Consider the following 287,413-nt stretch of genomic DNA (forward strand, 5'->3'; position numbering starts at 1 on the left):
TTCGCTGATGATATAAGACGCAAGATGCCAGGCCCTGAGCTGCGCATGTACAGAATCCTAACAGAAAGATTAGCAGGATGCATGCTGGCCCCAGCTGCCTCTGACAAGGCTATTTTGTCTGCAACAGATGTCCACAAAATTGGTCACTTAAAGCAACACAAATGTATTGTCTCATTGTTTTGGTGGACAGAGATCTCAGTGGAATCAAGATGTTGGCTAGACATGTTCCTTCTGGAGGCTTCACAGAAGAAGACTCATGTTTTGGTTTCTAGTTGTTGATAGCTGCCAGCATTCCCTAATCTGTCATTCCAATGACAGTCTGAGCTTTGGCTATATGGTATATGGTATACCATCTCCTTTCATGTTATTTAAACTCCCTTTCTTCCTTTGGTAGACATACTTGTGATTATATTTAGCCCCTCTCTACCATAACCTAGAAATGATCTCTTTGTCTCAAGAACCTTAGCTTAGTTACAATTGCAAAGTGCTTTTTGCCATAGTGGGCCACACATTGCACAGGTTGGAGGTATTGGGGTCAGGGTGTCTCTGGAGGACCGTTCTTCATTCCTTCCTAAAACTGAAAGATAAAGGGTAAAGTGGGGAGTAGAGAGATGAGGTCGAGTGAGCCTGTACCTGATCACACAAGACTTTGCAAGTTGTAGTGAAGGGCTCAGATGCCTTTACACGGGATAAAGAGGAGGCTTGGAAAGAGGTCAGTTTGTGTCTTAAGAAGATCATCCTGCCTGCAGTGTGATAGATCAGAGTACATGGAATGAAAAGTAGGCTGAGAGACCTGCTGGAGGCTGAGGTGACATCATCATAGTGCCAAGTGTGCAACCAACTGTGCAAATCATAGGACTCGAAGCATCAGGACTCCATCTGTAAATGAACAGTGCGGTTTAGCTGGGTGAGATAACACCTCTAATCTCAGCACTGAGGAGGCTGAAGCAGAAGGATCTTGAGTATGAGGCTAGCTGAGCCATGTGGTAAGACAGTCTCCAGACAAGCGGGAGGTGGGGGGTATTGACAGCTGAAGTCAGTGGTAAAAAATTACGGACTGGATGTCAGAGTTACCTATCAGAAGGGAGTAGCCATAAATGCCCTTACCTGGTGGCTCGTGGGCTTCAGAGGAATAACTGACATTTTCTCTGAAATGGTTGACTATTGGGAGTTAGGGATCAGGATTTGGAATACTGGGCCATCTCTTCTTTGGTTGTGTCTCTACAACACACAAAGGTTGAGGCCATCCGGTGGCATAAATACCTAGCCTTCCACTCTGTGACTCTGAATAAGACTGAAAACAGAAGACGGTGGGTGCATTCCAAATTGCCCAGACTCACCCTTCTTTAGTCCTAAACTAAACTGTCTTTTTTGTTTGTTTGTTTGGGACCCATGGGGGTGGAGGGAAGGGGGAGAGCGGTGTTAGGTGTTTGCTTGTCTCTCCTGTGCTGAGCCTGGATGTAGATGTGAACACACAACATTCAAAATATCGTATGGACTTTGTACAAAAGCAAGTTGTTTTGAGAAGATGGTGGTTGTTCTGCTCAGAGGATAGTGTTGTGCAACCCAAGTGCTTAGCACACTCGTTTGTAGAAACACTTGGAGATTGTGGTGTTTGTAGAGACACAATGCTGGGTAAAGCCTCTCCCTGCTAGTATTAGACCTTGGAGGTTGTTGTATTCATAAAAGATGAGTGTCTGGGACACAGATTGTTCAAGAGATGACTCTTGGCAAGGAACCATTTTGAGAGCCACTATCAAGGTCTCACCATGTCCTGGGCCAAAAAGAGTAACTAAAACAGATATCCCGATGAGAAAATACCTTGATTCCTATAACTGGAAGGGCAGGTGCAGCCTGGTCTCAGGGTCCTCCACTGTTTCCAGGGTGCCGAGGAGACTGGTCTCCCCTGAGGGCTTTGTCAGGTGATGCCACCAAAGAGAAACGAAGAAGCATAGCACTTTAGAAGAGATACCCTAGAACTGATGCTCCATGAGCTTGAGATTGGAGTGGACTTGGGTCCCTTTTTCAAATTTAGTTCTTAGGTCCTATCAACCCAAAACACATCACTCATCTCAAAAGGAATAAGACATAATTTTTTCTTAAGCAAAATGTGAGTGACTATGGCCTAGGAACATGTATCCCAGTTGCCTCAAGAGACATATTCTAGCATGGGAGTGGTTACAAGAGATTTTATTAGTTAAAGGATAGAGAAAGTCAAAATTAAAGCATTAACCACATACATTAATAGGGCTACTACTGTTATGTAAGTTATATCAAAGAAGGGGAAATTCAGCTATGTATTTAGATACTCTCTGGTGACATTCTTAGCTTTTGGGTGGGTGAAAGCTAGAGGGCCACAAAAAATACCTTGTCAAGGTTTTATCTGCTGGTCAAAAGGCTGTTAGGTTAGACAGCAGTGGGCAATGAGTGCCTGTCAAGGGAGGGCTAAAAATAGCCCTGAATCTGCGGCTCCCAATCTTGGCAATCACCAAGCCTAGTTGAGATTTCAACCTTGCACACACATCTTCAGCACAGGCATGGCTTTTTCTTGCTGTGTCTCCTTGCCCCCAGAACTTTAGAGTTCTACATCTCAGTAGTTAAACTTTGCATGCAACTGAATGAATACTCAATCATTCTCCACCTGTTGGTGGCAACCCATATCAGATATCCTGCATATCAGACACTTACATCATGATTCTTAACAGTAGCAAAATTACAATTATGAAGTAGCAATGGAAATAATTTTATGGTTGAGGTCACCACAGCATGAGGAACTGTATTAAAGGGTCGCAGTATTAGGAAGGTTGAGAACCACTGCACTAAGGTTTCAATATCATGCAGTAAGCACAGACAGGCTGTTGGGAAAGGATACCATTCATTCATTCTCTTGCTCGGTACACATTGAGCTTCCATTCTGATTATGAATATCCTTTGCTGTGTCAAGTCCTAGATACACAGAACTGAAGCAGGCTTAGTCCCTGCTCTCTAGGAGCTCTGTAGGGAGACAGATACATCAACCAGCGACTCTGGGAGGTGAAGAAAACCCCAGTGTAGAAGAGGCCATACAAATACTTCTCAGTTTACACTGCCTCTGTTTCCTTTCTGTTAGAGTTCTCTCCTTCACCAGAAATTCTGACTGATGCTGTCAGTGCTGTTTGGCCTTTAGAACCATTTTGAAAGGCTCAGCAACTTTGCTTTCCACTGAGACTTGGGAACAGAGTATGGTACTGTGACAGAGCCTCTTCCACTTGCTGAACTGGGGCCCCCGACACAATTCAGACAACACTCACAGGCCTTGCCTCCATTGGTGAAGTTTGTTCCACGACTTACTTTTCATGGGAACTTAATTTTTGTAATTGGAGAGCGTTGCAGGTTTGAGGAGTCATTTGGATGTGTTTTGAACCCCTTTTGTTAGAAGATGGGAAGCTGGACCCAAGGGAGCTGCTCACGGAGGAGGCTTCACCACTGGGTGCAAGTGACTGGTTCAGGGCTTGAGTGAAAAAAGACACAGATTATCTAAGCTGTGCAGAATGACTTCTTCCTATACTCTGAATGGGATCCAGGTCTGCTTTGGCTCTGCAGGGGTTAGAAATTTGGGGGAATGGAGTGACTGAGGCACTGGTTATTTTAAGATTAATGGGCACTAGATTCTGTGAGTTTTGAGCAGCAGGGTGGCATGGATGGTTGACTTGGGCTCTGAACAAATGGGAAGCACCCCCCCCCCCACACTCCCATTTTTTTTTGATGCTGTTATGTAAAGAGCAGCTTAAGTCAGTGAATATGCATGCTGACAGTAAATAGGACTAAAATGGGCAGAGGTGATCTCAGATGGTCTGAATCAAGCAGCTAAGTAGCTCCGTAAAATGTAAGCACAAGTGAAGCAAACATTTCCTGAGTCAAACTCCAAGACCCAGACACTGAGAACCAGTGGCCCAAACCTCATAAGCAAGATGGAAAGGAGAAAGGAATTGCTTTTTCTTTTTCTTCACTTACTGAATCCTTTTATCTCCAGGACCTAGTTAGCAACGTTTCTTCATGTGAAAACTACCTTATCTACATTAGAACAGAAAGAGAAACAGAAATTTCATTCTGAAATTAATATGAAAATTTGCTGAAAACAGGAAAGAGATAATAATGCATGGCGGAATCCTCCCATATTGAGCATTCAACTAGGGCGTGAAGACCAGCTTTCCCTCTTTCTTGGCTCTCCTTCCATCCCTCTCTCCCTTTATGTCTCCTCCTCCCATCTCTTTCTCAAACAAAAAGGCTGTTTCGAGTATTTTATGGGAAGCAGGCTTGGATTCCAAAATGTTTTCCTCAGGGCAGAAGCACCCTGGACTACCCAGGGCTTGCTCTCTGCCCCACTCCCCCCCCCCCCCCCCCAACAACTCTGTAGTAAGAACTATGATTTCCATTATCCCTCGCCAGAGGGAACATTTCGGTGGGGAGCAAACAGTGGCAGTTAAACACTGATACACGTACTCTGAGGTGTTTAGATTGCTCCCTTACCGAGGCTCCTACTCTGGATTAGGAACAAATGGCTAATAGTGGCTGCACATTATGGTTCTCCAAGGAGCTTTACATAGAAGCCAAAGGATCCCTTGTTCAGATCAGTTAGCATAGGACATAAGCGCTACGGAATACGGGTCCAGAGTGTGAACCCCGCCTCACCCACTTGGCGGCTGTATGAAGCTGTACTGAATTTTTCTGCTCCCCCGTTTTCCTGTTTGCAAAACAAAACGAGTAACATCTCTGGAGGGATGTTCTAAGGATACAATGAGTTGATAGGAGCCAACCTCCTAGAGACTGTCACATGGCAATAGCTACTTAAAATCCTGTCATACACACGAGAGAGCACTTTAAAGTGTTTAAAAGCCTGTATTACTCTTCCAGAGGACCAGAGTTCTACTCCCAGCACCCAAGTCAAGTTGCTCACAACCACCTGTAACTCTAGCTGTGGGGATCCGACATTTCTGGCTTCTTTGACCACCCACACACGTTGCATACACACGATTGAAAGTAAGTATTTACAGGCTGGAGAGATGGCTCAGAGGCTAAGAGTGCTGGTTGCTTTTCCAGAGGTCCTGAGTTCAATTCCCAGCAACCACATGGTAACTCACAACCATCTATAATGGGATCTGGTGCCCTCTTCTGTCTTGCATGCAGGCAGAACACTATGTACATAATAAATAAATAAATCTTAAAAAAAAATAAGTATTTAGTAAGTAAATCAGTGAAACTAAGTCTGTGCATCAGTGTTTTTAGAAATACTTCCCAAGCATAAAGCACAGCTTGTGTTTTCTATCTCTGGGAGCGTCTCTTTTGGAATCCTGCCTCCGGAAAAATTGACATGAATCAAAGAAGGGGAGTTTGTACTGTGTGTCTCCTACTTCGTTTCCTTGGACCCCTTCAAAACTTGTTACCTGGTCCATAAGGACCATTGGGCCCGAGGGCTTTTGTGCTCAGCCTCTTGGGAGTTGTAGTTTCCCTGGGTTCTAGCGCATGCTCTCCCCGCAGTCTGGGTACTACAGAACCCACAAGCCCTCGCGGCACCGCCCGCCTCCGCCCGCGCTCCTCCGCCAGCTCGCAGGCCCGCCCCTCGGTCCAGGCAGAGGCGCGATGGCCGACCGCGGCGGCCCTTCCGAAGCGCCCAGCCCGCGGGGCTCTCCCCGGCCGGAGCCTCGGGCCCCGCGCGCAGCCGGGCCGGGCGAGACCCCGCGAACCGCGGCGCTGGCGCTGCGCTTCGATAAGCCCATCAAACAGGCTTTCTACAACACGGGCGCGGTGCTGTTCGTGTGCCTGTGCTGCGGGGCGGCGGTGCTTGTGTACTTCATCCTCGAGGCCTTCCTGCGGCCGCTGCTCTGGGCCGTGCTGTGCGGCACCTTCCTGCACCCGTTCAAGAGCTCGCTCACGCGCCTGGGCCGCCTGTGGCTGCGGCGCCTGCACCGCGCGCACACGCCCATCGTCCTGGCCGCGCTGCTGCTGCCGCTCTGCTTCGCCGACTACGGCGTCGAGGCCCTGGGCGAGCAGGCGCTGCGCCGCCGCCGCCTGCTGCTGCTGCTGGGCGCCGGTGGCCCTCTGCTCTACGGTCTCTACTGCCTGGGCAGCTACCTGGGCGTACAGGTGCTGCTGGCGCACGCGGGCGCGCTCATCTGCCGGGGCCTCGACTACTTCAGCAGCCTGTGGGTGAGTGCGTGCGGGGGTTGGCGGGACCCGGGACGCCCGCGACAAGGAGGCCAAAGGTCCTCACCCGTGCTCCAGTGAGCGTGGGTGACCGCCCTCCTTCCCACGCCCGGGGAACTTGGCGCGCTTCCTTCTAGAGAAGCGGGTGTGATTTGAAACCGGCCCTCTTGTAGGGAAAAGGGCCCTTGGCTGAGACGTGCTGACCCACTTTGCACATCTGGCAGGCACGTCAGGGTGTCAGATTTCGAGTCCAACTCGCCTTTGTACTGACTTCTTACCAGGCTAGGGGTTAATTAGAACTGGTTAACTCGAATTACTCAAGCTCTCAAACTAAAGGTTTCGTTTCATGCCGGTGATGTCCCAGAGTTCAGTTCTTTCACTATATATAGTTCGTGTGTGACTCTGGGTGCTTTTCTATGACTACTGCATTTATTATGTGTGGACCTTTGCACGTCCCTTTCTGGTCTAGGTTAGCAGTGGACCGGTAAAGAGAGGTAGGTTATGGTTGAATCGCCCAAGTGTCATGCTTAGGGAATTGAGGAACTTCCGAATTGAAAGGAATTTCAAGGATACTCTTAGAGACACATTTCCTGACTCAGACTACATCACAGGCCAGTTTGTCCACATATTTATTGGGCAAGGTTAAAATGAAGTAGTTATTTAATGGTTAAGAATGTTAAGAATATGGATCGATAAACTACCACAGGGGTTAAGAATGTATTGCAGGGATAGAGAACATCCTAGAGTGCATGAGGCCCAGTGTGTACACACCTTATACAATTTCACTTTTATTCACTTCATTTGTTAATGAAATAAAGTTAATATGACCTGACAGTATTAAGTTACAAATATGTAGTTGTCTTTATTTGTTAAGCAGATTTCAACTTGCCAAAGGGTGTTGGTAGAATGCTAATTGATCCTAGGACCATCAGTTCACCTCTTGGTTCAAGTGTAAAGTTGATTGAACACAGGGTTAGGTACTCTGTCTTCAGGGTGCATATAATTGTATATGAGCACATTATTTTTTTGGTGCTAGGGGTTGAACCCAGGGCTTCATGTGTGCTACAGAGTTATACCTTCAGACTCATAAATTAGCAATTCCTATTGGAACAGACATACGCAGAAGTAAGTGTACATTCTCACAGTTATGGGCCACAAGGATCAGACAGCGTGACTGCCTTAAAGATAGGTATCCAGTGGACAAATTTGTGGTACACTTTTTACAAGTTGTACTGGGGGCCAAACCCAAGTGTTAGCAAACTCTAGGCAAGACTCAAATACTGATCTATACCTCTAGCCGCATGGTTCACTCTTAAGTTAAATTCAGGGCTTGGAGAGATGACTCAGAGGTTGACCACTTGCTGCTCTTTCACATGATCTGAATTCCTTCCCAGCAGCCATGTTGGTCATTGACAACCTCCTGTAACTCTTTAACTCCAAGGATCCCAATATCTTCTTCTGATTTCTGTAAGCACCTGCATACACATGGCTGTTTCTTATGTACACAAACATAAAAATAGCAAAAATCAATCTTTAAGGATAGCTTGAAAAAGCCTGGTGTGGTGGTGCATGCCTTTAATCCCAGCACTCAGGAGGCAGAGGCAGGTAGATCTCTGTGAGTTTGAGGGCAGCCTGGTCTACAGAGTGAGTTCCAGGACAGCCAGGGCTACACACAGAAACCCTGTCTCGGGGGTGGTGGAGGGGAAAGCTTTAAAAAAAAAAAGAAGCTAAAATTAGTGCCCCTTTGTTAAACAAGTCAGCTACATGGTTTAGATTCCTCATATAAAAGACCATTATGTACCTATAAGAAAAGTCCTCAAGAAATTCAGACATGATTACAGATTCTGTAATATAATATTTCAATTGTTGACAGGTGTCATCCATTGAACTCTAGGAAATGAGAAAGGAAAGGCCTACCTTATATGAATAGTGTATGTTTTCACCTGGAGTAAGAGGTGATGCTCGGGTGTAAATTGGCAGGGAGGAGAGGAGGCGGGGCATTTCTGCATGTCCCTCAGAGACTGGATTTTGGGCTCTTAGGAAGGTGTGTGTGAAACTCAGTGTATGTACCGTTGAGGATCCTTTTACTGAGGATACCCTTCATGTTTGTGTTTACATGTGTTGAGTCTGGGTGTTGGAGGGCAGAAAATCAGACCCATGCTTTTTGCTTTATAGGGGTTCTGGGAGTTAGATTCAGGCTCTTATATGTGCCAATAACATGGTTTACTCCTGGTCTGTACGCACAGCCCTTTAATAAATGCTACTGAAAGGCTCCTAACTCAGCTGGTCACAGTGATGAGAGAAAGGTAGATGAGAAGGTAGATAAAAAACCCAACAAGCACTCCAGGTGGTGGTGGCGCACGCCTTTAGTCCCAGCACTCGGGAGGCAGAGGCAGAGGCAGAGGCAGGAGGATCTCTGTGAGTTCGAGGCCAGCCTGGGCTACAGAGCGAGCTCCAGGACAGGCACCAAAACTACACAGAGAAACCTTGTCTTGAAAAACAAAAAAAAAAAAACAAAAAACAAAAAAAAAGAAAAAGAAAAAAAACCCAACAAGCCCATTATAAAAGAAATTTATGATTGAATTAGAAGAGTGTGGTACGTGGTAAGAGTACTAAAGCTGAGTGCTTCCCAGTTGATCGCAACTGGAGAAAAACAAGAGTCAGCTGAGTTTTGCCAAAGCTGTATCAGATAGGGGCAGGAAGTGGCGTGAAGTGAGCCGTGTTAGCCTTCACCTGACAGCACTGGTTGAGGCTTACCATGTGCCCTGGGCAGGGGCCTACTGTACGTTTTCTGTCATAGACCACAGTGTTTGGGTTTGTGAGCCCAGGCAGGGCTGCCTGATACAAAACAGCAGCCGTCATGCTTTTAGACAACTTGTAGATGTGAGCCTGCATGAGGGAGGCAGAGAGAAGTACCCTGTGAGCTGACACACATTCAGTGACCTGATGATTCATACATTCAAGATCCACCTCTGTATTAGGCCCTGGACTAGCTTCTAACACTGCTACAGTTGCCTTGTTAGAGCAGCCCCGTCCAGTAGGAGGAAGAGATTTCATATCTGGAAAAACGAGAGAGTGATCCGTTCATACTCTCAACCTGTTGCTGACAGGCAAAGATCGGCTGTCATCAGAACTCCCTGGTGCCCTTCAGTAAGGGCGAAGAAACTTTCCCCAAGCACGTGTTTGAATCTTTAATTTAGAAAGCTAAACTGACTTCAGTTAAAAGGAAAAAAATCTAGAGAATATCAAAATTGGTCTAGTCCCAGCTATTCCCCTGGACTCTGCTTCTTTAGAAACCCATGTTGTCTGTTTATCCTGCTGTCTGTGCAGTGTTTCAGGAAAAACCTGTGGGGTTTTCCTTTCTGTTTCTACCTCTGTTCATTTTCCTTTGTTACCATTTACCCTCAATGGTTTCTTCCTCTCTGTCCCACTCCGGATTACTTAAGCTCTTCTCTTTACCCTGGTTCCCTCCAACTCTGTGCCCTGGTTACAAGTGAATGATACTCCTTCATGCTGCCAGCAGACCTTTTTCAACAGTTTCAGGTGTGTTAGAATACCGACTTAGTCATTTCAGAAGGCTTAAGAAGAAGATTGATCTGATGCTCTGTGCTCACTGTAACTCTTCTGGTGATGCGGGGCTGTGCAGGATAAGTCTAATAGTGTCCCTGCTTCACCTCTTCTCTCTGAGGATGCTTTGATCCCCTCTTCCCCTTTGTTCAGACTTGTTGGGGGAGGGGGGAAGGCCATCTCGAGTTTGCGCAGCAACGGTCGGTTTGATTTTTCCCTGGCCTGCCTCAGTTTTATAAAGAAGTAGCGTTGGAAACAGTGAGGGCTGAAGGATTAGAAGACCTTGAGTTATAAACTTGGCTGTAGCAGTAACGTGCTTTGTGACCTGTGACCAGCGCCTTACTCTGGGCCACTCAACCCTTCTTAGCTGTGCAAAATGAAGGGTTGGCTTGGGTGATGCCTCAGTCTCCTTGAGGTCTTGGTTCAGGGCCACAAGAGACCCTAGGAAATGCACCCTGGCCGGCCTTGCATTCCACCATTCCACTTGGAAGCCCTTGTGAGGCCTGTTGCTGCTTACCTGGCAGCAGCTTAGAGGAAGTTCTTTCACAATTAAAGATTTGCCTATAAGAACTCCTGACTCCACAGACCATATGACAAAGAGAACAGTTTTCAAAGTAGGAGAAAGCTTGAAGGAGAAGGAAGTACTTGAAGCAGTTGCTGCTCCAGCAGCGATTAGGGGAAGTCTGCTGCCTTCTGTCTGAGAGACTTAGGAAAGGGGGCCAGGAAGGTGGCTCGGTGGGGAAAGTGCTTGAGAACCTGAGTGTGACCCTCAGACTGCAAATAGAAGCCAGCTGTGGTGGTGCATGGGCAGGAGATGGAGACTGATGGAGCCTGGTAGCTTGCTCCAGGTTCTGTGAAAGACCCGTCTCAGAAAAACAAAAGAGGAAGAAGAAGAAAGAAAAACTGGAGAAATGCTTGAGGCAGACATTTCAGCCTTTGTTCTCATGTGGGCAGGGGGGCCTGCGTGCACACATGCACTTTAACCCACTGAACACTTACTGTGTTATTTAACAGAAAAGTATGCCATGTGTGGTTAATTGTGTCTCGTGAAAGGAAAATGTGATTGCCTTCCTTGGAGAGCTAAGTAAATGCTGCTAAATTTGATGCAGTCTTATATAATGTCTAGCACACGGGTGCTAGAATATGATTGGATTATGTATTTTGGAAAGGTCATAGAATATTTAAGAGGATAAATGTGGTAAGTATGCCCTCGGGTCAACTGTGGTTCTGTGATTTATGCCTGGGAGAAAAATCCCACACAAACAGGTTCACTCGTAAGGCTAAATGGATTTGAAGTTGACTTCTGGGCTAGTGAATAAAACACTGTTGCCAGGGATGGTGGCTCTGTAATCCTAGTGCTTGGGGAGCCCAGACAGGAGGATTGTGAATTTGAGGTGTGCATGAGCTACACAGTGAGATCCTGTATCAAACAGAACAACACTCTAAAGGGATCCGGCACTAGAACCCGAAGGCTGGAAATGCAGCTCAGTGATAGTCTCTGCTTGCCCGTGTGTGAGCCCTGGGGTTAATCCCCAGGCCATAAAACAACCCTTTCCCTCCAAAAAAAAAAACCAGACTTGCATGAAATGTGATCATTAAATTATTTTAAAGAGTGCTTTGGGATGTGAAAAGTTTATCAAGGAGAACAGGCTTGTTATATAAAGAACAGTTAAGCAGCATAGCGATTTATATGGTCAGAGTCAATTGTCGCCCTTCTCCGTCACTCCCACACACAGATGCTGTTGTTAACTGACTTAGCTTTCTAAATTTGTTTCTGAACAGGGGTGAACATACCAAATACGTTTTTGTCTTGTTTCATGTATACATACATACATACACTATACTGTAGAAACCTTTTTCTATCATCCAGATCTTATGTCATGATAATGTATATTAAAACATGGAATGCTGTGCATCACTGCTCTCACTGGGCTGTTACCTGGCCTCCTCTTGTGGACCCTTTGCTGGTACTGCTTGCAGCTACAGTTCTTTCTTTTTAATCCTGCTGTGGCATAAATACTTTTGTCCCGGATGCCTGTGTTTATGATAGATTTGTGTGTATTCCAACAAATTCAGAGGTAATAAATGGTTTTAACCATTGGGAATTATATTATCCCAAAACTCAAGTGTGTGCTCTGTCTTTTGAACTAACAGTATTTTTGTGAGTCTCTCTGAAGAAATACTTGAAAATGTTTGTAAAACTGTATAAGACCCAAGGAAGCACATATTAAAGGAAAAACCATTTCTTTTTCTACTTATGAAGATATTAAATATCCGTAGAAAATTCAGCAAAGACAGCAAGCATAAAGAAGCACTGTCCTGGGATCCAGCTACCCAAAGATGGTTATTTTCATTTTTTTAATTGTTGCTGAGTATATTTTCACCATTATACTTCACATGCATAAATTTACACCATGCTCCTGAATATAGTCATCACACTTTTTCAATTCTGAATGCGTTTCCATTTTTGGAGCAGTATTGCAAATGACACCTGAATATTTTGTATTTATCTGCACACTAGTATTTCTGTAGAACAGTCCTGGAAGTGGAATTGGGGAGCTGTTTTAGCCAGAAGCAAGGTAATCTGTGAGCTTCATGTTTACTGGATAAAAATAACATGCTTTTCTTTAGATCAAAATTTCGCTTAAGAAATCTGGTGTTCAGTTACTTTTTCTTTTCTTTTTTTCTTAGTGACACAGATTCCGTGTAAGTACAGATAACTTCTCAGACTTAATCTGGAAATGCATACCCTTTGTAGTTCTGCTTGCTGAGGGCAGCCTTTTCCAACTTCTCATGTTCAAACATCATTAGAGATAGGTGCTTACTCTGTTTTTAGACAGCTATTGGTTGCTGGAATACTTTATTCTCATATTGGACTGAAATATGTGGCTTCGTAATTCCACAATTATTTCTGCGTCAGCACCGGCGACAGTGAAGCTGTGTGCCTATTCCCAGATAATCGTTTCCCCCAACAAGCTAGAGTTATCTGGGAAGATGAACCTGAACTAAGGAAATGCTTCCATCAGATTGCCTATAGACAAAGTGTGTAGACATTTATTGGTGATATGGGAGGGCCCAGCCTACTGTGGGTATTGCCACCTCTGAGCAGGTGGTCCTGGGGTATATAAGAAAGCAAACTGAGCAGGCCAGGAAGCAGCATTCCTTCATGGCTCCTGCTTCAGTTCCTGCCTCCAGGTTCCTGCCTTGAGATCCTGCCCCAACTTCTTTCAATGAGCTGTGATGTGGAAGTGTAACTAAATAAACCCTTTCATCCCCAAGCTGCTTTTAGTCATGGTGTTTGATTGCAGCAATAGAAACCTTAACTAAGACATCCACTATGTGAGAATAGCTATCAAATGTTGATATTCTCTACTTTGTAAGCCAGAGAGTTCACCCATCTAGCAATGTCTTTTGTAGCTAGAGTTGTCCTGCCTGGCCCACAGTCAGGACAAATCTTTGTCACCCGCCAATCCCACAGCTGCTCAGACCCAACCAAGTAAACACAGAGACTTATATTGCTTACAAACTGTATGGCCATGGCAGGCTTCTTGCTAACTGTTCTTATAGCTTAAATTAATCCATTTCCATAAATCTATACCTTGCCACGTGGCTCGTAGCTTACCGGCATCTTCACATGCTGCTTGTCATGGCGGCGGCTGGCAGTGACTCCTTCCGCCTTCCTGTTCTTTCTTTTCTCCTCTCTGTTAGTCCCGCCTATACTTCCTGCCTAGCCACTGGCCAATCAGTGTTTTATTTATTGACCAATCAGAGTAATTTGACATACAGACCATCCCACAGCAGTCTATATCATATTATAATTTTCTTTCACTTTCTTAGCCTGAATTTCATTGCTCATGTAGTTTGTTGGTGCCAATTTTCATTTTTATAAGCAGACATTTATACATTGACTATTGAATTTAGGTGCTCTCTCCTCAGTCCCTGTTTGGTACATTGGGATTTGGATGTGAAAGAACAGCTTTGCATTTCTTTTCATTAATGTGATCTGCCTTGAGTTAGCACATTGTTCTAGCTGTGGGTACCTTAGTTTGTAGGTCAGCAGATCTCTGTTCCTGCTCTTCCCAGGTTTGTGTAAACTGTGGGTTTGATTAGAACTTTCCCAGAGCTTTGCCAACTTTTCACTCATGACCCCTTTTTGCCTGAGAAAATTTTATGTGATCTTAGCTCTGTAGCTATATAAAATAGGTTTATAATCAAACATTTAGAAAATCTTAAGTATATATACATTTTTAAAATTTATTTTCATTTTATATGTATGAATGTTTTGCCTGCATGTATGTCTGTGCACCACCTGTGGGGGCAGAAGAGGGAATCAGATCCCCTAGAATTGGAGTCACAGATGGTTGTGAGTCACCATGTGGGTGCTGGGGATTGAACTCAGGTCTTCTGGAAGAGCAGCCAGTGCTCTTAACCACTGAGCCATCTCTCTAGCCTCATAAACATATTTTAAGATGATTCTTTGGTGTATAGATGACCTTAATCATTTATTAAAGATAAAAGCAAATTTTTATACTAATGAATGAATGTGTTTATTTTATTTTTTACATAGAGATTTAAATCTTGGCCACATATTTAACCTGCAGGCACAGCATTTTCAGTATTTTTTTAATTTAATTTATTTTATTTATTTATTTATTTTTGAGACAGGGTTTCTCTGTGTAGTTTTGGTGCCTGTCCTGGATCTCATTCTGTAGACCAGGCTGGCCTCAAACTCACAGAGATCCGTCTGGCTCTGCCTCCCAAGTGCTGGGATTAAAGGTGTGCACCACTGCCGCCTGGCACATTTTCAGTGTTTTTAAGAGTTGATTGATATTTTGATTTTATAACCAGTGCTGACAGTGTCACTTTGCATTAGCACACAGTGCAAATGTCAAGGCTGTTTTTAGGGCCATTTCAAAAACTGCTGGAAAGTCTGTCATGGACTCAAGCCAAAAATCACCTGAATTTATTTATTTATGTAAGCAGTTTTAAAAATCAACAATTCTAACAGTGCACTCCACGGATAGAATAGTCTGGTACCTATGTGCTGTGGCGTGATGCCGAGAAAATACTTAAAAAGTCGTTTTTTTTCCATAATTAAAAAACACTTTGTGTAGGAGCAGTGAGTGCAAGTGTGCACTTGGGCTAGAACCAGGGTTTAGTGAAATCACATGACTTCACTGCAGGAAACACCTCAGACTTGTATGCATCAGATTTTGGATTAAGTTTTCATGGTTGCATGTTCAGAACTTGTGCTGTTGACAGATTTTTCATAATCCTGACGTAGAAGCTGGGTTCTAGCCTTTCTGTTGAGTGACTAACTTGTCTGGGGACTGATCACCGTTGAGTGCAGTAGTGCTGAAGTCCTTCCCTTTCCTAAGGTCACTCTCTCCTTATGAAAATTGAGCAGACTCTGCTTTCATTTTCTAGCACCACTTTACCCTATGGCTACGAAAGCAGACTGCTAGGGCTGGACTCAGCAGTTAAGAGATTGGCTGCACCTCCAGAGGACTTGAGTTTGACTACCCACATGACAGCTCACAGCTGTCTGTAACTCCAGTCCCAGGGAATCCAACATCCTCTTCTGGCCACTGAGAGCACCAGGCATGCACATGGCACACAGACACACATGGAGGCCAAAAATCCATACACACAAAATAAAACTTGGAAAAAAAAAGGAAACCATGCAAGCCGACTTTTTACTTTTAACCTGTCCCCCAGGTTCAAGCCTACTTGAATTTTAAATTCACAAATTCTTCTCAGATTGTTCTTTGTAAGTGTTCTCTTGAAAAGAGTTATGTGTATATAGGGACTTGGCAGCTTTGTGATGCTAATTTAGTGATGATCATTTAGCTGTAGGGGAGGGGGATGGAGGAGGGGGACCCTGCCTAGTTTTGTTTTCAACTTGTGCTATTTCTTCTCGTAATATTCTTTTCAGACACCTTTTTAACTGGAATATATAACTCTAGGTTAGGGTCTCAACATCTGTCACTTACATTGTCAGCAGGCTCATACTTCAGCTAGTTCTTTTAGTTTTACAAACAATGACCCTCATACTAACATTTTATAAGCTAAAATATGGGATCTTTTTACCGGTTGCTTTTTAGCCTTACCCCCAATCCAGACATTAATCAACATAAACTTGTAGGAATTCCACAAGAACAGCTTTAATTTAAATCTGCTACTTATATATTAACTATTTTATCTTTTTTTAAAAAAGTTAAGTGAATTTTGAACTTTGGTACGTCTTAAAACAATGTACTTTATTAGTTATTTAAGTATTACTACCTGAGTTTCAAATGCCTATTTAAACATGTCTAGATAGAGGGTAAGACCCAGGCCCGCCACCATAGTGCCCATCTGTACTGTGTCTGGAGTGCTTACATTACACAGATGCTGCAGATGTTGTGGAATACATGCACTTTGCTGTTTGTCTTTTACAACTGTGTCTATTTTGTTTATTTAAGATCTGGACATTGGTAGTTGGCTATGTGCTGATGGTTTCATTCAAGTGGAATGCAAACACTGAACGCTACTTGAGAGCAGTTTCGATTCCTGTCTGGATGATACTGCTTTTTCATATAGGTGGGTCCTTCTTTTCTTCTTCTTCTTCGTAGAACAACCTCCCAATAACTGAAATTTAAGGTCAGTAGAGGTTGACCAATGAAAGTGAGTTCTTAGTGTTCTGTGTTACATTTAAAATTCTTTGACATAATCTATAGAAAATGTTGAGCTTTGAGCTTTCACTAATCTTCAGTGAAGATACTCTGCTTCCAAATGTTGATCTCTAAGTTCCTTACACATTCTTTTAGTAAGTCCTTGAAGATAAGTGCACCTCAGACTGCAGCTGTGGTGACCCTCTCGCTCATTTTGCTTGTGGCTAACTTGGGGAGGAGATAGATAAGCACCCAAGGATGATAAGAGGCGCTTGGGTCCTGTTGAAGGACTGGAGATTTTTATTCTGGCTAAGAGGAAGGGCCTGTGTCAGGAATTGGGGAGGAGGTTGGGCAAGAAGAGTGCATGAAATAGGAAAACTGCTTCCTAAGAGTTGAAGGGCTGTCCATCCTGTGAAAGAGTAGCTTAAGCAGACCTGTGGTCATGAGGAGAGATGCCAGAACTTCAGGAAGCATCAGAAAGACAGCTCACTGCTCCACAGAGATGTTCCATGGCAGGACTACTCAGTCATGAGTTTCCTGTTCCGTGGAGCAGCTCACTGTTAGCTGAGGTGCTGGTGCTGGTAGTGCTGCTGCTGAATGCTCTTGAATGGCTTTTCAGCATGACTCACATGATTGGGCAAAACCTGTTTCTGAGTCTGAGTTGATGGGAATAATAAGTTGTAATTTAAAAACAAAATAATGGAGCATCCTGGAGCAGCAGATAGCCTCAAGTAGCTTTTAGAATTAACCGTTTTTTGTAAGTTTGCCCCCTCCGCCCCCAAGAAAGCAACAGCTAAGCCCAGCTGACTGAAAACTGTCTGCTCAGGGTCTGATTTTAAGAGAGCAGTACTCTGTAGACTTGTGGAGTTGGAACCATGAGGTTTATCTGCAGGGTCCCCTTATGTGACTCACTTGAGTTTGCAGAAGGCAGAGGAGGGAGTCTCATGTGAACTCAGGGAAGGCAGGTGCTTGGGGGCTTAACTGTCTGCTGTGGGAGCTTTGGCTGCAGCCTTTGGTTTTTTTGGGCCCTTTTTTGAGACTGAGTTCAAACCTAGTGCCATTTTCAGAAAATTAGGCTGACTTCCTGACTTCAGGATCAGTGCCTGACTGTTTGTCTTAGTGTTAGGTACTATGTAGGTTGAACTTGAGTTTGGGGTGACCTGAAACCTATGAGGGGTATGTGTGTGGGTACCTGTAATGGATGGGGGATTGACCTCTTTTTTTTTGTTTTGTTTTGTTTTTCGAGACAGGGTTTCTCTGTGAAGCTTTGCACCTTTCCTGGAACTCGCTCTGTAGACCAGGCTGGCCTCGAACTCACAGAGATCCGCCTGGCTCTGCCTCCCGAGTGCTGGGATTAAAGGCGTGTGCCACCACCGCCCCGCTAGGGGATTGACCTCTTAAGAGTAGGTTGGCACATGCCTTGATCCTTTGAGAGCAAGAATGAAACTGTCCTTGAGTTGGAGTTTGCCTGCAAGGATCTTTTAAAAACATTTTCCCCTGTGAAATGATTTCTTAATTAGCATGTATATCTAATTGCTCTGTTAACTAAAAATGTTAATTTTTAATAATTTTCAGCATCACTGGCTGGCTCATGGAGAATTCCAGTATTCCTGGTTATTGTTTTCCTGATGTCTGTGGGCACCCTTTATGAAAAACAGAATGGGAAGGAGTCTGCTGGTAAGAAATAGTCTATTATGAATATATTCTTAGTATTTTGAGAGGATAACTGTCTCTATTGCTATGATAAACACCATGGCCAAAAGCATCTTGAGGAGGAAAGGGTTTATTTCATCTTACGACTCTCAGGTCAAAGGTCACACGCCATCACAGAGAAGTCAGGATAGGAACTCAAGGCAGGAACTGATACAGAGACCATAGTGGACTGACTTGCTCTCCATGGCTTCTCAGCCTGCTTTCTCATATAGCACCTAGGACCACCTGCACAGGAATGACACCACCCACAGAGAGCTGGGCACTTCCACACCAATCGTCAATCAGGAAAATGCACCACAGGCCAGTCTGATGGGGGAATTTTTTCAAGGTTCTGTCTTCCCAAATGATTCTCCTTTATGTCAAGTTGACATAAAACCAACCAGCATGGTAACTTACAAAAAAAAAAAAAAAAAAAGAGCCAAGGCAAAATCTCTTTGAATATATTTAAAAACCTGAAGTGGTTTCTAAACAGAAAATCAAATTAATCTAAACTGTTTTAGGTTTTTTGTTTTTAACAAATCATGTTACTATTTTTTTTTTTTTTTTTTTTTTTTTTTTTTTTTTTTTGGTTTTTTGAGACAGGGTTTCTCTGTGTAGCTTTGCGCCTTTCCTGGTACTCGCTTTGGAGACCAGGCTGGCCTCGAACTCACAGAGATCCGCCTGGCTCTGCCTCCCGAGTGCTGGGATTAAAGGCGTGCGCCACCACCGCCCGGCCCATGTTACTATTTTTTATCTTTTTATTATTATAGTTAATATAAAGAAATAGTCATCAACTATTATAAAATGGCATTTAGTACTTCCCCAGTACTGTGTACCCATCATTTCTATCTAGTTTTACAATATTTTTTATCACTCTGAAATTAAAGGAAAACCTGTACATGGATTCCAGCATACAGATAGAACACATTCTTTCACAAATATTTGGGTTATTTTCATCTTTTGGGTATTGTGAATAGTGCTTCTGTGAAGCATTTATGTACAAGAAGCTGTTTGTTCATTTAAAAATTTTGAGACTCTTAACTATGTTTAAATTGATACATAAAAAGGACATATTATGAAGTATCATATAATGCTCCAATGTATGCATGCCATATGAATTTAGGGTATTCACCTTAGAGTAGGATTCCTGGGTGATGGTAATTTATGTTTGTTTCAGGAACTATGAGACTACTTCCAGGGCAGCTCAGCAGTTTACATTCTTACACCCTTGATAATGTTTCCTGATTGCTCTGGATAGCAGCAGTCCAGAGTGTGTGAAGTGGCTTCTTACTGTGGCTTTGGTTTAGGTGTTCTAATGACTGGTAGTGTGAGCATCTTTTCATGCATCTGCTGGCCGTTTGTTTATCTCTTTGGGGAGATGTCTGTTTATACTCTTTGTCCTTTTAAAAATTAAGTTGTCTTTTGTTGCTGAATTACTGAATTCTTTAAATATCTTGGATACTGAGCAGATACACACTCTGTAAATATTTTCTTCTATGGGTTGTCTGATTCTTTTGGTAGCTTCCTTTTAATTTAATTTTTTAAAATTTAATTTAAAAATTTTCTATTTTTATATATGTGTACTTGTATGTGGGTTTGTACATGTGAGTACAGCACTCAGAGAGGCCAGAAGAGGGCATCAGATCCCCCAGAGCTGGAGTTACAAGTGGTTATGAGTACCCTGAAGTAGGTGCAGGGAACTGAACTTGGATCCTAGAAAGCGGTACATGTTCTTAATAGCAGAGCCATCTCTCCAGACACTTTATTTTTAAAGCCCAATCTTTTTTTTTTCTTGTGCTGTTGTCATTTCTAGCAAATTCTGGCTGTATCCAAGGCCATAAGTATTTACATCTTGTTTTCCTTTCAGAATTATATATTTTTGTCTCTCACATTTAAGTCATTGATCAGTTTTCAGTTGCTTTTTGGATGTAGCATGAAGAGTCCATCCTCTCTCTTGCATGTTTGATACCTAGTTTCTCCCAGCACAAGATGCTGACGTTTTTTCTTCCTTGAGTGGTCTTGGTACCCGTGTGAAGAAGCAGTTGAGCATGGATGTGTGGGTTTATGCCTATGCTTTGGTTCTCTCTTGGCATTGGTGTTTGTCCTTATGTCATTGTTTGGATGAAGCAGGAGTGTGAATCCTCTAGCTTTCTCTTTTTCCAGACTGTTTCAGTGGTTTCTGTTCCCTTCATTGCCATGTGAGTTTTAGGATCATTTTTTTTTTCTATATTCACATAATAGTCTGTTGGGATTTTGATAAGATGTTGAATTCATCAGTAATTTGGGGAACATTGTATTTCTCTCTTTCTCTCTTTTACACACACACACACACACACACACACACACACACACACACACCCCAGTAATCAACCTCTAGTTCGTGAGTGTGGGATGCATCTCCATGTATTTATTCTTTAATTTCTTTTAGCCATAATGTTGTGTAGTTTTTAGTATTTAAGTGTTACATCTTCTTGGTATGCAGTGTTTTCTGAGTTTCCATTTTGTATGATTCATTCTTAGTATACACTTAGAAGTATAACTGATACTGTACCTTCATCTCTGCTGAATTTGTTTCTTGGCATCAGTTTAGCTAAGGCTTCTTTAGCACTTGCTAACTAATGCTGTCTTTTTTAAAGGTGTGTGTGTGTGTGTGTGTGTGTGTGTGTGTGTGTGTGTGTGTGTGTGTGTGAGAGAGAGAGAGAGAGAGAGAGAGAGAGAGAGAGAGAGAGAAAGAGACAGAGAGACAGAGACACACACACACACACACACACAGAGAATACATATGCCACAGGTGTGCAGGTGCCGTGGAGGCTGGGAGGGCATGTCAGATGCCCTGGAGCTGAAGTTTCAGGCAGTTATGAGCTGTCTGACATGGGTGCTGGGAACCCAACTCTAGCCTTAGTGCTTTTGACCCCTGAGCCATCTCCAGCCTCTTAACTGATGGTTTCTGTGCTGCTTTAGATTTTTTTTCTTTTTGGAACACAGGGTCTTGATGTATAGCTCAGGCTGGTCCTCCAGTATGTCACCACACTTGGCATCAGCTTTTAAAAACACACAGAAATTCCGGGGTCACCGTGACCATTCCCTTTTGTCACACATGTCACACATGTGTTAGGCATATTCATACCAAGGATGTCTTTGTGTGTCCGTGAACACATTATTATTTTTAGCATTTACTGTAGGCAGAGCAGTGTGTGGCACTCCTGTACAGTGATCATATGTTTTAAGAAAATTTTTTTAGATTGTTTCTATTATATTTGGTGAGTATATCTGATGACTGTAGATTTCTTTTTCTTTTTTGAGATGAGATTTCACTGTGTAGTCCTGGCTGTCTGCAACTTACTACATAGACCAAGCTGGCTTTAAAATCACTACAAAGAACCATAGTTACAAATCTCTCTGACAGTAGAAAATCAGGAAGATTTTATTTTCTATTTTACTGTCTTTCAGTCTCCTCTTGTGGCCTGGGTACCCTTCCCCCCCCCTTCTGGGTTGGCTTCCCTTTGGGCTACTCTGATACAGGGTTAAGTCCAGTCAGCCTTATGTTTCTACAGGTTTCTTGTCTGTGGATTCAACCATCTAAAAATCAAAAATATTTTGGGAAAAATGACATCTCTATTGAATATGTAAAGACTTTTTTCTTGACATTTTCACATTATAGGGCAATATTACCACAATTATGTGGCATTTATACGTTGGGTATTCTGCATAATCTAGGGAAGATGTAAAGTGTATGTGAGGATGTGCATAGGTTATGTGCAAATAGTGTCATTTTATAAGGGACTTGAACACCCACGGATTGGTATATATAGGAGGTCAACAATTGTTCCCCTGTGGTGCAGAGGGCTTCCTGTATGAGCAGTACAGGTCTCTACTAAAGGATTTCAGGCCTCCCTCCCCTGACCAGGTATAAATTTTAGTCACCCAGTTAACAGCACTTAGAGTACTCTGAGAACAAGAACTTGTACCAGGTTTTGAGTGTGTGTGGGAAAACTTTAAAGTAAGAAAAGCTAGGACTGGAAAATAGTTCACTGGTTAAGAGTATGTACTGCTTTTTCAGAGTTTGGGAGTTCAGTTCCCAGCATCCCCATTAGGTGGTTCACAACTGCCTATAACTCTGGCTCCATGGGATCCAATGTCTTCTGGCCTCTGTGGGAATCTGCATTCACATGCATATACCCACATACAGATACACACACACACACACACACACACACACACACACACACACACACACACACACACACTTGAAAGAATAAAAATAAGGGGCTGGAGAGATGTCTGTGCAGTTAGAGCACTGGTTCTTCTTCCAGAGGACCTGAGTTCTATTCTCAGCACCCACATGGCAGCTCAGAACCATCTGTAATTCTAGTTCCAGGGGATCTGACACCTCTTCTGGCCTCTGTGGGCACTGTATGCATGTGGTGCAAAGACATACATTCAGGCATGATACCCATGAACGTAAAATAAAAATAAAATGAACGAAAAATAGTAAAAATAATTCTTTTAAAAAGTAGAGAAAACAGGCTTCAACTGTGTCTCTAATGTCAAGATGCTTGGCCTAGAGCAGTAGTGCGGAACCCCTGGCCACTGGTCTGCTCGTTAACTGTTAGAAATACTTCACAGGGAAGCCCTGGTAGTTGCTTCAGGTGCCTGAGAGGGCACGTGCTGTGAGTGAGCACACTTGATCAGTGAAGAAGCCCAGACAGGAGAGAGAGGAGGAACAAAGTCAGCTTCTCACTGCTCATCTCCTACTCTCCAGTTTAGTTCTGTCAGCTTGTAGGCTTAGAGGAACCTGTTTGTTGCTCATATCCAGGGTCCTGTGCCCTCGCTGCTGAGAGGGAGGTGTATTCCATGTTAGTGGGGGAAACAAGCCTTCTTACAGGTCACTACAGGCTAGCAGGCGTCCATGTATGCAGTACCTTGTGCCAGCAGCAGTCATGTTTGGTGTCTCACTGCTGCTGCTCTGGGAGAACAGAGCACACCAAGAAGTAGCTCCTTATTTAGACTTGTATCACCTTGTGTTTTCTTATCAACATCGAGAAATTAATCTGCTCTTTGTGGACTTCATTGTATCAACAGATTTTAATCCGGTGTTGTGTTTGGTTCCTTTGTTTCAGACTCTGAATTTCTATCTTGTCACTGGCCTTCTTTAGACTTGTGTAGCTCTTCCCATACCGACCCTGACCCTGGGTAGACTGATACTTGAAACCTTGAGTACGCTTCCCCACCCCCACCCCAGTCCTTGAGCACAAGGTTATGTACCCTTGTTGATGTGCCTATTTTTAGCTGGTTTTTAAATCTAGTACCATGACCTTACCTAGAATCTCATTCCTGGCGTTCATCTGTCCAGACCTTGGGGTTTTGAAGTGCAGAAACAGCACATAGATAGAGCTCACTAAAATGTTTATCTCTTTGGTAAGAGAAGTTAGCAGGTCTTGGGTCCATAATTTTCAAGTGCCTTTTGTTGGTTTTCTCTGCGTGGTACTCCTTTGAAGTGTGATGCCCTCTAATCACTCATGCATGACCCAGAATGTTACCACACAGTTTTCATTGACTATTTTCTGTGTATTTTACTGACACTAGCAAATTGAATAGTCTTTACCTGTAGTTTTGCTGGTTTTAGTTCTCAGATCTGTAAGTGTCTATGGTGTGCAGCATGTTCCTTAACTCTGAAAGACGATATGAATGTGTCTGTAGGGAGAATATGACTTAGGGCATAGCTGTACTAGTGTGTAAAGGGATGGAAGCTGCAGAGATGTTCTGGATAACTGGAGACTCTAGTGGCTTATGCTTACAGTTTGTGCTGTCAACAACAGTACTTCATTGTTGATAATAGCTAAGGTGTGCTCAATACCTCTTGTATACCAGGGAGCATCCAGAGCCTTTTATATCTTTTCACTCAGTCACATACAAAATAGGAATTCATATGGAGCTCATTTTGCCTGTGAGGAGACTGGGCTTATTGGCTGGGATTCTCCCACCACTGCTACATAGTAAGATCTGGGGTTCAAGCCCAGGTGCTCCTGCTTTCTCACCTGCCTCCCCAGCCCTCAAATTATCCTTCCTCCACATACAGAAACTCTGTGGCCTTCCACTGATCTCCAGCTTCCTGTTACCTGTCTGCTCCTCTCATAGACCTGTGTACTGGCCTCCTTGACTGCTTGAAGCCCTTCAAAGAGGACACTGCTTTTCTTTGTGGCTTTCTTTGCCTTTTGTCTTGGAACGTGTAGTTACTATTACTATTTAATCTCCAATCTCTCCTTCCCCAAGATAGACTTGTTCTGTTCCTTTATGTAGCTGCTGTTGTTTAAGTGAGTTAGAGAGTAGCATGATCTAGTATTCTTGAGAGAGCATTCCTTTGGAAACTCTCCTGAGCTCCCAGCATGGATTAGATTTCCATTCTTTTCTCTCTCTCTCTCTGTTTGTCTTTGTGTGTGTGTGTGTGTGTGTCTGTCTGTCTGTCTGTCTCTCTCTCTCTCTCTCTCTCTCTCTCTCTCTCTCTCTCTCTCTGTCTTTCTTTTCTTTTTTTCTTTCTTGACAGGGTTTCTCTGTGTAACCATGGCTGTTCTGGAACTCACTATGTAGACCAGGCTGGCTTCCGCCTGCCTCTGTTTCCCAAGTGCTGGAGTACTGGGATTAAAGGCATGCACTCCACTGCCTAGCTTAGGTTTTCATCCTTTGTGCTCCTGAAATGTTCTATACTATTTGACATTAGTTCTTAACTGATTGTAACTGCTAATTTTAGCATCACGTTGGCTGTGAGTTCAGGGTCTTGTTGCCTGTGTTAGCATATGGCCCAGGCTCCTCTTAGGTGAGTGTATTTAAAAGTCATCATGGAAGCTGTTTTTTAGGGTGTCTCAAGTGAACATCTTCTCATTAAATTGATTATGCAGAAATCTATTTTTCAGGACCACTGACAGTTGCTTACTTCAGAGGAGAGAGTCCTGGCTTATTTTGCTTTTTACCTAGAAATTATCCCACCCACCTTTTTATTTTCCTGCTTTACTGTCCAAGGTTATTAGGCATCCCCACACCGATTTCACTTGGGGGTCTCCTGAGATATCTCTGCTGTAGTCAGTTTGTGAAACTTCTTTATTTTATTTTTTTTTTTAAATTTATTTATTTATTTATTTTTTTGTTTTTTTCGAGACAGGGTTTCTCTGTGTAGCTTTGCGCCTTTTCCTGGAACTCACTTGGTAGCCCAGGCTGGCCTCGAACTCACAGAGATCCGCTTGGTTCTGCCTCCCGAGTGCTGGGATTAAAGGCGTGCGCCACCACCGCCCGGCAGTTTGTGAAACTTCTATTTGCAAAACACCACTCTCCAAAATCCTCACCCTGGCCTCTTCACAGTTCCCTGTTGGATAATCTGGAGAGGTGGGCACCTTTGGTTGTGATCTGTCTGTTTGTCACTGGGTGAGTTCCTCTGAATTCAGCCACTTCTACCCACTGCAGACCACATCTAGGTTTCCTTTCATCCATCCCCCAGAAAAGCCAGAGTGATCTTAGTACATCTCAGAACTGGTCACTTACATAAGGGCAGGAGGCAGCTGCATGGATTCTGAAAGGGCAGGGGAAGGATGCTTGTACTGAGGACACTGTTGTATGGCTCATGTCCCTGCTGCTGTCTGGATTGGAATATTACACTATAGTTTTGAAGATGTTGCTGTCTTGAGAAACTGAGTAAAAAGCCCACAGGGGTCACTTCTTAGAGCTACATATATATTGTACTGTATTCACCAGGGGAGGTGGAGATTACTGCCCTGTTTACAGTGCTTTTCTGGTCTTTGGATAAAGAGTAAAGCTCTCAATGTAATCTCTGTGCCTCATGTCATTTGGTGGGCTGGTTGTAACTGTTTATTCGGTCATGGTGTCCCACTAGCCGTCTGTGTTCTCAGTCCTCTGCCGTTCTTTTGTATTTGTATTTTGTATTCAGCTTCTTTTTATAACCTCACTCACTACTAGGTTCCTTCTACTCTGGCTTATTCTTGGCATTTGTTTGGTTAATTCCCTTTCCTCTCTTACAATATCAATTAATTATACTTTCATATTTAAAGAGAACCCTTCCCTTGAAGGGTTGGAGAGGTGGCTTAGAGGCTAAGAGCGTTTGCTCTGCGCTAACAGAGGACTTAAGTTCAATTCCCAGCACCCACATGGTGGCTCACAAGCATCTGCAACTCTAGTTCCGGGTGATCTGGCACCCTCTTTTGGCCTCTGTGGGCATTGCACACATGTGGTATACAAACATGCATTGTAGGGAAAGCCCCCATACACAATAAAAAAAAAATTTTTTTAAGAGAGAACCCTTCCTTGATTTGCCAGATTATTTCAGGTTTCTTGTCTTAAGAGCTAATAAAATACCTGCACCATGTATAGCAATCATAATTTGTCACTTAGAGTTTTTACGTGGTTCTTTAATGCAGGTAGGAATGTCTCTTCACTAGACTCTGGGAATTGGGTGTTGTCTTTATCCCTAACACATGTACTAGTAAACAGAGTACATGTCAGACAGAAAGGTACCGCCTTCCTCCCTCAGTTGATGTTTGTCTTTGTATACAGACACGTGTGTTGTATAGACTACTGTTGAAGGCCAGGAGACCAAAGTCCCAGCACAGACATGCAACTTACCTCTTCTTCCCAGACTGTGAGCAAGAATTTCTCTCTGAGTGCCTTAAAATTAACTTCTTTCAGGTCACAGGGGCATTTGTTGGGGGATGGGATAGGACATGATTAAGCTGGGGGGCTCTGCACTTCAATGGCTTATTGACCAAAGAGCACTTGAGGCTCTGGCTTCTTGTCTCAGGCAGGTGGCCAGTCTTCAATTTGTTGGGTGTATAGGGTTAATTGGAGCTAAAAATTCTTTGACTTACTGAAGAATTGTGTTTTATTTTCCTTGATTGACAGACTCCTCCATTGTCAGGCTTTCCAAAAGTAAGGTCCTATCTGTGTGAGTGTTGTGATTTGGTGATCTGAATGGCCAGTGTCCTTAAGTTGTAGAATCCACTGCAGCTGGTGTGAGTAGGGGGTACTCATTAGCATCAGGAAATTGTGCTTATGTATTTTTATGAAGCCAAACACCTGCCCATGGCTCTGGCATAGATGGAAGCAATGCAGTCAGGGGAGGTGTTCAACAATGTTTTGGACAGAAGGCCATGGCTGCTGCTGCTTGCCATTAACTTAGAAATCAGACTTAAGAAACTCTGGAACTTTCACTAAGTTGCTGCAGAAAAATCACAGGCCTGCTTGTTGTGGGAGCTGTGTGGCTTCCAAATTACAGTGTATCATTATGTTACCCAGATCGTGCATAGGTGTATTTACTTGATGGAACTGCTTTGCATATGACACTTTGGCTGCTGAGGGAGTCTTAAGAAATAGCCTCAAGTTTTAAGAAAGTATACTAGAACCTGGTGCTATATGAGCTAGTCTGCCCTGTCTGCATAGCCTGTCAAGAGACCGACCAATCATCAAAGACATACCTACCTTGCCAGTAGATGATTGATTTGAATCCAGTGTAAATGATACACTTTGGTATTATCCAGAAGGAATTTTGCATGGGACCAAACACTGATGTTCTTTTAGATCTTCCAAGGTGGATTTTACCTTTGTTGAAGTTTATACTTTGTAGATCTGTGTTTTTGCACAATATCCATCCATATATTTACATATTCATTTATGTTACATCATTACTGTGAACAGTAAGTGTGGACTGTCTCATACTGTATTAGAACCTAATAATACAAAATAGTATAAGACAGTTTAACCAGGATGCTCTCAGACTCGGTGTGCAATGTTTTTCTGCAGAAGTGTGCATTAAAATCATCTGGTAAAGTTAAAAAAAATAAAAGCCCAGCATTTTGAATTTATTTGTTTAGGCAAAGTATCTGGCATACTTACCATCATTGGGTTCTCAAATGAAGAAGACAGAATGTCTAGGGACTTGCAACTGGCAATTTTAAAGTATTCCTTTTTGGTAAAGACCCACAGTGACTGAGAAATCACTATTTTGGTTTGTTGCTATTGAAAATAGTTTTGGTTTAAATTGGCAGGAGTTAGTTCCTGCTTTTTTTATTTGTTCGAAGGATTTAAAAAATGTGTGTTTCTTCCTCTCCACTCCCACCCCTTACAGGGGCAGAATTACCTGGACAAGTGATCTCCATGGCAGCTTCTACTCTCGCAAACTTGGCCATCTCCATCACAGGGTATGAATCAAGCGGTGAAGACCAGCCCTCCACTCACCCTGCAGGTGACTGATATCATGAAGGTGCTCAGAACATTCTAGAAAATGAGACAGAAGTAGGAAATAGAGTGAAGAAGGAGGTTGGCAGTGTAAAATGGACCTCAGGCTTGCTAGTCCTCCACTATTTTATTCTGATTCCTGTTTTTATACCATAATCCTCATGTGTTTGTTTTCTCATGCTTCTGCTTGTTTACCTTTTTGGGTTTCCTATCCTGGCTCCTTCCTTTGCCCTTAAAACATGCTTTTCTTATGTCTTGCAATTGTACTGTGTTTCTTCTTTTAGTGTCCCATTTACCATCCATAGTTCCACCCCGACTCTATGCTCTCCTTATCTTGTTTTTTTATTTTGTGTTCCTTTTTTAGCAGTTAGTTCTACACTGCTTTATTTTTTACTATTTTTATGCATTTTCTTGCCTTCCCAACTCCCTGTCTACAGTGGGATGTTTTTCTTTTCCACAGTTTATGCATTCATTTTTATTATTCCCCGGCCTTCTTTCTCTTGTCTCAAAGTAAAAGTACAATTTAAATGCCTTATGCTGTATATATTTACTGTGTTTCCAAAGCAGACCCTCTGGCTGCTCTGTAGGGCCTGGCTTCTGTGAGATCCAGTTGGTAGATTCATACCAGGTTTGGAGCCATCACATACCATACTTTCACAGAGTTCAGAAGTGTGTAGTCTGTCCCAGTTTGTACTAAGATCCTATTAGTGCCTAGTAGAGGTGGAGAATATTACAGTAAACGCCCCCTTTTTTTAGTGTGTATGCATAGTTAGTGTGTGTGTATTATTTGCATATAGTGTATGTATGTGTATGTAGAGGCCAGAGTTTGGTGCCAGTATTTTCTTTAGTCCCTCTCTGTTTAATTTTTGAAATAGAGTCTTTCATGGCACCTGGAGCTTACCAATTTGACTTGGTTTGCTTGCCAGCAAGCTCCAGAGATGTCCCTATCCCTACTTTTCCAGCACTGGGATTTCAGACATACACTGTAGCCCCTTTGACACGGGTGTTGGGGATCCAAACCCAGGTACTTGTGCTTAGGTGCCAAGCACTTTGCCAGTTCAACCATTCTTCAATCCTCCCATATAGGAAGCTCTTTTTGAAGTACTGACTTAGTACATTGTAAATGGAGTTTCTCTGTCCCGTCCCATTGCGTAGCCGCTTTTAAATAATCACTCTGAGGCTTATATTAATTATAAATGTTTGGCTGGTGACTCAGGCTTATTACTAGCTAGCTCTTACATTTAAATTAACCCATATTTTTATCTATGCTTTGCCACGTGGTTCATGGCTTGTTACCTCATTTTCTACAGATCTTGCTTTCTGGGCAGCTGGCTGGCGATTCCTTGACTCCACCCTTCTTCATCTCTGTCTTTACCTTATTCTGCCTCACCATTGGCCAGATGGCCAGACAGCTTTATTATCAACCAATGGGAACAACACATATTCACAGTGTACAGGATTCCACAGCATTTCCCCCTTTCTGTCTAATCAAAAAAGAAGGCTTTAACTTTAACCTATTAAAAGTACACAACAAAAACAGTTATCAAGTAAGAATCAGTTACAATATCCAGTTATTTGTATTTGGCAAAATTAAAGAAAATACTCTATCATCTATCCTATCTTTGTGAGTCTAAAGTTTCATATCTAACTTACCTTTTATTATAACTAAGGAAAGCTATAATTATAACTATCTAGTCTTCAACTCCATGAAAGACCCCAGAAGGAGATAATATTACCTGAGTAAACAAGAAGTGCATTGCAAGCGACTTCTAAAACTCTAGAAATGGCAGAGACATCTGGCTGCCTGGATAGACACCCAAAGTTCTTCCGTAATTTTGAAGCATCCATCTTCAGCCTGTAGGCCTAGAGTATCTGGCAGACTTTTTAGTGAAACAGGAATTTTGAAGGACTCTCCCTCCTATATTGGCAAAGTTAATCAGTTGCTTTCCTCTGTGTCCTGCAGAATGTCTGGCAGTTTGTTCTGTGAAGCAGGAACCTGAAGGACCATCCTACCTTGTTTTGGCAAAGTTTAGCAGTCACTTTGATGACTAAACATAGATAAGAATTATGAGTTAATTTAAGTGTAAGATTTAGCTAGTAATAAGCCTGAGCTACCAGTGGATCATTTATAATTAATATATATATATAAGCCTTGGAGTGATTATTTAAAAGTGACTGGGTTAGGGGCAGGACAAAGAAACTCCGTTTACAGTACTTGTGTTAAGGAAGGCATAATTTAGGAGAAAGCATTCAGAGTAGTAGAAACACATACTGTTCTTGAACATGAAACCATGTTTCTGAAGCAGAGAAGGATGATACTTAGGTTGTAGAGTTACTGTTCTTCCAGCATTTATCATTCCCACTGACCTGAGTTTCTAGATCAAACAGGCAGAGCAAAGTCAAATGAAAGCATGTTATCATCAGCTTCACTTTTAGCCTTGACCCATGAGCACAGACACAAGCAGGCAAAACATCCATACAAATACAATAAAAATGAATCTCAAAAAATACTTAACTAATATAGAGTAAAAGGTAAACCTGATCTCCCTAGATCAAAACTCTGCTGATGGTAGTTTCCACAAGTTTGTTTCAGTACAAATCTGCTGTCTCTTGAATTCATGCGATCCTGCTACACAGGCCAGTGCAGTGCATTTTATATTGTTTTTTTCTCACGTGGACTAAGACAGTGTGTGACTTTATGTCTTCGTGTTTTTAGAGCCCACGGACAGGGGAGAGCCCCCCCCAGCAGTGTCTGCTTCCTCTTCATCCTCCTCCCGTTCCTCGCCCTCTTCTCCGTCACCTACTTTGGGCAGACAGAGGCCTGAGATGGGGACATTTCTCAGGAAGAAGAAAACCAGCGACATTTACTTCGTGTCTCTTGTGTGGGCCATCATTGCTGTCCAGCTCTGGCTGAATCTGTGGATCGTGCAGCTGCTGCCAGTGCCTGTTGCAGGTTGTTGTTTGGTTAAGTACGGTTTTATCTTGTTGCCACAGACTTCCTTCTCCTTTTCTTGCAGTGGGATTTTAATATTTGATATAATCTTATTGCCATCTTACTTAAAATAGTTGTATGTTTGTATTTAGGTCATGAGAAAAATATTTATTTTTATTTTATGTGTTTGAGTGTTTGCCTGCATATATGTGCCTTTAGAGGCCTGCTCCACATAAAAAGGATATTGGATCCTCTGGAACTTTGGAACTTGAATTTCAGACATTTGTGAGCCACATGTACCCATGTCCTCTGCAAGAGCCATAGAGAATCTGGGGCAGCCAGGGATACATAGAGAGACCCTGTTTCAAAACCAAAACAACCTAATGAAGGAATTTTTGAACTGTTATGTCATACTGACTGTTTTACTTTTCTGTTGCTGTGACAAAACACCTTGACCAAGGCAACTTACAAAGAAAACATTAATTAGAGGCTCATCATTGTTCCAGAGGGCTAGAGTCCATGACCTTCATGGTGGGGAGCAGGGCAACAGGCAGGCAGACATGGAGGTGGAGCAGTAGCTAGAGCTTACATGTTGAGAGAACAGCCACGAGGCAGAGAGAGATAGAGGCAGAGACATGCAGGCAAGCAGGCATGTACACATGAACACACAGTACTCCCTCTGGGAATGGCTTGGGCTTCTGAAACCTTAAAGTCTACTGCTAGTGTCTACTTCCTTTAACGAGGCTGCACCTCTTAATCCTTCCAAACAGTTCCATTGACTGGGAACCAAGCATTCAAATATATGTGCCTGTGGGATCCATTCTCATTCAAACCACCACACTGACCCTGCAAATTACAAGGTTGGGTTTAAGAATATTGGTCCCAGGAGTTAGAGACATTGTAGTGGAAAGAAGCAGCTACCTAGGTCCACCCTTACTGGCCTCTTCCTAGTTGGCTTCAACAGTTGGTTTCTCTGCGGAACAGAGAGGCCTCTCTTCAGATGCACAGAGCAGCATCATGTGAGGAAACAGGAGCACAGTTGAAAATATTGCCTGCAGTGGTACAAAGCCCCTGGGGAAGAGCAGCTGTAAATAGCCAAGGAAATCAGTAAATGTTGGGGTTCAGTTTTCCTTAGTCAAATAGAGGGAAGCTATGAAGGCCTTTGTAGTTCATGATGTTTGTAGGGTAGACAGTGAGTCCTGACTCATCCTGGGATTTAGCTCCAAAAAGAGGATGATATTTAGCTAGTGGGGCTTACTTGAAAGTATGCCTGGTGTGGTGGTTTGAATAGGAATGGCCCCCATAGATTCCTGTGTTTGAATGCTTGGCCCATAGGGAGTGGCACTTTTTGGAGGTGTGGCATTGTTGGAGGAAGTGTATCACTGGGGGTGGGCTTTGAGGTCTCAGAAGCTCATGCCAGGTCTCATGAGTCTCAGCCTCTTCCTGTGGCCTGTGGATCCAGATGTGGAACTCTAAGCTTCATCTCCAGCACCATACCTGCCTGCATGCCACCATGTTCCCACCATGGCTGTAATGCACTAAACCTCTGAAACTGTAAGCCAGCCCCAATTAATGTTTCCTTTATATAGAGTTGCCATGGTCGTCGTCGTCGTGTCTCTTCACAGCAATAGAAACCCTAACTAAGACACTTGGCCAGTTCCTTCTGTTTAAAATACCTGTGGTCCTCCTCATTACTTTCCTACACCATCTTGTTTTGTACTGGCTTTACTGCTTAGAATGGAAACTAAGGAAACTTCATGTTCCGCCTAGAAATCTGTGTCCTTTGTGTTTGTATCTTCTCTATAGTCTGGATAATCAAAAAGCTCGTGATTCACTTTGGAGTGGTGGGCTTCCTGGAGAAACGCTGCCGCGTGTGGTGGCAGGTTATCGAGTGCTTCCTGAAGGAGCGGCAGGAGGCTTTAGCACCATGGCCAATTATCGGGCTTGGAAAGTTCTTACTCAAAGTTGATAGCAAGGTATTGTATGATTGTCTGCTTCCGGGGATTTTATGTGTTCCATAGCTTGAAACGACCCATTTCATAACATGTGTTAGTTAATGATGTACTTCATATCTAATTCTCCATGAAAATTTAAGGCTTAGAGTTATGTTCATATGAGGATAGGGTGGACTTAATGAAATACAGTTGTAAGGAGAGACTTCTTCACTTGTTAAGAACCAGAATGAAATCCAGAGAGCTGAAGTGACTTGTTTAAGATTAGGTGATATGGTGGCTCTGAATGGGGGTATTTCTGGAGTGATTCTTGTTTGTCAGATACTGTGTTGAGTTACAGGGGAACTTAACCAGTCCTGGACCCCTGAGACAGATGCTCAACTTACTGTCGAGAGGTGGTCATTTCTGAGACCTTGTTAAACTGGTTAAAGGACATGGAATCTAAATCCACATTCTGCCTTTGTCTCCCAATTTGGTTATTTACTAGCCCTGTGACCTTGGACAGATGGCTTAACTTCTGCACCTTGGTTTCATTATCAATGAAATGGGTATAATAGCACTTACCTCATAATGTGCTTGTGTGTGCTGAGTTAATATAGGCAAGCTCCTATGGGTCTGATGTGTTCAGTGCTAGCCAGGACTGCAGTTTGTACAGCGAAGTATCTCTGTGACACAAGGGGAACACTCAGTGAGAATGCCCTCTGGCCCAGGTGGTAGAGAGGGAAGCTTTGGGGAAGTCAGCAGAGCAAACTGAGCACAGCAGGCATTTATTAGGTAGAGGGACTGGCTGTGCAGAGGCTCTGTCCCTGAGAGGATATGCCTGTCAGGTGTTACAGTAAGGCTTGTGGTTGTCATTCCAGCCATCCTGGTTGTAAAGCAGCACCGTGTTAAAGCTCTGTAATGCACTCTTTCTTCCTCTCCTTTCCTGACACCTTCCTCCCTGCTCTCAGAGACTTTCTCTCCACACTGTTGTTGCATTCTCTAATGATATCCCACTGTTCTTATCTTCTCTCTCACCTCCCTGTCCTCCAGCTCTGGCACTGGCTAAATAAGAAGGTAATAAACATGTGGGTGTGATTTTCACTACTGAATTGTATACCCTGCCCAGCCCCTCAACATCTCCTTTTTCATTCTGTGTTTCTGTCCATGTGTCAAACTAAGATTTGTTTGTAAAATTCTAACTATAAGCTATGGAAGGTCGTGAAATATGAATTCTGCCATAGAGTCATTTACTAAAGCCTCCACAAAGCTCTTAGGATATGAATGGCCCCTTTGTTCAAGTATTGAGAAGTTAGGTCTCATAGCCTTTCTGTCCATAGAATTGATTTCCTTGTCTTTTCTCTTTAATGTGGTGACTCTGGTCTTTCTCTCTTTTCTTCTTTGAGTCAAGGTCTTGCTCTAAAGTCTAGGCTGGCTTCTAAACTCCCAGCTCAGTCTCCCAAGTGCTAGCATTGCGGGCATCTACCAGCAAGCCCAGCTAGCTGTAGGTTCTTTTGGTTTGTGAAACACATTAAGCTAGAGTTACAGTAGAGGAAGAAACTCTTCATTGCTACTTTTTCTGTAAATGACACAGTAATTTTTAAAAACTGACAGATCTGTAAAACACCTCTTAAATTTGTCTTTTTTTTTTTTAATAAAAACTAAATTGTCTTAGTGTGGGCTTCTGTTGCAGTAAAACACAACTTGGGGAGGAAAGAGTTTATTTCAGCTTACATGTCTCAGTGGCAGTCCATCATGAAGCAATACTGCTTATTGGCTTGCTCCTCCTAGCTTGCTCAACCTGCTTTTTTATGCAACTCAGGACCACCTGCCCAGGGGTGGCACCACCCACAGTGGGCTGGGCCCTCCTACATCAATCACTAATCAAGAAAATGCTCCATAGGCCTGCCCACAAACCAGTCTGGTGGGGACATTTTCTCAATTGAGGTTCCTTCTCCTCAAATGACTCTAGCTTGTGTCAAGGTGCCAAAAATTAACTGTGACTCCAGTATCCCAGAAACAGACTATCTTTTCCTTTTTTTTTTCTTTCTTTTATTTAATCAACCTGTAGTCATGACCTATAACATCTAATTCTGTGTTTCATGAGTCATAAGGTCTGTCTCTGGGAACTGCTTTCCATAATTGATATGGCATTGTGATAGACACATTTCATATCAGTTCCTAAGGCCAAGCTACATATATGAGGAATGTTGTGCCTTCGAAGTTTAGTCAAGATATGGCAGTGTTTGCAAGAGGTGGCGTCATGTATGTGCGTCCTGTTTAAACACAAGCAAGACTAGGTTCAGTAAAAATATTGTAAGAAACCTTAAAGATATAGAAGTAGATCAAAGTCACATTTTGATTTTCAGTTTTTATTTACTTATTCATATTTGTTAATTATTCAGTGTTTGTTTTTGTGGTGCTGAGGGGTCAAATTCAGGCCTGGAGCATGTCAAACTTATCATGCACTACTAGACCCAGATATCTGGACTGTTAAATGTGGAGATTAGAATTTGCTCCCCCCGCCCCATTGAAAGGAAGAAATGACAACATCTAAGGTTTTAAAGCTGGATTGCAAGTAAGCAGTGTGTGAAATATATTGTCTGCTTCATCCTACATCTGCATAGTTGTTTTTCCCTCATTCCTATAAACCTAGTGTCAGGATGTGAGTGTGATCCCTGTCTGTCTGTCTGCCTGTCTGTCTGTCTATATTTATCTAGATAGCTAGACAGAATATATACAAAGAGATTATAACACACATGTTGTTAACTTTGTGATTATGTATGTTTCCCCAGTTGGTGTCTATTGAAATGAATTGTCCTCAAGATAAGATAGAAAGAAGAATTAAATTTCATTAAGTTTAATTTGATTTACCCTCAGTGGACTAAATGAGATTGGAAACCCTCAGTGGACTAAATGAGTTTGGAAACCCAATATATGAGCCTAATGTATAGCTGAAAAGCAGAGTTAGTTTTAAAAGATTCCTGAGGGAGCAAGTAACTGCTGTCTTTCATTTTGTGTAGAGTGTTCAAAGCATTGGTGTGTAGTTGGGATGCAGTCACCTGCATTTCTGTGTGTGCTCTAGAGAAATGCATTAGGATATATGATACTTTTTTGTTGATTTTGAGACAGGATTTCCCTGGGCAATAGTCCTGGCAGTCTTGGAACTTGACCTGTAGACCAGGCTGACCTCGAACTCACAGAGATCCACTTGCCTCTGCCTCCTGAGTGCTGGGATTAAAGGCGTGCGCCACCATCGCCTCAGCTTATGATATGTTCTTCATAGCTTGATAAACAAAGCCAGCTGTCTTAGAAGTTTTAGAGTAGAGCTTTGTGTAATTAAGTCTTAAAAATGCATCCCCTTCTCATATTTGAAATACTTAGCATGCCATTTTAAAACAGTTCCTCTTCTTTTAAGAACAAAACCTTAAAGGTTATTAATTGGTCATTGCCTAGGAAGATTGGAGCAATTCTTAGATACTGTGTCTGTTGCACAGCCCAGCAGTGATGGTGACAGTTTCGTTGGCTTTGCTCACTGTGAGCATGCGGAAGATCAGCCTCCTTGGAAAGAAAGCACCTGGCATTCCTGTAGAGACCCCAGCATCCTCTGTCCGTGTTTCTCTTTGCTCTGGTTCACTCATGCACTCAGCAGTTGCTGCTTTTCCTCCATCCAGATTTACTGTCCTGATTGTTTGTTTGAAATGTGTATGAGTGTTTTGTCTGCATTATGTATGTGTATATGTCTATATGTGCACTGTGTACATGTATGCCTGGTGCCCCTAGAAGCCAAAAGAGATTATCAGATCCACTGGAACTGGAGTTAAAGACAGTTGAGCCACCATGTGGGTGCTGGGGACTGAACAGGGTCTTCTGCAAAGCACCCTTCAATATGTGGCAGGTTGGAAAGAACAAGAGTCTCTCAAGTCTTAAGCAAGTACTTTGTACTGAATTTCTGACAGAATTGGAGTTGGGAAGATTGTACTCTAGCCTAAAACTATGAAGTCTGTTTCTGTGATTCTGGTGGGCGTATTTGTTGGAACCCGTGTTTGTATGTTAATAGTACCTGATAGGAGGTTAGGGCTCGGTGCTTATTTCTATTTAAAAATATGCTTTTAAGGATGCTTTCAGAAACCCTTATTCATGGAAACAAATCTGGTTATGTGTGTGTTATACTGGTTTCCTGGGGTTTGGAGCTGTAGAGGGAGGAATGAGGCAACCCTTCCTTCATTTGGGGAGCTGCCTCGGGAACTAGAGTCCTGATGGCAAAGCTTCTTAGTTCCTTGATTTTAGAACTTACCTTCAGAGTAAGACACCTGACCTTCCATATCTTAGAAACCTGTCCCCCACCCCTCTTTTTTTTTTTTTTTTAATTTCTGCATTGTCTCTGATGCTTTGGTAGCATGCATTGAAGCTTAACTCTTTTGTTTGAAGCTCTGAGTGTCAACATTAGATTAACTTTTTGTGTCTGAGTTCATTATGGCACTAAATGAAGGGCAGTGTCCTTCATGGAAAACGTGAGTTCAACTTTTGAAGAAATAAGTGTTGTAAAAGTTGAGGTGTTTTTTAAAAAGAAAAATGTTGCTTTTAGTTATTTAACTCACTGTGTAGAGATTGTAGTTTCCATTTAAATTAGGAAAAACTTAACAGTATTACAGCCCACACTTAGGTTGAAGGGTGTAGTATGGCACATTAGTAATATTGATCTAATTACATCTAATTTTGAATGTTAAATGGTGGCTTTGCATGGCAGGAAGTGTAGAAGTCTATCATTGTTGCATATTCTGAAAACAAAAAGTGTTTAAGATGTAGTATTATGGGGTTGTAAACGGTGAGAAAAGTTCTAGCAAAGATAGAATATCAAATAACATCTTAAGGAGAGCATAATTTTAGTTATTGGTTAAAGAGCAGCTGCTATATTGAAGATTAATGTACTTCATTGAGTTAGAATTGTGTCATAAAGCTTATATTTTCAATAGAATAGAAACTTCTAGTGGATAGCAGGACTTTAAAAAGTATTTTATTGTGAAATATCTAAAATCTAAAAGTCCTGGTGCTGGCAATATGGCTCAATGGGTAAAGACATCTTATGCCAAGTGTAGCAGCCGAGTTCAGTCTGTGAAAGCCACATGATGGAAGGAGAGAACCTATTCTTGCAGATTGTCCTCTGATCTCCATACTCACCTGACACTTGTAAAGTAAATAAACACATATATTTAACTTTTTAAAACAATTTAAATAAAAGCCTTCATAACACATTCATTTAAAAAAACAAAACAAATTAAAAACCCCAAAAACTATTCATCTGCCATCCATCTCAGAACTGCATCCACCTCCCAAAACATAGTACCTGGGAGCCGTTACTCTGAATTTGCTATTTACTATTGCCCTAACATTGCATGCATCAATTACTGTCTTAATCACCCTAATGGGATGAAAGTCAAATGCATTTGGAATTAATTGCTATCTGTCTTTGCTCCTATTTTTTTGTATAATTTAGAGATGACCATTACAAGGAGCACACACATTCTCTAAAGCTATCTGTGTTTTCTAAGTGATAATACAGCTTCATAAGACTTAAGTTCAACTGATGGATTGTCACCATTTAGTTTAGAATGTATTTACTATGTCTTGTGAATTAGAGATGGAAATGTGGATGTAGCATAGTGAGAATTCAGGGGTACATGTGGATAATGTTCTGGTTGACCGCCTTCTCATAGCTATGACAATAATGAACTCTCCACATAACAGCAGCAATTAATACTGTTAGTTAATTTTCTAAAGTTAATTTGCTTATAGCTGTTACTGCTTTAATCAAGATGCTATAGTTTGCTTTGCAGTGCTGAATACCCTGTATTTGTGATCTCTGAGTACATACAAGTGTTGATTAACTGATACTTTGAAGATGAGTGATCATCCTTTCTCATTTCTGTGCAGATGATCATCTGGTTGGAGAAGATGTTAGATAAAATTATTAGCATATTCATCATATTCCTGCTAGTAATAGGAACCCTTCTTTTAGCCCTTCTCCTGACTGCAAAGGTAAAGTACAACCACTGGTTATCTTGTTATAACAAAGGCCTTGTTGCTAGAGTTGCATATGCTGAAGCTAGCAGAAGCAAATGGAAAATGTTATTTGGCTTATCTGAAGTACCTCTACCCATTTTGTACATTAATAATTTTGCTGTGAGTCTGCCTAGTATGTTTTCTCTTTAAATCGCTTTTGCACACATTTTATTTTGTCATCAAGTCTTCAGGAGAAAATGCAGTTAAAAAAAAAAATCCTGAAAATAATCCTCCCCCGTCCCCCAAGCTGGCCTCATGACTCCTAGGCTAGTAGTGCAGTGCTCCCCGCTTCCTCATCTCCTGGGGTTCGGAGGCCTTCGCTGGCACTGCACTCCCCCTTCCTCATCTCCTGGGGTTCGGAGGCCTTCGCTGGCACTGCACTCCCCCCTTCTCCATCTCCTGGGGTTCAGAGGCCTTCCGCTGGCACTGCACTCCCCCTTCTGCATCTCCTGGGGTTCGGAGGCCTTCCGCTGGCACTGCACTCCCCCTTCTGCATCTCCTGGGGTTTGGAGGCCTTCGCTGGCACTGCGGGTGCTGGCCTCCAACTCCTCCAACTCCTCCGTGTGCAGGTGTGCAGGTGTGCCTGCCTTCAGAATCTCTGCATTAGCTCCTCCCCTCCTGCCCCTGGTCTTCCCGTGGAGTACTTAAGTCTGGTGCAGTTCCGTGTGCCTGTTGTCGTCCTTGTTGCCTGGACTTTGCTGTCTGTTGTGAAATGCTGTCCTCTGGCCATGGCATATGTGGCTATTGTTGTCCTTAAGTCAGACCCATAAGAGACCCTCAGAAGACAATGACCACTAAACTTCCCTTCAGAAGGGGAGAGAGGTCTCACTAGAACACATGGCAGCTCACATAGGCTCTTTATTTTTTTGCTTTTCAGATTCTTCCACCTTAAGTCTTGTTTCTAGTTCAATGTCATGGAGAAGGGCACTCCCCAAAGCACGGCCGCATTCTCTCTTCACAGTGGTGTGCTTGCTGAGGGTAGTTTTGTACACTCTTTCAGTGCATTTTTATCTTTATTTCTCTGAACTCTACTTGACTCCACTTCCAGGTTTTGGTGGTTTGTTTTCAAAAGATTGTGACGCATACCTGAAATCACGGGTATCTAACAGTCCCACAGAGATTCATTAGTAACTGTCACCAGTAGATTGTGGTGGTATTGTGTTACCCAAAATATTGTGTATCCTAATAAACTTATCTGGGGTCAGAGACAGAACAGCCACAATATTAAACATAAAGTTTAGGCAGTGGTAGCACAAGCCTTTAATCCTAACATTTCAGAGGCAGAAATCCATGTGTTCAAGGATACAGCCAAGCATGGTAACACACGCCTTTAATCCCAAGAAGTGAGCCTTTAATCCCAGGGAGTGATGACTGAAAGCAGAAAGGTATATAAGGCGTGAGGACCAGAAACTAGAAGCATTTGGCTGGCTAAGCTTTCAGGCTTTCGAGAAGCACAGTTCAACTAACTGAGAGCCATTCGGATATGAGGACAGAGAGGCTTCCAGTCTGAGGAAACAAGATCAGCTGAGAAGTTTGCCAGGTGAGGTTAGCTGTGGCTTGTTCTACCTCTCTGACTTTCCAGTATTCACCCCAATAACTGGCCTCAGGTTTGATCTTATTAATAAGAACTTTTTAAGATTCCTGCTACAGTAGATGATTCAGGGCAGCAATTTGCTGAAGTACTGCATTGTGCTTACCAATAGTAGCCCCAGCCACCTCCCGGGAGCAAGTACTTTAAGGTCATAGGGAACCAAACAGTTGGTAAAAGTTTTCTAACTGAGAAGTCCTACCAAGACAAAGCGATGGAGTTCAAACCATAGAACAAGAAGCCTGACAACCAAGACATTTTGTTTAATGAAACTGTTCTTTCAAAATAAAGGTTAAGGAGCTATAAGTATGGCTGTTTTGCCTAGCACTTGACCAGTATGCCCAAGACACCAGCTTCAGTTCCCACCTGATTCTCTTCCCCTTCAAAAAAGTAAAGGCAGAAGAAAACCGTTTCCAGATAAATTAAAACTGAGAGGATTCATTGGTGGCAGATGTGTACTGTAAGGAAAGTTAAGATAATGTGATAGGGCACACCTATCATCCAGTCAGAGCTACATAGTGAGACCTTATCTTTAAAACAGACACAGACCAAAAAATGACTTTCAGCTGAAGAGAAAGGACTGTGGAGATTCCACCTTGGTTCCATAGGAGGGAATGGGAAAACACATAGGCACATGGAAAAGTTACATATTTTTCTCTGTGTTCTAACCTAATATAAACTATATACAATAGGAACGCTTATCAAGTATTGTCCAGGAGAGGGAAAAGGTAAAATAACCTAAATAAAAATGGAGTTACAACCAGCAAGAACAACATCAAACAAGAGACACATACTGAAATCCAGAGATGTCCAGAACATAGGTAAATGGCATGTTACAGAGATTACTCCCAACGTTCTTAGCTAAGATATGACAGGATCATAACTGTAACTATCTAGTCTTCAACCCCATCAAAGACCTGAGAAGGAACATAATAATACCTGAGAAAACAGAAAATGCAGGAACGAACTTATTTAGACAAAAGGGGGAGATGTAGTGGATAGCTGTTCGGTCTATGACCTTGAAGCACTGCCCCTAGAGATGTAGCAGGTAACTGCTCTACCTACCTATGACCTTGAAATACTTGCCCCTGGGGCGTGGCTCAGGGCTACCCTTAAGACCAGAGACACAGTAGACTCTCACTTCTCTCCCTTGTGGGCTTGAATGCGAGATTGACTTTGGCAGCCATTCCAGAACCTGTGACAATTCTGTTCTGTACAGTGAGTTGTTCTCTAATAAATTCCTTTGCCCTTTAAGTGGACTCCGTGAATTTCTCGCTTTATTGCAGCTATCCACTAGATGTCTTAGTCATTGTTCTATTGCTGAGAAGATACAACATGGTAAAGGCAACTCTTACAAAGGAAAGCATTTAATTGGGAGCTTGATTACAGTTTTAGACTTAGTCCACTATCATTATGGTAGGGAGCATGGCAGCATGCAGGCAGACGTAGTGCTGGAGCAGTAGCTTAGAGCTACAGCCTGATCCACAGGTAGCAGGAAGAGAGCCTAAGTCTGGCTTGGGTTTTTGAAACTTTAAAGCCCATTCCCAGTGACACACTTCCTCTAACAAGGCCACACCCCTCAACCCTTCTAATCCTTTCCAACTAGTGCCACTCCCTGATGACTGAGCATTCAAACATATGAGCCTATGGGGCCATTCTTATTCAAACCACCACAAAAAGGCAAATTCAGTTTCAGTTCCCAATGACTTTTCTACATGCAGAACTACACAGAAGCATACTGGTGGTTTATTTGCCTGTGTATCTCATCCTGTACAGTCACTGTATTAGCTCATAGTTTTGTTATTGCATATGAAGGTGCATAAGCATACTACATGTAATCTGTACTTATGTATATACATGTGAACTAGATGTTTATGTCTTTGAGTTAAGTATTTGGATTTTTTTAAGTAGATTGTTGAGCTTCTTGAAGTCATGGAAGGTATTTCTTTTAGTGTATATCATAGACATTACTATAACAACTTGTAAGTGCCCACTTCTAAATTAATAAAACCCAAGATATATAATTATTTAATCTCATAAGAGTAGAAAAAGACATTTTATATTAGGTTTATTACTTACTGTTTTTTTTTTCTCTTTTTACCTATATTACAGGTACATCAAGAAAGTGTACACATGATTGAAGTCACAAGTAATCTGATTAATGAAACTCTAGCAAATCACCCAGAGTGGGCAAAGTAAGAATACTATTTTGAAAAAGGATACACTTGGGTTACCTAGTTTCAGCATCTGTGTGCCTGGAACAGTGTTCCCTGATGCAACTGCATTGGAAGAGAAGAGACACGGTTTGCCAAAGCTTTGATAAACTAGAATAATGTAAGGAGTAAGTGCTTGAGATTAGGGGCCGTTTCTGATATTACTCTGAAGGTCAGACTGACCAAACACTCAGACACTCTTGCCTCAGACTCCCAAATAACGAGAATGCAGGCACATGTCCCTATGCCTGGGTCTACCTTTTAATTTATTGACATTTTCCGTTATTTTTTTTTCTCCTTATAAAAGAACATTTTTCTAGACATCTTGACTTCTGTGGCTATTGACAGCAATCAGCTTCTTGGTATGATCACCTTATATGTACACATCCATGAAGCTGCTAAGAATTGAGGCTGTTGGTTGTTATAGTGTTCTGACTCTTTTCCATGTGCCAGCTTGGACCTCAGGAAAATAAACACATAGGTATTATTGCTTTGGCCTTTCAGTGTGAATCATGGATAATTGAAGCCAGAACTATTAAATTTGTGAATGTCACTCTCTAGTATATAACATGGATGGACAATCTGGAGAATATACAAAATACCCACAGTAGTATTTTGTATATTTTATGGAAGTACTTTTGGAAGGCATTAGGTGTATGAAAAGGCTTCTTGTCTAAGGTGTATTGTGCAGCCTGCTTAGCTGTGAGGGCGTGGAGAGGCCTCCTACTGCAAAACAAGTGAAACCTAAAGATGTAGTTCTTAGCATGGCTGGAGACTCCATATCAAAAGATCAGTGGCTAAAGATGGAAAATAATTTGTTCACCCTCTTATTTCTGGATTCTTCCTAGTTCTGCACTTCCTTAGACCTTTGGTTTTCAGATAGACTCCTGCAGGGCTTCTTAGGGTACACATTTCTCTTTCAGTAGGTCTGGGATTGGGCTCAAGCATTTCCATCCTTAACAGGCTCCCAAGAAGGTTGAGTGCTGCTTGTCCATGATCCACACTTTCAGAATCTTGTCAGATGTTGAATCTCTCAGTGCTCCAGAACCATGGCCTCTGTGCTGACGAGGCAGGAGTCTTAGTGAGGATTTTCTATTGCTGTGAAGAGACACCATGACCACGGCAACTCTTATAAAGAAAACATTTAATTGGGGTGCCTTCCTTAACAGTTTCAGAGGTTTAGTCCATTATTATCATGACAGGGAGCATGGTGGCATGCAGGCAGATGTGGTGCTGGAGCTGAGAGTGCTACATCCTACAGGCAATGGGAAGTTGACTGACTGTTACACTGAGGGTAGCTTGAACAAAAGAGATGCCCCAAAGTTCACCCCCACAGTGACACCCTTCCTCCAACAATGCCACATCTAGTAGTGGCACTTCCTTTGTTAGACATTTTCTTTTCTTATCTCTCTTTTTTTTTTTTTTTTGTAAGATTTATTTATTATGTATACAGTGTTCTGTAGCCCAGAAGAGGGCACCAGATCTCATCACGGATGATTGTGAGCCACCATATGGTTGCTGGGAATTGAACTCAGGACCTCTGGAAGAGCAGCCAGTGTTCTTAACTGCTGAGCCATCTCTCCATCCCAGACATTTTCTTTCTATCTACCACATTCCACTCCTTGGCCCCCAAAGGCTTATAGCTACATCATAATGCAAAAAAGCCATTCAGTCCAACTTCAAAAGTCCCCATAGTCTGTAACAGCCTCAAACTTGTTTCAAAGTCCAGAGTCTCTTCTGAGACACATGTCAATGTCTTAACTGTAATCTTTTTGTAAAAATCAAAATTAAAAAGCAGATTATATGCTTCCAACATATAATGACACCGGATATACATTACCATTCCAAAATGCAGGGAAGGGAGCATAGTGAGGAAATACTGGACAAAAGCAAGACCAAAAACCAGCTGGGTAAACTCCAAACATTGCAATTCCATGCCTGATGTCAAAATTCTCTTCAGATTTCCAACTCCATTCAGCTTTTTTGACTGCAACATCTTTCTCTTGGGCTGGTTCTACTCCCTGTTAGCAGCTGTCCTCAGCAGGTATCCCACAACTCTGGCATCTCTAACATCTTGGGTTCTTATCCAAGGCTTCAACTTCACAGCTTCACTTAATGGCCTCTCTGCTAGATCTCCATTCAGGGACACTCCTGACACATGCCTGGCCTCAGTGGCTTTATTCCCATAACTCCTTTCTTTTATTCTTAACTCTAAATCCAGAACCACATGGCCAAAGCTGCCAAGTTCTGCTGCTTACTGGGGCTGGAACATGGCCCCCTTGTTTAATTACATCTTCACCACCTTTCTGTTTGCCTTCACTGCCTAAGCTTGGCTGTCCTTGAACTTGCTCTGTAGACCAGGCTGGCCACAAACTCAGAGATTAAAGGTGTTCCCCACCACACCCAGCTCTAAACTTTCCTTTAGTTCCTTTTATATGTTGGAAATTTAGATAGGGTGGGATCTTGCCCTGAGGTCACCACTCCCTTTATTCTATTTCTTAATCCATTTATCTCCTTGAACTAGAATTTAGTTCTATTCCAATTCCTGGTGTTCTTATAATTTTCATTTTGTAATTTACCCTGCTCATCTTCCTCCTTTTTATTATAAACCTTCATTAGCGTTACCACTAATATCTGCACGACAGAGTCTATACTAGGCTGTTTTGAGATTTCTTCTGCCAATAAATCCAATTAATCCGAAATACTTCACTTTAGCCTCAGCAGACTCTTTGAGAGGCAGCCAACTTCACAAAATTATCAAAATGATCTCTAGGAAACATCCTAAAATTCTTTTCCTCTGAAACTTCTTGAGTGAGCCTCTGACAGTTCAAATAACTCTTAGTACCTCTGTCTTCTATGTTCCTACTAGTATGGCCCATTAAGCAGTGCTTAAAGCATTCCACTGCTTTCATAACTCAAAGTACCAAAGTCCAAATTCCTCCAAATACACACACGGTCAGGCCTTATCACAGCATTACCCCAGACCCTTGGACCAACTTCTGTCTTAGTTAGGGTTTTCTGTTACTGTGAAAAGACACTATGACCACGGCAACTCTTATAAAGAAAACATTTAATTAGGGTGCTTTCAGTCCGTTATCATCACAACAGGGAGCATGACAGCGTGTAGGCAGATGTGGTACTGGAGCTGAGACTGCTGCATCTTGTCTTGCAGGCAACAGGAAGTCAACTAACTGTCACACTGAGGGAAGCTTGAGCAAGAGAGACCCCAAAGCCCTCTCCCACAGTGACACACTTCCTCCAACAAGGCTGTGCCTCCTAATAGTGCCACTCCTTTTGTTGGCCATTTTCTTTCAAACCACCACAGTAGGTGACCTAGGACATATGTAGACAGAACAGAATGAAAAGGAGGCTGGTGGGGGTTGAGGGGTGGGTGGGAAAGTAGATCTAGATCCTATGGAGAGATGGAAGGGAGATCCTGAGAGTTAGGATCAGGATCATCAGGCCTGGGCATCAGATGTTCTCTGTGTTAATGATTGATCAATAATTTGTTATTGATAGCTTTAGTTCAAAGCACTGTTAGAAGAATATACTCTTTCTGTCTTTTCTATCAGTTGGCTTCCTGAGGCTCAGGTGGTCCAAAGAGCCCTCAATTCTGCAGCTAACAATGTGTATCAGTATGGACGGGAATGGATAACCCACAAGGTAAGGAGTGAACCTTTCTCGTGCTTTTCTGTGTGCAGGATTTTTACAGGAACAACTTCTTCCTTTGATAGAGGATGTGTAAAGATGCTGTTTGGAGCAATTTCCATTTGGAAATTTACATTTACATTTACATCTACAGGTGGACAAGTACCATAAAGTGGAATCAGATTCTCAGGATATCACACTGAAGAGTGCTCGTGGCCTGAGCAGTCTTGAGAAGTTGACTGTTTACTTTCTTTCAAGATTATAGATCTGCTTTATTTGTGCTTTAGGATAGGGTGGCCAAAGGTGGCTTTGTGAAGGAAAAAGAAGTCGTGCAAACATGTTGAATCCTGTGTCTGCTGCTCACTGTGCTTGGCAGTTTGCAGTTTCATTTAGCATTCTAAGCTTCCTGTAGTACTTTGAACTAGTTTACTTGCCTTGCAGATGAGAAAACAGGCTGGGCAGGCCCAACAGATCCCGATGGCCACCTGGTGTATTTGCTTCACAATGGTGACTGACTCTAAATCCCTGTTTCTTTCTGATGTAGCTTTCTGTCAGTGTGTGTCTGGCCGGAACTAGAGTAAATGCTTTCAGGTGGTACTTGAGATAAACCCAGAAGGAATGGCCTGTCAAGGAAGAGTGTATTTAAGAAAGCTATTTGTGGAGTGGAGATACAGAGGCATGAGTGTGCTTGTGCTTGAGATGAACTTGAGTAAAGGGGACAGAGCCTGGTGAAGGGAAAGAGTGGTAGAGGAAAAGACACAGTTGTTGGACTTAAGGAATAGCTTTCTCAGTATGGATTTAGGGTGTGCCCCTCTCCTACTATTGCCCAGAGAATACAATTAATTTTCAGCCTATTATACCAAAGTAGTTAGGATCATACAAGGATCGACAAGATTGAAGGCACTGGAATTTATGCCCCTCAGATTGCTTGAGCAATTAGTTTCTTGTTTAAAATTCAAAACTAGAGTGTTGGAGAGATGGCTTGAAAGTGGTTCCGAGCGCCTACTGCTCATGCAGAGGACCTGAGTTAGGTTCCCAGCGTTTGGATGCTGGCTTCCAACCTTCTGTAAGTCCAGTTTTGGAAGATTTGCCATCCTCTTCTGACCTCTGCAAGCACCAGGCATGTACTTGGTGCACATATATACATGTAAGCAAACACACTCATAAAATAAAAATAAATCTTAAAAAATAATAAAATTCAAAACAGTACACCCCAATTATGAAAAATATGCTCTATATACATGCATTCCTATCTGCTAATCAAAGATGGAATTATTGAAAGTTGAAAGTTTGTCAGTTGGTTCTGTTATATCTGCCCAAGACAGTATGATTAGTTAGCACATGATAATATTGAAAAAAATTGATGAATAAGCAAAAGATAAATATGTATATATAGATCTCAGAACTGTCATAGGAGAAAGAGTCAGCTCTTGGAAAGAGCTCGCAGCTTTTTATACATGTGTTACTTTGCTAAAAATACAGCATTTTATTCTGATTTATATATTTGGGAGAAGTTTTTATTCTGACATTCTTGCCTTTTAGGTAAGAAGATAAGGAAATTTTGGGTAAATAATACATCTTAGATTAAAAACTAAATTTCAGACTACTTACAGAAAAGAAATAGCTATGTAACCTCTTGTTCAAGAGTCTAAAAGTGAAGGCACTTGAGGACATTGATATCAGAAGTTATGAAATATTTGTGGTCCTGACTTAGAAGACAGAGGAATAGTATATAATAGCCATCAGATGTCCAGCAACTGGTAGATAATCAACTTAAAATGATAAATTATTCCATGTATGTGTGAGTGATATGTGATTGTATGAGTATCTGTGCATGCTTGTGTGAGGGGTGTGTGTGTGAGAGAGAGGAGAGAGAGAGAGAGACAGACAGACAGACAGATAGACACAGACAGACCCAGAGTCAGAGAGTGACAGAGACGGAGCAGCTTTTGAGTTTCAGCCCTTGCCTTTAAGGTGATAAGTTTGATGAAGAAATGAAATACTGATAAATGTTACAACATGTATTAACATGAAAATATAATGCTAAGGAAAAGATAGCAGTCACTGACTGGTGAGGTGCTCAGTGGGTAATACACTTGCTGTGCAAGCCTGATGACCGGAGTTTGAGTCCCAGAACCCACATGGTGGAGGAAGAAAACCAGTTCCATAAGGTTGTCCTCCAGTGTCCACATGTGTGCATGGCATCCCTCTCAATATACATAATAGTGATAATAATAAATAAAGGATCAGCCATAAAATACATGCATATGATTCCACTAACATGAAATGTCTTCAGTGGCAAATCTGTAAACAGAAAATAGAGTAGTGGGTCCCAGAAACAGGTGAATCTGAAGGGAAATGGGAGTGATTACTTAATGGGTGATAAAAATTAACTGTACAGGCTAAGTAACTTTAATGTACATAAACCATTGACTTGTCTACTAAGATGGGTGAGTTGTAAGGTGTGAATCATGCCTCAATACAGTTGTTAAAAATACCATTGAACTACAGGTGTAACTTTAATAAGCCTTACCCTTGAACAGCTAAGAATCATAAGAAGTGGGGTGCAAGAGCTAGTCTAGAAAGGTTGAAGCTAGGAAAGCTGCCATGCCCAGAAAGAGAGAAGGGTTAATTTTTTATTTAGGTAAAAGCAGAGGCAACTGAAGGTTCCAGCTTCCCCAGCCTGTCTTGTCAGGCTTGTCTCCTGTGTCCTAGTCTGTGTTCCCTGTGGCCCTTCTGTTGGCTGCTGTCACCATCCTTGCATGAGGTATCCTTCCTGTTTGGTGTGTCCCTTTCCAAATTTCCAGCTGGAGATGCTCTACCTGGACAGCAGAAGAGTCAGCACTATTTCCTCTGTCCTTCTGCCTTGATGCTAAGAGAAGGAAGCACCGGTCTGTACCCAGTTCAGGCCAGTGGGTGGGGGGCAGGAACCAGAGTTAACAGCCTCCTAGAGTCCTACACTGGTGAGAGGAGATGAGTAGTGAGCATATAAACAAGTACACATTGTAGGTGCTTAGCCTGGCGCGGTGGTGCACATCTTTAATCCCAGCAGAGGCAGGCACATCTCTTAGTTTGAAGCCAGCCTGGTTGGAGAGGAAGTTCAAGACAGCCAGGGCTACACAGAGAAACCCTGTCTCAAAAAACAAAACAAAAAAAATTTTTTTAAAGTACTCAAACGAGTGTGTGGTAAAGGGTGATGCTTTAGTTAAATGTCCAGAGAGTTCTGTGAGGCAGCAGCATTTCTATTAAGACACTAAAGAGCAAGCAGTTGGTGAAGGTCTGGAGAAAGATGCATCGACTGTGAGTAGATCCATTCACAGGCTCTTGAGTGGTAGCACGTGGTTGAAGGGTGAGGAGGGCCAGTGTGAAGACAGGATGGCTGCAGCAGAGAGTGACCCAGTGAGCCAAAGAGGACCCTAAATGATACTCGGGCTTTAGTGAGTCTGTTGACAGTGCTAAGGACATTAGACTCTAGTCTTCCTGTGTCTCCCAGAGTGTATTGTAACATAGTAGGGCAGTGTTCTAGGTCCCTTGGTGATGTTCTGCTGGGTTGACAGCACCATGGGTTTCTAGAGGGTTGTACAACATGGTGTACAATTATGCAATATTATTTTTTATTCACGGTGTTTTAGAATCATTCATTGTTAGAATCATTCATTGTTAGGGTTCCAAGCAAGGTGGCAGTATAAAGTAGTGCTTCATTGCACTGAGGCCACTCTGTGGACAGTGTCTCCCAGAGGCCGACTAACCACTTTAGGCCTTTTCTGGTCAGGGGGGTCTCAGAAGTTGTCATGGAGAATTAGGAGGAGGCCTGTGAGTATCTGACAGTCATGTCCTAAGAGACAGAAGTAACTAAAGGGAACATGTATGTTTGTGCTCAGCATCCGCTGTGAGGTGTTCTTTGTGTGTATTGGTCACACAGGCTACACTTGAAAGAGCTTTTCATTTTGTGAGACAGTCTCATTGTATAGAGCAGTCTGGCTTGAAACTTGCAGTCCTCCTGCCTCAGCCTTCCTAAGACTGGGCTTGTTGGATTACATTTCCATGTCCTGTATTAGGCAATTTTAGTAGTGGCTCTGCACACCTAGCTATGACCTTGAACTTCTTAGATACTTTATAAAACTCTTCTCTTCCTAGACTGACAGAAGTACCTTTCTTTTGAGTTGCTGGTCTGAGCCTAGGAAATCATGAAAGTACTCTGTCATTGAGCTATACCCCAGACCTACAAAGTAATTTTCTCTTTACTCTTGGGTGCTTGCAGAGATCACACAATGTAGGTAAAAACCATGTAAAATTATAAAATGCTTTTCAGAGATAGGTGGTTTTTATATTTATTATGAGTAATTTGTGTCTGATTTTACTCATTAAAATGAGTAAGTCATTTTAATAAAAGGTTAGACATCTGCACCAGATATGGATGATAACTGGTTAAAGTATTTATAAGGCTAACATTAGGTGGGCAAAGGAGTGCCTAAGTGCATATAATAAGCCAGTTTGGAGAATCAGCTCTCTCATTAAAGGAGCAAAGAACAGATAATTGGTTCCCATTTAATGCTTGCTAAATTATCTTTAAGGTTTTCTGTTAATTCATAATGCCTTGGGAAAATTGATTTCCATATAGTGCTCAAAAGTATTACTTATACAACCCTTTAGAAAGTTGTTGGGCAGTGCACAGTCAGCACCATTATTTTCCTTGACTCCTGTTCATTTATTTTGCAATTGGTGATGTGAAGAATAAACTATATGAAAAGACGGTGACTGCCTTAAAAATTGGGACTATTTGTATATCCACCTGTGAGTAGTGATTAAGTAGCAGTGCATTTAATAAATGAATGAGAGCCATTGAATTTAGGAAGTTTACAAACACTAAAGATTAGACGCTTATGATTCAAAACACACACAGATTTTAAATTTCATCTCTGTAAATGGAGAGGAAGTAGCTGAGGAAATGGAGAAATGAAGTTGTTTTAAGAAAATAAAACTACAAACTAATGCTTGTCTTTTAAAATTGTGTTTTGGCCTGGGGAGATGATTCAGTTTGTCAGGTGTTTGCAGTGCAGACATGAGGATCTGAGTTTGCTCTCCAGCACCCACGTAAAGAAATCCTGATCCTCCGCATCTTTAATCCCAGTACTCTGGAGGCACAAGCAGGTGGATCTCCAGACTACAAATAAGAGAGACCTTGTCTCAAAAAACAAAACAAAACAAAACAAAAAACAAAAAAACAAAAAAAAAGAAAAGAAAAAGCCAGTGTGCACATGTGTGGCAGTGAGCTCTTGTAATCCCAGTGCTGGGAGGCAGAGGCAGGAGGCTCTCTGGGCCTTACTGACAAGCCAGTCTAATTTAATCTGCTGAGCTCCAGGTTTAGTGAAACTCTCTAAAAAAGAAAAGTGGAGAGTGACTGACGGGGACGCCTGGTGTTCACCTTTGGTTTCTACACTCATGTGCGTATATGTCCTTGTGCCTGCCCACACACATAATGCAAAAATAAAATTGTCTTAAAATTTGTTTTTGCCTGTGCTAGAGATTGAACCAAGTGTCCTGCCCGTGCTAGGCAAGTGACCTCCCACTGATCTGTTTCCTGAGATCTTTAAAACTGGCTCTCATAAGGAAGTAGGATGAGATACTCCAACATGTGAAAGTTGTTCTGCCCGGGTCAGGTTCCCCGAAGCCTGCCTGCCTGTCCTGGCCTGTCTCAGAAAGAGTCATGCTCGTGCGTCAGGTCCTGAGTTCTACTTAAGAGTCTTACGGTAACCCTTGTAATAGAGAGGAGTAATGCAAGACTTGAATAGTAGATGAGCACTAGGCTTGCCAGGAAAAGGCTTTCCTCTGGGTGGGAGAGGTCATATAAGGTCATTAACTATGTTTTCATTTACATTGTTCTCGTGTGCCCTGAGACCTAAGAAGAGAAGTGAGAGGATGAGGAAGAAGATGGGGAATTTACTGGAACATGAAAGCATCTTTTAAGAAAATAACATACTGTGACTAGAGATTTTAAGTACTTGAAGATTTTAATTTGATTTGGGACAAATAAAGACTCAGCATGTATTAATCATACCAAATTTTCATGTAAAATATTAATCAGATTATACTTGTATTTTCTTCTTAGCTTCACAAAATTCTAGGAGATAAAGTGAACAATACAGCCGTGATTGAGAAGCAAGTTCTGGAGCTATGGGACAGACTCTATCACTCTTGGTTTGTAAAGGTGAGTTCTTTTAGCTAAGAGTTTCCGTAGTAACTGAGAACACTGTTTTGCTTCATAGACTACGTGACTACTTAACTTTCCAGGAGCAAGAACTCAAGCCTTTGTCAGCTTCCATTGGTGGTTAGTTAGTCTCTGTGGCATAACCTGTTAGTCTCTCTGGGGATCAGTGTTCCATCCTTTGTGCATATCAAAGCACCTCTTCCTCTGCAGCAGCTTGGTACAGTACAGATGTAATGCAAGCCACATCTATTTATTTATTTATGGTGATGGGGATTGAACCCAGGTCTCACGTAAGCACAAGCTCTGCCAGTGGGCTATACTCCACGATTCTGCAAGCCACATATGTGATACTCATTTTTCTAGTAGCTGCATTAAATAACTGAACAAGACAAGAATATTAAATGACTAAAGATAGATTAATTTTAATACATTTTATTTAATTCAGTGTTCCCACTCCCATTTCAGTATATACCTAATAAAAACAAATTTGATATTTTATATGCCTAAAACAACTAAGTCTTTGAACTCTATACTGTGCATTTTGCACCAGCAGCACAGCTCATTTAGTGCAAGCCACATTTTGAGTGTTTGGTAGCCACATGTGGCTAGTGGCTCCTGTTAGGGGCAGGTAAATTCTAGACATTGAAAACCTTTCTCTTTGAGGAGACAGAAATGTTCAGAGACTTTTTTGTTTCCAGTCAGCTTTGTGTATTGCTTATACTTACGTAGTTTATTGGTAGAACAAGTGCAGCTACCACTGAGCATAACAATGATTTGGAAAGCAGTGGGTCTGCTGAGCTAGTGCTGTGTATACTAGGTTTAGTGGGCTGTGAGGGCCGTGTTCTAGGAACAGTGGGGCAGAACTGCTGTTTTTTCCCAGGAAGAGCATGCAAGAGGAGGGTGGCTGAGTTCAGTTTCTTGCTTAGTGACATGTTTCCCAATGTGTAGTCTTGCCCTGAGATGAGTTGAGGGAATGATACTGCCTTTGGTGGTAAAGATTTGAGAGCTAATGGTGGTGTATGAAATAAAGTATTTTCTCTGATTCTCTCTGAGGAGCTAAGCAATTAGGACGATTTTGCTAGTTTCCTGTGTTTACTCTGGAGCTTCCTACCAGGTAGCTTTTCTTGCCCTTCACCCTGTTTGAGCCCCATTCTTGTTGGAGTGCTGGATTCTTGAGCGCAGATCTGTACATGGGAAAGTTCTCTTCCCTACTTTCACAGTGTTGCAGACTGAGAAAGCATGCTGCACTTCAAGGTGGAAAAATGGAAGGACACACAAATATTAAGAGCTTGCTTCTGAATTTAACCTCATTTTGTTTCTTCATTTCCCTTTCAAATTCAGTGTTTCGTGCCCATGTAGATTTCTTTCAGACAGACAGACAAATTTGACACCCCGCGCCATGTGTTTGGTTCTTTGAAATGGTCTCTTCTTTTTCTGCTCTTACCTTGTGTAGATGATTGAGAAAAGAGGAAGAGGCAAAGGTAGGAAACCAAGGAAAGGTGGAGGTGCTGAGGGAAATGAAGATGTATGTGAACGCTTTGGGTGCGGTGCACATGGACGAGTATTGTGAGTTCAAAACTAGGAGGGAAGCATGTGTATCATGCTAGACACAGTACCTAGAATGTAAATACAGAAATACTGGACTCCGAGTCTTTATGTGGAGCCTTTACTTGTTACCTAAATTTGCAAGGATTTTCATAAGTGAGTACTTACTGAAGCATGTATAGGCAGGTGTAAAACAAAAAGACATTTATCTTTTGGATGCATTAAGATGGCTATTTCACATGTCACTGACTTTCTTCCATAGAACGTGACACACTCTGGAAGGCACAAAGGGCACAAGATGCATGTGAGTCGTCAGAACAGCTGGCTGGGAGATATTCTGGACTGGCAAGATATTGCCTCCTTCGTTCATGAGAACATTGAAACGTTTCTTTCGGTAAGACGTAGTAATTGTTGAACTGAACGTGGAAATAAAAACAGAAGTTGTAATTCTAGCTTTTCTTATATCAATCTCTTCAGCTACTCTGTTTTGGATACTGTGAAATGTGCAGGCTCTGAGAACTTTAGACTAGAAAGCTATCTGGAAGCTGCAGTCCTCAGGCGTGGTGAGAACACCTGAGAGAAGCTGAATCCTGATGCACATGAGCAAGACTGTGGGCTGGGGGTCTTAGATGGGTGTCCTCATCCCGTAAGGTCACCAGAATGTCCTCAGCTGGACCATTTAGAGATAGACCTTGTTTGTTTGTTTGTTTGTTTGTTTGTTTTTTCTGGTTGATAAAACCATTGACAACTGGAAATAGGGTCCAGTTCCATTAGAGGGACTTACTATGCCTTAGGGTTTCTATTGCTGTGAAGAGGCATCATGACCACAGTAATTCTTATAAATGAGAACATTTAATTGGGGCTACCTTACAGTTCAGAATTTTAGTCCATTATCATCATGGCGGGAAGCATGGCAGTGTGCTGGCAGACATGGTGCTGGAGAAGGAGCTGAGTTCTACATCTTGATTTTCAAGCAGAGAATGAAGACCGTGTCACACTGGGCATAGCTTGAGTGTATAAGACCCCAGAGCCCACTTCCACAGTGACACACTGCTTTCAACAAGGCCACACCTCCTCCTTCAAAGCCACACCTCCTAACAGTGGCACTCCCTATGAGCCAAGCGTTCAAGCACACGAGCCTCTGGTTCCTTTTCAGACCACCGCAGACCCGTAAAGGCTTAGACAGTTGACTTCCCCAGCTCTTGCCGTGGTCCATCCACCTCGTGCCCTCACGCCACTGCTGGGCGTTAATGACCTCCCTTCATTTCCCAGAGCCGATTTTGTCAAGTGTCTTAGCGCGGGACTTCTCACAGAGAAGACTTTTTTTGTGAATATATGTATGACTTTCATTGAATTAAAGTGCAGTACTAGGTTTTAAGGAGTTTAAGCTGAGTGAAGCAATCCATGAGCACAGCTGAAGGCAGGGCCACCGGTGTCCCCACACATTGGGCTCAGGAAGAGCTGTCTGCTGCGGGGCAGTCTTCTCTGGTATTTTCCTCTGGATTGCTAAAGTGATGTTTATGTTGCTCTTTCTTGTTTTGCCATTTTAGATATTATCTTTTGGCTTCCAAATATGGAAGATGAAGGTAAAGATGTGACTTTCTCCCAAGCCCTGCAGTGCTTTCCGACACTTCTCTCTCGGGTTTCTCACAGCTCCCTCAGGCACCTCCCTGCACTCACATGCTTCCTTTCCTCTCACTCAACTGAGGTGCTTCACAATCTGGACTGAAATCTCAAAAATGATGTCTTTCTTGTTTGTAGTTTAATTAATAACTTACTTAATTAAGGAGTGGGGACTTATGTTTTCAGGCCGACCCTGAACTCATGGCTTCAAGCAAACCTCCTGCCTTAGTCTCCAAGTTCTTCAAATTACAGGCACTTGACAGTGTACCCAACTGTTCTGTTTTTGATAAGCCCTTCCCTCTGCTTTTACTAGCCCAGTGGTTCTCAAAGGTTTAGTACTGGACTTCAAAGTGCATATTTTTGTATCCATTAAATAATTTTTCATTATAACATGAAAAACATACTTTAGTGTGTTAAAATGCTATTTTCTGAGGCTGAGGAAACAGCTTAGTTGGAAATGTGCTGCACCAGCATAAGGACCTGAAATCCAATCTTCAATACCCATGTAAAGTCGGAGGTGGATGCACACTCCTTTAACCTCAGTCAGTGCTGGGGTGGGGGTGGAGTGGGCTGCTGAGAGGTGGAGGCACACTCCTTTAACCTCAGTGCTGGGGGCGTGGTGTGGAATGCCAAGACAGGCAGATCCTGGGGCTTACAGCCTGTCTGTGGAATCAGTGAACTGCTGGTGCAATAAGAGACCCCGTCTCCAAACGGTGTTGTAGAGAGTAAGGAGGACACCTGATGTCAGCCTCTGGCCTCCGTTCTCTTGCATACACAAGCACATGCATTACACACATGTATGTGCACAAACACACAATACTATTTTCTAAGATGGAAAAATACTGGGGAGTTCTCTCTGTAGAAAACTGTCTGGAGGAGAGTTAATTAAGCCCCCTTAGTTTGCACAGACCAATTTGATGTCTGGATTTCATCTTTGCTCTATATTCAGTCTATTGGGATTTGTTAATTTTGACCAGTGCATGGGAAGAACATCCTTTCTCATACAGTAGGGCAGAAGGTAGCTCACCAGTGAGACTGGGAGCTGAGCACCCCACTCAAGAGCTTATCCAGATAGGTGAGAAAAGGAAGCTTTTCCAGCTTGTAGTTGTGGGTGGTCTTTGTTACTATCCAGAACTCAGCAGGTGTTGTTTTCACAAGACCTGTGGAGTGTGAGGTGTGAAGCTGTTAGTAAGCTTTTTATATTCTGGTTTCTAAGAAGCCATTGGCCAATGTTGATTAAAGATGTTTCTTTTACCCTTGTATGCTTTGGTAATACACATTGTTTATTCAGGATATTTATTTGTTCATATCTGTATACCTTCAAAATCCTGAGAGTTTATTGAACAGTATTATAAATCACATTCTTGAGAGATCACCACCTCTCTCTTCAGAACAAAAGAACTTTTTAACACCACCTATTCAAATTTCTAAAACCATGATTTTTTTTTAAAGGGGGAGTTCAGATTGTATTCAGTGAAAGCTCTCAGTGTCGTTCCTTAAAGTGTCACTGCACTTCTGAGGAAGTGTGTGCCGGAGCGAGGCTGTTGTGTGTCTTTCCTAGACTTGATGTCCCCACTCACTCACAGCCTTGCCTTGCCTCTGAGCTGAGTGTTTCCGCAGAGTCCATCTCTTCTGTCACCTTTTAGACTGGGATATGCACTTGATTCACCGAGCCATCTCCTCATCCCTGGTTTATGACAAGTACCATGCTAGATGTTTTATCAATATTTTCTAATTTACTCTCCTCAAGTTCCTGGGGAACTGATGAAATGGCTCTTGTTTTAGTAACAGACTCAGCGATAGTAAAGCAGTTCACATTTATATTCAGTTTTTCTTTTCTTGTATAGCATGGTGTGATCTTCCAGAACGTGTTTTGTCCTCAGGAAAGCTCTGGATCTCATTTCACACTTTTCTGTCTTTGTTTTATCCTTTGCTTTACTTGTTTTTGGAGGCATGGTCTCCTTCGTAGCCCTGGCTGGCTTCATGCTCAAAGAGATCAGCCCACCTCTGGTTCCCGAGTGCTAGGATCAAAAATTTGCTCTACACACCCAGTTTTTGTTTTCTTTTTGGATCTTTTGGCAAGTTCCTCAGCTCAGAACACATGGAGGTTCCCTACATTCAGATTCCTCCTCGGTCATTGTTTTCACCCTTATTTGGTATTTGGGTATATTTTACCCTTTTCAGTTTTGATGCTCAGTCTTTCTGAATGAATGAAGTTTTAAAGGTTTATTGATTTTTATTGTATGTGTATGAGTGTTTTCCCTGTATGTATGTTTGCAGTACCTGTGGAAATCAGGAGAGGGCATCAGATCCTTTGGAACTGGAGTTACAGATGGCTGTGAGCTACCATGTTGGTGCTGGGAACCAAACTTGGATCCTTTTTAAGAGCAAACAGTGCTCTGTTTTGTTGTTGTTTTTCTAGACAGGATTTCTCTGTGTAACAGCTTTGGCTGTCCTGGAACTTGCTTGTAGACCAGGCTGACCTAGAACTCAGAGAGATCTGCCTGCTTCTGCCTCCTGAGTGCTGGGATTGAAGGTGTGTGCCACCACTGCCCTGCTTGCAGCCAGTGTGGTCTTAATCGCTGAGCCATTTCTCCATGTCCCCAGACTAACTTTGAAGTTCTTTTGTTTGTTTGTTTCTTTCTTTTTTTCCCCCCCCGGAGCTGAGGACCGAACCCAGGGCCTTGCGCTTGCTAGGCAAGTGCTCTACCACTGAGCTCAACCCCTTTCTTAATTTGTTTTTTTTTTTTTGATTTGAAGTTCTTTATCACTACTTTAGAATATAGCCTGGTGTTAGCTTGTCAACTAAACTAGTGAAAAGAGCTATATTACAGCTTGCCTTTATTATTTTTGTGCCTAAAAGAACAGTGGCAGAGCTGAAATGGTATATTGAGATCTCCAGGTGCAATTCCCTTCCTATAAGGCTGGAGCAGGAAGATGAACCAGAGAAGGTCAGTGAAGCTCATGTAGCCTGTGTGTCTCTGGGCTCCTAGACTGACAGGGAGATAATGCCATCTTTGCAAGAGAGAGATGGTATTAGTTAGGGTTTCTATTGCTGTGAAGAGACACTTTGGCCACAACAACTCTCATAAAGGAAACATTTAATTGGGTCTGGCGTACAGTGTCAGAAGTTGGCGTCATCATGGCAGGACATGTTTTCATGTAGGCAGATATGGTGCTGGAGAGATAGCCGGGAGTTCTACCTCTTGATCCATAGGCAACAGGAAGTGAACTGTGTATCATACTGAGCATAGCTTGAGCAAAGGAGAACCCACACTGACACACTTCTTCCAACAAGGTCACACCTACTTTAAAAGCCACGCCTCCTAATAGTGCTACTCCCTATGGGGACCATTTCTTTCACACCACCACAGATACTCTCTTATTTTGACCGCTGCATCACTGCAGTATTCTATTTTCCTGCTTCTTGAAGCTGCCTCTTTATGCTTCTTGGGTTCCATAGCAGGTGAGCTAGAAGTACCCGAGAAGCCAAATGAGAGGCCAAGGGTGATTGAATGGCAGTAGACTTGAGGAGGGAGGCAGCAAAGCAGGAGGATGCTGAGGCTCCTTGTTAATTCTAACTGCCTTCTCTGACCAGGTTGCTTAACTGCTTGTCAGTCTCTTCTGGACTTATACTCCATGGCCAGGGACTTGGTTCTAGGCATCTTTTTGGTTATGTTGCCACTGTTGAGTATATCAATGCCAGCCCTGGCTCATGTTTGCCATTTTTGAGTTGGGATGCATTTTTGCCTCTATGAGTCTGTTTCTCTCTTCTGAGTTTTGTGGGCTTTCTTACTGATCCTGCCTTTAATGATACCCTCCTTTGCAAGCCTTGTGATTAAACTAAAATTCTACTTTGATGATTGAGTTAACATTCCAGAACTGTCCTCTCTGTTGTCTCTAGTTGATCTCCTTTCAAGTCAAAAAGGTTACTGGATTGTTGGAGACTTCCAGTCTACAATTGCTGTATTCAATTAATTTCTTAAGAATTGCAGGAGGGTGTTTTCTATTTCTGTGACTCAGAAACTATGTAAATTTTTTCTGATTAAAAATTCCAGAGTGACTGAGGCCCCTGAAAGGATGCTTGCCAAATTACAAATACAGGCATTGTCTCTTAGAATCAGTGGCTTTGTTCATTCATTCTTTATCCCACAAGGTCAAACAGTTAATCATGCATATTTTTGTAGGCATAATGAAGTATTTTCAAGATTTTTTTGTAAGGAGTTTTTGTAAATGAAGCCTGCCTGTTGAATTCTCTTGTGAAGACTGAACTGAGGCTTGCAAGACATTCTGAGAGCAACAGAATGTCCTTTATAAATGATATATTTGAGGTGGGAAAGGAATGGACAGGCCTTGCATAGACTGCATGTCATAACTCGAGCATGTGACAGGACCAGAGCTGACGTCTTAGAAAGGCACCAGAGTGAAATGCAGATGTCAGGGTTACTGCCCCAGCTGCAGCAGACCTCTGTGATTGAGTTCATATGTCTGTAAAGCTGAGATAAAGCCTTCCACATTGTTTCCCTCACAGCACTGTTCACAGGAGCATCTAACAATTGGAACAGTATATGTCCTCTTTATCATTTTGCTTCCATGTTTTTATCAGGAGGAAGAATAGAACAGACATTATATAAGGGGTTTTAGTTGATGAAGGGACAAGAAATGAAAACATGGAGGCATGATGAGACATTGACATCTTCCTTTAGTCATATTTTACATCTAATGTATGCAAAACCATTTTGATAACTGGCTCTCATGAGTTGGTAGGTAATAGATGAATTGATTAGTCTCAGTCTGTCCCAGGAAAGGCTCTGTCATTCATTGATCCTGTCTGTTCAACTTTTCCATTGTGACTTCAAGTCACTGGAATAATACATTATATTTATAGTCAAATCTGAGTTGGAGATGGTAAAGCTCGAGGATAGACAGCTGATCTGATGAGCGACCTGCACTTACAATCCTGCACTAAAATAAATGGGGTCATAGAATGTGTGCTCGCATATTCTTCTGTAGACACACACATGTGTTCTGTCTTGTACAGTTAAACATTGTAGAATATGTAAAAATTCTGTGTTTTAAAAACAGCATAAGAGAAGTTGGGCATGGTGGCACACACCTTTAATCCCAGCACTCAGGAGGCAGAGGCAGGTGGATTTCTGTGAGTTTGAGGCCAGCCTGGGCTACAAAGCAAATTCCAGGACAGCCTGGACTGTTACACAGAGAAACCCTATCTTGGAAAACCAAAACAAAACAAACAAAAGCCAGCATAATAGAATATAAAACATAATAAAATGTCTCTGATAGTTGCCTTATTATTTTAAGTGTTATTTGGAGTGAATTCACTGTAACTACTTAGCCATTTTCTTTACTATTGAGCAGAGATGTTTCTGGTGGTTTTTCTACCTTTAAGGTAAGCATCAGTGTTTTACCTTTTCCATTGTGGCTAATAAGACAGTGCACTAAAAGCACACTAGATGGCTGTAGCTCCTTCCTTCATGAGGATTAGTTCTGAACCGAGCTGTCCCTCTCCGTCAGATCTTGGAGTCCCTGTGGATTGTTATGAGCCGAAACGTGAGCCTGCTGTTTACCACGGTTACCACGCTGCTGACCATCCTCTTCTACAGTGGCACTGCTCTTCTCAACTTCGTGCTTTCCCTGGTATGTACACCTAGATAGCACACACTGCATTTCCTTATGCATTGCAGCCGTTTTACAGCCTGGGCTCTATTTGTGCATGTGTTTCTTCTGTAGGTTCCCAAATGTGATCTTTTAGGAGATACTGTCCTTTGTTTTGCAGATAATTTTCCTGACCACACTGTTTTATCTGTTAAGTTCCAGTGATGAGTACTACAAGCCAGTGAAGTGGGTGATAAGCCTGACACCACTGTCTCAGCCAGGTCCTTCTTCTAATATTATTGGCCAGTCTGTGGAAGAAGCTATCAGGTAGGGACAAGGCTTATGCTGTTCTCATTCCTTTCATAAGCTTTCCTTGACATCCCAGTTACCTTCCTTGTATTTCATGCACATATTCGGTGTTAAACCAGTGAAGGATGTTGGTGTTTTTAAGACCCTTATCCCACTTGAAGAGGGTCCTAGAAGCAGTGCGCATGTTTTGAGGAAAAGTTCAGGAGATTGCCACTCTACTCTGCTGCCTGGGATTTACAAAGATGTGATGTCTGTCTGCAGATGGGCTTTTCATCATCATGTCCCTTGCTCAGGACCCCCGTCTTTCATCACATAGTCTTCACCCCCTTCGGACCCTTTTCTATTCTCAGGAGTTCTAGCTTGGATCTAGGCTGGGGATGGATGACCCTCCTGTGTCTTCTCTCTTTTTGTTCCAAGCAGTGCCCTCTGCAGGGATAAGATGATTATTAGAAATGCAGTGTTTAGTTATCTCCAAGTCTGTGCATTGCATCTGGCCAAAAACTTCTGTGAAGCATGCCTCTAGAGTCCTTGTATTACAGGCTAACTGAGATTCTTTCTCTTTTACATCCCTTAGGCTCCTTGGTCCTTCTCTTTTCCTGTATTTCTAGTAGGGTTTTGCCATTTGCAGCCTAGGCCTCTTTAGCTCCGTCCTTGCCCTGTGTCTCATTGCCTAGCAAGAGGACACTATTACTTATTTTTGTGGCTACCTAACTAATTAAATAGTTGTGCCACCCATCAGACCCTTCTTTCTACTAAGGAGTATGCAAACAATTATGAAAAATGCGGTTTATTTCATAAATGCTCAGTGACACCATGTCGTTAGCTAAGTGCTCTTAAACTCCATTACATAGTGGAATCTTTGGTATTTCTGTTTCTACATACTTCCAAAAGGTGCCATTGTTTGGAACTAGTCATTCACAGATACTTTGAACTGACCTGCCAATCCTTTCTGAGTTCTCCTTGGCTACCTTTCCACTGTATTCATGTTACAGCTAGGGAGACACCCGCTTTGGTCTTTGGAGACCCTCAGTTATTGTCCAGAAAAGTATGTGTACTTCTAAAGTGTGTCATGTCTGGAAATGCTGCCCGCTTTTCTCCTTATTCCCACTTGCGAAGCTTGGGGAAGGTCTTTATCAGTAATTTCCCTCTTTGATCTAATTGGATGTCATTTGGCATGTTTTTTTTTTTTTTTTCATCACTAGAAGTCCAGTGCACTGTCTATTGTGCCACACAGCCACATGTCATTTGGCATTTTGAAAAATTGTTCTTATCACCTGTCTGGTGCCTTTGACTGTCCGTGCAGAGCCATCGTATGAGGATTCCACGTTGGGAGTGCATCATCTAATACTGCAGCTTCCAAAAGTGACTGTCCTTAGACAGACAGCTTTAGCATCTTCCAGGTCTGTGTGACCTGGCATCCTTACTGGATGAGTAAAATGGTGAAAATTGCAACAGTAGGCTAGTTTTGTTTACCCACTTTAGAAAGGCCTTTTGCAAATACTCTTCTCTCCAAAGGAAAAAACAAAAGAAAACGAAACAGACCCTGCTCTCTTCCCCGTAGCATAAAGCCACTGGAACAGCCTTTTCAGACTTGGACTGGCACCAGTCCTTCTGTCCGTATGACTGAGGCTGAGGTGTGTGGGAAGACAGGTGCATTGCCCAGGAAAACCTTTTAAAGACCAGCAGCGCTCCAGTTTCCCACAGGAGCCTCCATTGGCACTCGTGTTCTCACAGAAACTTTGCCTTCCTCAGATTACAGTTCGGGAATGTTCTTAGGCTGCTTTCTCAAACGAGCAACTTTCTGACTGATACTGAGTTGCTTAATTTTATGCAGGATACTTCTTCACTCTCCTTACCCCAATCTCTCTTTTTTTTTTTTGACTGGATCTTGCTTTGTCACCCAGGCTGGCTTTGAACTTGATATCCTCCTCTCTCTCTCTGTTTCCTGAGTACCATGCCAGTTTTCATCATTTAATACGGGGGGAGTAAGGGCAGTTTAGTATCAGCACTGTAGTCCTGTTGGGTCTGAAAGCTAGTAAGTAGGCGGGCTTAAATCTCAGACAGCATTTTTCAGCTGTGATTAAGATGGGCCTTCGCAGGCTCCAGCCCTGTGTGCTGTTTCTTCACAAGCTTATAACTGGCTCAACATGTTCAGGCTCTGCATGGGATCCTCTCAGCCGTCTTCAGGAGAGAAGATGGCAGGCAGTGAGCCATGTCTAAGAGCCTGAGTAAGAATTTTCATTCTGAAGGATTGTTCAAGTAGGAATATGATTCTTTGTAGATGAAGATTGCAGTTTATTCTGTAAATGTTTAGTGACACCGATTTTATAAATAGTGATTGCTCATCAGTGTACGGTCAAGTGAAAAATCATTAAGTTAATTATATGATCCTTTAATGAGTTACAAGTGGAGTGAGATTGAGGCTTCATTGCATGATGAGGCGGAAGTGTGTCCCTGGAGCCTTGCCCTCAGCTGTGTGGTTCATTTGTGCTCATTGTGGCCTTGACATTTGGAACCTTATCATTTTAATTCTATATCCACGTTCTTTTGAGTACATTCGTCATTGAGTTTCCATTGCCTCTCAGGATCTGTGAGTTAGTGGCATGCATCCTGGATCCCCAGCCATTCTCCTCCCTTTGGCAGCATGCTGTCCCCCGAATGTCCACATCACACCCTTCTCCCCGATGCTCCCATTCTGCTTGCTCTGGTGGAGATATTGCACATTACTAAGTTGCATGTTGTCACGGCCTCAATGCAATTTAGTGTGTGTGATATTTTCACGTGAGTGCATGCACACGGGTATAGCTCTTGCTTGCTGGGATTACAGCTTTTTCATGCTGGAGGGTGGAACTCCTGGTGATGAATTAAATGTGAGAATATACATTGTGTAAGATTTGATTCAGATAATGGACATCTTCTACCTCTTCCCCCCAGTTCTGAAAATTTGAAAGTGTTATTTTTAAGAAGTCAGTGTTGTTCTTTAAGTAAATTGATGTTCAAATTTGAATGAATTGTTGATTGAATGAAATTCTTACAGATTTAAAGGTGTAAATAATACTCATTTAGAATAAAATGTGCAACAATGAGTATAAAATTTATATATATGTGTGTGTAAATGTTTATGTATATATATTTATATTTTATATATATATATTTAAAGACAGGGTTTCTTGTTGCAGGGTTTCTGGCTGTTCTGGAACTCACTCTGTAGACCAGGCTGGTCTACAAACCACAAACCAAACTCACAGAGATACACCTACTTCCAAGTGCTGGGATTAAAGGCACATGCCACTACCCTCTGGCTAAAGTTATTTATTTTTTTTAAATGTTTTTCAGCAGGATGTGGTGACACATGCCTGTAATCCTATCATTTGGGAGGCTGAGGCAGGAGGATTGGGCTACATAGTGAGTTTAAGATTAGTTTGAGCTACATAGCAAGACCAAAGAAAATCTCAAAAAAAAAAAAAAAAAAAAGAGGGTGGGATATTTATTTGTTTGAGATGTTGTAGCATTGAAATAAAGAGACAGAATTTATTATTTGAGGAAATTAAATTATCTGGAACAAATAATGCCTCTTAACTGAGTGATTAAAGTTAGTGTAATATACTTGAATGTTTATTAATTTCAAAGGAAAACATCCTTAAAGTCTTTGTCTTGTATGTGGTTTTTCATTGTGATACTTGCTATATTTGTTTTATTGAGCTTAAAATAAAAGTTTTTGGCACAGATATCTACTATTATTTATGTAGTTAAAAACCTTTAAATTTCTAAGCATTAATCATTCCTAATCAGTAAGGCTACAAAATGTATATTAGTATTAGTGATATAAAGTTCTGAAGGAGTGTATGTCACTTCTGCCAGAGTCTTCAGATGGTGTCCAGAGTTGAACGCTTCTGTCTGTGACTCTCAGCTGTTCTTGTGCAAGCTCTGCTTCCCTGGACTGCTGGCAGCATCTGGGTCCAAGTGCACAGCCGTGACCTTGACTCTCACACTAGAGATCTGTTGTTGCTGGATTTCTGTGCATTGATGTGGAGCTGGTCTCTGGGGCAGATGAAGCAGGAGAGGGGGAAAGGGGCTGTGATGTCAGAGGTTAGGTGTACAGGTGTACTAGGAGATACTGGGCATCTGCTTCCTGACTGTTGTCCTCAAGTAGATACTGCAATAAAGCAAGAAAGGGAGTTTTGGGTTTCCCTCTTCCCTCTACAGTATATGTTTATTCTGTAGCTTATTAATTGTGCAATAGCGTTGCCTCTTAAATATAATTGTTTCTATTCTAATTAAAATATTTTGTTAGAAATACATTGTTACTCATCCGAGTTGAGAAAAATGGGTCTGGTAGACTGGCTACATTCAGGGTTGACTCAAACCTTAAATTTTTTAAATCTAAAATTTCTGCTTTGCAGTATTTGAATTGGAAGAAACGGTGGTCCACCCATGATCAAGGGAGCTGGCGCCATACCCAGTCAGAGTGCTACATGCTGTTTCTTGCTGCTCTTGGTCCCTCCACTAGCTAACTCTGTTTGAGGCACATTGTATTGCACTGGGGATAGAGTACCCATGGTGGATGGTAGCCTAGATGGAGTACCCATAGGTAGGTGTTTCCTGGGGAAAGGATAGTTTGGTGCTCTTTCTGTTTGATCTTGAGAGGAAGGGGGAAGTAATGTACAGAAATGCAGAGTAGGTGGGCGTGATTTTGGACTGGATTTTCTGTTTGTTTTCTTAGATGTGAGCTTCCTTGTCTGTGGCGTGTGTCATTGTATACTCCAAGTACATAGCGATTCTGAGCTGTAGTTTGCCCTTCTTATTCTACAACTTGCTTCAGATTTCATTTCATCGAAAGCAGGTTGACTGATCAGAGTTGTCTTGTCTGTTTCTTCTTAGTTTAGAAAAATGACGAGTTCCTATTGGTCAGGAATGGGAGAGGGCTCACAGCTGAGACATAGGGTGTGAAAGAGGCATGAAACACACACCTTTAGTGTTACTCAGTACAAATATTCTTAGGATTATTAGGGAAGAACAAAGGTGCAGAGAGGAAAGGAAGGCTGGCTGTGCACAACTTTCGTTCTACAGCGATGTTTGTGTACATGGAGCATAGCTGGATTGGAGTACTATGTCCTGTCTTTGAGAAGCAAGGTAGATAGAGGAGCCTGAGTTGTGATGTCTGCGTGGGTGGGGCCGGGGATCATCTGTCAGATAAGTCTGTAATGATTGAAAGTCTGAGGGAGGGAAGTGGTCTTGTTAGAAAAGACACCTCAATGGCTTATGTCAGTTTCTTCTTCCATTGGTAGCTGAACTGTCAGAGGAGGGGAGAACCTCCAACATATTCTGAATTTGATTCTTGTCAATTGTTGAGTGCTAGGAAAGCCTAGAGACACAGTTAAAGAACTAATTTCCATTAATTCCATAATTTCCATCAGAGATAAAATGGTTCCAGAAGGCTGAGCACAAGCAACAACTCTTTCCCTAAAAGAAGGCTGAAGTCTGAAGGGACACTGGGTAGCACGTGATTATTGGGGTGGTGACCATGATGCAGACTTTGTTTCAACCTTTACAGGAGGTATTTGGTCATGGTGAGTAGTTTAGAAGGGAATGCCTGTTGGCACCTTGACATCATAGAGCACAGGGGTTACACAGTTGTGGTTAAGAAGTGCCACAAGTCTGAGTCTGGTGATCTTTAAAAGATTGTATGACTTTTTTTTCCTTGATAACAAGGTAGGAATGTGTACATTGCATTTGGATATCCAAAAATAGATGTGGATTAATTGGCACCAGTGATAGAATGAAGTGACTTTTCATTATAAACTTTGTTCTTACAGTGATGAAACTGTATTCTGCTAGCTCATTTAACTGTATTGTGCATGATTGTGTGCAGTTCATTAGTGCCATATAAACTTTTCTTTGACTAGGAGAGCAAATTATTATCAGTCTTTGAGTGTACGCACGCATACGCACCTTACACATGTTCTTCACAGGTTCTACTATTCAGCTACATTCCCTTGTGTTTATGAAATGTGCTTTATCATATAATAGATGTCCATGTGCAGCTCTAGACTGTATTTCACATTTTGTTTTTTGGACTGTGGTATCTGGTCATTGGTGGGTACTGTAGTGGTTTAATAATAAATGCATTATGATTATTTTTAAATGTTGGTGATTGAACTCAGGGCCTCATGTGCTAGGTGAGTGTTCTATCTCTGAGCTATACTTCCACTTTTCAGCTTCTGAATCTGGGAGATGAGCATTACAGGTTCTCTTGTTCATATAACCTTTACTTTACAGTGTAAATAATAAAGTTGTAGTCGCTTCCTGTTGATAGTATACCAAATTATCATGAACTTAGTATTTAAAGAAAAAATACATTTCCTAGCTTGGGAGGGCAGAAGTCCTAAAATGAAGACAGGAGCAGGACTATGGTCTTTCTGAATGATGTAAGGGTGTAGATGTAATTCTAAACAGTCTTATTAAATAAGAAACACAGTGCCAAATAAAGAGTTAAAAGCCCAAAAGGTCAGAGCACTAGCGAATAGACTTTAGCTTACCAGCCACTGCTGTCCTTCCCCTGAGAAAGAGATCTACTTCCTGTGTGTCTGTATTTTTTTATTGACTTTCTGTTCAGCCTTCTCATTAAACCCAGCCACATGACTTCTTCATCACTGCCCATCTATACAGACCTCCAGGTCTCTATGGTTGGTACTTGGATTAAAGGCGTGTGTCACCAAGCTGGCTATGTCCTTGAACACACAGACTCTGCCTGCCATGTGATCGGATTAAGGGCGTGTGTTACCACTGCCAGACTTCTGCTAAATGGCTTGCTATTAGCTCTGACCTCCAGGCAACTTTATTTATTAACATACAAATAAAATCACATTTCAGCACAAATAAAATCTCACCATATAGGGGAGACTTGAGGGCATTAAAACTTTCTCTCTCCTGGTAAGTTTGTAGAGTGTGTTGCAATGCTGTTTGTTAATATATATGCGCCAGGTCATGAGCAATGCAGCCCAGGCAGGAGGTCTGGCTGTTATCTTGTCCCCAGTGCGTTGCAGAATATGCATGGTAAGTGAACAATGTGTAGTGCGGGTACTTAGGGTCTACAGATCAGCTGAAAGTTGCTGTAATGACTGTTCCATACGACCCTGGTTCAAGGTGGAAAGAAAGAGGCGGTGCTGGTCCCACAGTGGTCTGTTTCAGGGTGAGCTGGTGTTAGGGCCTCAGTTGAGATACTTTACTGCATCCTTGGTGCCAACTTAATTTTACTGTGAAAACTTGTAAAGTAAGGCCACACCCACACCCTTTCCCACTGGCTGCTCTCTAATTCTAGACAAGTTCTGTGGCCTCCCTTCCCTGTAGTGGTGGATGTGGTTATTTCCCCTCCCCAACTTCCTTGTCCCATGGCCTCTGACAATGCTGCACTGTGGTGACTTTCTCCTACCGCACAAATGGTTCCATCCCTTCTTTGGCCGATGTGTCCTTGTCCTTAAGTCTACTGAGAGCATAGCCTGCTTCCTCTTCCTCTCCATGCTTGCCCCTTGAGGCTGACCTTTCCCCTCCTGTGATTAGACTGCTGCACCTCATGCCTCCTAAGCCTGTCTCTGGTTTCAGCCTCCTCCCAGTTGTTTCCATCATTCTTTTGATTTACATTTCCAGGCCAGACATTCTCCCTGTCTTTATTCTCTCCTTACCCATGCTTCAGTGGCATCACTGTCCTTTCTCTGTCCTTTCTTTTTCTCTTGGGACTCTTCAGTTCCTATGGGGTGTCTCCCCACTTTTGTCTTTTTGATACATTTAAATCTGGGTATTTGTTGTGAGAGTCACATGACACATTCTTGAGTGAGGCCCTTGGCAAAGGTGGCAGTGATTTCTCAGATGGGGAACTATTCTTTAACACCATGTCTCAGAGTCCCAGCAGATGACAGTCACCAGACTACAGACCTAGCCTTTGGTCTGGGAGCCTGCCTCTTGGGAGTGTTTCCTTTGCTTTCTTCTGTGTACAACGCCACCTTTGCTCTCCTCCTCTTTTTCAGGGACAGCTTCACCTTCTTGGGAATGTCTGCCCCTACAGAGCCCTGGCCTCTGTGGTTCTGTGGTACCTAAGGTTGCTTGAGGTTGCTGCCTTTTCCACCCAGGGCTGCCTTATTCTCTTCCCATGGAGAAGCAGAAATGAAGCACCCTCATGTACGATCTGATGATTTAACTGCACGATACATGCCTACTTTTACTCTGCAGTTAATAATCATGTGTCTCCCCAGATGCATTATTTGATACCAGAAGTTACTTTGTAGTCGTGGTTGCATAAACAAATGTATGAAATGTTGTTAAAAGAAAACTTGTCAGAGTATAAGTAGATTATTCGTCACTCCTCTCTGGCCTTCCCTTTACCCTTCTGTTACCTCCCTGCTCACTCTCCTCATTGCGTTCCTCCTCTTCATCTTATTCCTGTTTCCCTTCTGTGCTGGGCCTTGAACCCAGGACCTGGAGTGTGGTAGAATAGTGTTCTACCACTGAGCTGTATTCCCAGCCTCACTTGTTCTTTCTAAATGTGGACTGGATGCAGCTTGAGTTTCTTAGAACTTAATTCTGTCTTTAGACACATGCTATTTATACTTATGAAATATAATTGTTACCCAGGAAATACTTGCTTTAGGAGTGGAAAGTTGACCAGGCGGCCTTTAATCCACTCAGGAAACAGGCAAGTGGATCTCTTGAGTTTGAGGCCAGCCCAGTCTACAGAGTGAGTTCCAGGACAACCAGGGCTACACAGAGAAACCCTGTCTCAAAAAAACCAAAAAAAAAAAAAAAAAAAAAAAGAAGTGCAAAGTTGGGGCCTGGGTTTGTAGCTCAGTTGAGTGCTGTGTAGCATGCACGGGGCCCTGAATTTGACCCCTACCCCGCCAGGAGTATAAAGTTGGTGAGTTATTTCAGTGAATAAACTATTTTAGGATTGTTGTTTGCATATCTTCTCATCAGAGAGATATGTAAAGAGCAGCTTAGTATACAGGTTCCAGTGTAATAAAGTAAATAGCATTTTCAGAGCTAAGCTGTTGCCAGATTTGGAATAAAGTGACCAAAAACCCAGAGGTGATGATTTTTCTGGACCATAACATGATGCTGGGGTTATTTACCTTTTCTTTTCTCTTTGGGTCTTCTAGAGGGGTATTCGATGCTTCCCTCAAAATGGCTGGCTTCTATGGATTGTATACCTGGCTGACTCACACTATATTTGGCATCAATATTGTCTTCATACCATCAGGTAACAACCATATACAGAACTTCCTGGCTGTCTAGTTAAGGAAAGTTAGACCTTATATTAGAGCTGCCTTCTTCCTCAGATTTAAGATACGCAGTCTGGTGGCTGGAGGTCTTGTCTAGATCAGCCTGTCTGCAATGTGCTTGTATTTTGCTGTAGCCCTGTATCCGGAACCATACCCCTTGCACAGAAAGTCCTGTGCAAGTGTCCAAAGAGTAAATGTCCTCGCACTTTGCACAGCATTGGGCACATAGATGGCAATCAACAAATTAATTGAATTAATTGGCAGGCAGTGAGCAGGTTGTTATCTCATAACTTTGTCCCATGAGGGATACCATCCCAGGGTCAGGATGCATGTTTCTGTGCCTGTTGCGGTCTGTTCTGAGAGCAGCACTTTCATTCTACAGGCACCACACAGACAAATAAATGACAAGCTTGTTCTTTCTCCTTTGTTGGTGAATTCAGAACCCCTTTCTGCTTTTTCCTTCTGTTTTTGCCATGTTTCTTTAACTGTCCTTCCTGCCTTCCACACTCACCTCCGTTGTCACTCTTCTACTTTCGTCTCCCACTTAGCTGTCTAGGAACCCACCCTCTGAGTGTCATGCACCGAGACCACACGAAGCTATTTCCTGAGGCAGGCAGGAAAGGTGACAAATAGATGAAAACCAATTAATTATTCAAGGTCACCCAAATGGTTACTGGTTGAACCAGAACAAGAATCCACATCTGTGTAGCTCTTAGTCTGAAGGGAGCCAAAGAGAGGAGAGTGCTTGGACTGCTTTGGAACAGGGGAACTTGAAGTAAAGTTCTCTGCCTACAGGACTTTGTTATATCTAGTTACTTTTTTTTTTAGTATCAAAGAACAAGAATTCAACCTGAGATTTGGATTGAATTGAAGGTCAGGACTTTTTGCTAAGTGTCCTACAGCTATATTTATAGAACTGGATTTTAGCCATAAGACAATAAGATTTAACACTTAAGAATAACATAAACTATGGGCTGGAGAGATGACTCTGGGTTTAAGAGCATTGACTGCTCTTCCAGAGGACCTGGGTTCAATTCCCAGCACCCACATAGCAGTTCACAGCTGTCTGTAAGTCCAGTTTCAGGGGATCTGACACCCTCACACAGACACAGTAACAATGCACAGAAAAAAATTAAATCATTTAGAAAAGAAAAGAACATAAGCTAGACACATTAGAATAATTTAGAACAGCTTTTTAGATAATGAACTGTTAGCTGGGTGGTGGTGGTGCACACCTTTAATCCCAGTACTCAGGAGGCAGAGTCAGGTGGATCTCGGAGTTTGAGGCCAGCCTGGTCTACAGAGTGAGCTCCAGGACAGCCAGGACTACACAGAGAAACCATCTTAACCTTGCCTTCCCCACAACAACAAAAAAATAGTGAACTGTTATTTAACTAGAAAGTTCAGTTAAACAGGCTCTACCAGTCCTCTAGAACTGAAACTTGTATTCATTTACTTGTTTGGGTGGATTTGTGTGTGTGTGTGTGTGTGTGTGTGTGTGTGTGTGTGTGTGTGTGTGGTTTTTTTTTTTTTTTTTTTGTTTTTTTCAAGACAGGGTTTCTCTGTGTACCCTGGCTGTCCTAAAACCCACTTTGTAGATCAGGCTGGCCTCAAACTCACAGAGATCCACCTGCCTTTCCCTCCCCATGAAGGCATGAGCCACCACTGCCTGGCTGTTTGGGTGGTTTTTTAAGATTTTTTTTTTAATTTTATGTGTGTGGCTGTGTATGTATGTATTTGTACCACATGTATGCAGTGCCTGCAGAGACCAAAAGAGCATGTCAGATCCCCTGCCCTGGAGTTACAGTGACTGTGAATGCCATGTGGGTACTGGAAACCACACTTGGGCCTCCAGCTGCAATGGGCTGTTTTGGGGAGTGAGAGGCAGAGCTTGGGTTCTGCTGCTTTGTTACTGTTTTGCTGGTGACTTTGATGTGCTTTTCTTTTACTCACGTGTTAGCTTTGGCAGCAATCCTTGGAGCAGTGCCATTTCTGGGGACATACTGGGCAGCAGTGCCTGCAGTTCTAGACCTGTGGCTGACACAAGGCTTAGGATGTAAGGCCATCTTGCTCCTGGTCTTTCATCTCTTGCCGACATACTTCGTAGATACTGCAATCTACTCTGACATTTCAGGGTAAGCGGTTCAAGTTCTTGCTAACTCATAGGGGGTTTGGTTTTGGGAAGAGATGGGGAAGGACTGGTGGCACAATTTTTCTGTTGGGTAGTCTTCTGTGATCCCTCTGACAGTGAAATTTGGATGTAGAATAATATTGCTATGATAGGGGTATGATTGTTATTATGTAATTAATATGTAAGTGTTTATTAAGCCCCAAGTTAAGATAAAATTATGCATAATTCTGTTTTGATTTTTGTGGCATTTGGCCTAGGAAAGAAATATTACCAGGCATACCTAAAATATTTTAAATACAGTAGAGTTAGTTATTTCAGTGCTGTTTTGCCTTTGGAGAAAATGATTATGCAATTGTGTGTCTACAAATATGTGTGTCCAGCATAAGGTGAATCTTAGCATGCTCTAATGACTGTGCTCTTCATTCATAGAGTATCTACTATGTATGGTTCATGATGAACACAACTTCAAGTTAAAGCTAGTCAAAATTTGATGATATGATAAAGATCTATATTTCTAGGTTTTTGATACCTGTATAGAGATTGCATCCAGTCCTCAAGCAGGTTATCACTTAGACATGTGTCGAGATTCACATTGTTCACTAGAATCTCAGTCCCAACCAAATGGATTTCCATCTGTGACTTAAAAATTCAGAATATGGCCTATGAAACCCACCCAAGACAGTTAAAGCATTTATTATCTTCATTATTATGATGTTTATTGTTTTGAGGAAGGATCTCACTGTATAGTTTAGCTAGACCTCCCAATTCACAGTCCTCCTGTCTCAGTTTCCTAAGTTCTGTAATTCCATTTGGGGCTCACATCTGTCCTCATTCGGTGGACTGTCAATAAATAAAAGATACAGTGGGGTTGAGTGCCTGTGGAGTGGGAGATGAGGAGGAGGAGGAGGATTTAAAACCATACCAGGCATGGTGACACACCCCTTTAGTCCCAGCTCTTAGACTGCAGAGGCTGGTGGATGATCTCCGAGTTCGAAGTGAGCCTGGCTTACATAGCCGGTCCAAGGCCACCGAGGGCTCAATAGTGACTCTCCATCTCAAAACAGGAGAACAAAATCTGAAGGCCAACTGGGCAGGGCCTCAGCTTCTAGAAACAGCTGTCCTCAGCTATTTTAAGTTTCCTGAATTTACGTTGTATGGTGACTTATTTCCTCATAAATAACTTAAAGTTAGAAAATAATTTGGAACCATGCAGAAACCCCATTGAACCAGAGTGAAATGAAACAGGCAACTTCCTATCCATCCTAGAGGGGAATTTATATGCCTACAGCTTGAGAAGGAAAAGTGAAATTGCCGAAAGTATCACCGGGGTCTGTGATCCCAGCAGTCAGGAATCAGCGTCCAGTTGGAGGCCCACTGGAGCTACACAGCAAGATCCTGTCTCAGCAGGATCAAAAGCAGAGCCTGGAGCTGGAGAATTGTCTCCAAGGTTAAGATGTGTATTCTTCTTCCAAAGGACCTGAGCTTGGTTCCAAACACCTACACTGGGCAGCTCACGACTGTCTGTATCTGCAGTTCTAGGAAATCCAAGATCTTCTGGTATACAGCCATACAACACATACACACATACACAGAAGTCAAAATTTTGAAACAAACAAAAAAACAAACAAAAAGCCTGGCTTAGTGGTGCACACTTGTAATGTCAGCACTTGGGAAGCATAGGCAGAAAAGTCACCAAAAGTTCAAAGCCATTTGTTTTATATCGTAAGCTGCAGGCCAGTTAGGGCAGCAGGGTGAGACCCTGCCTCAAATAGCCAACCACAGAACCAGTACCATGTGGTTTTAATGGGTTTAAACAGGATATGATTTACACTTGTGCTATATATATTTAAGCTTTGCTGTACATTTTTTATATTAAGGGTTATAATTTAAGATTTATGTGTGATTTTTTTGATAAATACTTTATTTGATCAGTGTTATTAGGAAATGAAAAGTTTGTAAATTTCATATATATTTATTTTATGTTCATTGATTTATTTTATGTTCATTGATGTTTTGCCTGCATGTATATCTGTGTGAGGGTGTCAGATCTTGGAGTTACAGGCAGTTGTGAGCTGCCATGTGGGTGCTAGGAATTGAACCTGGGTCCTCTGGGAGAGCAGTCAGTGCTCTTAACTGCTGAGCCATCTCTCCAGCCCTAAATTATATTTTTAATTAAATTTTTGTTTAATTTTCTTCAAATATATTGTTTAGGGAAAGTCTATGTGACATATGTGGGCCATTGCTATAAATCTATTTTTGGAAGAAGGAAGAGAGCTAAATTATGAACATCATGTTTTTGTTTCCTGAAGGCTGACTTAACACGGTGTCTGTTTGTAAACTGTGATATATTATCAAACATCCTTCCTGCGTTATTTAATTATTTACCCTCATTAAAATGTTCCACTCATTTGTGTTATTTAAAAACTGAAACAAACAGACCATGACCATTTCTTGATCCTTCTTACGTCAGTGGTCAGGGCTTATCTATGCTGTGCTGCTGTATCTGTCTCAGTCCATCCCATCATGCCGGCGATGCCGTGATAAGCTGCGGGACAGTTATGACTCCTGTGAAATAAAAGTCTTGGCCTTTGTTGACAGATGCCTTCCTTATGTGGCCTTTTATTACACCTGTGCTAACCCTATTTTAGAAGGTTGCCAAAGGTCTAAACTAAGAATAGGAATATTGACGTTACTATTTTTTACAACTATAATTATTATTTTATTATTTTAAAGAAGCCATAGTTAACTGAATGCATGCTAAATTGTACTCACTGTTACCTTTAAAGGAAGTAAAACTAGCAGGCATCTTAGGTGACCGGTCTTTAGCCAGCAGTAATCTTCAGGAAGCCGTGTGGAATGTTACAAACTACTGATAACAGCTAGTCCTGTAAAAAGAAGCATATGTCACTCATTGGTACATACGCAAGAAAACCCTTGTTTCTCAATATTATTGTACTGTTCTGATTCTGCATTGACGTAATCTAAAGAAGCTAGTGGTGGAGTAAAGCCTGAAATCCGAGAGAACCGACAGTGTGTAGGAAGTACTTGGGGTTTACTCCACAGCTGCTGCTCATTAGAATTCGCATGAACTGGTGTCTGCTTTGTTTCAGAGGAGGCCATCCTTACCTGACGGGCTTAGCCGTGGCAGGCGGAGCGTACTACCTGGGCCTGGAAGGAGCAATCATCGGGCCCATTCTTCTCTGCATCCTTGTGGTTGCTTCCAATATCTACAGTGCCATGCTAGTGAGCCCTACGAATTCAGTGCCCACCCCAACCCAGACACCTTGGCCTGCCCAGACTCAGCGGTGAGTTCAGCAGCATTGTGGGAACCGTGTGTAGTCATAGACATGGTTACCTGTCTCTTGTTTTCAGTGATTAGCTGTATCGAGACTTGTCAGGGTAAAAGTCTCTGGGCACCCATTATCCTTGCAACATTTCCGTTAGTCCTTAAGGTTTCCAGAACATTCTCAGCATCAGATATTCTGCTTATTGATATTCAGACTGTAGTCACTTCAGAATAGCTTTTTTTCTCTCTCTTTCTTTCTTTTTTTTTTTTTGTTTTTGTTTTTGTTTTTCGAGACAGAGTTTCTCCGTGTAGTTTTGGAGCCTGTCCTGGATCTCACTCTGTAGACCAGGCTGGCCTCGAACTCACAGAGATCCGCCTGGCTGTGCCTCCCAAGTGCTAGGATTAAAGGCGTGCACCACCACCGCCTGGCCAGAATAGTTTTGGGTATGGTCTGAAGTGTACTGTGTACTCCTGAGGCAGGCCTTGTTTGGTCAGTGTGTTTTTACCTGTGATACTCACTGTATCATTGTGTTTTTTTCATTGTTGTCTGACATACAGTCAGTATGGTTTTCTTTTTTTCCATTTTTCTCATTTTTCAGTGTAGTATTGAAAGGCATCAAATAGTTGTCATTTTATGGCTGTTAAAAGACAAGATTCTGGGGCTGGAAAGATGGCTCAGAGGTTAAGAGCACTGGCTGCTCTTCCAGAGGTCCTGAGTTCAATTTCTAGCACCCACATGGCAGCTCACAACTGTCTGTAACTCCAGTTCTAGGGGACCTGACACCTTCATACCAATGCACATAAGTAAAGTTAAATAAATTATTTTTTAAAAAAAGACATGATTCTGTTAGTTATCTGGTGTGTACATCTGGTGGTTGTGAATTGTGTTTCACTAGCTTATATACCTAGAAGTGGAATGTCTACTGTGTATCAGGTTTAATGTTAGAAACTTGCAAAGTAAGCCAAGGGTGTTGGCTCATACCAAAACCCCAACATTTAGGAGACAGAGGCAGGTGAATTATCAGTTTGAGTACTCTGACAGCAGTTTGGGCCACATAGTGACCACTGTCCCAGAATCAAACAGTGAAAACCTTACAAAATGGACTTTCTGATAGTTAAAATGGCGCTGGTTGGTGACGCTGGTTACCGGCAGAAAAGTCACGGGTGGGGGGGCGTGGGGGGGGGAGTGGGGGTGGGGAGCCAGGCCTGGTGGAGGAGAGAGCAGAGAGAGAGAGAGGGTGGAGGTCTGCGTCCAGGCACGTGGTCGCCCAGCTGCTGCTGACGGCTGTTGATGACATAAGACGCCAGACCCGGAGGAGTGAGGGCAGGATCCTAACACTTTTCTATGTAAAGTATGCAGCTATACAGCCTAGCAACAGTTTCAGGATGACATTTTTAAAACTCCTAGATAGCTCATTATGTTGTGCAGCTTGTCTTCAGTGGGAAAGCACCGATTTCCATGTCATTGTATATTCTAATGTATTTGAGTCCTCCACCTGATAAGTTGGTCCTGACAGTCCACTTACACTTCCGTGTTTCTGTGTAAAATCCTTTTAAAGCAGGTGCTACTCATTTCGTTTTAAATAGCATATCTTTTGAATTGAACATAGTGGCTTCTGAGTTGGAGTCAGCTGCTCAGGAGCCCATTGGAGCTAAAAATTTTATTTTGAGACAGGGTCTCCTTATGTCACTGTGTAGCTCTGGCTGGCCTGGAATTCAGAGATCCACCTGCCCCTGCCTCGAAATGCTCATTTCATGCACCCTTTAATGATGGCTAAGAAAAGTCAATTTCCTTAGGTGACTGACGAAGGCCTCATCAACTGGGTCTTGGCAACACTTGAACTAGATCTTTTCTCCCCCGTGCCCCCCCCCCCCGGGGAGGGGCTCCCCTTCCTTCCCCTCCCTCCTTCTTTTTCTTGAGCCTGTCTCACTGTGGAGCCCAGGCCAGCTGAATTCACGTTCCACCCTTTAGGTTCCTGAGTTATGGTGTGTACTATACTACCACATCAGTTTGCTTTTTGCTTCAGTAGCAGGTGCTCGGGAACCTGCAGAGTGGAGGATAGATAGCTTCTTCAGAGCACTGGGGAGGGAACCACAGATCTTGTTATCTGTATTGCTGTTATTTTTTGGGGTGTGTGTGTCTTCTAATGATTTTTAATATATAAAACAAGAGTTACTTTAAGATGAAACAAAAGAAACCAGTGTATAGAGACAAGAGACCTCTTTCTCTTCTCCTGAAAGTAGGAAGTTGTATCGTCAAGCAGGGGTTGCTGGGAAAGATGATGTGAGGACTAATAGATAGCCACCATTATTTATTTCCTTCAGTCATTCATGTTTGTGGACAGTTTTGTTGTGCTTATTGTGAAAAACAAAGGCTTTGACTTTTCTCTGCACAAAAGGTATCAGATCGTGAAGGTTTCTGAGTTTTGGCTCATGTTAAAAGTGAGCCACTGAAGCTGTAGGTTAGTTATTATGTGTGTGACCTATCTGGCAAGTCCACTGACCTGTGCAGCCCTTGATGGCTATGAGTTTTGGTCCCTTTTGTGGGGTGATTGACTCCTCACAGATCTTCAGATCTGCTGGTTGGAGGTAGTAAGCCCAGCGGCAGCCCGGAGCAGGGAGGGCGATGGGTTGAGATGCAGAGATGCTGTAGCCCAGTACCCTGTGCTAGTGCACAGGCGGTGGATTGAGATGCAGAGATACTGTAGCCCAGTGCCCTGTGCTAGAGCTCAGTCCCACATGCAGCTCTGCCTGCCATTCCTAGTCCAGAACCCTCCCTTCTCCAGAGAAAAGAAATGAATTTCTGCCAAGGAGAGGGCAAGAAGGGACTGCTGCTTGGTGTGGCGGAAGTGGGTGGGGACGCGGGAGGGGAGGTGGTGTCTTAGGCTTTCTTAGCAGATGAGTGGCAAGTCATTGCTTAGCTCCACGCTCCATTCTCGTGGCTAGCTCATGGTACCTACTTCTGAACCTTAGGGGATTTTGCTGAGTGAATTTAGGTTGTTTTAGGCTCCTTCTACTACTGGCTTGGAATTCCTGCTTTTCAGGGTGACCAAGTGCCAGTGGTTACCTGTTGGATTCACCCCACCTACCCCTAGCTATTAATGGGTGCTTGTACTGGCATTCTGTGTTTGATTCACTACTCTTTTAGTGGGCAGTTTTAAAGGGCTGTTTAAGTAGTAATACACATGACACTTCTCACATTTATTGAGACTTACTGTGTGCTGAATCCCATGATCAAAACTTTCTGTGTCTTTTGAGACAGGGTCTCTCTATGTAGCCCCAGCTGGCCTGGAACTCACTGAGATTCACCTGTCTCCATCTCCTGAGTTGTGGGATTAGAGGCGTGCACCAGGCCTGGCTCTGCAGGTGCTCTGTTCTGAACCTATTAGTGTTCCCGTGATGCTTAGAGGAAGTGTAGAGATGTTAAGTTGCTCTGTGGTCACATCGTTCCAAGCTTGCAAGCTGACCTGTTTGTACTAACATTGTCTTTGTCTTTGTTTTTCCTAAATTCTCTGTCACCCAGAGCAGTTCAACCACTGCGTTTTCCCTGTGTGTCCTCACTCAGTAACTGTCCCCTTTGACCATCTATATCTGTCTTTGCCCTTTACCCCTGGAGCCACCAGCATCTGAGCTGGCTTGTCTCTTGGGACTGCTGTGGCTACCTGAGCCTCCTGTCTGTCTGTCTGTCTGTCCCCTTCCTCCTGTTGTCTAGTCACTCTTTGGGAACTGTTTTCTAAGCTTGTTTCACTTTCGTTTTCTTTCCTGGGAAAGCTCCTCCTTTTCTTTGCCAGGAGGCAGCATTGAATAGTAAGTCACCAGGGTAACCACAGTCAACCACAGTGTTAAACTTTTTTATACATCTTTCTACTTCAGGCAGACTTTTCATTCATAAATGAGAGAAATGAACAGTTATGTTTCATTTAAACTTACAGATATCTCTAAAACTTTTAAAGATGCCAAAGGATAAATTAATCGATAGGATTTTGAGAAATGTTATAGATTATTGTGAAAACATTTTCAGGACTTTTCAAAAGCTCTACCTGAGTTTGTTTGTTGGAGAAAGTTTTTAGCTGACTTTGCCTTTCTTCAAATTCAAAGACACAAACTTGGACAACACCCAAAGAAATATTTCCATAAAGAGTTGTTTGCAGCCATGGTTCTGGCAGAGGTGGGGAGTGCCCCCCCACCTACCCCATGTACACATGCCCACATGCATTGTTAGAATTCTGGATAGAGGCTGGGGATCTGCCAAATACAGTGCTCAGAAATGGGGACAGTGTCACTGCTGAGAGATGATCAATACATAGATGGGTGCAAATCTTTGTTGTTTTACTTTTTTTCAAAAGATGATAACAGAATTATTTAAGGAAACTTCTGTTTCAGTGTTCAGATCTGTCACCAGGTGTTTTTGTATTCATGGTGGATTTGGTCATATAACACGAAAACTCTTTCCAAGCCCTGGGCTCCATAGCCAGGAGATGTGTTTCTCCCTCATATCTGTGCCTTTGAAAGAGGAGACGTACTAGTCCTCATGTTCTGAGGTCCAGGAGGCTTAGTTCACTGTCTTTGAAGCTTCCAGACAACTGAGCATCGTGAGTGCAGTATCTCTTGTGTAACATTTGCCTCTGTTCCCCTTGACCTTGAAGGACTTTGCATTGTACTTCAGCCTATTCCTCCTTTATCTGTCCTGTGTGTTTGTGTGGGCTGAAAATGGTTAACACTAAAGGCGTCTGGGAGGAGGTTGCAGGATTGTGGGATTGCTTTTGAAGTTAGATTTGCTTTTTAACCTGTTAAGGAAAAGCCTTGTGCTGTGCATGCTTTGTTCACACTGCTGCCTGGACTTAGTACACTTAACCCTGTGAGGTCTTTTGGTTCTGTTTCTAATGAAAACATGGAGCACTTTGTGATAACTGATGGCTGCTGATTTGCTGTAAAAACAAAATTCACTTTGCTGGACTTTGAGGAAAATGATCTAAAAAGGAACATTGATATAACATGCTGTGTTTATATGGTCACAGACTAAATGTAAATTGGAAATTGCTCTTGAGGGCCTGGAGAGATGGCTTAGTAGTTAAGACTAATTGTTGCTCTTGCAGAGAACCCAGCTTTAGGTCCATATGGTTATCCACAACCATCTGGAACCCTAGTGCTAGGGAATTGGATGCTCTGTTCTGGGTACCAGACATGCACATGAGGCATCTACATACATCAGTCAAATTTTTTTGATTTTGGAAAATACTAGTGTTTTAGGGTCAAATGTCTTTTGTATTCCTCCCTAGTGATTCTGTTAAGGAGAAGTAGTATGGTTTCTCTCTAGATGGGTGCTAATAAACCATCCATATATATTTCACTTCAGGTAAATTTGCCTCAATAATAGTAACAATGCTAATAATAAATCCTATCACCCATCACCAGCTGAACTCAAAACAGCATAAAGAAGATAAATTATTTTTTACTTGTTTAAAAGAAGTCCAGAGGGGCATTCCAGGTCTAGTGTGTTAAACAAATGCCCAAATCCAGTCTCTCCCTATCAGAATGCTTTGCTAGCCTTGACTTGTGGCTTTCTAAGGTGGATACTAGAGCTCATGTTTATTAATAAGCTCTACCTGCCCATTTGACTGTCTGTAAGCACCTCAGCTTTGCCGGGTGACATTATGACTCAGGCCTGTCAGTCATATCAAGGGCTGTGTAGCCACCACTGTCCTGAGGTAGAAGCCTTTGTGCAGCAGACCTTTCTCTCCAGTCAGGACACCAGCTGGCACGTGGCAGTGTTCACTTGGCCCGTCTGATGGAGGACAGCCGTAGTACAAGGCGGGTGATGAAAATGCTTGCCCACATCTGGCTGGAACTCCGCCCTGCAGCAGGGCTTGGCTTCTCTGCTGCTCCAGGGTTCCTACTTCCTAACAGGAGTCTAGCTGCTCAGCATTTATTCCGATCTACAAGACTTAATCTCTTTAATATCATCATAGCTATTTTCTAGCTAGTTAGAAGTTCTGAGAGCCAAGACACTGCCCAAAGTTTCACAACACTTCTCTGAACATCTTGTTAGCCAAAATTCAGTCACATAGCCATATGCGGTTTCAAGTAAGTCTGGAGAAGTCTTTTGGATAAAAAATAATGTACTCAGCCTAAAACTGGGCTTTTGTTTGTAATGAATAAGGGCTAACTAGTAGATTTTGAAACAATCTTGTAAAAGTACTAAAAATAGTGACTGTAATCTCTTCTACCCTCTTAAAGGTTATGAAATAAGGTAATGCTGTATGGTAGCTGGTTCGGGGCTTGCCCCTCCCTCCTTCCTTCTAACATTCTTCTTGTGGTTTTACTATCCTCGCCCCTTCCCAAAGCAAATGCAATCATTCTGTCTTTTTTTTTTTTTTTTTTTTTTTTTTTTTTTTTTTTTTAGGACTTTCCGTGACATCTCTGAAGATCTGAAATCTTCAGGAGATTGACATGGCTTCACTGCAGTGACTTCTCTGGGGAGTTCCACCTCGACAGCAAATTCTCCAGTTGTAGCCTCTGTCCTGTCAACTGTGTCTGGCAGGCAGGGGCACCCAGAAAAGAAGCAGAAGCCTCCCAGCCTTACATGCAGAACACCAAGTGAGGAGCACTTGCTCTAGGCTGCTTTGCGTTTTAAAACACAGCTTGAGTTGAACACTGTGTTAGCTCACAGCTCATGCTACGTTGGCTTGAAAAGTTGCAGTTCATGCACTGGTACCAAGGCTTGAAATTGCCCTCACTGGTTGTCTACTGCAGTGTGTATTTATTAAGTTACCATAAGGGTTCCAAGATACCTGCTATTGAAAGTATATTCAGTGTAATTTTCCTCCTGCCTTAGGAGTTCTCAGCCCCTTTTCAGTGATGAGGCTTTCACTTGGAGTAGGCGTAGTAAGCAGGAAAATGAGTTTGATTCCCTTTTAGAATAACATCATCCCCTTCTTGGAGAAGAAAGGAGTCTTAGGGGTGAAGGGGGTGTTAGTGTGCTGTGACCAGAGGAGAAGCAGTTCGAGGAGAGCTTTCCTCCCTTCCTCCCCTTCACCCCTCTTTTCAACGTTGCCAAATTTCTACAACTTTCCTGACCACATTGGATGAAGATCCTGTTGAGCTGCTATGAATATTAACAATGTGATAGAATCCGTGTGTCAGCTTCTTCTTTTAACTGTTTTACAAGAAAAGACTCTCAGGTGTAGTGATCCTGTGTTTGTTGTGTGCCCCCCAGTTCCATACTTGGAGCTCTACCAGTAAGTTACTTAGCAGCAGAATTTGTTTTTGTTTCTGCCACTAGCACAGTGCCTTGCACATGTGACTCTGGACGAGTGCTTGCTGAGCTGGCCTGTGACTTTCTGCGGATCTCAGACACCAGCACAGTGTTGTACGTTTCTAGCCTTGTGCATAGTCCTCCCCGTGCTTTTCCCGTCAGCTCGCGCGCGCGGCTGCGGAGGCTTTGTATTCTCAACAGTGTCACACTGGTGGGGTGCTAAGCTTCAGGACAGGCAGTGCAGGCTGGTACCAAGTGTTGTAAGACTCCTGTCTTCTGACTTCTCATCTGCAGACTCTGTCGCAACACATTCCGTAGGGCTTCAGCAGTTTCCCGGTCCTGTGACCCAGGTGTTGTCATTCATTCCTTACAAGTGACAGAAAGTTTGTCCTGTTTCATGACATGGCCAGAAGAGCCAGCTCCTAGTGCTGTGCCCTTCCTGGCTGATCAGTCACCAACCCCACCTGTGCCCCAAGGGAATGTAGAGCAGAAGGGATTTGTGTTGATTTTTTTTTTTAAAGCATTTAAGACTAAATTTAATTTTCCCTAAAACATCTCACTAAGTTTGTAAATTTATGTCAGGAGTAATAAACCCCATACTGCTTGGCTTGGCTGTGTGTAATATGTAGACCTGTGTACAGCACGTGCAGATCTGAGTGTATCAGGAATCCCTCAACATTTACGGCCTGTTACTCCATTGCCTGTTAGATTTGACCACTAAATCACTTCCTTTGTTCTTTAATCAGTTGCTCATTTGCTCATTAACACATTTCTTGAGTGTTAGTAAACTCTAGGTGCCATGCCAGGGACTGAACAGGGAGCTCCGGGAGTAACTCACAAGGCAGTCTCTCTCACCTTAAGCACCAGCCAGATCATGTATCATACTAAATGTAAATTCTTGTATTAAAACGGCTGAAGAGAGAAACCAAGTTTGTGTTTGTTTGCTATAATCTGATAAGTTTATAGCTATAATTAGCACATACTCCTAAGAGGCAAATATATACAGCGGTTTGTGTGCATATACAAATTATGTTGCTCCAATGTGCTTTTAGCCATGTAAAAGCAAAATTGCAAAAACCTAAGTTTGAGCTAATTCATAGCTGTTGGTAGGATAGTTCTTAATCTGAATGTGAAGTTGTTTGAGGGAAACTGAACTCCCTGAAATAGTGGCAGTGGCTTAAGCCTGTCCTGAAATTTTAGGAACAGAGGTCCCCACAGAGGCACACAGTCCTGATCAGGAAACTGGAACCACTCCATTGCTACAGTGTATACAGGAACACCACCTGTTGGGTAGGTTGGAACTAGAAAAGTACCCTGGCCTGTGTCCGGCACGGGGAGGAGGTTCTACAGAATTTTCCTAGGATAGATGGGGAGCACATAGCACGACAAGGAGTCTTTAGCCTAAGTCTCTAACTTACCCTGAAGAATTTGCATGGGAGTTTGACCCGGGAAGAAGTTCCTCTGGAGGTCGGGGCAGACAGAGACAGAGTCAGAGACAGAGGCGTGTGTGTATAGAAGGCATCGGTGAAGCAAAAGTAGCTTCCATGAGACTGAGGATAGAGATCTGCCTTAGCATTGTGGAATATAAAAAAACATAAAGGGTTAGTTTCAAGTTTCCTTCCCTGACAGTTTTAAACTGAATGGGTACAAGGGGAGCTGAAAAGCTTTGTGCACCCCTCTGCTCCTGCTTTTGCTAAGAGAGAACAGGTGCAGGGCTGGAAGCATAAATTCCATGTTATGTATGTCCTGCCTGAATCCCACACTCTTATATTTAGACATGATCTATGGCCCCTTTGGCTACCAGTGTTAGATATTATTAAAACTGCGAGTCTCCTAATCCTTCTTCAGGAACTGGCTGCTTTCCTTTGGACTCTGAGATGAAGTCTGTGTTGACTCTTGACTGTGGAAAGGTGCCCAAGATGTGTTATGTTGAGACCCTGTGTCCAAACTCTGACTTTAGGGATGGCAGCTGCTTGTACCAGAGTACAGGCAGTAAAGCAGCGCAGGGCCAGTCTTCTAGCTAACCTTGGCCTTCAGAAGAACTCACCATGCTTTCTCAGGATTTCTGCATTCCTCCATTTCCCACTGGGGTTAGGTACCTGTTTCAGAAGTGTGGCAAGCAGTGCTGAGAGTTCAAGGCCAACTGGGCTTAGACTAGAATACATTCATTTAGGTGACTATCAAGAGATTTTAACCTAGTTGATGGGAAAATGCCCTCAGGACTTCCCGTACTCAGTCCTAACCTTCCAGTCAGTATCTTCTGAGGGTCTCCCACAGCCTTTCCAAGAGTATCACAGTGGGACTTTGAGTGCCCCTTTCACAGTGAAAATTGCATATTGCAGCATACCTTCCAAATTCTTGTTCCTGCAAAGAACAACTATTATTTATTTATTTACTATCAGCTTTTTGTATTTGCTAATCTTGCCATCAAATGTGTTCATTTCGTTAACTCTCTAAGGTCTGGGAAAAACACCTATCTGAAGCCACTAAGCAGCTTTCTTGATAACTTAAAAATGCACGAGAGAATTGCAGATGAAGATTCTTCTTACCTGTCACAGAAGTTTGGTGCTTGAATGGGCTTTTGTAATAAGATGATGTGGTTGTTTTAGAGAAGGAAACAAATTTATGAGTAAAGTAGCCTATGTAACAGAGCCAGTTAACAACAGAAGTCAGAGTGGAGTACAGATCCTCTCCCTCTCAGCCCGCCTTCTGCTTCTCTTCCCTTTTCCTCATAGCTCAACCACGTTTGTCAAAAAAGAGGAGAAAGTTCTATAATAGCAGTTGTTTGCAGAATTAATGGAGTTGTAAGAGAAAAACTGCTGGGGTGGGGAGATTCTATGGTCAATTAAAATTGAGGAATGCTAAGGTATTTCCTTTCCCTGAGATGTTGGAGTGTTTATTATGCCATGACACATTGTGAACTTAGGAGGGACAGAGTGTTTCACTGTATGTTGTCCCCTATCCCTCTTCCCCAACCCCCTCTCTGAGCATCTCAAAAGACCCGGGGTTCTTTTGAGCTTCTGATCAAGTGTACAGGTCTTGTAGAAGACAATTGCTAGTGAGAATACTGGCGGTGCATGTGTTATTGTGGTACCGGGGGATGGCAACAAGTCCAGCAGTCTGGTGAGACACCAGAAAGAAGGCACATTGTTGCCCAGAGCTGTGCTTACCGGGAGGACGTCCTTTCCCACCTGTGGCACACAGGATCAGTATCCAAGTTATCCAAGAATCACTTAATGTGCAAATACACTGGTGGCGTTGATACTGCATCTTAGCAGGCTTTTGTATGGCACTTTATATTTTCAGGCACCTTTGGGTTCAACCCTGTGAGCTATAGTGTTACAGTCATTGTACAGACGAGGCACTGGAGAAGTTTGTTGTTGTTGACTCATTCTCTTCTCCCTTCTCCTGCTCTCCTCTCTCCTATGTTTAGATCATGTTTCCTATGTTTCCTCCACGAAAGGATGGAGCCAGAATTTGGTTGCAGAATCTCTGACTCCAAGTCCAAAGTTCTTGATACTGGTCTTTCCTTCTAGCTTTATGTATATGATGAAGGTATGGAGACAGATCTAACCATGGTTTTGCTTATTGTGAAGTACAAATTCTCTTTCATTGGAGTGACCCAGAAGTGTAACTCTTACCGTAGCTGTCCTAGAGAAAACCCTTCTTTGTCCTTGCAGTCCTTGCTCCTTGTTCAGGTACTTGGTTTGTACTTCAAATACTGTTTGATTGTGAAACCAAGATGGAACATATCATGGTAATTATTTAACTCTGAAAATGTATCACCTCTGCATTCTCAGGTGAAGGAGAAAAATGGTTTGACAGGAAAAATAGCATTCAAATGCAACAATAAATATCCTTTATTACACAGATGCTGTTTCTTAGCTTTAATTTGCTTTCACAACTTACTGATGTAACAACATCTTTGTAAAATGTAAAATATTTATATTTTGAAATAAAGTCACAAATGTTGGATGAAACGGGTGATAAACTTAGCCTCTTATTTTTTGAGAAATCTGATCTTTATCCAGACTCTCCCTGCATATCCTACCTTTGGCGCCAGTATAGATACTGGTGCCAGTATTTTTATGAAATTTGGTCATCTTAGGTGAGGGAAACTGTCTGGGAGTAGATGTTTGCACCTTAAAGAGGCCACAGGGTTCATAGCTGAGGCAGAAGTCCTCAGTACATTGGAGAGAGGCAGCTTTGTAGATTAAGTGTGAGGATGGTGGTTGAAGGTAAAAATGGGAAGACAGGGACCTGGAGAGGGGGCTGAGGAGTTAAGGGTAGATACTGCTCTTCCAGAGGACCCGAGTTGGATTCCTCACACTCTTATTGGGCAGCTGGTAACCACCTGTAGCTCCAGCTCCAGGGGATCTGATGCCTCTGCCCCTCCAAGTACTGCACTCACATGCACATTCTGACATACAAACACAATTTAAAAGAAAAGAACTGGAAGACGAGTTGAATTCAGGAGCTCTTCTTTTGTGAAGAACAGCCTAAGTTTTGCTGTCTCCATTACCGGATGCCTGTGCTGCTTTGGCAGATGAAGCCCTGCAACTTTGCCTTCAAACACTGCAAGTTGAGCCCCTTCAGTCTAACTTGATGGGGAAAGCCAGTCTCAGATTCCTTTTTGCCCCACAGATGCGCATTAGTAGCTATGGTCCTTCAAAAATACTTTCTTATGCTTCTCAGTCAGTTGCTTAAGTTTAGAATCCTTCCTAAGGTGCAGGCTTCTAAAAGCCTTCCTTGGCTTTATTCCTGGAAACCGGAGGAAAAGGAGTGTTGGCACTCCCTCATCACAGGGATTCTGTGTGAGCTCATGGTTGGGCTGAGAGAATGGATTCTTAACCTTAAGTGACTTCAGTCAGAAATAGAATCTTTTCATTCAAGGAGCAGTTAACATGCTGCTATTTCTTGGCTAATATTAAAAATTCTAAGAAGACATTTTTAAAAGATACAGTATTTATCAGTGCACACTTTTGTTTTTAATTCTCTTGAAGGTGAATTCTAAAGATACTGCCTGCAAGATCCACTGCCTTGATAACTTATGTGAATGTATTATATCAAATGTTTCAACTCCTTGTAAGAGATATGTAATCAGAAAATAGGAGTGAAGGGGAAATGGGGTGGACCTTCCTGGGAAGCCATGGAAAGATAATTATAATTGCCATCTCAGGGCAGAGGTTTCCTACCATTTTCAACCCCATCAAAGCATGTAGAAATAATTTATGAGAATACAGGCATATGGATTTGGTGAGAAGCTTTGCTGGGGACAGTTGTCTTCTGGTAAGAGGCTACGTGAACATAGGGAGTCCCTCAGGTGTCTTGTTTCTCCTGCTTTAGGTAAAATACGCTTTGGAACACAACACAGAGGAAAGAGACACTGGTGCGGCCCAGGGGGCGGGCCTGCAGAGATGGAGCTCGAGGGGTGGGGCAATAGCGGGTGGGTGGGGCTTCCATGGATTGGGGTGGGGCTAGTGGGGGCGTGCCGCCCTAGAGGCGGAGCTGATGAACCCCAACGGCTGCGCTCCAGACTATGGGGGCAGGTGGGAAGGGCCGAGGGGGGGCGTGGCTGGGGCGGAACTAGCTAGGCTGGGGTGGGGCTCGGGGGCGGGACCGAGGCGGTGGTGCCCGCCTGGGGGCGGGGCTACCGGGCCCGGGGTCGCGTGGAGGCGGGGCCGAGGCGGTGGCACAGGGCTAGGGGTGGGGCCTCGGTGCCGCGAGGCGGCAGGCGACCGACGGGCTGGTTGGCGGGCCCGCACTGGTGCGGAGAGCGGGCTGTACGACCGGTGGAGGGCTATGGCCGCTTCTCCGGGCTCTGGTGGCGGCGGCGGTGCGGGAGCTGTCCACTCCTGCAACACGTCTGGCTTCGCCTTCGACTCGGGACTGGAGATCAGAACGCGCTCGGTGGAGCAGACGCTGCTGCCCCTGGTTTCTCAGGTACTGCGGCCCCGAGTCCCCGTGTGCGCGGCCCGCGATGGCGGCTGCCGCTTTTCCCTGGCCCGGCATGGCGGGGCGGGAGGCGGCGCTGTCCCGCATTCCGTGAGCGCGGCGACGGCGCGGCGGGACTGGCGTGGGGGCCCGGGGCGGGGCGGCCGCTCCTGGGCGCGCGGTGAGGCGCCCGAACCCAGCAGGTGCCTTGTCCGGCCTAGGTGGCCCGACTCGCCTGGCGCTGCGGCTTCTGCCCAGGGAGGCCCAGCGGCGGGACGGTGGGATCCCTGCGGGGTCCCCTGGCTTCTAGAGCCGCGGCGGCTGCAGCTGCGCAGTCCGCCGCCGCCGCTGTCCGCATCCCAGGCCAGACCCGGGCGTTGGACGCAGGCTGGGGCACTCCAGTTTGCCTCCCACTCCGGCATGTTCTCCAAGGCCTTTGTCCCGTTCCCTGGGCCATATGTGGGCTCGCCCAACTCCCACCCACTCTGGCCACCTGTCTTGTCCCTCCCTGCCACTTGCCTGCCCACCTCTGTCTACCTGGACTCTGCAGACTGACGGGAAGTAATGCTTGAGGCTTAGTCCCGATGCACACGCTTTGGCCAGGTCTCAGTTGGGATTAGTGCATTATTATATTTGTGGGTTATAAAAGAAGTCTAGAATCAGCTAAGTGATGTGCTTAATTAAAAAAAAAAAAGTTTTGTTTCTCTGAGCTGAGGTATATATAACCCGAGGGCTAGAATTCCTCACCTACAGCTGTGGTACTATGCCAAACACCAAGGGAAGAATTTTGTCTTTGGCGGTGCGTTGGCGATGTGTGACTCATCCTAAGCTGTAACATCTTGGTGACTCATGCCAGGATTACCAAGATTTTAGAGGTAGAAAGAATCTTAAATTATCTGACTCTAAATTAAAAAATCATTTCTTACAATAACCTCAACACCTGGCCGCCAATGCCTTACATAAACGCTTTTAGTGAAGGGGAGTTGTCACTATTGCCACAGACGTTGAAATGTTCCAGCCCTGTCCTGAAAATATTTGAAAATTGTAGTTATATGTGTCCCCTAGGTTCTTGTAATGCTAATTAAGTAAATGCCCCTCTTTTCCTCCCTGCATCCTGTGATTAGTGGAGCAGTGGTGACTAGCTCCGGCACTCCCCGTGGCTTTTCCTCTTCCTGAGTAGTGGATGTATGATGGATCAATGGAAAGAGTGCTGTCATTTCTTTCCAGTGTCCACACCTCCTTCCACCCCGGAGCACCCCCACACCCTCATCCGCAGAACAACCACAATCCGTAAGTGGTGAGAAGTGCCGAAGCATTTTTACAGGGGAGAGAGAGGAGAGTGATGGACTTGAAATTGATAGTGTTTTATCCATCCACTTAATACTAGCTGTAGGCTGTGTTCTAAGCACTTTGCCGGCGCTAACTCGTTTACTTCTTGCCCACCCATGAGGTGAGATACATGCATATTCTCGTGAGGCAGATGAAGAAATTGAGGGTTAGACCAATTAACCTGTTATTAGGAATTTCAATTCTTAAATGACAAACTGGGGTTTGAATCCAGGCAGCTTGGCTCCAGTAGTCAGCTTTTAGCTGCTCCTGTGTCCCTTCTAGAGATTAGAGGAGGTGGTGAGGTCAGCGCAGAGGAGTTACAAAGAAAAAGTTCCACAGTAGAAAAACTAGCCAGAGAGCTGCAATCTGGGCAAATAGTAACTTTGTATAGTATCGTTGCTAAAAACTTGCCAGTACTACAGAGCTTTTTAAATTTTTTTTTTATTCTGGAGTATGGAGAGTAGAAGAGGAAACGTGCTAAAAAGTAACTAGAAGGGAAAACACCCCTCCCCACTTGGTTTGAAGCCTTATTCAGGCTCATAGCTGAGGTTCTGCACACTACAGTTGTATCTCTGTCACACTTCCACAACTGATAGGCTTAGTGGTAGGCTGTCCTCAACCAGACATAGTTAAGTTCCCCTTAGTATCAAGAGATGCATAAAGCATGGTTACAATGTTTGATTAACAAATCAGGGAAGTACATAAAGATAATTTAGACTGATTTTAAAGTTTCAGTGAGTTTAAGATATTAAAACTGGCCGGAGACTTAGCCTCTCTTCAAGGATATTTTAAGTACTTTAAGCAAGGATTTATTGCATACTTAATAGTTTGCTGCTCTTTAAAGGGCATATATTTTAGTTGGGAGGTAGGGAATGTATAGAATAGCAAGCACATGCCAAGTATCAAATACACATTATCAATAATAAATGCTCTGAGAGCGCAGATGCTTGAATCAGGGATGGCACTGTGAAGGAGACAGGGTTTGAGGTAAACAAGATTAGCACCGTGCAACAGAAAGTTGACGGCTTTTATTTTTGTATTACTTCACTGCTGACTTTCCCAGTGAAAATCTTGACTTTCGGGTTTTATTCTAGGAAAGCAAGGTTTTTGTCAGCATCAGAAAAATATGTATTCTGTCTTCACAGACTAGAAATGAAGTATTTTTATAGCAATAGATATAGAAAGAGCCTTTGCTTCCCATCCAGCTTCTAATTATGACAAAAGGATTTTGTAAACTGATGGTAGGAAATGCTTTCCTTGTTGGGGATGTAGATCAATGGAAAGACGGCTTGTCTAACAGGCAAGAGGTCCCGGGTTCAGCCCTCAGCACTGGGGGGAAATGTTGCTGAAGGGTTGGGGGAATGGCCTATGGGAAAGCACCTGCTGTGCAAGCATGAGGACCTGAATTTGGATCCCCAGCATCCAGGTCTAAGCTGGCAGGGGTGTGGAGTTGGATGCTGAGAAGCTTGTCCGTGAACTTTAGGTTCATTGAGAGATTCTCTTAAAGAACAATGTGGCGAGCAGTTGAGGAAGGCAGCTGCTGTTGATCTCTGGCTTCCCCACACACATGCACAGGCATCAGTACTTGCATAGATGCATACACACACACACACACACACACACACACACACACACACACGCACGCACACACACACACGCGCACACACACACACACACACACACACACACACACAAACAAACACACGCGCGCGCGCGCACACACACACGCACAGGCATGCAGGCACATGAGCACACAGTAAACACGTTGCTGGAAAAGCCTTTGTTAGCTGATAAGGGTATCTACAGGAAACTTTATAGCAACAGTCAACTTTAAAGATGCATTTCTTTTAACGGTAGAGACAAGAACTACCATAGATCCTATTCAAACTATGCCAGAAATTCCAGCCCTTCTATAAGACAAGGAGAAGAAACAAAAGGTACAGAGAGAGTAAAAGAAAAATGAGAAGTCCCGTTGTGTTATAATTATCAATATAGAATCTCAAATTAGAGGTAGTTAGCAAGTTCATAGAATATGAAGTACTAAAGTCAGTTGCATTTCTCTACATTAATGAACAAAAAAATACTAATTATAGTAAGACTGTAATATACGAAGTTAGTAGAAAGATATGCATGTATATGTAGCAAAGAGGATATCAGACTATGAAGAAAATTTTATTGAAAGCCAGAGTGGATCTGAGTGACTTGAGAGAAAAGTACTGCATTCAGGCCTAGATCAATAGAATTCTAAAGACACAGCTCTTGGCTTTTCCTATTGATTTGTAAATTTAATCCAATTCCAATGAGAATTCCAACAGATTTTGGAATAAGATCTGACTAAAGTAATTCTAAAAATTTATATGAAAGACCAAAGAACCAAGAATAGCCAGATTAAAGCAAGATGTGTAGACTTACTCTACAGGGTCCAGATGTGGTGGCGTACGCTTTTAGTGCCAGTATTTGGGAATTGGAGGCAGGCGGATCACTGAGACTTGGAGGCCAGCCTGGTCTACACTGCAAGTTTCATGCCACCATGGCTACATAGGGAGACCCTATCTCAGAAAAAAAAAAACTGAAGTTAGAAGATGGGCATAATGGTCCATGGCTGTAATCCCCATATGCATGAGACTGAGGCCGGAGAATTATTAAATTACAGGCCATCCTGGGTGACATAATGGTACCCTGTCTAAGAAAAAGGTTGATACTACCAATGGCCTAGCTATTCAGCTCCTTGCAGAGTACCTGCAGAGAAACCCTGTGTAGTAGAGAAGTAGAATACAAGTATGGATAACATTTTCCTTTGGAAGGTCCCAAACTGAAAACTACCAGATCTCCTTTAATAGGATGTTTAAATAAACTGGGCAGGGCTCAGCTAGTGAGAGTCTATGAGTAAAATGACCGAGCCACAGCTGTGATTCCATTCCTTTTCTCTTTTTGTCTGTTGTGGGTCAAACCCAAGGTCTTACGAGAGCTAGGTAAGCACTATACTACTGAGCTACACCCCCAACTCTTAGTATTTTCAAACAGGATATCTGTATAACCCAGGCTGGACTCAAACTCACCACCTTCCTGTCTCCACCTCCCAAATGTTAGGAGTATAGGTGGGTACCACCACAGTGGATTTTGATATTGCACATTTTATAATCTAAACTTTTTTAAAGCTCCAGGCTGAGAACCAGGCATGTTTTCTGTAGAGTTATTCCCACCCCTTTTATATCATTTCATTCTTCCTGTCACCACTGCCTCTAGAGTTTTATCCAAGGGAGGGAAGAAGGATGCCTCCACCCTGGTGCGGAATGTCACTCTTCTGCCCTCGGCCTTCCCTCCAGACATCCTGCCAGAGGACCCTTTTCGTGTCTAAGGTAGCTTCATTTGGTTCTTCCCATCTTTCTTCGCCTTGGGAGTGTTTCAGAGTCTTTGTCTCAGTACAGTTTGTGGAAGAAGAGAGTAGATAAGTGGCTTTCTCTTCCTTGCTGATTGAGGCAGTGGATATGAGTATGTTTTTGAGAGCAAGGATAAAGGAAAACTCAACTGATAAAATGAGGCTGGAAGCCAGTGAAAGTGCCCGCCTCTGCCTTCTTGGAAGAATCTGACCTTGAATGGTGTGTTCACTTCCATGCTTTGTGCAGCTAATTAGTCAGTTCACATTCTGAATTCTGAGGACTTACTGAGGAGCTAAATCCAAATAGGATTTAAATTATTCTTCAGGTCCTAGAGAACTGGACTTTATATTTGCTTTCCTCCCAGTTTCCCATTTTACTTGCTTTCTTGTCTCCCCACTAAGCAGGTAAAGAAAGCCCCTGTCAATCAAGTATAAACATCAGTTCTAAAAATTTAGAACATCCCAAACAATGAGGACAGAACAGAACTGACACTATTCTTTCTTTTTTTTTTCTTTATGTAAATGACACTATTCTAAGTACTCTGGCTTACATTTACTCCTTTACTTCATAGGGTAGCCTGAGCATGTTATTGTCCCAGTTCTTACAGATGAGGGTCGTCACAGAAAGGCTGATAACTAGCTGCATCCTGGCCGGGACTCCAACCCAGGCAGCGTGGATGGAGTCCGTGTTCTTAAGTGCGAGGATGCGCTTGTTTATCCTTCATGAAGCTTAGGCAGATGGTCTCAAGTAAGCCCTGGTTCATGTTTCCTTCCCTACCTGAGTTTTCACTGGATCACATCAGCATCCTTCCCCCACAGAATCCCTTCTTTGCCTTCTGGCTCATTCAGGCATTCTCTAGAACATCCTGTAGATATGTCTGTCAGGGCAACTCTAAGTGGTCACTCTTACTGTTCTTCCTAGTTTTCAAGAATAATAGCTAGCTTTTGTATCTGGCATATTACAACTTTGGAAGCTCTCTCACTGTTTCCCCCTCGATCTGAGGAGGTAAGAGAGGCATGGTGATTAAGAGTAAAGGCAACTTTTGGCTCTTCCAACTTCAGGCTTTTTATCTGTATAATGAAGGTAATAATAGGTAGATACCTAATAGAAGCTAGAAATGTAAGCACTAAATGAATGTATGCAAAACATAGACTCACTCTTGTGCTTAATAAATCTAAGATAGATAAGACTATCTTAGATTTTGCATAAGGGTATTACAATGCAATCTCAATTTTTAAAAAGTATATTAAGTACATATAAAACAGGATTGGAATAATTCAACAAAAAACCTTCACAGGATTATAGGATTACAAGTTAGTATTTGAAGTTTTTCTGCATTTATGCCCCTTCTTGTTTTGGGAATAATTAACACATGTGCTTTCTCTTATTTTTAAAGTTCATTTTTATTATTTTTAATTCTGTGTAGGTGTGTGTGTCTGCTTGTGGGTATGCACATGTGAGTAAGTGGAAGTGTCCAAGGAGGCTAGAGGTTAGGATTCTTTAGAGCTGGAGTTATGGATGGTTGTGAACTGCTTGACATAGGTGCTGGGAACTGAACTCAGCTGCCCCAGAAGAGCAGCAAGTACTCTTAACCACTTAGCCATCCATCTCTTCGGCCCTGAATCTGTCTCCTTAAAAGTATGAAAATGTTAGGATTAAGTAGATGCTTGGGTAAAGATTTTATGATTTACTCAGCTCCTCTAAATATCAATTTTCAATGACTGTATTTGGAATAAGCATTTTCCAGAATGCTTCCAGTAAGAGGAAGACAGCCACACCTAATAATGCACTAGGGAGGATGTTTGGAGTGAAAGCAAAACGCTCATTTGGGAACTGAACAATAGTTGGCGCTTTAGCCCAGTTGTAGAATCTGTTCTTTATAATTGAAAAATTTAAGCATTATGCAAATACAGAATTTAATGAGCAGAATGTCTTCCTCTGGGCTGCTGTAATAGCAATACTAAGCTAAAGCCCAGCATGTGGGATGCACTGTTCAAACCTCAGTCCCACAAATGAACAATAGAACCACACACATCTCTAATAACAGGCATTTATTTTGGCACAGTGTGGCAACTGGGTGGTCTAACAAAAAGGTGGTCAATATTCAGTGTTTCCTAGACTAGACTGATGTCTTCTCCCTGTCCTGATGGGAGATACAAAGGGGCAGGGGCCCTTTGCTTTCTCCTTTATAAGGTAATCCTGTTCATGGGCGCTCCGAATTCATGGCCAACTCACTTTCTAATAATTGATGTTAGGATTTCACTTTATGAATGGGGCGGGCACAACCACTCTAAGTAGCCACTTCCATAGTTTTCATGCTTGTAATCTCTTATGTGAGAGCTTGAAATAGTGGTCAGGGTCTCTGTTCTATGTGTGGTTCTGAGAGTATCCTAGTGTCGGCCAGATATGGAGGACTAAAGTGGTATGGATGGAGTTCGTACCCATGCCCCCTCCTTTTAGACAGTCCTGAAGTCCTCACAGACCTGCATTAGTCCAAGCTCGGGCCACACTGGTGTTTTTCCTATTTACCATCCTGCTTTGCAGCACCATAGCCCAATCATCCTCACAATTTACTCTAGTGATTCTTCTTGGATGCAACTACCTAATGGGCTCCTAGGTAACATTTATGCTGAAGAAAGATCTGCCCCTCTGAAATCAAGAAATGAGCAAGAATAACTGGACATCTCTCTGGACTGGTGGGGCTTATTTATTTTTTTAGATGTATTAAAAAGGCGCGGTGACACACACCTTTAATCCTAGTATTTGGGAGAGAGATGCTGGCAGATTTCTGAGGCCAGCCAGGGTTACAAAGTGAGACAAAAAACAAAACAAACCAAAACAAAAAAACTTGCAAAAAAAAAAAAAAAGGAAAATTAACCATACCTAAACTCTATATATCTTGGTGAACTTCTCTATACAGTGAGAATAGCCATTCTGAACGTGTGGAGTGTTATAGTGGATTTTATACATTCACTATCAAATATATTTTATTCACTTATCTACTACCAAAAATACATAAATGAATAAAAAACTCAAATCAGTTAGCTTTTTATCCTCTTCTGTGACTGTGAGAATTTACTTCAAAACACACATTTGAAATTATGTTTACTTTCACCTAACAAAATACCCCCAAACTTAATGGATTACAGTAAGTCAGGTTCTGAGAGTAGCTTACTTGGGTGGCTCTGTGGCTCTTGCTAGCTGTTGGCAAGAAGCCTTAGTTCTTCATCACGGCAGCCTTCCCATGGAGCTGGTCAAGTGCCTTCCCATCTCACCTGGCTTCCCCTAGAGTAAATATGGTAGAGAGCAGGAGATAGAAACTGCAGTGACTTCATGCTTTACCTTCTAGAGTAGCACACTGTCTCTATTGGCTGAGGTAGAAGATATCCCCCTGCTTCCAAGTCTGGAGTGCTGGGATTACAGGCCTGTTCATCACAGCGCTGTTGTGTGGTGCTGGGAATTGAACCCAGGGCTTAGTGCATGCTAGGCCAGCACTCTACCTCTCAAGCTCCATCCCTACTTTATTCTGCTAAAAGTAACTAAATTAGCTTGCCCTCAAGGAAAGGGGTGGAGACTTTGCCTCTTGTAGGCAGCAATAGCAAAGAGCTCAGTTCTCTAACCTCAGTGGTAAATTGTTTACCTTCTCCCCTCTGCAGACAGCCTCTCCAGAAAGCATGACCTGGGAATCTGGTCCAGATGAGCTTTTTAAAGAGAGCCATATTCTAAGTGCAACTCTCCCTCGCTATAGGAAAAATAGGAAGCACAGGGTATTTGTAGGCTTGTGCTAAAAAACCAAGGAAAGAAGGAACCACTGGTTTACAGCTTCCTGAAGTGCACCTGGACCCAGGTTGGCAGTTCCTTAACCAAACTCAAGTCCCGGGGATTGGCCTCATGTCTCAGCATCGCCTTCTCAGTCACCCTTTCCACAAAGGACAGTGTTTGTAGCGACTTTTCTCAGCCTGTGGAAGCTTGGGAGAAGGAAATCCTTCATTTCCTATTGATCCTCTTTGTTTTTAAGTCCAAGCGGGTGGCGTTTCTGCTGGTGTATATAATTAATTTTGTCTGTTGTCCTTTGAGTCATGCTGTGCTCAGTGTGTTAGACCAAAGCCATCCCCACAAGTTGTGCGGAGGTCAGCTCTTCTCTGCCTTTGACTTCTTCGGGACAGCTGAGGACAAGTGCCTAAGCTCCCGAGGCTGAGTTTACAGTCACTCCCTTAGCGCCATCTTTAGACTTGACTTTCTTTTTTTTTTGGTTTTTTTGAGACAGGGTTTCTCTGTGTAGCTTTGCGCCTTTCCTGGACTTGACTTTCTTGACTGGGCTTTAGATGTCGCTTTTGCCTGTAAGCCATTTGTAGTTTTATCATGGTGTGCCATCTGGCGAAGAATTTTCAGAAGCAGCAAGTTCTGGCTTGATCTTGTTTAACAGTGTTTTACTTAACTTCTCTCTGTTCTCTTATATTTTACTGCAACCATCAGCCCCTTCAAACTCCTTCAAATCACCTTAGCTAGACCTCCTAATTCTTGAGGGATATTTTCTATTTTCCCTGTTATTAAGGATGATTTTCTGCCATTACCTAATAAAGATCCTTTTGTTCTAGTTTCTAGTGAGGTTTTTTGTTTTGTTTTTAACCTTCTTTAAAAAAAAACAAAACAAAACAAAAAAACCCCAAAAAAACAAAAACAAAATCCCAAAAACTATGTGTGTGTCGGGGGGAGGTGTGCATGTGATACAATGTGTGTGTATGTGTGTGAGTGTGTACATGCATGTACCACTGTGTGTGTGTGTGTGTGGAGGTCAAAGGATAATCTTAGATGTCTGTTTTCACCTTTCATCTTGTTTGAGACAGGGTCTCTTATTGTTTGCCTTTGTGTGGGCAGGCTACCTGACCCATGATCTTCAAGGAATTCTGTGTCTCTGTTTCCCATCTCCCATAGCAGTTTGAGGAGTGCAGGTGTCCTTATTACTGACTACACCTGGCTTTGCATGGCTTCTGATGATCCAAACTCAGGTCCTCACACACTTTACCTAGTGAGACATCACCTTAGTCCCTTTCCTGCTCCCCCTCCCTCTTTTCTTTTTTTTTAATAAGCTTTGTTTGTTTGTTTGTTTTTTGTTTTTTGAGACAGGGTTTGTCTCTGTGTAGTTTTGGTGCCTGTCCTGGATCTCATTCTGTAAGCCAGGCTGGCCTTGAACTCACAGAGATCTGCCTGACTCTGCCCCTCAAGTGCTGGGATTAAAGGCGTGTGCCACCACCGCCCAGCTTAATAAGCTTTTGCCTACACTTTTGTTGTAGTCTGAATGTTGGTTTCCTCTTAAAATCCTTATATTGGAACTTAATCCTTTGGGAGTCATCAAGTCGTGAATGAAACTAATGCTTTAGGGTGGAGCCTGAGGAACTTGTTTGCATGGTCTATCAAGTGAAGAGCCAGGAGCACTATCCATGAGGACCTGCCCCTCACCAGACACTGAGTCTTCTGGAGACCTGAACCTGGGCTTTGTAGGACTGGAAGCAGTGAGTTTGTATAGGACCAGCTTAAAGTATTTGTTTTGGTAGTCCAAACTGACTAAGAGAGCTTCTCCAAAGTCACCTGCTTCTGTACAGTGTCCTAAGCATTCCTGGGGCTTTTTACTCATCCTCCAAAGTCATTCACACAGCCTAATTACAAAGTTCCTCTCAAAGCTTGGGTTTTGTCACAGCATCTCTTCAGATCTGGGTACCAAAATCTGTATTACCTATCTATTGATGAAGAAAAATGCCTTCAAACTGGGTAGTGGTGCCCATGCCTTTAACCCCAGCATTCAGGAGGCAGAGGCAGGCAGATCTCTGAGTTTGAGGCCAGCCTGGTCTACAGAGTGAGTTCCAGGACAGCCAGGGCTACCCAGAGAAACCCTGTCTCAAAAAACCAACCAACCAACCAACCAACCAACCAACAATGCCTTCACTAGTTTTCTATTGCTGTACTTAAACATCCTGATTAAAGCAACCCGGGAGAAACAGTTTATTTTAGCTTACAGTGCCAGGAAGCTCACACGTCAAGGAAGGAGTGGCAGCGGTGGAGTGATGTCACATTGTAGTGGCAGTCCCTGATGGTTAGGATAAACGGCACCGGTGGCGGCGCTGGTTGTGGGCCACAGCCACGACTACCATAGTTACAAAGAGCTTTATTAGAAAGAAGGAGGGGATGGGAGGGAGGAGCCAGGCCTGGAGAGAAAGAAAGACGGCGGGAGCAGAGCAGAGAGGGAGAGTGGGGTCTGCGCTTACGTAGTTGCCAGCGCACACTAATGATGTAAGACTCAAGACCCTGAACTGCTCATGTGCAGGAGTGAGGGCAGGGTCCTAACAGTCCCCAAGTAAAGAGAACAGGAAGTGGGACCAGAGCATAACATCGCAATGCCAGCCTGGTGTGGTGGTGCATGCCTTTGATCCTAGGCAGAGCTCTGCAAGTTCCAGGCCAGCCAGGGCTACATAGTGAGAACCTGCTTCAAATAGACAAACTTCAGTGCCTACTCCCAGTGACATACTTTCCTGAGCAAAGCTCCTTCTCCTAAAGTGCTACCAGATAGGGATGAAGTGTTCAAGCACATGAGGGACATCTTACATACCTAGCAAATCACACCAAACTTAGCGCCTCAAAACAACAAACATTTGTCTTAGTTTCTGTAAGTTAAGAATTCTGTAGTAATTTACCTGATGGTTCTGGACCAAGTGCCATCACAAAACTGAAATAAAGATATTTAGCTGGGCCTGTGGCAGTTCAGAGGCTTAAACTGGCCTGGGAGAGTGCCACTGTGTTCACTCATCTGACTGGCAAAAAGCCTCTGTTCTGCTACAGCTGTTGGCTGTGGTAGCGATTCCCTACCTCAAGGGCTCCTCAGTGGCTCCATGTGGGGCAGCTGTGATGGAGCAGTGAACTTCCTGTCCCTGTGATTGATGAGAGAGAGAGAGAGAGAGAGAGAGAGAGAGAGAGAGAGAGAGAGAGAGAGAGAGAGAGGAAGGAGGAGGAGGAGGAAGAAAAAGAAGAAGTGGAAGAAGGAAAAGAAAAAGAAGAAAGAGACAGGGAGGGAGAGACAGATTCACACACGAACACACACAGACAGAGATAGACAGAGACAAGGAAAGAGAGACAGAGACAAAGAGGACATCACAATATCCTGAAACCTGCCCAGAAATGCACCATGATATTCATTGTTACCTGTTTATCAGAAGTGAGTTTATACTTGGGAGGGAAACAGAGTTCCTTCTTCCTTGAAGGAAAAGTCTGAAGGAGTTTATGAATGTTTCAAAATCACCACAGAGATTATACTCCATTCCCATGCAAAAACCTTTCTGTGGCTCCCAGTAATGCACAGAACAAAACTTTTTTGAAGCAGGATCTCATTCTGTAGCTCAAAATGGCCTGCATCTCACAATCCTTCTGCCTTAACTTCTCTGGAATTGCAGACATGCGCCACCACGCCCAGCTGAAAACATGAATTCTTTGCTCCAGTTCCCAGCCTTACATGGCCAGCTCCTGGCCATCCATCACGGGGCACTGGTTTATGCTTGCCCCTTTGCTCACTGTTTTAACCACTTCTGGCCTTACTTCATTCCTTGACAGGACAGGCTCGTCCCCAAAGCCTCTCACCCCTTAGTTTCTGTTCTTTGAAATACATCATCCCCTGGTGCTGCCAGCCTGCCACTATCAGTTTGATCTCAGGCTAAAGTACCACTTCCTCAGAGAAGAAAGAGCAGTCAATCTCAGGTGGCTTCATGGGTACAATATCATATCATACATTTTGTATAGCACATCATTATAGTTATTTTTCTATTTATAGGGTTACTGTGTTTCAACATTTGAATGTAGCACAGACCTTTTCTTTGAAAAACATTCATTGATGTTTTTTCATTGCTTAGAATTTTACTTCACCTAGGAAATATATTTTGTGTGATTGAACTGTTATTCTACTATACTGCAAACATTGGAGGTAGGACTGTATGTCTCGATCACTCATGCGTCCTGTCTTAGTGACTGTTTATTGCTGTGAAGAGACCATGACCAAGGTAACTCTTATAATGGAAAATGTTTAATTGGGGCTTGCTTACAGTGCAGAACATTAGTCCATTATCATCATGGCAGGAAGCAGACTGGCCTGGCTCTGAAGCAGTAGCTGAGAGCTTTACATCCCGATCCACAGGCAGCAAGCAGAAAGAGAGAGACACTGGGCCTCTAACAGACTTTTGAAATCTCAAAACCCACCCCCCAGGGACCTACCTCCCCCAATAAGGCCACACCTTCTAATCATCCCAAACAGTTCATCAACTGGGACTAAGCATGCAAATATATGAGCCTGTGGGGTTGTTCTCATTCAGACCACCACACATCCTGAGAACTTGGCATCTAATAGATGTTAAACATGTGTTGGAGAACAAGGTTGTAGATGAAAATACTTAGTGGCAGGGCTCCGGAGAGCTACCTCGGTGGCTGTAGAGCCTGCACCACCAGTATAGGGCCTGGGTTTGGATCCCAACACCCGGTTAAGAACTGGGTGTAGTGGCACACTTCCAGAACCTCAGTGCTGTGGAAGAGGATGGAGACAGTAGCATCCTTCGAGCTCACTGGCCAGCCAGGCTAATGGAAGAATACTCTGGGTTCACTGAAAGACCCTGTCTTAAAAAACAAGGTGGAGAGCCATTGAGGAAGACACCCCAAATCGACCCTGGCCTCAACACACATGCTCACACATGTGTGCACATGTGAACACATGAACACATACACAAAAATAAAAAAGATTTAGTGGCATTCAGTACATTTCTCTGCATCACTTAGCTTATCTCTAAGTGTGGTACCCACTTCAAATTTAGACATATCTGTTCATTCTAAGCTCTTAATACCTTAACTTAGAAAATGCTTGGCGCTTATATTCTGTTTCGAGTCTTTTTAAAATTTACGTTTTGTTTTATGTGTGTGGATATTTTCTTACATGCACGTTTGAGCACTGTTTGTTTGTTTTTTGTTTTTTTGGTTTTTCGAGACAGGGTTTCTCTGTGTAGCTTTGCGCCTTTCCTGGAACTCACTTGGTAGCCCAGGCTGGCCTCGAACTCACAGAGATCCGCCTGGCTCTGCCTCCCGAGTGCTGGGATTAAAGGCGTGCGCCACCAACGCCCGGCACTGTTTGTGTATCTGGTACCCATAGAGTCTAGAAGGCGTTGGGTCCTCTGGGAACTGGAGTTACAGACAGTTGTGAGCTGTCATTTAGGTGCTGGGAATTGAATCAAGGTCCTCTGGAAAAGCAGACAGTGCTCTTAACCACTGAGTCATCCATCTCTCCAGCATTTTGTTTGGGTCTTTGTTATCATTCCATATAACTTATTTCAAAATGAAATTCAACATACATTCACTAGTTGGTATCTGTTTTTCATCTAACATTTTTAAATAAGTATTTTGAATGTGAGTGTTGTACATGTGTTGTTTTTCTAAGAGACTTTAAAGATTTTCATTTGTCTTAATGATCTGTACATGCCACCTTTTATACTGTATTTCAGTGCTTAAAACCAAATGATAAAACTCTTGGTATTCGTGTACTGTAGAGCTGCTGATAAAACAAAACTGGGTTAAAAGAGTTCTAGAGCTGCTAGTGAGTTCAGTAAACGTGTGTGGCTCAAGGATCATTTTATTGTGATGGGGACTGAACCTCCCATGTGCTGGGCAAGTGCGCTGCCGCTGAGCTATACCTCCAGTGAAAAAGTCATCTTGTGTACCCCACTTAACTTTGTGAGCAGTAGGGTGGAATGCAATGGGAAGTGATGCCCTTACTCAGAGCAGCTGGGTGGAGCCGAGGAAACGTCTGTGAGTGCTGAACCTGTGATTTGCCCCCTCCTGTTCTTATGTCTCTAAGATTTGTTGGACTGTCTGGAGAGCATCTGGAACTGTATGTTCCAGATAACCGCCCTCAGGTGAACTCACAATCACAATTAATAGAAGCATTGTCCTGAGAAATGATGCAAGATGCTTTGCTGGCTAGCCCCTGGGTTGCAATATCTAAAGCTATTGATTTAGTCTCTTGGGTTAGGCTGATTAAAATTAAGCTGGGTTTAACTTTCTTGACCTTTGTGATATATTTTTTTTAAGTATTGGGATAAAAGTTTTAAAAGTTGCTTCATTTTTTTTTAATTTTTAGATTACCACACTTATTAACCATAAAGATAATACCAAAAAGTCTGATAAAACTCTGCAAGCAATTCAGCGTGTGGGACAAGCTGTCAACTTGGCAGTTGGAAGATTTGTTAAAGTAGGGGAAGCTATAGCCAATGAAAACTGGGATTTGAAAGAAGAAATTAGTATTGCCTGCATTGAAGCTAAGCAAGCAGGTATGTGAATGTTTATCTACCTTTTATTTGTCTATTTGTTGTTGTTGTTTTTGTTTTGTTTTAGGAGACAAGGTTTTACCATGTAACCCTTGCTGACCTGGAACTTTTTGTGTAGGCCAGGCTGGCTTTGAACTCATAGAGATCCACCTGTCTCTTCCTCTGCCTCCCAAGCACTGGGATTAAAGCTATGTGCTACCATGGCTACTCTTATAAAGGAAATATTTAATTGTGGTGGCTTGCTTACAGTTTCAGAAATTCAGTCCATTATCATCATGGTGGGGAGCATGGCAGCATGCAGGCAGATGTGGTGCTGGAGCTGAGAGTCCTACATCTTGCAGCCAACAGGAAGTCAACTGACACACTGGGCAGTATCCTGCACATAAGAAACCTTAAAGCCCGCCTCCACAGTGACGCACTTCCTCCTCCAACAAGGCCATACCCACTCCAACAAAGCCACACCTCCTGATAGTGGCACTCCCTATGAAATTATGGGGGTCAGTTACATTCAAACTGCCATACACACCCAGCTCTTGTTTTCTTCTTGAGGCAGGTCTTACTACATAGCCCAGGCTATCCTCAAACATAGTGGGAGTCCTTCTGCCCCAGTCTCCCTGGTGCTGGAGTGCATCACCATGCCCAGCTGTGAATACTTATTTTAAAGGTTATTTATACCAATTTCATTGTTCTGGATATTATAGGAGATATTTTATTTATTTATTTTGAGGCAGTCTCACTATGTAGCTGGTTGTTCTGGAACTCACTGTATAAACCAGGTTGGCTTTTACCTTGAAGTGATCCTCTTGCCTGTGGATCCCAAGTGCTAGGATTATAGGTGTGTGCTGCTACACCCAGAAAAACTTAAGAATTTATTCATTTTCTGCAGTGCTAAGGATTGAACCCTGGGCTGTTTCTAGCACATCAAGCTATCACCAAGCTACATCCTTGACAAAATACTTCAGTTTTGCTTTAAGTTAAGATATCCTAGAACATTAGTGACCTGAGTTGGCTTTTAGGAATGTTGGGCCTCTCTTGACTCCAGTCCTAAGCCTGAAACACAGGATTCATTCACTGGTTAGAATAGTGGCATGCCACGCTGACCATTAGCAACTGAGGTGGGCGATACGCAGAAGCGAGGTTGAGAGAGAGGGTTAAGAATGCAGGTAGGGAGATTTCATAGGCTGTGTTCACAGCAGAAACAGCCTAACACAATGTGATCGAGTTACAGAGAGCAGGAAGAATGCAAAGCACACTTGGTGATGTTGCTGAATCGATAGAATGAGGGTGTTCACTGGAGGAATGGGGGGACTCGGGCTTGACTCTCGGGCTTCTAGACATTTGTTGGCTTAGGAAACAGCTTTATGTGAGAAGCAGAGGAGAAGACCTTACCCTGTTTGTAGTTTATATTTTTCTCATTACAAAAAAGAATTTGAATTGGTTTATAATAAAAGAGATGGTAAATGACTCTATTAAAATAAGAGGGAAAAACATATTTAATTAAGCATGCAACTTATCTTTGTGCTTCCTGGAAAGCAAGACAAAAATGTGAGAAACAGAGGGTTATATAATCCTCATTGTTTGCTGAGAGGAAACAAACCAGTTTGTAAGAGGAGAGTCCTATTTTCCTGGCACCACATTATTCCGTGGGCACTTCAACAGCATGTTACCGAGTACAGTGGACAATGCGGAGAAAGCAGAAGGGCGTTTGTTCTCCAATTGTTCCTGATAAGCAAGAGGGGCAGGGATACAGGGAAGGAGCAGCTTTGTCACCTGGCCTCAGTGTGAGCTGGCAGCCCCAGCCCAGGACCAGGCAAGTCCCTCTGGTGGCCTGGGCCTCACACACCATCTCCTCTAAGCCGACAGACATGCCTCTTGATCCTGTGACAAACCCCTTCCCCCAACCGTGAGCCTCCTGAAGCTACATAATAAGGACTCTCCATCCTCCAGACGATTGAAGATGAAGATGGCACTCCTGAAGGCTTGCTGGCTCAGTCAGCCCTCAATGGCCATTGTCTCCTGGGCAATGTATGCACACTTGAGGGCAAGAATATGAAGCAGTGATCAAAACCTAGAGCTTCTGGGTTAATGACTTACATTCCAGTCCCACCTCCTCCAACAGGCAGAGAGACACTGGGCAAGCCTCAGTGTTCTCAGGGGACAAAGGGGCTATTCATATTTGTAGAGGCATGATATGATGTGTGTGTGTGTGTGTGTGCATTTGGTACAAATAAGTGTTCATCAAATTTTCATGTCATAATTATTGCATTTTATTCTTTCTCTCGGGTGAGTTCCTGTGTTGTTTTAACTTTTTACTTGACTACCTGTCAAGATTTATGTTTTATATGGTAGCTCAGTAAATATTTTTGTTAGAGTGTCTTAGAGTTTTCACTCTAAGGGACTATATTAGTTCATTGCTTATAATACATTAGAAGTGACAACCATGAAACTGTAAACTTTGTGCCTTTTCTGGGAATTCTTTGCAGTCTACACTTGGAAGAGCTATGCTGGGAAGGAGACACTTGACCCTGTTCTGCAGGGGACGGGGGTTACCACCCACTTACTGGTTTGTTGAATGCCCAGGGTTTAGTCAGAAAAAGGAATGGTTAAACAATGCCATCTGTGCAGGCTCTTCTGCGGTGCCTTTGGTGGCCAAGAGTGATAGGAAAAATGGACATTTTCCAGGGGAACAAAGAAAACATCTTTTCTTCAGCTATTGCTGCTAGACCAGGACCTCAGCCGTTTCCTCTGCTCCTTCCGGCACAATAAGGGTTAGTTCCGAGCACATTTGTCCTCTGCAGATTTTGCCATAAAAACTTAGTGACACAGCAGTGTCCATTGCTGTGTGCAAGTTACCCTCCATGCAGCAGAGTCTCAGACCGGAGTCGGGACGGGGCTTTCCTGGGCCATCCTGGGTCAGCACATCTTAGGATGCTGGGTGGAGGTGTCTGTCCGGCCTTAGTTATCTGCAGGCCTCACTGCGCTGGAGATGTTTTGCACACTCCCAATGGCACTGGCAGGCTTCACTTCCTGGTTGACAGTTGGTCACCATGTGGATCTCTTTGTAGTAAGGCTGCCTGTAGAGAGAAAACAAGATGATGGTCTCAGTTTTTAAAAATTCGTGTATGTATGTGTATCTGTGGCCACGCACACGCCACAGTGCATGTGTAGGTTAGAGACAACTCTTAGGAGTCAGTTTTCTTTATCATGGTTCTAAAGATTAAAGTCAGGGCATCAGACTTGCATGGCAAGTGCTCTTGCCCACAGCCATCTCACTGACTTGGCCTGAGAGGATTTGATCGCTCAATTTCCGAAGTGTCGTCGTACCTCCTCTTCTGCCCACCATCTGAGGACACTTGGTGGATATGGGTACCAGCAGGTAGAGCTCTTTGGAGGCTGGCTACCATAAACTTTGATTTATTGGTAAAGCATCAGTTAGCTGTCCATATTTAGTGACCTGTGTTTTGTGTGTACCTGTATCGTTTTGAATTTCTGCTGCCTAAAGCTAAATTTGTCATTTCCTTCCTGAGTCTTTGACCATCTTTAAGTGATTTGGTTTATACTTTTGAAATAGTTCTTTCTTTCTTTCCTTCTTATCATTGGTCAGCTCCTAGGTTTATATTTTCTTTCCTCCCTGTCTCCTAAATCACTTTCCTCTTTATGTCCTGTGGCTGCCTCTGTGAAGTCCTCTCTCCTGCACTGACAGCTGCCCTGCTCTAAGTCTGTTTTTTCCAGTCTGTTCTACGTTTTCCCAGCTACCGGCTGTTCTAAGTATTAACTGGTTTATATCCTGTGGTTTGGCCATAGAGATTTTAATATTTTTTACTTGAGATTTTTTTATGTTACCGGCCAAGACATTATTGTATGTATATAGTAAAATTAACAACCTTTTGTGAGAAACTCAGTCATTAGACATACATATTTTTAGGACCTCAAAATTTATCTTAAACAAAATTATTTTTAAAATCTTGTTAACTGTAACAGTAAGGAGTTTTAGAGAATCACATTGTATTAATTACTTTTCTACTGCTGTGATAAAACACCATGACCAAGGTGTGGTAATTGAATGTAACCGGCTCTCATAATTTCATAGGGAGTGGCACTATTAGAAGGTGTGGCTTTGTTGAAGTGGGTAAGGCCTTGTTGGAGGAAGTGTGTCACTGTGGGGCGGGCTTTGAAATTTCCTATGCTCAGGATACTGCCCAGTGTGTCAGTTGACTTCCTGTTGCCTGCAAGATGTAGCACTCCCAGCTCCAGCACGTCTGCCTGCATGCTGCCATGCTCCCCGTCATGATGATAATGGATTGAAGCTCTGAAGCTGTAAGCCACCACCTCAATGAAATGTTTTCTTTGTAAGAGTTGCCATGGTCATGGCGTCCCTTCACAGCGACAGAGACCTAACTGAGAGAAGGAAGAGTGGAGGGCTAGATCTAGTCCGTGGTGGTGGAGTGAAGGCGTGACGGCAGGAGCAGGGAACGGGGGCTTGCGTCTTGACCTGAGGCAGGAACCAGAGGGGGTGAAGTAATAATGGCGGAGGTCTTTTAACTCTCAGAGACCACCTAGAGTGACAGACACACTTCCTCCAACACTTCCTCTGATGTGGCATACACGTACATATACAAGCAAAATATCCTTGCACATCAAAAATCAGTACAAGAATCTTTAAAAGAATTAAGCTGGGCATGGTGGTGTACACCTTTAGTCCTAGCACAGGGAGGCTGTGAGTTTGAGGCCAGTCTGGTCTACACAGCAAGTTTCAGGCCAGCCATGAAACTTGGCCACGTACTGGTGAGGAACCTGTCGTAAGACAAAACTGAACTGAAGGAAAACAGTATGAGCTGCCAATGACGAACCCGAAGGTCAGCCAGGGTGTGAACTCTCAGGGGTAAGGGTCTTACTTGGTTTACTTTCCCTCCCCTGTCTCCAGGCAGATCAACAGGCAGATTCCTTAGGTATCTGTAATTCATTCTTCCAGCCCCACCTCCCCTTTTTCAAGACGTTAGCCCCAAAGCCTTGTCTCTCTACTGTCCTTCCATGTCCCTCCAGATCCAGACAGTGGTGGTGATCCACAGTGCCCCGCCTTCCTCACCCCCCTCTGGGGGCCTCACCTAGGCCTGGGCACCTGTGTCCTGCTCACTGCTCTGGATTTAGGTTGCTGGTTCTTGACTCCTGGGACTTTTCTTTTGTCTTGCACAGAGGCAACTCTTAGATTGTGTGGTTGGCCAAATACTGGAAAGACAAATGGTGGTTTTCTGACCAGGTTAAAGTTTGTCATGGTTCTGAAGAGTGTACTTTTTTTTTTTGGGTGTGTGTGTGTGTGTGTGTGTGTGTGTGTGTGTGTGTGTGTGTGTGTGTGGTTTTTCTGCTAGAAAGCATCCCAGGAGCATCTAAGGCAGGGTTGTTTCTTGTGCCTGAAGTTCCCATGCTTGCTGTAGCCACGGTGAGAGAAAAGTCTAGCTTTTTGTTGGAGTGCTTTATTCCCAGCAGAACATTCCTCTTTCTTGTTAGGAGAAACAATTGCAGCACTCACGGATGTGGCCAGATGGAATCATCTGGACTCGGACGGCCAGAGCACAATTCTGACAGACAAATCAGGAGTTGTGCAGGCCGCCAGGCTGCTGCTGTCCTCGGTGACAAAGGTGTTGCTGCTGGCGGACCGTGTCGTCATCAAGCAGATAGTGACGTCCAGAAACAAGGTATTCACTCGTGTCTGTGCTTGTGTCTCAGGGTGGCTCAGAATCCTGTGGAGGTGACATCCAGATCGTTGGCTATGCATGTTCATTATTTATAGCACCCATTGCCCAGAGTTTAAAATAGTGCGTTCCTACACCTACCATCTCCAATTTACCGAGCTTACTTATTTCTATTTTTAAAAAAAAATTAGTTTTTTATGTATATGATTGTTTGCCTGCATGTAAGTCTGTGTATCATAGGTATGCCTAGTGTTCACAGAGTCCAGAAGAGGGATTCAGATCTCCTGAAACTGGAGTTACAGATGGCTGTGAGCTGCCATGTGGGTGCTGGGAATCGAACCTGAATCCTCTGGAAAAACAGTCAGTGCTCCTAACCACTGAGCCATCTCTCCAGCCCCAGGCCTAAACTTTGAAATGCAAATAATGTTTCTGATTTAACAGCAACAACACAGCAAAAGTCTTGTTGAGGCTTACTGCCAATGTATGCAATTTGGGAAGAAAAGCTAAGCTGATGTTGTATGCGGTAGAGACCTAGTAAACAAATATTCTGAGTCCTTCAGTACTTTTATCCAGTCAGAGAGTAACCATTTATAAGCTAGAGACAAATGTAAATCACTGGGCTCTGGCTATAGCCCAGTAGGTAGAATGCTTGCCTAGCATGCACTAAGCCCTGGTTTCAATTCCCAGCACATATAAAATGGAATGTCGTGGTACACACCTGTAATCACAGCACTTGGGAAATGGACGCAGGATGATCAGGAGGTCAAGGCCAGCCTCAGCTACATTGAAGTTTGAGACCAGCCTGGGCTACGTGAGACCCTGTCTAAAAAAAAAAAAAATTATCTGAAACTATAATTATCCACAACTACAAAGCTCCCATATGTAGAACCCTTAAATATTTCTAAAGAATTGCAAACGTAAAGAATGGATAAACTCTTGCCCTCCCTCAGACAGTGGCCCTGATCACTGAGAACTAAGCAACATTGCTTTCTGTTGATGCTCCCCTAGGTGAGGTGGACAGCAACCAAATCAGCCAGGGAAGAGGTGCATCCTCTCAGTAGGATCTGAAGGTGGCCCCGTTGACCCGCTCACCCCCCCAGGAATGTTCTAGGGAGGAAGTGCATCCTCTCAGTTGGATCTGAGGGTGGTCCCATTGACCCCTCATCCCCCCAGGAATGTTCTAGGGAGGAGATGCATCATCCTCTCTGTAGGATCTGAGGGTGGTCCTGTTGACCCCCTCATCCCCCCAGGAATGTTCTAGGGAGGAGATGCATCATCCTTTCAGTAGGATCTGAGGGTGGTCCCATTGACCCCTCATCCCCCCAGGAATGTTCTAGAGAGGAGATGCATCATCCTCTCAGTAGGATCTGAGGGTGGTCCTGTTGATCCCCTCACCCCCCCAGGAATGTTCTAGGGAGGAAATGCATCCTCTCAGTAGGATCTGAGGGTGGCCCTGTTGACTCCCTCAACCCCCCAGGAATGTTCTAGGGAGGAGATGCATCCTCTCAGTAGGATCTGAGGGTGGCCCTGTTGACCCCCTCCACCCCTCAGGAACGTTGAGCAAACCAAAAAGTGTAAGTTTAAAGAGGAAAAGAAATCGGAGAGAGTGACAGACAAAGGAAGAGTTTCCTGTCTTTTCGAGGTGGAGGCTGTGCTCCGTGTGCCGGCTTCCTTATCTGTGGAACTGCTTGTGTTTCCTGAGCTGCCTGGGCAGGTTAGCAGGCCAAATGCTCTCCATAGCCTCGGTGAAAATGAGCAAGCACAGGATATCTGTGTTTTTCTAACCTATCTTGCTCTGGCCAAAATTCAGTAGTTATTTTAGAAAAAAACTATCAGAAAATATGTTTCACATTTGTCTACTGTTTTTCTTATGTCAAGGAAGCAGCATTTTCAGCTGGTTGTACTGTGCATGTTCTGTTCCCTCTTCGCTGCCCGAAGTTTCTTGGCAGTTGATCTAGTCTGCACAGCAGCGCCCGACTGATCAAAACTGTTTTTTAACCGAGAATTCCTAAACCCCCATCCTACTCCTAGCTCTGTGGATTACTTCCCCTCCATTTTCTTTCAAAACTGGGGTTCCTCTAGTCCTAGTTCAATGACCTGTATAGTTTCTGTGTGTTTTTTTTTTTCTCCTCACTGCCTTCTTAGTTCTTATGCTATCATTGTCAACTGTCTGCTGCTGTAACAAAATGCCTTCGGCTAGGTTCTTTATAAAGACAGGAGGTTTATTTAGCTTGCCTCATCTCTTCAGACTAGCCAAATAGGTGAGCTCCAGGTTTAGGACCCTGCCTCAGTAAATAAAGAGAGGGATTGGTGAACACACCCAATGTCCAGCTCTGTCCTTCACATCTGTGTTCACATGTGTATCTGCACACACATTTATTCACACACATGCATGTATACATACACATACCAATAAATACTTCAAATGAAAAAAGTTCAAGATCATCCTCAGTTCCATGGAGAGTTTGAGGTCAGCCTAGGCTAGGGACTGTGTGTCAAAAAACAAAACAAACAAAACCCCCAAATACACAAAGGAAGATCTCATTCGTGAAGCCAAGTGTGAAGAAGCAAAGAATGGGCAGAACTGCTGTTATTGCTATGCTCAGACATGCTTTGAAGGAGCCTCCATGGCCCTGTGCTGGGGGCCCTGGGCCCCCGTGTGTTCATGTGAGAGTTGGTGGAGTCTTCCAAAGGTGGCATCTATTCAAAGGCCCATAAGTCACTGCAGGTGTTGCCATCAGAGGTGATTAACACAGCCTGCACGGAGCTCCTTAAGAGTTACTATTATTGCCGGGCGGTGGTGGCGCACGCCTTTAATCCCAGCACTCGGGAGGCAGAGCCAGGCGGATCTCTGTGAGTTCGAGGCCAGCCTGGGCTACCAAGTGAGTCCCAGGAAAGGCGCAAAGCTACACAGAGAAACCCTGTCTCGAAAAACCAAAAAAAAAAAAAAAAAAAAAAAAAAAAAAAAAAAAAAAAAAAGAGTTACTATTATTAAAAGATAAGATTGAGCTGGGAGTGGCTCTCATGCCTATAATCTCAGCTCTTGAGAGGCTGAGGCAGGAGGATCACCATGAGTTCAGGACCAGACTATGGGACTACATAGTGAGTCTAAGGCCAGCCTAAGTCACATTGAGAGACCCTGCAAAGTACAGAATCTACCTCTAGGTAGAGACACGCCCTTGTCTCCTCTTTAAGGGTTAATCCAGCAGGGAAGGTCAGGGACCTGCCTAGGAAGACCCCCTAGAAATGCAGGCTCACCCAGACAGTGTGCTTTTCCTTTTCAGAATCCCTTGCCCCGCGCAGTTCCTAAGCCCAGAGGTTCAGCTGGTTCTGTGCTGAGGCTGCCCTTTGCTTTTCACTCATCTTTTTCCTGCAGATGCTTTTAACTCCCTACGCACTATTTAGTCAAGATTTTTTTTCTTCCTTTGAATTTATAAGCAACTCACATCTCCTTCTCCTAAAACCAAGTCAAATTCCCTAAGTGGTTCTAACTGTTGAACCAGCTTTTATGTCTTAGAGGCCCTTCTCTCTCTCTCTCTCTCTCTCTCTCTCTGTCTCTGTCTCTGTCTCTGTCTCTGTCTCTGTCTGTCTGTCTGTCTGTCTCTCTCTCTCTCTCTCTTCGTTTTTCTCAGCTTTCCCATAGAATTTAGAGCTTTTCTTCTTTCCCTCCACTCTGCTCAGCTCTGGAAGTCTCAGTCTGCGTCTTGTTCATTGCCCAACAGTAATGTATTTCTGTCTTGCAGGTTCTTGCAACCATGGAGAGACTGGAGAAAGTAAACAGCTTCCAGGAGTTTGTTCAGATATTCAGTCAGTTTGGAAATGAAATGGTGGAGTTTGCGCATCTGACGGGAGACAGACAAAATGTATGTCCTTACCACACTGAAAATTCTTCAGATAAATGTGTACCTTTTACTTTGGGTAGAAATATGATCTTTTTAATCACTTGAGTTGACTTCTTTACTCACTAAATCTATGATATTGGTCTTAAAAACCTTTATAATGAATCCAGGGTATGTAGTAGATTAATGTGTCTTTTTGTACATATGTGGCAATTAATAATGCCTGCATTAGGAACAGTCTGGCTGTGTGGAAGGCCAACTTTCCCTTTCATGAGGTGTTCTATTTGGCTCTTCTACCAGGGCTCAGGCAGACAAGTTGAACTAGTACGTGTAATTTTAGAATATTTTCTATATATTTGTTTACTTACTATAACTAGATTAATATTAAGAACACATGCTCTTGTTCTATTTGCACTGGCTATATTATGTTAGGTATTTAATATACATGATTGCATTTAATATTCAAAGCAATCCTACAAATTGAGTATTGTTATTAGTGTTTTATACATAAGGGAACCAAACCTGAGATGGATTTCTCTAAGGTCACTCTGCTAGTGGATGGGATTTGGTTACATCTATTCCTAAAGCCTGTCATTGTTCAACTGCAGCTCAGTGTCTGTTCTTTGAGATCTGTTCCCCAATTCAGACCAATGTTTCTAAGTTTGAGGAGGTAGAAGACCACAGCATGTCAGAATAGACTCTCTCTGGTTGGGATGTTTGCTTATGAACCATCTTGTCAGCAGGCCTGACCTGTGGTACTGAGATCTGGACATCCTTGCTCAGGCCACTCCTTCAGTTTTGGACATGAGCTTTCCTGGTTGCAGCTACAGTTGCGAGATGGACATTGGCCTGGAAAATGGCAGGCTGGGGAGCAGTATTTGTCTCTGAAAAAACTGAATGTTTAGGTGGCTGGCAAGCTGGCTGGGTGGGTAAAGGCACTGGCCTGAGTGCAGTCCTCAGGATCCACATGGTGGAAGGAGATTTCAACTCCTGTAAGCTGTCCTCTGACCTCCACAGGAATGCTATGACATGTGCATGCCCATGCATGCATGTGAGCACACACAGATACACAGACACACAGACATACCCATATATGTGCACTTGCACACAAAATCAACAAATAAATGAAATACAAATTTTGAAAAGCCACCTGAGTAACACCTTGTCTCTTTTTCTGTTCTGCCACCATTGGTCTTTCATACTTTGGTTTCTTTTCTTTCTCTTCTTCTCTCATCAACCTTTCCCTCTGCCCTCCCCATACTCTTGCCCTATAAAGATTATTAGCCTAAGTATTTTTATGACAGTTCATCATCTAACATTTTTCGATCACCTGGGCCAGTGTAGTGTGACTCCGATTCCAAAGCCTGTGTAGCTCTTTTGGCTGTGTTTCCTGTTGGCCACAAAATGGGGAAGACCTCCACTGTTATTCTGATTTGTAGTTAGGAATTTGGTATGGAGCCAGGATGGTGGCTTGCTCCTGTAATCCCAGCACTTGGGATTCTAAGGCAACAGGATCACCATTACTTTGAGGCCAACCTAGGCCTGCCTGGTACCTTCCAGGATAGCCTGTGCTACATGGCAAGACCCTGCTTCGGAAATCAAAAAAGAAAATAAAATTGGTCTGTAGAATATTGGTGTAGAGAATATTTCTCCAAGGTCCAATAAGACTGTGAACAACTCTTTTAAACTTGTGCATTTGGCTGAAGGATAGCCCTAGCTGGCTTGGAACTCACTGTATAGACCAGGCTATCTTCAAATTCATAGAGATCCTCCTGCCTCTGCTTCCCCAGTGCTGGCATTTAAGGCGTGCACCACCTCACCTGGCAGGAATACCTATTAAATTTAACTCATCAGGTAGAGAGTAGTAGGTATTTTCCCCACTGGGGTTTGGTGAGTGCTGTGCCTAGCTCACTTTTTTAGTGTTTGTTTCCAGAGTTGGAGCCCGCCCTTTCTTAATCTGGTCAGAATGTGCTGGAAATAGCCATCAGCTAGCCTCTTCAGACTCAGCAGATTCTCCCAACTTACTGGGAATTGGAGTACTCTAGGTATTGGGGACCTAACAGTAAGGAAACCAAAGTCCCTGCCCTATGGAACTTCTGTTTCAGAGGGTGTGGGAGGAAGCAGATGGTAACACAGACATGTGGACTGCAGTACGTGACCTCAGAGAGGGAAACCAGCCGCTCTGCCTCCTCTCTTTTCTGAGCAGTGTGACTGGCCTTTTGGACATTGTTGTTGAGTGAATGGCTGCTGATATGATCTTAGACTACCCAGTGATTTGATTTAATCTTTAGGATTTGAAAGATGAAAAGAAAAAGGCCAGAATGGCAGTGGCAAGGGCTGTGCTTGAAAAGGGCACAATGATGCTCCTCACAGCTTCAAAGGTAAGCGCCTGTGTTACTCATCTGAGTCAATGATGAGAACAACCTGAGCAAATGCATCAACTGTGCGAGCCTCACATTTTATTTCATTTATTCTTTTCTTATGCAGAGGACTGCACTCAGTGCCTTGTGCCTGCTAAGCATGTACTCCACCACTCAGCCTCCCCCCAGCCCTCCCTACTTGACATTTTTGAAGGGATGAAAAGAGTACCTTAGAACCAAGTCAGATCTGTTTCTAGTATCGTGAATGCTAACCTTCCTTCCCCAGCTCCTGAATCTGAGCCCGCTTTGACTCAGCAGTTAAGCAGAAGAGAGGGGATCAAGTATTGTGAACAGAGGCTGCCAGGCACCGTAACACACTGCAGAATTTGCCAGGCCACACGATCTAGTAAAAGCTGAGCAAGTCAGGATTGGTTAAGCACAATTTGAGGAGTATGTGGAATGAAGCCTCCGTTGGTTTCTTCCATGAATTCACAGCCTCTCCTTTCTATTTCCACTTTTATAAAATGATGGCACAGCAGTGTGTGTTCCCAAGCCCCAGTTGGTACAGTTCAGGGATGAGCTGGTAAATGTCTCCATAGGAGTTTATAGAGAACTGCCTTTTCCTCTGGAGTATTTACTGATACTCTGGGATCAGCAAAAGCACAAAAGCAGAGGCAGATGTTCTTTTCAATCTAGAACCTGGAGTAGATGTTTGCATCACTTTTTTTTTTTTTTTAAAAGATTTATTTATTTATTTATTTATTATGTACACAGTATTCTGCCTGCATGTGTCCCTGCAGGCCAGAAGAGGGCACCAGATCTCATTACAAGTGGTTATGAGCCACCATGTGGTTGCTGGAAATTGAACTCAGGACCTCTGGAAGAGCAGTCGGTGCTCTTAACCACTGAGCCATCTCTCCAGCCCTGCATCACGTTTTAAAAGGGAATGATGCAGCCACAGTCATGTGTCATCTTGCTCAGTTTTCCCCACTCCTTTCTTGTTCTTGCATGTGTGAGGCAGCTCTTAACAAACACTTTTAATCATGATAACGATGTCGGGTTTTTCCATCATTGAAATCAAGACGAATGTACTGTTGATGTTTGAAGATGCAGCTTTTCTCTCTGGTCATTCACTTAACCTTGCTGTCGCTTTTTACTCATCCTGCTTCCACACTAGTGAGGAGAGGCAGCTGGGGGAGCCGGGGAGCCAGGAGATTTGGGTAAAGAACCATTTTTATTAGCATGGCATGTTCTCTGTAAGATTTTAATGTGTTATGATACGAGTTATTATTAAAATAAACCCCTCAACTGTTGGGAAGACATGTCTCAGGCATCCCAGCTGTGACTCAGCCCATAAAAACAAAGAAGGAGTGTTTGACCGGATGAGAGTGGCCCTGGATAAGGTCATCGAGATCGTGACTGAGTGCAAACAGAACGGAGGGACTGACAGCTCATCTATCAGCATTTTTGCTGGGATTAAAGAGTTGAAGGTAAGGATGAAGAGTAGCTTTTGCCCTGTTCCCTTTGTCATTTCCGAGAGCATCATTGTGTATAGTGATCAGGTTTCGTGTAATGATTTGGAGTGCTTCTTCTGGGGTCGAGAGATGGCTCAGTGGTTGAGAGTGCTTCCTGTTTTTGAAGAGCACTAAAGTTAGGGTCCCAGAACCCATACTGGGTGCCTCATAACTGCATGAGACTAGCTCCAGGGACACACTCTTTTAACCTCCCTGGGTGCCCATACTCATGTGCATCCCTCCCCACACACAAACACCATACACATAATTAAAAAAAAATAGAGTGGTTCTTCACAGAAAGCAATATATCTCAGGGGCTGGAGAGCTGGCTCAATGGTTGAGAGCATGGACTGCTCTTGCAGAGGACCGATTCATTTGTTAGCACGTACATGGCAGCTCACAGCTGCCTGTAACTCCATTCCAGGGGATCTGATGCTCTAATCTGGCCTCCCCGGCATCAGGCATGCACTTGGTGTACATATGTACATACAGGCAAATCACTCATACACATTTAAAAAAAATCGAATATATTTCTTTAATATAGTACCATTTTCTGTGGAAACCTGACAGTGAGCAGTATGGGCTCAGGGTTATGTTGACAGACAGTACAGGTCTTTGTTTATAGCAGCAGCCCTGTTGAACTGCTGGTTTAGACAGACTCCTTCATGTAGAGCCTTCTGCAGCTGATCACAAGCAGCATACAATCTCTGTTGGGATCCTTGCTCTTCCTTGTGTGATAGGATCCACATGTGGAGACTGTAACAGCAGCAACAGCAACAGTTACAGCTCTAAAAGAAATCCTACTATCATTCGGAGTCCTCACTCTGTGCCAGCTCAGTCTGAGTGCTTTAAATGTGTGGACACCTGGGATCCTCACAAGTACTGTTGCCATTCTCTTCCTGGTGCTGTTAGAGACAGAGATGAGATGGACTTCCTGCCTCAGTACCAGAGCTGAGATTTGACGCCAGGTGGTCCGACTTCTCCTCAAGAGGTTCCTATAGCATTGTCGAATGCAGCATCATTTACCAGATGAGAAAATGGAAGGAGGCCCTGAAAAGTTACCTGATATGCTAAGGGTGGCACACCTAGAGTAAGCAGAGCTGAGTCAGGCATGGTGTTCTTTCTGTCTCACTGCACCGTGACCTTGTGTGAAGATCCAGGTCAAAACAGGGAGTGAAAAAGCAGCGGGAGAACTGTTCTCTCTGCTGACCGTTGCGTAAGAAGGTGCTCCCAGAATGGGACCCAGCCGTGTAGCTCAGGGTGATCTCAGAATGCCATCCTCCCGCCTCAGCCTTATGAGTGCTGGGATTACAGGCATGGAACACTATGCCTGACTTGACACTGGTCTCTTTTTGATGGAAAAAATAATCTGTAGAGAGAAATTTAATACTTTTTATTTGGTATTGTAAGTGGCCATATCTTATGTAAACAGAACTTAATAGCTTTCAAAGGACCAATATAACTCTATTAAGTTGCTTTTTAAACACATACACAGACATACACACACACACACACACACACACACACACACACACACACACACACACGCACACACGCATGCACACAGAGCCTAAAATGAAAAATAAAGATCAATAACATAAATAATGTGAGTTGCACATGATTAACTTTCAGGTTTCAGTTATTTAAATTCTTAGGTCATCATTGTCTGTTCCTTACTTATTATCCATGTTATTTTAACATTTTTTATTACATTTATTTATTCTGTGTGTGTGTGTGTGTGTGTGTGTGTGTGTGTGAGGTCTGATGATAACTTGTAGGCATCCATTCTCTCCTTCCAACTTGCAAGTCCTGAAGACTGGACTCAGGTCATCAGTCTTGGTAGCATGAATCTTACTTGCTAAGTCATTCAACAACCTCTATTCACATTACTACTTAACTAAAAAGAAAATTCCCCAGGATGGAGTGATGATTGGACACAACTCAGGCCAAGAGAAAGGGCAGCACTCACTTCCCGTCTGGCCTCGTGACTTTCCCCAGCTGGTATTTCACAGGTCGTGCTAAAATGGGGCCTGTGTAAGGATTATTTTGAAATAACTGTGGCGGGAATTTAAAGTGCAAGGTCTACATCAGTGTGCCTGTCAGTGCATTCACTAATTGTGACCACAGTCGTGATCATTACTGCCTTTTGTCTCTGAGTCCAGGTTGTGTCCTAAAAGAGTTCATGGGCTAGAGGCTAAAGTTGCGGTGGCGTAAGTCAAGAGAGAAGGGTTTCCCATGAGTCCATTACACACTGGAAGAACTCTACGCACAGAGTAGGTGGAGCGAGAGAACCCTTAGAGTCTCCAGAAGAAGGATAGGCTGCCAGGGTAGTGCGTGCAGAGAAGACTATGGAGACCTTTATGCCAGACATTAGCCCTTGATTCTGTAGCCGGGGAGGAGCTACCGAGAGGTCATGTGGCATTATCAGTTCAGAAAGGTGATACGGTCCTCCTGGTAGAGGATGTTTGTGCCAGTGGGTGCTATTAGGGACATAAAACAAAATGCAGAATCTGTTAGGAGGTTGGGAGAGGTTCTGGGTGAGCAAAGGCAAGCCTGATGCCCTCTCTAGCCCCGTCACCCTCAGCACTGTGCTCTACCTCCTGCGGTTCAGCACACCGCACTTGAGTGCAAACTTCCTTGGGACTTTGCCTAAGCATTTTTCCAGCTGCAGATGCCTCACCTGGAGGCTGGTTTGTTATTTCTACCAATTCTACACACCGGTGCCTTTCTGCCTTGGTATTCTCTGATGGTGTGGCAATGTCATTGTATTAACAGCTGTTGAACAAAGGCCTTGCGTGGCCATTGATGACTATTGAACAAGGTGGCCTTCCAGGTAACTGGAGAATATAGTGACGATTGGATGGAGGCTGCAATACTCCTAAGCCTGGAAAAGGACTTGCTAATGCATCTCCAGGACACTGTTAGAACTTGTTGCCCATTTTGGAGATACTTAGATGGATTTTCCATGCCTTTTGCCCTCAGTTGAATATTGAAGCTCTTCGGGAGAATCTTTACTTTGAGTCCAAGGAGAACCTTTCTGCTGCATTGGAGGTCATCTTGGAGCGTGTGGAGGACTTCACCGATTCTGCCTACACCAGCCATGAGCACAGGGAACGCATCTTGGAGCTGTCTACTCAGGCGAGAACAGAACTGCAACAGTTCGTTTCCGTGTGGATGCAAGCTGTAAGCACTGTTCGTTAGAGTAAATCTTGGGCAATAGCTTTTCACTTAATGTTTAGAGAGGTGTGGAAGGTAACACAACCAACAGGGCTATGAGTTTGGTTGGTACAGGACAAGCATGCCTTATCCCTTTTCTCCATCCGTGTGGCTCACAGCACCTGCCATGTTCAGGTTGCCCATTCTCCTCGTGGCCAGGCTGGATTCTGTGCTGTTCTCACCATCTACAGTTTCCCTCATTCTTCTGCCATATTCACTTCTGGAAAATTCCTCCTCCTAATGCTTCTTTAGTGTGGAGAGCAGAGGAATAAACGTATTAGAGGTCCTTGAAACATGAGTCTGCTGCCGGTGCCATTCAGATGTGCAGTGCGCTGAGGACAGCTGATGTACAGACAATATTTTAGAATGCTTATTGGGGTCTGATGCAATGAAGGTCAGAGCAGATCTAGCTGTAGGGAAAAAAAGAGTCTGTCACTCTCATACAGACTCCTGGACTAAGGCAGCCAGCAGCCACTTAAGAGGCCTGAGTGCACGCTTTCAACACGGGAGGCTGTTTGAGCAGGATGGGTAAAAACTACAGAAGTGTGACAACACAGGAAGTTTGTCCCAAGTCTCATAGCAATGAAGCAGGAGCAGGGGTGGAGGGGAAATAAAAGACATTAGTTTTAGACACAAATTTATTAAGAAACTTTGGCTCTGAAAATTCACCTGTTTATAGTTGGTGTGGAAAAGGCAATGGAATAACTCAAATTCTATTTTCTGCTGTAACCTTAAACAGGTAAATTAAAGAAATGCTTCAACCAGGTCTGGGAGTATACCTCAGTGGTAGAGCACTTGGTCTCCAGAGTTTGATCCATAGCACCACAAAAACAAACAAGAATACTTTTATTATATATAGTTGAGTGGTATTAAAATGTACTATAATTTATAGTGAAAACTGAATTGGAGTAAGAGATTAAGAAGGTAAAGTGACTTATGTGCCTACTTCTCAACATTTCAGCAAAGCAGGAAGACCAAGAGTGCTGCCGAGGAGCTGGAGCTCACTGTCCTGAAGGTCAGCCATGGGCTCAACGAGCTGAGGAAAGAGGTGAGGCGTCTGACACCTAGCCTCATGCTGTAGGACACATGGGAAGCCCATGTGCACTAGTGCGTTCCTGTGGCCACACAGTGCTTGACTTTCCCCTCCGGTCATTAGTGTGAAGCCACACTTATTAACACTGTCATTCATTCTCAAAGCTCACACATGAATAGGCATAGCAGCCCTTTTCACAATAGCTGGGAACCACCTGGATGGACAGCAACAAGGGTTACTGATAGGTGAATTGATGATTGCTCTACCAAATACTTTGCAGCAATAAGATGACTCCCAAAGCGCACTGCACACGGAGTGCAAGAGGAGGGCACAGAAGACTACCGCGCAAGCGTGTGCTTCCATTTAGAAAAGTCCTTGGTGAAGAAGAGTCAGGCCGGTGGCTTCTTGGGATCAGAGATTTTGAGATATTTACTGCAAAAGGGCAAAGGTGATCATTTTGGAGCCATGGAGATACTTGAAATATTGAGTGTGGTGGGAGTTGTTCTATAGCTGAAGTATCTGCAAAACTCATCAAACTGTGCCTTTAAACTGGGAGCATTCTGTGTGTAATTATGCCTCATTGAAGTTAAAGTTGGTTTTCTTCCAACGTCCTTGAGTTGAGGAGATTTCCTTGTTCCAGAAGGAAAATGTGTTCATCCATGACTGACTTGGGCACGTGGAATTTCAAGTCCTATGGTCACTTTTTAGCCAGGTTTAATCATGCTGCCACTCAGCCATCTGGTTTTGTGCCCACTGTCTGTGAATGCACTTTGCACGTTTGTGTGTATTGTATTTACTGTTCTCTCTCTGTGACACACAGCTGTTCTCTCTCTGTGTCACAGCTGCCTCTGTGTCTGCAAAGCCTAAATATTTGCCGTCTGGCCCTTTGTGAGAGGGTCAAGCTCTGGTTTGTTTTCAGGGAAAGAATCAGAACATCTCTTCTAGTGTCAGCATTTTTCATGCGGCTGTAGGACTTCCCCACAATTCCACAGCACCCCAACCCCTGCTGGAACCTTCATGGACCACACGATCACTTCCTTTTGCATTCCTGTGCTGTCGCTGTGGGTCCTGGTTTTTGCCAGGCTGTGGCACAGTAGAGTAGATAGGAAGCGGAGGGTGGAAGGTTTTCTGTGTGTGACCTGTGCTCTTATGTGTAGTAATTTAAAACTAGTTTTTGTTGTTTGTTTATGCAGATCTGGAAATTGAGCATTATTCATGTTAGGGAAGCGCTCTACCACTGAGCTATGGCCCAGTGACAGATGCCATCACACTATGGCTTCATACTGTAGCTATAGTACACTGACATTCTCTCTTATGAATGCTTTTTGAGGGTTTTCAGAAGTTCTATGTTCCTATAGCGCAATATTGCAACTCCATGTCAAATTGTTCCCTTCAGACTCTCCTCACAGAAACCTCTCCATCCTTATCTCTTCTTTGTTTATTCTTTCATGCTTTTGAAGCTGGTCCAAGTCTGTGGAGAATGAAATGGGTTCTGGGCATTTGTTTCTGCACTGTATACAGGTGACCTTTTTCACATCTTAACCAGAGACAGCTCTATTGAGACTTCCTTTAAGCTTCCTGTTAAATGTGGAAGGATGTGATTTCCCCAACTGTTTGATTTCATCATATTAAGATTAAATTAAACGCTGAAACACTGAACTATGAGTGCAGCCTGAGAGCCTTCTGCAACAGGATGCCTTCCCCCAGTCTGCTTCCTTGCCACATCACCCCTGAGTTCTTGGAAGGTCAAATTAAGAGACCCGACCCCTGGGAAGCTGCTCTTGGACATTGCAGGCAGGGACAGAGTATTTGTCCTGATTTCTTCCTCTTCTGTTGTGAGTGAGTTGTCCTCAGGATGTTTCTAAGAGCTAGAAGGCCTTGGCAAGTCACTCAGCCACTGTGGACGGTTGCACAAGGGCGTGCATGGGGATAGATAGTTTCTAAGGCCCTGCGGCTTAAACAAGGTCCTTTGAAAGTCTTCTGTGGCATTTCATTTCTACAGGAAAGGACATTTGACTGTCTCTCTGGCTGTGATTATTCTGATAGTTGATAAATGCAGACAGCTCCACTGTTTATTCTATACAAAGTCCCGTCATTTGACTTGACATCCAGTTACTTCCATGAAAAAAGGAGGTGCTTCTTTCTAACAGGCTTAATTCAAAGTCAGATTTTTCTTAAAATAATGTTTCTATTAAAGCTTACTTTTTTGGACAAATCCCAACCCACATGCCATACAGTTTACACACACACACACACACACACACACACACACACACACACACACACACACGGGATTTTAGAGTTAAGCTGTCCGAAGATACCTAGTGCAAATGAGAGTTGAAAATGAGGCCCACCTGTGTCCAACACCACTCGAGGACTATGTTGCTCTTTATGTGTCGTTTGTGCCAGAACCCAGAGTTCTTGGAGAACAACCACACACAGAATGTTCCTCCTGAGGGAAGCCACTGGGTCCTGCTTGTCAGGTGTCCAGTCTCTACAAGCTCCTGTCATGAAGGTATTTAGTAAGATTTGATCCAGTACCTAATTGGCTAGCTCTCACAGTGATGCTTTTTCAGAAATGTACTTACATAGTATTCTTAACTGCTAGAAATTGGACTGAGGGCCTTGTACACATCAGGGAGGTGCTCTGTCACTGGGCTGCTAACCCCAGTGTTTCTCCTTCTTTTCTTTATTCAATACTGGGAATTAAATCCAGGCCTTGATTGAATTGTACTACTTGCCCCCCTAAAAAACTGCTTCCTAATCATAGGTCACTGTCAGATCTTCCTTTAGTAGTCTGAACACTAAGCTTTTTTTTAACATTGAAAAAACATTAATTTTGTGTCTCTGGGTGTTTTGCCTTCATGTATATGTGGGAACCAGTGTGTGCATGGTGCTTGAAAAGGCCAGAAGAGGGTGTCAGATCCCCGGGACTGGATTGACAGATGGTTGTGTGCTTCCCCGTGACTGCTGGAATCGAAACCAGATCCTCTGGAAGATCAGAAGTGCTTTTAACCACTGAGCTGTCTCTCCAGGCCTTGAACAGTAAACTTAATACTGTTCCATTTCTCACCATCTTTGTCGATAGCCAAAGCATTTCAATGGGAGAGAAGCTATGTGAGAGAGGCCTAGCTGCTTAGAATGAAAAAGGGCCCTAGGCCTCTTCACTGAGTGGCCAGGGCATCTTCTTCACACAGCAGTGCTGCTGGCACCAATGGCTTGTGTGCCCTGACATCCCCTGCTGTGTGAGGACTAAGATGCTTCCCAGTGCTCCGGGGCTCCTGTGCCCACAGGGGATGCTTCACTTTGAACACATGAGGTGGAACTCTTTGGGTTTCTCTTCTGTAGTTATTAAAGCTCTCCTCAGGGGCTTGGTCATAAACATTTTTGTTCATTTTCCTGCCCTGATTGCCTTCCACCCTCCTCTTCAGCTTTATCATACAGCGCTGCAGCTGGCAGGCGACCTGTTAAAATTCCACGCTGATCATGTGGTTTTAAAAGCATTAAAACTTACTGGAGTAGAAGGAAATTTGGAAGCATTGGCTGAATATGCCTGTAAACTCTCTGAGCAGAAAGAACAGCTCGTTGAGGTGAGTAGCAAATTTGCTTATTAAACAAGTTGTAGTTCACAATACAATAGCAAAATTAGGAGAGAATATTAACAGATACAGGTTTTGGCTAACTTATCTGAGCATTCTCTCTTCTCTTTGGAATCCGAAAAATATCACATATCTATCCTGTTTTTACAATAGTTTGACCTCTAAAATAAAACAATAAAATATGTTAGAACCCCAAAATACATTGTAAATCTTTTCTCTGTTCTCTCAAATGAGTCTCTGGGGTAATGCAGTGGAGTAATACAGTTTCTGTTGGGATATGGTGAATTCTCAGCCAGAAAGAGATGAAGTTAGGATGCTGTGATAAGTGTTTACTAAGAGAGCTGGGCTCAGGATCTCGAGACAGTCGTGGGCAGCTTTAAACAGGAGTGCAGGAAGTGTAGCCAGCGATGCGGAGCCAGCTCAAGTTAACGGAGGCAGAACCTGAAGTCCATCTGAGAACTCCCTCACAGGGAATAGATTTTGGGCTAGACACATAGTTGGCCCAAGATGACCCAATAAACATGGAAGGGAAGTTCATTTCTTTCCTTCCCATTGGCCAATCACTATGGACAACCCAAGTTAGCCTCCTGAGGCAGGAAGCAGGTTTGAGAAGGGAGGAAGTGGGTAAGGGAAGACAGAGGAAGGACACGCTGTCCCTTCCCTGAACCTCTCCTACCCTGCCCTAACTCTTGTTGAGTGTCACCTGCTGCTGCTGGATAATTCCAGTTCATCTTAATTATGTTCTAATTCTTCTACCATTGAAAATGTTACCATGTATCTGCTAGTTTACAAAAAAAGAAAAAAGGAAAAGAAAAGAAAACCACTTAATCATGAACGTATGTGTGAGATCTGTCTGCCAATGTATACAAATAGTCTTTACATTATTATGTACCTTGCTCAACAATCCTCAAAGGGGATGGATGCTGTCACTGAGCCTGGCTCTCTCTCTCCTTTACTTGTCTATATAGCAACCTGGAAACCTAAGGAACATTCTCAAAGTGGCTATATATAATTCCTTTATTTAATAAGTTTGATTCTGCTCTATGTATTAACCAAATGTTATGGCTGTAGAGAAACTAACTTTAGGAAACTTATAACAAACCTTTTAAAGAGTAAAACAAAATTTAAAATTTTCCTTTTTAAGCCTCATGATGCTCATTAATTTTCTCTAAAGGAGGCTTTCTGCTTCTTTATAACCAGTCTGCCCAATCCATTGCCCTCTCAAAGGAGAAAGGTGTGTGCATCTAGTTGATCCTGATGAGATCAGTCCTGAGAGAATGGTAGCTTGTGATAATTGACAATTTAGCAGCAGGACTCTGGAGCCAGATGCAGCAAATGCATGCCCTCTGCTAGGATCCCTGTGGTTCTAAGGTCTGGTGACCACCTTGCCTCAGTCAGATAGGAAGCAGAAACAGTATGCTCTGCCCATGTCTGTTCCTGCTTTGGCCTTCAATAACGTACGAATTCATTCTTAGGTTTGTAAACTTCATTTTCTTATCAGAAGGGTGAGGAGGGTGTGGAAGGTGAACTGTGGACATGCTCTCTTGCAGATGTGTCGGGTGTTGCGGCATGTGTCTGGCACGGAACCCCTTGAAATAACCTGCATACATGCAGAAGAGACATTTCAGGTGACTGGGCAACAGGTACGGACATGGCAGGCTATTCTTTCTGTTGGTGTGTTATTTGACTATGTAACAGACCGTGAGGAGGCAAGCAGAAGGGTCTACTTCAGTGAGCCATGTCTCTGAGAGGAAGAGGATACCCGGGTTTTTGTCAGTAATGCACTGGAACATACTGCTCTTCCACTGGCCCATCTGTTTTCTGCCAAACTGGAAATTGCCTCATTTAACTGAAATGCTAGATTATATCTATTTTAAATGAAGCTGTTTGCAATGCAGGTCACTATAATATGCCTGCCGACAAAGATAGATATCTATTGTGGGTTTTTTTGTTTGTTTGTTTTTTGTTTTTATTCTTTGGGGGCCTGCCACCCCACTCTCAAATAAATACATGGAGACTTATTCTTACTTATGAATGCCTGGTCTTAGCTTGGCTTATTTCTAGCCAGCTTTTCTAAGTTAAATTATCCCGTTTCTCTTTAACTATGTTTTGTCTCTGGTTTTTTTTTTTTTTAACCTCTCTTTATTCTATATATTATTCTTTCCTTCTCACTCTGTTGCTGGCTGGGTGGCTGGCAGCTGGCATCCTCTTCTCCTTTTCTTGTTCCTCCCCGCCTCTTTTTTTTTTTTTTTTTTTTTTTGTTGTTGTTGTTTTTCGAGACAGGGTTTCTCTGTGTAGCTTTGCGCCTCTCCTGAAACTCACTTGGTAGCCCAGGCTGGCCTCGAACTCACAGAGATCCGCCTGGCTCTGCCTCCCGAGTGCTGGGATTAAAGGCGTGCGCCACCACCGCCCGGCCCCTCCCTGCCTCTTGAGCCTAGATTTCTTCTCCTGCCTGGCAGCTCCACTTGTCCCTCTCTCCTGCTTAGCTATTGGCCATTCAGCTGTTTATTAGACCAATCAGGTGTTTTAGGGAGGCAAAGAAACACAGCTTTACAGAGTTAAATGCAACATAAAAAAAAATGCAACACATCTTTGCATCATTAAACATTTATGCTATTCCACAGCATAAATGAATGTAACACATCTTAAAATAATATTCCACAACAGATATCAGTATGTAACAAGCCACACAAATACATTTCAGCTTAATAATTCTTAAGGACATTGATTGTAAAAGAACAAATCAGGGCCAACTAGGTGACTCAGTAGGTAAAGGCACCTGCTGACAAGGTTCATGACATCCCCTGGACCCACACAGTGGAAAGACAGAACCAACTCTGTAGGTAATAATCTCCACATTATACACCACCATGTGCATGCGCACATAAAGTTAATAAATAGCCGGGCAGTGGTGGTGCACGCCTTTAATCCCAGCTCTCGGGAGGCAGAGCCAAGTGGAACTCTGTGAGTTCGAGGCCAGTCTGGTCTACAGAGTGAGATCCAGGACAGGCACCAAAACTATACAGAGAAACCCTGTCTCGGAAAAAAAAAATATACAGACACACACACATGTATATGTATATTCAAAACCTATTGTTAGAAAATGTTATATATATTTTTCTAATTGTACCATTCATCTAAACCAGTGTTTGCCTCAGTGTTAGGTTTAGAACACGATTCTGTTGGATGCAGAATAACTATCTCAAGTTAGGCAGATGACACATTAATGATATTAATGACTGATAACCAGAATCCGCCATGTCAAAAGTCAGCAGTGAAGGCTTAATCGAGTCCAGTCTGATTCTGAGGGCTGAGATTTTAGAGCTCGCACCCATGTTTCTGGTGTCCCTTTAGATCATTTCTGCTGCGGAGACACTGACGCTGCATCCTTCTAGCAAAATCGCCAAGGAAAACCTGGACGTGTTTTGTGAGGCTTGGGAGTCTCAGATTAGTGACATGGCAGCGCTGCTCAGAGAGATCAGTGACGTGTTTGAAGGAAGACGAGGTGAGAAACTGTCCACTTGTTGAAATGGTTCAGCTCTTACTTGTGTACTATTTAATATAACTGTACTCGTGTTTTGTTTGTAGTGTTAAGTTCTGGATACAAAATTATCTTCTTATATTGCCCAGCTGGGTTATTTTTATAATTAGATGTCTCCCATAGAAATGACGAAAGTATTGTTTCGTTCTTATTTAGTATCTAATCAATACAATTTATTAGACTACAGTGTAGTAGATATCTAAATTGGCATTCTAGTTTTCCTACTGAAATCAAGCCAGATTTTTGTTTCTTTTACATTTTTTCTTTGGTTTTAGTACAAAAGCTCTGTACAATACAGAAACTCTAATTTAATTCTACTGAATTCATAATGAAATGAATGTATTATTTAACTTTCAAAATGCCTTCCTTCTGCTTGGGTGGCATCTCTCTCCTTGATGACTACATAAACTTGGGACGTTGCCCCTGGTGGGTAAGTTCAGTGGTATTTGTACACCATGTAAAGCGGCACTGCAGTGTATGGAAAGGCATCATTATACTCCTTATGTTAATATCAACTGGGAGTTTTGGTTACTGCCCATCATCCCGTGTCTAATGATTTATGTTTATGTGTCTGTCTATCCGTATGTATAGATTTTCCCTATGATGGCTTCTGTTAGCATTAAAGCATGACTTCTTAAAAATAAAAAGTTATTTAAAGTCATAACATCAAATTAAATATTTTTTTGGAGATGAGCACTTAAATGTTTTATGTTAAAAATGGGCACATAGGATAAATGTTGACTGACTTAAAAGTTAGAGAATTCTATATCACTTGTTCTCTTTCCATGTCCTTGGGAGCAAGCAAACCATCCCCGGAATGTAGAGTGAACCTAGTTTTCTCTCTTTGTGCTGATCCCTCAACTGAGGACCTGTGCTGCCTTTCTCTGTGTCTGGGATCCCAGTTTCTAGGCCATGGTGTTTGACCAACACTGTGGTCTGTCTTTTCTCTTTTATTTGCCTAAAATTTAGAATAACCTTTTCCCCTCTTATGCTGGGCCAAATTTCCAATGGAAATTAGAATGGTAAAAGGAGCCTAAAGCAGAGTGACCCCAGGAACACAGAAACCTTTGTGTCCATAAAATGATAGACATGGTCATCGAGAGGTCCACAACTGTACTAATACAGCCATGCAAACAGCAGCATCTGCTGTCTAGTGAGAATTCTCTGTGCATTCATCACATTTAATTTTCTTAGTGACCCATGAGACACATACTGTTTCTGGAATTTACTAACGGTGAAGTGGAAGTTTAGAGAAGTTAGTGTGCCAGTGTCCCACAGTGGGTGAGAATCTGAGAGCTAGGTTCTTACTGAGTACCCCCCGCCCCCCCCAAAAAAACCTGGCCCTTTGAGTTGCCCTTTCTTTGAGCATCATGTTGCAACATGTTTTAGGTTTTTTTCTTCTTTTTTTTTTTAACCATTTTTGTGACCTTGAATAAGTCCTTCCATCTCAGGTTTCCACCTTAAAACAAGAATTTAGAGTAGGTAGAGCAGGCAAATGTATGGTATAAGTGTTACCATTCTTACCCATAAAAAATAATTGCTGAGCTGGGCTTTAGTGGTACATGCCTTTAATCCCAGCACTTAGGAGGCAGAGGCAGACAGATCTCTGTGAATTTGAGGCCAACCTGGTGTACAGAGTGAGTTCCAGGACAGCCAGGGCTACACAGAGATACCTTGCCTTGAAAAACAAAACAAAACAAACAAACAAAAAATTGCTGGTATATGGGGCTGGAAAGATGGCTCAGCAGTCATGAGCACTGGCTGCTCTTCTCCCTAGCATTGAACTCTGCTTCAGTTCCCAGCGCCCACATGGTGGCTCACAACCATCTCTATCTCCAGTCCCAGGGGGTCCCACACTCTTCTGGCATAGGTGTGGTACACAGACTACATGAAGCCAAAACACTCCCACATGAAAAGTAAATATATATTCCTTTAAATTGCTGACGGGTGCTGAAGTGTTCACACGCGTGGCCTTCTTGTCCTCTCCCACTACCCACCGTGGACAGGCTGCGATTAAAGCAGGAATATTCTGTACTTGGTTTTGGATGGCATAGTCGCTGTGGTTTCTTTTCTCTTTACACTGGATTAGCAAATAAATAAGAACTAAGAGATCACAGGGGTGGTATAAGTGTTACCACACGGGTGGCGAATACTCTAAGGGGGATGGTGATGGCAGCAAACTAACTTGTGCCAAAGCTCCTTCCAGTGTGCTTAGTTCTCTCGACACTGTAGTCTGCTTCAACTCTGTTGTGTGAGAGACACAAGAGCCGTGGCGACGGGGCCTCGGTCAGCTCTTTGAGAAAGCAAAGGCCAGCGTTTCAGGGCTGTGGCAACAGTGGAGGATCACAAGGTTAGACCACACAAGGTTACTTGGTAAGCCTGCTGTACCTAAGTAACCACTGCACCCTCTCCGGTGTCTCAAGACTGAGAAGAGCCAGACTCGAATTCCAGTGCTGTAAATGTTGAGATTCCGAGAGACCTAAGGACCATCTGCGGTCAGTCTTCTTGCAGTTCACCATTTCATGTCAGATGCTGGAGGCAAGGCAGGAAAGCAGCTCCTTCCTCCCAATTCCAAGGCCAGAAAACAATTTAAAAAATTCCCCTGCATTTCTGATGTTCTAAAGAACTTATCCAAGTGACCATGTTTTTTTTTCAAGTTCCACTAACTGGTCCTTAATAACAATTCATCCTGTAGATCAGCCTCAGCCAAAGGAAACAGGAATCAAGCTGCCTGGTAATAAATCGGCCCTGGTGAGCACAAGAAAAAATTTTAAAGGTGAAATTTGTTTTAATACTAGTGTTTTAGTTAACACATTCTACCCAAAATGTTATCATTTCATGAACTGGAGATGTAGCTTACTTGTAGACGGTTTGCCTAGGATGCACAAAGCTGTGGGTTCAATCCCCAAGCTTTGCATACACTGGATGTGAGGGTGTCTGCTTGTAAATTCCAGTGCTCGGGAGATGGAGGCAGGACAGTCAGAAATTCAAGGTCATCGTTGGCTACATAGTGAGTTGGAGGTCAGCTGAGCTACATGAGACTTTGTCTTAAAAAAAAAAAAAAAGTTAGCCTGTCTGTGGTGGCACAGGCTTTTAAACCCAGCACTGGGGAGTCAGAGGCAGGCAGATCTCTTTAATTAGAGGCCAGCCTGGTCTACAGATTGAGTTCCAGAACAGCCAGGGCTACAAAGAGAAACCTTGTCTCAAAACAAAACAAAAAACCAAAACAACAACAACAACAAAAGAACTAGGAAGTGTAGAAATTTTGGCTGGGCAGTGGGGGTACACACCTTTAGTCCCAGCACTTGGGAGGCAGATACAGGTTGATCTCTGTGAGTTCAAGGCCAGCCTGGGCTACAGAGCGAGTTTAGGACAGTCAGGGCTACAGAGAAACCCTGTCTTGAAAAATCACACACACACACACACACACACACACACACACACACACACAAAAAAATTATCATTTCAATCTAAAGTCAGCATTATATATAGCTGAATATACCTCGTTTTTCCTTGAAAAGAAGAGGTCTGTGAGCCAGACTGGGCTGCCGACACAACTTAGCAGGTAAAGGTACTTGCCACCAAGCAGAAGGGGGAACTGATTCCCACAGGTTGTCCTCTGACCTCTGCATGTACACTCACACAAGTAGATAAATGTTTAAAACAAGAGGAAAAAGAAGCCGTTACCGGCCCAGCTTCGGGTTAGTTGTATAGTTGGTTTGTTTTCTAAAGGCTTTGGGTTTAATCCCCAGCACCACAAGGAAGAATAATAAAGGAAAACCAACAACCAAAAACCTCAGTGATTGCTTTTCAAATCTTTTAAAAAAATTTATACTCATTTATTTTATTTTCTTACCACTAAAATATTCTATTACATAAAGATGGTTTCTAAATGTCTTAGGGTTTCTATTGATGTGATAAATACTGTGACCAAAAGTAACTTGTGTCAAATTACCAAAAACACCCAAACAGGACAGTCAAAGAACTGGCTCCCCCCCACCCCCACCAAAATGTTAATGCTAAGCTGGGCATGGTGATGCCTGCCTTTAATTCAGCAGGAGGCAGAGGCTAGTGGATCTCTGTGTGTTTGAGGACAGCCTTGTCTACAAAGCAAGTTCCAGGATAGCCAAAACTGTTACCCAGAAAAACCTTGTCTCAAAAACCCTGTCTACAGAGTGAGATCCAAGACAGCCAGGACTACACAGAGAAACTCTGTCCCAAACAAACAAACAAATGAACGAACAAAACCAAGAACAAATCATGCATTGTAAACTGATCTGCAAGCCAGAAAAATGGCAGACAGGGCAGGGGTGGAATGGACATTGTATATTGTCCTCCTTTCCTGTTATCCACTTCATGCTGTGTATCATTTCACAGCCCCCAGACCTGTGTGCTTTATTTCATTCTCCTGTTTTGTTCACGGGCTTGTCCCGTCCCTGAGTGAGCACAGTTGGAGATGATGTGATTTGGTATATGGAGGAAGGGAAAAAGCACAGATACTGGTCCTGATGAGAGGATTCTAGTTTTGGGAGCACCAGGCTGAGGGAAGGATTACTCTGAGTGAGGCTATCAGGAAATGGAAGTCAATCCCAATGACACATTTTCCTTTTCCTTTGCTTGGGATGAGCTCTGGCGTTGGAGGTGCCTTAGAGATACAGGAGTGACAGTCTTCATGTTTGCAAGCCAAGTCATGCTGTCATATCTGAATGACATATAATCGACAGTGTAGATTATCACAACCAATGTGTCATATTTGTTTGCTATTTTAAAAGCCAAATGTGAATAATAAAACTGTATCAGTAGAAAAAGTTCTTAAATGATGTATGTTATTTGTAGGAGAGAAGTACGACCATCTTTCGCTTCCAAAGCCCATGGTAAGTACAGGACCCCTGCACACTTCAAAGGTTGTTTTCAGAATTTAAATTGTGCTTTCTTTGCTTATTGCTACTCCCCTCCTTCAGCAGTGGGGAAAGTTAGGAGAGTCAGTGTCCACTATTCAGTTACTGTTTTGGCCAGCAGCCTACATGTGGCCTGTACTCTTAACATTTGTGTTCGGCTTTGGTAGTTGAGAGAATAGTGGAATGTGGAAAGTGGAAAGTGGCTTTCTTTTCATATCTTTGGTTTAGTTTGCAAAATAATGTTGAATCATTTTCTGTATATAAAGACATTCATTGCTAGACTTGGTAGCGTATGCCTTTATTCCTAGGATTTGGGAGGCAGAGGCAGGCAGGTGTCTGTGAGTTAGAGGACAGCCTGGTCAAAATACTGAATTCCTGGGCTACACAGTTGAGACTTTGTCTCAAAAAAAAAAAAATGTTTTTATGCTTTTTACATAGGCAAAAACATGCCATGAGAAAGAAAATTAAGAGTAATAAATTAGCTGTACAGTGGTCCTAAGATCCCTTTTAGGAATTAACATTTCTATCTTTAGGCTGATAGCCTTTTAACATCATGTTATCTATGTAACATTTTGGTGAACTCAATGATTCATTTGTAAATAACATTATGGCATTTATAATTGTGAATATGATGCAGGATATTTAGAAAACAGAGACTTTGGAAAAATATCAGTTATCATGAGGACTAGTCTTTTAAAGCAGTCAAATACCCTGATAGCCAAACTTCAGAATTGGGGGAGCCACAAACAAGTAAAACCAGACTGCAGAAGTAACTCCTGAGAGAGAAGAAACCGTGGTGGCAGACGAGAAAGTGAAAGACTTAAGACTCCACCCAGCATGAAGTTAAAACCATGTCCCCAGTCACAAAGAAAGGGGGACTCCGGTATCTCATATGTAGAGCAGGCCACCACAGCCAAATGGATTGGTCATCAAATGCTCCTTGATCAGTCCCTGTTGGCCAGGTGTCCCATGGGGCACTGGGTGGAAAAAGTGCTAATGATGAGCCACATGGGCGAGGGAGGAGTTGAGACATCCTGTTTGCTGTGTAGTTCTGTTGCCTAGAACTGTCTGGCACAAAGTTGATAATCACAAAATAAATTGGGTGAATCATTACATCAGTGAAAAAGACAGGATGGTCTTTGAGACACATACCTAATTAAAAATTTAGGTAGCTATGTAAAGAAAAAGAAATTTGTGAAGTGGATTTCATATCATATTTTATTCTCAGTATGTCCCAAACATTATCATTTTACTACTCACATGGAACTGTGGAAAACTTTTTAGCCTCTTTGTCATCTTAAATCTTCAAAATCTGGGGTGTATTATATATATATAACACATCGTAATTCAGACTGGCCTTACTGTGGCTAACAGCTGCTATATTAGATAGTACATATTTAATCTTATATAAAAAGAAAATGAAGAGAGGAGAGAGAATTTATTAATTATTATTAATAGTAACAGTGGTGATGAGTATGGACAGTAACAAGATAGGTGATGTCTGGGGATGGTAATAGCAGTGGGAATGACTGAGAATGGATAGATGACAAACCAAATCCCCACATCTTCAGGACAAGGGCTGCTGAGACGGCCTAGTGGTTAAGAGCGCATGCTGTTCTTTCAGAGGGCTTAGGTTTCGTTCCCATTACCCATGCAGGGTGGCTCACAACCCCCTGTAACTGAAGCCTAACAGTATCAGACACCCTTTTCTGGACACTGTGGGCACTTGCACACACACATACATGTGTACACAGATACACACACACACACACTATGGGTGTGTACTGAAATACTTTTATAAACTGAATAGAGGTAGAAGAAAAACATAAAACTGCAAAATCACTTTGTGAGTTTTTGGGAAACAGTTTTCTGTGTCTTAGTTTATCATCAACACAGTTTGGAAGTAAAAGTTTTATCTAATTTTCCTATTTTAATCACCTTGACTCCAATAGATGACAGTAGTTAATATCCTGCTGTATTTAATCAAAGGAAGATATGTTGATTGTCTTTTAAGTGCTGTAAGCTGGGGCTTCTGTAAAACAGTTCAGGATAAAGAAAGACATCATACAGCTGGGCAGGAAATGCGCACCTGAAGCTCTAGCTCTTGGAAGCCTGAGGATCATGAATCTGATGCCAGCCTGGGGCATAAGACAGATTCCCAAAACAAGTCAAAACAAACCAACAAAGGACAAAAGCAGCAACAACAAAACAAGAAAAGAGAGCTCATGCTGTGTAGCTCACTGAGAAAGCACTTGCCTCCCATGCACAGGCCCGGCCTTCATCCCCAGTACTGTGGGAAAGGCAGAAAAGACATCTCAGACCCTAATGGGCTGAATGGAAGGACCATTTTATTGAACTTAGTGGGGTCCCCCCAATCTTTAGTAACATCATTTTAAAATATGAACCATTTCCTTAGTTGAATATAGCACAGCTAACTATATTTTTAGAAAATTTTAGCTCCTTTTTAAGAGAGCAAATATAGTCTTGTGTTATTTATACTTGGAAATCTTCAGCTTTATATAACAAACTGCATTTCCCAATACTGTCCACTAGGTGGCAGGCTTGATCACATTTTTATTTGTTCATTCTTTATACCAATATTTATTTTTCTGGGCAGGGGTGGGAGTAGTGTGAGCATGTGTCGTGGTAGGTATGTGCAGGCCAGAGACAGTGTGAAGGAGTTGGTTCTCTCCTCCTGATATGTGGGTCCTGGGGACAGACTTAGGTTGTCAGGCCAGGCAACAAGCAAGGGCTTCTGCCCACTGAGCTATGACACTAGTCCCATGGCCACATTTTAAAGATGGTTTGTATACCTTTTCTGCAATTCCCCTTAACGTTCATTAAATACTTTTGCAATTAAATTTGTAAAAATGAAAATCATGTAACACAGCTAGTTTATATGTAAAAGATAAGGAGTAAAGTCTAAATAAAACCTAAAAGCATCGAGAGGGTGCTGAGTTTTCTTCACATATTGCTTTGTGGTCTATTAGGCCAAAGAAGAAACTAAAGACCAAGTGACACCCAGGAGGAGTCAGTTTAGTTCTCATGAGCACAGGCTTGTGCTTGTGTGTGTAGAGCAGCACAGTTTCTCTATGCCAGTATGTATCCCATTATTAAATTGAGGGGTACCTGTATATGTACTTGAAAAGTTTGGTGATGAGCGCTGGGGAGATGGCTTAGTGGTTAAGCACAGTGGCTAGTGTTATATACTACAACTATAACTCCAGCTCCATGGGATCTGTGCCTTCTCCTGGCCTCCAATGGCACCTGGCGTGCACATGGTGCACAGACATGCATGCAAGCAGAACAGCTATACACATAAAGTTTTAAAAAATTAAAAGTTTTGATCTTTTTTTAAAGCTAGATGGGCACATGAATGTTTATTTGACTGTAATTCACATCTTGCATATATATGTAAATACAAGTGTGTGTGTGTGTGTGTAATTTGGATATGTGTTTTCACTGGACCAATGACTTTCTCCAGCTATTGGCCATTTGTCTCTCCTGTCCTATCCTGTCCTGGAACTCTTGCTCTAAGTGTGGGAGCTCCTAACATGTCTGAGAGCAGGAGAAATTCTCGCTGTGGGCTGTCGTCATCTCCAAGGAACTTTTGAATATATAGTCCAAAGGAAAATTGTTATAGTTAGTGGTAGGGCATATTGTGGTTCTCTCTTCTTCTTGATGTTAACTGGTATGCATCTCTGAACTAGCCTGGTGACTTAACTATGATAGGCTTCTCCGCTTCTAGAGGAAATGCACTGAGTTCTCAATAGTGATATGAAAACAAACGTGCTCTTTCTGAAATAGGAGACCACTGAGCACTGGTTCACATTACAGCCTAAATCAAAGTGTAATGTCCACATCCTGGGCTTCAGGCTTAGCAACTGTGGTGGCTTTGAAACTAGGGTGTTGGAATTCAGAGAGTGGAAGGCATTAGGTTATAGAGTCCCAACCAGTAGGAAAGTGCTTACCAAGCCTTTAGTGATTAATTTTAATAGACAGTTCACCAGAATCATTCAAATGTAACAGTATTCTTATTATAGCAGAGAAGCCAGGGAGCTTTGGGGGACATTATCAGTGGATTCTGAGAATATGTTAGGTGTTGTCTCGAGGCCCCTAAAGACCTCGTGCAAAGAGGAGGGCACCTTGAAACACAGAAAGCAGACTACTGGACCTGACCCTTACCTTTGTGCCCCTGGCCTTGAATTCCAAACTGATGACTTGCTCTGAGCAGAAACCACCTAGTAGAATATTTACAAGTATAGTTAACTGCAATTTAACTACCTGCTGGGTCTGGTAAAGTTAGGATCCGTCACAAGTTCATATGTTTTCTATTACTGCCATCTTTCCTCACAATTAAATGCTAAGATTTTCTTATCTTTTTATTGTCACAGAAGAATAACGCAAACCTGAAATCCTTAAAGCCTGACAAACCTGATTCAGAGGTAAGCTCCTTGGTTGTATAACAGTCTTACATCAATAATGACAGAGTTGTGAAATCTCCCTTCCAAGGACAGACCTGTGATCGAATGTGTTTGTAGGAGCAGGCCAAGATAGCGAAGCTGGGCCTGAAGCTTGCTTTGCTCACCTCCGATACTGACTGTGAACTTGAGAAGTGGGAGGATCAGGAGAATGAGATTGTTCAACACGGCCGGAACATGTCCAGGATGGCCTACTCTCTGTATTTGTTTACTAGGTAATGCAGTGACATTTTGATTTGTTTCCATAGTTGCTTATTCAGGTAGTTCTGAGACAGGGTCTCACACTACAGCCCAGGCTGGCCTGGAACTTGCAGTAATCTTCTGTTTGAGGCTCCTGAGTACTGGGATTATAGACATGAACCCTGAATAAATAAATCTTTGAAAAGGTGAGAAAAGACAACTCCATGGAGGGAGAGAGGCTAGCTGAAGCTCTGTGGGCTGGGATATATGGTTTGAAGACAGAAATACTAAGGTTCAGGAAAACAGAATTCCTATAGTACATGAATGTATCATACCTTGTTCACTTAGGAATGTCTCCGTATACAAAAGTGCAATTGTAGCTACTGGAGTGTACATCCTCTGATTTGTGCCTAGACCACCCCCCTCTTATGCATTCTGTTGGAATTTACCTCTCATTTTTTCAGAGTTCTTAATTCTTGGTAGCTTTTAAACTCCTGAATAAAACTGTCCACACAAATTGTATTATGATTACTTTCTACATTTAGAACTGGAATTTTCTATATGCTTCATTGAAGCTGCTGCTGAGTTCCTGCCAGGGCTGAAATTAGAATTGAGGACTTCCTGACCTTGGGTCTGCTCTTTTGATTGCATAAGAAATGCGTTTTGGTTGAGATGTATTATCAGATCTTATATATTAACTCATGAAGCAAAATGGAAAGACAAAGAGCTCTATTAACTGGCCAGTTTCAGTTTTCTTTGCATTGTGAAATTAACACATAATTTTAACTTAGGAAGTAATAAAGTTGTTTTAAGAATAAAGCCACAATATTATCAGTGTGTTCAAGTTATTCTTTAAAAATCTGAGTTCTGATAATATACAGAATGCTCTAAGACATAAATGTTACATAAACCAATGTCCAGGTAATATTCATCTTCTTAATAACTCCTTCTGTTTTAGAGGAGAGGGACCACTGAAAACATCACAGGACTTAATTCACTTCCTAGAGGTACGTTTTATTTTCACAAGTACTCAGAGTGATAAGATCATGCAGGATAAAAAGAGGAAGGGGGGGGTGGTTGGAAAGACTTCTCTGAGGCGCCTTTGAGTAGGCGCGTTACTGAAGGGAGAGAGTTGGAGGGGGATGTGGGGCAAGAGTATTTCCGAGGCAGGACTCGTGCAATGGCCAGGATGCGAGATGGACCTGAAAGAGTCAGGAGGCCATGCAGACGAAGTGCGGAGCCACAGTGACGTGGCTGGCATGGCATCTCTGCAGAACCTTAATATTCTTTTGTTTGCAAGTGTGGTGCTGGTGAGCCCTCACGGCTGGGAAGCAGTGGTATGATATAACGTCTGGAAGGGTTGTGACCCACCCAGCGCAGTAAATGGTAGTGACACTGAGGTGGGGAACACCAAGGAGAAGAGCAGGTTTTAAAGTGGAAATCAAACATCTTGTTGGATGCAAAGGCTAGTGTCAGGTTGGACAGTTTGGGGAGTTCTTGGCTTTAATGTGCTTTTACAAGCGTGACATTCAATCAGACAGACACAGCAGAGAAGCTGTGAGAACTGTGAGAATGTGGAATGAGGAGGGATGTGGGGAAGTGAATCATTCAGCGCCACCCGACCTAAGAGAAAGCCTGCTGCTTCCTCTTTCAGGGCTAGGGACAAATGCAGAGGGCTACTGCACCTTGAAATCTGTTAGCCAGCAATGGCAAGGTAGTAAGCTGGGGACTAGAAGGTCAAAATCCACCCTTTCTTCTTCCATACTCTTTATCTAGCTTACTACCAGGACCATTTTTCTTCCTAAATCATTCTGATATTTGCCTTATTACTGTTCCCAGGTACACCTGTCTTCATCCCTTACTGCTGTGATAGCATCTTAAAAAGATTTATTATGGTTGTTATTATTTGTGTGTGTGCGTGTGTGCATGAATGTGTGTGAATGCCACTGTGCAGGTGTCCCCAGAAGCCAGAAGAGGGGGACAGATTCCCTGGAGCTGAAATGACAAGTGGTGGTGGTTTGGCGCTGGAGCTGAATTTGGGTCCTCTGAGAGAGTAGCAAGCGCTTTGCCACCTGAGCCATGGCTGCAGCCCAAGGTGGAGTTTGAAAGGGAAATATGTCTTCTCCATTTTAATGTGTCCTGACTGTTCCTCGAACTTGTCTGGCCCAGATCTTCACTCCCCTCCATAGTTCTGTTCTCTTCAATGTAAAATGCAAGGTGAATAGAAAAAATCTGAAAATTACAACAAAATGTAACAGTCTGGATTGGTCCTCTCAGCCAGTGTGGAATGTGTCTGGAAGTAAATTTGGTCATGGTTGGGTAGAAGTAGCAGAATTCTAACTTGTCCTCATTCTCTGGGATGACTCGTGACTCTTGAGGATTCAAAAAAATGTCTTACTTATTTTTTGACATTTTTATACATGTATATAATGATCTTGACCTTATTCTTCCCCCTGCATTCCTTTCTCTTATCCCTCTCCCCCTCCCCCTGGAACTCCATTTTTCTTCTTCTCAGGTCATGCCCTTCCTACTTTCATGTCTTTTTTTTAATACCCCACTGTTTAATTGGGGTTGCTTGCATGTGTCCAGGTGTGAGGTTATTTACTGAATCATGGGCAAGTGGCTACACCCTGAAGAAAAATGATTCCCCTCTGTAATTGGAGATCTTAAGAACTGAGCCGGGGATCCCTTCAGAAAGGAACAGAAAATTTGTGTGGCTGTGGGTCCCAGGTCTGTGTGGCTCTGCAGAATAATGGATGTCTCTAGGTACAGAGGTGCCTCTCTTTGGATTTTGTCTTAGGTCTGGGACAATTTCTGATTCCAGCTCTTCCTGTGGTACAATGAAAAATGTTAAGAGCTCTGGGGCTGATTCTTAATGTCTGGGTTATTTTTCAACTATGTGAAATAATTGAGAATTTGTTTACCAACCATCCAGAAGACATTGATCTTGAATAACACTTTTCCTTCTCTATCAGGTTTTTGCTGCAGAGGGATTAAAGCTTACTTCAAATGTACAGTCATTTTCGAAACAGGTAATCATGTCTGTCTGTCTTCACATACCCACACTGGAAGCATATTACTAACACATGAGATAGGCGAGGTGCAAATTCAGAGAACATTCACTTGTTATCCTGTTTTTGTTACATTGTGTACATTTTTGTGTGGTTATATGTAGCATGAATCTTGAAAGGTCTTATTAATAAAAACAAACCCAGCGCCAGGTATTGGGGTGTATGCTGGAAGATCAGAGAGACACCTGGCCAACTTCTCAGCTGATCCTGTTTCCTCAAACTGGAAGTGTCCTCATTCAAATGTATCTCAGCTGAACTGCTGCTCAAAAGCCTAAAAGCTTAACCAGCTCTAGTTCCTGGTTTTCACGCCTTTTATACCTTTCTGCTTTCTGCTATTACTTCCTGGGATTAAAGGTGTGAGTCACCATGCCTGGCTGTTTCCAGTGTGGCTTTGAACTCAGATCCAGATGGATCTCTGCTTCCCAAGTGATAGGATTAAAGGCATGTGTGCTACCATTTTCTGGTCTCTATGTCTATCTAGTGGCTGTTCTGTCTTCTGACCCCAGATAAGTTTATTAGGATGCACAATATATTGGGGGACACTATATCACCACAGTTACAAATATTCCTGTGGGGATGGATCTAACCCAGTGGAAGACCTTCTCTAGTATGCACAATGTCCTGGGTTCTGGCTGCAGCACCACAAAAGACAAAGAATAACAAATATTCATGATTTGTGGAAATTGTACATTATTAACAAACAAACACTGTTTCATGATTTTGTTAGTGACATCCTATGAGATTTGAGTTCTTATTTTTATATTTAAAAATCAAGCACTAAGGAAAGAAAAGAGATACAGGCTAGGTGTGGTGTAACACTCAGGAGACCAAGACAGGGGTGGTCTTTATGTGTTTAGGGCCAGCCTGGTCTACATCATGAGTACCAGGTCAGCCAGGGCGCCATGTGAGATGCTGTCTAAAAGGAAAAAAAAAAAAAAAAAGTATACAAGATGGAGTTTTGTTGGGGTTGCAATAACTTCCTAAATTACTTTTCAGCTGAAAGATGATGACAAACTTATGCTTCTCCTGGAAATAAACAAGCTAATTCCTCTATGCCACCAGCTTCAGACAATAACTAAGACATCTTTGCAGAACAAAGTGTTCCTAAAGGTAAAACAGAGGGTGGGTTATTTGGGGAACACTTGGGAATATTTTACGTCTCTTTATCAGCCCTTCGTGCTAACGTGCACAGCAAGTGTTTCATGCTTGTCTGAAAGCAGCTGCTCTCTAATTGATCCCAGAGAGCAGCAGGTCACTAAAATTAGACTGGAGGCTGCAGCCTAGTCCCTAGCATGGAGCAGCAACCTCCGCATGCTTCTCTTGTCCTTACCTCTCTATGGAATAAGTGCCTTGGAGTTGAGGCTCCTGAAATATATCTGAGGAGCTTGGGTGGAATGTAAAGAATTGTCAAGTAGGGGATGCACTGTAGTGTGGAGTGTTTTAGAAGCTCATGCATAGCCTGAAGGAGAACAGTTGCTGTTCCACCCTCCTTCCTGGGGTTCCATGAAACAGGCATGAGACCAGGCAGTCAGTGTTCCCCATGTTCTGGAGCCTCAAGTCACCTCAGGTATCCTGATCTATACCTTTGATGATTTCTTAGATTTCCATGATGGAGAAACTTCACCACTGTAAAACCAAGTAGATGATGTTTTTGAAGTACTGCTTTTAGGATGACACACATGCTTTGTCACCATAGGTTGACAAGTGTATTACAAAGATAAGGTCCATGATGGCTCTTGTGGTCCAGCTCCTGTCACTGTGCTATAAGCTACTGAAGAAGGTGAGCTGGTTTTTCTGTATTCAACTTTTTTCTTAATGGAAAACGACAGTGTGTGCACCAGTCACTTGGAAGTCTGTTTTCAGAGCACAGCACTAGCTAATTGTCTCACCTCTTTCCTCCAGGTGGAAAATAACAAGTGGGTGTCAGCGGCGAATAAAGACACCATGGATGGTAAGACTTGAGCAGCCTGCAGTTCATCTCTGGAGTATCGTGTGGCACAGCGGACCTTTCTAAAAAGCAAATGATCCTTTGTATTTTCAGAAATTCATCGGTTTTTTTTTTTTTTTTAAAGAGAATGCTGAAATCTTTCTTCTGATCTTCAGATTAGAAAGCTTAACGAGAGTCACTGCCGTGGCAGTTGCTAAGATTCTAATGGCAGTGCGATTTTAAAGTAGACGTTGTGTTCAGGATGTTCTTCAGCACACACCAAATGTCCTAGTTGTCTTAATGACAACTGAATCCCAAAGACGCAATCATGAATGCACACTCCCCTTTGGCATCCTTAACTGTTTTATTTAAGCTGATTATCTACAACACTAATTTCAGCAGAAAATATATAGTGACCTGGTTGAATGCAGAGTTTTTCTTAGACCTGTGGACTCTTCTTCAGTTCTTGTTGAAGCAGGCTAAGGGTCCCTCAGATGCCTGGTCACATCTCCGCTAGCAATGTTGCTTCTAACAAGCATCTCACCGGGTGAGGTCATTAGGCCACATCTGCCCCTCCCCTGCTTCAGAAAGGAAGACAACAGAAGTCACTCCAAAGAACCGTGGAGCAACATCAGAAGAGGAAATGGCTTTTTATTCTAGCTGTAGTATGTATAGCTGACCACGTAGTCCTGGATAGTAGATGGAATCCTAAGTATTTTTTACTGGTTTAAAAACAGTTTTGAACTATCCTTCTCAGTATTGATGGAATGGCTGGGGCAGAAGACCGAACATTAGAACCAAGAGGCTGTTTAAATTCCAGATACCTGTGCACTGTGTTTTATATATATGGCATTGGAATGCTCATTTTCAGACGTTTTAACTCTAGGGTTTAAACTTTTTCTTGGGCTGGGGAATTGACTCTGCTGGTAACCTGTTTACCTTATAAGCTGTGTTGTAAAGCAAGGACAAGATGGCCTAGGAGATCGTTCAGCTGATCTGCTGTATTTCCGAGTATCAGAACAAGGGCTGAGGAGGGAGATGCACAGTACCAGCATGTGCTGCACAGATCTCTCATCTCTTTAGCTCCCATCAGAGATGTTAACACAACTAGTTTTTCAAAAGCAGTGGAATAATGTTGCAGACTGCTGTTAAGGGGAATGATTGAATGCAACCATCTCCTGTGAAATAGTCAGGATTGTTACCAACTCATACGAGTAAAAATTCTGTGATTTCTTTTTAAACTGAGAAGAAGGATGCTACCTTCACTGGATTCTCAGTGTAAATATTTTAGTAATAAAGCAGATCCCTCAATAAAACTGTTAAGGACCATCGGATATGTGGTAACAATGACATTATCTTTGTTAACAAAATAGGGATTATTAACTAGTATTAAACATGTGATAATGTACACTTCAATAAAAATTATGTTCAGTAACTGAATTTGTACCAACTAGTTTAACTTTGATCCATTAAGCAAATTAGGGTGGGGCATACTGATCAATAATAACATTAAAAGTGCCCTTGCAACCTGTACTGTTTTATATGTCTGTATTTTCAAGTACTTCTAGCATGGTTTTCCGTCTGTGAAACAAAACATCCTTTTAACTTGCAATAAAACTAGTGAAGAAACATACAACCTGTGAAACACATACAGACTCTCACAGCACGAGTCTCTTAGAATCCTTCTGCCACTCAAAGTCAGGATCTATTGCTGCGTGCTTAACTTACATCCCATTGTGGTCCCTGTAGATAGTAACTCACAGCCTTTGTCAAGTCTGATGGTGTAACTAAGGGATAGTCATGCTGACACTCAGGTTATAAGAGGTTTGTCTTATGAATTAAATTTATTTTTAAAAAATTTTCCGGGGGCTCAGTGGTTAGAGCACCGACTGCTCTTCCAGAGGTCCTGAGTTCAATTCCCAGCACCCACATGGTGGCTCACAACCACCTGTAATGAGATCTGGCGCCCTCTTCTGGCCTGCAGGGACACATGCAGGCAGAACGCTGTATACATAATAAATAAATCTTTACAAAATTTTTTTTTCCTTACAAATATTTGTAAGAAAATTACAAATACCTTTATACACTTGACAATAGAATTAGCGGTGCCCAGGGGGTTGAAGCAACAGGGTAACATGACGTCAACAGCATGAGAGGACAGACTTCCAAGTCAGGTTTTCATCTGTATAAAACCATTTTATTGAAAGGAAATTCAGTTTTAACCCCTCCTAGTTACAGGGAGCTACTTCTTTCTTCTCAATAAACTTGGTTGTTTGGTTACGTTGAAATCATTGCATTAAAATCAGGAAAATGACAGTCATTTCATGATTTAAGATCTTTTTGTTTTAAATTCAGTGTAAATGTCTAATCTAAACCCAGAACTTCACAGCTGTTTTTTTTCTAAGCTAGATAATATAGAAACCTTGCTCTGCTCTATGCTGTGGATATCGCTCTGTATAAATAAACACTGATTGGCCAGTGGCCAGGCAGGAAGTATAGGCGGGACTAACAGAGAGGAGAAAAGAGGAAACAGGAAAGGAGAGGAGCCTCCGCAAGGACAAGGAAAATGTAAGGTACCGATAAGCCACAAGCCATGTGGCCAAGTATAGATTAATAGAAATGGGCTAAATGTAAGAGTAAGAATGATAGGCCTGAGCTAATGGCCAAGCAGTTTAAATAATGTAAGAGTCTGTGTGTTTGTTTTATGAGTGGGCTCCGGGACTGGCGGGACTTGGTGGGAGCTGTTGAGAAATTCTCCAGCAACAGCTCTAAGACATCTGTGCCTCTGGGTGAGACCTTCATTACTACAAAGCGGCCGTCAGTAAAATGTGTAGATGGGAGTTACCGCCATGCGTTTGCAGGAGCCAGCTCAGCACAGCAGCGTGATTCTTCCATTTGCTAGAAGAGCCCTTGCACATTTCCAAGCTTTTCCATGTAGAGTAGAAGGCAGACTCCACAATCATGCCCCTCCAGCAGCCTAGAGGGAAAAAGCCACAGCAGAGGGGGTGAGGCTGGGCTTTCCCATTGCTCTTTGAAGCAGATTTGGGAAGGATGGACAATTAATTTTGTTTTTTCAAAGTATTAAATTGTTAAAAAAATTAATTAAGGCAAGGGGCTGGAGAGATGGCTTAGAGGTTAATAGTACTGGCTGCTCTTCTAGAGGTCCTGGGTTTACTTCCCAGCACCTACATGGTGGCTCACAACCATCTGGAATTCCAAGGAGTCTGATGTCTTCTTTTGGCATCTACAGGCATTGCATGAATACAATGCACATGCACATATGCAAGAAAACACATTAAAAAATCTTAAAAAAAAAAAAAAGTTGAGGCAGAAGCAGTAAGTGTGCCCTACATAGCATTCAAGCAGGCACTATTTGTTCCCAGGTAATAGGAATGCAAAACTCTTCAAAATGTTTCTCAAGAGCTTGTATTTTTTAATCAGAAAAATATTCCTTCTTTGCTATTTGTTAGAGAAATGCGAGGAAGAGAGTGTGCTGGGAGAATGGTTCAGTCAGGAAGTGCTTGCCTCCCGCTGTAGACTGAATGGGAAATGTCCGCCATGGTCTCATGCATTCGGAATGGAGGAAGCATGTCCCTGGGGGCAGGCTCTGAGTTTACAGCCTCCATCCACTCCCACTTCACTGCGGGCCTCCAGGGTGTGCGGGTCTGATCTCAGCTTCTCCTGGACAGCTAGCACCCTGGAACTACAAGCCAAAAAACCCCTCTTAAGTTGCTTTGGTCTTGGTGTTTTATCATAGCAACAGATAGGTAACTAATATAGACCTTCGTACCAAGAAGTGAGGTTGTTGCTGTGAAAAAATGTGACCACATGTTTTGGAAGAACTTAGAAGACTGGAACTCTGGGCCAGAAAAGTGGTTGAACGCTGAGAGCATTGTGAAACAAGACTTCCTGATTTGAACCTAGAGGCCTATAGTGCTGCAGGTAATGGAGACAGTACAAGCTGGGCTCCTAGGTTTTGGAGAGAAACAATGTCTCTAGAGGCCATTTATGTAACCCTTTGACAAAGAATCTGGCTACTTTCTACCCAAGTCCTGAGAACTGACATGAAGCTGAATTAAAAAGTAATGGACTACTTTCTCTAGCATTAGGTATTTCAAGATAATGTAACTTTTTGCTGGGAAAGGCTGTCATTACTAGAGATTAGTGCTATTGAGAAGTGTGCTCTAGGGCTGGAGAGATGGCTAGGTGGTTAAGAGCATGGTCTGCTCTTTCAAAGGTCCCGAGTTCAATTCTAGCAGCCACATGGTGGCTCACAACCATCTATAATGGGATCTGATGCCCTCTTCTGACATTCAGGCATACATCCAGACAGAGCACTCATACAAAAAAAAAAAAAAAAAAAAAAAAAATCCATAAATAAAATTAAAAAAAAAAAAAAGGCTGCTCTACACTGGAACAATGGGACAGCTGGCCAAGGCAAGATTCCACCCAGATAAACTTCCAATCTGTGAAAGACCACCTGAGATCCTGGATGTTTGCTCCTAGAAAGCAACAAACTACAAGAGCCACTGTGGATGCGATCAAAGGAGATGAAAGCTGGTAGTCTAATTTTGAAGTATTTTCCACATGGTACGAGCATGAAGGCATAAAAGAATTAAAGGAGCCAGGCTGTGGTGGCGCATGCCTGTAGTCCCAGCACTCGGGAGGCAGAGCCAGGCAGATCTCTGAGTTCTCGCCTGGTCTACACAGTGAGATCCAGGACAGGCTCCAAAGCTACACAGAGAATTCTTGTCTCAAACCAAAAAAAAAAAAAAAAAAGAAAGAAAGGATGCTGGATTCTTCCTTCTTGGCTTCAGAAAGCCCGAGGCCAGGCAACATGTGGTAGAGATGGAGTTTCTGCAAGAAGGCCATGAGAGGGAGGCCATTGAGTGTAGCTGTGATGGTGAAACCTGGGTTATAGTGCAGGCCCCAAGACACTGGAAATCCCAAAGCTATGAGACATGTGCCAGGGAGAGCTGCACAGAGCAGAACACTGCAGACAAATTCCTGTGTTGCAGGCAGCAGTGCTGGAGGGCAGCCAACTAATCCCTCTGAAACCAAACCTAAGAGAGTGGGCATGCTGCTGCAGGGTTTGGTGTCTCACACTGGCTTTTGTCTTCCTTTGTGCGGTATCTCCTCACTATGCCCATCATTCCTTCCTTTTGGAGTGGGAATGTGTGTTCTGTGCCACTGTGCGTTGGAAGTGTGTAACTGGTCTCTTGATTTACAGTGGGACACGAGACTGCACCGAGTCTTAGAAGAGACTTTGGACTTCAGAACAGTAACAACTATGGGAACTTTTGATATTGGATTAACTGCATTTTGTACTACATGGCTATAGGTGCTGTGGATATCATTCTATATAAATAAAACACAGATTGGCCAGTGGCCAGGCAGGAAGTATAGGTGGGACAAGGAGAGAGGAGAATTCTGGGAAGTGGAAGGCTGAGTGGGAGAGACACTGCCAGCCGCCACCATGACAAGCAGCATGTGAAGATGCCGGTAAGCCACAGATTTATGGAAATGGATTAATTTAAGATATAAGAACAGTTAGGAAGAAACATGCCACGGCCATACAGTTTGTAAATAATATAAGCATCTATGTGTTTATTTTATAAGTGGGCTGTTGGACTGCCGGGGCTTGGTAGGATCTGGAGAGAAGCTCTCCAGCCCAATATGGGTATAAAGGCATCATGGGAAGAATGTGGAAGAGTGATAAAAAATAACCCCATAGACTTATGTATTTGAACAGTTGGTCCCCAGTCGGTGGAACTTTTAGGAAAAGAAGTCTTGCTGGGAGAATTACATCACCGGGGCAGTTAATAACCTCACCCTACTTCGGGCTTACTCTGCTTTTTGTGTATGGTGGAGATGTGATCTCAGCTTCCTGTTCTTGCTACCATGCCTTCTCGCTAGGATGGGCATCTAATCCTGTGGAACTATAAACCCATATAAACTCTTGGGGAAGTTGCTTTTGGTTATGGTATTTTATCACAGCAACTGAAGAGTAATACACCTTGAACGCATAAGGACCTGAGTTTGGATTTTCTGGCTCATATAAAAGTTGGCTATGGTGTGTGCATTTGTAATACTGGCCTTGCAAGATGGGAGGCAGAGGTGATGGGTGTCTCCCTGGAAGCTCATGAGCTGTCTGGCAAAGTTCCAAGTCAATGAGAGACTGTCTAACACAAGGTAAAAAAGCATTCAAAGTTGTTTTCTGATGTACATATGCAGGCGAACACCCACAACTGCACGTCCCAACCTAACGGTACCTAGGTAGGGCAGATCGGAGAGCTTGACTACAAAGGGGGAGTCAAGGCTTGTGACGTTCAGACAAAGGAGGGGACTTAGGTGGGGTGAAGAACGACGCTTCTCCTGTGGCCGTGTGAGGAATGCTTCCCATTCACTGGCTTTCTTCAGTGCAGTGAGGGTTGAGGCCAGGCAGGGTGAGACTCCGATGCTGTCCCTCCGTCTCAAGGCTCATGATGTGGCTGTGGCATTATTCCGCTTCACCACGACCTCCTCATACTGCTGCTGAGTCAGCAGCCCTTCTGTTACACTTTTACTTTCCTCAAATTTGGGTAACACAACTGCAATGTAGCCTTCGGTGGATGGCTGGGGAAACAGCACGTAGGACTGTGAAATGATCTCAGAGGCATGTGGACAGGGCTTGCTTTCCCCACCTCTCCTTTACCTTCTCTTGAAGAAGAGATGGCTGGTGAAGAATATTCTCATTCACTTCCATCAGTCGACCTCTAACACAGCTATTTTTGAAAAAGAATTTTAGGACAAAAAATGTTGTCAGTAATTTTTACTATAGTGAACACAGGCATTTGAGTTTCGGTGGCTAAAACACTGCTTACCTAGATATGGTATATTCTTCTCCATCGGAGCAGTATATCTTACACAGAGGGGCGAGCTCTGTTAGAAACTGTGCCCCCTGGGTAACGAGAGGAAAGCAACAAATTAATTGTGAATTTCCATTTCCACTGTGAATTTCCATTTCCACTGATATACCCCTCACTATTAAAACAGGATTCTAGTCTTGGAACTCTGGTGTCTTACAGGAAAATGATATAAGTACATAAAACTACTCATGGACTTCAACATAACAACCTACTATGTCCTAGGTACCATCTTTTAATGAGTAGTTTAGTTACAGTCTAATAATGTATTTTTTTCAATTACAAATGAGAAATCTATATATGGCCAGGTATAAAGATTTCAACCTATAGGATAATCCACTGCAAGCAATATACAATTCAATATGATATGGCAGCGATATCCTACATAGTTAGTTTCATTAAGATCCCTGTCTTCTGTGGGATGTGGTGGTATATACCTTTGATCTTTGTGCTCAGAAGACAGAGTTAAGTGAATCTCTGGTTTGAGGCCAGCCTAGTCTATATATCGAATTCCAGGTTAGTCAGGGTTACAGAGTGAGACCCAGTCTCAAAACAAAAACAAAGAACTAAAGATATCCAAAAGATCCCTATCTTTTATATTAGAAATTAATAGGTAAAGGAACTTCTTTACAGGGTCAATGTCTAAGACTTTTTGAAGAAGGAGTACATTTCTAACTAAAAGATAAAACTAGTGGGCTGGGGGAGATAACTCAAAAGTTAGACTATTTACTGCCCTTGAAAAGGACCCAGGTTCAATTCCCAGCACCACATGGTGGCTCACAAGTACCTGTACCTTCAAGTCTAGGGGATCTGCCAAGCTCCCCTCAACTCTGCAGGCTCCTGCACACGTCATACATACGTCCACATAAAAATAAAAACAATTATGTTTAAATAAACCCCACAAAACTAACTGAAGTACGTGACTTTTAAATATTAGTGCCACATTTAATGAACTACTTGACAGCATATGTGGTCATTGTTTCAGAAACTCTGGGAGGTGGGTGAATCAGGGGCTGTTTGACAAATCTCTATAAGCAGGCAAATGAGTGTTTCATGCACTGCCCTCTTTTTTACAAACTTCTACAGTGAACACAGGCAGTTGGAGCCACGATTCTTTTTGACTTTCCAGAGTTTTGGTATGTGGCCTTGTCTAGCCTGGTACTTACTATACAGCACTATACAGCCTCATACTTCCTTCCAATTGTGCTACCTCAGCTACCCAAGAGCTGGGATACCAGTAAAGGCCCATCTTCCATCTCATGTCTTTGGGGATAAGAATGCAAGCACAGAATCTCCTATGGCAGACAGTATACCTCCTGATATTCCTTTGTTTTTGAGTGGGGGTAGGTGTTGTTTTTACTGAAAATAATCACACTGAACTGCCAGAAAGTCTGCTCACGGCTAACTGGATCCATTATAACATGAGGCTAACTGGATCCATTATAACATGAATATAGAACATTTCAGTAGGAAGAAAGAAAAATCACAGAATTCCAGGAACATACCCGCTTAAATTTCCCAGAGACTTTGTTCTGAAGCCTGCTGCAGTTGGTACTGATCTGATAGGAAATACTTTGAATAGTTTTGCCACTCTGAAGAACGGGATGGGATCCTGCCAGTGTGATGACACATATTCTACGAGGAGAAAACAGTCAATCCTATGTTACTGCGTGGCTGGACACCTCCTCCTGTATCAGTATTCCTATAGAGAAGTGACTAGCTAAACTTCCTTCTGTCCCGTCTTCATCTCTCTTGGCTGGAGCCTAAGTGTAGCATGGGGAGTGCAGTAACGGAAGAGTTGAAAATAAGACTGAATTTCCTTCCCAGGAAAGGGAACAGTACCACAAGTCTTTAAGTAATCCTGGGGTACCAGAGAAACAAGGCATGACTATACACAGGACATGGCATATGCCTCCACAGTGACCCATTCCATAGGTTCTGGCACTTCAGGGGTTGGCACAGGTTGGCTAAGCAGTAAATGACTGAACAAGACTTGTACCTGCCACCACACTCCTATAATGCCATCTCAACACAGTAGAAGACAATTTTATGAATGCTCATATCCACCTCAAGACTACATCAGGCCAACTACCAGAGAAAGGTGTTGATAATTTACAATTCCTGATATGCTTACCGGTTGGAGTGTTGTAGTATACAGTGGTCCTCACAGGGTTTTCCTTTAACATCTGGAGGAATAAATGAGTTCTTGAATTGGTATTTACTATTACCATGGGATTACCATCTTTGGTTTGTGGATAGTTCATGCTTTCAACAGTGGTGAAATAAAAGGCCATGAAGTGTTTAAGTGGCCTAATCCAGATAGAATCATTCATTCAGTGTTAAGGCAGGTAAGGTTATTAACGCCTCCAACTTGTCACTTTAAAATGAGTGAGTATACCCATTATTTCTATTAGAGAAACACTATTATATGCACCACATTGCTTACATTATGGTGTTGTTTTATGGGGCCACCTTTTCTTAAAAATGATTTATTTTTATTTTATGTGCATTGGTGTTTTACCTGCATGTATGTCTATGTGAGGGTATCGGATTTCCCCTGGAACTGGAGTTACAAGCAGTTGGAAGCTGTCATGTGGGTGCTGGGAATTGAACCCAGGTCCTCTGGAAGAACAGTCAATGCTCTTAACCGCTGAGTCATCTCTCCAGCCCCAAGGGCTGTCTTAGAGTTATGCAAAAATCACATTTTGGGAAAATTCAGTCCTGAGGAGAGTTGCTTGTCCTAAATTTGGCCCATATCTGTTCGTGTGTGCGTCCACCAGTTTCCCTGAATTAAAATGGCTAGTAGTGGTAAGTTAATTCCCAAAGGTGGCAACGATATTTCCTGGGCACACAAAACAGAACACCTGGGAAGCCTACTTCGAAACTTCGAAGTGGACAATATGAGCGGTTTCTTAACAAAACACTAGATACTCCTTCCTTAACTTCTCTTAATGCTCTCTCCAGAGCACGGTTTCTTCCCGCCTCGGGCTAGGATTGATCCCCACAGGCACACAATCACTAGGCAGTGTAAGCCCAGACAGACCAACGCGGGGTTCCTTAGTTTAGTTTACGTCCTCTCCTGCGAGCAACCCACACGTTGCACTGAGCTTCCCACGTCAGATGCGCCTCCTTCAGTTCTCCAACAGTGCAAACCTGTATTCCTGGTACTAGGAAGCTCAGGGAAGGGCCCGGGTGGCTTCCGTCGCGAAGCAGGAGTCCCCGCGGCATCCCGCCTGTGCGGTAGGGCAGAGCTCACCATCATTCGGCACTTACCCGCTTTATACCAGCGAGTGAAGTATCGATCCACCAGGGAGGGCACCGCGGGTTCAGTAGCCACGGCTACCTCTGGCCCCGCCAGCCCTGCCTCTGGGCATCCGATCTCTTCCATGCTGAGGGTCCAGGCCAGAGGGATGGACTTCCCGCGTGGTAGCTTGTGCGCACGCGCGCAGCTCGCCGATCTCACCCCACCCCTACCCCCACCCCCGCCCCACCAGTCCCCGGCGCTCCGGGACCCACGCCCAACAGCGGGACAAATACCACCGGAGCCAGAGGAACTACAGACAGCACGGCCGGACTGCGTCTGCACTGCCGCGAGCTCCAGGAGAGGCGCGCTCGGCCACGCCTACGTGGTGACGTCAAGCCAGCGCGCCTGGCTGGTGACGCCGCGTTCGCGCCGCTTCGATCGTCGTGCTAGCTCGCGGGTTTCGCCCCTTTGTGGTGCGTGTCTTTTTCTCCCGTGTGCGGTGGCGGTTCCCTCCCAGACCTAGTGCGTCGTGAGGGCTCGGAGCCGCGGGCAGAGGCGAGGGCGCAGTCTCGGGAGGGCGTCTCGGGTGAGCGTTCACCGGAGCCAGTCGGAGCCGCTGCGCGCGGCCTGGTCCTGCTCGTCCAGGGGCTATCCTAGTGCAAGGGGAGAGAGATCCACGCGCTTGTGCGTGTGCGCGCCGACTGGGCGGCGGATGCTTTGTGCACACTTATTCCCCGAGGCTGCCGGGGATGAGGGTCGGGTCCTCCAGCTGCGGGATTCCTTGCAGCGTGTGGATAAAACCTCTATCAGGAATTGGTTAGCTCGCCGTGGAAGGTGATAGGTAATGGAGGCTTCAGTGCTGTGCTACGGGTCCCCTTTGTCATCTGACACTATTCTGTGGAGTAGTGTATCCCGTGCTTCCTTAGCTGGCGTGATTTCTATGGTGACAGTAATTGTGTGGTCTTTTGTCTTCAGGGCCTAACATTTGGCAAATTTTGATGTATGTCACATAACGGATCGTAGGTATTGTGTGAAGGATTCGTTTGTATATTGAGAGCCGCGAAGACAATCAGTGAATACCTCAGTGTGAAAGTGAATGAGAAAGAGGCAGACAGTTTTAGCTTGTGGAAACCAAGGTGAGGCGGTTATTTGGTTAAAGAGTAGCGGATTCTCTGTTTTTCAGGTTGCGTTGCATGTGCTTGTAAGGGCCAGCTAATGATAACATTAGGAGACATTGAATTTAATGCTCAGTTTGGACTTGTTCAGTTGCAACTAGGTATATATAATCTTCCTCTTATCCTTCTAGTGTGTGTCCCGTTGAGAATGATTAGCCTGAAGGTGGATAGAAGAAGAGCAAGGGGAGAAAATGGAACAACAGTCAGAATATTAGGACATGATCAGAGTTGTATGATAGGACCGTTAGCACATATGTGGATGGGGAGAGGGTGAATTCATGGAGCCAGGGGAGTTGGAGTTGGAGGTGCCAAAGGAAGGATATTAACAGGTTATGATCTTAGAAGTGTTTGGAAGATACTCTTTTCCTAACTTTGAAAGCACTGAGGAAAGTACAGGGCTGTGTTCCTTTGAGAAGTCAAAGGAGTGGGGTGTATGGGTATGTCAATTCAGAGAAGTCAGTTTTGATGCTAAAAGGATTGGGGCATTAGGGAGATTAATGGGCTTGCCTTGTACCATGTGCATGAAGTGCCCCTGGAGGCCAGAAGAGGGCATGGGATCCCCTGGAACTGGAGTTATAGATGAGTGTTAGTTACTGTGTAGGTACTGGGAATTTAATTCAGGTCCTCTAGAAAAGCAGCCAGTACTCATTAACCTCTGAGCCATCTTTCCAGACCTGAATATAGCGCAATCCTAATTAGTCTTAACAATAAAAACCTGGAGTCAGATATCCGGATGAAAGCTGGAAGATCAGAGAAGCAGAGCAGCAGCCACTAGAGACTTCTTACCTGTACGAAATCTCAGACTGAATTGGGGGTGGGAGTGGGCTGTTGAGATCCTGTCTCCACCTCCTGATTGTGCTGGGATTAAAGGCGTGAGCCGAGCCTCCCAAGTGCTAGGATCAAAGTTGTGAGCCACCACGGCCCAGCTCTGTTTCTCTTTCAGACTGGTTCAATTTTGTATGGCCCAGGGTGGCCTTGAACTCTGGTCTTCTCCCAAGTGCTGGGATTAAAGGTGTGTACCACCATGGTTGGCCTCTATGGTTAACTAGTGGCTAGCTCTGCCCTTTGATCTCCAGGCAAGCTTTGTCAGAACACAAACAAAATATCATACAGCACCTGAACCCAGTGCTTTTTAAAGACTCAAATTGTTTTACTGTGTTCATCAGTAGGGGTCCAGTCAGAAAAGTAGAGGCCACACAGTATTTCAGCAGGATTTATTGTGAAGAATTAAACAGCTATTGGGGAAGAAAAAGTGAAGGAAACGCTCAAGTAATTTAGAAGGCATGCTGAAGGAAGCAACCCCTGTGGGTAGGGATCAACACTTGCCAGATGTTGGCATCATCAAGACCTAACATTTGTAGAAAATCCCTGTAACACTAGTAATCAGACTTTAGATCGATACTCAGAAACTCAGGATGAGGCCTGGGGCTGGATTTCTGTGTCTGGAGATGTAGCATGCTTGATTAATGCTCGTGCCTCTGGTGGTATGATGAAGCTGGCTTTGGCAGTACCAGAGATTGGTACCCAGGGTCCCTGTAAAGGTAAAGGCCCATTGCTCGGATGGTAGTCATAGTTACAGATGGATAATGGGAAGAAGTGAGTTCTCTTAATTTGCTATTACTCTCTATCATTTATTTCCTGGATTCTATGGATGCAGAGCAGCACAGATTTTGATGACTAGAATCCAAGTTCATGGAGAGGAATGTGGAATATGGTGACTGGATCATGGCAGCAGTAATAGCCTGTGCTGTGTTATCATTTGATTATGTTTCCAGCCTTAACGTGTAATTTCATCTCCACTCTAGCACTGTGTAAAGCTGGAACCTTTAGGAAGTAAGAGAGTGATTGTGTATATGCTGGTGTGTTCAGATAAATAGGACTCCTGTTCTAATGACCACGTCTCTACTCCCTGAATCATGCTTGCTATGTGTGTGGCCATTTATCATTGTTAAGGTAGTCCTTTCTCTTTCAGGCATTCATGTTTCATCAAGGGGGGTTTGTTTTTCCTCAGAAGTTGCTTCATCATGAGAAATCTGAAGTTGCTCCGGACACTGGAATTTAGGGACATTCAAGCACCAGGGAAACCTTATTGTTTCTCTCTCCGAACTGAACGGGGGACAGTGCTAATTGGCTCAGAACGTGGACTGATTGAAGTAGATCCCGGGAAAAGAGAAGTAAGTCCCTGATGATGATGGCAGCTCCCGGCCTGGCCCTGGGCTTGTTTTCTTCCAAACCTCCTTCTCCCTGCTAGTACCCTCTGCAACCAGAGTAATTTACCGATTCCTACGTGGTCGTCCTCTTTGCTGTTTGTAGATGGTTTACCAGGTAGAACTTAGTAGTAGCCAACTCTTAACTCTGCTAATTTTGTAAGGTAAGTTGGCAAAGCTTTGACCTGATATTTTATGTGGATGCCTACTCACATTTTACCCTGCCTACTGTGAATTTGCAGTATAATAGTGATCAGTTAGGAATGTACATGAATATTGTCCATGGAGCTTTTATGTCATTTGAAACTCCCCACCCCAGACTTGTAGAGTTTTTTAAACATGTTTAGGCTTCTAACCCAAACTGACTAAAATCCCAGTCCTTAGTGCTAGAACTGACCATGGATATTTCTGGAAATTGTAAGTTGATTCCGATATGTTCCTTTGATTATTTGTTGCTACTCATGTGTTTTATTTAGGTGATTTATTGTCTTTGCCCACATTATAGAACTCTTAGGAAACCGCATTTAGGAGGCTGGGCTTGTAGCCCAATGGTTGAGGCCCTGGATGTGATCTCCCCATTGAAAAACAAATGTGAATAAAGAACATAGTTATTACCTTTATTTTTTATTGGATATTTTTAAACAGACCATACTTGTTTTTGCAAAAAAGGTTACATTAGCTATTCTTTTTTTTTTAAAGATATATTTATTTATTATGTATACAGTGTTCTGCCTGCATGTATGCCTGCAGGAAGAGGGCACCAGATCTCATTACAAATGGTTGTGAGCCACCATGTGGTTGCTGGGAATTGAACTCAGGACCTCTGGAAGAACAGCTAGTGCTCTTAATCTCTGAGCCATCTCTCCAGCCCAGCTATTCTTGTTAAAGATAATAGAATTGTATTTTTTCTGAAATGAAAGTGAGTTTTAATCTAGGGAAAATACTTGGAAAGCTTTTATGTTATAAAAGAATCATTAGGGACTGGAGAGGTGGTTCAGCGGTCCAGAGTACTGGCTACTCTTTTTTTTTTGTTTTGTTTTGTTTGGGTTTTTGGTTTTTTGAGACAGGGTTTCTCTGTGTAGCTTTGGAGCCTTTCGTGGAACTCACCTTGTAGACCAGGCTGGCCTCGAATTCACAGAGATCCGCCTGGCTCTGCCTCTGTGCTGGGATTAAAGGTGTGTGCCACCACTGCCCAGCTCTGGCTACTCTTAAAGAGGACCCCAGTTTGGTTCCCAGCACCCATCTGGCAGCTTACATCTATAACTTACATCTATAACTCCAATTCCAGGGAATCCCACACTCTCTATTGGCCTCCGAGGGCGCCAGCTGTACACATGGTGCACCTAAGTCCATTCAGGCAAAACACTCATACACATAAGCTAAAAATAAATATATCTCATATGTAAAAAGAGTTCTTAGAAACATTATTTCTGGAAATCTGCTGGCTCCTGACTGTAAGCACTAATTTGCTTCCATGTCTGTTTTGGGAAAGGTGAAGACTGAAGTTCTTCTGGTGGCAGAGGGTTTTCTCCCAGAGGATGGAAGCGGCTGCATTGTGGGTATGCAGGGCTTGCTGGATCAGGAGTCCGTGTGTGTGGCCACCGCCTCTGGGGATGTCGTGCTCTGCAATCTCAGCACACACCAGGTGGGTTCGGGACCAGTGAGGAGAAGTGTCAGGTAGCCTGAACTCAGCTACTTGCTTTGTGTCGAGGTCTTCTAATCTATAGCCACAGTATTGAACACTGGAAAATTAAATGGCCTTACCTATATTTCAGGAGTTAAAAAACAAATTTAGTTTAGTCTACTGCATCTATTAATCAGACAGGACGATTGGGATATTTCAAATTAGAACTTAAAAATTGAATAAAAACTTACAATTCTTGTGGTGTGCTAACTCTTACCTGAATGTCTCCATTAAGGAAGTCTGACTTCTTTAATTGACTTATGTTTTCTGTTATGAATTCTGACTGGATAATTTAGAGTGCCTTCATTCAAGCACTACAATTTACTGTAATCTGTATATGTAATATATTACTATACTAATATAATATATAATTATATTAATTATATTATATAGTAATGTATTGGAAACATAGTCTAAGACTTGAGGGGAGATAGGCTGCAACCATTGCTTTTTATCTAGAATAAGGCTGATTTTCTGAATTTTATTCCTTCTTTTTTCACTTCATTCCTCTCACCCCCTTTTTTCTTTCTTTCTTTGTGACAGGGTCTTCCTATGTATTCCTGACTGACCTCAAACTCACAAAGATCTGCCTTCCTCTGCCTCTTAAGTGCTGGCCTGCCTTTCTTATCTTTTTTTCGAATTCTCCACAGGTGCCTGCCCTGAGGAGATTTCTCCAGGGTCCAGAACAGAAACTACAGGTGGCTAGGATTCTAATCTGCGGGATGTTCAATGAATCTAAGCACACCAAGCTCTTTAGTCCATTCACTTTATTCTTCTTAGTCAAATTTATCTACACAGCTTCTTTTCTGTTCTCATACTTAGCTCCTCCCAGCCCCTTCTGCTGTTCTCTCATCTCTACCTCATTCTTTCCATCTTCATTCTCATCCTTGTTCTTCTAAATCAGTTCTTCCAGTGCTGTGGGGGAGCCGGTCTATATACACAAGCAGTAATGTGAGGCTTGAAGTTTTCAGGGTCGCAGAGAGAGGTGATAAAGATCCACACATAAGGCAATAATTGTCAACTTCCAATTACAACCCAAAAGGGGAGTGACTAAAGGGGAGTTCTCTGGTAGGGTCAACTAAAGGCTAAAATAATTAGGGTAACTCTATAGTTTGAGCACACAAGTTCCTTTTTAATTTAGAAGTGGTTAGGTAAAATGTTAGCAGTCTATAAATGTCAATAAGTCACTAGTAAAATAAAACTGTCTTTTTTTTTCTTAGCATGCTCCCCCCGCCTTTCTGGTAGGGCAGGGGATGTATGCTCAGTTGCTAAGCAACCTACCTACTGTCATAGCATGTAGCATTTGGTTAGTAAAAGCACTTTTGCTCTGAGTAATTACTAAGGAGGAAATCTAGGAATAGCATCTGGCTGAGATAAAAGCGGGAGGATTACATCTTAATTTGCACAAAAAATGAAGGTTGCTGCCTATTGCCCCCTGGCCTTGTGGGCAATCTCCTTTGGTCAGTGGGAAGTAACTGCCTAACTCAGTAACTAGCAGGTGACTAAAACATCATCCCAGAAATGTGAGCAGTAAATCTCTTAAATTAGGGTCTTGTGTAAATAACCCGGGATGAAGGTAAAGAGTTGAGGATTTAATTGTTAGTGGTTATTTTCTCTTATCTGTAAGTGAGATGAGCTAATGTTTATCTATGTGCAGTTTTGTCCTTGGAAAAAAGTATCTTTGCTGAAATACTTTTGTCCGGAGAATGGCCTTGGCCAGATGAATAAACACAGCTGGGGAAAGTTATCCAGTTACCTCAAAAGTATAGGGGAAGTTGTGCCCATAAGATTGAGATGCAGTCGTGAGATTGCATGTACACATAACATGGAAATGCATGGTAAATGGGGAGAATCATAGCTGTTATTGCACAAGAAGTTTAAAACAAGAAACAGACAATTCATTCAAAAGGCAGTAATTCCATACCACCTTGCGTGATAGTTTCCTTTAACAGAACCCTTAGTTCTGATAGGTTGACCTTCTGAACACTAGATGGCACCTGCTGTATACTTCCATGGTCTTTTGCTACCAAGCAGCTCTCAGTATCTTTTTTTTTTTTTTTTAATTTATATGTATGTTTTCCCTGCATGTGTCTGCACCACACACATGTCTAGTGTCTGTGGAACAGATCCCTTGGAACTGGAGTTACAGATGATTATGAGCTGCTCTGTGGATGCTGGGAATTGAATCCGGGTCCTCTGGAAAAGCAGCCAGGACTCTCTTAACCTCTGAGCTGTCTTTCCAGCCCCTTCTCTTAAAAAAAATTTAATTTATTAATATGTGTAATGTGAGTGTGTGAGTAGCAGTGCCGTGCTACATGTAGAGGGTCAAGTGTGTGGAGTCAGTTCTTTCCTGTACCATGCAGGTTCCTGTGTGTAGAGGACAAGCATGTGGAGTCAGTTCTTTCTGTCCCAGGCAGGTTCTGGGGCTTAAATTCAGGTTGGCAGGCTTTTGCAGTAAGCACTTAATACCCAATGAGCTTCTATTCCTAACCTTCTTAATAATATAATTTCCTCATCTCCTTTAAATACTTCTTGGAAGCTGGGGATGGTGTTTCATGCCTACAGTCCCAGCACTTAGAAAACTGAGGCAGGTAGATTGCCATTATTTCAAGAACAGGAACAATAACAAAGATTACCCCGTTAATTTGATCTCTCTCTCAACTTTTTGTTTTTTATTTGTTTGGTTGGTTTGGTTTGGTTAGGCTTTTTTTCAAGGCAGGGTTTCACTGTGTAGCTCTGCCTGTGCTAGAACTCACTCTGTAGACCAGCCCAGCCTTGAACTCAAAGCAGCCTGCCTCCTGAGTGCTGGAATTGAAGGCATGTGTCACCACAGCTCGGCAGTTGTGATCTCTTAAGCACTGCTTGTGTCGTCGGAGTTACAGTGTTACTACAAGTGAGATAATAGTTACAGCTTGCAATTACTAATTGCTTTTATTATGCCAAGCCCTTTTTGAGGTTCTTTAATGCAATTTATTAATTTTGTTTTTTTGAGACAGGGTTTCTCTGTGTAATGGCTCTGGTTGTCCTGGGCCTTGCTTTGTAGCTCAGGCTGGACTCGAACTCACAGAGATCCAACTGCCTCTGTCTCCTGAGTGCTGGGATTAAAGGCATGTGCCACCATACCCAGCTAACCCAATTTTTATTTACTCTTCACTATGGTCTTCTTAGCTAACTTGTTGTTTCTCATGCTCAGAAGTGCTTGAAGCTTAGAGAGCTTAAGTAACTACGTCAGCATCATAAAGTTATCAGGTAGAGTTGGAACCCTCCCTCGTAATCTGCACACCTTCACTCCTAGCCATTTCCTGGAATGTGTTAGGAAACTTGACTCTTCATTCATGGTGAGAAATGTCAAAATCGGTCATGGATACGGCAACTGGTATTTCTCCCATTTAAAAGTTAGAGCTTTCCTTCCAGGTGTTTGAGAGGCTTCTGGTTCCTGAGCCAGCCCCAGTCTGTTCATCTCCATTGAGATCCCTTTTCTTTGTGGTTTCTCACTGTCGCAAGTCAGAGTCTATGTTCCCTACTTACTGATGAGATCGGTTGCTTTTCCCAAATCCCTTTCCCCTTTGACCTTCATGCCTGTGTTTGTGTCTTTAGGCTGTAGTTTAACCTCTCTTTGAGCCTTGTGGCTGGTCTCCACGCTGGCTCCCCTGATGATTCTCTCTCCTGGTCGTACTGCTGTGCTTTGAGACCTTCACAGAGCTCTCTTAGACTCCCCAAGCCTTTGCTTGCTCTTAGATTCACTTTATTTCCTAAGGTCCTTGATAGTAGCAGCCTTTTGTAGAGTCATTGTTTGACCTCATTCATGAGATCGTGTCCCTTCTACTTACTATGTTTAATTTTGTGTCTAGTTTCTCAACAACTGTTCCTGAATGCACATCTGGTGGATCTTTCCACCTTTGGGTTCTTACATTTTGGTTGTTGTGGTTGAGTCCATAGTAAATCTTTATTGAGACAATGGTGTTCTAAATATCCCTTTACGATATTCTCTGATGCAGCTGGAATGTGTTGGGAGTGTGGCCAATGGTATCTCTGTTATGAGCTGGAGTCCCGATCAAGAACTGGTGCTTTTTGCTACAGGTAAGCTTTTCACTGGTGCCTGACTGACACTGTAAAACTTGCTTCTAATGTCCTACCGATGCTTTAGTTCAGAAACTTCGTGGAACAGGGATAGCAGATTCTAATGTTCAGTTACTGTATTCTTAAGTCTCATCCCTCTGCTGGCACACGGGTTGTTTGGGCTGCGTTGTAGTCTTGGGGGTGAGGAACAGGTGTGAGAGCTGCGGAATCTGCTGAGTTCACAGTTGGAGCAATCAGCGTCAGCAGTGTTTAACCCACTCTAAAAGCAAGGGTTGCTATGAGCAGGTTTGCTTTTCCTTCCCATTGATTTTGTATGCATGTTGCAGCTGAGTTTTAACCTCTTTTAAGCCCTTAACTCCCACAGATTTTTCCCCTTTTTCATTGGCCTGTTTCGATCCTTTGGGATACAGTCACAGAACTTCACTAGACTCTGCATAAGCCTCTTAGATTCATTTTACTAATTAGGGACCTCTACAGTAAGCCCAAGGCAGTGGGTGTGGGTGCACATGCCACGGTGTGGAGGTGGAGGTCACAAGACAACTTGCAGGAGTCCGTTTACCATGGGGGCTCAGAGATCAAGCTCCAGTTGTCAGGCCTGTGGCAAGTTGAGCCGTCTGGCCTGTCTAGTAAACAGCTTCTTCACAGCTCTTTTGTGTGCCTGGTTTTCCTTTCCCTTGAGATTCTTTCTTCCAGGTGAGTTCAGTTTATGTCTGCAGAAGTGTCTTGGAAAACTAGGGAGTTTGAAAGCTGTAGAAGAGGGCTCTGAGGACTTTTGTGTGGGTTTTATACAGTCAATAGCTAAGAATAAGCACGTGGTGACTGACCTACTAGAGCTTGTGTTTCAAAGCATTTTGTATATATGCATTCTCTCTACTCTGTTCTAACTGTACCTCCTCTTATTGAGAGTTCGAAATACCACTTTGTCTTCTGCGTCTTCTGTGTATCTTCCAATGCTCTAGACACTTGGAATGACTGATTTGTTCCATGAACAAAGAAGTTCTTCATTTGTTCCCTAAGGTCAGCAGACCCTGATTATGATGACAAAAGACTTTGAAGTAATCACAGAGCAGCAGATCCACCAGGATGATTTTGGTGAAGGTAAGCATTGCTCTGAAACATTCTGTGACCTGAAGTTCCAGAGTTTTACTCATTGTCTTATACATAATACTTGTCAAAGATCTTCAGTCTGTCCCAGTTCCTAACAGACATACCTGTAATGTGTCTTCAGATCTGAGAGGTGACTTTCTTAGTATTCTGTGCTCACGGTTTCCTGGATTCTACTTGGACTAGAATTACAGGAAAAGAATTATTGAAGCTAGAATAAGGAGAGCGTATTTGAAGTAGTTTAGTAGACCACAAGAAAGTGTGGGGTAGTATGGTAGAAGGTGGTGTTTTCTTCCTGCCAGCTAGATCAGAATCTTCATTTTTCCTGCAGCTGTCAGATTTTCCTCTTCCTAAGATTTGGCCAAGGTCATTTGGCCACTGAGGCTGTGAGTGTATTGCTGGGGTAGAGGGAGGAGGTACTTAGGACTGTAAGAGCTCTGGCACCTGAAGTCCCTGGGCAGCTGACCTGATTGATGAAGGACTGTGAGGGATGGTATCTGAATTGTTACTAAGGTCTAATTTCATACCTCTCACTTCGCCACCTCCAGGATAGCATTTGGACACTGCTATTTTCATCCCTTCAAAGAATACCTTCAGAGTTGGGTGGTGGTAATGCACACCTTTAATCTCAGCAGTCAGGAGACAGAGGCAGGTGGATGTCTGTGAGTTCCCGGCCAGCCTGATCTACAGAGCATGTTCCAGGACAGCCAGGACTACACAGAGAAACCCTGTTTTGAAAAACCAAAAACCAAAACAAAAACAAAACAAAGTATTAGAGGTGCCGCCTTCTGTCTAAATCTTCAGAAACAAACCGAGGAATGCTGTGGAGGCTAGAAACACTATTAAGTCCTTCACTTTTTCCATAGGGCATATGGCACAGATTCAGTAATGATTTGATGTGTAAGCATTAGAGTAACCACAAGAGAAGAGAAGGCATCACTGGAGATTGAAGGTTTCTAGATGCTGACTTGAGCTGAGTCCCAGTTATCTTATGATAGATAATTGATAGACAAGGGTTAAGAGTAGGGGACTAGACCAAGGCAGTTGTTCCATCTAGGCATCATGGCTTATTCAGGGACCTGGGCATAAGGCAGTATGATAAGGTTCTAGGACAGGAGTGCAGGATTAAATAGTTTGGGCAGGGTTCATATGCCATGGTCATTTTGTTTGTTTGTTTGTTTCTTGTAAGGCTGCTCTTAGTGACGTGTGTGTTCGCGTGTGTGTGTGTGTGTGTGTGTGTGTGTGTGTGTGTGTGTGTGTGTGTGGTAAGATTGCAGACAGGGTGATAAGGTTGTAGGTTCCTGTAGGTGAGTGTGGGCCTAGAAGAGGGAATGATTCAGGAAGAATCTGGTGCTCATTAAGCATATCAGTACATTTTTTTTTTTACAATTAGCTCAGAAACTTCTGTAATATACATTGGTGGTTTTCCTTTTATCCGTATCTAACATGAGAAATACCAGCATAGGCTTTGGATATGTGATAGCAGAAGAAAAGAGTTTACTGTGACTCCACGCAGAAGTTTGTGGGATGAGAATAAGGATGCCATGCCAGTAACCGAGAAGGAAAATGGCGACCTGCTGGTATGTAGGTGGTAGATGGTGAAGTCTTCCATGGATGTGTTTCATGGCTGGGAAGGCTTGCTATGTGGAGTACATACATGCAGTGCTCTGAATGCACTGTGGTGTATAGATAATCCCTCCAATCTGTGACCTTGTTTAGGGATCAGATACAGATAGTGCTAGAAGAGTCTAGGGTCTTGGTGGAACTGCAATTTCCAGTCTCAGGTAAGTCTACTGGAGGAATGACATTTGATGACCTATAGCCCCTTCCACCATCAACACAAAGCTTAGTTTGTTGGTTTAAAGCTAAAAATCAGAATTTCATTCCTAGCTATTGTCTTGAGATATTTGTGTTGTGATTCATGGACGTATGTTATAAATTTTCCCTGTTCATTCTGACTAATCATTTGGGAGACTTCTGACTTGTGTCACATTCTCCAAGATAAGGGCTTTTTCGCTTCTTCCAATCATTGCTGTATATCCCTGGGAAGGTCGGTTTTTAACCTAATGACTGATGCTCAGCTGAGTGAGTTGTCAGTGACCACCTTCATGAAGAATGAGTGAAACTGTTTGATTTCATTTCATCTGTTTTTGCTGTCTTCTTGTTCTTGAACGCTCCTTTAGGCAAGTTTGTCACTATTGGATGGGGCACTAAGGAGACGCAGTTCCACGGCTCAGAAGGCAGGCAAGCAGCCTTCCCGGTGCAAATGGTAAGATGGGCTGGAGAGTTGTTCAGTGCTACCATCCACGGGAGCACTGCATAGCCAGTTAAGAGGCTGGTAATGCCAGTATCTCTTCTGTTTAATAAAGTGCTAGCTGACAGTACCTTCAGGAGGTGAGGTAGCCTAAAGAGACACTGTTCTCTTTGTTTCTAGTTATTGTACCCAATCTTACCTACCGTCCAGTAGATACTATAACTTCTGCTCAGTAATTTTTTCTTTTTTTTTTTTTCTTTTTTTTTTTTTTTTTGGTTTTTCGAGACAGGGTTTTTCTGTGTAGCTTTGCGCCTTTCCTGGGACTCACTTGGTAACCCAGGCTGGCCTCGAACTCACAGAGATCCGCTTGGCTCTGCCTCCCGAGTGCTGGGATTAAAGGCGTGCGCCACCACCGCCCGGCAGTAATTTTTTTCTTAAAGGCCTTGTCTTGACTTAAAATTTACAGCTTTCAGAAAACAAATTTAATTTTGGGGCTGGAGAGATGGCTCAGTGGTTAAGAGTACTGACTGCTCTTCCAGGGGTCCTGAGTTCAATTCCCAGCAATCACATGGTGGCTCACAGCCACCAGTAATGAGATCTGGTGCCCTCTTCTGGCCTGCAAGAGCACATGCAGACAGAACACTGTATGTATAATAAATAAATAAATCTTTAAAAAAAAAAAAGAAAAGAAAACAAATTAAAAATCCATTGCTTACTCAGAAGCTATACTTATGGAGATGGTTTGGTATTAGGTTGTGCTGCCTTGACCCTCAGTGTATTCCCTGCTGGCACTTTGCTGAACTCAGTAAAGTCATTTCATGTTTTCTGGCTTTCTTTAATGAGTTCCGTCTCTACTTAAAACATGTTTATTAAAGATTTACATATGCTGCACTTAGTGGGAGGCTTTGAATGCATGATGGGAAATAAAACTGCTACCTGCATTGGCATGTGCACTCTGGGAGAGCACAGATACTAAGCTGATGGTAATTGTCCTGGATATTTTTATGTCAACTTGACACAAGCTAAAGTCATCTGAGAGGAGGGAGCCTCAACTGAGAAAATGCCTTAATAAGACTGGGCTGTAGGCGGGCCTGTAGAGCACTATCTTGACTAGTGATTGATGGGGGAGGCTCTAGCCCACTGTAGGTGGTGCCATCCCTGGGCTGGTGGTCCTCAGTTATGTAAGAAAGGCTGAGCAAGCCAGTAAGCGGCATCCCTCCATGGCCTCTGCATCAGCTTCTGCCTCCAGGTTCCTGCCCTGTTTGAGTTCCTGCCCTGACTTCCTTTGATGCTGGAAGCCAAATAAACCCTTTTTTCCCCAAGCTGCTTTGTTTTGGTCATGGCGTTTCATCACAGCAATCGTAACCCTAACGAAGACAAGAATATATGACATTCAGGGAGTGAAGACTACTGTGCGGGAAAATGGAGCAGAATGAGGAGTAGTGGATAGCAGCAAGTGGGGAGTTGAGGTTATCCATGAAGAGAAGATGTGTTTGCTTATGGACCTGGAGAAGTGAGGGCAGGAGCTTGTCAATATGCAGGAGGAGTATTCTAGGCAGAGGGAACCACCTCTACTAAGGACGCTAAGAAGACTTTGAGGAAGGACGGAAGAGGAGAGTCAGAGAAGGGGAGGGTGGGCATACTTGGAGCCCAGTGGAGCCACTTTTGTCTTTACTGCGTGCGACATAGGGAACTGTTGGGGATTTCCACAGCAGCAGAGTCTGGTTCCTGCTCCTAGCTGCACTCTGTCTCTTGTGGTCTGTGGACAGGGCATCAGGAGTGGTGTGGGAAGCTCTTTTCAGAGTAGGTGATGCGAAGTGTCGACTCTGGAAACCTTTAGAAGGAGCAGCTGTAGGATAGAGATCAGATATGAGTGTGAGGAAGAACTACAGACTACCAAGGTTTGGGCTGAACAGTAGGCAGCGTAATCTCTTGTAGTTCTTAGGAGCTATTCCTCTAGGATAGCTGAACATCCTGCTTACTCTTTACATTTCTCTGTCCTGATTTTTGTTTTTATTGTCTATATGTGTATGTGAGTATAGGAGCCTGTAGAAGCCAGAGATAATGGGTGTTTAGGAGCCAAAGTTACAGGTGGTTGTGAGCCATGCAATAAGGGTGTTGGGAACCAAACCCAGGTCCCCTGGAAGTCTAGTACATACTCTTAACCCTCATATTGTGGAGATTAACAAGGCAACTCCATGTAGTTAAAAAAGAGGTTTATTTTGGGGGTAACTTATAGCCAGTAAAGGGGTTGGTTACAAGATCCAGGAGAGGTAAGGTGCAGTCCAGCTGGGTTCTCTGGAGAACTCTGCTCAGTCTGCCATCCAGCATCCAGGATAACCAGGAACCAAGAGAGCTGTCACATCCGGATCTTAAGGGTCTTAAGGGCTCCCATCTCGGTCCCCCCTCAGGGGCTCATCATAGGTAGGCATGGTAGTTACCAGAAGCCTCACTAGGGGTAGCACTTCCAGGTCAAAGCTGGAACAGCTACCCACTAATCTCCCAAGCCATTTCTTCAGCCCCTTCTTTGATTACATACAGGTGCAGTCTTTGTTATACATTCCAGTCCTCAACCTGTTGTATGGCAACACTTCCTAGGGAGGCACAACACGTATCTACTCACCCTAGATAGGGATCCCACAGCAGACTGAAGTATGGATACCACCAAAGTCCAACTGGGGGAACCAGTGAATTTTAAAATTATTTTCTAATGTTTATTTTATGTGCATTGGTGATTTTGCCTGCGTGTGTGTTTATGTGAGGGTGTCAGATCACTTAGCGCTACATTTACAAACAGTTGTGAGCTGTCATGTGGGTGTTGGGAATTGAACCTGGGTCCTCTGGAAGAGCAGCCAGTGCTCTTAACCACTGAGCCATGTCTCCAGCCCTGAACCAATGAATTGTATTGGTTTACATACAGGACTAGGGGTAAAGGGTTATTTACAGGAGCAGAAATGACTCAAAGACAGCTGCATTACCAAGGTCCACCCTAACCATTCACAAAAGCTGGGAAACCTGGAGCATGCTGGGTAGCCTGCAGGTGGCTCAACAGCTGGGGGAGTGTCCACTCCAAGTGACTAGTCTGGACTTCCTCCAGCAGTTCAGCTGCTTCTCCTTTTCCCAGCAAGCTGGTCTTGTCTCAGAGTCGTCTTTGTAGCTTGACTTGTCTGAGAGAGACTTTCAGCTTTTATTGCTGGGAGGGAAGGGCCTAGTGAATCTAGTCAGTTTCAGGGACTTCTGAAGCTATTTTGAGTTTTAACATTTTCTGCTGAAGGAGCTTCCTGCAATAAGGAATGCTTTGTCTTGGAGGAAACTGTTACACAACAGCCTTACACTAGAGGAAGTTTGTGTTCTGTACCAAAGGACAGCATTGTAGTAAGATTTGGTATAGTCTAGCCAGATCTAGTCTGTGGCCGAGCAGAGCTAGCAGCATTTTGAATTGGAGCAACCACTGGGACGTGAGGTATGCCCTGGTGTTCACCGTTCTGTCATCCAGAGCCTTGGCTGCTTCATGGCTTTGGATAGGGATGCAAGTGGCAGTGGGGACCTCTCTCCAGCCTGTACTGCAGAGGGCAGGGTTGTTTTATCCGTGTCCTGCTGTGGGTTCTTCTCTACCCTGTGTCCTTACTCTGTCCTGTCAGGAAGTTTACACATGAAATAAAACCATGTCAACAGAACACTAATTCCTTGCCATAGTTTCCTAACCGCTTCCTTTGCTGACTGTAGTTAATGCCTGTCTTTGTAGCACGTCTCATACCCAAAGAAGGAAGGCTATGTTTATTTTGTTTTTAAGTTATTCTTGATTTCTAAGAGCCCTTCTAGAAGGGTTCCTGGAGAGTCTCTGAAGCCATTTTCTAGATAGCTTCAGCATCATATAAAAGATGACTGTTTGGTGGCCAAGGGTTGTTTGACTTGGGAGCATTGGTTTCCCAGTAATACTGGTGTTTCTCTCTTTAGCATGAGTCTGCCCTGCCCTGGGATGACCACAGACCACGAATTAGCTGGCGTGGGGATGGGCAGTTTTTTGCTGTGAGTGTTGTTTGCCCACAAACAGGTATGGAACTGAATTACACTTAAAATTTTACCTAATTAAAATTTAGAAAAGTTGTCTTCCTTTTGCTTTGAGTAGAGTATTAATTACACAGAGCAGGGAAAGAGATGCTGCCTTCACTGTTAACGGCTCAGGGATTAGAAGAGTGCTTTGAGGCTGTCTGGTCTGGCTGCACCCACTGCGTACAGATTGGAACGTGTAGGGAAGGTGTACATGGGCGTTATGTTTGAGTGTGTGTTTGTTTACTCACCTCCCTTGCAGGGTCTCGGAAGATCAGAGTGTGGAACCGAGAGTTTGCTTTGCAGTCAACCAGTGAGCCTGTGCCAGGACTGGGGCCCTCCCTGGCTTGGAAGTGAGTGTGAGAAGGAGCCCAGGGCTCTTCCTCCTTTCTCATCCCTTCCTCCTGAATTCAGCTAGCTGTGTCTAGTCCTGGTGTGTGAGGCTCCCTGGGACTGGGGGGCTTTTGTGAGACCCAGGGAAAATGCTGCTTTCCTCTGGACCCATTCCCACAGCAGGTGGTCTGCCGGCTGAGAAAGCTGCAGGCTAAGCTTGAGTGTCCACCTTCCCTTGCTTCCTTGGTGCAGATCACAACTCGCCTGCTGCCATTTTGGCTGCATGCAGTAGAGTGGAACGAGTGCCCCTTGTTGCAGCAGCACTTCATGCAAATCCAGTCGGCCTCCTAGGCTGCAGACAGCGTGTTTCCACCAGGAGCAGAGTGGGACTGGGTGTTATGTAAGCATTTGAGTTAAAACATTGAAGAGAAGTGGGAATGAGGCAAGTGGACTAAGATGATTTCAAGAGAGAAATGCTACCGTCCCTACCTGAGCAGGAAGTCATTTGACTGAAAAAGAAAAGGCTTACTTAGGAGATTATGCCTGAAATGGTGTAGAACATTTACTTTTTTAAAAAAAATCATTCAGTTGCAGTTTGAATCATAAAGACTGTGTGCACACGGTTCCTTGGGACCAGTTAGCTTTTTTCTCTTACCTGCTGGCGTGAACTGCTTGCCAGTACACAGATGGTGAGCTTAAAACTTCCTTGGAATCACACATACACACACACACACACACACACACACACACACACACACACACACACCACACCACACCTACCCACCTGCGCACCCACCTACCGACCACCTATCTACCTTACTGCAAAAGGGGGGTTTTAGTTGTTTTTTTTTGTCCTGCTGAGAAAAACTAAGAGCCTTTTGTGTCAATCTCCCCTGCGCTTAGTCCGCTGGATGAACTTTTGACTGCTTTACCTTTGACTTTGCTTTAGACCCTCAGGCAGTTTGATTGCATCTTCTCAAGACAAGCCCAACCAGCAAGATGTTGTGTTTTTTGAGAAAAATGGACTTCTTCATGGACAGTTTACACTTCCTTTCCTCAAAGATGAAGTAAAAGTAGGTGTCTGAACTCTGTGTCATCCAGTTGAGAGCACTCTTCTCAGCTGCAGAAGTTTGTATTTGATAGAGGTTATGAATTGAGGCTACGGCGTAGAAAACATGGCTTTTGACTTTAGAACAGAAATGCATTTCTTCTCTGCTAAGAAAAACCACAGAAAGAAAGTAGAAACACTAGTGCTTACTATTTATTTTGATGACTAAGTTTCCCAGTGATTGATATTTAAACATTAAGCAGCTATGTACCATTAAAGTCTTGGCTGGAGATACATGAAATCTTTAATTATGTAAACTTTTTTTTTTTTTTTTTTTTTTTGGATTTTTCGAGACAGGGTTTCTCTGTGTAGCTTTGCGCCTTTCCTGGAACTCACTTGGTAGTCCAGGCTGGCCTCGAACTCATAGAGATCCTCCTGGCTCTGCCTCCCGAGTGCTGGGATTAAAGGCGTGCGCCACCACTTTTAAAAAATTATATAGGATAATATTTCTTGTGTAAATTTTTAAGAGAGGTTTTCTTTTTGGAACTATATTTTTTTTCTATATTATACCATAATTAGTATTAAGTATTAATAGAATATGTATAACTAATATAATAATGGATTTAATATAGTATAAGATATTACTATGTCTAATTGTCAAATTTCTTGATTTTTCTAGAAATGTTACATTGCTTTTTGTTACATTTGTATTTGAATCTTTAAGCATAATGCATATTTTAAGTCTTTTTTATAAAAGCAGTTTCACAAATTGGTTTAACAACTCTAGGTTAGTAACAGAGTTGGAGGTCAGCTCTAGTATAGAGTTATTGGCTTATGTGTGCAAGGAATTCAACTATTGTAAAGAGTTTGAAGTAGACAAATAACTGAAAGTCAGGGGTGTCTTTTGTCCTTACCAGGTAAATAACTTGCTATGGAATGCAGATTCCTCTGTGCTTGCTGTGTGGCTGGAAGACCTTCCAAGGGAGGACAGTTCTACTCTGAAAAGCTATGGTATGACAGCTGTTGAGCTTTGGTTCATGTTCATGTGTTCTATCAAAGTAGAAGATTGTGGGGTTTCCTTCCTCCTTCAGCCTTCGGTGAACTCAGTGTAGCCTGAAGTGGGTAGATGCTGATGGAGAGGGGTTCAGTCATGAATTATTCAAAGTTCTCTAGAGAAGCAGAACCAGTAGGTTATAGACAGAAGAGGGGTGTGGCTGGCTCTCTTCTAAGGAATTGGCTCGTGTGTGTAGGGGAGGGCAGGTTTGAATTTCTGTGGCAGGCTGTAAGTTCAGGCAGGATTTTGTGTTGCAGTATTGGGACAGAATTCCTTCTCTCCTGGGAATCCTGGTTTGTTTTTAAGGCTTCATACATCGTGGGGGTATCATTTTATTTAAAGTCTCTCAGAGCAATATCTAGATTATTGCTTGACCAGGGCACCACATGTTAGCAGAGCAAAGACAAACTATAACCATAATCATCAGGGCAGAAAATGAAATGCTGTAGGAGTGAATGGATTAGGTTGCACATGAGACAGACTTTTTTGTAGCTTTTAAGATGTTTGGGTCTATATATTTAAGTATAGACTTAGGATTAAGTCTGTTGTCTTTTTACTTTCTTTTCCCCCCAGTGCTGGGTAACTTAATCCCGGGGCTTAGACTGCCTAGGCAAGCCCTCTGTCACTGAGCCAAGCCCCAACCCTGTTTAAAGTAAATGGTGTCTTCCTTCCTGTCTTCCTTCCTTCCTTCCTTCCTTCCTTCCTTCCTTCCTTCCTTCCTTCTTTCCTTCCTCCCTCCCTCCCTCCCTCCCTCCCTCCCTCCCTCCCTCCCTCCCTTCCTTCCTTCCTTGTTTTTGTCTTTAAGCACAAGTTATTATGTGGACCTGGCTGGTCTCTAATGTAGCTAGAGTTTTCCTGCCTTGCCCACAGTCAGGACAAATCTCTGTCACCCGCCAGTCCCACAGCCGCTCAGACCCAAGCAAGTAAACACAGAGACTTATATTGGTTACAAACTGTATGGCTGTGGCAGGCTTCTTGCTAACTGTTCTTATATCTTAAATTAATCCATTTCTATAAATCTATACCTTGCCACATGGCTCGTGGCTTACCGGCGTCTTCACATGCTGCTTGTCATGGCGGCGGCTGGCAGTGACTCCTTCCGCCTTCCTGTTCTCTCAATTCTCCTCTCTGTTAGTCCCACCTATACTTCCTGCCTGGCCACTGGCCAATCAGTGTTTTATTTATTGACCAATCAGAGCAACAGATTTGACATACAGACCATCCCACAGCACTCTAATTCACAGAAATCTGCCTGTCTGCTTCTGCTGGGATTAAAGGTGTATGCCACCATGCCTGGCTGATACATGCTGACTTTTTCTGTTTGTTTTATTTTGAAATTGTATTTTAATTACACTGTTTCTCCCTTCTTTTTCTTCCCTCTATACCCCTCCCCACCGATACATGCTGTTTCATGACTTGCTTTGACACTGTGTCACAAGCAAGGTTCCATTCCATGTGCACATCTATATCATTTTAGATTACTGTGTCATTTTCTTCTGTGCCAGTTAATTAACTCTTTGCTATTAGACATTTATATCTCATGATCAACAACAGTGAAGTGAACGTGTTCATAAATCTTTTAGCTTGTTTATTTTCTAAGTTTCTTTCAAACTCGTTAATCAGCAGGACTTTTAATCTGAAATGTAATTGAGTAGTTTGTTCATTTATTCATTCATTTTAGGAGTTCTTAACCCTGGCTAAGCCTTCGGCTCAGAATTGGACTCATTGTTTCGGGAGAGAGAATATATATTGACATTAACTATTTATTTTTGGTGATGTTCAGGATTTAATCAGGGACTTATAACAATTTCAAAACCAAACAGACCCAGACTTCCAAGTTGTTTGACTATGCAGCCACTCAAAGACCAGTGATTCCCAGATGTAAAGCAAGGACACTGGCAGACACAGGCTAACAAGAGTACAGGAGTCCTCCCAGTATCTGCCCTCCGTTACATAAACCTGTGGTTCAGCCTGCTAGCCCATGGCTTCATAGACACACTGTAATGGTGTGATTAGAGAGCTAAACATCATTTTCTGTGATCACTAAGTTAAGAATTAGTGGCAAAGTTCAAATAAGTTCTTTCATGTAATTAAAATCTTAATTTATGTGTTTTCTATTGATAAAGGCCAGCTTGGACATAATTGGTCATTTTAATACATATTGGGATGATTGAGTGCATATTAATCTTCAGGCAGCTGAATATTGGTTGATACTAGATAGCCTGGGACATAACTGCATACAAAGAACTGTGAGAAAACAGGCATTTTAAACCCACAGTGATGCTGGTCCAGAACCTGCCTAGAGTACCTTGGCACAACCGTGTACAGCATAAGGACTTTGTCTACAGCAGACCACATGTTAGGCCCTAGTCTCACTGGACTGCATCCCCACTGCATTGTAGCTGTCTTATTCTGTGTGAGGATACTTTGCAATGCTTGCACTTGATGATACCTATGGACTTAACATTTCGCAGACAATATCCCTACAGTGTGATGCATAGCTGTATGTTTAGTCTGGTTATCTTGCTCAACTTTGCATGGGGGAAATGTCCTGAAATATTGTCTTAGCTATCTTTTGATATTATTATATAATTATTTTGGAGAGACCAAACAGGAAGAATTCTTGGAAAAATACAAAGCTACCCCTGTCCCCTCTTGGTTCCCTGGTCTCTGATGGCCCTCCTTTCTTTTTCTCCACACAGTCCAGCTTTGGACCATGGGGAACTATCACTGGTATCTCAAGCAAAGCCTGCCCTTCAGCACCAGTGGGAAGAACCAGATCGTGTCTCTGCTGTGGGACCCGGTGATGCCGTGCCGGCTGCATATTCTCTGTCAGGGCTGGCGTTATCTATGCTGTGACTGGCACTGGACCACTGAACGGAGCTCCGGAAATAGTACCAGTGACTTGGCAAATGTGGCTGTTATTGATGGAAGTAAGCTTCTGGGAAATGTGCCCATGAACATGTGGGTCCCAACCCAGGGCCTGCAGATGTGCTGGTTTAGCCAGAACAGTGGGGAAATCGTCCTTTTGGTTGTTTGGTTTGTTTGATGTCTGATGACCAGGAGTGTCATTAAATAGAATATGTACTCTCCTAAAAACCCAAGTTCCACCAACCCCACTTCCCTGTTGAACCATATTTATTTATAGCCTTATACATTGACTTGTCTGGCTTTTGAAGTTGAAGACTGACAATTTTCTCCTTTTGCAGAGAAGAGTGAAGCCATGTGGGTGGGGCAGTGGGGTCTGTTAGCCTTGTATTGGCTGTGCATTCCACTATGTTTGGCTTTGTTTTTTATTTTAAGCACTGTAAACTACCTCTTTCTCTGAGATTCTCGGTCAAATCGTAGACATTTATCTCCTGTGAGGAAAATTGGTGTTTTTAATTATATGTAGGCATCAGTGGTGGAGAGCTGGATTGTAGAATGAAATAGCCACAGACAGTTTGTTGATAGCAGATAGACACACTTGGCACTAAATGTTCTGGGTAGTACTTTTAATACTGGTTTCTATAATCATGTTCTGTACAGAGAACTTAGTCATATCTTATTACCAATTTATACATAGAAAAGTACTTTTTTATTGGGGGGAGTCTTTTTTAGATGGAGTCTTGGTATATATCCCTGGTTCTCCCTGTGTAGAGCAGGCTCCTTGAACCCATGGCATCCCTCCCTCCTGCCTCAGCCTCTCAATTGTGGCCCTTAAGGTTTTGGAGGTGTAGATTACTCTAGTTTAATCTCTCTTCCTTACAGACCCAGGTTTAAAGCTGGAACATTGAGCTCTTGGTTGTTTTGCCCCGATCCCTGGCACCTTAATTTTTCAAGGGCAGTGTAGGTCTGCAGGCCACACTAGCCAGGTGCAAACAGAGCTCTATGAACCCATACTGTTTCTAAGTTTATTTATTTTTTTTTTAAGATTTATTTATTTATTATGTATACAGTATTCTGCCTGCATGTGTCCTTGCAGGCCACCAGAGGGCACCATGTGGTTGCTGGGAATTGAACTCAGGACCTCTGGAAGAGCAGTCGGTGCTCTTAACCACTGAGCCATCTCTCCAGCCCTGTTTCTAAGTTTATTAATGAGAAAACACCAGAAGTTATTGTGAAGAGCTACTGCATGCTGCCTAACACAGTTATCATTTAGGTTTTCAGTGAGGCTTCCTGTCTGTTTTTACACACTGAACATCCATATGGCTAATCCTCCTTTTCATTGTGCAGACAGGGTGTTGGTAACAGTCTTCCAGCAGACTGTGATCCCACCTCCCATGTGTACCTACCGGCTGCAGATCCCACATCCGGTGAACCAAGTCGTGTTCTGTGCTCACCTCGGAAAGAGCAATGACCTTGCTGTCCTCGATGCCAGTAACCAGATTTCTGTCTACAAGTGTGGTAAGTGGAAACACCCTGACCAAGGAGCTCAGTGCAGTCCCTGCTCCAGAACAGAAGTGTAGCTGGAGTTTTCTCCAGTCCTGCCTGGCCCACGGTCAGGACAAATCTCTCTCACCCTCCAGTCCTGCCGCTTAGACCCAACCAAGTAAACACACGGAGACTTATATTGCTTGCAAACTGTATGGCCACAGCAGGCTTCTTGTTATCTAGTTCTTATATCTTAAATTAACCCATGTCTATTATTCTGTAAGTTGCCATGTGGCTCGTGGCTTACTGGTACCTTACATCTCACTTTTCATGGTGGCGGCTGGCAGCATCTCTCAGCCTCAGCCTTCCACTTTCCAGAATTCTCCTCTCTCCTTGTCCTGCCTATACTTCCTGCCTGGCTACTGGCCAATCAGCATTTTATTTATACAGAGCAATATCCACAGCACTTCCCCTTTTTTTTTTAAAAAAGGAAGATTTTAACTTTCACATAGTAAAATTACAGATAACAAAACAATTATCAAGAAAGAATTACAGTTGCACTATCTAGTCTATTTATAATATCTAGTCTATTTGTATTTGGCAAAATTAAAGGTAGCCCCTCCCTTGGCCCTGCTAAAGAGTTGTCTTTACTGGTGAGAACTGTGGCTGAAATGGTATTGATGAAAAGCAGGTTTTGATTGAGCCTGAAAGGTATGTGGCGATTCAAGAAGGAGGTTGAAATGTCATTATTTCTTAGATTGCTTCATTTGTCTTCTAGAACCCACTAGTCATAAGACCCTACATTCTTGGTCTTCAGAGAAATAGCGTGCAATGATGTTTGCATTTTTGTTTTCTAGGTGATCAGCCAAACATGGATCCCACTGTGAAACTGGGAGCTGTGGGTGGAAATGGATTTAAAGTTCCCCTTAGAACACCTCATCTGGAAAAGAGATACATGTAGGTTCCTAAATATTTTGCATCTCTGGGAGTGGAATTAGGTAGCATTCTGTCCTGAATTCATCCAGCCTGTATCCTGGGGAAGGTGAAGTAGGTACACCAGCTGAGCCTGGTGAGGGAAGCCAATCACTTAGTTTTACTGTGTGCCATATATTACGGTGGCAAGGAAACTCTTCTTCCCACAACTGCTTTGTTCTCTTGGGAGACTCCCACAGGAAGACGGAGGAACAGACACCAAGGCACAGTTACATTCCCTCACATAAATGGCCATATACATGGCGCTAGTATGTGGATGACCCAGTTCAGCTTCTATCCTGGTCTTAGTCCAGATTACAGGATTTCTTTCTGAGTGTTAATCATTTTAGACTCTCAGGTTGAAATCAGAGCACACTTTCCCTTTGAAACAGCGGTACAAATGAGTGGGTGTAATTAACTACCTCGGGCCCACTGGAGGCATTTGCAGAAGGGCATGGAAGCCACATCTGGCTACAGAGCACCAACAAGTAAGAGAACGGAGTTACCCAGGATCGTGGACCTGCTGACTGCAGAAGCCAGGGTTTGATTCTGTTCAGTTCAGAGTGTTCCTGTTCTTAATTATCAGGGACACCCAGTACAGAATTAATAGAAGCAAGTACAAGTGAGAGAAACTAGGAAGGGATTTTAGGTATGAGTCGTATATTTAATACATACCTAGTTTTCAAGGAAGTGTATGCTTTGCTGCCTGTGTATGGAATGCTGATAAGCTTTTAAAGGGCTCCTATTCCGTCATTGTACACTCTGTTAGGCAGCTCTCCAGTTACCACAGTAAATGCTAGACATCTAGCAGCTTAAGAAGGAAAGGTTTAGTCTGACTCCCAGGGTTTGGGGTTTTAACAACCTGTCGGCCTCATGGCTTTGGCAGTGGCTTCATGATTGTAGCATGTGATGGAAGAGACCCACTCACTTCATGGCAGCTGTGGGTAGAGAACTAGAGTCACACCTCTCTGAGGTGAGGGCATTCTTTTAGTGATCTAAAACTTCTAGCCTCATCTCCTTATCATTCTGTTCTTTCAGTGTTACAGAGGTTAGAGTCCAAGCCTAACACAGGGGCCTTCTGGGGAGTAGTCCAGATCCATTTTTGTTTGTTTTTGTTTTTGGAGACAGGGTTTCTCTGTGTAACATCTCTGGCTGTTCTGGATCTCACTCTGTAGACCAGGCTGTCTTGAATTCACAGACATCTGCCTGCCTCTGCCTCCCAAGTGCTGGGATCAAAGGCATGTGCCACCACTGCCCAGCTCCAGATCCGAATTTTAACATATAATTTGAAATCACTAGACAGAGATATAATTCAGATTAAGAGTGAGGCAGTTTAGAACAGGGCTCCTTAAATTCTTCAGTTCACGACCCTTTTTTTACTAAGTAGGTTTTATGTGACCATGGATATATAGATAGGTAAAATAGTGTACAAATCAAACATTTACTGATAATCATAAACTTATTTTCAAACAATTCCTTGGGACTGTGGAGATAGCTCAGCCAGCAAAGTGTTTGGCTGGCAAGCTTGAGGACCTAAGTGCACGCCTTTAATCCCAGCACTCAGGGAGGCAGAGCCAGGCGGATCTCTGTGAGTTCAAGGCCACTCTGGAGTACAGAGTGAGTTCCAGGACAGGCACCAAAACTACACAGAGAAACCCTGTCTCAAAACCCACTCCCCCACATAAAAACAAAAATCAAGAGGAAGGTCAGTCAGTCATTCAGAGAAAATAGGAGACATGAGTCTTCATTTTGATCCTTAGGGAAGAACTGATTTGGATTGGGAAAGAATTAGGAGGAAGCTGGTGAGAACCAGAGCCAGGAAGGCCTGTGTGGCAAGGACTCTGGGCTAGCTGTGTACAGTGGAGACAGTATTGAGGGGGGCTGACTGAACAGGCAGATCGTGCTACAGACCAGCTTCTTAAGTAGCTACTGCTGACTTCCACTGGACCCAGGGACGGGAATTCTCCTTTGAGAGGTGACAAAACAATGCCCAGATCAGGAAAGTGTTAGAAGCAAGGAAGCTGTGCCAGTTTATTAGTTGTTTGGATGTGAGGTGCTTCGGGAAGGGCCCTGTCTTCTGAGGCAGATACCTGCCAGTATACGGTTTATATGCTGGTCATTGTTGACTTGGGATGGCCCTGTGATTCAGTAGCTTAGGCAGAAGGGTGGGGAATTTTCTTACATAGCCAATTTCAAAATGATACTCCTCAAATATAGAGATCTAAGGATATGAGGAAGTGTACTTAAAATAAATCCTACATTCTTAAGTCAGACAAACATTATTTTGGAGGGCTCTGTATTTGGTTTTAGCATAGGGCTTTTTTCTTTATTCTTGAGGCTTTCGTGCATGTATCCAATGAAATATGGTCTTATCTAGCAAATGGAGATTTCCCTCCAACTCATGCCTTGCCATTCCCTCCCCCAAATGTAATCCTCCTACCTTTATGTCTTCTTTTGTATAACAACTGAGTCCAGCTAGTGATGCCCATGTGTGCATGAGTACAGAGGCATTCCCTGGACCATGGCTTCCTACCTGGTGCTACATCCTCAAAGAAGAGCAACTCTACTGCTCCAGCCACTGTCAGCTGCCACTGGCTCCATAGGAGGGTGGGGCCTAGGGATCGCCCATGCCCACTGTGCTGCAGGTGTGACAGGCAGCCCTACTGCTGCTTGAATCCTTGATTGCAACAGCCACGTCGTGTCCAGAAGACAGCACTCCAGCTCCTTTCTTCAGGCTCCTCTTCCATGGTTCCTCGAGTCTTAGGGAATTAAGAGTGGCAGTTGGTACAGATGGTTTATTCAGAGCTGTAGCTCAGGGTCTGTTTCTCTAAGGAATAAGGAGTTGGCTGTATTTTTCCTTTATAAGGAAAGGTTTTAAAGTTCAGTGAGTTAAAGCTTTATTCTTATCGTGGATATTCTTGAATATTTGAAACAGAATTCAGTTTGAGAACACTGGAGATGAGGAGGTAAACCCACTGCAACTGAGCCTTCTCACCTGGATTGAAGAAGACGTTTTCCTGGCCGTAAGCCACAGCCACTGCAGCCTGCAGTCTGTCCTTCACCGATTGACTGTGGCCCCTTCGGAGGTGGAGGAGGAGCAAGGACAGATGAATGTCAGGTATGATGGTTCATCCCTGTATTCAGTCTGTAAAATTGACAGTGAAGTTACACATTGTGTGTATGGACATGGGCAAGGCTGAGGAGGAGGAGGAGGAGGAGACACATAGCAAGAGGCCTGGATGTAGTTTGTGTCATGTCAAAACAATAGATCAAAGCTGTGTCAGGAAGTAGTAAAAAGGAGCATATCAGAAGCGCAAAACATTTGTCAAGTATTTTAATCAGTTATCCACGTATTCGTCCAGTTATTCAGAAAGTAATCATTAGAGTTTACAATTGATTTTAACAGGTAATTACAGTGGTCAGTTCTCATGGGCCAATGTAGTAAAGAAACATATATAACTACATTTATTTTTAAGTAGTAATAGCAAACTTGGCCCCCCTCTTCTGTGTGTGGCTTTGTTCACACTAGAAGCCTCTTTCGTTGTCAGTTCCTATTCCCTGGGCCTGAGCTTGTTTGATTCATGACTTCACCTGTGTCATAGAACAGTGTTGACAACTGCAGACTCTTCTGTCATTCAAGCTCTGGGGGATAGTTGAGAAAGTGTCTAGCCAGCTCCCAGAATACTTCAGGTTTCCAGTGGAAGACTGACTGCTTAGTCTTGTGCTCATGTTAACCTTCACATTGATTTGTAACTAAAGGCCTACCTATTAGATCACATTCTGATGGTAACTCACAAAGCTTCATGCTATCTTAAAGAAGCCTCCTGTGAAGATCTCCATGTTGACTGTGTTCTGCAGGAGATACGTGCTGCCCTGAATTTGGCAGAACCCTGCTTTCTGATAAACACAACAGTTTGGATTAGAAATGTCTACATTTCTGTAGTTTCTAACTTCTTCAACATTAGGGATCTAAGTAAATAAGTCATTTATGATTCTGTTGTTTTAATTTTTGTTTCTCAAAAGACTGCTTTTTTTTTTTTTTTTTGGTTTTTTGAGACAGGGTTTCTCTGTGTAGCTTTGCGCCTTTCCTGGAACTCACTTGGTAGTCCAGGCTGACCTCGAACTCACAGAGATCCACCTGGCTCTGCCTCCCGAGTGCTGGGATTAAAGGCGTGCGCCACCACCGCCCGGCAAAAGACTGCTTTTTGTTCATATAAATACTAATAAATACTAATGTCTTTAAGAGATAGAATGGCACTCAATCAGTTAAGAACTGTCGGTAGCCTGCGTTTACTGTGCTGCACACTGTAAGCATGCTCTTCTGTGTGTTGTACCCATATGAGTTCACTTTTTCTCTTTGTACACACTCTTTGACATGTGCTATCAGCACTTTCCACTTGAGGACTGGCCTCTGAGGTGTAAAGAATCAACTGAGTTGTCTGCTCAAGCAGGACCCAGTCCCATTGTCTGGCTCCGTCTTCTCATAATCTCTGGAAGGTAGTTTGTCCCTCACAAAATTCGAGGTCGTGGTGGAGAAATGAACCTGTTTTTAGAGTTTACTTCTCTTCCCTCTTTTTTTTTAAGATTAGTTAAAAATAAGGTAGCTCCTTGAATAGAATCCTAGCATTGGCTTTGTTTTTATAGGTTCCTTCTCCTTTAAGAAATTGTATTTTTCTCCGTCATTTATTTATTTATGTATTTAGTGGTATTGAAGGTTGAATATGAGGCCCTGAATATGCTAGGGAAGCATATGTCCTCAGCCTTCTTTTTTTCTTTATGTTTGTGCTTATGTTTATGGGTGTTTGGAATGTATGTGCACCATGTACGTGCAGTGCCCATGGATGCCAGAGAGGGCATCAGATCTCCTGGAACTGAGTTACAGGTCATTGTGAGCAACCATGTGGGTACTAGGAACCGAACTTGGGTCTTGTGGAAGAGCAACCAGTGCTCTAAATCTCTTTGCCATCTTTACAGCCCCCCTCAGTGTTCTTTTTACTTTTTTAAATTTGAGACAGGATTTCAATAAATGGCCCAGGATGACATTGAATTTACCCTGTAGCCCAGGCATCTCTGGAACTTGCAGTTGTCCTTCCTAAGCTCCCTCAGTAGCTGGGAGATTACAGGCTGTTCTCACCAGGCCCAGCTGGTGTAGTTTAAATGTTAGAATACATAAGGAAGCTGAGTGTAGTGGTGCATGCCTTTAATCCCAGTTCTCCGGAGGCAGAGGCAGGAGGATCTCTGTAAGTTCAAGGCCAGCCTGGTCTACATAGTGAGTTCCAGGACAGCCAGAGCTACATAGTGAGACCCTGTCTCAAAAGCAAACAAACCAACAAACATACCAAAAAAGAATACATAAGGAAATCAATAAACTGCAGTACATTATAATGAGCTACTACCTGAGTGGGAATGCTGTTCCTCTAGGGTAGACAGCCAGCTTATACTGGCTCTGGAGAAGTGTGTCAGTCTGTCTGTCTGTATCTGTGACTCTTGCACTCTGTGTGTAAAGAGTTTATGTATTACATTGACTCGGGCAGTGTATCCCCAAAGGGTCATTGTTAGTTTTCACTATGGCAAAATCAGTGAAATGTCTCCATTTTAAAGAAAGATTACCTCTTTTATACTTACCTCCAATTTTTGTGTTTGTTTGTTTGCTTGCTTGCTTTTTGCTTTAGTTCATCTGTGACAGTGGATGGGGTCATCATTGGTTTATGTTGCAGTTCCAAGACCAAGTCATCAGTGGTACAGCTGGCTGATGGCCAGGTGCTCAGATGCCTTTGGGGTGAGTGTCAGAATTTTAGGAAAGCAGACTTATAAATAAATAATTCTTGAGACTATGTACTTGCGAGTATCTTGTCAGTGCTACTTGGTTATTTATTGGAGATTGTTTATTCCCAATCTTTTTTAGTTATTATTTTTAGCATACAAAGTAATAGTTTTCATTATGGCATTTCCATGCATTGTTTTTGTTGATCATCCTTCCCCACTCCTCCTGGTGGTCTCCTAACTCCCTCCTGCTTTTATGTCACTTGTACCCTGTTACCCTCTTTTTTCTTCCACCCTTCCAGGACTCTTCTTCCCATTTTTTGATCTCCTTCGTGGTATCATGACCTATACCCACACTCCATACATTATAGAGATTAAAGTCTAGTGTCTGTATAAGACAGAACGTGTGGTGCTTGTCTTTATGAATCTGACTTACTTTACTTGGTTGTTAGTTGACTTTTGCTTATTTGCCATGCTGAGATTCCAGCCTAGGGCTTCATGCACACTAGGCAAGCACTGTATTGCTGAGTTACACCTCAACCCAACGGCTAAGCCTGCTACCCCAGGATGCCATGCTGGAGAGCAGTGTTGGCGGGCCTAGTCTGCTCCTGTTTGGAGTATCCTAATGAATGGAGAGAAATCCAAATTGCATGCTGTGTTTTGTTTGGTGTTGGTTTCCTTTTTGGGAGGTGAGATGGGGATGTTATTTATTTTGTTCTTTCAACACCTCACAAGAAAGAGCTGATGAGCTATTTATAAACTAAATTTGCTAATCTTACAACAGAATCACCGTCTCTGGCTGTGGAACCATGGAAGAGCTCTGAAGGACTTCGTGTTCGATTTGCTCATCCATGCACACAAATGGAAATGGCTATGATTGGAGGGCAGGTAAATAAAGCACGGGAAAATTGACTATGAAGAATAAATAGTTAGTGCCAAGGACATTGGGTGTAAAAGCATGGGTCTTGTAGCTGGACCTATGTTGCCGCTGAATCCCAGGGCAGTGACAGGAAATTCTCTTTCTCTCTTGACCTCCACCTTCTTCATATAGTAAAGGGGAAAGTCAGTCTTTCAGCGTTCAGGAGAGAATTTAGGGAGATAATATGTGTAATTAGCCAGTTTCATATCTCACAGAGTACTCAAAGCTTTATTAAATACCTTATGATGAAAGTATACATTCTGAAGAATAATATTCAACAGATTGTATTTGATGAGTTGTAGGATATAGTAGTTATAAAACAAAACAACTTCTGTCTTAGTTACTTTTCAATTGCCATGGTAAGACACCATAACCATGGGAACTTACAAAAGAAAGCATTTAATTTGGAAGCTTGATATTCCAGAGGGTAGCAGAATCCATGATCATCATGGTGGGGGTGTATCAGTAGGTAGGCATGCATGGTACTGAACAGTAGCTAAGAGTTTACATGTTGAGACAACCACAAGGCAGAGAGAGAGAGAGAGAGAGAGAGAGAGAGAGAGAGAGAGAGAGAGAGAGAGAGAATATGAGAATACAAGCGAGAGAGTGTGAGTGAGCACTCTGCTGGGCTTTGGAAACATCAAAGCCTGCCCCCAGTGGCATAACTCCTCCAGTAAGGCCACACCTCCTAATCCTTTCCAAACAGTTCCACCAACTGGGAACCAAATATTCAGCTATATGAGCCTATGCGTGCCATAGTCATTTAAATTACCACATATGGTGATATTTTATTTGTACTGAAATGTGATTTTATTTGAATGTTAATAAATAAAGTTGCCTGGGGGTCAGAGCTAATAGCAAGCCATTGTAGAAGCTGGGTGGTGGTGATGCACGCCTTTAATCCCAGCTCTTGGGAGGCAGAGCTAGGCGGATCTCTGTGTGTTCAAGGATACAGCCAGCATGGAGACACACGCCTTTAATCTCAATACCAACCATAGAAGACCTGGAGGTCTATACAGACAGGCAGTGGCGAGGTGGTCATGTGGTTGGGTTTACAACCAATGAGAAGGCAGAACAGAAAGTTTATATAAAGACAAACACACAGGAAGTAGGTCTTTTGGCTGAAGAGGATAGCTGCAGCAGTGAAGGGTAAGGCTCTTAGCTCTGACCTCTTGGGCTTTCATCTTTGCATTGGCTCTGTGTTTCTTATTTAATAAGACGGTTACTTCTACAACCACACCTTCTTTTGATATAGATAAAATCATTCCTTTTGACAGGAGAGTGAAGGCAAGGAACAGTGTATGATGGTAGCAAACAGTGAGGTGTTTGGGGATAACTAGAGGATGATAGTTCTGATGATGATAGTTCAAGAAAGCCTCTGGGACTGCTGTGGTGAGTGTGCTGAGACACAGAGGAGAAAGCTGGTCCTAGAAAGGGAGAGTGGCCCCAGGAGAAGGTTCTTGAAACCCTTTGAGTTTAGAAAGATGGGCACAGTACTTGGCAGGTCAAGGCAGATGCTGCAGGCCACAGCCTCCTTGTATTGTATACATCCTGGCTCAGGTCTTCTGCTTGAGGTATGATGCTGTCCTTCCCACTTGAGGTGGCACGGGCAGAGGCCAGGACTTTGTCCCTGCCAGGAGTATAAGTCACTGTTCAGCAAGACTCTTCACTTGGCCTAGATGAACAGAAATGTTGGGAGTGAAGAGAAATAAGCACTACTTTTTCTTTTTAATCTGATAAAAGTGAACCCCCTTACCCTCTCTGAAAAGGATAAAACTACTGGTATTTTTTAATCATCAGAGAGATGTGTTCTCCTTCATATTCGATATGTGGTTGTAGCTGCTCAGAGTAGGATGGAGAGGAATGGAGATAGGATGAGAGGTCAACATAGACTTTTGGAGGTAGAGTCAACGAAGGGGATGAGACAAATTCAAAATCAGCGCAGTCGAGAGCGTGGCCTGCTTGATTGGGTGGTGGTGTATCCACTGTGCATGGCACTGGCCCTGGCTTAGCTGTCTACATCCAGTCCTGATTACAGAGGCTTAGGGAATCACAGAGCGCTAGAACTGTATGGTAAAGACCATAGGTTTAAGTGCTTGTGAGTAGAGTTGCTTGTAATATGAGTTTCATTTCTTTGCAGGAGTGTGTCCTTGGTCTGACTGACAGGTGTCGCTTTTTCGTCAATGGCACTGAGGTATCTAGGCTTGGTTTGGTAGCTCCTTATCACAGTGTTGTTTCCAAGTACAATATCTGACTTCCCTTGGGCCTGTTTTGTCTGTTGCAGGTTGCATCAAATATCACGTCATTTGCAGTGTGTGATGAGTTTTTACTGTTGACAACCCACTCCCATACCTGCCAGTGTTTTTTCCTGAAGGATGCTTCAATTAAAAGTAAGCTTTTCCTTTACAAAATGGAGATATTCCCTTTTTCTAGTGTCTTGAAGTCTTGATGACTTTTAAATTCTTTATCTACTTTGGCTGTTTACCACAGAGTCCTAGGCTCACTTATTAGCTTCTTTGATATAGTATTTTTTAAATTTTTTTTTTTTTTTTTTTTACATTGTGTTGGTGTATGTGCGAACATGAATACCCGCACCTATGTATGGGTATGTGTGTGTGGGTATAGGCCTCTGAAAGCTGGAATTACAATCAATTGTTAGTTACCCAGTGTGGGCATTAGGATCTGAATTTGGGTCCTCTGAAATAGCAGTGCACACTCTTCACCCCAGGCTACCTCTCTAACCTCCTCAACATAGTATCTTTGCTAAATCATTCTGTTTCAGTTACTAGAGACTCCACAAATAAATTCTAACTTAAGTAACACATTCTAAAAAATTCTTCATGAAATTTTATTATCCAGCTCATCTAATACTTAGTTCCCACACACATCCCCTACTGGCTATATGCTCTAACTCTTCGTAATGGTTCTTTCTCATTGCTCAACTGCCATTGTACTTCTGGACATCACCTTGAGATTTGTAGGGGATTAGTACTGAGTTTTATTACATTACCTTCCCCTCTCCCCAATGTGTCCTTATTCCAAAAGGCCAGTTTGTTTTCTTGGTTGCTGACTTGGAAACAGGAACTCTTTCTGCCACTAGTATACCATAATGTGAAAGTAATGCTAAGAAATAGAAAAGCTGCTCCAATCCCTATATTTTCGAATTGCTTAAGAAGCTGTGTATGTGAATGTGTGTGAGGGCTCTATAAAGAGAGGGCCCTTCCCAGAAGTGAGATTACAGGAAGGGCCAGGAATCTTGAGGCTGAGTGGGAGAGCAAAGAACTGGACATTAACTGAGTTTCAGATGCTGGGCATCTTCAGTGGCAGTTAATGGAATGTGGCTTTCTATGTCATTCTCAAGTCTCAGGCAGTGGTATTTTTAGTGTTACAGGCTGGTCTGTGTGGTAATAATGAGGCCAATAGAGAAATTCTACGGAAAGTGGAGAGGGGTTCACGGATTGTCACAGTTGTTCCCCAGGACACAAAGCTTATACTACAGGTAAGCTCGATTCTTCAGACTTCCTGTTATGGTCCAGTCACCACCACAGAGTACTGACAAGCTGCATTTTATTTTAGACTATGGCACTCTTCAGCAGGTTAAAACCCTTTTTTCTTGGCTATATGTTGGTTGTATGTGAAGGAGTGTCGATTGATACAAGCTCCGACCAATAAAGTTTAAAGGGAAACTTGCATGAAAATCAAGATAAACATTGAGCACAACTGGATTCTATTAATTTTATATTATATTTATATTTATTATAGCATTGTGGTGGTTCAGGGCAAATTAAATAGAACTGCGTTCTGCTGCTTCAGTGGTTTCCAATTGACTAGAGATGTTTTGATTTCTTTTGAGATGCCGAGGGGAAACTTGGAAGTTGTTCATCATCGGGCCTTGGTCTTGGCTCAGATTCGGAAGTGGCTGGACAAGTAAGCTGTGTGTGACTGTACCTGTGTGCATGTAAGGACATACAGTCCAGGCTCCTGTGGTAACTAAACTATATACATTTGGAAAGGAAAAAAAGTGTACCACCTGTTATTTTTTCCTTCTGTAATTTCAGACTAAAAACCAGGAGAACTTGTTTATTATAATCGCTGTAATCATGTTGTAGCTGGTCTGTGTTGTAATGAAAATACACTAGGCCAGGGAACTAGTTTCTCATGAAATACGCTTTTTATCTATTTTCTCTGTCTTTGCAGACTTAAGTTTAAGGAAGCATTTGAATGCATGAGAAAACTGAGAATTAACCTCAATCTGATTTATGATCATAACCCTAAGGTAGTGTGTGCATCTGACTTGTCCTCTAACTTTATTCTTGAGTGAAGATGATCTGAACTAAAGTGCTTGTACATTTTGTTGTTTGATAGGTATTTCTTGAAAATGTGGAAACTTTCGTAAAGCAGATTGATTCTGTAAATCATATTAACTTGTTTTTCACAGAACTAAAGTAAGTATTTTGATAACACGTGAGTGTCATATTCTAAGTATTGTCTTTTGATAAAGAAATCAAACCCATGTAGCTGAAGAACAAAAGTCTCTTTCATATAATAAGTCATTGTAACAGTATTGTAACAGGGCCCAGTAGGGTTTTTGCTCTAGACCCTTAGCAACAGCAGTTTTAAAACTGATTTTACAGCTCTCATCCTGAATTGTTATTTGGCTTGTTTCTTAGGTTTGCTGTAAAACTATTCTTCTCATGAGTTTAGCTTCAAATATGATCCTTTCTCTGTGATGATTTTTCCCACCAACTTCTTAATGAAACTTTCTAAGCTAGGAAGATGTTGACTGTTGGAAACGTCTAGTGATCCCACCCAGTTTCTGTAGTTCCTGCTGTCCTGCTCTATGTGCCTTTATTGCTATCCATGACCCACCCACACTCTTCTTGGTTTAGATAGATGGCAAAGGAAGTTGAAGACAGCGCTCCATTTACTTCACCTTGGGTCGCATTTTATACTCTTAGTGTGGGGTAGTTAACTGCTGCAGAATGTCTAGTATTCCATCCAGTGAGTTTCAGCACATGCTTACATATCATTTAATCCAACACATCTATTCTCTGTTAGTCCTTGTGCCCCAGCTCTTGGGCAGTTACTGTTCAGTGTTTCAGCACAGGTCAGCCTTGTCTGTTTAACAGCATAATGTAGCCAGAAAGTATTTACTATGGTGTGAATACAGCTGTTTTCACTTTCAGAGTTGAGCTCAGCCATGTTTTTGCATGCATCACTGGTTCATTCATTTTTAATTGCTTAATAGTATACTGATGTGTTAAATTATACTACCCTTTCTTCATTCTCTGGTTACCTGGACACCTTGGTTGTACCCTGCTTTAGGTTAATGTGAGCAAAATTATGAACATTATTGTTTTTGTTTTTGTTTTTCGAGATAGGGTTTCTCTGTGTAGCTTTGTGCCTTTTCCTGGAACTCACTTGGTAGCCCAGGCTGGCCTCGAACTCACAGAGAACCGCCTGCCTCTGCCTCCCAAGTGCTGGGATTAAAGGCGTGTGCCACCACCGCCTGGCACATTATTGAATAAGCCTTTTGTGGATATGTTTGATTACTCACTACTTGAATAACTTTCTAGGTCCTTTTTCTTTATTGTCTCACAAGCCTGCCTGATATATGTTAGTAGTTGGATCACCAGACTGTTTGGTAAGTGACCTATTCATACCTTTGGTTCTTAGGGAAGAAGATGTCACAAAGACTATGTACCCTCCACCGGTTTCCAAGGGTGTCCAGACGTCCAGGGATCCTGATAGGAAGAAAGTTGACCTTATTTGTGATGCTATGAGAGTAGCCATGGAGAGCATCAATCCTCACAAGTGGGTACTATTTTATTGTTGGCATCTTTGGAATAACAGGATGTGGAGATGGCTTTGTCTAGTTTATTCTTCCTATCATTCTGGTGTTTCACTTACTACCTCAGGTACTGCCTGTCGATACTCACATCTCATGTGAAGAAAACGCCCCCGGAACTGGAAATTGTGCTGCAGAAGGTACACGAACTTCAAGGTAGAGACCTGCACACAGACACTTGTTTGGCAGTCATTGTTCTGCTGGTGACCATTGCTGTGTCATTGCACTCCACAGAATTAACATGTGGCTTTTTGGTCACCATTTTCAAATGTAAAAATTTTGGGTGTAAAGCATTTATGAATGAGTCAAAAGCATATGTTCATCTTGTCTCCCAGTCTGTCATATATATGCAAGGTCTCATGTAGCCCATTCTGTCCTCAAACTCACCATGTAGCTACAGATGACCTTGAGTTTCTGATCCTCCTTCCTGCACCTTCTGATTACTGAGATAACAGGAGCACACCTGGTTTTATATGGCCTGGGGATCAAACCTAGGGCTTCATGTGTGCTAGATGTCACTTGACTGTGCTCCACCTCCAGCCTGTCTTTTCTTTTCTTTTTTTGGTTTTTCGAGACAGGGTTTCTCTGTGTAGCTTTGCGCCTTTCCTGGATCTCGCTCTGTAGACCAGGCTGGCCTCGAACTCACAGAGATCCGCCTGCCTCTGCCTCCCGAGTGCTGGGATTAAAGGCGTGCGCCACCACCGCCCGGCTCCAGCCTGTCTTTTCTTAACCACCAACAGGAAATGATCCCTCTGTTGCTGAGTCTGTGAGTACAGAGGAGGCCTTGAAGTACCTACTACTCCTGGTAGATGTCAATGAATTATATGATCATTCTCTTGGGACCTATGACTTTGATTTAGTCCTTATGGTAGCTGAGAAGTCACAAAAGGTATGTAGAGTTCATACTTTTTACACCATTTTGAAATTTACTTATATAATCGTACTAGTGTAGGACCCTGCTCTTTAGAGAGCAATACTTTTTCTAATGCTATGAGTGGATACCGATTTGGGTCTCCACAGTGTAGTTGGGTTTTTTATTATTTGAGGGCCTGCCACCGAGCTCCCAAATAAATACATAGAGACTTACTCTTACTTATGAATGTCTGGCCTTAGCTTGACTTGTTTCTAGCCAGCTTTTCTAAGTTAAATTACCCAGTTTCTCTTTCATTACATTTTGCCTCTGGGCTTTTTGCCTTTCTTTATTCTCTGTCTTTCTTTCCTTCTTACTCTGTTGCTGGCTGTGTGGCTGGCACCTGGTGTCCTCTTCTCCTTTTCTCACTTCTTGCTCTCTTCCCTAGATTTCCCCTCTTATTCATTCTCTCTGTAAGTCAGTCCTGCCTGTTTCTCTCTCCTGCCTACTATTGGCCATTCAGCTCTTTATTTGACCAATCAGTTGGCCATTCTGCTCTTTATTTGACCAATCAGGTGTTTTAGACAGGCAAAGAAACACAGCTTTACAGAGTTAAACAAATGCAACATAAAAGAATGCAGCACATCTTTGCATCATTAAACATATTCCACAGCATAAACGAATGTAACACATCTTAAACTAATATTCCACAACACTCCAGCTAGTGTTCCTAAGCTCCATTCTCTGTATATTTCTATGTGCAGACACTTTTCTTTTTGAGAGAGGATCTCTCTTGACCTGGAACTCACTAAGTAGAGTAGGTTGGCTGACTGGCCATTAGGCCTCAGGGATCTATGTCCCCTTCCCTAGTGCCAGAATAACAGGCTCATGCCACCAGGCCTGGCTTTTTATGTGGGTGGGTTCTGGGGATCTGACTCAGCATCCTTCTGCGTGCACTAGCCTGTGTCCCTAGCCAGGAAGCTGCTCTTCAGGAAGAAAAACCCGCTTCCTAGGCATGGTGCAGAGCAGGACATTGCAGGCCCTCATAGGTTTGCATCCAACTCAGTACACTGTGCCTTTGCTGTGATGTGGGCTCTTCATAATCTGCACGTATGCCGTGTCACAGGAGGTCTCGAGAGCCAGGCCTGGCTCGTTAGGAGGGACTTAGGGTCATTGTTGACTGTCTTCCAGATTACAGGCTTGTTTCCATATCAGCCCATGAAGGAGTTGAGGTTCATGATTACTATTTCAAATTTTAACTAATAACTCTCAAATATGAAAGCATTTTTCCCAAAATTTGATTTGACTTGATGTATTATATATAATTGATACATGAGTGTAATACACATTTAGAATTATGTTCTCCTATGTTTATTGTCTTACATAACTATCACAGGTAACTCTTTTTTCTAGGATCCTAAGGAATATCTTCCATTTCTTAATGCACTTAAGAAAATGGAAACTCATTACCAGCGGTTCACCATAGATAAGTACTTGAAACGATACGAAAAGGCCATTGGGCACCTCAGCAATTGTGGTAAGTATGGGGGATAGTGTTTATTACTGCTTCAAGGCTTCTTTGGAACTAGGCAATCTATAAGATACAAGGTTATCCTAGACAGATGGGTTTCAGTTTCCACTCCGGAAAACTTGGTTGTTGCCTGTTCACCTTATTTTGTCTTGTGCCCTGAAAGGTTGAGGGTAAAGCAGGTCTCTCTTCATGAGCTGGGGGTACCCTTGCTGAGAACAGGTTCTTTCTGGGGTAGGATTGAACACTTCCTAAATTTACTTCAGTGCCTCTGTCAGAACTACTGGATAATCCCATTTCATAATGTTTGTCAGTATGGAATGGAAACAGACCCCTGCTTGCCTATAGTGAGCGGTTTGCAGAACCACAGCAGCACCTTGTGGGCTCCTCCTCACCGCCCCTGTCCTGTGCTGGAACAGTTGTGACTTGTCACTGAGGACACCTGTGGTGCTTGTTAAGCGTACATTCATCTCCTTCTTCCATGGAGATTCTGATTCAGCTAGATGGGAGTGAGGCCTGAGGGGAGCATTTAATCAGCTCCCAGGTGTTCCTGTGGAGGAGCGTGAGGAAATATTGAGCAACAGAGTGTAGCAAGAGTTCCTAGAGTAACCCTATCCAAGTGGATTTTCTTTTCCCTCAGAATGCAGAGTGATGCTCACCAGAATTTCAATTTGAAGCTGTTCTTTAGATGAAGTTGTAGAGACTGTAAAGGCTCATGGTTGGGAGGAGGCTAGAGCGATGCCTCAGGCAGTACAGTGCTTGCTTTGTAAGCAGGAGGACCTGAGTTCATTCCATAAAACCCTCATGGAAAAGCCTGGTTTAATGGCGTATGCTTGTAATCTCAGCTCTAGGAAGGTGGACAGGAAGATCCCAGGCTCTCATTGGCCAACCAGCCTAGCTTACCTGACAAGCTCTGGACAGCGAGAGACCCTGTCTCAAAAACCAAGGTGGACAGTGTCTTCTGAGGACTGTCAGCTGAGGACATGAGGAACAAGACCTCAGGTTGTCCTCTGGCCTCTACATGCATGCTCACACATGAGCACATAAGCACACATACAAAATGTTGCTTAGGAAACATAGGCGTAAGTGAAAGCTGTTATACTTCCAAAGTGTTATACCTGTGTTTGTGTAAATCTTACCTTTACAGGACCTGAGCATTTCACAGAATGCTTAAATTTGATAAAAGATAAAAACTTGTATAAGGAAGCTCTGAAGTTATATCACCCAGAATCACTGCAGTACCAGGTATGTGGTGGGTAAAATGTGAAATGAGGTCATCTGATTTTACTTTGGGAATTAGTTGGAAAGTGAGGACATGTTGAGTCCAAACACTGTCCTTGGCTTCAATGTTTGTCCTATATCCAGTCAGTCTCCTCTTGAACTTGTTAGGAAAAGTTAGCAAGGGCAACAGTATTTCAGGAGTTTGGGATCTTTCTTTGTTTATCTCTTTAGGTTTTCTAATGTACCAGGTACTTTGCTTCTAAGTTAAATGTGTTACATGGTCATCCTTATCCCCTGATAGGGGGTTGTGCCCAGTTTACAGATGGGGCCACAACTTGCAGAAGTGTCAGAGCTGCAGAGTGGCATGCCTGGGGTGCTGAGGCAGGCTTTGTGACCACCAGGGGCCATCCATTCCTCACTGTTGTACTCGGCCATGCCGCTGTCATCACCATGTCCATCTGTCTGCAGAGTGCATGCATGCTCTTCTCATTTACTTTCTATGCTGTGGTCAAACCCTGGCCAGAAGCAGCCCGAGGAAGAAAGGGAGGACGGACCTTGGCAGAAACCGAGGAGGAATGCTGCTTGCTGGTGTGCTCGGTGGCCCTTGTTCAGCCTCCGACTCACACAGCCCATGCTGACATGCCCAGCGATGACCCTGCTCATAGTGAGCGGGTTCCTTCTACATCGGTTAGAAAACAAGAAAACGCCCCCACAGACATAGCCACCGGCACTCTGATGGAGGCAATTCCTCAACTGAGTTCCCTCTTCCCAGGTGTTTTGACAACCAAGATTGGCCATCATATGTGTCTCTGTGATAGAGCTCCTGCTAGCTGTTTATTACTATTACTGCTGTCATTATCATTATTCTTATGTATGTGTGTGCTTCTCTGTATATGCACCAGGTTCTACAGGTGCCCACAGAGGCCGGAAGAGAGTGTTGGCTCCCCTGAAAGTGGAGTTACAGGCAGTTGCCAGCTGCCTGATAATGTGTGTTGGGATCTGAACCTGGGATCTCTGTAAGAGCAGCAAGTGCTCTTGACCTCCGAGATAGCTCTCTAGCCTCACATGCCAACCTCTTTAGCACCACTTTCTGGCATTTGTATGTTCAGTTACCTGTAGCTTGTGCCCGAGATGTGCTATCTCATGACCTGCCAGCCTTCTACTGTGTTCTTTCCTGAGTCCACCTGTCCATAGAATTTCCTAGTCTCCCTTGAAAACCATCCTTAGACTAGGGGTCAGATAAACTGACGATGTAGTGCTCTGTCTCTGCTGGGCTGTGGCCTGCAGAAGGGAAGGGACTGTGTGTCGTATTCCTGTGTCTCTGCTTCACCCCAGCCGTGGCAGTGCAGGGTTTAGCATATGGCTGCCCGGCAGTTCTTGTTTTCTCATCTTCCCCCAGCTCCAGCAACACTAACCTCATTACTCTCCAAATCTACCTTGCTCATTCTTGCCACACAGCCCTTGGGCCTTACCTGTTCTCGTCTGACTCTTCACATAGCTTCATTTCCTTGTAGCCTTCAAAGGTGGCGGCATACCCAGCATTCTCGGGCATTTTATCTTCCTCTACCACTTATTATAGGCCATGCTGTGTTAGTTAAGTTCATTCTATGTAGCACAAAGGCTTAAATGTACTGCTGTTGTTTTTGTTTTGATATTTAGTTAGTTGTTTGTTTATTTTATGTGTCTGTATGTGTCACTGTTATTCCCAACATCTAAAATCATGCATATGTAGGTACTCAGTATATGTTGAGTGAATAAATCTTACATCTTTAGTAAGGTTTTGAGTAGAAAAAGGAAGACGCTCCAGTGTGCCAACTGAAGTAGCCTCCGTTGGAACTGTAAAGAAAGTACTATCACATTTCCTCACCACATCTCGCTGTCTTGTTGCAGGCGGTCAGTGTTACGTATGGCGAGCACCTGATGCAAGAGCAGCTGTATGAGCCAGCGGGCCTTGTGTTCGCCCGATGTGGGGCCCACCAGAAGGCGCTCTCAGCGTTTTTGGCTTGCGGCAACTGGCAGCAAGCTCTCTGTATGGCTTCCCAGCTTCACCTGACCGAAAGCGAGATGGTGGGCTTTGCTAGGACTCTGGCAGGTAAGCAGGCCACTTTGTGTTCACTCTGCAAAAGGTTCGCGCTTATTGCTTTGTTTGGTAATTCTGTAAATAAGTTTAGGGCAACCTTCCTTGAGACAGGCTCATTCTGGTCAGACTTACTTAGAACATTCTTTTAAATAGAACAACAGTCCCACAAACACCTCCAAATGTGTTGGCATATTAAAAAAAGCAATTTATTTCTCTGACCTGGGTACTGGTAGATCTATTATGTTGCTTTGCAGTCTCTTAAGACAGGAAATTGTGCCTGCAAATGGCCTCAAAGTTACACTGTGCTAACCAGTCCATATTATTCACTGACACTGAGACATTATGGTCACACCTAACAGTGTGGCTTATTTGGCCTTTCAAGAAGATAAAAATGAAGTTTTGGATGGAGCTATTGTGGTGTAGCCAATATATGGTTATAAACCATAATAGTTGCCAGGACTGGTGTGGACAAGACCAGATGCAGAAACAAAAAGTAGAGGCAGCTTAGTGGCTGGAATTGAGGAAGTTCCTGATGTGGGGGCAAGGCTAGTACTTCTGAGAGTAGAACAGAGGTTAAGAACCCTGTGAAAAGCAAGTAGGTTTCTGGTTTCTGTAGTGCTTAAGATTAAGAAATGCTGGTATTTCTTTTTCTCTTTTCTGTTCTCCAACATGAGTTTTAGGGACAAGAGATAATTCAAACCAAAGCATTCTTTAACAAAGTCTTGTATACATTGTCAATGATCTCAAGAGCAGTTCTGAAACAAGCCTCCAAACTTATAGGTAGGGTGTGTGTGTGTGTGTGTGTGTGTGTGTGTGTGTGTGTGTGTGTGTCTGTCCCCTTCTTATAGTTTAGCTTTCCATTCATTATGTCTTATCGGTAGAATATGCATAGTTGTTGCAGATGTTCATTGGCAGAAGGTGCAGAGGTCATGAGCTAGGCTCTTTAAAAGTCATTGTTGCACAGTGTCTTAGTCACTGTTCTATTACTGTGAAGAGACACCATGACCACAGCAGCTCTTGTAAAGGAAAGGTTTAACTGGGGCTTACATACAGTTTCAGAGATTTAGTCCATTATCCTCATGGCAGGGAGCATGGCAGCATGAGGTAGAGATGGTAGCTGAGAGTTCTACATCTGTATCTGCAGGCATAACTGGCTTGGGCTTTTGAAACCCCAAAGCCTACTCCCGGTGGCACACTTCCTCCAACAAGGCCACACCTCCTAATAGTGCCAGTCCCTAAGCATTCAAATATACTAGCCTATGGGGGACATTCTTATTCAAACCACCGTATACAGTACAGTTACTTTGTATACACATTTAATTTAGGCAATTTACACAAGCCAACAAAGGTGGAAAAAATGTAACCACTTCACTAGTAGCCTTTTTTCATTAGTAATTGTCCTGGAGTGGGGATAGGATGGAACAGATGAACCTCCCAGCCTCTTACTAACACTGGGGTTTTGTGTGCCTATTGTAATCTGGTTTTTCCAGCTAGAGTGATTGTAGGAGCTAAGGACTGAATGACTGCCAATAGTACCAGCTACCTCCATCTAGTACCCACCCAGAGAATCACAGTTCTTTCTTGCCAGAGGAAGAAATGTGTTAGTGAGAGATACCAAGTTAGTTGCCCAGATGCATGCCTTTGGAAGCATTTTTTTTTTTAAGCTAATTTTGGCTAAATGTGATTTTTCAAATCCTGTGATTAATTTAGAGTCCTTTACTAGGCAGGGTAGCATACCTCTGTCATCCCAGGAGGTCACAGCGGGTGATTTCGGCTTCAGGATGGCCACCTAGGATATACAGTGAAACTGTGGATGGGGTGGGTTGGGGTGTGTGTGTGCTTCATGTTAGTGTAATACACCTGCTGTCCTCAGAGAAACTCAGAAGCTTATAGTTGGGTGCATCTTAGGGACAGAAGTGGAAGCCAGTCTCCATTTGCTGTCAAGTGCTTGTTGCTGTCTTTGCAGGAAGGCTGGTTGAGCAGAGGAAACACAGTGAGGCAGCCATAGTCCTGGAGCAGTATGCCCAGGTGAGCTCTTCCCTGTCACCCCACATTAACAAGAAAGGACTTGCCTGGACCTACTAATGGTGAAACTGAAGGAACCATGGTAATGGTTAGATCTTGAGGTGCTGTTGGTTCTAAAGGTCTGATTTGACTTGAAAATCTTAGTCCAGTGTGTCTCAGAAGTACAGACTGCTCATCCTATATCCAAATCTGAAAAACCTCAAAATCTGCAGTTTTGAAAACTGATAGGATGACACAGAGCTAAAATCCTGTTCCTGTCCACATGTGACAGGGTGTATTCAAATTGCAAGATTGTTTTGGATATGAGTCATGTGTAAGGAACACACATGAATGTCTTACTTAGACTTTCTTTCTGTCCCCCAAGATAATGCATTGTGTGTGTGCAAATATTCTAAAATCTCAAAAGAAAAGCCTCAAGTGCTTGGGATCCTATGCACTTCTGATACACATTTTTAGCCTATAATTATAGACTGTGGATAGAGTACTAGAGAGCTCTGCTACAGTGTGTGCTAGTGACCTGACTCTGGAAAGCACATTCAGCTTCCTGTGTTAACTTTGCCAAAGCAGAAGCAGTGAGCAAGGGCCATTAGAAGATAGGCCACTGTTGTTGGTTGTTTTTTACTCTTTGACTCTTTTGGGGGGCCCGCCACCCAGCTCCCAAATAAATCACACACAAAGGTTTATTCTTTTTTTTATAAATGGCTAGTCTTAGCTTGGCTTGTTTCTTGCCAGCTTTTCTTAACTTTAAATTATCTTGTCTATCTTTTTGTCCTGGGCTTTTACCTTTCTCTATTTCTATGTATCTTTTCTTTTTTTCTTATTCTGTTTCTGGCTGTGTGGCTGGCCCCTGGAGTCTTTATTTCCTCCTTTTCTCATTCTTTGACCTCTTTTCTCTCTTTTTCTCCTTCTATTTATTTTCTCTGCCTGCCAGCCCCACCTATTCATTCCTGCCTAGCTATTGACCGTTCAGCTGTTTATTAGACCAATCAGGTGTTTTAGGCAAGCAAAGTAACACAGCTTCACAGAATTAAACAAATGCAACATAAAAGAATGCAACACAACTTTGCATCATTTATGCTGTGGAACATTTGCTTAGTTGCATTCAGCATAAACGAATGTAACACATCTTAAAATAATATTCCACAACAGGCCACTAAGCAGTGGCCACTCTTTTGTACTTTATTTTTCTTTTAAAAACAGTAGCGCGAATCCTAATTGGTCTTAATAGTAAGAACCCAGAGCCAGATACCAGGGTAAATGCTGAAAAATCAGAGACACAGACCAGCCAGCCACTAGAAAGATTTCTTACCTCTACCAAATCCTCAGCCTGAAAAGGGGGTGAGATCCTGTGTCTATGAAACCTCAGACTGAATGGGAGCTGAGCTTCTGTCTCCTCCCACTTTATATTCCTCTTTTCACCCAGCCATATCACTTCCCTTCTCCACCTCCCTAATGCTGGAATTAAAGGGTTGGGGTCAAGGGTGTGTGCCACTACTGCATGGTTCTGTTTCTCTTTTAGACTGGATCAATCTTGTGTAGCCCAGGGTGGCCTTGAACTCAAAAGAGATTCAACTGCCTCTGCCTCCTGAGTGCTGGGATTAAAGATGTCGGCCACCATTGTGTAGCCTCTGTGGCTAACTAGTGGCTTAGTTCTGCACTTTGATTTTCAGGCAAGCTTTATTTGTTAGATCACAAACCAAATAATCACCACACAGTTCTTTTTAACCAAGGCAACTTGGAGGTTTCCTGTGTTACAGCAGATTGTATGTGGCTATGTGAGGTTGTGGTAGAATTCCAGAAGTTACTAGGTCAGTACTGAAGCTGTACGGACCCTGACCACAGGCTGTTAGGACAGAGGCACACAGTAGACACCAAGTATTGCTACTGTGCACAGTTTTGGCCTTTTGTAAGCGAAAGTTTTTTTTGTTTTGTTTGTTTTTATGTGTGTGCATGCAAACACGCATACATGTACACTTGTACTTATTTGGCCTAGGACAGCTTTCAGGGGGTGCTTCTCTCTTTTTACCATGGGTCCCAGGGAACAAAGGTTGCAGGCTTATGAGGAAAGTGGCACTATTATTATTTTTATGATTATTACTGTTTTATCTTTTTGAAACAGGGTCTCAGCATAGGCTACGCTGTTCTTGAACTCCTGATTCTTCTGCCTCTAACTCCAAAGTGCTGGAATTACAAGCGTAAGCCACCACACCTGGTTTGTGAGAGTTTTACAATTGCCACTGGTTGTATTAGTCTTCCTTAGAGAGACAGAACAAATAGAATTCATATATATTAAAAGGAAGGGACACTAGGTGACCTTCCTCAGTACCATCTGGGTAGTTAACAATAGTGGTCTTCATACTGGAGAGGGTGAGAACCACTAACTGCTCAGTCCACAGGGCAGGGAGCACTGAAGGTCTAGAGGCTTCCTGAAGAGGCGCTGGTCTTCAGTTCACGCTGGAAGCCCAAGGTCTAGGTTCTGATAGCAGTGAAGGAATGGAATGTTGCGGTAGCAACAAGGTGGATTGTAGCTAGAAGTTTCTGTGGTCCTGCCCTGCCCTAAGGTCAGGATGAATCTCTCCCACCCGTGTCCCGCAGCCACTTGGTCCCAAGTAAACATACAGAAGCATATATTACAAACTGTATGGCCTGTGGGTCAAGCTTCTTGCTGGCTAGCTCCTATAACTTAACGCAACCCATTTCTATTAATCTATGTGTTGTCACATGGCCATAGTATTACAGGTCTGCGGGCATCTTGTTGCTCCTTGGGCGGTGGTCTGGCATCTCTCTGACTTTGCCCTTCTTCTCTCTTTATCTCTGATTGGATTTCCCACCTGGCTGTAACCTTTCTTGCCATAGGCCAAAACAGCTTTATCAACCAATCAGAGCAACACATATTCACAGCATACAGAAAGACATCCCACAGCACTTTCCCTTTTCTGTCTAATCAAAAAGGGAGGTTTTAACTTTAACATAGTAAAATTATATATAATAGAACAGTTATCAAGCAGGAATTTGGCAAAATTAAAGATAATATTCTATCATCCTGTATTTGTGAGTCTAAAGATCTAATTTATCTTTTATCATGACTAAGGAAAATGAATTATAACTATCTAGTCTTCAACTTGATCAAAGACCCCAGAAGGATATAATATTACCTGAGCAAACAAGAAGTGCATTGCAAGAACTCCCATAATTCTAGAAATGACAGAGACATCTGGCTGCCTGGACAGTCATCCAAAGTTCCTCTGTAACATTGGGGCATCTATCTTCAGCCTACAGGCCTGGAGTCTCTGGCAGACTTTTTAGTGAAGCAGGAAATTTGAAAGATTGTCTTACTTATTGGCAAAGTTTATTAGTTGCTTCTCCCTGTGTCCTGCAGAATGTCTGGCAGTTTCTTCTGTGAAGCAGGAACCTGAAGGACCATCTTGCCCTGTTTAGACAAAGTTTAGCGGTCACTTTACCATGGGTCCTGCATGTCCAGTCTGTATAACATCCTGTCAAACAGTAGATGTAAGGACACGTTTTTGCCCAGTGGCTAACTTTTGCCACAAAGAAAGCAAACTCCACAATGAGTTTCTTCAATGCTCATCATCATCTTTGAAATAATTGGTGCTGCCAGGAGCAGACATGTCCCACTGTCCAGAAAAGTCTAAGTTCTTAAAACATTTTAAACGCCATATTCTGTAGGTCTTTGAAGTGTTTGAAGATTACCTATCTAATTGAAATATATTTTGTATACCTAAAAAACTAACATGACTATAAGTTTGATTATCATAGATGACTAATTATTAATCTGTATTTCTTTTTTTTTTTTTTAGAATTATTTATTTATTATGTATACAACATTCTGCCTGCATGTATCCTTGTACACCAGAAGGCACCAGATCTCATTACAGATGGTTGTGAGCCACTATGTGGGTGCCGGGAATTGAACTCAGGACCTCTGGAAGAGCGGTCAGTGCTCTTAACCTCTGAGCCATCTCTCCAGCCTCTGTATTTCTTAATTATACATTATAATTTTAAATGAGTTGCATAAATATAAAACCTTAAACATAAATATATATACAGTATAATAAAATTAACTTTAAATTTGTATCAATAAACTAAAATCCACAGCAATGTAAAACATTTTAAACAAGTTGTTGCTCTTTAGAAGTAGATTCAATAATCTACCCTTTAATCCTCTTATATCTCTATTATCCCCTTTTCTTCTTTAGAAATATATTACATTTATAATCAACCCCCTTTAAATAAAAATAAACTTTTATAAGCAATATTTTGGGAATTTGAGCATAGCTTTTTATACTACTTCCTGCTGGTTGGGGGCACTGGCAGTCTTATGCAGATCCTGAGAAAATCAAGATTTATAATTAAATCTTGGCTATAGTAGTCTGTCAGACTGTGTCGACCTTTCTGAGGGTCTTGGTTGATCAGTCCACAGGTTTTTCTGTGGAAACAAAATCAGAACCTCTTTTCCAAAGCAGCGTATCTTTAGACACCAATTTTAAATTCAATATACCTTTAAAATAATACATATTGGTTTAACTGAGTAGCCCCTACAATCAAATGTCTCTCTACAGTTAAAAATCTCAAAGACGGTATAATAATATGTAGTATCCAGATTCTTTGTGTAATTTTTATCTTTATGTGCCTTAACTTTTATATTTTACTATCTCTTTAAAAACTTTTTTAAAACTATCTTTTTCTTTACATAACTGCATGTACTCCTTTTCCTCTCTCTTCCAAACCTATGTACATTTTTACATACACTGTAAACCATTTTATTCCATCTGAATCTGTCTTACTATGAATCTATTTTTCTTCCCTTACCAGGAGAGATTTTAAACTGTTAAGCTGCGTGGTGACTTTGGCTGTTGACTCCGACCCCCTTAGCTTCCCACGTTTACCATCCACTCTGGGATCCATGCTCACTACCGGGTCTTGGAAGCAGTGGGTTTATGCCTCCATCCAGCAGTGTGTAGCTCAGAAATCCTGTTTTTTGTTTGTTTGGTTTTGTTTTTTGTCTGTACTAGCAAAAGCTAAATTCACCATGCAGTACACTGCAGGACTTGGAGACACTTCTGTATACCATGGTGGGAATCGACCATGATGTAGGTCAAGCCCACATGCTGCAAACCTGCCATTCTGTAGCTCAAGCCCCCAGGCCAAGGCATCTCTGTATCAGGGCTTGCCTCAGAGACACAACTAGGAAGCTGTTTTTAGCTCCATATTAGAATCTTCTTTTAAAGCTTTCCCGGGTTTTGGGTGGAAATTCTTGCTCCACGTTGGGCACCAAATGTAACCAGAAGTTTCTCTGGTTCTGCCTGGCCCTACGGTCAGGACAAATGTCTTCCACCTGCGTCCCGCAGCCACTTGATCCCAAGTGTAAACACATAGAGGCTTATATTACTTACAAACTGTATAGCCTCTAGGTCAGGCTTCTTGCTAGCTAGCTCTTATAACTCAACCCATTTCTGTTAATCTATGTGTTGCCACATGGCCATGGTGTTATAGATCTGCAGGCATCTTGTTTCTCCTTGGGCAGCGGGCTGGCGTCTCCTGACTTTGCCCTTCTCTCTATATTTCTGCTTAAATTTCCCGCCTGGCTGCAAGCTTTTTTGTCATAGGCCAAAACAGCTTTATTTATCAACCAATTAGAGCAACACATATTCACAGCATACAAAAAGACATCCCACAGTGGTGGATGAACTCACCAGCAGAACAAAAAGCTTTCTCCTACTTTTCTTTAGTCTGTGCTACCATCAGAAGTGCCACCCACGTTTAGGGTCTTCCTACTTTAGGTAATCTGATCAAGAAAATCTCACAGGTATGCCAGCAGCTTATGTCCTAGTTGAGTCCAGATTCAGGCAAGGTGATCATCAAGGATAACTCTCACACTATACTATCACACTGACTTACGACGTAATTGTGTTGTTAGGATGTGTCAGGATGGGTTAGGAGTGAAAGATGAGAACTTGTATTTCAGTAGATACTATAAGAAACTGCTGGGGTGGGGCAGTAGCTGGAGAGATGGCTTACCCATGTGTCAATTAACAGCCGTCTATAGCTCCAGTTCCAGAGGATTCTATGCCCTCTTCTAGTCTCCATGGGCACCAGGCACGCACATGTTATACAAATATACATGCAGGCAAACACCCATACAGATAAAAGTAAGTAATAAAAAATTTAAAAAGAGAGAGAAGGTATGTTGTGTGATTGAGTTGAAAGATCAGTGAATAAAACTGGCCTAAGAGGGTAGAGAGTTTAGTGAGAAGATCTGGAACAAATTTATGTTTCCACTGAGATGCACTTCACTTATACACCTGGGCCTGCCTGTACCAGGTATATGTTATCTGTGGCTCCATAACAGTTTGCCACACAAGTCAGCCATCTATAGCAGACAACTATTGTATCGCAGTCTTTAGAGAGCCTGCTCCAAGACTGCACCAAATGCAAAAAATGTCAGCGAGAACTAAACTTTTCTATCTGAGGGATAGGGAAAGAAGCACATGCGTTCTGATGGTAACTTTCTGTTTTACGTACTCTTGAAAAAATCTTTTCTCCAATAGAAAACTCTAGACAATATATGAGTTACATTTTGAGGGTCACATTGCAATTCTTAAGTATACAAGAAGCAGAGCCATTCTGATAACACATGAGAAAATTCTCTTGGACTTGGAATGTTCATCTGACTGTAACCATGACAATGCTTGGCTATCAGCCAAACCCCCTGGTAAGCAGGCAGGAGGAACATAACACTCAATTGCTCTGCACTTTCTTGAGGGACAGTGACCTTAAACATAAACAGTTGGCTGATCCCTGAGTCCTACATCATAAAACCAAGGCCAGGAGTTCGTACAGACAGTTAAAATTTGTGCAGGGAGTTACGTCTATAATGTTATCAGCCAGAGTTTTGCAAATGAAGAATTGGCACCAAAGTTGCTTTTTCCCTGATCTTGGATCAACAACCAGACACCTGGGAATCTGTCCTTGTGCAGTTCATTTGCAGGGGCAACTAGTCTACTTTGAATTTGCTCTGAGGTCTTAAATAAGCTAATTATGTAAAAGCTTTCTTTGTAGCTGAGAATACTGTGATTTTCCTATATCAGCCTGAGCTATGAAAAATATCCTAGTATTATTTCTGTTCATCAAAATTATATAGCTTAGGGAGAAATCATCTTTAGACAGTGCACAGAATAAATACCCATAAGCTTGAGATGGAATCATGAGATTACATGTATACACTACATGAAAGTGCGTGGTGATGGGGAGACTCCACAGCTGTTCTTGCACGTGTGAAATTGCAGACAGAAGCACCCAGTGGTCAGAGTCTGTGGCCCCGTAAGCCTTGCTTGCCGGTTCCTCCATCAGAGTTATTCATCTGGCGGGTCGACATCTGAATTGTTAATTGCCATCTGCTGTAATATGCCATGGACTGTGGCACTTGCTTTACCATCCATGGGCAAAAAATCTGATGGTGCTTAACTTGGACCTTAAAATCACTGGTGGTTTCAGACTTACTTTCCTTTTCTAGTTTTTTGTTTATTTGTTTTGGTTTTTTTTTGCATGTATGTTTTTGTGTGAGTTTATGCACATGTGTGTATGCTTGGGTACTTGTCAAGGCCAGAAAAGAGCATTGGGTGACCTCAGTCACTCTGGCTATTCCTTTGAGGCAGGACCTATACCTGAACCTGGAGTTCACATCTTAGCTAGGTTGGAAGCCAGCATGGGGGCTCCTCCCATCTCTACCCACTCTGACCTCTAGTCTATGTGTTTGTGGGAATGCACCGCTTGCCGGTCCTTATGATTGGAGAAGCACCCTTAACGACTGAGCCATCTCTCCCACCCCCTTCCTTTCTAGCCTAAGCAAATATTAATAGTGTCATTGTTTTAGTTACTTTGTGCAACTTGTTGTGTGTTGAGCCTCTGTTTTCTAATTTTCCTTGTGATTTCTTCATTGACCTGTGAGTGTTCCAAAATGTGTTATTTAACTCACAGATATTTTTTGAGCCATCTCTTACTGATTTCTACTTTCTGTTTTGATTAGATACTTTAAAAAATAAGCATTTGATAGTCCAAAATATGGTCTCTTTTAAAAGTTGTGTGTGTTCATGGTGTGATGTTCTCTTAGTTACATTGGGATGGTCAGTTGACTGTGCTGTTCTGGCTTTTTGTGTCCTTATCGATTCTCTTAATACTCTGAGTTGCTGGGAGGAAAACGTCTGTTTAAATTTCCAGTGTTTTTACCTGTTCTTTCATTCTGCAAGTGTTTGCTTCCTGCATTGTCAAGCTCTGATGGAGGTAGATGCCTGCTTATGGTCATGACAGATGCTATTCCTTTTTATTTCTGTTAAAATTCCTTAAGTACTTGATTCTGAAGTTGACTTTGTGTGTTGGGAATACAGCCCTTCCAGCTTTTTTACAACTGGGGCGTGTTTTTCTCTTGCTTTGATTCATCTCTTTGCAGTTTCATTCTTAGGTTGAGTTTTTTGTCCGTTGAGCTATGGCTCCTGTCCACGCTCAGCATTTCTCATGAATCTCTCTTGTCTCCACTGTTGGTTATTAAGTGTTCTGACGCTTGCTCTGGGATTTACAGTAAATACCAGTCACAAACTAAAGCAAGGATCCCGACGAGGGCATTTCCCATTGCTCCCCCTTCTTCTTAAGAACATTCTAACTTTACAGATATTGTAACTAGGAAATTTTTAAACGACACAAAAATATGTTTCCTGCTTCTTCTCTTTCAAGAGAAGCTAAAAATGTGAATTTTTATTTGGTATTTTTTGAGCTGTAAGAATCTTGAAGCTGCTAGGCAGTGGTGGCACAGGCCTTTAATCCCAGCCCCTGGGAAACAGAGGCAGGTGGAGCTCTTGAGTTCAAGGACAGCCTGATCTGCAGAGTGAGTTCCAGGACAGCCAGGGCTACACAGAGACACTCTGTCTTGAAAATAAAAATTAAAAATTAAAAAAAAAAATTTCGAAGGCGCTCAAAATATATTAACAACCTAATCTCAAGAGTTGAAACCATAAAATGCTTCGGGAAGAGAGGGGTAGCCATGCCAATACCTTGGCAGTGCTTTCTTAGATCTGACACCAACAGACCAGCAACTAAAACCGAAACCTGTAAATGGGATTCCATATAAATGAAGAGTTATCAAGAATGTACAAGGACAGCTTAGAGAGTGGAAGAAAGTATTTTCAGAGTATTTATTTGATAATGGTTTAATTATTTGATAATGTCTTAGACTATGTGAAGAACTGTAATTCAACAAGAAACGAGCCAACTAGGAAATTACTGTTTAGTTCACCATATTTTTCAGGGTATAGTCTTGTTTTCAGTTAAGTCTGGCAGTGAATCTGGAGAAAGAGCCATTTTTGACAGGCTTGTCTTATGACTTTGATGTTCAAGGATAGAAAGAAAACTTGCTTGCCTTGTGTTTTGTGATCATTCAGAAGATTCACCCCCCTTTGTCTTTTATGCCAGTATTTTTGGAGGTTAGTATCCAGTAGATATTTGGACAGGAAAGAGGCTGAGAACTGGAGCTGTGCGGGCTGAGGCTGCCTGGGAAGGTGGAGGGGCTCTGTGTGGCGGCTTCTGAGGCTGCTGCGTTCACCTGTGTTCTTCCTCACTCTTCCCTTGTCAGGATTATGAAGAGGCTGTGCTCCAGCTGCTGGAGGGAGCTGCCTGGGAAGAAGCTCTGAGACTGGTAAGAGAAGTTCTGAAACGCTTCTGCTATGCTGGGTGCTGAGGGAGAGGGCAGCTGGGGGTCACTTGGAACTCCTTGTCTTCTGAGTAAGTGACATTAAGTAGAAAGGGCTCAGCTTCCCAGTCCTGAGGATAATCGGCGTCTAAAAAGCCATTTAAAAACCTGGCCTTAGCTGGGCGTCAGTGGCGCATACCTTAATTCCCAGCACTTGCAAGACAGGAAGGTGGATCTCTGAGTTCGATGCCAGCCTGGTCTAAAGAGTGAGTTCCAGGACAACCAGGGCTACACAGAGAAACCCTGTCTCAAAAGAAAATAAATAATAATGATAGTAATAACCTATCCTTGTTAATGTTTGGAATTGGGCCTTCATATGCAGCATACTGCTGTTGTTAAAATGAGTTGAATTTCCTTGGCAACTCTTAGGAAGCCTGCTTCTCAGGAAAATGTCCTGTCCCCTCTAGCAATGGTTTCTGTCTTAACTCTCTATTGGGTAGAAGTATTCTTGCCTTAAAATACTGCATTTATTTCCCTCTTAGGTATACAAGTATGGCAGATTGGATATTATAGAAACCAGCATAAAGCCTTCCATTTTAGAAGGTGAGGATTACATCTGGGTGGTATTCTCTTTTAGAATTAAGGAGAAAGGGAGAAGAGATGGATAGGACAGGGCTCTTTATATTACTGCATTTTAATATGTTCTGCTCACTCCATCATAGTTTTTAAGAATATGTTAAGCTGTTAAATGATGACATTGAAGAGATTTGAGTATTGAAAGCTGTGATATCTTAGTGTCCCTTGCTAGAGCAAACTTTTGGCCTCAGTAGCCTGCCTCTACCTGAAGGCTGCTGGCACTGAGGTGGGTCACATGTTGGTAGTGGTAGTTGTGGGAAGTCTTTGTGCTTGTGATAGTTAATAAACTTGGATATGCACTGTATTATGTAGTAGTAGTTTATCAGTGGTGACATCCCTGTATTTTATTCCTGTTATTATTTATTAAGATAAGTGCCCACCTGCAATTTAATTTCACATTCTACAGAAGTTGCAGGGTGTATGTGTGGACACAATCACACACATTTATAGAGAAACAGGAAAGACAGAGTACAGTGTTATTTATGGGTAAACATAGATGGAGAATGGTGTGTTCTTTTGCCTAGGACAAGCTCTCATGTAGGCTTGAAAGTTTTTAAGATAAGATAACACTTTCTGCAAATAAAGTACATGGCTCTAGAAAACAGAAAAATTAACTAACAGCTGCAGAATGTTCAGTTCTCTGGGGCCCCTTAAGAGCAAAGTAGGGAAGAGCATCAATTTCACCTCCAAGTCTTAGGGAGTTGCTGTTGGCTTTGCTGCAGTTTTAAGCAGGGCTGCCTGGTGAGTGATGTTTGTGTGCACTCACGTTCTCAACCTGTCTGTTTCCCCGTCGCTGTTCTGATTAGAGCTGTGGGTACTTTTGCACTGTTTGCTGTAGTCATCCAGACTGAGTATAGAAAGCAGCCTCCCTGACCCTGCGCCATCATCGGGGCAGTTCTCACCATTGACAGCAGCTGGGGTGCTGATAATTCTTCCGCAGGAGCCTGGTTTCTGTGCCCTCGGAGAGTTGAATTTAGTTGTGTTTCCTTTTATTCTGCTAGTGCTTTTTCCCCTGGACAGTAGTTTCCGAGTCACTAGAAGCCCTTCTTCCACACCACAGCCATTTCCATGGGTTAGGCTCCCCCCATCCCGCCTTGGTTAGCACCCTCCTGCCTACCCCCTTTGTCTGCTCTTTTCTTTTATCAAGTCTTCACTGATAGGATTTTGTAAATTTCGTGGTTGAGTATTCTGGGATGGTATTGTGAGGGGGTCTCTGCAGGTGTCAGGGCAGACAGCGATCCACGAAGAGGTGAGACTGAAAACTCGGTTCAGATTGATTTCAGGGAGTCTGATGCCAGGTGCTCTATTGCCAGTGTTTAAACACAATATAATTTGGGGGAAAATTTCCTGGTATGCAATCCCTAGTGCCCATAATTACATCAAAGTTCTCCTCGGGGTACATGTCATTTCTTCCAAGAAGATAGGTTCTGGAGATGGGCTATTTGTATTAGCTTCAGAGCCTAAGGAAGGCTCTGGCCTGGTCTTGGTCATACAGCTAGTGTAGGAGTCATTTGTGCTATTAGCCACCTCTAGTCCTGGTTGTGGAAGCTTGGGGAGCCCCTGGCTATACAAGTAATGTAAGGGTCATTTAGATTAATTACTAGCCACCTCTGGTCCTGGTTGGGAAAGCTTGATACAGCCTAACCTAACAGATAACACAGATCTCTGGGCTATTCATCACCTCCAGTTCCTAACTTTCTGGATGGAAGAACAGGTTTTATATCTTTTCCATTGCAAAGACAATCCTGAGTGCTTAACATTTCTGGTTTCCCTGGAGGGTCTGTGGGTACAAGGACCTTCGTGTTCCCAACAGTATTGATGAACTCTGAGATTTGGTATCTCCAACTCATTAATGGAATGAAAAAATCTTGGTTGGTAGACCTGGATACATTTTTTGTTGCTGTTGAATTTTAAGCTGCCTTCATCACACCCCCTTCACTTAAGTTTTATTTTCTCTTTGCTTAAAAATCATGCTCAAGGTATTTTTCATTCTGCATCCTCAGCCCATAAAAATTACATGGCCTTTCTGGACTCGCAGACAGACACATTCATTCGCCATAAAAAACGTTTGCTGGTAGTTCGAGAACTCAAGAAACAAGCACCATGGGTGCATGTGGGTGAGTGCCTCTGAGAAGCCCGTTGAGACTGTGGTGGTGTGTGGGAGATGGGCACCGTGCACCTTGTCTGTGCTGCTGGCCTGTGTCAGTTTATAACGAGAAAGGGATTGTTTGGGCTCATGGTTTGGGAGGTAGAAGAGTATTGGTGCCAACATATGTGTGACATTTAGGGAAGGCATTGTTTCAGAAAAGCAGGCTGACAAGAGGTACATGTGTAAGACAGTGAGGACGACACCAGTCTCGCTGCACAGACCCACAAGAAGCAGGACGCAGGACTGAATGTCACGGAGCTCTTGCTTTCATCATGTCCCGCTGAGGGTTAAACCTCCACACGAGTTGCTGAGTAGGGACAGACTACTCTAGTTGTTTTCTTGCTGTGGCGTAGCTGCCTGAAACTCCACATTGCAGAAAGTCTGTGTTGGAGAAGTGCTTAGGGCCAGAGCCAGGCAGAAAACCAAGTAGTCCCACCTTTACCCATCCAACCAGAGCAGTGATGTCTTCAGTGTTCACAAAATGAAGTTTCCTAATTCCTCCCCACCTACCGCCTAGAAAGGAAAAGAAGAAATGTGGAAAAGTACAGGTTTGTAGTGAGGATAATTGGTGTATTTAGTGTTGCCTTATTCGATTTGAGATCCACTTTGTACTGTCCACCCACTCTTCAGGATGTGCTGGTTGAGCGTATAGTCATTTGTGTCTGCATCTGGTTCGTCTTTTCTAGATCACCAGGTGGCCCATGCTCCAGAGTCAGCGCTCTTCTCGGAGAGTGGCAGTGAGATGAGTAGCAGACCGTCCCACAGTACCTCCAGGGTATCTGCGTACGTATGAGATCTAGTCGGCGTGCGGACTGTGCAGAGACAGAATAATAGACTGGACAGTGCAGGGGGAGTGAGAGAGTGTCCCTCGGGGCCAGTGTACACTGTGCAAGGACTTCCAGCCCCTCCTTGAAAGGAGGCTGCCTCTGAAGTTCGCTTCTTACAGTAGAATTCACATTGTTTTCTTCTTCTTCTCCTCCTCCTCCTCCTTCTCCTCCTCCTCCTCCTTCTTTTTTTTGAAAGAGGGTTTCTCTGTGTAGTTTTGGTGCCTATCCTGGATCTCGCTCTGTAGACCAGGCTGGCCTCAAACTCACAGAGATCCGCCTGCCTCTGCCTCCCGAGTGCTGGGATTAAAGGCGTGCGCCAACACAGCCCGGCTTGTTTTTTTCTTCTCTTCATTGTTCCAATGTGCTATCAGGTGAACCTTATGTTACCTTGCCCTTTATTTTTTAAGACAGGGTCTCACTATGTAGCCCTGGCTGGCCTGGTACTTGCTATGTAGACCAAGCTGGCCTCTCATGCATAGAGATCCACCTGCCCTTACCTCCTGAGTGCTGGAACTAAAGGCGTATGCCATCACCCCTGATCTTACCTTGCATTTTAATCCAAACTGAAGGGAGAAACAGAGCTGTTTAGCTTTCCTCATTTGCCTCTCCCTAGACTCCACTGGTTACATGTGGCTGTAACACCTCTTTACTAACGTCTCCCAGATAGGAATGCTGTTTGTAGATGCTCTGGTTTCTTAGAAAGTGGTGGCCAGCAGGCACAGGAGGAACCTCCTTTTCAACATCTCTCATTTCTGACAGGAGGTCATCTAAAAACCGGCGCAAGGCAGAACGGAAGAAGCACAGCCTCAAAGAAGGGGGTCCTCTAGAGGACCTGGCGCTTTTGGAGGCTCTGAAGGAAGTGGTACAGAGCATTGAGAAGTTGAAAGGTATGGTCTCAGTGCTCATCATGATTCTTGACCACAGAAAGTAGCAAGCGGTACCACAGACAGGCATGCTGTGTACATAGTGAAGATGCAACATGGGGCTGCTGAGATGGCTCAGAGGATAAAAATTCCTGTCACCTAGCTTGATGATCTGATGTGCATCCCTGGGACCCACATCATAGAAGGAAAGGCCACCTCCCTGAAAGTTGCCTTCTGATCTCACAAATGAAATTTTTACAAACCAACAAGCAACAGTGATGTTGTGTTCGAGTAGAGCAGTGATTCTGTGACCTGTGGGCCAGGACCCCTTCACGGGGTTGCATGTCAGACATCCTGCATAGCTGAGGCTTACGTTATAGAACAGTAGCAAGATTACAGTTAGGAAGTAGTGATGAAAATAATTTTATGGTTGAGGGTCACTACAACATGAAGAATTACATTAAAGGGTTGCAGCGTTAGGAAGGTTGAGAACCACTGAGTTATAGGGAAGAAATAACCAGTCAGTGGGAAGCTCATGTCCATACACATTCCTGAGTCAGCCCTTCCCAGCCCCTAAAAGAGAAGCCTTCCTGGGAGCTAGTTAGTAGTACTTAGGCCAGGACCAGGGACTGCACAGCACAGCTTTCTGCTCATTCAGTGAGTGTCTCTTTCCTTCTCATGTGCTGAATTACTTCACTTTTGGGAAGAAGAGGGTGGAAGAATGCATCTGTAGGGTGGCACTAGACACTGTCGCCTGGGAAAGAAGTTACTCTATGATTCTAGCTGGAGCTGGGGCTACAACTCACCGCTTCCATATTTCTTCTCTCCAGATGAAGTGCACACTATTTTAAAGGTGCTCTTTCTCTTTGGGTTTGAAGAGCAAGGAAAGGATTTGCAGAAGGCCTTTGAGAGCACTCTGAAGCTGCTGGAGAAGGCAGCTCCAGAGATCTGGACTCCAGCCGGCCAGGAGAGTGCAGTCACATCTGTAAGTTTCCTCGGGCACCACGTGCAGTCTCACTCTTCTCCCCAGCATCCCCAGAGTCAAGAGGCAAAGAAGACTTGCTCTGCAAGTGTCAGAGTCAGATTGCCTTAGCTTTGTGCTCACCTCAGCAGTCTGTTTGCCTGTTTCGTGCCGAGGTGAAGGAGGTTGTTAGTTTCCTTTTCAGATAGAGCAGCTCTCGTAGGGATGATTGGAAAATCTTCAGTGACAGTGGAGTAGGGAGGGGAAGCTAGCATTAGAGTTATGGCTCCCTTCCTAGGGCTGCAGTCACGGAGGGGGGTCTGTGAGCTCTGTGTCCCATGAAGCATTCCCATGTATTGTCATCCCTCTGGTTTTTAGGCCTCTGCTGGCTACTTGAGCCCTCAAATCTACTGTGGAGTTTTGATTAGGATTTAGAAAGGCTGGTTGTCACTCAGAGTTCAATAAAGAAAACAAAATCCACACCTGTTAATTTCCCACGGAGAGTTTAATACCTGGTTGATTAAATAAGCATTGAAGGGCTGAAAAGGCAAAAGAGGAGTACAGGAGATTGAGAGAGAAACAGAGAATGACTAGAGAAGTAGCTTCTACCCCTGCAGAGGGAAGAAAGGAAAGAGCTTGGGGATGGTGACAGGTCGGAAGCCCAGGGTCTGCATCCTCTGGAGAGGCTGCTGGTTAGTGAGAGTTGAGGTGAGGGTGGTGGTCCTGATGAGGCTAGTTTAAGTGTTCCGAGATCAATGGAAACTGGAATGAATAGCCCTTAAAAACAAACATGTTACTCTCCCTTCCAGCTTTGCACTCTCTCTCTAGTCCCCCCGCTCCCCTTGTTGGCGGAGCATAACAGGGAAGGAGCCAGTGAAGAGACGTGTGCATCATGTCCCAGCCCTGGCCTCCCTTGCTGGGTACAAGGGTGGCTTTGGTGCTTAGCGACAGGAGGTTGCAGTCATTCCACTGGCTAGTGTTGGATTCTAGGTTTTGATTTCCTAGGTTACTGGGGATACTTCCCTGGGTGTTTTACCAGAACGTTTGGAAGGTTTGATAAGAGGGTGGATATTTGTAAAGAGCACTTTACAAACCACAGCAAGAGCTGGGCGGTGGTGGTGCACGCCTTTAATCCCAGCACTCGGGAGGCAGAGGCAGGCAGATCTCTGTGAGTTCAAGGCCAGCCTGGGCTACAGAATGAGTTCCAGGAAAGGCGCAAAGCTACACAGAGAAACCCTGTCTCAAAAAACAAAACAAACAAAAAACACCACACAGAACAGCAGCTAAAAATCTGGATGCTGCAAATATTTGAATTTACTATAATGGGTGTTGCCTAGAAATACAATTATCTTCAAAACTGCAGTGTTTTGAAGTCAGTGATTTAGAATGCCTCTTTGCTTTTGTTCAGATCACATTACTTTCTAAGGTACCAACTGTGTGACTCTTGTAGGGAAAATACACATATTTGCTTTGTTTGTTGGTAGGGAAATGGGCCATGTTCAGGGTGCCGTGAGTCACTTTAAGTGCTCTTGAGCTCATGGTGTTACTGCTGACAGTGTTCGGCAGGGACACAGGCAAAGGTAAATGAGAGCAAAGCAGAGGGCTGGTATCTGCCAGAGGCTCGCTGCAGCATGGACCCCAGTGAAATCCACCTGTGTTACGACACATCTATGTATTTCTTTTAATATAAAAATGACTATTTCTTACAGTTCTTTGATCCTTTGTGTGTCCCATAGACTTTGATTTTCCCCTCCCCATAGGTTATGGTCTCCTCATTTAAAAGGCCAGGCGGGTATTGTTGAGAGCCCCTCCTCCCCTGTTACCTGTTTCTGGGAGGCAGGAGACTTAGAGGCCTGAGGTGAGAGTACAGAAGCTGGCATGTTGCAGCCACACGGGAACAGAGAGCTCTCCTGTCGGTACCGTGGCTGAGCAGACAGCAGGCTCAGTTGCTCCTGGTGGAGACAGTAGGTCTGCCCCATCTGAGGCACACCTCTGCTCACCTCACCCGTGTTCCTCTTAGGTCCTAGGCCCGAGTTCCACTGTGAATAGCATCACTGCCTCTTACCAGCAGCTGCAGCTGCAGCAGCAGCCACAACAACAACAGCAACAACAACAGCCTTCTGTCCCTGTTCTCGGTAAGTGACTTCTCGCTCCACAAGGTCTCAGTGCTGCACAGGGCTGGGTGACTGGGGCGGTCAGCTGTGTAAGGGATCCCTTTCAATTCTGAGGCCACATTTAAGTGGCTCTAATACTTCTAGTGGTGGTGGCTTGGAGGGGAGGATACATCATGACTTGTATTTGTTTGTTCGTATTTTTGGAGACAGGGTCTCACTGTGTAATTCTGGCTAGCCGGAAAGTCACTCTACAGATCAAGCTGGCCTTGAACTCACAGATCCCTGTCTCCCGAGTGCTGGGATTGAAGGTGTGCACCACCACTCCTGGCACAACATGAAATTTTTTATTTATGTATTTTTAAATTAACTCTTGAGAAATCTGTGCCCATTCTGTCTCTAACATCTCTCCCCCTTCTCATAATGCCTGTATTTTAATCTGAATTAAAACCTTTTCTCAACCAACTACAACTTTGCTTTAAAAAAAAATGCAATGACAGTTGCATGCCCGTGTATCCATTCACATATGCACGTCACAATTGCAGCATGAGCCTAAAAGTGCACACCTATACGCTTGGGAGACTTCTGAGTTGGAATTTCGGCTATTGCAGTTACCCTTCCCATCTTGAGAACATTTTTAGGAGATGGATATTGTATCACCTTGCAGCTGATGTTAGAACTTGAAGGCACATCTAAATATTATCATTTCTGTACATTTCCTGCTTAGTTCAACCTAAAACACTTTGTTTGCTGTGAGAGATGGTTCTCAGTTACATGACATATTCCTAAAAGTTTGAAACATCAAAGCTTCATCTTGAAATTCACTGGCATGTATTCGGCACCTAAGTATGTGCGCTTCCAGTGGATGCTCCACCATCCCAGCCTCCCTGGGCTCTGGGAAGCTGCTGCTAAGTTCGAAGCTAACTAACTGCCTTTGAAAACTGCCGTTCCTTGCTCAGGTGTGACAGGCAGTGGTCTGGAATGGTTTTCCTGGAAAAGCTGTGCTGTGATAGCATTTGAATGACATTTGGAGTAGGCCTGCTTGTTCCCAGCACCTTGGATGTCATCTTGTCTCATCTGCCGGGAACTGTGGTCCTTGTTCCTTTCTGCCTGGGATTTGGCAGGCCGCCTTTGCCAACACTTCCACACGAAGACTTGTCCTGTGAACAGAGGCTTTGTCTTAGACCTAAGGCCGTTTTGCTGTTCTAGTCCCTACACCCATTCTTGCTGCTGGCCTGGTGATGACCTGCGGGACAGCTCCAGTCACCCCTTGCCCTTGGTTTTTCTAATGGCTGACCAGCATCAGAGGACACTTCTGCTTTTCTCCGTAAAGTCTGTAACATATGAGGGCTCCTCATCTGAGTTTATAACATCAGTGTCCTATGGTCCAAGGTTGGGTGGTATTTAATTACATTTCTTGTCACTGTGACAATTTTACCCCATCATGTCAGGGACAGGGTGTTGGTAGGAGCAGCTTGCTGCTATGGTGGCAGGGTTGTGTGGCAGCTGATTGTAGCATGACACCAACCAAGAACCATAAAGGTCAGGTTCAATCCAGGCAGAAGCATAGCAGCTCATAAACCCCACTTCAACTCAGCTCCTGTGTCTGCCAGCTGTGCCCCATGTCCAAAAGGTCCTACAGCATCCCAAAGCACTGCTACTAGCTTGGGATCAATTGTTTAAATACATAGGTTATGTGTAGGTGTGGTGGCTTTACATTCAAATCCTGACAGGTAGAAAGGGGGAAAGTTGTAATTCAAAAGCAGCCAGCAAAAAACTACTCACAAAATTAGTTCCATTCAAATAACCCCGTTGCCCTTCCCCAGCTAACAGTGGTGCGAATACACTCACATTACTGCAGGCGTTGGCAACGCCTGCAGGTCATTCTCTGTGGGATACAGACTCATACAGGTCATACGGTGGCACTGATTGATTGATTGATTGCAGGTCTTGCAGAAGTGGAGGATTTCATGACATAGCTTGTAGTGGTGTTGGGAAAGCTCCAGACTTGAGGCTGGATATTAGGGTTTTGAGTGCTTCCCAAGGGGATCTGACTGGTAAAGCCTCGCTGAAGAGTCATCAAAGTATTTATTAAAATGATTCTTCTTGCCTCATGAAAGTCAAACATGAAAATGTAAAACACGCCTCTTTTGCTATCAGTCGGCCAGGTTGTTACTCTCCTGCCCAAAGTTTGACATTTTATACTTATTTTTGGTTAACTCCAGAATCAAATATAGTTGTAATTATGTCCTGTTTTTAAAAGACAGTAGATTCTTTTATAACTTTTTTTTTAAGATAAAATCTCATTCAAGCGTTAACCACTGTGAAATTATGGACCTTGTTTAGCCCTGTTTTGGTACTGATGTTCTTTTATAACCACAACTCATGGTGGGCTTTGTGTATATAGTTTGGCATGGTGGTGGGAGTGTATTTCTGGGAAATGACGGGCCTAGTAAACATGGGTAATTAGAAACTGTATGGTCAATAGGAAAATCTAGATTGCAAAGTATATTGAAGAAAATTAAAATTTGATCCTTACATGATGACACAAGCCTGTGATCAGGCAATTTGTAGTTAATTTATGTGTGTATAAGCATGTGTTTGTATAAAGTACAAAATCATGGTTTAAAAATTCTCTTGAAGATTTTTATGTTGCTAAATATTTTAAATCATTTTAATAGTTCATATGCAGATATACTGCTAGAAATTTAATTATTAGCAAATAATGAGAGAAAAAATATATATATATTTTGTTGTTGTTTGTTTTTTTGTTTTGTTTTTTGTTTTTTGTTTTATAAGACAGGGTTTCTTTGTGTAGCCTTGGCTGTCCTAGAACTAGTTCTGCAGAACAGACTGACTTCGAATTCACAGAGATCCACCTGCCTCTGCCTCCCAAATGCTGGGATTAAAGGTGTACACCACTACCATTGGGCTCCTTTTATATACTTTTTTCATGTCTGTGCTTCCTATATATGATTCCTTGTCAGATGAGAGACTCCTAAAGTCTAAATGAAGAAATACCAAAGTTTTAGGTTATAATGACAGAATCCCTACCTGAAACTACATCCTACTTTACTTTTAAAAAGTTAGAGTTTTGCTGACTATCCTGTTCATAGAATTCTATTATACTTTGTCATTCGCTTGACTTGCAGTTACATACTGGCATGTTTTATTTTATTCTGAAAATTCAGAAAATCTTCACACATAGTAAAATGTAGATCTTAGGTGTACAATTTGACCATTTTTTTAAACATGTCCACTGCATGGTTGGAGAGATGGCTTGGTGGTTAAGAGCATTCGTTCTTGCAAAGGACCAGGGTTGGTTCACCTATAGTGCCTTACAAACCATCCAAAACAGTTCCCTAGGATTCAGTGCCCACTTTGGCCTCCACGGGCACTGTGTGCATATGGTGTAGGTACATACATGCAGATAACACATTTACATATATAAAGCACATCTAAAAATTAACAAACAAAAAAGACTACTACCCGTCCCTGTTCAAATACTGAATCTCCTAATGGACATGCCTGAAGCCTGATGCCCGCCCTCTCTCTGGGCAGGGCTTCCAGGCTGTGCTTGCTTTGACCCTGTAGAGTTTGGAAGATAGCGGGCCCATTATCACTTCTCTTCCATTCTTGCTTTCAGATGTTGGGGTTTGCGTGCCACCAAAGATTGACCAGAAAGGCCTGTGGAAGCTGAGCCTGCTGGAATGACTGGCCTGTTAGGAAGGACCACTGAGAAGACCATTTGCCCACTCCCTCCTCATTGTGCTTCTGGCTGTCGCTCCTACTCAGAGGCCTGGCTGTGAGAACTGGATAGAGGTGGACTGTCTTCACACCGCCTGCAGCTGCTGTGCGCACCAGCCCTTAGCTAGCACTCGGCAGTCTGGGTCTTACTTGAGTGTGCATCTGAAGTACTATCAGACCTTTGTTTTAGCCAACATATTACAGTCTTTTTTTTTTTTTTAATTGCTATTTTTAGTTGGGCATGGTGGGGCATGCCTACAATCCCAGCAACTCAGGAAGCTGAGGCAGAAAAGATTGGTGCAAATTTGAGACCAGTGTGGGCTACAGCAGGACCTTATCTCAGAACAACCCAACTTGTTGTTATTGTATTTAGTGCTGTTTGATAACGTGGTTACTAAAGCAAAAAATCGTGAACTTGATTCTCATTCAGATCCAGGCTTGGTTTCTCTTGCAACCTTGGACAACTCTCATTGATTTGATCCTCAGTTCCTTTTGTTTATAGGGAATGATATTTCATTCTACCTCAAAGGAAAAAAAAAAAGAAGACAAGAGGAATGATGTTTCTAAGTTGTTTTGCATTGCTAGCATAGTGTATTATGTGAAAACAGGCTGTTAGTGTGCCAACATTTAGTCGATGTGATTGCATGCACGCCTGGCATCTTTTCACCCAGCTCCAAGCAAAATAAAAAGTTCAATGTGTTTGGGTCTGGAGCGTTGACTCAGCAGTGAAGAGCAATTACTGCTCTTGCAGAGGACCTGGGTTTGATTCCCAGCACCCACATGGCAGCTCACAACCCTCTCTTACTCCACTTCCAGGGGATCTAATGCCCTCTTCTGACCTCAGTGGGCACCAGGCAAGCATGTAGTACACAAAGCTACATGCAGGCAAAACACTCATACATACAAAATAAATAAATCTTAAAAAAAAAAATTATTTTCTTAATTAAATGTGTCATTCAGCCAGGTTATGTGCTACCAGCTTTAATTGGGCTAAACCTCCTTGTGGTGGTTTGAATGAAAATGGACCCCATAGTTTTAGGGAGAAGCACCATTAGGAGGTATGGCCTTGTTGTAGGTGTGGTTTTGTTGGAGGGAGTGTGTCACTGGGGACAGCCTTTGAGGTTTCAGATGCATAAGCCAGGCCCAGTATCTCACTGTCTGATGATGTGGATGTAGAACTCTCAGCTACCTCCTAGCACCGTGTCTGCCTGCACGCCACCATGCTTCCTGCCATGATCATGTTTCCCACCATGATGACAATGAACTAAACCTCTGAACTGTAAGTCAGTCCCAGTGAAATGCTTTCCTTTAAAAGAGTAGCTGTGGTCCTAGAGTCTCTTCACAGCAATAGAACCCTGAGACACTCCCTAACTGCACTGTTGTAGAGACTGTTTTATTCTGTGTGTATTCTGCTAGAGAGTCATCAACGGTAGGTTGGGATGGACTGGAAATTGCTGACAGTGTCCTGCACTCCAGTAAGGGGTAGACAGCAGGTGTAGTATGGTAGCAGGGTTGGGGTTACTTTGTTCTCCAGACACTGCCTCCTTGCCTGAGCCCTATTTGTCTGTCCAGGCAGACTCGTTCACTTCCTGTGTGGTGTTTAACTGACCTGCTTCATTCTGTTTCCAAAGGCTTTTGGAAGAATGAGATTAGTTTCTCTTTTTTGTCATCTAGAAATAGGTCAATTTATTTTAATAAGAGGTTTTTTAAAAATTCTCTGACAGTTTCCTACATGAACATAATGAATTTTAGTTGTTCTCATCCCCTATCTCTTCTGCTGAAATCTTTTTTTCTTCCCTAGAAGCTCCTCTCCTGCTTTCATATCTTTTTAAGTTCACTCCAGGTTGCTTGTGTGAGCAGTTGTGGAAGGCTAGTTACTGGAACACAGGGAATTTTTTTGTGGGTATACCACCTAGGAAACTAATATCCCTCCCCAACAAGAATTTCATAGCCGATCCTGGAGTAAAGTTAAAAATCTCTCTTATGCTTTTAATGCCCGAACCAGGCTTTCATTACTATGTGTAAACTAACAGAGAATGCTGCTTTTGGCCTTCAGTATATAGATTACCCAAAATTGTAATTTTAGAAAGACTTACCTAAGTATTTGCTATATAATTCAACTTTTCTATATATTTTTTAATGTTTCACTGAATCGAAAAAGAAGACAATGTACTGTGCTTTGGAGAGATCTACTTTTTGATTCACCCCATAATGGGTTTACTACAATTAGATGCCAGTTTCAAAAGGCTGTGAGTACTTTGTAATGACTCTTTGTCAGGGATCAGTGAACACTGTAACTTACTTATGTGACATTTATTGTATTGGAATGCTCTTGCTTTGGATAACAGTGAAGAATCGATGCTAACAGACTAGAAATGGGGGTAAATGTGCCTGCTGACAATGGTATAAATTTTCACAGATGCTCAGTTTCTTTAATGTTACAGCATCTGAGTGTGGTAGTGCATGCCTTTAATCCCAGCATCTTTGAGTTCAAGGCCAGCCTGGTCTACATAATGAGTTATAGGACAGACAGCCACAGTTACTTAGAGAGACCCTATCTCAAACAAAAAAACACAATACTATAGCAACAGGAACTAATTTGTACCATTTATGGCCACTCTTATCTGTGCAGGAGTAAATTTTGCTGATTTTTGAGATTAAGTAGGCCTAGCAGGTCCTCTGTATTGAAGGCTGAGACACGGAGGGACCTGTAGGTTGTGGGACAAGAGAAATGAGAGCTAACTTTGGGGAAAGCTGTCAGTTAGAAAACACATGGTTCCCCTAGGCTCTAGCTCAATGCAGATTCTCAATACAATAATTAAAAACTCTTGATTTCTCTGACTCGTGTTGAGTAAGGGTTGTTCTCTGGCCTGTGTTGTCCTGGAGCTTTGTTCAGTGCTGTGGCCATCAACAGGTAACTTGCAGAGAGCCGTCTTCCTCCGTCAGTAGACTTCAACATTCACACTCTGAAATCTGGGATGGAAGCCAGTATTTGGAGGTGTTGAGGGATTTTCATTCTTAATTTGTGGTGCTGGGTTTTGAACCCCTCAGTGCCCTGTACATGCAAGTCATGTGAGCTACACTCCCAGTCCTAATGTTTTTATGTCTTTATGAGTATAAATTGTATAACTTAGCACTTCTACACATTTTAAATAATTTTTGTCTCTTTATGTACACACACACACACACACACACACACACACTCACTTTTGAAAAACTTGTCACCATTACGTTATACCTGAAGAGCGTGTGAAACTCACTCACTGTGCAATCAAGCTGGTCTTGAATTGGCAGCAGGCCTCCAACCTCTCTGCCCTTGAATTCTGGAACTAGCGTGCACTACTTACCCTAGTCGCAGGGCATTTAGAAACAGAAAGCAAAAACCTGGCAGTTCTTAGTAATTTAAGGTGATTGCAAGTTGGAAAGCAAAGTCAGATTTTTTTCCCTCCTTGTCTTAGTTACTGTTCTAGTGCAGTGAAAAGATTCTGTGACCAAGGTAGCTCTTATAGGAGAAGCATTTAATTGGGAGCTTGCTTATACTCACAAGATTGTCCATCACTGTTATGGTGGGGAGCATGGGTGTAGGCAAGCAGGCATGGTGCTGGAAAAGTAGCTGAGAGCTTTACATCACTGGACCTGGCATGTGCTTTTGGAACCTCAAAGCTTACTCCCAGTGACACATCTCCTCCCACAAGGCCATGCTCCTAATTCTTCTCAGACAGTTCCACTTACTGGTGACTAAGCATTCGAACATAAGAGCCTATGAGGACCATTCTCATTGAAACCACTGCTCCTGTTTTGCTAGTCCATACTGCATAAGCCCACGGGAGTCCTCAGCTCTTGCACCTGCGGATGAGGATTGAAATCTCCACATATAGCTAACTAAATGCTCAAGGTAGAGCAGTGGTTCTCCACCTTCCTAACGCTGTGACCCTTAAATACAGTTGCTCATGTTGTGGTGACCCCCAGCCACAAAATCATTTTGTTGCTACTTCATAACTGTAGTTTTGCTACTGTTATGAAGTATAAATATCTGATACAAAGGGGTCATGACCCACAGGTTGAGAACCATTGCTCAAGAGGCTGTACACAGCTAAGGCTCCCTTGGTGCATTTGGCAACACTGAATGGTGCTCTTGACTCCTGAGCCCTGTGTTCTCTGTGCTTGTAAGCCCTTTCCTGGGCCCTAGGCCACCTTTACTCTTTTTACTCAAAAACTTCAACAGACATCTTGGTATAAAGATGAGGGTTTAGGTTCTGAATCCACAAACTTTAGTGTCCTTGGACAAAGGAACTTCGCTTTCCTGAGCTACCTATAGGCATTTTGAGTGACATTCTTTGCCTGAGATGGCATTTAGGCAGGGTATTTTCAATTTCCCTGCCTCTACTCACTAGATTGTTGTTTTAAAAGACATCATGACCACGGCAGCTTATAAATGAACACATTTAATTGAGGGGATGGGGCTCACTTACAGTGTCAGAGGTTCAGTCCATTATCATCATGGCTGGGAGTATGGTGGCATGCAGGCAGACATGGTGCTGGAGCTGACTCAGGCAACAGGAAGTCAACTGACACACTGGGCGGTATCTTGAGCATAGGAAACCTCAAAGCCCGCCCCTACAGTGACACACTTCCTCTAACAAGGCCACACCCACTCTAACAAAGCCACACCTGATAGTACCACTCTCTTTGGGGCCCATTTTCTTTCAAACCACCACAATAGTAGTACGTATTTCCATCCCTGTAGTAACAAACTTGTTGTGTTACCTCCAGTTCACTGTTAAACTTAGATGACATCAAAAATACTAAACTGTTACATGTTTCTATGTGTGAAGCCTGTCTTTTCTACAGGGACAGGTGGATCCAGTGAGAGAATTGAAAGTGCTTTGAGAAGGAATGCTGTTGTATTAGCTTTCCATTGACATTTTGTGTTTAGGCCTGGAGCTTCCTGGAGACTCCCTTCAGAAGACATTTCCCATCCCTCCCTCATCAAGACCCTTCACCCTTTTGGGACTCATTGACTCGGGCTCATCAACCCCTGTCCAGAGATAGAAATGATTTATGGTTGGAAAAAAAACCTTTAATGAATTTTAGAACACTTTCTCTGAGGGTTTTTAGGCTTTACCACCCCTGAGTAAAGGCATTGAGAGATGGTGATCTAATCGACCTGACTTGTCCCTTAGTGAGTGCTCATGGGTTGTTGCCAGTAGAACAATCTAAGAAGAAACTGAGGTAAGATGTATGGTGTACCCAACTCTTGTCTGATCTCTGACTCTCCAGGGCAAGGCTTAGTCACCTTGCCAAACCATGGGACCTCAGATGTCTTTCCACTGCTCTGTCTCTTCCTCCCTGCTTCAGCTTTCTGGTGTCAGATATGCTGACCCACCAGTCTGGGTCCAGGCTCTGACGTGTGAGGCTTTCTATTTGAAGACAGCTAGGGAGACCTGGAGTTGGGTGAGTGGCTCTTGAGCCTCTGCATGGTAAAGATGCCTGTTTTCTAGATGCTCAGGGGTACAAATGTGACTGAGAACCCCAGTAAGACTTAAAGCCTCCTGCTTAAGAGCTGAAAGTCACAGTTGTAGCTGTTGGGAGCACTTCTGGAGACCAGATCCTGAAGCATGTATCTGCTTTCCATCAGCTGTGAGAGAAAGCCACTGGTCAATATAGAGAAACTGATTGGGGTGGCTGGGCTCTCCAGCCACATTCCAGACCTGCACTCGACACTACAACCACTGCTGTTGCCACAACAGCAGCAGGTACTGTGGCCACATCTTGGGGGCAGTGGTAGCCATGGTCCCCAGATGGCTCGTTCCCTCTCCCATTTTAAGTCTGTGTGTCCAGCCAACAGAAACACACAGACACATAATAAAGACAACCACGGGTGACGCCCACACATTCATACACCTGAATGGACTAGGGGAGTCCAGTGATGTCTCACGTGGATCCCAGACACTGGGTTTGCATCTGCAGCCTTCCTGTCCTTTATGTCCTAAACAGAAGGCACCTTAGCCAGACTTCCTCTGGAGGTGACAGACCAGGTGACTGTATTTTGTTCCCTCCAAGGCATTAGGCAATGGTTAATCAGAGAGTGTCCTGGGACCCTGGAATGTCTCAGGTTCTATATCCCCTAGAGCTCCTCCCTGCTCCAAGGGGCTCTGAGACCCCCCAGTGTGTTGAGGTCTGGTCTCTGGGGATCTCGCTGGGGTCCCCAGAAATGTTGTGAGGTATCCACCAGAGAAGACCACTTGGACATGGATTCAAGCCAGAAAGTCTTATTAGCTGACAACTATGCTGGGTGTTTGGGACCCGAGTGTAGCACTGAACCTCTCTCAGGGTGAGTTTTTGAGCACAAAAACCACATCTTGTGTTGACACAGCTCAGCAAGAACAGTTCACCAAAAGGGAACTACAGAAGCCGGGAAAGCAAGGTTAGTACATTTAGGGACCCTGGCAGGATGATGGACTCTGATGGATTAGTTCTTTGTTTTGGTTTTGTCAGGAGCTGCTGCCTGTGTCCTGGGTTCAAGGACTGAATGGTACTTCCATCATGGTGTCCATCAATTGTGCCAAGGTCTGGGGGCATGTTACAGCCAGTCACCCTGGTGGCTTACTCTGAACCAGATTTGAGACATAACTGGGGAGTAAAAAGGAGGTTAAAAGAGGGTAGATTATCTTCACCAGCATATTCTGCACCTTCTGAGTTTGCTGTCAGATGTGAAATACAGTGCTGCTTTGTGGGAGACTAAATTTATTCAGTATTCTGTGGGAAATTGTGGATGGGGATCCCCTTGTATCTTCCTTTTCTTTTTTTTTTTTTTTTTTTTTTTTTTTTTTTTTTTTTTTTTTTTTTTTTTTTTTTTTTTTTTTGAGACAGGGTTTCCCTGTGTAGTTTTGGTGCCTGTCCTGTAACTCTCTCTGTAGACCAGGCTGTCCTTGAACTCACAGAGATCCACCTGCCTCTGCCTCCCGAGTGCTGGGATTAAAGGCGTGCACCACCACTGCCCACCTCCCCTTGTATCCTGTAACATCATTTACTCTTAACTTGTTTTATCACATTTTTCCTTAAACATGTTTTAACAACAGAGTAGTTCCTACAGTGGGAATCTCACAAGGGCCAGAATAATGTTAGAGCAAGTTTCTTGCAAGAGAAACTGAGCAGTCAGCATAGCGCATGTCTGATCCTCATATCCCCCTCCGCTCCCAGGTTTCTGCATCATTTAAGGTGATAATCCATATGTGTGGGTCTTACTATGTCAGGAAATAGACACGCTGTCAGGGAAGGGGACACCAGGGGGTTTTAATGCTACAGGAATGAACATGCCAGCTCAGCACCATGTATAGAAGGTGTTCCCTCATGTAGTAAAGCTGACACACTGTCACCACAGTGGCCATGCTGCATCAGTTCAGAAGCACCTTCTGTAGAGGAAGAAAGGCCCATGTTCCTCATACTCAAAGCGGTGAACCCACAGTGGTTGGAAACCCTGGAGCGAGGCCAGGATAGAGCCACCAGTCCACACTGCAGTGTCTCTCTCAGGCAGAACGTTTACCTGTGGCATGTCATTGGGACACATGCTGCTCAGTTCCTTCTGCAGACGGTTAGGGAAACCCTTGAGCATAGTGCTTCCCCCACAGAGCAGGATGTTCCCCATGAGGTCTCGTTTGAGTGCGATGTCACACTTGTTAAGGCAGGACACTGTCTGGGTGTGGAGGCCCAGCTGCATGGACTTGATCAGAGATGGCTTGAAGAACATCTCTGAGCAGAGGAACCTCTCCTGGCCCAGACGGATGTCTTTCCCATCAGGCAGAGTATAATGGATCTCATGTTCATTGGGAGGGATTTTCTTCTCCTCAATGGGGTCTAGGGCCACGAAGCAGCATTTTGTCTTGATGTTCTCCACAATACTGATATGGTCCTCAGTGAAGTGTTTTCCAGAGCTGTTCATCAAGCTCATCAGGTAGGCTGTCATGTCAGATCCTGCATAGTCTAGCCTCCCCGTGATGCTAGGCAAAGGATAACCCTCATAGATGGGAACCACATAGGACACGCCATGGCCAACCTCCACCACCAGGCCGGAGGTACGACCGTATGAGTACATGGACAGGCGGGATTGGTAGGCGATGTGCATTGCAGGTGTGTTGAAGGTCTCAAACAGCATCTCAGCATACTTCTCTCTGTTAGTGTGAGGGCTCAGGGGTGGGTCTGAAACCAGGACTGCATGCTCCTCTGGGGCAATCTTCATCTCCTGTCGGAAGAGGTATTCCCAGATGTCCTGTACTGTGTCCCAGTCCACAATGATACCATGACGCAGGGGGTTGATTAGCTTGAGATGTATTTCTGGGTTAAGGAGCTCATGCCCCACGAAGGTCTCTTTGCGATTATCCCCAGTCTTGGCTGTCTCCATGTAGGGCTTGCCCACTGTTGTTGAGATCTTATGAGTGGGCTTTGGCAGGCCAGCAAAGCCACATTTACAGAAGCCAGTGCCAAGATCCACAACCACTGCTTTGGTCACCCCTAACTTGGTCCTGTCCTTCGACACCGTTGACTTATCAGAGGCTTCTGTCTCAGCACTGTCCCGACGAACCCATACTGCCCTCTTTGCTGGGCCATCCTTTAGGGAGGCAGTCTGGAGGAGCTGTGTCTGCATGGAGGCCTGGTTGCCGGCTTTCTTGGCAGGCCCATCCCCTATGTCTGCTGCCTGTGGAGCCCACATGCTCTCCAGAGACATACTGCCCTCAGAAAGCTCCAGATCCTGCTGGCTACAAGGCCTGAAAGGCGTAAATCAGAGAACAGCTTGAGAATCTGCCCAACAGTGACATCACTGATTGTGACATAATCCAATGACCAAAGACTTTCTAGATACTGGAGACCTTGTTAGGGTACATTAGAGATATTTATTATCTTTGACCCCCCCCCCCAGTTTTGTAGTTAAGCTTGATTTATTCATTCAGTTAATGTTTGTTGAATGCCTGTGACATGCAAGGAATCTAGGAATACCACAGTGAAGAAGCAGCAACAGAGTCCTGCCCTTTCTTGTTTACATTCTAGTTGGTGTGTGCTGGGGGAAAGACACAAAATGTTTGTTGAACAAAAAATAAAATTTAGAAAAATTTTTAGAGAACAATCAGAGGAGAGGGTGGCCATGCTGATGTGGCTCAGGCATGTAGCTGGAAAGTTTCTCCGGGTCTGCCAAGCCAAGTTCTGCAGCCTACTTACAAAATAATCACTCAGAAGCTCATATTAATTAAAACTGTTTGGCCTAATGGCTCAGGCTTCTTGCTATCTAGTTCTTATATCTTAAATTAACCCATTTCTGTTCATCTATAAGTTGCCATGTGGCTTGTGGCTTACCAGTACTTTTACATCTTGATTCCTGTGTCTGGCTGGCGACTCCTGACTCAGCCTTCCTCTTCACAGAATTCTCTTCTCTGGTTATCCCGCCTATACTATACTTCCTGCCTGGCTACTGGCCAATCAGCATTTTATTTATCAACCAAGTTAGAGCAACAAGTTCACAGCATACAGAGTGATATCCGCAGAACTTCCCCTTTTCTTTTTCAAAAAGGAAGGTTTTAACTTTAACATAGTAAAATTACATATAACAAAACAATTATAAAGCAATAATTATAGTTACAATATCTAGTCTATATAATATTTAGTCTATTTGTATTTGGCAAAATTAAAAAAGATATCCTATCCTATATTTGTGGGTCTAAGGTTTCATACCTAATTTGTCTTTTATCATAACTAAGGAAATCATAACTATCTAATCTTCAACTACATCAAAGACCTTAGAAGGATATAATATTACCTGAGAAATGGGAGAAGGATGCAAGCAACTTTTGGGAGTTTTGCAAGAGTAGACAGACAGCTGGCAACCTGGACAGTCACCTGAAGTTCCTCTGTAAAGTCGGGCATCTGTCTTCAGCCCACAGGCCTAGAGTCTCTCAGTCACTTCTCTTTGTGTCCTGTAGAATGTCTGGCAGTTTCCTCTGCGAAACAGGAACCTGAAGGACCATTTCACCAAGCAAAGTTTAGTAGTCACCTTCCTATGGGTCCTGCAAGTCCAGTTGATATCATTTTGTCAAGCAGTCCAAGCAAGAAAAGATTCTTGCCCAAATGACTATTTTTGCCAAGAAGAAGATAAACTCCATATAGAGTGTCTTCAATGCCCATCCTCCTCTCTGAAGTAAATTGGTGCTGCCAGGAGCAGACATGTCTCACTGTCCAGAAAGTCCAAATTTTTAAAACATTTTAAATGCCATATTCTGTAGGTCTTTGGTGTTTGAAGATTACCTACCAAATTGAATTATATCTATGTATACCTAGAAAACTTAACATGACTATAAGTTTGAATATCATAGAAGACTAATTATTAATCTGTATTTTTTAATTATCCATTACAATCTAAATGAGTTACATAAGCATAATACCTCAAACGAGAGTAGAAATATATATACAGTATAACAAAATTAAGTTTAAACTTGTATCAATAAACTAAAATTCATAGCAATGTAAAACATTTCTAAACAAGTTGTTGCTCTTAAAAAGTAGGTTCATTAATCTACCCTTTCATCCTATCATATCTATACTATCCCCTTTTCTTCTTATAAAGAGATTGCAGTTATAATAAACCTGCTTTAAATAAAAATAAACATTCATAAACAATATTTTGGGAATTTGAGCATAGCTTCTTATACTACTTCCTGCTGGATGAGGTCACTAACAATCTAATGGGAATCCTGAGAAAATTAAGGATTATGGTCAAGTCCTGACTGTAACAGTCTATGAGGCTGCATTGTCTGAGCCAGTTGCCTTGAAACCGTTCTGGATGTTGGATGATCTAGGCCATGGTGTCGTTGGAGACCTTTCAGGGGGTCTTGGCTGGTCAAACCTGATGTATCTTAACCTGGAACAAATCCATAGCCTCTTGTTTCCTGTGGAAACAAAAACAGAGCCTCCTTTCCAAAGCAACATATCCTTAGATCCAAATTTTGAAGTCAAAATACCTTTAAAATATACATATTGGTTTAACTGAGCAGCTTTTGCAATCAAATGTCTTTCTACAGTTAAAAATATCAAAGATAACACAATGCAGATTCTCTGTGTAATATCCATCTTTACATGGCTTATTTTTTATATTACCTTTACTGTCTCTTTAAAGACTTTATTTTTTAAAACTATTTCTTTATATAACTGTCTATATTCATTTTCTTCTCTCTTCCAAGCCTACATACATTTTTACACATAATGTGCTGTGGGATGTTCTGTATGGCAAATGTGTTGCTGATTAGTCAATAAATAAAACACTGATTGGCCATTGGCTAGGCAGGAAGTGTAGGCGGGACAAGGAGGAGAATAAAGCTGGGAAGTGGAAGGCTGAGTCAGAGAGACACTGCCAGCCGCCACGATGACAAACAGCATGTGAAGATGCCGGTAAGCCACGAGCCATGTGGCAAGGTATAGATTAATGGAAATGGATTAATTTAAGCTGTAAGAACAGTTAGCAAGAAGCCTGCCACGGCCATACAGTTTGTAACCAATATAAGTCTCTGTGTTTACTTGGTCAGGTTTGAGTGGCTGTGGGACTGGCAGGTGAGAGAGATTTGTCCTGACTGTGGGCCAGGCAGGAAAACTCTAGCTACAATAATGTAAACCATTTAAAGTCTTGTTCCATCTGAATCTTCCTTATTGTGAATCTATTGCTTTAAACTGCAGCATTCTCCACCCACCTCAGCTTCCCAACATGGCAGAACTACGTTTACCACCAGACTCTGGGAGGCAGTGGGTCCCTGCCTCTATCAAAGCAGTGTGTAGCCCAGAAACCTCTTCTTCTTCTTCTTTTTTTTTGTTTGTTTGTTTGTATTAGCAAAGGCTAAATCCACCACACAGTGTAATGTGCAACTTGCAGAAACCTCTGTGTAACTGGTCGGGAATCTGCAGCCATGCCATAGGTCAAGCCCAGATGCCATGAACCCGCCATACTGTAGCTCAAACTGTCATGTTGCAGGGGCTCACCACATGCATGAGACATGAAGCAGGAACCTGTTTTTGGCTCCATTTAGAATTGATTATTAAGTATTTTCAGGTTTCAGGTGGGAACTTGAGCTGTTGGGCGCCATTTGTAGCTGGAGGTTTTCCTGTGCTTGCCCAAGGACCCCACAGCCGCTTATAAAATAATCACTCAGAAACTTATATTAATTAAAACTGGCCCAATGGCTCAGGCTCCTTGCTATCTATCTATCTGCTCTTTATCTAGTTTTTATATCTTAAATTAACCCATTTCTATTCATCTATAAGTTGCTATGTGGCTTGTGGCTTACCGGTACTTTTACATCTTGCTTCCTCTACGTCTGGCTGGCGACTCCTGACTCAGCCTTCCTCTTCACAGAATTCTCCTCTCTGCTTATCCCGCCTATACTATACTTCCTGCCAATCAGCACTTTATTTATCAACAAAATCAGAGCAACACATTCACAGCATACAGAGCAATATCCACAGCACAGTCAAGGCTCCCTGAGCTGACAGCAGTTGTGTAAAGAGCTGAAGGAGGTGACCAAGGGACGTGAGTGTTAGGGATGCAATAGGTGCAGAGGACTAAGTCATATGACTGGGGAGTTAGATGCAGCAACGTCCAGCCTGTGGTCTGTGGTGGTATATACATTTACTAAAGCAACCATACCCATTCACTGATGAATTGCCCATGGCCATAAAAAACAGAGTACAATCAGCATCACAAAGACTGGCCCAAAAGCTCAATGGAAATAAATGTGACTGTCCCCTTATAGAAGTTTGCTGACCTCAACTGAGAGAAGCTGCACAAAGGCCTGTGTGACCAGGGGAAGAGCCTGGAAATGTCGATGGGATGGGTGGGAGAAGCAAGGCTGGTAGTGGAGAACAGACAAGTGCTGTGGATATGGCTCTGTATAAATAAAATGCTGATTGGCCAGTAGCCAGGCAGGAAGTATAGGTGGGGCAAGCAGAGAAGAGAATTGTGGGAACAGGAAGGCAGAGGAGTAGACACCAGCCTGCTGTCCAGGGAGCAGCATGTAAAGGCAACAGGTAAAGCCACAGAACACGTGGGACATGTAGGTTAACAGAAATAGGCTGAGTTTAAGTGTAAGAGCTAGTCAGTGGTAGGCCTGAGCTAATGGCCAAGCAGTTTAATTAATATAAGCTTCTGAGTGATTATTTTATAAGCAGTTGTGGGGTCTATGGGGCTGGGCAGGACTGGAGAAAACTCCAGCTACAGACAAGTCTCATCAGGCTGTGGGCCATTGCAAGGACTTCCGTTCTAGGTGAGCAGGACTAGGAAGCACTAGAGAAATCTGAACAAATAGACACCATCGATCCGAGTTAGTTTTTACTAGGATTTACTGCTGCTGTGATGGCTGGTAAGCACTTCTGCCTCATTTTGGGGACTAAGGTAATGAGTAGATAACCTTATGAAGAATTAGTTTTGAACATAGATTTTCACTCTTTCATTAGGGTCATAGAGTGTGCATTGAAATATGACCCAACTGAGTCCCACCAGTGTGAACATTGAGGCACAGGTACACAGCTTTCCCAAGGATATCCAGTAGGAGTAGACAGCCTTCCTCCCCAACATGTGCTGCATACACACCTTGACACCTAACATGCGTGTATGAGGCTGCTTGGCCATTATCTCTTCAGCTGGACATACTGATCCATACCCACCACACTTAGTGCAGAGGTCTTTAGGAGACCTTGTTAATTGGTGTTAGGTGAACTTTGGTTGAAGTATTACCACTCTTAAAAACTGTTTGCTCTTGAATTCTGAACCTCTATGCAGCTCTGCCCAGTCCCCAAGATTCCACAAAACAACATGGGAAGCACCCGGTACTGTGCCCGGCTTTCTGTATGGGCACAAATTATCAATGCCAAGGAGCAGAGGAGGAAAGGAATGAAAAAATCGTCACTAAATGGCCAGACATGGACATGTGAGAGGGAGCAGAGAGCACCAAGGTCCAGCGTGGTGGGTTCTAGCGCTGCTGGTCATTAGCTCTGTCCTGGAGCAAACCAGTTAGGAAGGTGTGTGGAGGGTGAAAAGACCAAACTCCCCCCATCTAAATGGACCATTCCTGGTGACATCACAACCCTAAGTGGTTGCCAAGGCACTGCTAGGTGGGCTCTCATTTTCTCTCCAGGAGCTCTAGGGTGTGGATGTAAGAAGGCGAGGAAGGGAGGCAGATGGCGACAAAGAACAACCCTAGCCCTAAGCCCATGGGCACAGCCCAGGGCGACCCTGGAGAGGCAGGAGCACTGCCAGTCCCTGAGGCTGGCATCCGGGACACAGGTTCCACTCAACTGAATTTGAAGCCCAAGAAAATACGCAAGATCAAGGCGCTGGTCATTGACTTGGGTTCCCAGTACTGTAAGTGTGGCTACGCGGGAGAGCCAAGGCCCACCTACTTCATCTCCTCTACCGTGGGCAAGCGCAGCGCGGAGCTGGCCGCAGACGCTGGAGACACCTTCAAGGAGATTTACGTGGGCCATGAGTTGCTCAACATGGAGGCATCTCTGAAGCTGGTTAACCCACTGAAGCATGGCGTTGTGGTGGACTGGGATTGCATCCAGAACATCTGGGAGTACATCTTCCACACCGCCATGAAGATCTTGCCGGAAGAGCACGCGGTGCTGGTGTCCGACCCTCCGCTCAGCCCCAGCAGCAACCGGGAAAAGTACGCGGAGCTCATGTTCGAGACCTTTGGCATCCCCGCCATGCACGTGACCTCCCAGGCGTTACTGTCCATCTACTCATATGGCAAGACCTCCGGGCTGGTGGTGGAGAGCGGGCACGGCGTGTCACACGTGGTGCCCATCTCCGAGGGGGACCTGCTGCCGGGCCTGCCCAGCCGTGTAGACTATGCCGGCTGCGACCTCACCAATTATCTCATGCAGCTGCTCAATGAGGCAGGTCACAAGTTCTCGGATGATCACCTGCACATCATAGAACACATCAAGAAGAAGTGCTGCTACGCTGCGCTGCAGCCAGAGGAGGAGATGAGCCTGGGCCTTGAGGACCTGCATGTAGACTACGAGCTCCCAGACGGCAAGGTCATCACCATCGGCCAGGAGCGCTTCCGCTGCTCCGAGATGCTCTTCAAGCCCTCTCTAGTGGGCTACACCCAGCCAGGCCTCCCGGAGCTCACGGCTGACTGCCTGGGCCGCTGCCAGGACACTGGCTTCAAGGAGGAGATGGCCGCTAACGTGCTGCTGTGCGGTGGCTGCACCATGCTGGATGGCTTCCACGAGCGCTTCCAGAGGGAGCTGAGTCTCCTCTGCCCGGGGGAGACCCCCACGGTGGCTGCTGCTCCCGAGAGGAAGATGTCGGTGTGGACCGGCGGCTCCATCCTGGCCTCCTTGCAGGCCTTCCAGCAGCTTTGGGTCAGCAAGGAGGAGTTTGAGGAGCGGGGCTGTGCAGCCATCTACAGCAAGTGCTAAAGGGGCAGGCCCCACAGGCAAGAGCTGGAAGCAGAGGCCCTCCAGGGGGCTACTCTATACCTTTACAGAATTTCACATAAAAGTTTAACCTATAACAATCATGTCTGGTCTGGAGTTCTTGGTCGAATCCGATAGCAGGTGGTGACAAGTTGAGTTTAGAGATAACTGCCTTCTCAACCTGAGTGTACGTGCCTCAGAAGTGAGACATACCTTCTCCTGGGAGGCAAGATGGATGCCAAGCTGTCTTAACAGCTGCTGTGGCAACGTTTCTTTCCAGAGAGGAAGGTAGCTGGAAGGTGGCCCATCCCGGAGCAGAGAGAGTCTCGTTAAAATGGCTGGTGCCTGAGTCAAAGCAGCATGAACTAATCCTAGATCCTTTAGGTGTCTCTGAGCCCATGCGTTCCACTTCCTGGTGCCAGTTCCAGTTATGTGTCCCGTCCTCCAGCTGCCCTTTATTATAGTCTCCTCTGCAGCAGAGGTGCATGGAGGGGCCAAGATTGGAGGGGCCTCTTAGTGAAATATTAAAAGCAGTACCCCATTTTTCCCCTCACAAAAGCACGACTACGTGAGAATTTTGTTCAAAGTTTTAGAGAATGTCTGAAACATCCTAGCACAGGGGTGCAGAGACCTGTGAACCTCCATCTGATATCACCGTCTTGTATGTTCACTTCTGACCTGTCCCTGGGGTTAGGCTTGGAGTGTCTTGAGAACAGCAATTGTGCCTCCTTCATTTGAGTTTTCTCAGAACCCAGAGAAACGACTCCCTATTGTGAGACAGATGGCACAAGTATCTCCCTCATCTTACAGATGCCGACAGGAAGGCCCGAAGATGCCCAGGCTTGTCTAACGTTCACCTGCCTACAAAGCAGGAGTCTCCTATTGTGTCCAAAGTGGCCCCTTGACTTTCTACCTTTGGGCAAATTACCAATCCCTTTCTTTTTAAAGTATATAAATTGCTTTCACATAATGAGAGAAAAATGGGTTGAAATTTCTTAGTAGTCAGCTTTAGGCTTTAAAATTAAGGCCAATGTTTTAGCAAAGGAGATGCTTGTCTTACCTGAGGCTTCTAGAGACTTGAACAAGTATCAGAGTGACACAAGGTGGTGAAGTCCTGCCCCTTGGGCATGGCAAGATACCTTTACTGCCTGTCCAGGCTGCCTGCTCGCTCCTCACCAAACCCAGGTGTGCACCAAGTGTTATTTGTGTAAGGTTTTTGTTTGTTTGTTTTACTTGGTTAGTTGGTTGGGTTTTAGTTTTAGTTTATGTGAACAGTTTATGTAGCCCTGGATGGCCTGGAACTCACTATGTAGACCAGGCTGGCCTTGAACTCACAGAGATCCACTTGCCTCTGCCTCCCAAGAACTGTGATTGAAGATGTGACACCACACTCAGCTTGTACAAGGTGTTTTAAGAAATCAACTTGACTTCAATACTAGTCATTAAGAGTATTTTGTTTGAAGGCTGGAGAGGTGGCTCAGTGATTAACATCATATGCCATTTTTTCAGAGGCCCCAAGTTTGGTTCCTGTAACTAGAGCTCCAAGGCAATCCAGTACTTCTGGTGGGCACCTGCATTTGCGCACACATACTCACATATACATAATTATTGAAATCTTTATTAAAAAAGAGTTTTATGGTTGACTATTACATTTTTCTGTCTGATCAATGGGAAGTGAAGGTAGAGATGTGGCCTGTGGTTTGTATGCTGGGACTGTTTTTAACAGCTCATAAGAGTTGATAGTAAGTATTCAGGAGTAATTTCACTGGCCATGGCGGGACAATTTACACCAACGGAGCCCATCTGCCTCCCCCAGCTTATTTAAAGGGTGAGATGGGTTTGAGTAGATCATCATCTGTGGAGGTAATTACAAAAAAAAACCCACAACAGAACCCAAACCTGAATGGACCTGCTCTCTGGTCCAGGCCTGGGGAAGAAACAAGGAGCCCATATTTGAAAAATCCTCTGAGCAATTCTAATGGACACTCTATTAAATTGTTCAGAAAAGTACATGGTACATCCTGTGCATATTTCAGGCAAACCAGAAAATTAATTGCTTGACATTAGTGGGACAAGCCCATAGTGCTGGTGACCACTCCCTGCAGTCAGGACAGCTTTCTCTGTATCCAAGCTCTCCTCCTCCCTGGACACCACTCATCTGTTTGCTCTCCTGGACTGTGCTTCTGGATATGCCCGGGTGTGCTGGCTAGTTTTATGTCAACTTGACACAAGCTAAAGTCCCCTAAGAGGACTTCAACTAAAATCCCCCCATAAGATCAGGCTGTAGGCAGGCCTGCATTTTCTTTATCAGTGTTTGAGGTAGGAGGGCCCAGCTCACTACAGGTGGTGCCACTCCTGGGCTGGTGGTCCTGAGTTCAATAAGAAAGCAGGCCGAACAAGCTAGGAGAAGCAAGCCAGTAAGCAGCACTCCTCCATGGCCTCTGCATCAGCTCCTGCCTCCAGGTTCCTTCCTTGTTTGAGTTCCTGTCCCGACTTCTTCCAGTGATGAACAATGATAAAGTGTAGGCCAAATAAACCCTTTTCACCTCAAGTTGTTTTGATCATGGTGTTTCACCACAGCAATAGTTGTCCCGGCCAGCGGGATCTTCAGCAGAGACCCTAGAAGGGGGAATGGCAAATGAAAGGGACAAGAGACACAAAGAATTCACAGCAAGACAGTATTCTGATCAAGCTGCAAAAATTTATTTTTCTCAGGTGGGTTTTATAGTAAGCAGACCAGGAAACTTTCTTTGGGAAAAGATCAGGGGACTGTTGAGTTGCCAAGCAACCTAACCACAAAACATTGTTACTAATGGTCACTGTAGCAGAAAGATAAGGAAATGTTATTTTCTAATAACTCAGGACTTGTCCAGGCAAGTCAAAAGTTTCTGGTTAGTGGCTCAATACTGGATAACAGAAACTTAACTCAGGCAAGCAATATGGCATGGCTCTTAAAATTGTCCTCAGCAGCCGGGCAGTGGTGGTGCACGCCTTTAATCCCAGCACTCGGGAGGCAGAGCCAGGCGGATCTCTGTGAGTTCGAGGCCAGCCTGGGCTACAGAGCGAGATCCAGGAAAGGCGCAAAGCTACACAGAGAAACCCTGTCTCGAAAAACCAAAAAAAAAAAAAAAAAAAAAAAAAAATTGTCCTTGGCAAATAGTAACCTTAACTAGGACAGAAATTGGTATTAGGATAGTGGGGTATTGCTGTGACAGACAGGACCATGTTTGGGGAAGGTTTGTGGAAGGGCTTTGGAACTTTGGGGGAGAAAAGCCATTGAGTGTTCAAAGCTTAGTGAGCTGTTCTGTGGGGTCTTGGAAGAAAAGACGTTGAGAAAAATGCAGACGGTGGAGGCCTGGCTTGTGAAGTTTCAGAGGGAAGTTTAAAGACTCTATCGGGGGCCATTTGTTATTTTAAATTAAGGTCCTGTGGTTCTGGTTAGCTGGGGCTGAAGAATCAGCTGCAATTAACAAGGTGTGAGAACCACTAAAGTGAAACCTTTGATTTGCTGGGATACTTGATGGAGCTGTAGCTGAAGCTTGGCACTGGGAGAGGCCAAGAGAAGCCATCGATGAAGGTGCAGGATTAAAGGGGTCATGCAGAGTTGAGGTTGGTACTATGAAGAGAGCCTATGTTTTAAGTAAGTCCACAAGAGTCTAGTAAAGGGTATCAATGGAGTTATTAAAATATAAAATGAGGAGAAATACACTCACAGATACCGAACAAAGTAAACAGCCATCATCATGCTGCATTCTGCCCAGAGGTGAATGGAACTAGCTGTCCAGTCTCCAATCACCTCAAAAGAATGAGAGCATGCACCCCTTCCTCAGTTTTAAGCAGTCATGTACCCAGAAAAATCACGCCTCTATCGGGCTAGATACCCCAAGGTCATTGGCAGAGCAAATTCCCACAATACTTCCCCTTTTTGTCTAAGTAAGAAGGTTCTAAACCTAATACAAAATTATAAATACTAAGAACAATTATCAAGTATTGTCTAGAAGAAAGAAAAGGTAATAACATAACCAAAAATGGGACTACAACCACCACCAACAACATCAAGCAAAAAACATAAACTAAAATGTCCAGGGCAAAGGTAATTGGCAAGTTACAGAGATTATTCCAATAGCTATCCTATCCTGAAGAATCTAAATCTTGTACCTGATATGCTGTTAGCTAAGATAGGAGAGGATTGTAACTGTAACTGTCTAGTCTTCAACCCCATCAAAGACCTGAGAAGGAAAATAATATTACCTGAGTGAGTAGGAAGTGCAAGCAAGAAACTTCCAAAATATGCAAGAAATGACAGAGACAGCTGGCTGCCTGGACAGTCACCCAATGTTTCTCTGCAATATTGGGGCATCCACTTCTGGTTACAGGCCTAGAATCTGACAGACCATCTTCAGAAGCAGGAAAGTTTGAAAGATTGTCCTACCTTGTCTTGGCAAGGTTCAGCAGTTGCTTTTCAGCTGTGTCCTGCAGAATGACTGGCAGTTTCTTCTGCAAAGTAAGAACCTAAAGGACCATCTCATTTTGTTTTGGCAAAGTTCAGTGGTCACTTTGCTATGGGTCCTGCATTTCAAGTTTATATACCTATTGTCAAGCAGTCGAGGCAAGGGCACTTTTTATACCCAGTGGCTAACCTTTGCCACAAAGAAAGTAAACCCTATTTGGAGTTTCTTCCATGCCCATCATCTTCTCTGAAGTAGATTGGTGCTGCTAGGAGCAGACATGTCCCATAGTCATAAAAAGTCTAAGTTTTTTAGAACATTTTAAATGCCATATTCTGTAGGTCTTTGAAGTGTTTGAAGATTACTTATCTATCTATCTGAATACCTCCTATACCTGGAGAACCTAACATGACTATAAGTTTGACTATTAAGATGACTATTAAGTGTTTTTAAATTATATATTACATTTTTAAATGAGATGCATAAACATAATACCCTAAAAAAGACTAGAAATATACATACAGTATAACAAAATTAACTTTAAATTTGTATCAATAAACCAAAATCCATACTAATGTAAAATATGTAAGATTAATAGTTGTTTTTTGGATTAAAGTAGATTCAATAATCTACCCTTTTTTCTATCATTTCTATATCATATCCCCCTTTCTTCTTTTAGAAAGAGATTATGACCAATAACACTTTGTAATCAAATACCCTAAACAAAGACAAACAACCATAATCTATTTTTTGGAAATGTGGGTATAGTTTTCTAGGCTAGTTTCTGCTGAGTGGAGGTGTTGGTAATTTTTGAGGGACCCTGAGAAAATTTGGGATTATGGTCAAGTCCTGACTGTAGTAGTCTGTGAGGCTGGATCATCTTAACCTGCTGCCTTGAAGCTGTTCTAGATGTTGAATCATTTGGACCATTGCTTCCACTGGAGACCTCTCAAGGGGTCTTCCTTGATGGAACCATATTAACCTGGAAGGAATCCATAGCTTCTCATCTTCTGTGGAAAGAAAAGCAGAACCTCTTTTCCAAAGCAACATATCCTTAGACCCAAATTTTGAAGTCAAGGTAACTTAAAGATATATATGTTGGTTTAGCTTAGCAGACCCTATACTCAAATGTCTCTCTGCAGTTAAAAATCCCAAAGACAGTACAATAATATACAGTATCCAGACTCTCTGTATTTTCCATCTTTACATAACTTTTTTATGTTTCTTTATTCCCCTTTTAAGGACTAATTTTATTATTTTAAAACCATGTATCTCTTTTTTTATGAGCAGGACCCGCAGGTCAATGCACTGAATGTGTGAACCTCTGGGGCAAGTCTGAGCAAACCTGCTGCAGGTGGGGAGAGTCGTGCGAAATGGTGACGGGTGGCTGATTGCTGGTGTGGGAAGTGTGCCAGCAGCTGCAGAGGCTGGGGGCAGAGGCCATGCCAGTATTGACTGGCTGGCGGAGGTTAATAGAGCTGCGTGTAGCTGTGTGGGGCACACTGCCCCACATTGGGTGCCACCTGTTAAGTGAGTCCAGAAGAGTCTTTTAAAGGATGTCAATAGATTTATTAAGATATAAAATGGGGAGAAATACACTCATGGATACAGAACAAAGTTAACAGCTCTCATTGTTTTCTGTTCTGCTTGGGGGTGAATGGAACCAGCTCTCTGGTCTCTGACCACCTCAAGAGAGTGAGAGCACATGCCTCCTCCTCAGTTTTAAGCAGTAATGTACCCAGAAGAACACCTCTGTCCGTCCAGATGTTCCAAGGTCATTGGTGGAGCGAATTCCCACAACACCTATGAGAGGTTATTGGTAAAAGTGTAGCACAGTTGCAGCAAGGGACTCCAGCATTTGGAGATGCCAGTACCATGGACTGACCACCAAGGACAGCAGCAATGGTGGGGTGGAGTGGAGCTGGCCTGACCTTAGGAGATAGCCTGTGTGTGCTGCAGAAGGTGGAATTGAAGAAGTGACCCAGACCCTTTGGAGGAGCCCAGAAAATCTTGAGTGAATGCCAGACATTGGACATTGAGTTATTTACAAAGTTGGAGATTGTTTTTGCTTTGTTCAGATTGTGGCTATGCCCTGGTTCTTCCCTCTTGAAGTAAGTATTTAATTTTGATTTTGTAGTAGCCCATAGTTGAGAGACTCTGAACATTTAAAAGACATTTTGATTTTTAAAGAGACTGAACTTTTTAAATTTTAATTTATTTTTAAAAATTTTATGTGCATTAGTGTTTTTGCAATTGGGTTTCGGGTTCCCTGGAACTGAAGTTACAGACAGTTGTGAGCTGCCATGTGGATGCTGGAAATTGAACCCAAGTCCTCTGGAAGAGCAGTCAGTGCTCTTAACTGCTGAGCCATCTCTCCAGCCCCCTGAGATTTTAATGTGTTTGAATTTGTAAACAGTGTGGGACTTTGATTTATGCTTTGTATTGTGGTTTTAATATTAACATGCCATCTTTGGGATAAATGAGAAAGGAAAGGTTCTAATAGAAAAGTGATGTGTTAAATGGGTGGGGGTAGCACACACCTTTAATCTCAGCACTCCAGATGCAGAAGCATGTACATCTCTGTGAGTTTGAGGCCATCCTTGTCTTCAAAGCGAGTTCCAGGACAGAAAAGTGATGTGCTTATGTGTCAAGGTGACAAGGGCTCAGTTGTGCTGGATAGTTTTAGGTCAACTTGACACAAACTGAATTTGTCTGAAAGGATGGAACCTCAATTAGAAAATGCCTCCATAAGATCAGGCTGCAGGCAAGCCTGTAGAACATTTTCTTAATTAATGATTGATGGATGAGAGCCACCCCTGTACTGGTGGTCCTTGGTACTATAAGAAAGTAGGCTGAGCAAGCCATGAGGAACAAGCCAGTAAGCAGCATCCCTCCATAATCTCTATATTAGTGCCTGCCTCCAGGTTCCTGCCCTGTTGGAGTTCCTGTCCTGCTTCCTTCCATTATGAACAGTGACGAGGAAATGTAAGCCTTTTCTCCCTCAGTTGCTTTGGTCATGGTGTTTCATCACAGCAATAGTAGCCCTGACTAGGACACCAGGCAAGCAGCTTCCTCCACCTATCCCTTTCTTTACACTACGTGTCTACCTTGGCTTCTGTTACCTGTACAAACTCTGTAGAAAGGACAGCGACCTCACTTGTTCATCTCAACATCATGGGTACAGGCTTGATCTTGGCCTGAAGCAGGTGCTCAATACATTTCTGGTAGATCTTATAGGTATTTACTGAGCGCCCCAAACTTGGCTACATGTTACAGTCACCTGGGGAGTGCCCAAGTTTACCCTGAATTAAATCAGAATGTTTGGAGTGGAAACAGTCACCCTGGTGTGATATCAGAAGCCCCCAGTTAATTTTGTGTGTAGCCCAGTTGAGAACCAGTGTTCTGGGGAAGCCTTCTGGGCCATCTCTTCCATTTTCACAGGGAAATGAACTTCACCTAGTTGGTTTGTGACCAGAGTGTGTGAGTCAGCACCTCACTGTTGCTATGGAAGTGTCAGTGAGGCAGGGTGGGGAGCTGAACTTCCAGCACAAATGGTCATTAAGCTTTACCTCAATAGGGAGGTGTACAGTGGGGAACAAAACATAAATAAGACTTAGTCTTACAATATCAAAACATCCAGAACTCAATCTCGTAAAAAAAGGAATTTGGCCTTGCTCCAAGGCAAGTCTGATCTTTGCCTTATCATGTGGAAGGTAACCTATGTCTTACCTCAAAACAATGCCTTTCCTTAGGGTTTGGCTGGCTACACCCAAAAGTCTTAGGGTGATGATTAACTATGCCAGAAAGATCAACATTCCTATTTATGGAAGGGACTTGGGGCTAACGTGTCAGTCAACCATATGGGCATTTGATGAGTTATGCCTACCTAATGGAGCTTCAGTAAAAACATTGAGTGCCAAGGCTTGGGAAATCTTTCTTGATGGCTAAGATTTGTATGTTTTACCAAACATTTATATTGGAAAGTGATGTGATATCAGGAGAGAGAATATTGGAAATTTTGAATTTGAACCATACCCTGAAGTATAATATCTTTTAATGAGTTGGGTCCTTCAAGCGACCATCAGTTTGTGTAAGATGTGATAATGCCACCTACCATTGTAGTTGAGGACAACTCTAACAGCCTTTGTAGTTGGCTGAAACTTCTCCTACTTGTCCATAACCAGGAAAACTGCAGTAAGCATGAGAAAAGGCAACAGGATAAATCAGGTATGGATGACCCGACAGGGGTTTTTAATCAGCCATCATGAGATTATTCAATAAGCTATTGAAAATTATCAGCAAACCCAGAAAATGTTGGCAAAAAATAAGCTATCGAGCTAATCATGCAGGGATGGGGAGAGGGCCCAGTTGGTAAAGTGCTTGCTGCACATCTGAGGAGAAGAGCTCAGATCCCCAGCACATGTAGAAAAGACTGGGTGTAGCAATGAAAGCCTGTGCCAATAGGGCTGGGAGGGACAGAGAGAAAGGTCCTCAGTGCTTGTTGGCCAGCCAGTTTAGAGAGACCCATCCCAAACAATAAGGCAGAGAACTACAGAATAAGATGGATCCACTTCTAGCCCCTACATGCACATGCACACATTAGCAACTCCACACAAATGTAAATACACATGAATACACAAACACAAATAATAAAATTATAAAAGCATATAAATTATAGGATAGAAAAATATAGCATCCACTTTAAAAGTTCACTGGATGGGCTCAGAACCTTGGTAGAAGACAGTCAGTGAAATTGAGGACAGATCAATGTAATTTCACTAATATAAATGGAATATAGAGAAAATACATTTTTAAAAAATGAATGGGGGCAGGGTGGGGAGAAAGTTCATCAGGTAAAGGTGATAGAATTCCTAGCCATTTCCTCATGACCGAGCATGAGCTGGCAAGACGCTCAGTCATTCCGGGGCCTTGCGTTCTATGTAATCCATGTGCCATGTGGTCACATAATTTGTGTGCAGCGTGATCACATAATCTATGTGTGTACATGGCATAGCTGTGTAAGCCCATATGCATATAATAGTGTGCTCAAAGAAATAGTGATGGAAATCCCCCAAATTTGACAAAAGATAAAAAGATTCAAGAGTGAATCATGACCAGGTCTAGTGGTACATACCTGTACCCCCGGCACTGAGGAAGCTGAACCAGGAGGATCAAGAACTGCTCCAATTTCAGGGCCAGCCTAGTCCATATAGTAGGTACCAGACCAGTTTGGGCTATGGAGTAATACCCTATAAAACAAAAACACAAAACAATAGCAAATCAAAGAAGGGCAAACCAAACTACTATTAACTAAACAAGGTCTATAGACTTGGGGGATACCTGTTCACTGCGGTCTGTTATATATGCTTATGTTGTATAATAGAAAATTACACAAATGTATAGAAAAACATTATAAGTAAGACCAAATTCTTAAAAAGTTTATGAAACCCACAGGCAAGGTAAGATAGAAAAGAATAGACAGTAGAGGAAACATATTATGTATCCTATAATGGTATTTCAGCCCATGATGGACTGCATGCTCAGTAGTGATCCTATGATACATCACCCAGCAGCATCACAGCCTTCTGAATCTGTGTAAATTTGCTTCATGTTGTCTATGCAGATAAGGATAATGTCCTTGGTGATGGCAATGGGATGGAAGAACCTGAGTGCCTCAGTGACTGTGTGGAAGCAAAAATACCAATCTGAGCCTGAGACCACTACTGACAGGCCTCCATCTGCTTGGTTAATATCAGTTATTTTTATGTGTATGGCTGTTTTGCCTGCATAGTGTACCACATGAGTATAGAACCTGCAGAGAGCAGAAGAGGGTGTCATATTCCCTGGTGTTGGAGGTATAGACAGTTGTGAGCTTCAGTGTGAGCTCTGATCCTCTGGAAGAGCAGCCAGTGCTCTTAATGGCTGAGCCATCTCTCCAGGCCCCTCCCATCTGCTTTAAACCACTTGATCTTGGGGGGGGGGTCCTTTGGGATATTGCTGTGGAACAGTCTTTGTATACTGTAAGTATGTATTACTCTCATTGGTTAATAAAGAGCTGACTGACCTATAGCTGGGCAGGAAGAGATTGGGTAGGAGAGACAGACTAGGAAGATGCTGGGAAAAAGAGGAGCAGAGCCTGAGGAGTCACCAGCCAGACGCAGAGGAACTGTACAAAATGAGCTAATGAGTCATGAGCCGCAAGCCATGAGCCATGTGGCAGCAAATAAATAAATAGAAATGGGTTAATTTAAGTTATAAGAGCTAGTTAAAAACAAGCCTAAGCTATCGGCCCAGCATGTATAGTTAATAATAAGTCTCTGTGTTGTTATTTGGGAGCGGGCCTTGGGACAGAACTGACTGGCCATTCTGATGAAAAACTCCATTTAAAGGGTATAGAAATGAATCCTTTAATTTATCACAGGGGAGTACAATAGGAATTGGGTGATATTTTAGGACAGCACCAAAGGCCAGTCCAAGTGGCAAATTTTGGCAAATTACTAGCCAGCCCTAAGTTTCTCTATGCTTTGTTTTTGTTTTTTGTTTTTTAAATGATAGTTTCCTAAGGGATGCTTGTCGCTACTTCAGTGGTTCTCAAGCTGTGGGTCACAACCACCTTGGGAATCACATATCAGATATTTCCATTATGATTCATAACAGTACCAAAATTACAGTTATGAAGTAACAACAAAATAATTTTATGGTTGGGGTCACAACATGAGGAAATGTATTAAAGGGTTGCAGCATTAGGAAAGTTGAGAACCACTGGACTAGTTGCAGGTGTGGGATCGAGGGTGTCTGAATTGTTAGGTGGATTGTTTGGAGAGAGGTATGTGTGTATAGTACATGCAGGTAAAGGAACAAAGCTGCCACATATATTATTATAAGTGGAAGGTGTCTATTGGTATCCTTTTGGAGAGCCTGCTCCAAGAGGCAAGCCTGCCTCCAGGGTATGCAAAAAAAAAATAATAAATCCACAAAAATGGTGAGGCCTAGACTTTTCTATCTGAGGGGTAAATAAGGAAACACACACTTTCTGATGGTAACTTTCTTTTTTACTTCATCTTGAAAAACATCTCTTTCTGAAAATTCTCTGTCTCCTCTCAGATACATTCTTTACATACAGCTACATATCTCTCTTTACGTACATACATCTCTCTCCTGCATAGCTACACATCTCTACACACAGTTACATCTCTTTCACACAGTTACATCTCTCTCCCCAGCTATATCTACCTTCTATACAGCCACACATCTCTATACATAGTTACATCACCTTTTTACATAGTTCCACATCTCTTTTCTCCATATATCTCTCTTTGCCCACACTTCTCTCTACCCTGCTACGTTTCTTCACTCATAACTTGCATTTCTCTTCTACCTCACTCACTCACTCACTCACTCACTCACTCACTTACTCACTCACTCACCTCTTCACACATATCTCTGCCCTACATATACATCTGTATCTCCACAGCAAAAACTCTGGACAAATATGAGTTACATTTTAAGAGTCACAAACATTTCTTGAGTAAACAATAAGAGACAGAGCCATTCCGATACACATAAGGCATCACAGTTTCTCTCAGGCTTAGAATATCACACTGACTGGGTATGGTGAGTAAAGCAGGCACGTAGCTCTGAGTGGTTAAGGTTCCCAGACAGAGAGTGACATTAAAATTCAGGACTTAAACAATAAACAGTTAGTTGGCTGAACCTTGGGGTTAGGAGTATGTGAAGAAAGTCAATTGCCTCAGGGAATTTATGTCTTAATGTTGTCAGCCTGACTTTGGTTCAACAAACAGACACCTGGGAACTTGTCCTTGTGTAATTCATCTCCTGGAGCAACTAGTCTATTTTGGATTTGAAAAAGCTGACTTTGTAGTTGAGGATATTGTCATTTTCTTATGTCAGTCTGAGTAATAAAAAATATCTTAGTATTATTTCTATTCATCAAAATTACACAGCTTAAGCAGAAATCATCTTTCTGACCATCCACAGCTATATGCATGCCCAAGTGATGGAATATATACATGAGATAAACACACAAGCAGTGGGAAAACACCCTAAGCTGTTTTTAAGGAAGAAATGTAGTGGCCCATGAGAAAAACTATAGACAGAAACAACCAGTCATTTACAGTCAGTGACCCCACAGTCTTTGCTAAGTGGTGCTCCCCATCAGAGAGTTATTCAGCTGGTGGGTCAACCTGTTGAATACTAGTTGTCACCTGCTATATACTCCCAGGGTGTGGGCTCCCACAGAAGCTCCCTAGTAAGGCCTTACCCAAGGTCAGAGAATCTGAGCTTGCTTTACCCAGCAGGGCTGCACAATAGAATGATTTGACCAGGGGTGTGGTTAGCAGGTGTTTTGAAGGGTCTACACTTGGCTGTATGTTGTCTTTGATCTTGAAAGGGGGAGGTCTTTTGCCTCTCCCCTTGGCAGTGTATAAAAATCCCATTAGAATAAAACTCTGGGTGACTTGGTATTGACCAAGGGCCCTCCCAAAGTTATCCTGTGTCTCTGTGTTTCTCTCTGTCTACATCTATATTTCTATCTAATACTTCCTCATTCCTCTTTCCTCCCCCCAAGAACCCTTCGACAGGTCAGAGTTGGACTCCCACACCATGGCCTCTAGAAGGTGTCTATAACCCAAAAAAGATGGGGGTCCCCAGATAGACTGTTGTCTTCCATGCTTCTCTGCTTCAGAACTAGCCTCCATCTACCAGCAAGGAACAAATACTTAATCTGATGAAGTCAGGTTATCTGGTCATTAAAGTAAGAACATCTACCCCAGCAGAGGGACAGTGGTGTGTCAACAAGCAAGGGGAGGCTTATGACATGATTTGGGAAAAGGGAGCTGTTTTGGTGAAATTTAGGTGGAATGGTGGTATTTTGATAGGTTGAGGTGAAGCGGGGCTGTGTGTCTGGTAGTAATATTAGGAATTATGGCAAAGCAGAGATGGTGTCTCACCTCTTAGAAGCTGCACATGAAGACATGGATTGTTAGGTCCCTTAACAGCACCTGTGTCTGGGGTGCAAACCCAGGCCACTTCTCTTTGTCTTAGTGAGTTAGACCTTGTAGCCAAGAGTTAGTTCTTACTTAGATGCTTTAAAAACCTGCATTCTTGCCAGGCGGTGATGGCGCACGCCTTTAATCCCAGCACTCAGGAGGCAGAGGCAGGCGGATATCTGTGAGTTCAAGGCCAGCCTGAGCTGCAGAGTGAGTTCCAGGAAAGGTGCAATGTTACACAGAGAAACCCTGTCTCGAAAAACCAAAAAAAAAACAAAACCCAAAAACCAAAAAACAAAAAAACCTGCATTCTTGGAAGAGGAGGTGGAAAAACTGTAAGAACCAGAGGGGACAGAGGACACCAGGAGGACAAAGCCCTCTGAATCAACTTAGCAAGGCACATATGAGCTCACAGAGACTGAAGCAGCAAGCACCCGGCCTACATGGGTCTATGCCAGATCCTCCATGTATATATTTTATAGCCATTAGTTTAGTATTTTTATGGGTCTCCTGACTGTGAGAATGAGTGGGTCTCTGACTCATATGCTTGCTCTTGGGACTCTTTTCCTCCTATTGGGTTGCTGTGTCCAACTTCAATATGGTTTTTGCTTCATCTTATTATATTTTCTTTTGTTAAAGGAAGAAAGAAAGAAAGAAATGAAAGAAAGAAAGAAAGAAAACTTGTACTTCACTGTGACAATGAGAACAAAACAAAACACCCTGCCTTCCTAGCCAGGTGTGGTGGCACACACCTTTAATCACAGAGGTGGGAGAGTCTCTGAGTTTGAGGGCAGCCTGATCTACAAAGCAAGTTCCAGAAGGGTTAAATGGAGAAACCCTGTCTCAAAAAACAAACAAACAAACGAACAAACAAAAAACCACCCTGCACCACTCCATCCCTGAACCCGAGAAATGGCTCAGTTGGTGAGGTGCTTGCCTCACAAGCATGAAGATTACCTCAAAACTCACAAAAAAAGTCAGGTGTGGTGGTATGCATATAAAGCCATCACCAAGGAGGCAGAGAGAGGTGGATCCGTGGGGCTTGCTGGTCAGCTGGCCTCCAGGCCAGTGAGGTACCCTGTCTTAAACAAACAGGGTAGCTAGCTCCTGAAGAACACCACCAAAGGCTATCTTCTGGTCTGCAAAAGTGTGTGCATATGTACATGCACACCTCTACACAAGGGACACACACACACACACACCACACCACACACACAGGAAGTCTCTATATTTCTGTTCAGCCACAATTTCAGAACACTGATTTCTCAGGACTCAGGTAGCAATCTCCTACACTGAATTCAGCATGAGGCTGGGCAACTGCAGAGCCTTTTTTGGAAAACTATCCTTTTTCTGTGGCCTTTGCAGCTGGCTCTGTGTTCTACTCATTACCAAGCTTGACCAATTGCATTGCAGGGTTTCATTTCTCAAGTTCAAACCAACTCTTCTGCTCTCATAACCCAGTCTCCTGCCCAAGGCTCTAGCCAAAGAGAAGCTGCGGTGGTGTGGGACTTTGTCTGGAAGTAGTTTCTGTTTCTCTCTCCTTGCAATCTGGGGGCTGCCATGCAGCCTGGACTTGTTGCCAAAGGAGAGACTTGTAAGGGACTGGATGCGGAAGAAGCCTCTGGGTGAGGGATGATAGGTATCATGAAGATGTGGGCAAATGGCAAGGGGCGTGCCTCAGGTTCCTGCTCTGTTCCTGGCTGAAGCCTGCAGCCAGATTAGCTGTGAGTGCAGCTTTGGTAACTGGGTCAGTGCAGGCAGAGATGCTAAAGAAAGCATGAGTGTAGTCTTTGAACTTCTGCTTGGCAAGTCTGGGAAAGATGAGGGCCCTTTGGCTCCTCAGCTCCTGTGCCTGCCTTCCACAACCCTGGCCAGCACCCTTTCCCAGCCCCAGTCTGCGTCTTCCTTGCTACTATCACCAAAGGATGGCAGTGCTGCTGTTGTTTTTAAAGTCTAGGGTTCACTTTAGGACTGCAGTGAAGGAGCTGGTTGTGTTTGAATGTGAAGTGTCCCCATAGGCTCATGTGTTTGGACACTTGACACGCAGCCTGCGGCGCTGTTTGGAAAGTTGTAGAACCCCAGCCAGGCTTGAGGCAAGGTCTCCAGCAGACAGGATGGAACTGCAGGTTCCAGAGTCTCAGCTGCTTCCAAAGAAACTCAGGTGCTAGCATAGCCAAGCGCTTATTAAGGGCCTAAGGTGTGGCAGGTTCTGTGATAGGCACTCTAATTATGATGGTGTTCCCTGGAGGTGGAAGGGAATTATTTTTTAAATATCTTCTTCCCCTTTGATGAGTATTACATAGCAATTTTAGAAGGATTGTCTTGCAAATAACTATCATGAGAAAGATATCTTCTTAGTAGATAGAGTGGAACTATAGATTTCCAACTGCAGAAATACTTATTGCTAACATCTTCATGTATTTTCCCTTAGACTTTGCTGTTCATATTTAATAGTCAAGTCATTTATAATTGTAGGTTAAGATATGCGCACATATTTTTAATGGTTATAAAAACACAATACCTTATCACAAGCACTTTCTACATTATTTTACATGTTCTCTAAACATTTTCAATGTCTACAGTATTAAGTTCACTTTTCTTTGATATTTAAGTGATTTCTCTTTTTGTTTGTTTGTTTGTTGTGAGACAGAATCTTACTATGTAACCCTGGATGACTTGGTCTATGTAGACCAGACTAGCCTTGAATTCACAGAGGTCCATCTATCTCTGCTTCTGAGTGCTGGGATTAAAGGTATGCATCACCATCCCCGGCCTAAATTCTTGATAGCATAAGATGTGACTTAACATCTTTGTGAATAATCTTACCTACTAATGAGCAGTCTCATTTCCAAATCATGAAGCTTGTCATGACCCTTAAGCTTAGGGCTCTACTTTTGGGTCTCTTCTCTCTTTGTGGTGATCCACCCTTATGCTCCAAGTGTCTTGTGACCCAACTTACAACAGGATGCCTTTTCTACACTCTCTGTAAGAGCTGTGTCTTTTTCAAGTTAATAAAAATGTAATTCATAGAAGATTATTCTTTGCACAGAACTATTAAAACATCTCACATAAATTCCCCTCGACCACCCCCTTCCTTAGGTAAACAACGAGACTAGTTTGGCAAACATCCCTCCGAACCTTTGCTGTGTATTTACGTTCATTTGTGTGAGTAGATATTTAAAATATGTGTAGTTTATTTACTTACATAGAAGATAGCATGGTGCGTCTCATCTTACAGTGTGTGTCTTTTGTTCCACAATGTGTCTTGTTGGTCTACCCCTAGTAATACATCCAGGTTGCCGTCATCATTTTGAACATCTTTATGGTATTCCCATTAAGTGGACTTCCCAGTGTTTTGTTAAAGGGGCGTTCGTGTCTTACTCTCCATCATAGTCTACCATGCTGGAAGAAAGGGGTCTCTCAACATGCCTTATTGTAGACATTTGCAGGTATCTGCCCAGAGTACACACCTGGAGGTGGAATTAACTTCTGTAACCAACCCTCCAGGGAAGAGCAGAGGCAGAGCGAGGCCTAGAAGGTCCTAAGTGAAAGTTAAATTGGAATTCATAGGTGGTGGCCCAACGCACAGGTGAAGTTGAAGGGATGTGAGAGGGTTGAAAGCCTTGGGAAGTTTCTGGAGAATCTTATAAGGTAATGGCCTCACATTTGGAATCAAGGACTTGCGGGGGAACATGAGTGGATTATTATTTTTATACCTTGGGAACAAAGAAGACACACTTACTTCATCAGAGATAAAGGGTCTGCTCAGAGTCATACAGATGGTAAAGGGCTTCTTGTTACCTCATTGTGGAGTGAATGGCAACCTAGTGGAATTGTGAAAGTCACTGTGTCTACAGGCCTGCTGGTGATGCACAGTCACCATTCACAAAGAAGCAAGACCTCGGGAGGTGAGACTCACTCTCTCATCTTGAGCCCTAAACACTAATATATTTTACTCTTGCTCAAGGAGGCCGAACAGCAGGACTCTGCTGTACCCAGAGTCCCCCAAAGACCACCAAGAGACCAAATCCGATGCAAAAGCAAAGAATCTTTGTATTGTTATGAGTTATCTTGGGACTCTCTGTCCTTCTGACGAGCAGCAGAGCAGGAGAGACCCTGAGTAGCAATGGGACAGGGTATTTTTAGGGAGTAGAGTTGAGGAAGCTGTAGTGGGGGCTAAGAGGCAGGGGAGTGGACCACATGGCTGCCACCTCCACCCCCCTTGCAGCCCACTCTCTTCCTCTCTCCAGATTCCTGTGGACTTCTTTCTTCAGCAGCATCAAAGAAGTCCAAACGAGAAAAGCAAACAATCCAAATTATAGGATAGCCGAGGAGACCCATTTCTATGTAAACATTACCAGTCTGCCATGAAACAAACACTGCGGAAACATAGAGGCTTTGGTTTGGATCTGAGATGTGCGAGATGGCCATGCTTATAAATAGTCTTTCAACCACCCAGTGGAGCCTCCTCTTCATGCCTGTAGAGGATGAGAGCACACTACCCGCATGAGGCTGTTCAGAAAGCCATCCAGGTTCGCTCCATAATCATTAACTTCAGGCAAGAAAACAAAACAAGCAAATGGAAACAAAAAATAGCCAAGAGTGGAGATGGGTCATCCACACAAAAAGTTGGCAGCGGGAGGATTTCTTAGAGCCAGAAAGTGACAGAGGTGACATTGGAAGTGGTGTCTCTGCAGGCACTTGCAGGCTGTCACAATAGGAGTCCTCATAGTGGCCCGTTTACAGACAGACACTAGAGACTGCAGCCATGTGAGCTGTCTTCTGAGGACTTGGGAGCCAAAAATGCTCCAGACTAGAGGGGTTCCATTGAGTTCACTATCTCCCTGAATTGAAATGTTTGAGATGCCTCTTAAAAAAGGCAGATCTTGAAGAACTCCACCCCAAGTCCAGCGTGGAATCAGGGAGGACCTGGGATTCAGAACATTCAACATCATTCAAATGACTTAAAAGTGCTCGGATGCCTGCCTGCTCAACATCATTCAAATGACTTAAAAGTGCTCGGATGCCTGCCTGCTCAACATCATTCAAATGACTTAAAAGTGCTTGGATGCCTGCCTGCGGATTTCACCCTTCCCCTGCCACTTGTCCAGTTACTTTGCTGTGATGGTGGCACGTCTTGCTGGACAACACTGTATACATTTTGCTGAATCTTTTCAAGTTTTGCAAGTCAAAAAAGTCAAATATTGGCAATTTCCCATGATTCAACTTAGTGTATTTAGTTTTTGTTTCTTAAATTACAGTGGAGGTCTAGAAAATGAGTTACTGAGATCATTGACTGGATACGTTCAGGGTGAAGGGTCTCCCAGGAGTAAACATTAACTGACATGTGACCTAGGCCAGAGGTTTCCATGCCTGTAAGTGTAGAAAACATTTCAGGGGAAACTTTAGAATCATTCTTTTAAAGAGGGATGTTATTGCTGATGGTGGCCAGAAGAGGGAGTCATGTTCCCTGGAGTGAGTAACACTTCGGGTGCTGGAACCAAACTCCAGTCCTCTCAGGCCAGAGCGGCAGGCGCTTTCATTGCTAATCCATCTCTCCAGCCCCCACTCAAGAATTCTCAGGCATGATTTATGAGGAAACAGGTCTTCAGGTCTTAGAGGTAGTGTCGTTGTTTTTATGTTTCCATCCTGACGTTCCCCACCCAGGGTCTCCACAAACCTTGTGGGAGAGGTTTTCCCCTAGACTGGAAAAAGGATGCTGTTGTCTTGAAACAGAGTCTCTATATGTAGCCTTGGCTGGTTTGGAACTTGCTGTGTAGATCACGCTGGCCACAAACTCATAGACATCTACCTGCCTCCACCTCCTGAGTCCTGGGATTAGAGGCGTGTGCCACCACAGCTGTTAAAGGGGCGTTAAGGCGGCCATCGTAAATCTTTCCTAAAATAAGGCACTTCGTTTTCTGCAATTTAACAGAGTCTCTGAGACTGGGAAATCGATAAAGTAACAAGAGCATGGCATGAACATGTCGCTTCTGGTGAGGGCCTAGTGCTGGGTTAAACATGGTGGAGAACCGACGAGCCTGTGGGATCATGGTGGAGAGCCAGTGTGAGGGGTTTGGTTTGCTTAACACTTAGCAAACGACTCCTGTGGTAGTTAACCTGGTCTTTAAAGAAGTACATTAAGCCTTCTTTCCGACCTACTCACCTCTGGAAGACCTAACCTTCCAAGACTACCTTACTGGAGACCAGTTTTCCAATATTAATTTTGGAGGGCACACAGAGTACAGCAGCCATCAATCAACCAATGAGAAGAAAACTGAGTGGCTCACAGGTGTAGCACACAGGTGAATTAGGCTTTGAACTTGAAAACAACCTGGTACTTTAAGAAAGACTATAAATCAAACTGCGTTTTGGTCCTTAATTAGGGTTGTAACTTAACCAGTCAAGTTGCATGATCCTGGTCAGAGCAAGTGACCTCCAGCTATCTGCAGCTCTAAAATGAGGAGGATGTTGCAGAAGTGTGTGAGGGCCTGCTTCTGAGGAAGGCGTAAGAGCTGCACATGTCCGTCCACAGGAAGGTCTCAGTAAGCGGTTACTGTGAGGGAATTCTAGGCTGGAGGTTATTCCAGAGACACATAACAGCATCTCAGATAACAGAAGACTTGCAGATACAGAACCCCCAACCCAGATCCGGATCCAACAGCCCGTCCGCACATTCGACTGTCCTAGGGCATTTGTTCCAAAGGGGAAAATTCTTGGATGACGTGAAGCTGGCATATCCACCTCGAGCGCCAGCAGGTGCCAGTACAGGCTAAACTTTCAGAAGGGCTGGCTGCTCTGATTGTCACATCCTTCTGTCCCTCTGTGTGAGTCATGAAAGCCCAGACTTCCTTTCCTTTCATCCTGAGAGTGATTTCTGTCTCCCACAGCTTTTTTTTTCCCTGTTGACTCTGTGCCTGGGAAGAAAGGCTCATGGTTTTACTGTCAAGGGTCAATGAAGAATGACCTTCTGTTTAGGAGACCTGGCCAAATCAGTGACTACATTTACAGAATGCTTTACAGTTTGCAGGTTATGTCCTTATCCAGTAGCTCATTTGATAACTGCTAATCCCTGGCAAAGCGGTGTGATGTGAGGGGCCGGACACTGGAGTCCATAGGTCACTTTCAAATTCCCACCTCCGCGTGGACAAATTGTCTTTGACAAGCGATGTACCATCTCTACATATCACAGATTTAAGTCGCCAGTACTCACGATGTAGAAACAGAGTTAACTGATGTTTTGTTAGTTAATACTGCTATTTCATTTTCTCTTTTCTTTTGTACTCAATCAAACCCAGAGATTTTTGCCCGTTAGCCAAGCTCTCTAGCACCGAGCCACATTCCAGCCTTCATGCAGTCATTTCTATTGTGTTTTTTTTTCACCAAGTGACTTCAGCTGTTCCCAGAATAACCATCTAACAGGCCAAACCTCACGCTGTTCCCGTATGCCCTCCCATCTTCCCTCGCATCTCCTGTCTTCACACCCTTCTCAGAGGCTCTCCCATACAAAGCCTAGACCAGGCTTTCATTCCCCTGGCCCTCGAACCTGTCTCAGGCCTTTGAACATACTCTGTTTTGAATACCCACCACTTCCGAAGTCCTAGCAATTCTCCACCATCTTTTCAGTCAGCCTACTCTTGCTTGTCCCCCGACCCCTGGTTCACTTCTTTCACACTTTCCTTGCAGTGGTTTTGTGGACCAAGATGGTATCTTTCCCTCTAGGTTTTCTCATTAAACTGAATGCTCCCTGATGACAGAGACCATGCATATCTAGGAGGTGCCACATACATTTGTGGGGTACTGTATAAGTGCTGGTCTGGGTGAATACATGTTGTAAAATCTGTAAGTGCAGCTAAAATTATCCTAGGCAAGCATTAATCATTGATCTCAGAGGCTGTGGAGAGCCCAGGTTCCCATGCCCACTCCCCACATTCTCTGGGAACTCCCCAAGCTGCCTTTGAGTAAGGCTACCAAACATTGCTGGGTGATATTTTAGACAAAAGCTGGACATAAAAAGACAAAAGCTATTCATACGAATGCACCAGACTTCATATTTACAGCCCAGTAGAGACTGCCAGTGGCATCAGACAGCCAGTGTGCAAAGGCCTGCTTTGAATGTATCAGAAAAGATGAAATTACAGTATGTCTGCCTTTGATGTCCCGTCTGTTTCGCCTTCCCAAATAAAAGGGAAACTCTGGCTCCAGGCTGATTTTTCAATGGCAAAAATAGACTAAATTCCAACCCTTAAATTATCAAAAGTGCCACATACTTGACAGGCAGCTAAGCAGAGAGCAGAAACCACCAAGTTAGTAATTAAATGAGCTTAAGTCAAATTAACAGAGACAGACATTCTTGTCTGGCGGTCACAGTCACAACAGAAGTCCTGGGAGCCCTGGATCTCGCTCTGGTGCCTGTGTGCATCAGACTTGAATCCTGATATATGACAATGGTTGTGCTATCATTCTACCCCCATCTGTCTTCTTGGAAAGGCTCCAAGGGTTGGCAAGATGACCCTGATCAAAGATGGAGAAGAAGAAAGGTCTGAAAGGAGTCAGGATGAAGCTAGGGGGCTGGAGCCTCTCTCTTCAGAATCTGTTTTCTAGATTCTATAAGGGGCCTCGGAAGACTTGACTTTGTGTAGCCTGATTGGTGCTTAGGAGCCCTTGTAAGTACTTTAACATAAATTATTATCCATTCACCCCCAAATACTGAATGCTCACAACAGCGGTCAAAGCAAAGTCCTCAGAGAGCCACATGCTGGTGGTGGAAGGCAGACATAAAAAGTTAATAAATACATGGTCCTCCAGGTGAGTGGTGTCGTGGGCATAACTTCTGTGGAAGCAGGAAGCTGGAGCAATTGGGGGGCCGTGGAGAGGAGGAAATTGGAGCTATGTGTGTGTGTGTACAAACATGCATGCACGTATACGTGCATATCCATGCATATGGAAGATAGCATCAATGCTGGACACTTTCTTCAGTCACTCTCCACTGAACCTGGAGCTCGCTGCTTTGACTAGACTGGCTGGCCAGTGAGCGCCAGGGATCCGTCTGTGATCTGTCTCCTCAGGGATGAGTTTATAGGCAGCCACAGCCACACCTGGCTTTTTATTTAAATGGGAGTTCTGGGAGACTGAACTCAGCTCCTCACGATTGCATTGCAAGTCCTTTACTGACTGATCTGTTTTCTGAGATCTGAAGTTGCTGTTTATTTTGGGCACGAAAGGGAGGCTTCTCTGACAAAGTGATAATTGAACAGAAACCTAAATGGGGAAGAGGATTTCAGCAAGTGCGAAGAGTTGGGGAAATGCTTAGCATCTCTAAGGGAAAGCAAGGGGTCCAGAGGGGCCAGATTAGGGCAAGCAGGGAGTGGGGCAGGGTAGGTAGTGAAGTTGAAAAGAGATGGGGCCTCAGTCATCAAACATTCTGAGGGTGTTGGTATTTTATCTCAGTTAAAAATGAAGCCCTGAATTGTGGTGGCCTGGGGTCTGATCAGCCACCTGGGACCATGTTGGTACCCAAGGGCTGTACTGCAGCTGGAGCCATACAGATCTGAGTGGCCTGTGTTGCTACCTGATGCCATAGAGACCTTCAGATCAGAGCTGCAGCTGAGGGCCATGTCTTGGTCCAGTGATCTTACTGCAGTGAGGGTCTGTGTTGATGTCTGAGGCTACTGTTACCACTGAAAGCCATTTGGATGCTAGAGATCTGGGGCCATGTTGGTATCCAAGGGCCACGCCAGCCTTGCTGATCTGAGAGTCCTGCACTGACACCCTGAACAATGGTGATATCCAGACCCAGGTGCTGCCTAGTACCATGTCTGGGTCTGTGGTCCTACTGCAGCCAGAGTCTGTGTTGAAGTCTGAGGCCCATGTTGCACCAAAGGTCACTGGGAAGTCCAAGGTTGGGGCCACAACCTAGGGCCTTGTTGGTGTCAGGCCACTGTGGAGGCCCAAATTACTCAGGGTCCATGAATCTGAGCTTGCCTTACCCAGCAGGGCTGAATAAGGGGATGATTTGACCATGGGTGTGGTTACCAGGTGTTTGGAAGGGTCTACACTTGACTGAGCAGTGTGCTTTGATCTAGCAAGGGGGAGGCCTTTTGCCCCACCCCTTGGCATTGTTATAAAAAGCCCTTTCAAAGAGGCAGAAGGGGACGTTGGGTATTGACCCAGGTACTCCCGAAACTATCCTGTATTTCTGCCTTTCTCCTCTTCACTATCTTTCTAATATTTTCTTATCCCTGCTCCTCCTCATAAGAACCCTGGAAAATGTCGGAGCTGGCTTCCCACAGGGGACCTTGCTGCCACCAGAGCCGTTCTGATCTGAGTGCCTGGTGCTTCCACCAGGAGCCAGGATGCCCAGACCTGAGCTGCTGCCTAGGGCCATGTCTGGGTCTGTGGTCCTGATGTAGCTGGGGTCTGTGTTAATGTCTGTAGCCTGTGTTACCTCAGGGGGCCATAGGAATTGTGTGTGAAGAAATCAGAGGGTCATGTTGAGCTGGCCTGCCCTTGGCTGGCTCTGCCCCTCACTGGACACTGAAGCAAGAGAGCTGCTCCTCGCCCCCTGCACTTGGGAGAGATGGCCCCACCCCTCGCTATGGGCGAGGTAGAACTGACCCTGATGGTAAGGTCATAGGGGAGCTGACTCCTCCCCCTCACCTGATGAGGGCGGCCCCAGAGGCCCGGACTGACCAGCTCAGCTAACACTCAGACCCACAGTTGGGTCTTGGGTTGGCCTACCCTAATATCTATCCCATCTAGGACCTGCTGGAGCTTGTGAAGGGACTGGTCCTGTAAAATGAAATCCACAGGATCTCCATGACTCGGGGTGACCGAGGGATATCCAAGAGGAGTTTTGATGAGGATCCAGTGATGAAACTAGAGGCCTTGTACCAGACCAATGACTCACTGCAATGCACATTTGCTAGTAAAGCTGATTGGACAAAAGGGTATACTATGTGACACACCGCGGCTTCCAGTGTCACCAGGATGACTGAAAAGGTGTCAGAGAGAAGGGAAAGATGGAAGATTGAAGAGGTTTTGTTTGTCTTTGTTTTGTTTTTGTTTGTTTCCTTGATTGTTTTGATTTTTAAAAAATTTTCTTTTGGGGCGATGCCACAGTGGGGAGGGGATGGAGGGGATGGAATATGGGGGGACTGGGAGGTGCGTGGAATTAGGGTGCATGATGTAAAATTCCCAAAGAATCAATATAAAACTTATGTTAAATTAAAAGAAAACTGAAACCCGGAAAGATCTGGAGCAGATACACCACGACTTACAAGTGTCATTGGGGTGTAGTGTTGAAAGTAACGTTGAGGGGCCAGGATGGAGTAGGAAGCCTTATCCTGAGACTGAGTATCAACCCTGAAGAGACTCCTGTGGTGAGACTGGAAAGGAGGGCCGATGGGACGGGCTGGTAGTTTGAATGGAGGACCCAGGAGGGAAGGCTGCAAGGGTAACAGTATGGATTTTAGACTGTCCAGCTGTGAGGAGCTAAGGTGGCTCAGAAGCAGGTTTGGGGGATGGACATCAAGATGTTGTCTTTGGCTGTGCTAGTCTGAGGCACCCATGATACTAACCTGGGTAGGAGGGTCTCCTAGTTGTCATCTCAGCTGAAGATGGGGATGCAGGACAAGAACTGATGCTAAAAGCCCTTGGTGCCATTGGAGGTGGGGACAGCTTGCAATGACGATCAGGGATTCAATGGCTCCAAGAATGAATGAGCTGGGCATGCTTGCAGCAGGACAGCTCCATTTATCAGGCCCAGGCACAAATGTCAGTGCAGCAACAGGAAACTGCTTCAAACTCCTGCGGAGCCCTCTCTGATGCCTCCCCTCCCACTGCCTAGGCTGGAAGAAGAACCATCAGATTGAGAAGTTCCTCACTCAGCTTTGGGCAGCCTTTTGCTTTCTCCACCCGTGTTTGACAGCTTTCTCCTGATTGGTCCTCATTCTGTACCTCATTTGCATATGCACACCCAGAAGGAGTTTTTACCAGACCAGCTCCCAGCCAAAGTCCTCTCTGGATGGGCTAGGGGCCAGGCTCCCCTGCATTCTTGCAAAAAGAATGAAGACTTGAGAGTCTCTTGGCTAGGCACCCCAAAGCCTGCTGAGGACTTACAGCTGTAACAGCACTGGCTTCTCGGGATTGGTTGGCATCCTCCTTCTCCTTCCCCACTCAAGTTTCCTTTCTCCTGCTTAAATTGTTCCCGGCTGGATAAAAGTTCCTCCTGTTTATTTTCCCTTCTGTCTGCCCACAGAACTCTTTTTTTTTTTTTTTTTTTTTTTGGTTTTTCGAGACAGGGTTTCTCTGTGTAGCTTTGCGCCTTTTCCTAGAACTCACTTGGTAGCCCAGGCTGGCCTCGAACTCACAGAGATCCACCTGGCTCTGCCTCCCGAGTGCTGGGATTAAAGGCGTGCGCCACCACCGCCCGGTCCACAGAACTCTTGAGGAAGGGCAAGACAAGCATCTTACTGGAGAACAGTTTCAGTAGCACCCTCACAGGTGCTGTGAGCAGGAGAGCTCAGTCATCTTACTGCTTAGAAAATACTAAGCCACTGACATGCTATTGACGGCACAAACCCTTTTGTGGGACAAAGAAAGCAAAGCTCATAGAACATCTGCTTGCTGTCAGGGGAAGCCAACGTAATGCTTTTGGGTGGATACACAAGAGCCTGAAACTAGCAATGGAGAGCTGTCTTAGGGCTGTTGCTCTGCAGTACACAGTCACGAGACCTGCTCACTGGAAGCCCACTTGCTCCTTGCTAGATTCCTGAATCCCATCCTGGGTGGCCCTGAGGGGAGGCCATATATACATATGTATTTTCCTTTTTTTTTTTTTTTTTTTTTTGGTTTTTCAAGACAGGGTTTCTCTGTGTAGCTTTGCACCTTTCCTGGAACTCACTTGGTAGACCAGGCTGGCCTCGAACTCACAGAGATCCACCTGCCTCTGCCTCCCGAGTGCTGGGATTAAAGGCGTGCGCCACCACCGCCCGGCAAAAGGCTCATTATGAAAGTTCACTTTTTTTTTTTTTTTTTTTTTTTTTATTTTTCGAGACAGGGTTTCTCTGTGTAGCTTTGCGCCTTTTCCTGGAACTCACTTGGTAGTCCAGGCTGGCCTCGAACTCACAGAGATCCGCCTGGCTCTGCCTCCCAAGTGCTGGGATTAAAGGCGTGCGCCACCACCGCCTGGCGGAATTTTCCTTATGAAGACATTCCTATAGTTTAGGGGAAGAAAGTACAGCTACAAATAAAAATTTATTTTTGTTCATTTCTCTAAAGAGCACTTTCTTGGCCAAGTTCACCCCATAAATCAAGATGATGAAGAGTATGGGATAATGGTCAAGCACAAAGAACTGAGGTGGAGGCTCCTGTGAGCCGCCTTGCCCTGCTTCCCAATCCCTAGTCCTATACCTAACATCTCTTGGATGGTAATATCTCTTGGATGGTAACATCTCTTGGATGGTGATTGAGGGCATATCTCTGACATCACAGATGAGCATGATTGATGGCTACTTTTTTTTTTTTTTGGTTTTTCAAGACAGGGTTTCTCTGTGTAGCTTTGCGCCTTTCCTGGAACTCACTCTGCAGTCCAGACTGGCCTCGAACTCACAGAGATCTGCCTGCCTCTGCCTCCTGAGTGCTGGGATTAAAGGTGTGCGCCACCACCACTGCCTGGTGATGGCCTATTCTTATCCCAACTTGTTAAGCCATGTTCTGTTGATGTTACTGGGAGACCTGCTCTTTTCTGAAGGAAATGGAAGAGCAGTGGATCTGGGGGGGAAGAGAGGTGGGGAGGAACTGAGAGGAGTGGAGGGAGGGGAGGCTGTGGTAGGGATGTATTGTATGAAAGAAGAAAAATAAAAATAAAAAATTTATTCTTTGAAAGTTTCATCTATTTATACAATATATATTAATCTTGTTCATCTTCTAGTCCCTACCTCCAACTTCTTGTACCCTCCAACCCATCTTCCTCCTAATGTCATGTCCTTTTCTGTTTGTTATTAATATTTCCTTGAGTCCAATCAGTGTTGCCCATAGGTACATGGGTGTGTGGCCATCCACTGGGTCATGAACAACCTTCTAGAAGCCAAGTCTCCAAAGGAGAGTAACTCTCCTTACTTCAGCAGCCATTGACTGCTGATAGCTCCTCTAATAGAGGTGGAGACTCACGGTCCCCTCCCCACTTCATGCTGGAATTTTAACTGGCTGGATTTTGTGGTAACCGCAGCTGCTGTGAGCTGATGTGTGTGACAGCCATGTTATGTCCAAAACTCAGCATTCTGCAGGTCTCCTCCCTCTCTGGCTCTTAAATTCCTTAATCCCCCTGTTGTATGAAGTTCCTTGAACCAGGGATGGTGAGAGCTTGATATAGATGACTCATCCACAAGTGAACACTCAGAGTTATGCTCATCACTTTGCCCAGTTAAGAATCTCTGTATTTACTATAGCCCACGGCAGAAAGAAGTATTTCTGAACCAAGTTGAGAGCAGCACAGATCTGTGGCTATAAACATAAATATTTAGACTACAGTTTGACAGCATGACCACTGGAGTGGTTTGAATGACTATGGTCCCCAGAGGCCCATAAGGAGTGGCACTTTTAGGAACTGTGGCCTTGTTGGAGTAGTATTGGTTGTAGTGTTAAGGCCACTCCACGTAGTTAAAAGGGAGGTTTATTTTGTGGGGTAACTTACAAGTGAAGGGATAGGTTACAGGGTCTGGGAAAGGTGTAGCACAGTCCAGCGGTGTTCTCTGGAAAACTCTGCTTGGTTGGATCCAGCATCCGGGATCCAGGAACCAAGAGAGCTAGCCCATCTGGACCTCAGGTCTTAAGGGTTCCTGTCTCGGCCCCACTTTGTAGGCGTGACAGTTACCGAAGCCTCAGTGGGGGTAGTACTTCCAGGTCAAATCTGGAACAGCTACCCACTACAGACTAGGTGTGATCTTATCAAAGGAAATGTGTTACTGAGGGTGGGCTTTGAGGTTTAAGAAGCTCAAGCCAGGTCCAGTGCCATTCCCTCTTCTTGCTGTCTGTCAATCCAGATGTAGAACTCTCAGCTCCTTCTCCAGCACCATTTCTGCCTGCATGCTTCCTGCCATGATGACAATGGAATAAACTTCTGAACTGTAAGCCAGCGCTGCATGGAATCTGGGAGTGAAGGAACTGAGAGTAAAACTCTTTCCCACTTGAACACATTTCTTTACCGTTTGCTGTTATTATTATTTATTTTGCCGGCAGCCTTTTGTCTCCAGGGAGCTGGAAGTTTGGGCACTTTCCAGACGCTCCTGTAGGTGTTTTCCACAGGAAATGTAAAAGCGCACACTTGGTCTTAGCTCACTTGGAGACATTTCAGGAAAGCAGAGCTACTGTGGAAATAGGTGAGAATGAATAAACAAATAACACTCTAAAAAAATCAGGAAATGAGTAATTTCTTGTGATTTTACTGGGAACCAGTGAATACTAGTTGTGACTACTGTTATTTGAAGTTCAAATGTCTTTGGAGGGCAGCATTGCTTGTGAGTCTGGTTTGTGGGGTCAGGTGGTGGCTCGGAGATGACCTCAACCAGGACCCCAGTATGGGGACATTGAATTGAGTGACACCAACGGAGGAAAAAAGTTCCATTAATGGACAGAATGAATTCATCACTTTTTAAAACTGTGTGTGTATGTGTATGCATGTTTATGTAGATGTGAACGTACATGTGCGCCACGGGCATGTATGTATATGAACAGGGAGATCAGAGGATAACCTCATGTGTCATTCTCAGGATCATCATCTGTTTCCTTCAAGGCAGGGTCTTTCAGTGACCTGCTGCTTACCAGTTAGGCTGGCCTCTGAGCTCCAGGGGTCATGTTTGTCTCTGATTTCCCAGCTTTGGAATCACAAGCACGTGTGACTATACTGCACTTTTGTGTGAGCTCTAGGGATCAAACAGGCCCTCATGCCTTCAAGGCAATGCTTTACCAATGCAAGAGAACATTACAAACTGCTGGTCATTCTGTGTGTGGGGGAGACATGTGGCATGTTAGTTGATTAGCCTCACATATATGATCGTGTTTAATTCTAATTATGTATGAGCTTTAAAAAACACGGTTTTGTTCTGAATGAGAGTTAATACCCACAAATAAATGGAAATGTTAAACTTTTATGCACTCAGTTTGTGTCTCTATCATATAAATTACAGCTGGATCCAAGGTTAATTAATTACCTTGACACTTTGGATCAGGAACTTTTTGCCTAAGCAGGGATAAAGTGTTTTAACAATGGCAGTGTAAATGGAATTTTAAATCTGTTTGCTGACCCACCGAGTCACTTCCATCAGGTCAGCCCTATAGAGCCCATGGGGAAAGTTTCGACCGTCTAAATTGAAAATATCAACAGTTAAGGATGCCTCACAGAATCCCTTTCACAGGATTTTATATTAGTGGCCATGGAGCTATGGCTGATTTGCCGTGTATTTAAAAAAACAAATTTGTTTTGATCCTTGATTGCTTCCTTTCCTTCCGTCCTCTCTCCCTCCCTCCCTTCCTTCCTTCCTTCCTTCCTTCCATCCATCCATCCTTCCTTCTTCCTCTCCTCCCCTTCTTTCTCCTCCTTCCTCCCTTTTTTTTTTTTAAAGAGTCTTGCTACATAGCTAAGGCTATGGTAGTTGTTATGTAAGTAGCTGAACTTGAACCCAACTTCTTGCCCCAGTCCTGCCCCATATCTCCTCTGATGCTGGGATTATAGGCATGTGCCATCATGCCTAACTAAAGATTTAAACTGCAGTTAAATGTACATTCAGAAAAGCATAACATATATTATGGCTTAAATTTTTGGTTGTGAGCCTAGTCTTTAATGGCTGAGCTATCCCTCCAGCCCTATGGCTTGAATTTTTACAACCCCCCCCCATGGCCTAAAGACTCAGTATAAGAAACACAAACATTGTTAGGACCCTAAGATGTTCCCTTGTTGTGGAATATTATTTTAACTAGGCAAGGATGTGTTACATTTATTTATGCTGCAGAATATTACTTTAACTGTGTAAAGATGTGTTACTTTTGTTTATGCTGAATTTGCTTAATGATGTAAGGATGTGTGTTTAACTATGTAAAGATGTGTTACATCTGTTTCACCTTGCCTGCCTAAGGCACCTGATTGGTCTAATAAAAAGATGAACAGCCAATAGCTAGGCAGAGAGGGATAGGTGGGGTTGCCAGGCAGAGAGAATAAATAGGAGGAGAAAGCCAGGCTTGAAGAGAGAAAGGAGGAATGAGAGGAGAGGGAGGAGAGAGCAAGGGAGACGCACGGGGGCCAGAAGCCAGGGAATCGCCAGTCAGCAGACACGAAGTAAGACAAACAGAAAGAAAGTAAAAGTCAAAAGCCCCGAGGCAAAAGGTAGATAAAGAGAAACAGATGAATTTAAGGTAAAAGAGCTAGTCAGAAACATGCCTAAGCTAGGCTGAGCATTCAAAACTAATGTCTGAAAACTAAAGTATCCGGGCCATGATTTTGGAGCTGGTTGGTGGCCCCAAAGAAAAAAGCCTGATACATTCCCTCATACCTCCTTGAAGTTTGTTCACACAACTGTACTTTTCCTTAGGCACAGAAGGGAGGAAATCCTTGTTGTTGCCATCTATTCTCAATACTAACCAGAAATAAATGAGTCCTACTAAAGGTAAAGCCATAGCTCAACTTATTCTGTAACAACAGTGACCACAGCATGTGTAAAAATGTTCCACTGCATTTATAGTCTCTGTCATCGGTTCTGCATGTGTTTTCCCATCAACTTTGCAGCCACCACTGCGGTATGGATCTTATTCACCACAGGACACATGATGGGTGGACGTTTGGGGGTCCACACAGCAGACAGCCCAACCCAGCCAGTTTCCCACCTAAGACATAGAGCTCTTTGGTACAGTAAAGTTATGCGACTACCATCCCATCCCTCCAGAATGTGAGCAGGCCTCAAAGGCCTTGAGAATCCCTGGAAGGATAGACTAAAGAGGGAGTGTCCTCATCCATCCTTCCTTCCAAGACATGCTAGTCCTCAGGAATGTACAACAGGACTGGAGAAAAACCATCACCCACCAGTTCACTCTTTGGTCACTTCTCTTGGCCAGGTACAGTGTGGACATGAGGGATAAGGCATGTGGGGTTTTATTGTAAGTTTCTCTTGGTCTTAAGAGCCTAGAGGAGACAAGAAATAGACATGTGAGCTGGCACATAGACACATCAGTGGAAGACAGAATGTCACAGAGACAGCTAATGAGACTCAGTGGGAGGCAAGGAGAGGGGAGCATGGTCAGGGCTGTCATATACACTCAGCGCAAAAGGCAAGCCTCAACAGAAGTCTCATTTATGAAGTTCTCAATGAGTGTTGCTCAAATAAGGACATATTAACAATTTTAAAGCATGCCATTTTGGCTAAGTTGGCGGAAAACTTGAGGCTGCTCCCTCCTGCTATTGCCTCTGAGATGTTTGTATGTGATTCTTTTCGGGGTGCCCCTGTTGTCCTCTGGTAGATACATGCCTTCCAAAAGTTTATTTCTTTACTTGCTTCTTAGGGATTAAGCTGGCCTATATGCAAATGTTCAGAGAACTTGGGATTTCCAACACATGGTCATGATTAATGGTACAATATCAAGATCCAAGGCCAGGGATTTGGACAAACCAGCAGGAGACACTCTTATTTAGTGAGTTGTCCAAGAGAGCAATGGACTGAGAGGAATCTGGGTGTGCTGCAATGAGAGTGATTAGTAGCTTCTGTGGATGATGTGGTGTCTTCAATGGGCATGGGTATGCTCTGCCTTTGATGTGGTGACAATGCCCGATCAATAGACTCTCCTAAGGCTTTCCTGCTAGGCACATTCTACTCCGTGCTACTGTGGAATCCTAAGGGCCCACCTTACTGATGGGTAGGTCTGGATTAACAGTTACTATTATTATTTTTTAATGTATATGTGTGGTGTATGCATGTATGTGTGTACATGTGGGAAGCAGATTGGTTTTAGTTATTGCTTGCCACTTTATATTTTCCATCAGATTTATTTTTAATCTTTTAATTTTTAAAATTAAATAGGATTGTATCATCCCACCACTTCTCTTTCCTCACTTCAGCCCCTCTCATGATGCTCCCTATCCCTCTCAAATTCATGGTCTCTTTTTCTTTAGATGTTATTGTTACATATAGATGTACACACACACACACACATATATATATATATATATATATATATATATATATATATAAAAATGCATAAGTACGAACTGCTGAGTCTGTTTAATGTTGCTTATGTGTATATGATTTCAGGTCTCACTACTTGTATCTTAATTATTATTCCACTGATTTAAAGAGACACCATGACCAAGACAGGCAACTCCTATTAAAGAAAGCATTTAGTTGGGGCTTGCTTACAGTTTCAGAGAATTAGTCCATTATTATCATGGTTTGGAGCATGGTGGCATGCAGGCAGACACGGAGCTGGAAAAGTATCTAAGAGCTACATCCTAACCTACAGAGAGAAAGAAAGAGAGAGAGAGAGAGAGAGAGAGAGAGAGAGAGAGAGAGAGAGAGAGAGAGACAGACAGACAGACAGAGAGGCTGGTCCTGGTATGGGCTTTTGAAACTCCAAAGTCTACCCTCAGTGACACATTTCTAATAAGACCTCACCTCCTAATTATTCCAAATAGTTCAACTAACTGAGGACAAGCATTCAAACATGTGAATCTGTGGGGTCATTTTCATTTAAATCACCACATACAACCTGCTGAATCTGTTTAAGATGCTTGTGTATATGATTTCAGGGATGGTCACTTGGTACTGAATAACTATTAAGAGGCTCACCCCTGGGGGAGACTAATTCCCAAGATCTCAGCATTTCTTAGTTGCCTGTGGTTTTTAATCTAGGTATAGGGCTCCTAGATAGTCTCCCTTCCACATTTATCATGTCTTAGTAGAGTTGTCCTTGTTCAGGTCCTGTTTAGATAGCCATCTTGTTGAGGTTATCATGGGGGAAGCTTCCCTCTCATTTCATGTATTTGAGTACTTGGTCCCCAGACAGTGTAACAGTTTTGGGAAGGATGAGGAGATGTGACCTTGTTGGAGGAGGTGTGTCACTGGCGGTGGGCTTTGAGGATTCAAAAGCCATACTAGGCTTAGTCTCTTCTCTTTCTCTGTAGATTAGGATCTAAGCTCTTAGCTACTGCTCCAGCACCATGCCCGCCTGTCTGCTACCATGCTCCCCACCATGATGGTCATGGACTGACCCTCTGGAACTATAAGCAAGCTCCCCACGACATGTTTTCTTTTATAAGATGCCTTGGTCATAGTGTCTCTTCACAGCAATAGACAAGTAGCTAAGACAGTGATTTTCTATAATTGTCTGTCTGCTTCAGAGAGAAGCTTCGTGGGTGAGAGGTAAGAAATATACTTACCATGCAAAGCTGGTTTGCAAGCTGTGGGTCCAGAGCTTGCCACCTTAGTTTGTGAGACAAAGTCTGTTTCAGCTGGACTAGCTGGCCAGGAAGTCCCAGGGATCCACTTCTCTCTGCCTCCCAGCCCTCATTGCTGGGGTTATAGATGCGTGCTGCCACGCCCAGCTTTTATGTGGGTACGCAGGTCTCCTGCTTGCACAGCAGACACTTGACCCCCCTAAGCCATCTCCTTGGCCCTGGACTAGCAGTTAATAACCATGGTGATGCTTTCCTTCCAGACCCAGGTTGGATGTTCTGGGTTGTGACTGTGTCACAAACACAGAACTCAAGTTTTGTTATGTTCAGTCAGTAGACAAGCTGGTCTTCCTTCCTCTCCTCTACATGCCAGGTCTTCCCTTTGCCTCCTCAATTATTTTTGTCTTCTGCTGAAACACTCCAAACGCAGGCTTTTAAGAAGCTTTTAGTTTCACAGTCAAGTCTCAACTCAAGCATCACCTCCTCAGGGCATGGAAGTGGCTCTAGGGCAGCTGGTCTCAACCCTCCTAATGCTGCCACCCTTCAATACAGTTCCTTATATTATGGTGACCCACAACCATAAAATTACATTTGTTGCTACTTCATAACTGTAATTTTGCTACTGTTATGAATCGTAATGTAAATATCTGCTATACTGGATATCTGCTATGTGACCCCTGTGAAACGGTCATCCAACCCCCAGGTTGAGAACCACTGTTCTAGGGTGTTAACAGTGTTTTATATCTTGGTTGAAGAATTTGTAAACATTTATCCAGTGGTACACATACTGTGTGCAGTTTTTGATATGTATTTATATTTCAATGAAAAAGTTTATTTTACAGAAGTCACCACCCCCAGTGGATAGTGTGTGGTAAAGCAGCCTCAAGTAGACTAAGGTCATTGGCTTGGCTAGGTTGCTGATCTGCTCTGCTTGTCTGAGCATGGCTGTGGGTCTTCTCCTGCAGTCGTGGCTGCCATCATGAGCCCTCTGGGGCCAGAGGTACAGAGGAAATAGCAGTTCCCTTGGGTTTGCCGCAGTCTCTTCTAGAGGCCTTATAGGCAGGCAGCATCTTCCCTTAGGACCTGTTCTGTTCGTGCAGACATTTGTCATCGGTCAGATACTCCCTGTCACAATCATGTGTGCCCCAGAGGCCTGACTCTCAGCCTGCATTCAGCTGGGTCTCTCTCTGGGCAGCTCCACAGCCTGTATGTGCTTCATCATGTGGGGCAGGGTCTTGAACTGGGAGCCCTCACCTCTTCTTCCAACATTGTGTTCACTGCTCTTTCAATTTTTAAAAATCCCCCAAAGCTGGACAAGTCAGTGTCCCAATAAGAGCAGGTGTTAATCCCACAGGTTCGAGGAGAAAGAGCATCAACCTAAATCATCATGGCCAAGTTAATTAAAGCAAACTTTTTTATTTGTGTACAAGGGCGGGCTCTCCCTAAAGGTGGGATTTAAGAGATCAGCATTGGATGTGGGTAAGATAAGGTTTTTATAGTTTAGGAGTAGGGGTTCCCAAATGGGGGATTTGGCAGGTAAATAAGTCACAGAAGTAGAACATAAGTGTAAGTTGGTCATAATAACCTCTTGAAATACAGACATGGTTTCAAGGTGGTCACAAGGTGGTCATAACAAGGTAGTCACAACAAGGTAGTCATAACAAGGTGGTCATAATAACCCTTTGAAACAAAGGCATGGTTACCTTTTCCTGGAACAGGCAATACAGAACCATTTGTAGTTCAGGTTACAGATGGGGCATAGCCCACATCTTTTCTTCTTCTTCTTTTTTTTTAATTTAAAGATTTTTTTTTTATTGTATGTACATGAGCATTCTATCTGCATTTATGACTTTAAGACAGAAGAGGGCATCAGATCCCACTGTAGATGGTTGTGAGCCACCATGTGGTTGCTGGGAATTGAACTCAGGACCTCTGGAAGTGCCACCAGTTCTCTTAACTGCTGAGCCATCTCTCAAGCCCCATAGTCCAGTTCTTCATAAACAGATTTAATCATACACAGGAATGAATCTAGTTTGTCTTTACTCTAAGATGGCTTTCAAGTCTAGGATGGAGGCAATCTGGTTTATCACAGGCAGGGCTTGCTACCTCATAGGGACCGTTCCTTAGTGCATTCTTGTGAGCCAGGATGGGAGAAGGCTGCAGGCCCTTCTTCGGCTCCTCTGAGCAACATCTGACTCCTGTAATTTATGTGTGTACACAGGGCCACTCCAGGGGCTCTTCCTAAAACACCAGTCCACACTGTTTTCAAAATGACCAATGCTTGCTGGTCGCTCGGTGGCCAAGTTTTTTGTCATGACTGACAAGGCCCTCCCTGACATCAGCACCCCCTTTTCCCATCATGTGTGTTCCTGGCCACTCTGGGCTACTCCAGTTCCTCACAGGAACCGTGCCTTTCCTCATGCCACAGTCTCTAACCCTCTCCCCATCCCCTCCTCTGCCTGGAGAGCTCCTTCTCCTGAGGCTGTTCCCTCCCCTAGAAGCCCTTTCATTTTTACCACAGGCAGGCTTACTACCCAGTCTTTGTCCCTGGCAGCCACACAGGGCCTGGCTTACAGTTCACCTCAGGGACTGGTCAGGTGGGGTACATTTGTCAGGTGAGGGACAGCTTGCCTCTCTACAGGCACAGGCTTCTTCCTGGTGCGCAGTCGTAAAGCACCTTTACTCCTTATTTGCACAGCAGGGAGTTGCCTGTTCGTGAGAGATCATCAAGGCCCTTTAATCCTCTTTGTTAACTGAATGATGTCAGGAGTCACTGTGTGCTTAAGACTTCTAATTTTAAAACAATCCAGAGATGCTCTAGTCGTTTCCTCAAAAGTCCACAACAGCATATTTATTTCCTAACACTTTAATAGAATTACATACAGGGAAGAAACCGAAACAAAAGAAAACAAAACCCTAAACTCAAGAGACAGGGGATTCACTCAGGGAACCCAATGGCCCTTAGACCCTCAAGGAAGTACGCAAGAGAGTTCGGAGAGGTCTGGGAGGGGTGAGTCCCCTTCCTTGTGGGACAGAGGACAGGGTATCTGGCTGACTATGGGGAGGCCATTAGCAATAGGGTCCTTAAGCCTAAGTTATCATCACTCTACCTGACTTAAAGCAGTAACAGCCAGCTGTGGAGGGTGGCGGTGGGTGGGGCAGGGGTGATGGGTGATGGGTGAGGATGCTTCTTGCTAAGTCAGAGTTAAGCAGTTAGGAGCCTAAGTCTCTGGCTTGTATCACCCATGACTCTCCTGTGCTCAGAATGGTCATTGCTTGCTTTTTATAGCCACAACCACCTCCCGCTCTCCCCCTTCCTAGCCCCTGGCAACCACTACTCTGTTTCCCATCTCCACAATTTTGTCATTTCAACTATGTCATAGAAATGAACATATGTAGCACCAACTTTGTGAACTTGTCCTTGTCACTCGATATGATGTCCTTGAGGTCCATCTAGGTTGTGCTGTGTCTTAGAGGTTTATTGTGTTTTATCGTCAGGCAGTGTTCTGTGTTTTAGATGTACCATTGTTTGTTGAGTGATTCTGTTAAATGCTAGTAGGAGGGATCTTTGTGATGCCATACTGTGGATCTGAAATGTCTTCCAAAGGTCTCTGTTAAAGGCTTGGTCCCAGGCCTGTGGTGCTGTTCGGAAGTGCTGGAGTGGTTGGGAGGCAGGGCTTCCTGGTGGTGGGGGGTTGGGGGAAGTTAGATCCCTTTTTAGAGTCATGACATTGAAGAAGATTGTGGGACCTTGGTTCTTCTCTCTCTATGAGGTGAATAGGCCTCCTATAACATGCTCTTGCCATGATGTACTATATACTGCCATGAGACCAAAATAATGGGGCCAGTTGGTCATGGACAGAAACCTCCAAACCTGAGCCAAAGGTCTCTGAACCGTTTCTTTTTGAAGTTTATTTATATGATATATTTGTTGCGGTAATGGAAAACTGCCTGACATAGACATCTTGCCCGTGAAAGACTTAGAGCCTGCCTCTTTGCTAAAGGGCACGGGACGGAATGCATGCACATACAAGTGAGCACACATAAGGCTGCTGAACCAGGTGGGCAGCTGTCAGTGCCAGTTCTACAGAGTCACACAAAGATGTCAACTTGGTACATAACCGGATAAAGGGTTCTTCTGTGTTCTGGTGCTGTGTATTTTCCCCCTTGGTGCTGGAGAACGACCACAGGGCCGTACTACACCTGCGGTCCCTTCTGTCTTTTTATTGGCAGTGTTTACAACTGCCTGCCAATCTGTAGTCACACCTTACAAAAAGTCCTTGGTGGGACGTTTTTGACTGGAATGAAGGCCCTGCTGCTTTGGGAGGTGAGGCCAATTCACATTGTGGGTCCATGAGTCTGGGGTGATTTGTTAATGTTTACGTCATAATGTGTGAATTTTTTAAAAAAACTTTTCTTTAAGCCTCAAAGTGTGTGTACACACACACACACACACACACACACACACACACACACACACACACACACGTATGTATATGTCTTTCTTTCTTTCTTTCTTTCTTTCTTTCTTCCTTCCTTCCTTCCTTCCTTCCTTCCTTCCTTCCTTCCTTCCTTCCTTCCATATTTTCTTTTTTCTTTTGTTGCTTTGAGACAGGGTTTCTCTGTGTAGCTCTGGCTGTCCTGGAACTTGCTCCATAGACCAGGCTGTCCTCGAACTCACAGAGATCTACTTCCCTCTGCCTCCCAAGTGCTGGGATTAAGGCATGTGCCACCACTATCCTGACAGATTTTTTTCTTTTTGTGTATGCAGGAGTGCATGTGCATGTCTGTTTACATGTGTGTGTTGGGGTGGGTGGGTGCACATGCATGTGGGCAGGGAGGCCAGAAGTTAATGTTAGGCATCTTCTTGCATCACTCTCTATCGAGGCCGGTCTGTTGCTGACCCCAGAGCTTGCTGTTTGGGCTAGCCTTGCTCCACCTCCCAGGTCCTGCTGGGATTGCAGGCCAGCTGCCACCTCTACCTGGCTTTTACATGGATTCTAGGGATCCGAACTCTGGTCCTCATGATTGTTATGAAGCATTTTGCCTTCAGCTAGGCTGGCCCACCCTTCAGCTCCAGGGGTCCCTGCCTCCTCCCCTCTTCCCTGGTGCTGGGGTTGCAGGTGATCACTACTGCGCCTGTCTTTTTATCTGGGTGCTGGAGAACTGAGCTCAGGTCTTCATGCTCGCACATGAAACGCTTCACTGACTGAAGCCAGCTCCCTGGCCCTGCTCATTGTGTTTTTTTTTTTTTTTTTTTTTTTTTTTGCTTGAGTTTCTCCCATGAGCGGGTACAAACTCCTGTAAGTATCAGTTGTAACCATCATGCCTTGCAGTGCGCTGTAGAGACGCCTCATCTCTTCTCTCTGCCTATGTCCCCTGGAGGTCCTCCTGCCAACTGCCTCTAATCTCGGTTTCATCCTCAACCACCAGCATTTAGTGCTATTCGGAAACTGTAAAACTGGGGGAAAGTGGAACTGCTCTCTGGCTTCCATGAGCTTTCCTGACGGGATAAGTGGGCAGAAGTAGATTCAAACCTAAAAGGGAGTCTGCAGGCACAGGGTGATTCCCCTGGGTTGGGCACCAGACAGGACATAGAGTTGGCCTCTTAGAAGAGAGTGAAGGTGGACCCTCAGTGAGCTCCCCAGAAGACCAGGCAGCCAGTGTTTTCAGCCTGGGCTTTGGCAGGAGGCCCCCCCTTCCTAATACCCCCAAGACCACTCCAGCCTCTGGCTGTGACTTTGCTCCTTCGCAGCCACTTTTCCTACCTAATTGAGTTCAAATTGCTGAAAACAATCTTTCTCAGGCTTGGTCGCATCCTGCTGGGTATCAGCTTTCCATAAAACCAAAACTGCTGCTTTGTCTAGACCGGCATGCACACTGTTCTATTTTAGGAAGAGGCCCAAGTTCACACCAGCACAGTGGAGGCCACAGTTCCACAAAGGCCTGCCTCCCACACAGCGCCCTCTCTCAGCCATGCTGGCTTTGTACAGCGTGGCTCCTGGTGGCTTCTGAGCAGACTTCTGTTGCTCTGGTCCTGCCTGGGGTAGCGGTGAAGACAGAAATAGCATGTTCCAAGTGAGAGAAGAGAAAAAAAAAAAAAAAAGGATCTTTTTCAGGCACAGAAAAGCAAATGTGAGACCTGAGGGTGGTCACCAAAAAGCCCCGGTCACAGAGGGCTGGGGGCCCAGGCTGTCTTTTCCCTCAGACTCCATGAGCTGCAGTTGGCTCACCCTTCCTGCCTGTATTTCCTGTGGCTGTTGGAGGCGTTTCGTTCTGCTGTTGCCCCCCTCAGGACAGTGTTGGTTAACACCTGACTATCCAGGGAAACCGCCCAGTTTGCTTGTTTGCTTGTTCCCATAGTGTCAGCTTCTGGGCTGTTATTATTCTAAGCATCTGCATGATCTAGCAACCAGAGGTGAGTGGACATGCATGGCGGCATGGCTCTGCAGGGTTCCTACCTTGTAGATGCAAGTCTGTTACTTGCTGGTTACAATATCGAGTCTAAAACTGACCCGCGTACGCATGGTGAGTTGGGATTGGCTTTTTTTGTTGTTGTTGTTTCGTTTTGGTTTTTCAAGACAGGGTTTCTCTGTGTAGTTTTGGAGCCTCTCCTGGATCTCGCTCTGTAGCCCAGGCTGGCCTCAAACTCACAGAGCTCTGCCTGGCTCTGCTTCCCGAGTGCTGGGATTAAAGGTGTGCGCCACCACCACCGCCCGGTGGGATTGGCTTTTTTACCTTAAGAAAAAAATCTTAAAGTCTTTTGGGAGGTCCTTTCATATTCTGTGCAGATGGAACACAGGTCGTCAGGCTTTGGTGACAGGTGCCTTGGCCTGCTGAACCATCCCCCAGGCCTTCCCGGAAACTCGACAATTGACTCCCAGAAGCTGGCCAAGAGCTGACTTCAGCTCACACTGCCCGAGAGACTACTGCTATTCCAGGCACTCCGAGGGCTCCAAGCTCCCACACTATAACTGGGGAAACCGAGACTCGGAGAGCAGGACGATTCCGCAGCAGTGAATCCCCGGCAGAGCCGCCTCTCTGAATCTGCGGTCTTATCCTTAGACATTCCGTGCTGTGCAGTGGATACCCAGGGTTGACTCCCCGCTACTGCTGCCACTGTTTCCTCCAGGAGTCCCGCCGCGCATGTTCACCTCAGTCAGGTTGGCTTCAATGCGAGGGAACCTGGTGATGCTCTGTGGCTGATGCTTTGAAGAGACTGTGTGGTCTCAGGGCAGAACACAGTGAAGAAAGGAGGCTCCTTGCGGACTGAACTCTGACCCCAGTCAGTTTATGGACTTTCTCAACATTCTGTTTAGTTTGAGGGTATACGTTCATCTTTTCTCCCCAGAGCTTTGCCTCGGAACTTTGATCAGCTGACTTTTTACTTGTTCCCACCTTGGCTGCTTTCGACAGGTCTGTCTGTGCTCTAGGTTGGTGTCCTTGAGCCACCCTCCTGCCCTCAACTCTCTCCAGGCTTCGCTTCCCTCAGACTCAGGCCTCATTCCCCATGATAGGAGGTTGATGTTTTCTGAGGGGATGAAGTAGGATGAGGGAGGGAGCAGAGGAAGCCGGCCTGGGTTCCCAGGTACATGCTGCTGTAGGGTGTTGGGGAGGGGGTTGGCTGGGCTCTGCCCCTGTGAGATATTGATATGGCATGGGGGGGGGGGGGTCAAGGTGCAGAGGAAGAAAGAAAGAGAAGAAGGGCAAAGGGAGAGGAAAAGAGAATTGTTTTTATATCGATTGAGTGTGTGTGTGTGTGGGGACAAGAAAAGAGAAACACACACACACACACACACACACACACACACACACACACACACACACACACACGGGGTTGGGGGTAGAGAAACTGTGAGCAGTGTTGGAAGCCTGGGTTCTCTAATTTCCCAGTATTCCTGCATACTCAGATGAGCTAGTCTCAGCAGAAAGAGAACAGGCATATCATCTGCATCATCCTTACACATCATCCAATTCCTTTTTGAGGACTAGCCTCGCCAGCTACTGAAGTGGATGCAACCTGACCAGCATCAAGCTTTATGGTGTTAGCATGGTAGGCATACTGGGTTACAACAGGATACTTAAGGGGAATCAGAAATGTACAAAATAAATGCTTACAAAGAAAAAAATTTATTTTTTTAAAAACAAAAAGCAGCCCAAAGCACAGCATGGAGCAAAGGGGACTGAAATAAGAGAAACAATCAAAGCCCCCGGGTGGGAGAGGGATGAGGTCAAGGGCAGAGCTCGGCTTTTTCTACATCTTTAGCTTTTGCCTGGCTAGCTGAGGCAGGGTCCCATAGGGGCTCCAGGGTTCCTTTTTCCAGTTGCCAACTCCCAACTTTCTCCCTGGTCCCTTGCAGGGCTCCCTGACTCAATTGTTCTCTGTCCCCCACCCTTAAGGGGACAGGTGTAGCTGCAGGGAGTGAACAATGCCCCCTTTGTTAAAGTCCAGCTGTCACAAGGAATGTCCTGCTTGCCTCTACCCAGGACCTGCCCTCCTCTGTTGCCAATGCCGCCATCCCTGTCTCTGCCCACCATGCTGAGGGCCAACAATGTCTGGCTGTTTCCCTCTCTGTGGGGGCTGCCCACCTTCCTTTGTAGAGTGCCCTTTGGAAAGCAGGGCTCCCTGGACACAGCTGCATCCTTGGCACTAGAGGAGCGACAGACACTTAAGTTCCTGGGAATCAAGTTGTAGTGATGTGGGCCTTCCCGCTTTCCATGACACTTCAGTGGCTAACTGAAGGGGATGTCCTGTAGCTCCAGAAGAGCTCTTCTGGAAACTTCCATAGTCTCTACAACAGTCCTTAAACACTGTGTACCAGGACAGCCAGTGTCTCTGCAGCTTTGACTGAACTCAGATCAAGTACAAAACATTTTGTGCCAAGTGCAACTACGTCTGAGTGTTCCGTTGGGGACAGGTGATCCATATCATCGTCCCACCGTCATAGGCTCAGGGAACTTCATGGAAGAAGGGCAGAAAGGAGGCCAGAGTCAGCGGATGGGGAGCAGAGCTGGGAAGGGCTGACTTCCGGAGGTGAGCTGTTTCACATATCAACTCACAGCAGCCATGGTGACTGGTACAAGACCTGCTCAAGATCAAGCCAGTCAGAGTTCTAATGTGGGTGGGAAAGGTGCTCCCGAGGCCACGCTCCCCATCAGAGGAGCTATGGGCAGTTGGTGACTGCTGAGGGAGGGGGAGTCACTCCCCTCTGGGGATGTGGCTGCCAGTAAGTGGCTCATGTCTCACTGGATGCCCCCACCCCACCTGCACGTAAAGGCAGCACTCATTAGGCTCTGGGGATTATTAATAACAAAAATAAATAAGTAAAAGTGGGGGCACTAGGGAGGAGGGGTGGAGACATATGGTAAATGTTCATTGTATAATTGTTCAAAACTTCCAGAGATGAAAAATATTAAAATTTTGTGAAGCGGGCAGAGGATTTCCACATCAATGCTGTCTGGCTTCTGCAAAGCACATTCCCACCATCTTTACCACAGGGGCAGGAAGTGGGGAACACTAGGGTCTGGGAATGAAGAGTAGTTACTACGCATGGGAGGTAGGGCTTTAGGATGCAGGCTGTGGATCTCTGGGCGGAACTATGTTCTTGCCGCCCCAGCACTCTGAGTTCTGTAAAGAGCAGGGTGCGGAAAGGGAGGTGGAGGAGAAGAGGGCGCAGGTAAGTGTGGAGGGGCTGTGGAGACTTGCTGGATGGGGGCCATGAGGGTGGGGAGTTTTCTGAGTTTGGTTTGCACCAAAACTTCATTATGATGATCCTCTAGCATCCTAGCTCTCCCTCCATCTGTCTGTCTGTCCATCCCTCCCCCCTCCATCCCTCCATTCCTCCTTTCCCTCCCTCCTTTTCCCTTTCATTCCCTTTCCTTTATTTTTTGTTTTGAGATAGGATCTCATGCAGCAATGGCTGGCCTCAGAGCTGGGGCCAACCTCGAACTCTTGACCCTCCTGTCTCTAGCTCCCAAGTGCTGGGGTTACCAATACGTGCCACCATATTTGGCTTCATCTGCCTTAGGTTCTTCAGAGAGGGAGGACAGCCTCAGCTAGGCGTGGTGTGTGTGCCTTTGGTAGAAGCTACTGAGCACTGGAGGAAGATGGCCCCTGGACCTCACGTCTCTCTGTTGGGGATCCATGGTGAATGTTTCTCACCTCTGTTGAGGTCTCCATCATCAAAGGAACCATTTACATAATGTCTTAGGGTTTCCATTGCTGTGACGAAACACCATGACCAAAAACAGCTTGGAGAGGAAAGGGTTTATTTCACTTTGGAGTCCCATATCACAGTTTATCATTGAAAGAAGTCAAGGCAGGAACCTGGAGGCAGGAGCTGAAGCAGAGGCCATGGAGGGATGCTGCTTACTGGCTTGTTCCCCATGGCTTGTTCAGCCTGCTTTCTTACAGAACCCAGGACCACCAGCCCAAGGGTAGACCTACCCACAGTGTGCTGGGCTCTCTCACATGAAATCACTAGTCAAGAAAATGCCCTACAGACTTGCCTCCAGCCCAGCCTTACGCAGGCAAGTCCTCAGTAGAGGCTCCCTCCTCTCAGATGTCTCTAATGTGTGTCAAGTGGACAAAAAACTAGCCAGGACACCAAAGGCTTGAGGACAAGTCCAGGCCCCGTGAAACGGTGCATGAAAAGTCCAGGTCTTTCCAGACCTCTGGGAGGGGATGGGGTGGGGGCAGGGCTTATCAATGACCCCTTCCCCAACTTTCCTGGTTTCTTGTCCAGCCTCTGTGTTCAGTTAGGAGCATTTTCCCCTCAGGGGGCATCCCCTGAATGCGCTATGCAGCCACAGCTCCTATTGGAGCGAGGTGCCCCTCCCCAGCTCTCTATCTTCTTCCTCTCCAGATACAGAAGCTCTAGAAGGAGAGGTGTCAGATCCAATCATTCTGGTCTCCTTGGTGAGACAGGAGTCAGCAGAAAGGATGGCAAGGACCTGTGGTGGATCGTGAACTAGTCATAAAACCCTACAGCAAAAAAGGGCCATGGCTTGCTACCATGTTTCTAACTGGACAAGTAACATGTGATCACCTCTCTGGTTGGGCCCAGGAAGCATGCATAGGGCATATGGACTCCTCACTGGTTCTGTCTGTGATGGGCCCCAAATCACTTATCTCAGTCTCCATCCAGTTCCTGCCATAAGGTCCAAAGAGGCCACTGGGCAGAGCAACACAGCAGCAGCCTTCCTGGAGCCTCTCCCACCACTGGGGGTCTTCTTATAGCCCCCTAACAAACGTACGTTTACTCTGCTTGCTCATTATCCACGCTTCCTTACCCTTTGGTGTGAGACACTGAATCTGGAAGCCACTAGTTCAGGGCAGCTTGGGTGACTGCTGATTGCTGGGAACTCTAGCTCCAGAGTTGAGCTCATTAAGCTGAGAAAGGCTCTGTCACACTCGCTCCCAGGATCCACATCCTTGGCACTGAGTAGGGCCAGAGCGTTGCTGAGTGACAGCCAGCCAGGGACTTTTCTCTGGGCTCCAGCTCATCTCTATGCAACAGGTGGGCATCCTCTGAAAACTGCGGGTGGCTCCGTGTTGCTCATGTGCCCCAGACCCCTCAGTGGCTTACAGTAGTGCACGGGGTGAAATCTTTGCCTTGCTGGCACAATTCCTCACAGCCCACTGCCCCTGTCACTGGGGCCACACTGGGTCTGTCCCTTGGACATTCTTTCCTGTAGCATAGACTCTTCTACCTACCGGCTCCTCCTCCCTTTGAGCATTAGGGGTAGCCTGGGTATAGTTCAGTCCACGCACCCGTGGGCCGTCAGCCAGCTTCAGGACGTGCAATTGACTTTGGCTTAGGCTTGCACCTGTGCGTCCTGGCTCTGCACCCGTCACCACCGTTACGTCAAGTGACAAGCAGAGAACAAAGGATGACTGGAAGAGGGAAGGGGTGAGAAGAGAGTCAGCTGTCGTCAGATAGACTGGCACTTACAGTCTGGCCCCGCCTGACCTGGCATGGTGCGCGAGATGTTGACCCTCTCACCTGATCCCACACCTACACCTGTAAGACCGGGTTGTTAATGCTTTTTGCCTCTTGCTGTGGTTGTGAGGTTTGAGTTGGATGTCTAACGCAGCTCAGCACAGTGCCTGCCATGTAGTAGTTTATTACAATTATTTAAATTTTTTTTATCATTTTAATTTTTATTCATTAGAACACAGAGAGTGTGTATATGAGCATTTATTCAAAATTCAGATCACTCAGATGATCTCAGGGCCAACCTGGACTGCATAGTGAGTTGAGGCCAGCCTGGGCTATACAGCAAGACCCTGTCACCATCTATCCCTCCAACAAAACTAACTCACAAAATTACTTCAGCATCTTTCTTTTTTCTCTTCTTTCCTTTCTTCTCTCTCTCCCTCTTCTCTTCCGCTTTTTCTTTATATCATTGAATCAACTTCATTTGGTGCCTACTGTGTGTCAGGCCACAGCCCAGAGTGTGGGAAAAGATTCTGGGGAGAAGAATGTGAGTGTTGTTGTCTTTCCTTGTACATGTCCCCAAGTGAACTTGGAGTCTGTCTATATGACTTGGCCTTAAAGGTCAGGCCAGCAAACCAGGGATGTGGGGGAGGGAAGCGGGTACAAAGAGCCTTGAGGATGAAAAAGATCTGCCTCCCTCTCCGGATTCAGCCCTCTCCACCCACGGCCCAGCAAGACTGTCCCCTCCCCCTCCCTGATATGGAAATGTCCTTACAGCCGCAGCAGCCTGGGAGCTCAGATGTTGGTAATCATTGCTTCATTTTAGGAGCTGAAGTATAATTTTCCAAGCTGTGACCTCTCCAGACCCTCCAAACACTCTGAACGTGGAACAAAACATAAACCATGAGGTCTGAAACTCTTGAAACTGAAAGAAAAAAAAAAAAGTCATTTCCAGGTTCAAAGGAAAAAAAAAAATCTTCCACTGTATTTTTGGATGAAGGGGCTTGTCCAAAATAAGATCATCTGAAAATAATGTTCTCAAGTTTCCTTTAGAAAAATCACATGCCCGTGGGTGAAACTTTGCCACCGACAGAAGGGTAAAGGTGTAGTGCAGAGTAGTGACTGTTCTGTGATGTCGACTGCTCAGAGAAAATGAAATGCTGTCGTGATTTTTTTTTTAACATTGGAAAAAATTGTTCTGGCTAGGTTTATGTCAACTTGACACAAACTAGAGTCATTGGAGAAGAGGAAGCCTCAACTGAGAAAATGCCTCCATAAGATAGGGCTGTAGGCAAGCATGAATGGGAATTTTCTTAATTAGTGACTGATGTAAAGGGGCCCAGCATACTGTGGTGGTGCCATCCCTAGGCTGGTGGTGCTGGGTTCTGTAAGAAAGCAGGCTGAGCAAGCCATGAAGAGCAAGCCAGTAAGCAGCAATTCTCTATGGCCTCTGCATCAGCTCCTGCCTCCAGGTTCCTGCCCTGCTTGAGTTCCTGTCCTGACTTCCTTTGATGATGGACTATGATGTGGAAGTGTAAGCCAAATAAACCCTGTCCTCCCCAAGTTGCTTTGGTCATGGTGTTTCATCTCAGCAATAGTAACTCTAACTAAAACAGTTAATGGATTTGGAAGCTTCATTCTCCAGTTAAATTGTTTACACTTTAAAGATGGATTTCAAGATTATCCCTTCCCAACTTGAAGAAGACTTAAAAGGAGTTATGCCAAAAACAGTTAGTATAGCTTGAGGCAGATTTGGGGACCATAATAATCGTGGGTTATGAAGTGTAGTTACACTGGTGTAATGTTATTGACACTACATTATAACATAATAATATTTTCTTACCATTCTTCAGATTTCAGCTCTTTTGTAAACCATACACACCCTGTCTCCCTCCCTTTCCCCATCCCCCCCCCCGTATGTGCTCATGTGTTCATGTGCATATGGAGGCAGAGATAGACTTCAGGGTCTTCCTCAGTTGCACTGTACTTTTAGACACATCTATGAGTGTTTTGTTTGCCTATATGTGCACTATGTGTGCGCGATGTCCAAAGAGGCCAGCAGAGGGCACCAGACCTCCTGGAACTGGAGTTGCAGGCAGTCATGAGCCACCAGGAGACTGCTGGGAGTTGAACTCCTGCCCTTTGCAAGAGCAGTAAGTGCTCTTAACTGCTGCCCCAGTTCCGCAGTCAGTGTAAGGGTCCTTTATTCCTCTTCCCCTAGCCCTGCTTGTGTATTCAGCAGTTAGAGACTGTGAACTTACCATTCGGGGACAGTCACAGCTGACTCGGCTATGTGCCCAGGGAACCTTCTTTGATGGCATGGAAGAATCTTCTGGAGAAGTATTAAGCCTTCAGAACTCTGTAAGCTGGTGGACTTAGCCTTAGGCAAGGGAGGGGAGTTTAGGCTCTCTAAGGCATGACCTGCCTGGCTTTTGGCCTCTGGTTTCAAGGATACAGTTTATTCTAAGACAGGGCCATCTGGAGTTCTCAGCTGCCTCCCTCCTGAGAGCCTTCAAGCTGGCCTGGCTCAGGAGGACAGGAACTCATGTTGTCCATCTGGCAAGGGACTTCTTTTGTTCTACAAGGACCTAAATCATGGGCAGACAAGGAGAAGCTCTTCAGGGACTGGAGTCTGGGGCTCTCTTTTCCCTTGCTCCTGACTGCACTAGTGATGGCAGGAAGGGGGATCGTCACGTGGCGCCATCTAGTGTTGCAGTTCTCATGCAGGCCTGGGTATTAGGACCCTGAGTCCTACCATTGTTACAGCTCTTCTATGTGCCAAGGAAGGCTGCATTCCTCAGCCCTTAGCTGCAGCCGGTATTGTAGCTTCCAATCATGCATAAGTATTGGGATTCCTCAGCCCTTGGTCATAGCCAGTGCCACGGCTGGGGAGAGCAGCTCTTTAGGCAGTGTTACAGCCCTTGGCCTGGGGTATGGACCCTTGTCTCTAAGATATAACAGCTCTCTGGAGCTTCTGTCGTGACCATGGCTTGTCAACCCTCCCACCACCCCTCCCCCTTCCCAGGCTCCTTATAGACTTTGTCCTTCAGCTCTTGGCCCTCTCTTCAGTCTGTCCTCTCCTGCTAGCCCTTCTCCTGCCCTGGTGGCTTTTGAACTGTCCTGTTACCACGTCATCTGTGAGGCGGCCAGCGGCTCTGCTGCTTTTACAGCGAGGCCTGCTGCTGTCACTCACCTTCGTCATCTCTGCTGCCACTTCACGTGATGACTTCAGCCCTCGATACTAAAGGTAGTCAAGAGTTTCTTGAGAGAAACCCTTTACTGGGTCCAATGTGGTAAAACTGGAGGATGCAGGACTCGGGGCTCATTCACTGAGGCTAAGTGGCCAGTTTATAGAGCTTAAAGGGGGTACTGGATCAACCACAGCTATTTGTTTTGGACTAGTTATAACCTCGCCTCTTAGTACCAATTGAGACCATTGAGGTTCGTGTTTTGGATCAATCATAGCTTGCATCTTTACTAATGATCCCTACAGTCCCTCTGTTAGGCCACCAGGGGAGGTGATCCCTCTCTGGACTAGGTGCACATGGTTACAGGGTTATCTGGAGCTCACTAGGGCTTGTGATAGCATAAGCCTGGTACAAAGCATTTCAGAAATCACTCTCTGAGGCTGCATCTACATGGGCTAGGGCAATGACCAAAGATCTTTGTGTAGACTTTTGAAGGTGGCCATGGAGTGTTCTGGATGGCTGGCTCTGGCGTAGAAGTCCAGCTGGCTGCTTGATTGATGGTCTTTTTGCTTAAGGCAGCCAGGCCAGAAAACGTCTAACCATTTCTAATTAGGGAGTCAAATTGCTCATCCGCCAAAGTCTTTGCTTATTTACAGGAAACTGAGCACCATGAGGGTGCATGCAGTGAGGATGTATCAGTCTCTTTCTCGGGAGTCTTTACCTCAGAACCTAGGCTTCTGTGTTATTAGGAAGCCCAGGCCCAAGGAGAAATCATGCGCAGTAAATCACAGTATACCCAAAATGCAGACCATCATGTGGGCATTAGAAATATTGTTTTTAAATAATTTTTAGAAACTTGAAGACATATTTTATAGTGATAATATTTAAATAAGACAAAATTGCATATATAACGGAATCCTAATTTACTTTAAAAACTTGTGCATAGGAGAAAAGCCAGCAGGAAACACAGCTACATACAGATGTAATAGGATTAGAGGTAATTTTAAATAATTATTGCCCATTCCAAAATTTCTATAGTGATTATATGACATTTGCATAGTCAGAAAAAGTGATAACTTCTAAGAATGACAACCCTCTCCTTTTATTTCCTTGTGGTGTGTGTGTATATGTGTGTGTGTGTGTGTGTGTGTATGTGTGTATGTGTGTGTGTTCCAGGAAATAGCTACAGATAGATGATGGTAATTGGAAAGTTGGCTTTCTCAGAACTAATCTGGAACAAACAGGCTTCTTGGTCAGGTTTCTCAAGAGCCAGTTCAGCCCTACTTCTCCTCTTACGTAAACTTGACCCTCCACCTTGTTTCATCCCACTGACAATTGAAACTCGAAGCTTTCTGGAACAATCTCCCCAAGTCTCCTCCTTGTCTAGTTCTGGCTTTCATTCCCAAACTTAGGACGTTTTGCTCTCTTAGGAGCAAGAAATGTCTTTCTGGAATGGTGTCTCTGAACAGCACATGTGCCAAGCAAAAGCAGCTCCCACATGAGATTCATATCCTTTCTCTCTCCCTGTTCCCTTCATATTCCAGAAGATAGTGCATGACATCCAGGAATGTTGGATTTGGGAGAAACTCAACAGATCTTTGGATTTCACCTCTTTCTTCAAGATCCAGGAAGTTAAATGAATTCCTGAGATTATAGGCGAGAATTAGAAGCTAGCACAGGGCTCAGGCTTTTCTGTTTGTTTAGTGGAGCTTGCTAGAAAGAGTATGTTGGCATCAGCCACTCCTGAGTTCAGGTCTTTGCCCTGACAACTCATGAGTAAAGTTATTTTGTCTTGTCTAGATGCAGTTTCCCTATCTGTAAAATTATACTGGAAATACTGTTTTTCATCTTTTTTTTTTTTTTTTTTTTTTTGTAGATGACCGAAGGGAACATTACTATTACTGGCTTTATTTGATGACACAATTTCTTTTCTTTTTATTTCTTTTATTTCTTTCTTATTTTATGTATAGGGATGTTTTGCCTGTATGTATGTATATGCATCACATGCATGTCTGGTGCCCATGGAGTATAGAAGAAGGTGTCAGATCCTCTAGAACTGGAGTTACAGCTGGTTGTGAGTTGCCATAGGGGTTCTGGGGATGGAACCCGGGTCTTCTAGAAGAACAGCCAGTCCTTATAACCACTGAGCCATCTCTCTAGTCCCTGATCACATAATGTCTTAGAATTTTTTTTGATCACATAATTTCTTTAAGGTAATAAGATTCATTTTATACATTTAGTGTGTGTCTGTGCACGTATGTGTGTGTGCACATGTGTGTATATACCATGGAATGCATGTGGAGGCCAGAGGACAACCTTATAAGGTCAATTCTCCTTATGTGAGTTCTGGGATCAAAGTCAGGTCATCAGGCTTGGCAGCAAATGTCTTTACACATTGAGCCATCTTGCTAGCCCAGGATACAGATTTTTAGTGTTATTAGGGTATAATAAGACAATTGTAAGAAAAAAATATTCTTTATCCATTAGGTTGGCAAAAATGACGAAGCCTTCTATACTGTTTCACAATTTCTTTGATGAAAATGACCATGGGTGGAGCCTTTTTGGAGGCCATTTTATTGAATTTATTAACATTTAAGCATGCATTTAGCCTTTATTTATACATGTGCATAAAGAAGTGTGCCTAAGAATGTTCACTGAAGCGCTGTTTACACTACAGAAACACCAGCGATCTAACTGTTTCTACACAGAGAAATGATTAATGAGCTCTCTTTCACTTTATGGAATGCTCTGAAACTGATGAAAACAATACAATTCATCCACATTTGTCTAGGGAAGGTCTGTGAGACATAATTATGTCAGAAGAGCACATTTGTGAGCATGACACATGGTTTGATACCACATGTTACCATTCAAATCTAACTGTCCCCAATTCCTCGTGCACTGAAGCCTTGGTCCCTGGTTGGTGGCATTAGAGAGAGGGCATTGGATCATGAAGG

General features: G+C 43.7%; 6 protein-coding genes across 15 annotated transcripts; 4 read left to right on the forward strand and 2 right to left on the reverse strand.

Moving 5' to 3' along the window:
• Window positions 1-5,590: 5,590 nt before the first annotated feature.
• On the forward strand, window positions 5,591-87,931 carry Tmem245 (transmembrane protein 245). Of its 4 annotated transcripts, XM_052715027.1 has the most exons (19): window positions 5,591-6,186; window positions 16,215-16,332; window positions 17,979-18,080; window positions 28,222-28,338; window positions 31,048-31,284; window positions 33,070-33,239; window positions 34,248-34,271; window positions 39,129-39,233; window positions 42,958-43,040; window positions 46,631-46,721; window positions 52,816-52,914; window positions 54,722-54,853; window positions 56,010-56,045; window positions 61,618-61,740; window positions 61,880-62,025; window positions 71,157-71,257; window positions 73,240-73,414; window positions 76,521-76,715; window positions 83,100-87,931. In XM_052715027.1, exons 1-19 carry the CDS (start codon window positions 5,620-5,622, stop codon window positions 83,143-83,145), a joined length of 2,667 nt encoding a protein of 888 aa, XP_052570987.1. In that variant the 5' UTR covers window positions 5,591-5,619; the 3' UTR covers window positions 83,146-87,931. The 4 variants fall into 4 exon arrangements, with proteins under 4 accessions (XP_052570987.1, XP_052570990.1, XP_052570988.1 ...); XM_052715030.1 differs by lacking the exon at window positions 56,010-56,045; XM_052715028.1 differs by lacking the exon at window positions 34,248-34,271.
• A 1,720-nt stretch (window positions 87,932-89,651) lies between these two features.
• Window positions 89,652-147,610, forward strand: Ctnnal1 (catenin alpha like 1). 3 transcript variants are annotated; one of them, XM_052717146.1, is made up of 20 exons: window positions 89,652-89,894; window positions 104,754-104,943; window positions 110,446-110,633; window positions 114,374-114,493; window positions 116,761-116,850; window positions 118,149-118,319; window positions 121,326-121,526; window positions 122,521-122,607; window positions 126,024-126,182; window positions 127,742-127,834; window positions 129,546-129,696; window positions 132,428-132,508; window positions 134,569-134,606; window positions 139,025-139,075; window positions 139,172-139,326; window positions 140,250-140,298; window positions 142,267-142,323; window positions 143,359-143,472; window positions 144,059-144,142; window positions 144,265-147,610. In XM_052717146.1, the coding sequence occupies exons 1-20, from the start codon at window positions 89,754-89,756 to the stop codon at window positions 144,322-144,324; spliced, it is 2,280 nt and encodes a 759-aa protein (XP_052573106.1). In that variant the 5' UTR covers window positions 89,652-89,753; the 3' UTR covers window positions 144,325-147,610. The 3 variants fall into 3 exon arrangements, with proteins under 3 accessions (XP_052573106.1, XP_052573108.1, XP_052573107.1); XM_052717148.1 differs by lacking the exon at window positions 144,265-147,610 and having other exon boundaries at window positions 143,963-144,073; XM_052717147.1 differs by lacking the exon at window positions 132,428-132,508 and having other exon boundaries at window positions 89,653-89,894.
• Window positions 147,611-149,863: 2,253 nt separating this feature from the next.
• Abitram (actin binding transcription modulator) lies at window positions 149,864-154,675 on the reverse strand. Its single transcript, XM_052717149.1, has 6 exons — window positions 154,468-154,675; window positions 153,329-153,380; window positions 152,700-152,829; window positions 151,153-151,229; window positions 150,984-151,053; window positions 149,864-150,904 (listed from the first exon to the last, which is right to left on the reverse strand). The coding sequence occupies exons 1-6, from the start codon at window positions 154,580-154,582 to the stop codon at window positions 150,770-150,772; spliced, it is 579 nt and encodes a 192-aa protein (XP_052573109.1). The 5' UTR covers window positions 154,583-154,675; the 3' UTR covers window positions 149,864-150,769.
• Window positions 154,676-154,790: 115 nt separating this feature from the next.
• On the forward strand, window positions 154,791-220,679 carry Elp1 (elongator acetyltransferase complex subunit 1). Of its 5 annotated transcripts, none has more exons than XM_052717143.1 (37): window positions 154,791-154,911; window positions 157,628-157,787; window positions 159,313-159,465; window positions 163,503-163,584; window positions 164,602-164,682; window positions 166,872-166,957; window positions 170,900-170,996; window positions 171,255-171,345; window positions 172,275-172,398; window positions 173,291-173,384; window positions 176,130-176,360; window positions 177,643-177,813; window positions 178,638-178,737; window positions 181,688-181,870; window positions 184,425-184,531; window positions 185,300-185,403; window positions 187,575-187,628; window positions 187,719-187,824; window positions 188,818-188,933; window positions 189,288-189,361; window positions 189,632-189,710; window positions 189,800-189,879; window positions 191,111-191,248; window positions 191,353-191,438; window positions 192,023-192,171; window positions 193,546-193,669; window positions 194,808-194,905; window positions 196,772-196,973; window positions 198,928-198,989; window positions 208,630-208,692; window positions 209,229-209,289; window positions 211,326-211,439; window positions 212,158-212,254; window positions 213,058-213,185; window positions 213,992-214,146; window positions 216,143-216,257; window positions 219,880-220,679. In XM_052717143.1, exons 2-37 carry the CDS (start codon window positions 157,638-157,640, stop codon window positions 219,945-219,947), a joined length of 4,023 nt encoding a protein of 1,340 aa, XP_052573103.1. In that variant the 5' UTR covers window positions 154,791-154,911; window positions 157,628-157,637; the 3' UTR covers window positions 219,948-220,679. The 5 variants fall into 5 exon arrangements, with proteins under 5 accessions (XP_052573103.1, XP_052573100.1, XP_052573102.1 ...); XM_052717140.1 differs by having other exon boundaries at window positions 154,796-154,911; window positions 157,625-157,787; XM_052717142.1 differs by having other exon boundaries at window positions 154,910-155,024; window positions 157,625-157,787.
• A 6,173-nt stretch (window positions 220,680-226,852) lies between these two features.
• Actl7a (actin like 7A) lies at window positions 226,853-230,619 on the reverse strand. The gene has a single exon (XM_052716997.1). The coding sequence runs from the start codon at window positions 228,703-228,705 to the stop codon at window positions 227,383-227,385; it is 1,323 nt and encodes a 440-aa protein (XP_052572957.1). The 5' UTR covers window positions 228,706-230,619; the 3' UTR covers window positions 226,853-227,382.
• A 3,567-nt stretch (window positions 230,620-234,186) lies between these two features.
• On the forward strand, window positions 234,187-235,512 carry Actl7b (actin like 7B). The gene has a single exon (XM_052718246.1). It carries the CDS (start codon window positions 234,189-234,191, stop codon window positions 235,440-235,442), a length of 1,254 nt encoding a protein of 417 aa, XP_052574206.1. The 5' UTR covers window positions 234,187-234,188; the 3' UTR covers window positions 235,443-235,512.
• Window positions 235,513-287,413: the final 51,901 nt, after the last annotated feature.

The sequence above is a fragment of the Peromyscus californicus genome, unplaced genomic scaffold (assembly GCF_007827085.1).
Source record: "Peromyscus californicus insignis strain IS unplaced genomic scaffold, ASM782708v3 Scaffold_5__1_contigs__length_169319896, whole genome shotgun sequence".
Lineage (NCBI taxonomy): Eukaryota > Metazoa > Chordata > Mammalia > Rodentia > Cricetidae > Peromyscus > Peromyscus californicus.

Bases quoted from the DNA above. Each gene is read 5' to 3' on its own strand.
- Abitram (XM_052717149.1), bottom strand. From the start codon at position 154,582: ATGGAAGAGATCGGATGCCCAGAGGCAGGGCTGGCGGGGCCAGAGGTA. The intron at 153,381-154,467 runs GTAAGTGCCGAA...TTATTCCTCCAG, and splicing joins CACTCGCTGGTATAAAGCGG to ATGTTAAAGGAAAACCCTGT. The intron at 150,905-150,983 runs GTAAAGGAGAGG...CTGTTTCCCCAG, and splicing joins CATCTCTTCTTCAAGAGAAG to CCATCCACCGAAGGCTACAT.
- Tmem245 (XM_052715027.1), top strand. From the start codon at position 5,620: ATGGCCGACCGCGGCGGCCCTTCCGAAGCGCCCAGCCCGCGGGGCTCT. The intron at 56,046-61,617 runs GTAAAGATGTGA...CCTCTCCGTCAG, and splicing joins TCCAAATATGGAAGATGAAG to ATCTTGGAGTCCCTGTGGAT. The intron at 62,026-71,156 runs GTAGGGACAAGG...TGGGTCTTCTAG, and splicing joins TCTGTGGAAGAAGCTATCAG to AGGGGTATTCGATGCTTCCC.
- Ctnnal1 (XM_052717146.1), top strand. From the start codon at position 89,754: ATGGCCGCTTCTCCGGGCTCTGGTGGCGGCGGCGGTGCGGGAGCTGTC. The intron at 104,944-110,445 runs GTATGTGAATGT...CTTTCTTGTTAG, and splicing joins CATTGAAGCTAAGCAAGCAG to GAGAAACAATTGCAGCACTC. The intron at 139,327-140,249 runs GTAATGCAGTGA...CTTCTGTTTTAG, and splicing joins TCTCTGTATTTGTTTACTAG to AGGAGAGGGACCACTGAAAA.
- Actl7a (XM_052716997.1), bottom strand. From the start codon at position 228,705: ATGTCTCTGGAGAGCATGTGGGCTCCACAGGCAGCAGACATAGGGGAT.
- Elp1 (XM_052717143.1), top strand. From the start codon at position 157,638: ATGAGAAATCTGAAGTTGCTCCGGACACTGGAATTTAGGGACATTCAA. The intron at 193,670-194,807 runs GTAAGTATGGGG...TTACCTTTACAG, and splicing joins TGGGCACCTCAGCAATTGTG to GACCTGAGCATTTCACAGAA. The intron at 216,258-219,879 runs GTAAGTGACTTC...TCTTGCTTTCAG, and splicing joins GCCTTCTGTCCCTGTTCTCG to ATGTTGGGGTTTGCGTGCCA.
- Actl7b (XM_052718246.1), top strand. From the start codon at position 234,189: ATGGCGACAAAGAACAACCCTAGCCCTAAGCCCATGGGCACAGCCCAG.